Below are 247,852 nucleotides of genomic sequence, written 5' to 3' on the forward strand. Positions count from 1 at the left end.
CACTCCTCACCGCTAAATAATGAAAACAGAAAGAAAAATAGAGGAGGAGTGTGTAGTAAGTTCTGATTTTCCCTATGATTACTATTTCCATGCTTAAAAGCACAGAAAAAGCACCTACCTAGCCTGCCTATTGGGTATTCTAGCACTGACCCGTAGGGCAAAGGTGAAGCCAGAGCCAATGAGAGGCAAGCCAGTGGATTATATTTTTGTCCCCATCACCTACTGAGTTCTAATCCTAAACACACTTGCTAGGAAGTAAGGCTTGTTTCAGGTGATGGGGATAAGCTGGAAGTGCAACAGTTGGGATCATTCCTTTTGTAATTGAAGGGTTAATTAACCAAGGGGGTGGTGATGGAGGTGATGCTTGGAGCTGTTTGCAGGAAGCTTGGAGGACTCTCCAATAAGCAGGAGGGAACCGAGGAAACAATCATGGTCATTCGTATGCCTTATTGGCACAAGCAGCAAAGACACACCCTGGAGGAAAGGGGTCAAGTTCACTGCATGTACGGTGTTAAAGGAAAATATTATGAAAATTATGTATAGATGGTACTTAACTCCTGTAAAATTAGCAAAGATATATCATAACAGTGATAATCTATGTTGGAAATGTAAAGAAAAAGAGGGTACCTTTTATCATATGTGGTGGACCTGCCCCAAGGTGAAAGACTTCTGGGAGAAGATTTATAATGAATTGAAAAAAATATTGAAATATACTTTTACTAAGAAACCAGAGGCCTTTCTTCTTGGAATAATAGGCCTGGAATTGCCCAAGAAAGATGTTGGATTGTTTTTGTATGCCACAACAGCAGCTAGAATTTTGTTAGCTAAGAATTGGAAATCACAAGAAGTCCCAACAGTGGAGGAATGGCAGATGAAGATGATGGACTTTTCAGAGCTAGCCGACCTGACTGGAAGAGTCCGCGACCAGAAGGAGGAGGAGTACCAGGAGGAATGGATAAAATTCAAAGACTATTTAGTTAAATATGCTAAGATAACTTAACTGGAAAAACTTCCAAATATCGGATAGGCTTAGGATTTAATGATGTGATGTTAGAGAATAATATGTTTAAAGTCAAAATGAAAACAAAGTAAGATGTTAAGTGATTAAGTTAATTTTATGAGAAAATTGGTTTTGGAAAACTGTTACAATGATATACACTGAAATTCAGCCAGGGGGTTTTCAGGAAGTCACTTGACAATGTTACTAAGATTGGATCAAGTACAGTTAAGATGTATGTATGTATGTATGTATGTATGTATGTATGTTTAAAAATTTTGGAAAACCAATAAAAAAATTTGAAAAAAGAAAAAGCAGCAAAAACACACCCTAGAAAGAGAACACAGATAGATATAGAGAACCTCCTGACACCTCCATCAACTTCTCAGCTTAGATGAGAACATGCATGGGCAGTGGCTTCCAAACTTTCAGCTTCTGGGGTAACGCTTTTCACATCAGCTTTGCAAAGGGTTCTGGGGCACATTGTCCGCAGGCCAGCAGGGCAATCTTGCTGCCCTCTTTGGAGAGCCTACCTTATAACAGACCCATCATCACGAACAGCACAAGGCCCAGCAAATTCTTTCTTACAGAAAGATTCCTCAGGTTTCTGTAGCTTGAAAGTTAGCAGAGAGTGTAAAATACTGTACCAACTTAGTGTTTTTATTATTAAGAAGCAGACAACACTGCCACCTGGTGTACAACAGGGAAAATACTTCCTGGTGGAACAAAACTTAAGCACCCCTGAATTTCAGACTAAGTGCAATTCAGATGACTACGCATCCGGATTTGCTTGCACAAAGCTTAGGCAGAGGTTAGGTTATATCCATTCTTTATTGAGCATTTTTCCTGATTTGTTTGCAAGGAAGGTGTTATGTACTGAGTTGAATAGGATCCAAACTGCAGCAGTCTGATTGGTCCTAGAACAATAGGATCCAAATTGCAGCAGTCTGATTGGTCCTAGAACAATGCAGCAGTATGATTGGTTGGCAGGAACCACCCAATCATGCTCCAGATATAAGTGAATCCACAACCTGATTGGCTTACAGTAGAATTCCCAAATTAGCCAATCATGTGCAGCCCATTGTGTAAATAATGTATATAAAGCAGATACTTTGAGGGGACTTTCATTCATTCCACCAGTGTGGTGTAGTGGTTAAGAGTGGTAGTCTCGTAAACTGGGGAACTGGGTTCGCATCTCCGCTCCTCCACATGCAGCTGCTGGGTGACCTTGGGCCAGTCACACTTCTTTGAAGTCTCTCAGCCCCACTCACCTCACAGAGTGTTTGTTGTGGGGGAGGAAGGGAAAGGAGAATGTTAGCCACTTTGAGACTCTTTCGGGTAGTGATAAAGCGGGATATCAAATCCAAACTCCTCTTCTTCTTCTTCTCACCACTATGAGCTGAATAAAGAGCATGCTGTTCAACCCAGCATCTGGAGACTGGGAAGCGTACGCCTCCCGTTTCTCCTTCCTCCTAGAAGCCAAAGGGGTCACCGATGAAGAAGACGCTAAGAAGAGGGCGATATTCTTCAGCATCTGCGGAGAGGAGACGTTTGAAATCGCCCGGGCTCTCCTTGCACCTGAAGACGTTGCTACTGTTCCATACAAAAAAATAATGGAACAGCTGAAGGGGCACTTTTCGCCGCAGCCCTCAGTGGTGGCTCGTCAAAATGCCTTCTACGCAAAGCGGCAAGCCCCTGGGGAAACCATAACTGGGTTTGTGACCTCTCTCCGCCAAGCCGCCCGGTTCTGCAACTTCTCAGAGCTGGAGAACATGCTTCGTGACCGCCTCGTCGGTGGCCTGAAGGATGAGAAGCTGCAACAACGCCTCTACGCTAAGAAGGACCTAACGTTCCAGGTCGCTCTGGAGGAGGCCCTGGCAACGTAAGCTGCCAAGAGGTGACGCAAGAGGCACGGCCGAGCCTGCCATCCCAACCGAGGGTCCACCACGAAGACCTCACCAACGACTCAGGATCTGACAGGAAGGAGGTGCACCGAGTACAGCAGCGCACTCAAGCAGCCCACATACCACAGCTGCCTCGACGAGAAGGAGGGAACTGCGCGAGCTGCGAGGAAAGTCACTAGAGGAGGACCTGCCGTTTCCGCAACGCAGAGTGCAGGCAGTGCAGAAAATCGGGACACATCGCCCAGGTGTGTCGAGCTCGGCCCACCCGACGCCAGGCATCAGATGACCAATCCAAGAGCCCCAGGTCCCGGGGCCCAACGCACCAAGACAACTCGACGGAGCTCACGGACTTCCAGGTATACCAGTTGCCCCACCCCAACGTAGAGAAAATTTATGTAGAGGTACAGATAGAGGGGGCCCCATGCCGCATGGAGCTTGACACGGGTTCAACTCTATCCATAATCTCGGCAAGGACCTTAAGGAAACTGTGTCCTACTGGGGGTCCCAAACTCAGGCCGGCCCCATTCACCCTCCGGGACTTCCAGAAACGTAAGGTCCCCACAATGGGGGTGGGGAACTTCAGGGTGCAATACCGAGGGCGGACGCGGCAACTGGACTTGCTTGTGGTCAAGGGCCCCTACATTAGCTTACTGGGATTGGCATGGTTTGGACCACCGGGGTGAACCACACTACCTTACAAGTGGACGTGGACGCCATATGCAAGGAATTTCCAGGGGTTTTCGATGGGAAATTGGGACAGTATACGCCCCCCCATTGCTCTACAGCTTGACCCCGCAGTACAACCGGTCAGGCTCAAGGCCCGCTGGGTCCCGTTCGCCCTGAAACCCCGTATAGACGAGGAATTGGACTGGCTCGTGGAGCAAAGAGTGCTGGAGCTGGTGCCTAATGCCCCCTGGGAAACCACAATCGTCATACACGTCAAGCCTAATAGTTCGGTCCGCATCTGCACAGACTACAAATAAACAAGGCCCTCATGGCCCATGCATACCCAGTGCCAGTGGTCAGCTATGTCCTTGCCACCCTGGCTGGGTCGAAAATTTTTGGCAAGCTGGACTTGGCCCAAGCATATCAACAGCTGCCAGTAGATGAGGCCACAGCAGAGGCACAGATGATTGTGACGCACAGAGGAGCGTTCAGGGCAAAGTGACTGCAATTCGGTGTCAGTGTGGCACCAGGCATATTCCAGAATCTAATGGACTCGCTCCTTAAAGGGATTCCTGGCGTCACCCCCTTCTTCGATGATGTGTTGATTGCCGGGCCCACACCAGAGGAGTTTCAGGACCGCCTCCGCACCGTTCTGCACCGTTTCCAGACGGCGGGTCTCAAGGTGAAGCGGGAAAAATGTCTACTAGGAGTGCCTAGTGGACTTTCTGGGATTTATGGTGGACGCAGAAGGGGTCCACCCGACTGGGGACAAGGTACGGGCCATTTGTGATGCCCCAGCACCCAAGAGCAAGACTGAACTTCAGGCTTTCTTGGGACTATTGAACTTTTACCATTCCTTCCTTTCCCACAAGGCGGCGGTAGCGGAGCCCCTACACAGCCTCCTGGACAAGTGGGCCCTTTGGGTGTGGGGCCAGCGCCAGGAGGCTGCATTCCAGGCAGTCAAGGACTTGCTTGTCTCAAACTCGGTCTTGGCACACTTCGACGAGAGGCTGCCGGTGGTGCTAGCATGCGACGCCTCGCCCTATGGCATTGGCGCTGTCCTGGGACACCAACTCCCGGATGGAAGAGAGGTACCGGTAGCATACTTTTCCCAGACACTCAACGCAACCAAGCGGAACTACTCGCAAATAGACAAGGAGGGGCTGGCAATCGTGAAGGGAGTAAAAAAAATTCCATGATTTCTTGAACGGGCGGCCCTTCACCATGGTGACTGACCACAAGCCGTTGCTTGGCTTGTTTGCCCCCGAAAAGCAGACCCCCCAAGTGCTGTCTCCTCGCGTCCTCAGGTGGTCAGTTTTCCTTGCCAGCTACCAGTATGCACTGATTCACCGTCCGGGGAAGGCGATGGGCCATGCGGACGCCCTCAGCAGGCTACCACTACCAGAAACAGGCCCCGGCCCAGCACCTGCACAAGAGGTTATGAGTCTGGAGCTGCTTCCCGACCGCCCCATTCAGGCACAAGAAGTTGCACACCATTCCAAGAAAGACAGGGTCATCTCCCGGGTCCTGGACTGGGTGTGGAGGGGATGGCCCAGCAGTAGCCCTGGGCCAGAATTCGCTGGCTACACAACCCACAAACATGAACTGTTGGCCCACAAGGGGTGCCTGTTATGGGGAAGCAGGGTCGTTGTTCCCCAGCCCCTCTGCAAAAGGGTCCTCACAGCCCTACACGAGACACACCCAGGGGTAGTAAAAATGAAGGCCCTGGCCAGGAGTTATGTGTGGTGGCCGGGGATCGACGGAGAGATAGAGGCCTGGGTCAAACACTGCCAGGCCTGCCAAGAATCCCGCCCAGATCCCCCAAGGGCCCCAGTCCAGTCCTGGGAGTCTGCCCGAGCACCATGGTCACGCCTGCATGTAGACTTCGCTGGCCCCTTTCAGGGGAAAACATTCTTCATAGTGGTGGACTCACACCAAATGGCTGGAAGTCGCACTGGTACCGTCCACTTCTACATCTACAGCCATCCGGGTACTACGCAGGCTGTTTGCAACCCACGGGCTCCCTGACACTCTCGTCTCAGACAACGGGACTGCATTTACGTCAGGAGAATTCCAAACCTTCACAGCGCAGAACGCCATCCGCCACATCCGTTCGGCGCCATTCCACCCTGCCACCAATGGCCAAGCAGAACGCATGGTGTGGACCACCAAGGACACCCTTCACCGCATGACGCAAGGGGATTGGGAGTACCGCCTTGCCACATTCCTCCTAGCACAGCACAGCACCCCCACTGAACTAGTAATGGGTTGGTGCCTTGCAATCACATTGGACCGCCTTCACCCCGATAGAGCACAGGATGAGGTAGTGGGGGGGGGGAGGCAGGAACCCCCGGACCTTCGAGGCCCAGGACCCAGTGTACGCAAAGAATTTTGGGGCAGGCCCAGCATGGGTACCCGCCACAGTCACCAGGGTCACTGGCCCCATGTCGTACAAGGTGCTAACAGATGGGGGGCAATGCTGGCGCCGCCACTGCGACCAGATACGGCGACGATTCCCGGGAGAAAACCAGGAGGAGGAAAGGTCAGAGGAGTCCCAAGGGAACAGAGGGGCAGAGAGGCCCATAGAGCAGGAGGGGCCAGCAGGAGAGGCAGAATCAGTAAATACAGAGAGGACCCATGAGGCCGAAAGGACACTGGAACCAGAACCACGACTGAGTGAGCCGGTTGCGCCAGACCAAACAGGCCTATCACAGCCAGCATCCTTGGAACACGAGCCAGAACCTGAACCCTGGACCAGGGAACACCACAGGCCGCAACGCACACGTAGGCCGTTGGCGTACCTCGAGGACTATGAATGCGACCTCTGGGGCAGGACTGGAACTTAGAGGGGAGGGGTGTTATGTACTGAGTTGAATAGGATCCAAACTGCAGCAGTCTGATTGGTCCTAGAACAATAGGATCCAAATTGCAGCAGTCTGATGGGTCCTAGAACAATAGGATCCAAATTGCAGCAGTCTGATTGGTTGGCAGGAACCACCCAATCATGCTCCAGATAGAAGTGAATCCACAACCTGATTGGCTTACAGTAGAATTCCCGAATTAGCCAATCATGTGCAGCCCATTGTGTAAATAATGTATATAAAGCAGATACTTTGAGGGGACATTCATTCATTCCGCCTCACCACTATGAGCTGAATAAAGAGCATGAAATCACTTTGCGACTCTGAGTATATTTTAGAAGGTCAGTCGACACTGAGCATACATCCTGATTTGCTTGCAGGCTGTTTACACGCCTTCCTACACTTTCCCACGGTCACATGCAGAGGCGTAAACTGTTACGCAGTTGCGAGCCCTGTTGAGCGCACGAAGACTTCCAGCGCAATCGTGTCTGCTCAGAAATAACCCCGACTGAGTCCATCGGCGCTTATTGGGGCAACAGCGAAAATGCAAAGGTACCAAATGTTAGCCGTGGAGAACAAGGCGATTGCTTAATTACGGAAGCCAGTGATTGTTGCCAAGATGGTAAAAAAATATACAGTATATCTGCACAGAAATCGCGACTGCATAAAAGCAAAAATACAATTTTGCCACTGAGTCCCTCGCGTTCAGTGGCGAACCTGCAAGCTCTCTCGACCGCGGCAGGACTCGAACCTGCAATCTTCTGATCCGAAGTCAGACGCCTTATCCATTAGGCCACGCGGCCGCGCTGGTTACAGGGTCTCCGCTAGACCTATAGGAACTTGAGAAGCAGGGGGCTGGTTCTGAAGCATTCCGGGAGATACCATTTCCTAGCGAGTGTCAAGGGGGGAGAGGGAAGGAAGGAAGTGGGGTTGGGTGGGAAACAAAACCAGCACAGCCTGTTTCTGAGGCAAACTCATTGCTTTCTCTTTCTTCTGCTTGTCCTCGCAATATTTGGGCTGTGTTTAAGACGCGAAAGGATACTTTGCTAGCTTCCATATAATAATCCCCCCCGTGTCGGGCGAGCTCACTCCAGTCGCGCGCCGGCGGAAGGTTCGCCTCGTGAGCTCTTGGGCGGGGCGGAGTTTGGGGTCGTGGGCAAAAATCACCTCATGGTGTTTTGGGTGCTTCGTGTACCCACGAAAGGGGGCGGGCGGTGGGGGTTGCTGGTGGTGGTGGTGCTGTATAGCTACTTCCCCCTTCCCCCACCCCATTTTTTGTGAGGAGGGGTAGTCTTTTTGGGGGGAGGGGGTAAAATAGCCCAATTTGAGGAAGGGGATAATTTGTGGGCGCCCCTTTTGGGTTGTGGTGCTGGTGAGGAGAATAAATATTAGCTCCTTTGGGTGGCGTGGAAAAGAAGCTAAACTGAGGGGGGTAGGTAAAATGTTGAGATAATCTGTAGATACCGGTATATCTTTTTTCGTTTTTGGAAGGGGGGTGAGTTGGGAATCAGAACTATTTTCTTATGCCCTCTGGACATTTGGTGTCCAAAGTGTTGGTGGTGGTGTTTTTACTGTGTTTTTAATAGTCAGGAGCCACCCAGAGTGGCTGGGGCAACCCAGTTAGATGGGTGGCATATACTAAAATTATTGTTATCATCATCATCTCAAGAAGACAAGTATAATCCTAATTGTTTTCATAGAATTGTAGGGTTGGGAGGGGCTGTTCTTAGCAGTCACAGATATTATGGACTGCTTTTCTATTTCACCCTCCAGAGGGCTCTGGACACCTGTATTTATTTACGTGGCACATAGTTAAAACTAGGGAGCTCTCTCCCACAGAAAGTAGTGATGGCCACCAACTTGGCTTTACAACAGGAGACAAATTCCTGGCCGCTCTCCATGGCTAGTGGGCATGATGGCTATGCTCTGCCTCCACAGCTGGAGTTAGCAATGCTTCTGAACACCAGTCACTAGAAACCAGGGGAGAGGAGAGTGCTCTTGTGCTCATCTGTCTGGCCACTTTGAGAACAGGATTCTGGGCTAGATTGGCAGTTGCCCTGATCCAGCAGGCTTGTCTTCCATTCCTATACATATCCTCATTTACCCTCACAAGAACCTTGGGAAGTCAGTCTGACTGAAAGATAGTCATTTGACCAAAGTCATTTTGCAAGCTTTGTGGAGGAGTGAGGTTTTGAATCCTTTGTCTGAATCTGGAACACTTGTCTAGGCACTTCACAACTTAAACACTTTGTGCCCGGCATCTTGGGCAGGAAGATGGCAAAAATTCTACACGAAACCTCAATTCTGTTAATACTTTTTGTCTCCTGATAGATCTTCTGTATCCTCCATGCTGCTCATTTCTAGTGAAGATGAAGCGCTTGGTGTGGAATACAGGTCCATTCAGATTACGGGGAATGCCGAGATGGTCCTCGGGTTCTTCTGCCAGCCACCTGGTTCAGGAGATGGCACAAGATACTGGTTCTGTCCCCAAACAGCAACGCATCAATCCACTTGGCATCCAGATGCTTTCTAAGCATCTTCATGAGCAGATTTTCCGGGGTGCCCAGGTTGAATATTCAGAGGAAGACATCCAGAAGAGTGTGGCACACTTGCAGAAGCATGACTTGTGGGGCAAAGAGACAACTACACTTCCTGATGTGGAATTGCAGCTGCCCCAGTTGTATGGGGCCAACATCGATGAGCACTTCCGTATCTTGGCACAGAAGCAGAGCCTCCCATATCTGGAGGCTGCTAAGGAACTACTTCAGTTTGGTATCCCACCAGTGCCCCTGGAGTGGGCTTGGAAATCTGGGTGGACACGATATGAACCCAGTGGGGAGAAGACAGCTGTTGATTTCCCTGATGAACTGGCCTTGGTCTTTGATGTGGAAGTGTGCATGAATGCAGGCCAATGCCCTACGCTTGCAGTAGCTGTTTCCTCAAATGCCTGGTAAGATGCCGACAGCTCTGGTAAAAGGGTGAAAGTTTTTGTTCCTACAAACTTTGTGTAAAAATAGAACCTATTAGGCAACAACAACATGACCTAGTCGGTGTCCCACTACTTCTATCCCCAGTGTCCCAAAATACTTTTTTCATTTTTCATTGGTTTATTCCTATATACCACTTTTTGGCCAAAGGCCCCTGATCAATCAGCATCGCACATCTTTCTAACAGACCACTTCTTCCTGTTCTTATTCAGTTCCAGGTCTCATACCATAGGGCAAGGCTGGAGAACCTCAGTTCCATGCAGCCCTCCAGGTCTCTTTCTGGCCCTTGAAGGCTATACCACTCCCTGGCCCTGCTTCATATCCCCCCTTTTTTTTAATGATTGAAATGTGTCCTTGCGCTTTGATAATGTTTCTTGCTTTCCTGTAATTAGCTTACGGTACAAAAGTACAATTTGTATTTGTTGCTCTGCCAGTGTTTGCCTTTGGTCCCACCCACCACTGGCATGTTGCCCTCAGAAGTTTGTCCAGAGAGAAATGTGGCCCTTGGGCTGAAACGCCCCTCCCGCTTATACATCATGCTGCTATCTTTTCTTCTGGGGTTCTGTTGTTGAAAGAGTGCCAGAATGAGAATAAATGTTTCCACCTAGAGTTTCCTGGGCTTTTGTAAAAGAGCAAGAACAAGAAACTGTGCTTATGAAGAAGAGACAATTAATGTTGCATTGGCGGGAGGGGGTTGTGTGACCTTCCTTTATATATTTGGAGGAAGCCCTCTTTGTTGACTCACAAAATTCCTAACCAGATTTGTGGGTTGTGCACAGATGCTGTGGGACGGTCAGAGACGTGTTAAATTAGAACACTGGAACTCTCACCTCCTAAACTTCTTCAAAGCAAAGTGAGAATTGAAAAAGAGGCTGTATTTTCCTTGTTTTCTTGAACTTCTAAAGAACTTCATCTTATGAATCCTAGTTTAGCTATCTCTTCAGTACACGTATACAATATGTGGCCTATGTTAAATTAAAATTTTAAAATAAAATAAATAAATGCTGGTGGTGATGATTCAAAGTGTTTTTACCCTGCTCTTCAGTTGGAAAAGCTCACAAAGCAACTTAAAAATTAATAAAATAACACATTATTTGCCCCTATGATTACAAAGACGTGGCATGAAAGCAAAAAAGGGTTTTGGGAGGGAAGAGCCAAACAAGAGGCACCAAATTCTTGATGTTAGGTTCTTAATATGAGCATGTCCTTGTCTTCTCTGGCAGTGTGATAGCTGCTGGGAACCTGATCTATTTGGACACTGCTCTACATGGTTAGTCATCTGTGTGAATGTGCCCATTTGGTTTTGACAAGCTTTACATATAGCTGGGGAACCCTCCCCCAAAGCACAGGTGTTAAAATCAAAGTTGTTTTAAAAGGTAGGTGCTCTTGTAGTGTGATCTTAAGTGTGCTGGCTCCAGAGCATCTCCCACTAAGTTCAACAAGATTCATTCTGTAGTAAATCTTCTTAGGATTGTAACTTTTTTTTCAAAAAATGAAATTGATAAGGGTGTTAAAATGAGTGCAATGCTGCAGTGTTCTTTCTGAAATTACTAATTCTCAGGTCTAGAAAGAAATGAAGGTGGGTTCACGTGTTCTATAGTGCCCTGGAAAGAGTGCTTTAGTTCACACAGCTGGGTGTGTTTGCTCCCCAGGTACTCATGGTGTAGCAAGCGACTGTTAGAGGAACGGTACACATGGTCCAGCCAGTTGACTCTGTCAGATCTCATCCCTCTGGAAACGAGCAGCAGCCTTGCCAAGCAGGATTGGCAAGAGAGGCTGGTGGTGGGTCACAATGTCTCTTTTGACCGTGCGCACATCAAAGAACAGTACCTGATTCAGGTAAGTCATCTTTGTCTTCCAATCTGTTCTGCTTACTTTCTTCTTGTATGCAAGCTGTTATTGGTGGCTGAAGGCTAGATGTGGTAGCATGTATCAATTCAGTTGTTATAGCCATGAGCCATAGCTGTTAGGAAATTGCACAACAAACAAGATACAAATAAATACTTGTAGAAATGAAGCTTAGCAGATCAAATATTAGATCTGTATTGAAGCAAAATTTTTCACACAGCAGTTAGCTAGGTTTTTATTATTATTACAAAGTCCTTGTGAATCTTTGATGCTGCAGTTGCAAACAAAGCAGCTGTCCTTGTTTGTTTGTCTAATGATAGAGCTACGTGTTCTGCTATTGCCTTGTATCTTTAAAACCCAGCCATTGCTTCTCTGCAATCTGCTGTCAGAAGGGGTACTATTTGCAAGGGGAAATCCGTACATGAGGAGGAGGGGTGATTAATGCTTCATTCACTTGCTGCTTTTCTCTCCAGCAAGGTTTCAAGCTCTTCTTTGGATCAGATGTATGAGTCTGGAATCCTAGCTGGAGAAAAAGTAGTTGTGGGAAGGAGCTGCGGGTGGAAAGAGGCAGAAGAGGGAAGGGTTAAGCACCACCCTTCCCTCCTGCTCACCACTCTGATGCTGCTTTGCAGGAGAGATGCTGCAGTCAGAATTTCAAATCCTCAGGGTAGAGATAGAATGTATAGTCTGGGTATGAGCCGTTCGGTTAGAATTTCACCTGATAGCAGGGTAGTTAAATTGTGAACTCTGAGTTTGAATCTTGGCATCACACCCTGCCTGTGATCCCTTCCTGAAGTATCTATTTGGCTTCTGTTGATAAGACATGATGCTGAACTTGACCTTCAGTTGACCTGTTCCTGAACATACATCATAGCAAGTTCTATGTACAGTGGTGCCTCGCAAGACGATAATAATTCGTTCCGCGAGTCTCTTCCTCTTGCAGTTTTTTCGTCTTGCGAAGCACCCCCATTAGTGGCTTAGCGGATTAGCGCTATTAGCAGCTAAGTGGCTAAGCGGCTATTAGCGGCTTAGCGGCTTAGAAAAGGGGGGGGAGCGAAAAAACTCGCAAGACTCGCAAGACGTTTTCGTTTTGCGAAGCAAGTCCATAGGGAAATTCGTCTTGCGAAGCGCCTCGAAAAACGGAAAACTCTTTCGTCTAGCGGGTTTTTCGTCTTGCGAGGCACCACTGTAATACTCTTTTATCCTCCAGGCTGCCTCATTATTGTTGCTTACTGGATTTCCTACCTGCACTTCACCATGAGATCCCAAGGCAGGCTATAACAATATAAAAATATACCTGTAACTTTAAAACTAGTTAAAATAATTCACAATAGGAAGAAGAGGGTTGGCCCTCATAGCATATATATCCTAGATGTTGTAGGCTAGGGTATAAAGAGGTGTCTTTAGCTTATAACAAGAGCTATACCATGTTATTTTTTGGTTTGCCATGTATGGCTCTTTGTGTAAATGAGTGTCGAAATGGCAGTGTTTGTGACATTAAAACAACTATTTCAGGGCTCCCAGATGCGTTTCCTGGACACCATGAGTATGCACATGGCCATCTCCGGGCTAACAGGATTCCAACGCAGCCTGTGGATGGCAGCAAAACATGGCAAGAGAAGAGGGCAGCAGCAGGTGCAGCAGCATATCAAGAAAACACGGAGTAAAACTGATGGCCCTGAGGTGAGTTGGAAAGGCACAGAGGAGTTGCATGCAAATCCCTCTGTTTCTTGACAAAGCCGCCCCAACGGCAGCACTAGATAAGATTGTAATGTACTCCAGCGTATATTGAACTGGAGATGTCCCTGTCCCCCCCCAGACCAGAAGGCAGTTTGGAAGAAGGACTACTGCTTGTGGTGTGCATGCTAGCTCCTCTTTGGTCTCCGGTAAACAGATTTTTAGGATTTTATATTGTTTCGCAAACTAACAAATCCCATTTGTCTAGAGGTGACAGTGAAACAAAGATCAATGTGTATGTACACATTGAGAAGTCAAACTCCTTTCCAACCCATTTTAAGTTTTTTTAAACTATTTTTTTGTTTTGGGTGTCAGAGTCCTTTCTGGCTCTACATTCAGCAACATTGATCAAGTCATACTTATATATAACATGGGAACCACTTGAATAACTGGTTTTTAATACTCTGTCCTATGAGAGGAGTGGAGAAAGAGGTAGATAGATATGTCGTTTTTATACCTGAGGTTACATTAGCTGGGATTGAACACTTTATTTCTCTCTTCCAAAATAACTAATTGCATGTCTTCCTCATAATTGCATGTCTTAATGTGTACAATTTTGTCTCTTACTAAAGTTGCAAAATGCAGTTCCACCACCATGGGGTTTTTAGTAGAAGACTGACAGAGATCACCATAGACAGTTGGGAGAATATTTTTTTTTTTTTTTTTGCAAAAGCATTCTGAATTGGTAGTAGAGGGGAGAAGTGCAGAGCCAGCATGAAGGAGATTGGCAATATCCTAGATGTGAGAAAAGTTTTGTTAAGTAATATGGACTTCTGTTGCCTCTTGCATTGTCATTGTTTCATAGGTGTGATGGGATGATGAGCTGCTTGTGCGTAAAGCTTAGTCCCTCAGAGTTATCTCAACTTAGCAAGGCTCTGTTTTTTAGCGGAGCCCTTAAGCATGGCTCCCTCAGTCGCTGGCAGAATCCGACAGTGGGCGTTTACAGAATCTACTCCAGCATAAAAGCTCCTTGACGGAAACGCGTCGTCTAGATTCTCGGCGCGACAGTTTCCGGCGAGGAGTGGGTGTACCTATGGGAGGACCTGAGACTTCTCCGCTGTTATCGCTGGAAGACTCCCTGAGCCATTCCTTCGTCTCTCTCTCTCCCTGATTTCCCACTCTCCCCCTGCTGCTGCCTTCCGCCACTGCTGAGTCTCTCCTGACTTCTGAGAACCCCTCCACCACCTGTCTTTCCGATGGCAGTTCCCTGACAATAGGCAATCCTCCGAACATTCAAAACTGGAATTATTTGTCTGCAATAATGCAGTTCAAAATTCCATCTCAACTTTCTGCCGCCTCATTCACATGTGTAGACAAGGTCTCCTAGGACTTGCCATTCTTGTAAAGATCCTGGACTGTGTAGATGTTCTGTGTCATTCTGAGGGTTAGAATTAATCATAATTGAAGTCTTATTCCTATAGATTGAGGACCCAATCTGATGGTTTCTTAAATGTTTTTAAATGTTTTCCATCCAAAAGTGGGCATTTTTGGGGTTTGTGGAATAGTTAGTCATTCCTCTGCTGCCTTACTACCTTGCAGGTTGCCTCCTGGGACTGGGTGAACATTAGTAGCATCAACAATCTAGTAGATGTGCATGCCTTATATGTTGGAGGCCAGCCACTGGAGAAAGAAGCCCGGGAACTCTTTGTCAAAGGGAGCATGAATGACATCAGGAATAACTTCCAGGTAGGGAGATAATCTATAGGATGGTACTTTTTAAGGGAAGGAATCAAGGGACCACTTCTCGGTTGTAGAGCATATTCTTTGCATGTAGAATGTTCCATGTTTAAAGTCTGGCGTCTCTAGTGTGAAGGAAAGAGTCTTGGTATACCTGGGAAAGATGTATGATTTCAATCTGGAGCTCTTTTGCCAGTCAGAGGAGAATACTAGGATAGACTGACCGATGGTGTGACTTAGTAGAATGTGGCTTTTGATACAGGTGTACATAATTTATTCTCCCATTCCCTCTATTCTCTCTGTCTCCCTTCCAAGGACCTGATGAGATATTGTGCCCTTGATGTCCAGGCTACTTATGAAGTATTCCAGGAGCAGCTTCCTCTCTTCTTGGAAAGGTGAATATTTGTGGTGGTGGGGGGGGGGGGGTTCTGAAATGTGGAATTCTTTTTTATGGTGTGTCCATTTATTTGATAGCTTGCTCTGGGTTAGCCAATAGTGTTAGGTTGCCTTTATGTGTCAGAAGCATCTTAAGTACAAGATGGTGTTAGATTATCAATAAACCCCTTTACACTTTACTTTGCTAGGGATTCTGGTCTCACCCTTCTTTAGATACAGATAAAACTTGCAAGGTTAAGCGTGGTGGTAAAGTATCAGTACAAATCAACCAGTGTTACAATTTTGCGAGAAGGAAACAAGAAGCAGTATCTCCCCAAGGATCTTAATTCTTCAGAAGTGGTACAAGTGCATATCCAAAATTTCTTAGTGAAAGAAACACAGATAATCGTTAACCAGAATTTACAATGCACGTTGGAAAACTGAGCCAAATAATTCTGTGAGTTACTACACCAAACAATGTACAGTGGTACCTCAGGTTAAGAATTTAATTTATTCTGGAGGTACATTCTTAACCTGAAACTGTTCTTAACCTGAGGTACCACTTTAGCTAATGGGGCCTCCTGCTGCCACCACACCGCCGCCACGCGATTTCCGTTCTCATCCTGAAGCAAAGTTCTTAACCCAAGGTACTATTTCTGGGTTAGCGGAGTCTGTAACCTGAAGTGTCTGTAACCTGAAGTGTCTGTAACCCGAAGTACCACTGTACTAGATTATCATATTAAATAAAACATCTGTTGTGATGGGCAGAGAGAATGTTAGGGGAAAGCTTGTACAATGCAAAAACCTTGGGGGTGGGAGTAGGCACAAAATGTCTTGTCTCTTGTGGAATCTCATTCCACCAGGTGGGAGGAATAACCCTTGTGGGCAATCTGTCCTTGCGGACTGCCCAATGTCAGGAGTAAAGAGTACACTTTTGACTTTGCTATAAAAAAAGAGCGCCCCAATTCCAGAACTTAATTTGCTTTATTAATGAATTAATGACATCCATGCACATATGAGAGAGAGTGAAGGGGTCCATCTGTTACCCAGATCAGTGCTCTCAGCTATTGGACTTTGTTCCTAGCAATGTGGCCTCAGACTTTCATCTACAGTGGTGCCTCGCAAGACGAAATTAATCCGTTCCGTGAGGCTCTTCGTATAGCGGTTTTTTCGTCTTGCGAAGGAAGCCCATTGACAGCTTAGTGGATTAGCGCTATTAGCGGTTTAGCGGCTTTTAGCAGATCAGCTGATAAGCGGCTTATCAGCGGATTAGCTGATAAGCGGCTTAGGGCTTAGGAAAAGGGGGGAAAGGGGAAAAACCCCACAGGAACTTGCAAGACATTTTCGTCTTGCGAAGCAAGCCCATAGGGAAATTCGTTTTGCAAAGTGCCTCCAAAACGGAAAACCCTTTCGTCTAGCGGGTTTTCCGTCTTGCGAGGCGTTCGTCTTGCAGGTCACCACTGTACATGGATCCATCCTTGGTTCTGTCAGTTGGTCATGCATAGTGTGACAGGCTCTTACGATCTGCTTCCATTGTATTGTAAGGTCAACAAATGCCTAGTTTACATAGCTTAGTCCAGTTGCTTCCAACATTCTGGCTCCACTCTGTTATTACCCTCTTTTCTGTTTCTTGGTTAGGTGTCCCCATCCTGTCACATTTGCAGGGATGCTGGAAATGGGAGTCTCCTACCTTCCTGTCAATCAGAACTGGGAGAGGTACCTGGATGAAGCTCAGGTCACTTATGAGGAGCTGCAAAAGGAGATGAAGAAATCCTTGATGAACCTAGCTGACAATGCCTGCCAGCTGCTTCATGAGGAAAGGTGGGGGTATTATCATAATCACTGTTACAGTGCACTGCTGCTTAAGCCAGAGCTTCATAATTGGTGAAGACCTGGCTCTCCATTAAGCAGTGGCAGGAGAGAACACTATGAAGCAGAAACAGAGCTGGAAGGAGGATGCAGCACTCAACCCTCCCTCTGGTTGGGACCCCAATTGCATGCTTGCTACATCTCAGGGAAACTCAGCTGAGGAGGTAGACCAGGACAGAAGATGAAAAGGGGAAATGTGGAAGAGTTAAAGATGCATGCACATCAGCCACATCTCCCCCTCATCTTTGCAGTTGGAGAACTGGGTTCTCAGACCACAGTTTCAGCTGACATTTAGTTCTGGCATTAAAATCTGCAGTATGCTTGGGGGTGGGGGGGGGCAATTCGCCTAAAGGAAGACTGCAAGGTTGAGATAGAATTGAGACTGCGGGTTTTGTGAAATGCAATACTGTTTCATTAAGCAGACTACTACTTAGTAAAATAATTTGTTTGGCACAGTTTCAGCAGTGGGTGCATGTAGATAAACTGAGAAGTTGTTGCTATGACATGGTGGAGAAAAGTACCCTTTCAGCTCTTCTCCCTTGCTGTAAATAAACAGGAGCTTGTAGACCAAGATCTCATGGATGGAAATTGGAAAAAGTATTCTTCAAATTAACCCGTGGTGGTTGGTCTGATGTATCAAAACAGGTACAAATCTGATCCCTGGCTGTGGGATCTAGAGTGGGATCTCCAGGAATTTAAGCAAAAGAAGAAGAAAATTGGGAAGAAGAAGAATGAAGATGGTTATGATGAACTGCCCAAAGCCGTGGAAAAAGCCTCCATGCTGGAGTGGCAGGAAGGTAAGAACATCATCATAATTGACTACTAGCTTGCTAGCACACAGCAAATCACAGATGTCCCCACTGTCTACTGGCAGTTGTAACATTTCTCTCCTATATCTGAATCAGAAAGAGAGAGAAAGAATATACCTTAGATGGAATGAGATCTTTTGTCTATCTGGTTTAGCATTGTCTGTACGGATTAGCAATAGCTCTCCTGGGTTCTTTCCAGCCGCACCTGGTGATGCTAGGGGTTGAACCTGTTACCTCTTGGATCCAAAGCATGTAATCTACCCTTGATCCAGATCCCTTCCACTAAGCTGTCTTTGCAATTGGGTAGGAGCAAGCATCTTTTAAAATCTTATTTACGAGCCTGAAATACGTACCTCAGTGTGTGTGTATTGCAGGCAGAATGTTTTGCATCCAGCTCTCAAGTGATTTCAAAGTACGATAGTATTACCAGAGAATCTTAAAAAGTCCTGAGATCCCAGAGGTGCTGTTTTAAAAAGGGTGTCTGTGGTGTTGCATTTTTATTTATTTCTTAATTACAGTCTTGGAGGATAAATATGGAATACACAGGTGTTTGGAGTGCAATATAGAGGCAGTGGAGGAACATAAGAACTATGGAGTGTTACGGAACTGACACATTTCAGCAAGAAAACATTTCTCTCCTGACCATTAAAGTTACATTTCTACTCTTCCCTGGGTTACTGTGCGTTAAACACTCATGTATTTGAATTCCTCTTGGCCATTAAGAGTTTTAGAAATTTGCTAGCTGTCAAATTCTGCTTTGGATTATAGGCTTTGCAGGCCACCAAATAACTGTGTCCACGTAGATTCTTAAGCTCTTTGACGTAATATGTATGTGGTTAGAAAACAGCCTTGTCAACAACTGTACTCACTGAAAAATAATTCCTTTCTGATTTGTTGTATCATGGAAACAGATCCAGGACCCCCAACTGAAGAGGAAGAACAGCAACTCCCTGAGAGCCGATTGTGCTTGGACCGTCTGAAGGAGACTGTAGCTTTGCAGCCAAAGAGAATTCAGCACCTGCCTGGCCATCCAGGGTGCGTTACTAAAGGGAAGTTGTAGACAGTGACCCTTCTAGGACCTTTTGTTCATCTCTTTGTCAGGAAGAAGAATTCCAGTTTAGTCTTCTAATATGTTAGTTTTCAATGTGCATGGATTTTTTTTATATAGATCATTTGCCCACAAGAGCCTCCACCTGTTATCAAAAGTGTGCAGCTTAGACATAGATTTACCCCCATTCCTTCGAAGTAGACCTACTTTACAGTTGGCATTTAAACAAGGGTAAAATAAATTTTAACATTCCTGTCATGCTGAGTGGATGTTTTTTGTCTAAAAGTTAGAACTGTTTGATTTGCAAGATGATTGGTCAAACAACCACTTCTTTGTCTGAATTATTCCGTTTGCTGTAAACATACAGAATTCCGTTGGCAAGGTCACAGGCCTATGTAGTATAGTGAAGATTACGGGTGGCTAACTTACAACCCACATCCAACCCTCACAAAAGTATTTTATGATCCCCAAGTCTCCCCAAATTCAACCTCTTTTAAAAATGATTAAATTTAATAATGAATTTTGAATAATTATTTTCAATAGTGTAGAATGGCTGGTGGGAAAGTCTCTCAGAAGGCAGCCTTTTGAATGGCAGCTCTGGCCACACCCACTTCTTACACTGGCCACACCCAGTTTCACACGTAACCCCTCCCTCCAAGGGTTGGCCATAAGCCAGTGCAGCCCTCAGCCTGAAAAAAGTTTACTACTGCTGCTAACTAAGCATAGCATTGTAGAATGGAAGCCCCCCTATAATTAATTACCTGCAATGAGACATGCTTCTATGTAGTCAAACTCCCCTAGTAGCTGAGTCAGTGCCATCCAGGTTTTAATGTATTGAGAAGAGAGTCAGCAACCAGAGTCTCCCATTAGCAGCTCGATTGGAAAAGTTCTCTACTTTAAAAAAGGAGCAGGCCACCTGGAAGCATCAGTGACAGAGGAGGTAGCTTTTGTTAAACTGTGTAAAATCAACTCTTGACAGGAGATGTAATTATTATTTAATGGATTTCCATACAGCTCCTTGGTGAAGGCCTTTGAGCAATTTGGTATAAAATTTAATCTGAACAACCAATTATCTAACATTATTGAGGAAAGCTTTGTGTTGACTTTGTGGTCTACTCTCCCCTTGCATAGGTGGTATCGTAAGCTGTGCCAGAGACTGGATGATCCCAGCTGGGTGCCTGGGCCCAGCCTTATCAGCCTTCAGATGAGAGTGACCCCAAAGCTCATGAGGCTCACCTGGGATGGCTTTCCATTGCACTACTCTGAGAAATATGGTTGGGGTTACCTGGTGCCTGGGAGGAATGACAACCTGCCAGAGGGGACTCCAGATGCTGACTTGCCTACTTGCCCCTTCAGGTAAGAAGTGCATTCTGGGGTGAAGAGAGCAACAAAGCTGCCATGGTCTATAATTGTTGCTAGCAATACAGTGGTGCCTCGCAAGACGAAAAGAATCCGTTCCACGATTCTCTTCGTCTAGCGGTTTTTTCGTCTTGCGAAGCAAGCCCATTGACGGCTTAGCGCTATTAGCGCTATTAGCAGTTTAGCGGCTTTTAGCAGCTTATCAGCTTAGCGGATAAGCGGCTTAGCGGCTTAGAAAAAGGGGGGGAAAGGGAAAAAAACCCGCAGGAACTCGCAAGACATTTTCGTCTTGCAAAGCAAGCCCATAGGAAATTCGTTTTGCGAAGCACCTCCAAAACGGAAAACCCTTTCGTCTAGCGGGTTTTTCGTTTTGCGAGGCATTTGTCTTGCGGGGCACCACTGTAATATTATTTGATGGAGTGCAATCGCTGTATGCATTGCATCATACAGTCACACAAAAAAGAGAGGTCCTTACCCTAAGGAGTTTATAGTTTAAAATTGTTGAGTTTGCAGTGGAAGGCAGCAAAGGAAGAGGTAGGACGCAAAGGTAACAAAAGAGGGGAGAATTGTTGATTATGCTTAGTGAATAAAGCACTACTGAGTCTCTGCCACCAGAGCTATACTTGGAACCCAAAAGAGGGGAGAATTGTGAGAGGCAAGTTTTAAAAAAAGGATGAAGGTGAGCAAATGCAGTTGCATGCATGGTTCCCCAGGAGATTCACCTCCTTTCGTAGCCCATTTGTTGTACCCTGCAGGCGTGATGACTTTAATCTGCTTCCGACCTAAGCAGTTGCCTCCAAAGACAAGCAGAGAAAGTGCTCTCAGCAGGAGAGAGCATCATTTATTCACTTTGGTACCTTTCAGGGATCGTCCAGGTGGATTTTTCAGGGTGTGTTCTGCAACATATATTTACGCAGTAGTAGTGGATTTATACTGGATTGTCCACACATCATTCCATTTCATTCATTGTTCTGTGATGCTTTCCGGTTCAAAAAAAGGGGGTGGGAAGAGTTCAGTTTAGAAATCTGTGACTAAAATCAGGGCAAAAGGTTCAGTCTGCCGTCTTGATTCAAAATGACATCCAGTTGTCTCCCAAAATAGATGAAAACATGCTCTTTGATCTTAGGAGCCGTAATGCAAAATTTGTGGTTTTTTTGAGCAGGCCCAAGGTAGATGGTACTTCCTCGGGCTGCCTACAGCTGTGTCCCATTCAGCTGCACTCAGCACACACAGTTCTGGGTATAACAGATTTGTTGAGTTTCCCAGGGGGTCCAAAAGATGGGGGTAGGGCCCCCCACCACTCACAGCTCTTTCTTCACCCCCTCTGCATCCTCCTTTCTTCCTTCTCTTCTTTCAGCCTCACAGTGAATTGCAGTGAGACGTAAGAAATGTTCCCTAGCCCTGGAGAATGACATGTAAGAGCTAGGCCTTGTAAAGCAGGGGTGGGGAACTTCAGACCTGGGGGACCAAACTCCAGGCCTCTGTCTCCTGGACTCTCTCCAGGCTACTCCATCCTTCAGTTGTTTTGCCTGAGTGGAATTTGTTCATGAATGGCAATAATGCCTCTTGCTTGTCTGGATGTAGAAATGTCAGCATAGGAGCATCTCACTTCTGTATGGCTGAACGATAGCCAATTGCAAAAAAGAAAGATATTTTTAGGTCTGATATCTGCAAATGAGTAAAGGTGTGAAGTCCTCAACATCCTTCAGTGAAAAACTACTTTCATTAAAGTGAGCAGGCCCAGTGCACCAATCTCCTTGTTACGTAACATTCTTGTGGCAAAGTTTAGCATTGCTTTGCAAATGGGGTCAAGAAATAAGACAATTTGCTGTATTCAGTGAAAGCAAAACTACTTTCTCCTTAACTGTAGGGTTATTGAGCATCTGTACCATGTACACTGCAAGGAGAAAGGCAAAGAGCAATCTATCTCACTGGACACCACGCTGGAAGAAGAGCTCATGTTAACAGAAAATAGCACTTTCTGGCATAAGGTACAAATTGTGTGTCTCAGAACTGTGATACATGATCATTAGAATTATGTGGCACAGTTTTTGCTAAACTGTACAATTTCAGGTAACTGGTAAAGGCATTGCATAAGTGATTTCTCTCCATATTAAAAAAGAAAACTCGCTGGATACAGAAAACTAGCATGTCAAGGATGAAGCTAAGCTAGGTTTCTACACGCAAAGAGTTTTTGTTTTGTCACTTGGGAAAGACCTTCTTGGTCAGATGAGGATCAGGAAAATGAGTAGATGTGGGAGGGGAGAATGAGCTTAGCTGTTAAAGAGATCTCTTTCCCTCATGCCAGGTTGAAGAGCTCAGCCGTGCGGAGATGGAGATGGATTCAGATCCTGTAACCAAGCAATTTAGCGAGGTAATGGTATACCTCTTCAAGAGAAAAACAGTAATTGAGGGGAAATCGGTACTCATGTATTGCCTAAACCTGTGTGCTTTGAGTAGTGGATCTTGAGACTGCTGGGCGAAAGCCTGAATGAGGGGCTCTTCTGATTGGGGAGGTAGTAGGAAGAGCGTTCCCAAGTGCCCCAAACCCTTTGTCTACTCCAGCAACCCTGATCTTAGGTATAATGGGAGGGGAGGAACCATAGCAAATTGGTGGCATCAAGCATTGCAGAATTTTGAAAGCAGCATCAAGAGTTCCTAGAAAGATTGAGAGGGATCTATTTTCCCAACTTTTTGGTGACTGTTCCTCTTAAATATGACAGAGGTGGTTGAGGCCCTGCTGGCATGAATGGTAAAAACATCATTCAGATAGCTAATCAATAATGCTTCTCTACACGCTTTTTTGCTTTGCCTTTATGAGGTGGGGCATTCCTACATCTTGAGTTGTCTATTTTGTTTTCTTGTACATCCTTGTACATTCAGGTCCAACTAACCCTACATTGGTTTGCCAACAGGATGAGCTGGACCATTCAAAGAGTCATCCTGATTATCACCATGGCAATGGTCCTTACAATGAGGTCAATATCCCTGGGTGCTGGTTTTTTAGGCTACCTCACAAGGTGAGCAGGAATTTCTTGTATATAGAAATAAATTGATAATTTTCTCGAATTCAGTTAATTGAACTTTAAAATCAGAAATGCATTAAAGTATATATGCAATAAAGTGTCTGTGATATATGGAGGATGTTAAACACCACACAAGGAACATCCCCCCACCCCCTTGAGTATACACTAATTTTCCCCCACTTGATTATTTTTCTTTTTTCTAATATCCTTGTGGGGGGGGGGGGGGAGAATGTAGTTATGGTTTTATAGACCTCTCAAGGCTATGCACCTTTGCCACTGAAATGAAGCCTCTTACTAAATTCTATTGGAAATGTAATATTTCTTTCCTGAATAGAACAAAGTATGTGCAAGAGGTGCCACGGCCTGGAAAATGCAGTTTGTGACCTAAAAGTCTTTACAGTGGTACCTCGGGTTACATACACTTCAGGTTACATACGCTTCAGGTTACAGACTCCGCTAACCCAGAAGTAGTGCTTCAGGTTAAGAACTTTGCTTCAGGATGAGAACAGAAATCGTGCTCCGGCGGCACGGCAGCAGCAGGAGGCCCCATTAGCTAAAGTGGTGCTTCAGGTTAAGAACAGTTTCAGGTTAAGTACGGACCTCCGAAACAAATTAAGTACTTAACCCAAGGTACCACTGTATCCTTATTGCCAGATGTTCTGAGTGGTGTTAAGGATTGTTCCTTGGGAAAGGAAATGCTTTCTACCCATGCTCCAAGGCATTGCTTTTTTAACATTTCACAGTGTTAAGGAGGCCATAATCCTGTTGTCGGAGTCGCTGCTGGTCAGAATAGATGCTGCTGGACTGGACCATTAAGGGTTTCTTTAAAGCAACTTCATATGTAGTAGGGAGGAGGGTTTTATGCTGGCTAATCCCGTTTTATAACCGATAGCTTGAGCTAAAGCAAACTTCCATTTCCTGCTGTTAAAAGGATGGGAATGAAAACAACGTTGGAAGCCCATTTGCTAAGGATTTCTTGCCCAAAATGGAGGATGGCACCCTGAAAGCTGGCATAGGGGCCACAGAAGGGACACAAGCTCTTGAAATCAACAAGAAGATCTCCTTTTGGAGAAATGCTCACAAAAGAATCAGGTGAGGGGTGACTTCCTTTGAATTAAATTACCAGTCTGCAGAAGTGCATGACACTTTAATCCCCACTCCCATGCTGTATGGTGATAATTCAAGTTCTGCTTTCAGTACCAAGGTAAATGTGCTTCTTGTACCATGAAGCGTTCAGTTTGTATACTTTACTCCAACCTTTAAATTTTAATCTTTGCAACAAGAGAGGAGCCCCCTCCCCTGAGTCATTTTCAATTTGGTAAGAGCTCAGGGGAGCTAGTTATTTGGGGGGGGGGCTTGGTATAGTTCTTATTACTGGGCTTGTTGAAACTTGGGTAAAGCGCTAGCTTAGCTCAATTCTTCCTTTCATGGCCTGCTAAGGGCTTGAAACTTGGTGTGCTCAGGCAAGGAGACAAGGACCAATGCAAGACATTAGTTCTTTAGCTTCTGCTGTTTGCTTTCTGAAGTTTGTTTTCCTTTTGTCTTGTCAGTTCCCAGATGGTGGTGTGGTTGAAGAAAGGGGAGCTGCCTCGATCTGTGACCAGGTACACATACAGAGATGTTCTCAAGGTCATTTTTTTCCTTTTATTTCTTCCCCACTTTCCAACCAAATTTAGTTACCAAAGTGACTTATAACTAAAATAATGATGATGTTAATAATAATAATAATAATACAATATAATTAGGGATGCATTCACAAGTCTCTTCTGATCTCTGGGAGTAGGTGGTGTGTCTAGGTTCCAAACTTTTCTGTTTTTCTGCTCTATTTTCAAAGATCTTCAGTCTTACAAATCAGACTGCCAAGTTGCATTACTGGCTGCTTTCAGAAGCAGCGTTTTTGTTGATTTCTGTTGTACTACCTCTCAGTTTTCCCTGTTCCTCCTTTTTCCAGCTCCTGCGGAAAAATAGCAGCCCTGTTTTGCTATCTGATTTGTATCACCTCCAGCTTTTGCTGCCTGTTGGTGGAGAATCTTTTGAGCTCTCAGCAGACAGAGTTTCTGCATGTTCAGGCTGCTCTCCCCTGGCAAGTGTAATGTGTAGCCAAGCTGTAAATTATCTGGGCTGTGAAAGTAAAAGGATTCTGTTTTGGGAGAGCAGCTGATATTCAAAGAATCATAGAATGGTAGGATTGGAAGGGACCACAAGGGCAATCTAGTCCAGCCCCCTGCAATGCAGGAACCACAGTTAAAGAATCCCTGACAGATTACTATCCATGAGTGGAAGAAGATTGGAAAAAATTTAAAGTATATCTTCAAAAATATTGTAAAATTAAGGGCTGTTAGAAAGATGTTGGAAAAAGAAAACTAGATGGTTTTGGTTGAAATGACATAAAGGACTAAGTAAAGATGAGTTGCTGAAATTGACGAAAAGAGAGGACGTTAAATTGTAATATATTATGTTAAACTACTTAAATGAAAGTAAGGTTAAGGATTTGCTGAAATAACGATCTGAATTAGAATACAAAATTGGGAGGTGAGAGGAGGTCAAGGAAATAAGTAAAGGAAGAAAGTTGTGTAAAGGTTAATCAGTTCTTTTATTTTTATTTTTATTTTTTGGTGTTATCTCTTTTTGTATTTTGTATCTTGTATTTTGTATTTTGTAATCTTCTTTTCTTCTTTTTTTTATTCTTAAATTTTGAATAAATATTATAAAAAAAACAAAAAAACATTACTATCCATGTCCTTGCTATTGGGTGTGGGGGGGCGGGGCTTTATCCCAGATACTGGAGTAATTGCAGGATACATTTCTACTTCTGGCTCACAAAGGACTTGCCTGCTGAGTCTGGTTTATTTAACCAGATTTGCACGCCACTTATTCCATAAGTCTAGATGGGCTAGTAGCATGACTTGGAATAAGTTCTTCATTCTCTCAAGAATCTCCACCAGGTTATTGGATTCCAAGCAAATGTCAGAGATGTATATTACCTAAGGAGTAACAGCCAGTTAAGAGTGATGAATGTTCATGAACAGCTGCTGAGCAGCTACGCCAGCAAAATCTTTTAGAACCCTTCACCTCTGTAGGATGTGTCGGTTTACCTGCAGTCTTAGCTGTTCCTGTCAAGTAGCTACTTGATCACTAGCAAGGCTGGCTTCCTCATGTTATATGAAATGGGCTCACCCTGATGTTTCTGTAGGCACCCAGACTACGACGAGGAGAATAGCTATGGAGCCATCCTGCCACAGGTGGTAACTGCTGGGACAATAACTCGTCGAGCTGTGGAGCCCACCTGGTTGACAGCCAGTAATGCCAGAGTATGTATGGATTTTCTAATGCTTTTTGTGCTTACTGAGAGAGAGAAACTGAAATACAGTTGCCCAAAGATATGTCCATCCTGCTTTTCTTGTCCATAATGAGAATTCCAGTCTATAAGAAATAGACACCTTTGGCTAATTTACAGGAATAGAGAAGCCATTCTGGCAAACATAATTTATTGGTTCGTTTATTCATTACTACAAAGTCCAATTAGTTTATTAGCTATTTCGATTTTTGGAGCATTGATTTTCAATTACCAGCTGAGGCTATCACTGCTGTAACTAGAAGATTCTGTAATAATAGATCCATGAGCAGGAGAGTGCTATTGCACTCTGGGCCTGCTTAGCCACTGTGTGAACACAGTGATGGACTAGGTGGTTCTTCGGTTTGATCTAGCAGGAATCTTACGTTCTCTGTGTCTTGCAGACTGACCGGGTGGGCAGTGAGTTGAAAGCTATGGTCCAGGCCCCTTCTGGCTACCATCTGGTTGGAGCTGATGTGGATTCCCAGGAACTTTGGATAGCAGCTGTCTTGGGAGAAGCTCATTTTGCTGGCATGCATGGTGAGCATTTCCACTCACAATGACCCTTCCCTGTCTGTTCCTTCAGCAGCTGATAGTCAGGGGTATACTTACTGCCTGAGAATGTGAAAGCTCTCTTCAGCTATCATAGCTAATGCTGTTTTTGAAATACAGTTTTTTATTGTAAATTTTTACAGTACAGAGAGTACGGAAACTGCATATTAGAAATTCCACTTTTCGCCTTCTTCAGACCAACATATCTCTTTAAAATAATTTATAGGGGTCTAGAGACTTCCATATATTTGTGTCCTAAGCTCACTCAGCCAAGGAGGACAAATGGCTGGCAGTTTAATTCTTTATTGACAAAAGCAGACACTTACAAAAGCTCCTAAGGTGCACAGAATACACATGCACACACACTTCTGGCAGCTGCGTAGCTGGCATTTTTTCCAAGCTTGTGCCCAGGCTGAACAGTTGGAGCAACAGTGGGGCATCCCCCAGGGTTTAAGTACCATTGTCCGACAGTGTGCATTATGGTATCTAGGTAACCATAAGGACTACAAACTTGTTTTTAATTGACATCTGAGGTTCTGAGCTCCATTTTGTATCCAGTGCCATATTTTGTTCCTGTACAGAATTACGGAGATACACCTGGCCCCGTTTCACTCCAAGGCCTCTTTTGCCACACCCTCTTAAAGACCACACTAACCCCTTCTTTCCCCACCAAAGGCAGCACAGCTTTTGGCTGGATGACCCTTCAGGGGAAGAAGAGCAATGCCACAGACTTGCACAGCAAGACGGCCTCCACAGTGGGGATCAGCCGAGAACATGCCAAAGTGTTCAACTATGGGCGCATCTATGGGGCAGGGCAGCCCTTTGCAGAGCGCCTCCTCATGCAGTTCAACCATCGCCTGACACAGCAACAGGCCAGTGAAAAGGCTCGCCAGTTGTATGTTGCTACAAAAGGGATTCGGCGGTAAGGCGTGCTTGATTTTAAAAAATTTGATCAATTAAAACAACTCCTTTTATTTGGGCAGTGTATTTTTTAAACAACAAAGAATTGATTAAAAATACTACTGCCTGTAGTTTTTATATCTGGAAAGAACAATTCCATCTCATTTGGGGGAAATGGCTCTTCTCTGGTGGTACCTTAGGGTAAGTCTCATTAGTATTTCCTTTGTCTTTGAGAATGTCAGTGAACATAGAAGAAGAAGAAGAGGAGTTTGGATTTGATATCCCGCTTTATCACTACCCTAAGGAGTCTCAAAGCGGCTAACAATCTCCTTTCCCTTCCTCCCCCACAACAAACACTCTGTGAGGTGAGTGGGGCTGAGAGACTTCAAAGAAGTGTGACTAGCCCAAAGTCACCCAGCAGCTGCATGTGGAGGAGCAGGGAATCGAACCCGGTTAACCAGATTACGAGTCCACTGCTCTTAACCACTACACCATACTGGCTCTTGACCACTACACCATGCTGGCTACTTGACCATAGCGATGGTCAAGTAGACATTGGATACTTGGACTTTCAAACAGCTTTTGGTGCAGTACTGCACCAAACTCCTGAGTAAGCGTAGCAGTCATGGGATAAGAGGACAGGTCCTCTTATGGATCAGTCACTGGTTAAAGAATAGGAAGCAGAGCTTGGGAATGAATGGACAGTTCTCAGAATGAAGAGATGTAGAAAGTGGAGTCCCCCCAAGAATTGGTACTGGGACCTGTGCTTTTGTCCATAACTGATCTGGAATTAGAAGTAAGCAGTGGGGCAGCCAAGTTTGCTAATGACACCAACTTTTTCAGGATGATAAGAGGATATTGTGTGAGGAGAGGGGGGATGTTTCTTTCCCAGATCATGTGACTTAGCTCTAAACAGTTTACCCCCAAGGCTATTTGCTCACTCTAAGTACCTGTTTGGCTCCAACTTGAGCTATTGCCTGAACTGCCATGCTGAAGGTCCTACTTAGTTTGGACTTTGGGGGTGTTTTGTGTTGGCAGTTTTGGGTCCCTCCCAACTCTTGTGGTTTCTTATTCCATTCTCCTCTTACAGCTGCTATCTGTCCGAGGAAGGGGAATGGCTGGTGAAAGAGCTTGGCATCCCCATAGAAAGGGAAGAGGATGGTTCTGTGTCCCTGGAAGATGTGCGGAAGATAAAGAGAGAAGCAGGAAAATGGTAAGGTGTTTTCTACTGGAAGGTTATGCTTGAGCTAAAGCCAGGGCTGTTGGCACTAAAGTAAAATAAAACTTTTTTAAAAATCAAAAAAAAAAAAATCTGTGCCATGGTCATCTAAACTCTATACCACAAAAATCTACATGCTTCTGATTTCAGAAAAGTCTCTGGTGCTTTGCAGGTTTATGTGATACCATAACATAACTGGGTTGTGAACAGCCATGGCCTTTTCTCCTGAAGATGATGAACTTTTAGAGATAACTTTTGACGTTCTCTCTTTCTAAAGGAGAGTAACCCAAAACAGATTATCTGTTCCCATTCATGGTCAAGGCACAGTTTGTGCAAATTAGACAAGCTTGAAGCTTCCATAAGGAGGAGTCCTTCCCCCTGCCCCACCCCTTGCCTGCTCGAGACAAGGCATTTATCTGAGCAACTCTATCACTGGGCTTTAATGTCTTGCTTTTGATTAACTTGAATTTTTCTTTCTCCACTCTAAGCACTTAGTGGTACAGGACCCAGGGGTTTATATTTTGGGTGGTGGCTTTAATTTGTGAGGCCTACAAGTAGAGGCTGCTACAAAACTTCTGCAATGTAGGTGGGAGAAAGAGAGGTGTCTAATGGAGAAGAAATAGGTGGGCTGGAGTTCCAGCTGCGTTTTCCATGCTGCAGAGAAAAATGTCAGGAAGCGGGTAGCTGGTGACAGAGTAAGCACAATCCATGCACCCTGGTACCTGCACCTTGACAGATCCCTAAACAGAAGTCTGTTGCTAAATGGCTTGTTCAGCTCTTATGTTCTTCATATTGCAGGTCTCGAAGGAAAAAGTGGGATGTGGTGAACCGACGAGTGTGGGCCAGTGGGACAGAGTCTGAAATGTTCAATAAACTGGAAAGCATTGCCATGTCAGAATCTCCTCGCACACCTGTGCTGGGGTGCCACATCAGCAGAGCATTGGAGCCAGCTGCTGTCAAGGGCGAGGTGAGAAGGAACCCTCTTGACTCTGACCTCTTGACTCTGAATTCCAGCCCTTGCTTCAATACAGCATGTTTTGGTGGCAGCAGTAATTGCCCAGCTTGCATTGCAAGGGTTTTCACTGGAAAAGTGGTACAGTGGTGCCTTACAAGACGAACGCCTCGCAAGACGGAAAACCCGCTAGACGAAAGGGTTTTCCATTTTGGAGGCGCTTTGCAAAACGAATTTCCCTATGGGCTTGCTTCGCAAGACGAAAATGTCTTGCGAATTCCTGCGGGTTCCCCCCCCCTTTCCCCCCCTTTTCCTAAGCCGCTAAGCCGCTTATCAGCTGATCCGCTGATAAGCCGCTTAACAGCTGATCGCTAAAAGCCGCTAATAGCGCTAATCCGCCAAGCTGTCAATGGGCTTGCTTCGCAAGACGAAAAAACCGCTATACGAAGAGCCTCACGGAACAGATTAATTTCGTCTTGCGAGGCACCACTGTATTAGGAAAATGGGAAAGGGAAGATGGAGGTATCTAGCCAATGACCAGCAGCATGTAGGAACAATATTTCATTTAAAATCTCCAGCTGCCTGTATGAAGCAGAGCGTGCAGCTAAAACACTTGCTGTTGGGTGTTTTTCCATGGTGTGCTTCCTGCCACACACAGCATGCCAATATTCATGTACATGTGATTGTGCATGCTGAAGGCTGGGGGGTGGGGTGCATTCCTTTCCAGGTCTATGATTGTGGAGAAAGGCTGAGAATGATTCTGGCAGCCTTCCCAAAAAGAGCAAGAGCTGTAATGCAGGATTTCACTGCCTGCAGTGAGTAAAAATCACCACTAGACAACCAGGCAGGGGAGATCTACAAGGGTTAGTAATTTATTGCATAACAACAACAACAAAAGCAACACGTATTTGCAGGTTGGATAGTAGAAATTGTACACCTAGTATTGTAAGTCTTAAAAGTTACAGTGGTACCTCTAGTTACGAACTTAATTCGTTCTGGAGGTCCGTTCTTAACCTGAAACTGTTCTTAACCAGAGGCCACATGACCAGCTTTCGCTAATGGGGCCTCTTGCTGCCGCTGCGCCGCTGGCACATGATTTCCGTTCTCATCCTGGGGCAAAGTTCTCAACTTGAGGTAATTTTTCCAGATTAGCGGAGTTTGTAACCTGAAGCGTTTATAACCTAAGGTGTTTGTAACTCGAGGTACCACTGTATTTGCAAGGTGGTTGTGCTTTTCGGTTATCTGCAAGTAGTGTAGCAAGCTATGTTGTGGATCAAGTGTTTGCAACAAGTTGTCTTTTCCATGCCAAGTGCTTTCATTGTATCTCTATGAGCAGTGCAAACACTAAAAAAGGTAAAGGTACCCCTGCCCGTACGGGCCAGTCTTGACAGACTCTGGGGTTGTGCGCCCATCTCACTTAAGAGGCCAGGGGCCAGCGCTGTCCGGAGACACTTCCGGGTCACGTGGCCAGCGTGACGAAGCTGCTCTGGCCAGAGCCAGAGCCGCACACGGAAACGCCGTTTACCTTCCCGCTGGTAAGCGGTCCCTATTTATCTACTTGCACCCGGAGGTGCTTTCAAACTGCTAGGTTGGCAGGCGCTGGGACCGAGCAGCGGGAGCGCACCCCGCCGCAGGGATTCGAACTGCCGACCTTTCGATCGGCAAGCCCTAGGCGCTGAGGCTTAGTGCAAACACTAAGCCACCTTAAAAATGTGTTTGGCAAATTCATACATTGTGTAGTAAAGATCAGGGCTCAGTAGTTTTCAGCGGTTGTGTGCATTGATATGCTGGTCATGCTTTTCAAGATGCAGGCAGCCAACAAGAAAAGCAAGAGGTTTACAATAGAAAACAGTATCTCTCTCTTCCAGTTTATAACCAGCAGAATAAACTGGGTGGTCCAGAGCTCGGCTGTAGATTACCTGCACCTGATGCTTGTGTCAATGAAATGGCTCCTTGAGGAGTTCAACATTGATGGGCGGTTCTGTATCAGCATCCATGACGAAGTGCGATACCTGGTGCAAAGTGAGGATCGCTATCGGGCAGCTCTCGCCCTGCAGATCACAAACCTCCTTACACGGTAAGCACCATTTTTGTCATGGCATTCCACAGGCCAATGTTCAGGATATCTGTTCAGCTGGAAAATAAGGGATTGCCTGACAGATTTCTTATAATACTAGCCTACCTTCCATGGCTGAGAGCTAATGTATGAAGCACTTGGGAAAGCAACTACATAGAGAAGACATAGTATCAAATTTGGGGTTGTGGGGCTCTCCAAATCCTTGCAATAAATACTTTTTCTGGGTTGAGTGAATGAGGTGTCCATCCCATAATGTATTAAGCCCTGTTTCCACCTGGGAGATGTGAGGAACCACATGACCAGCTTTTATAGACTGTCCTCTACTGGTGTATCACTCCTGTCCTTGCCTCATGTTCCTGTGAGTTCTGGCTGGGTGGAAACTGCTGACTGTCCAAGGCATTATGCCTCTGAATATCAGCTGCTGGCAATCACAAGTAGGGAGAGCACTACTGCACTCAGATGAGAATTTTAAAAGCATGTGCGGATTTGGACCTGTAGTTGATGTGATAACTGAAAGCTGACACCTTTCAGAAGAATTTCCTAAATCTGTACTACTTGCATTGCTTGTATTTTCAGGTGCATGTTTTCATATAAACTGGGTATTCAAGATCTGCCTCAGTCAGTGGCCTTCTTTAGTGCTGTGGACATTGATCGGTGCTTAAGGAAAGAGGTGACAATGGATTGTGTCACTCCATCTAACCCAACAGGGATGGAAAGAAGATACAATATTCCCCAGGGTGAGTATTGTGCCACTTTCTTAATTCTAGAGAAGCTAGCACCTCCTTTTCTCACAGAAATATTATCTGAATCCTGTTGTGCTACTACTGAATAATAATTTATGTCTACTCATTGGAATAGCCATATAAACCAGGAGCGCCATATATATTGATCCACTTTGCATATAACACTAAGCCAAACCATGGTTCAGAACCAGTGAGTGAGTTCCTGGAATGAAGATCATAGTTGCTGTGCTACTTCCCAGCGAAGGGTAGCTTGTCTCTCATTCTGGATGAACCAGTTTGTCTAGAGTGAGGCAAACAACAAGACTGGCTTCAGACGCAATACGGGAAGCACAGCAGCAAGACTGGCATGAGCACAACAGCCATGATCTGCGCTTTGGGAACCATGACTGTTCATTTGCACTAAGCCATGGTTTTATGTGCTAACTAGGCCATCCCCAGTGGTTTCAGCCGAAAACTTGTAAATATGTCCTTTTAAAGCCTTCCAGTTCAACAAGGCTCTGCTTGGATCTCCTTTCTCCAGAATTTGTCCTTGGAGTGAGTCCAGGAGCCAGGCTTGCACTTGCATGTTCCCTTCACCATAGGAAGAAAAGTGATCAAATAGATCCCTATCTGCTTCCATAGCACTGGGGTTGCCACTCCTGCTTGTGTTGCTCTGCTACCCCTCTTGTTTACACAAGCACCATCACTGTTGCAAGGCTCATTCCCTTAATGACAAGCAGCCCTCATTCAGCCAGGCCACTCACTCATTTGGATCTCGGGCTTCCTTGTTGTGTGTGCACATGCAAGTAGGCAGTGGTGACACAGGGAACATGGGAAGGCCTTCCTGGGCCACCTGCCTGTTGTTTGTGTTGCTGCCACAATAACTGAGTATGATAACACCTTACATTGTTGTGCATGACGAAAAACAGCCCTATTACCCAGCAGAAAACCTCACTCAATTCACTGACACTTATACTTAGGTAAGTATGCACAGCAGCCTTAGTTTCCCACAGAAAGGAGCGAGTCCATCTTCACAATACCTGTGGGATGTCCCAGTCAATCTTTGTTTCTTTGCCCAATGTAACATTACATTATGCTTTGATACATTTGCATAGGGAAGCCGTTCTGCAACATCTGGCTTTCCCATATTGCTTGTTCTCACTCCATCAGCTCTAGGCTTGTTATCCAGCCACTGACTGGAAATAGTGCAAAGGTACAGTGTAAATAACAGAGTGCTTACAAACACTTCAAGATGAAATCTTGTCTCACAAGTAGTAATTAAGCTCAGCACTTGACATAATCACTTTTTAATTGGCATGAATTAATGAGTGTTTAAACAACTTATAACTAAAGCTTGTTAATTATTGAGCTGTAATGGCAATTTTGTTCCTACTATGACAGCTTGAGAAGAAACCACTGCAGGAGAAGGTTCATGTATTTTATTAAATTAAGCTCTGGCAGGAATCCTTTAAAGCAAATCTTTTAGGGAAAATGCATTTTAGAAAAATGGCAGTCAGTCCTAGATTATTCTCCACCATTCTCTTGTAATATCAGTAGTTTTGGAATAAACAGTGGTGTTGATTACTTGTTCTGTTCCCTTCCCAGCTTGCTAGCTATTTCAAAATCAACACGTAGATCTCAAAGTGGTTTTCAGTATCTGTTATGTGGCTGGGAGGTGTAAACATGACTTATTTAATTTCTTTCAGGTGATGCTCTTGATATATATCAACTTCTCAAAATAACCAAAGGGTCATTGCAGAAACAAAAATAGGGTGCAAGACTTCAACTGATGGGAAACCTACCAGCTCAGTGAATCCTCCCAGAAGCAGCTTAAGCAAGGAGACCTGCCCACTCCCTGTAATTTGCACTTTTTTCACTGAGAAGAGGGAGAAGACTTCGGGGCTATCATTAAAACAGGCTACAGCTTCAAAGGTGAATCACTGACAGAACATCCAGAAGGACAGATTTCACTTTAACTGGGCTGTGCCAGGATGGTTATTCAGTAGCCTGTTGTGGTACAAGCATTCAGAGAATTGCATGTCATTCGTATGGCAAGCAGAAACCTAGTTAAAGCCCATCTTAAAAATGAGACATTCATCTTTCTCCATTAATGCTTCACAGGGCAAGCAGAACCAAGCTACAGTAATCACTTGGGAATGACCAAGGCAGCTCTTATTTTTTACGTCGCCTCTTAGTTTTTGGTTCCTGGCTGGTGTTGGATTGGGTAGAAGCAGTGTTCTAAAAGAGATGAAAACAAGCTATTAGTAAATGCGCCAGAGGACTCCTGAGTTACTGAAACACAATTTTAAAACCTGCTGTTTAAAGCAATTTTTACTCGGAAAAACACCTCTAGAAATTAACTTCTGCTAGAAAAGTGTCATGTTCTTCATTTTTTGTCATCTCATTAGCATTCATGTATCTTCCTCACCCCCACAGAGGCTGCTGAGACTCAGTGGTGAAATTGAGTAGTCAGGATGATGCAGAGGGGTATTGCCATTGTACAGAAATGGGTATTTACCATTAGCATACAACTGACAAAGCTTCATATGAATTTCATAGAAGGCACTTTGGAAGTACAGATTTACATTTATATTGGCAGAAAATAGATTGCATCTTTTTAGAATGTCTACTACTGACCTGGTCGTTGGCTGGCTCATTCTCTCTATCTTCAGCATTCTGTTCCTGTAGAGCGTTCTCCAAAGTAGACACATTGATACGGAAGTCCCGGGAGGTGCTCAGTTTCATATATTGCATCAGGTTGACCTGCAGCAAGCAGCCCAAGGGGTAGTCAAAGTGAAAGCTTGCACCACCTATAGGCATAGCTTATGAAAACTTAAAATAAGTTTATACACAACTTTTCATCACAAGTGATCTCAAAGCCATTTACATACTGAAAATCACAGAACACAAATAGTAAGATATCAATAGTAAAACCACAGTGTCAAGGCTCAAAAAGCTAGTGAAAACATGTACTTTTTTGTGCCAAAAGTGACCCAGACCATACCAAATCAATATAATAAATATTGGATACATAAAGGAGCAGGTGTCCCTTATTCTAAGATCTATACCCCTGATGAACAGCACTTTGAAGCACAGAAGGAATTTGTTTAATTATTCCTAACATTACTTTTATTCTTTTTGTCTGTATTCCTTGCAAACGGTAGACACAGGCCTTTCTGGGTTTCATCTTGGGTTCTAACAGACGTGACTCATTGTACCAAAGTACTTGTTAAAGATTACTCATTTATCAGATACATTTTGTATATGTAATTGGTAGTCTATTCAGCAGGGACAGTCCCTTCATTTGAACTGCTTGGCTTTTTAAGTGTCAATATAAATAATAATTCAATTTCCTGTTAACTTGCATAATTTTCGTGGAATCAGAGTTGGAAAGGACCATGGAGGGGGGCGCATCTAGTCCAACCACCCAATGTTGGCCCAATGTTGCCCCATGACCCTAAGATTAAGAGTCTAATGCTCTACCAGCTGAGCTATCCTAAGAAGTTGCCCAGGTGTGCCCAAAAGTTGCAGCTACATTCTTAGACTAGAATGTTACCTTTGACTTTTTTGAGAGATGGATCAGAAAATTCTCATATTGCTCTATGGCAAAAATCAAATTAGGAATTGGCTTGGATTCCCGCAACACTTTGGCCTACAGATGGAAGGAAAGCATTGAAGTGTATTAAATACAGCGGCAGCACAGTTACAGAATCTCACAGTAAATAGCTATGTAGGCCTTTCAAATATTTTTAATATCATTTCAGGGTGAGTATTATCCACATGATTAGGTAACCAAATCCTGGGGAGATATAGATGCTCTGAATTTGATTAGACCTCTGAGCGACAAAACTGACTTGAAAAACAGCTATTCAAGGCTTGTGCAAGTTTATCTGTCCTCCACAATTCAAATTGCACCTGTGAGTATTCAGTGGTAGTTTATGCTGCCATCCTCTGCTACTGAAGGAGCAGAGACTTAAGGCTTTAAGTACATCCCATTGAAAATTAAATAACTAAGGGTCCAGTGTATTTCTGGGCAGAAATAACCATCCTCACCATGACTGTAGACACCTCAGCTGTTGTCTTCTCCTTTTTCTTCTTTTTCTTTTCTCCTGCCATGCTCAAGGTTTCACTCTGGATATTCTGAAAGGAGAAGTTGCTTGACATGTAAAGATAGGGGATCGAGTCTCTCTTTATAGGGTTAACAAGGTGGTATAAAACCTTGGAGCAATTCATAAAAAGAGAAAGCCCCTTTTACAGGGAGTGTTCATTGCTGAATTTATATTTCGGTTTAATCCAGACCTATCCCCCTCTCCCTTCTTGCTACTCTAGTTCTGATCTTCCCATTGACCTTCCATAGTCCTCACTCTGAAGAAGTCATTTTTGCAATCGTAATCCATCTTTGCAGGAAATACTGAGCCCCTCATCCATACCACAACTTCGTTAAATATGGGCAGGACAATTCTGTAGTCTGCAGCTTTTTGCTGCACAGAACACAGAGTAAGAGTAGGATAGTGCCAAAATTCATATCAGTACCTCCCAGATTTAAAACACGACTTGGTTTAGTCAGAAGAATACACTCCATTCTTTTCTATTATTGTTAGGATTCTCATTTTCCTATCTTGCCACTGATAGCAGCATTCTCTGCATTTATGAGCAGGGCTATTTATGCTGAGAGCATAGGAAATTGTGCCAGGTACAGAATTTAGCTTCCTCAGCATCACAGCTTTCACTTAAACTCAAAACAGCAGTCTCTTTAAATGAACCTCAAGGCAGCAAGCACAGGTATGGTCCCATCTAGGCACTGACCAGACCCAAACCCACTTGGCTTCAGCAAGGTTGATGCCTCCTGTGCCGTCAGCATATGTAAATGCTGTTTTCCCCTAGGTTAATAGATGCACTGTTTGGGATTGGGAGTGTGAAATGGGAAATTCAACTTTTTGGCTTACCTGCACATATGTGATGAAGGCATAACACTGGGGGGTCAAGTGGGAGCCAGAGAGTCTAACCTAGAGAAGATAATGCCACTTATTTAAGGATAATTATGAAAAATGTTGGTCAGAAATTAAGAGAGACTTAGATAGTTGGACAAAATTGAAACTTTCTTTGTTAGGCCGAATTGCTGCTATTAAGATGAATGTATTGCCAAAAATGTTGTTTTTGTTTCAAACACTACAGATTGTGGACAAGACGGAGTGCTTCCGGAAGTGGCAGAGAGATATTTCTAAGTTTGTCTGGCAGGGCAAAAAGCCCAGAATTAAGTTTAAGATATTAACCGACGCGAAAGAGAGAGGGGGCTTTGTCCTGCCGGACTTAAAGTTGTATTATGAGGCCGCAGCTTTCTGCTGGCTAAAAGATTGGCTACTTCTCTAAGACACTGATGTATTGGATTTGGAAGGTTTTAACAATGCTTTTGGTTGGCATGCATACTTATGGTACGATAAGGTTAAAATCAATAAGGCCTTTAAAAACCATATTGTCAGAAAAGCAGTGTTCAATGTCTGGACAAAATATAAAGACTCACTGGAAAACAAAACTCCAAGGTGGCTATCACCTCTGGAAGCTAAGGCCCGAAAAAGACCCAATATGGAGGCCAAATGGCCAAAGTATTGGGAAATTTTAGAAAAAGATGGAGACAATTGGAAATTGCAGAGTTTGGAGAAAATGAAGGATAAAGTGCGAGACTGGTTACACTACACTCAGATTAAAGAAGTTTTCAAAAATGACAAAAAGTTAGGGTTCCAGGTGGAGAAATCGAAATTGGAATCAGAACTGCTAGAACCTAAGACTAAGGTACTTTCAAGAATGTATAACTTGCTGTTAAAATGGAACACACAAGATGAAATGGTTAAATCGGCTATGATAAAGTGGGCACAGGATATTGGGTATAACATTATGTTTGAGGACTGGGAAAGGTTGTGGACCACTGGGTTGAACTTCACTGCATGTAATGCTTTGAAGGAAAATGTAATGAAAATGATATATAGATGGTACATGACCCCAGTTAAACTTGCCAAAATATACCATTTGTCTGATAACAAATGCTGGAAATGTAAAGGGAATGAAGGAACGTTCTTTCACCTCTGGTGGATGTGCCCTAGAGTGAAGGCCTTCTGGGAAATGATATATAATGAGTTGAAAAAGGTATTTAAGTATACTTTCCCCAAGAAACCAGAGGCCTTTCTCCTGGGTATTGTTGGCCAGAGGGTGATAAAGAAGGACAGAACTTTTTTCCTGTATGCAACAACAGCAGCAAGGATACTCATCGCCAAGCACTGGAAAACTCAAGATCTACCCACACTGGAAGAGTGGCAGATGCAACTGATAGACTATATGGAATTGGCTGAGATGACCGGCAGAATCCGAGACCTGGGAGAGGAGAGGGTTGAAGAAGACTGGAAGAAATTTAGGATTTATTTACAAAAATACTGTAATTTGGTTGAATGTTAAGAAGGATGCCAGACCATAAATAATTGAGCACCACTAAATTAGACGTAATCTGGATGATAAGTGAGATTGAGGAAAATATAAACCTTTTGGAGAATTATTAGACTAAATTAAATGAATGAGATTTAAGAATGTAAACAAGATGATAAATTGCTGGGAAAAGTTTACAATGATGTAAGTGGGAGCGGGAGACGTGAGGGAGTCCAAAGAAGCTTTGAAAATATGTTATGATATATGTCATATTGTTTATTATCTTTGCATTTTGTATTTAAAAAATCTCAATAAATATTTATAAAAAAAAAAAAGATAATGCCACTTATTCCAAGAATTTTCTTCCAGAATTAAAGCAGAAACTATTATTCGGCACCTACTAACAGACATTGTACAGGATCATGTAACACCCACCAGCTTTTCTAGCCGTCCTGGAATCGCCCATGTTGTGGTTCGGCACACTTGGAGATACTAAAAAAAAAAAAAAGCAATGCAAGAGGACATAGTATATGAGCCACAGGAACTCCCTGCTACAGAATGCAAATGGTCTGGGCATCCTTGCCTATTAGCATTTGTGTTTTGTAAGATCAGCAGCAGAGATCCTACAGAAATAATACTTTCAGTGCCCCCCAACTGAAATTTGGCAGGTAGCAATTTATTAAGAGTCAGGATGTTCTTAGTAGTGGTGCCCTTCCACAGGGATTTTCTGCCCAAGTAGGCTAACGTAAAGCACCATAAGAATTAGTCAGGCTAAATAGCAGGTTATACATTTTAGAAACAAACTGGCATGATCTATACATTACTGGCTACCTGAGAGTAGCTCACCATCAGTTTTTAGGCATCCAGGCTAAGTTGGGCTTAGGGAAAGATCAGGCCCTCAAACCCAAACCTCATGCCTTGGGTCAAGAGCACTCACATATTTTACAAGGCTTGTAAGAGTGGTGTACATCTTGCTGACACTCCTGAGCAGTGTGTCCACACAGCTTCCCGGAGGCAAGGCTGTTTGTACCAGCTCGTGGTATGCAGTCAACAAAGTCCCAAGCTGAAGAATGATTGCCTTTTCCAGAGGCTGGGTTGGGTTTGTTGCTTGAGAGGCATCTTCTACAAAAGGAAGGAAAAAGCTTCGTAAAAACCACAAAGGTCCTTGATATCTAGAAATAGTCACATAGCCTGTTTGAATGGGTGTGCACTCTCCTTTAAAAATCAGGTATACAGTTTAAACATGTTCCAAGTTCAAGCCCAGTTCTTGGTTGGTCAGATAGCAGCAGCATTAATTAAGTTCACTTCTTACAGCTTTGATTTATGTGTCTTTTCCTTGAGATGCTGGCCTTGATCATCATATCCCGGTCACTACTGGAACAAGCTTTACTTGGTGGTGTCCTTGAATTCAGTTTGGAAATTTCAGTTGGTCTAGAATGTGGCTGTCATCTGTATTGATTAACAAATTTGTTCCTGAGCTTAATTCAAACCATTTCACAGAGTTGACCATGGTTGGGGCAGATGGACTACTTTTTGTCCTATGAAAACTTGTTTCTCTGGGGTCTTTTCCTAAAAACTGTGCCAAAGGGCCTTTTGTCCATGATCCTGTGTTGTTTTTTCTTGAATTGACAATAAGGATGAGAGTGGGAATCGTCAGCTGAGCTGTTCATACTTCTTAACAAGAGACAACCCAATAGGACACCATTTGAGAACTACTGTTCTTTTTTTTACCTGCTGCCTCCAGTCCCAAATGACTCTTCATCTTATTGATCAGCCAGTCCACCTCTTCGAGGACCTTCTCTGCTCGACTCAAAATCAGTAACTAAGAAGAGAAGAAGAGTTTGGATTTGATATCCCGCTTTATCACTACCCGAAGGAGTCTCAAAGCAGCTAACATTCTCCTTTCCCTTCCTCCCCCACAACAAACACTCTGTGAGGTGAGTGGGGCTGAGAGACTTCAGAGAAGTGTGACTGGCCCAAGGTCACCCAGCAGCTGCATGTGGAAGAGCAGAGACGCGAACCCGGTTCACCAGATTACGAGTCCACCGCTCTTAACCACTACACCACACTGGCTCTAAGAGAGAAAGAAATTGCTTTGAATAGCACATTGTGCCTTGCAGGCACAGGAAATTGCCAAGTAGAATTTACTTGTCACATTTATGTATCACTTTTCATTAAATTTGAACCTAGTTTGTGGTTTGTTAGTTTGTTTTACACCAACTCACACAAGCTGTAGGAGCTGCTGTCTTGGCGTTCACAATAGCAAAGTGGGGCTGGTGCTCCATTTCAATATCCTAGGCAGAGAGTGGGGGATTAAAAAGATGAAACAAGCAGTAATTTAGATACCTATCATTTTATTATTATTATTCCACCATTCCTTTTTATCTTCACAACAACCCCACGAGGTAGGATAGGATAATAGTCACTGGTTCAGTGTTACTCAAGTGAGCTTAGTCTCTAAATGGGGATTTGAACCCAAATTTCTCTGGTCTAACACTCTAACCACTACACCAGCCTGATTCTACGTTCTTTCAACAGCTATATCCAGGAAGGGGATTTGGGGATACAGAACAAGCGCACAAGCTCTGCATTGACAAATGCATGCAGACTGATAAGCTCAGTCTAAAAGGCCCAACTGATATGTTACCTGGTCTATGTCCCCAAGCTGAGCATGGATATCCTGGGCAAGCTCACGCAATACACTGCCTGGGCTCTTGATGAGAACATGCAGACTGAAGAGCAGGGCTAGCAAGCCCTTGCAGCAAGGGGCGTCATCTGCGGAGAGCGAAAACACAAGCTTTGGAGACACCATGGCTGGTCTACTGGGTCAGGCCAACAACCAACCCAGCCCAGCATTCCATCTCTTAACAGGCCTTCGGCAAATGTAACACTGCTTAATCTCCTTTTCTCATGTTCACGGCAAATTAAAGTTAGCACGACACCTGCTGACCGCAGTTCCAAAAATGGTAAGGAAGGAAGGGAGAGAGAGAGAAGAGAATGTGAGCCCACAGGATGCAACCTAATCATGGCGAGGAAATCAAGGAGTGTTGCACTTGCACTGGGTCGCATGAAGATGTTTAGTGGCCCGAACATCTGTCAAACAACTTTGTGTACCCTTATCTCCCATTAATTTATTTAAACCTTTCTTTAAACCTGGATGCTACATTTCATTTGATTACCTAAGCTGCAGATGTCATAAGGCCTGAGGCAGGAGAACAAAGTCTTACCTGGTCAGAAGTCTTACCTAGGCTAGTTTCCTTGCAAATCTTGACTGTCCAGGATAACAGCTGCATGAACTGCACAAGAAGAGAGAGGGTGACTTTTCTCAGTACAGAATTATTAGTGTTTATGTTGTTGTAGAGCCACTATGAGAGCTGTTTTCAATGTGGGTTGAAAGGCAGATCAGAAGAGTTAAGAGAGAATAAATAAATGATACGTATTAAAAGCAAGAGTTTAATCAGATAGATTGGACTGAGGGCTGGTCCACATGTAACATAAAGGTAAAGGGACCCCTGACCATTAGGTCCAGTCGTGGCCGACTCTGGGGTTGCAGCGCTCATCTCGCTTTATTGGCCGGGGAGCCGGGTACAGCTTCCGGGTCATGTGGCCAGCATGACTAAGCCGCTTCTGGCGAACCAGAGCGCACGGAAACGCCGTTTACCTTCCCGCTGGAGCGGTACCTATTTATCTACTTGCACTTTGACATGATTTTGAACTGCTAGGTTGGCAGGAGCAGGGAACGAGCAATGGGAGCTCACCCCGTTGCGGGGATTCGAATCGCAGACGTTCTGATCGGCAAGTCCTAGGCTCTGTGGTTTAACCCCAGTGCCACCCGCATCCCTACATGTAACATAGAGACCAGCTTAAACATGAGGAACAGCTGGTGGATCAGGCCAGTGGCATCACACTGCAGTATATACCTGGAGGGAGGAGGGCTCCAAGAGTTTAGAAAGAGTTGCAAGGATGTTGATTAACAGAAGTGCTTCCTTGCTGCTGAAGTCATCGTCAGCATTGCTGAACTGGTTCACTAATGACCTCTGAGAAGGAGGGGGAAAGGAAAATAGATTTCATGAGCAAACAACAATTTTTAGAAAGCAATCAAAGGAGGGGAGGAAGGTGGGGTGAACACTTTTTGAGACTCAAACTTTCTGTTCCTGTCCAAGTATTCTTAGGCAATTCCCTAAGTAGGAGATGCTCCTTTCCTAGATCTGCTTCAATGGCTTTGCAATTGTAAGCAGCGAACTGAGAGCACAGGCCCAGTATCTCTGCCTACATCCTCCTGAACAAGAGTCGATCCATCCCTTCAAGCAGTTCAACCCCAACATCACCTTTCTGCAGTTCACCTGAAACTGTCGAATCTGAAAGGCTGCTTTCTCAGTGACGTTAATGTCCCCGTCTTCCGCATCTTCGTTTGCAATATCTGGCAAAAAGGAAAAAAAAGGAGGAGGGAGAATGGCAACAAGGTAGAAGTTGAGGTCAGGAGAGAGAAATCATCACAACTATACACATGGAGATTATCATTACTTTGAAAAGCAGTGGCCGGCAGTATATTTGCTTATATTTATAAAAATACTTGTATGCTGCAGTTTCTTTAAAAAATATAAGTAGCCTACAACAATTTTATTTACATATACAATAAAAAAACCATGCAAAAACTTAAATTCACAGATCATCAGCTCACTATTCCAGAAGATAGCTTTCTTAATTGTCTGCGTAAGCTTGGCACCATAGAAAAGTTTATAGTGGACACCCAGAGGTTAACAAAGAAGGGGCCTGCAGAATCTTTACAGAAAGAGCTTTCCGCAGGAGTGTTCCGATGACACTTCCAGCCCCTTCACTGACAATTCAGCAGAAAACGAGCCTTAATGCTTACCCAGTGCCTGCAGAAACTGTGGGATCTTTGCTGGATACAGCTGTTGCACGGTGTTAAAGATCCGCAGCAAACCCTCCAAGCACAACAGTGAGATGCTCTTGCCCTTCTCCTTCTTGCCCGATTCTTCAGCTGCGGTTGGGATTGAGGTGTATCTCCACAGCAGGACTCTTTGGGGAAAGGGGTAAAGTAGGGGGTGATTTAAGGCAGGCTTAATGTGTGATGACTAGGAACAGCCAACCCTTGTACCCAAATTACACATCCGCTATTACTGTGCTTAACTCTCTATTCATGCATGCAGAGGAGGGTGGGGGCAGAAGTTCACGTCAGGTCATCTCTTACATGCACCTCTTGCTCAGTACTGTCAAAGTTAGTACAGTCAAAGTCAGGCCTGCACAGTTTGTGGCCAGCAAAACCAAGCACAGGCAGCAAGATACACACTGGGCATACCACCTGCTTGATAATTTCTCAGGTTCCTGCCGTCTCAGGCAGGCAGCAAAAACAGAATGAAAATCAAATCCCTGGTTGGCCACTATATATAGCTGACTAACGGCACCCTGCTGAGTGGGTGTATCTTATGACAAGTCCTTCATTATGGCTAGGACTTCCCCAGTCTTCAGTGGCCCAATGTGATCCTAATAAGAATTGGCCAGGAGTCCACCTAGTCCAGCATCCTGTTCTCACAGCGGCCAGCCTGTGGGAAGCCTGCAAACAAGAGCTGAGTGCAAGAGCATTCTCCCCTCATGTGGTTTCCAGCGACTGATACTCAGAAGCATCACTGCCACTGACGGTGGAGACAGAACATAGCCATCGGGGTTGGCAGTTGTGTACTTAACATGCTGCAGCCTGTGCAGGGAACCTAGCCACTAGTGTATCTGGTGAATTTGGGTAGAGGACCCAGAAAAATGTATGTCCTCCCCTGGACTTCATTCTGCCCCTACTGCTGCTGAGAAAGAGCAGAGCCAGGTGGGTGGACACAGCATAGGCAAAGAATTCCTGCCCCAGAGAGACGGAAAACATCTGTTTGCTGAGTATTAAGCCTAGAAGCCTACCTCCCCAACCCACTCCCCTGGCTTCTGTGGAAGTTAGCAACATCAGCAAGAGGGTAGGGAAGAGGATTTTAAGAATCACTGTCTCTGCATTGCCTCCAACAGTCAAGAGTGCTGAGGACTGGGACTTATGGATACCAGTAACAGCTAAAATGCCTGATGAACTCTTAACTTCCCTTTGCCCCCACTGTCCCTGAGGAAGAGCAGAGTCAGGGGAGGCATGGCAGATGAACATCTGTTCAGGTTTGCTTGCTATCATTGGGAACCACCGGCATACCTAAGACAGGCAGCTTCAAGAAACAGCTCATTTCTCTTGCCTCGGGGATTCTCTCAAGCCAGGATGAAAAATATTCAGGATGCATATTCTTCTTGCCTAGATATACTTTATAATGGCAGTATCTTATTATATTATAGAGCTGAATTTATTATTGGAAACCTCTGTACGATAACTTTGTTTACAATATTGCAAAAACCATACAAAACAGTTTGGCTTAACTAACTACTGCAGAAGTCTGCTGCTCAATGGCCTCAAAGACCAAGAGGCTACTTGCTCAGAATCCCAACACTGGCTTAGTTTCAAACTCCTCTTTGTTTTCTTTCTCCACCTTTTAATATGTAAGAGCTTGAGATATTTAAGAGGTACCCTTTACTAATACCATACCAAAGTCTTCAGGCCATGTGACTCACCGAGTGATTCTACAGAGGTTCTGGAACATCTTATCTCTGTTCTGCCCATCAGGCCCATCTGTTTGTCCCGTCTCCTCCAACTGCTGTACTTTCTGCAAGGCCACACTGACAGCATAGCGCATAAACTCACTGCTGGAGCGCAGAACAGCCAAGCTCTCCTCGTGGTTCTGGGAACAGTCCCTGGGGCATCAGAAGAAAGCAAATTCTCAATGGTTGTCAAGATGGCAAAAAGGAATCATGGATGGAGCCAGAGTCTTAAGCTACCCCTAAAATTGGGTAAAAGCATATTCAGGCATCAAGAGAGAGACAAAATTTCTAGATACCCTAGATGAATGTGCCTTGAAACTCAGGTCCTTACCTGAAGAGACTTGTAAGTAATGTGCACACAAAGCCCATGGAAAGGAAGCTTCGGGCAATTTTATTTGCCGAAGTGGGTTTGTTCTTCCCAGCTTTCTCTTTCAGGATTTCGCACAGTTTGGTATAGCACTTGAACAGGCCCAGAACATCTTCAAACTTGCTCTTGCTGCAACACACATTGCAGAAATAAAAATGCAAAAAACCATGAGACAAATATTTCAAAACAGAACCTAGGTATTTTTATTTCATGTGTCACTCATGAAACCCACAAACATGCAAATATTAGTCATTCACTAGAATGGACAGGTAACTTAGTTGGACCCATTAGCAAAGCTGTTTTAAAAGAAATTGAGGGAGGGTAGGACAAAGTAAAGTCTGAACTAATTTCCATCCTACTGGGATTAAAGGACCACTACTACATGAGGAGAGCTGGGATTAACACCACTGGCAGTCACTTGAACCCAGAACCTTCAGAGACTTAGTCAAGGGCCCAAGTGTTAAGCTCAACAAGACCATCTAAGCTTTCTCACTATTTCTGATATCAGGAATTGTGCTGAACTTGCAAGCTCTATCCCATGCAGTTTGCAGCTGGGAAGTCCTACTGGCTATATGCGTAGACGCTGGTGGAGGGCAGAGGGAGGGAGGATAACTTCATTCCTTACCTGAAATTCCCTATGCTAAAGTTGTACTCAATCAGGATCTCACAGACACCCATCACTAAAATAGCGTAGATATTGTTCTTCAAGCCCACTCCTGTACACTGAGAGAAGTCTGCCGACTTATCCTGAGCATAAAAAGCAAAGAAATTAAAATCTCATCCCCAGGGCTTTGCAGAAAGAAAGAAAGAAAGAAAGAAAGAAAGAAAGAAAGAAAGAAAGAAAGCAGACTTCTCCCTTCCTGTTCCTAACTTACCAGTTCAAAATCTTCTAATTCACTCTTGATCATTCGCCGTGTGATCGACTCCAGCATCTCCTCCAAGTCTTGCTGGAGACCCTTATCATCATCATCATCTTCTTGTTCTTCTTGTTCTTCTTCTTCCTCAGCCTGTCGGCGCAGGCTTAAGGTGCTCTTATACCAGGCCAGACAATGCTGAATACAGCAGAGTAAGTGAGCCTGAAGGAAATTGCAGCATCAATCATTAATGGTCATGCAGGTTGCTCAGATGCCTCCTCCCTCCTCAGGAAAATGTTCTTGCCACAGATACCAGCCTCATATAACCACCATGCTTAAGTCAAATTAATGCACAAAGGGGTTAATACTATAAAGCAGTGGTTTTCAACCAATGTGCTGTGGCACCCTGGGGTGCCTTAAATGATCCAGGGGTGCTGCGGGCAACACTGGCCTCTGTCCCTCTTTCTTTCCCTCACTACTCTGATGTCCTCTTGCATCTCTGCATCCCAAAGGCTTGTACAGCTGTTTAGTGTAGCAGTCCGGGCTATAAGCTCCACATGCGAATGGTGCCTCTGGGAGGCACCTTTCTTTGGGGCGGGGGAGGGGGGCAGCTCAGAGACCAAGGAGAGGGGAGAGGAAGCAGAGGGAACCCTCCACAAGGGAGGGTGTTTGAAAAAGGGCAAGAGGCTGCCAGCTCTGCAGGCAAGGGGTGCCATAACCGGACTTCTGAGCCCACAGGGGTGCTGCAGAAAGAATGTAGTTGGTCAAGGAAGCTGTGGACCCAAAAAGGTTGAAAACTTCTGCTATACAGTAATCTGTTCTGCCAGGACACCATTCACGCCATTTCACTAATGGTGCGGGTGGGCCTTTAACCCTCCCCCAGTCTACTCCCTTGTGCTTCTGATTCAGACCCAGCAGCTGCTAACCACTCTGGAAGCTTTTCTTCCAAAGCAGTGCAGAGTAATGCATTGTTTAAGATAAAAGGACCTGCAATTTATTTATTTATTTATTTATTTAATAAATTTATATATTGCTTGATTGTTAAAAAACAAACAAACCTCAAAGTGGTTTACAAAAAAGATAAAACAATAAAATGGAGGGAAAATTCACAACCGTACTTTAAAAACATACAAAAGTAAAAATACTGAAACGGATTAAAATTACCCTACCTTTCTAAGCATCTGGGTAGGCTTGTCTAAAGGTAAAGGGACCCCTGACCATTAGGTCCAGTCGTGGCTGACTCTGGAGTTGCGGCACTCATCTCGCTTTATTGGCCAAGGGAGCCGACGTACAGTTTCCGGGTCATGTGGCCAGCATGACAAAGCCGCTTCTGGTGAACCAGAGCAGGGCACGGAAACACCGTTTAACTTCCCGCTGGAACAGTACCTATTTATCTACTTGCACTCTGACGTGCTTTCGAACTGCTAGGTTGGCAGGAGCAGGGACCGAGCAACAGGAGCTCACCCCGTTGCAGGGATTCGAACCGCCGACCTTCTGATCGGCAAGTCCTAGGCTCTGTCGTTTAACCCACAGCACCACCTGCGTCCCTTGTCTAGTAGGTGCCAAAAAGAGTACAGTGATAGCACCTGCTTGATCTCAATAGGCAGGAAGTTCCAAAGTTCAGGTGCTGCCACACTAAGTGATCATGTTCTTACAAATATGGAATGGGTATTATGTGGCGTCTGTAGTGGTGCCAGTTCTTAATTTATGAGAAATATGCTGGCACTTTCCTTTGAAAGATGCTAGTTACAAGCTCCAGATATCAGTGGAACTGAAAACAAACTTTTAAGAGCCATTATCCAAGTGACCCAACCCTTCAGCGCTCTCACCAAAGGTTCTTGCAGGAAGATTTGGTCTCTCTGAGCCAGGATGCATCCCTCTAGTTTTAACGGGGGCAGCAGGTCAGGTTCTGGCTCATAATACCGCTTTATCTGCCACAATAAATAAGGAACAACATTTTTACAAGTGAGAATCATTCCCACTTTACTGCTAGGCAGGAAAGGGAACAGGGGAGAAAGGCTAAGCATCTGAATTAAAGTTAGAAAGAAGAAATAAATCTTCCCTAGCTTAGGATTGCTGAACTAGGGTGAAAACAGATACATACTTCCTTACCCACACTTCTCTGCCCAGGAACAGGAATAGTTTTTTTCCACCACCGTGTGTGAGGTCCACTGACATACATAACTGGCTCAAATGTACACCAGCGCAATTTTCAACCCTCTCTTCCCACCTCCCCCTGCTCCCATTTAGACCAGATTTTCCCACCCCTCCTAGATGTCTGACATGTTTTTCTATTTAAAGAGTTAAAAAACCAACCAATCACCAACTCTCTGCTCCTTTGTTTTCAAACTTAAAGCAATGTTCTGGGCAGCGAGAGAGGGAGGTGGAAAGGAAGTGTCTTTATGACTGAGACAAGGGGAAGCCAATTAACCTTCTGCACAGACAGCTTCACCTGGAAACAGGAAAGACAGCTTACTCCCAAGTTTGGGAGTTTGTACATCTGTCCAAAAAGGAGGGGGGAGCATGAATCCACATCTCAAGTGCATTGTTCAAGATATGTGCATTTTCCTTCTCTGTTATGTAACTGATACACGGCTCACTGACCTTCCATCTGTTTTATTCCCCCCTCCACCAGGCGGCTTCTAATACTTGTTTTGAGTTTCAGGAGCTTTGAAGCAGAGTTGGAGAACCCCAGGCCCAGGGGCCAAATGTAGCTCTCCAGGCACCTCTCTACCTGAGCCTCAAGACTCTCCCCAGGCCACAACCTCCACTGACAATGCTTTGCACCCACTTTTAATGATTTCGCCTAGCTGGAACGAGTCCCTGATCTGTGATAATAGATAAAGGTAAAGGGACCCCTGACCATTAGGTCCAGTCGTGGCCGACTCTGGGGTTCCAGCGCTCATCTCGCTTTAGTGGCTGAGGGAGCCTGCGTACAGCTTCTGGGTCATGTGGCCAGCATGACTAAGCCGCTTCTGGCAAACCAGAGCAGTGCACGGAAAAGTCGTTTACCTTCTTGCCGGAGCGGTACCTATTTATCTACTTGCACTTTGACGTGCTTTTGAACTGCTAGGTTAGCAGGAGCAGGGACCGAGCAACGGGAGCTCACCCCGTCACAGGGATTCGAACCGCCAACCTTCTGATCAGCAAGTCCTAGGCTCTGTGGTTTAACCCACAGTGCCACCCGCGTCCCTGATCTGTAATAATACCTCTTGCTTTATGAATGAAGGATGGAAAGCAAACACACACAGTGTCTACCGTAAGAATCACTTCAGTTGCTCTGCTCACTTTTGCCCCAGGTCCCACCCATTTTTTACTTCTTACTCTGCCCGCCACAAGCTTGCAGCCCTGAGAAGGTTGCCAATGAAGGAATGAGGTCCATGGAAAGGTTCTCCATCCCTGGTTAAACCATCAATGACTGTACATTTCCCAATGGAGGCAGCCAGAAACGCAGGTATAAGCAGCAGGTTTAAAAAAATAAGAGAGAGAAGGATAAGATTCTAAGTTGATGCATGTCCTCACTTGTCATCTTATGAGTTACCTCTTGCTGTTTATACTCTGCTACCCCACCAGATAGCAAAAGCAATGAAGTGTCCTATGGCATCTTAAAAACTAACAAAAAATGGTAACAGAAAAACCTTCCGGGTCTAAGGCTGCCATTTTGTCCGAACCAGAATGCTTTGGTTTGTGCTTTCCCTATAAACCTGAATTTGAAACCAGAATCAGAAACTAAGATTGGTAATGGCCCTTGGCTATACACAATAAAGGCCTGACTTAACCGAGAAGCCAAGATCACACAGGGAGGGGAAGACTGGGGAGAAGAGAGCATGTGAGCCTGGGGCTGGAACATGCAATACCAAACTACGGTTTGTCATACTGTCTGAACCAAGCCTGCAATGTTTTGATCTTGCCATATACCTGAGAGAGCAGCATCTCCAGAATGGAATTACTCAGTTGGGAGTTTCTCCGCAGGACATCATAAAAACCCTGAGAGGAGGGAAGAAAAGTTTTTTTAAAAAAAATAGAGCCTTAAAAAACTCTTGCAGGCAATTTTCATCACTGTAGGCAATGGAAGACAACCATGCTGCCTCTGCTGCCTGCCACTATGCTCAGAAGCAAATACTGAGCCTCACAATATAACACACAAAACCAAATGAGGTGCCATCGCACTGCTATGAAGCACAGCAGAGGTGCGGAAGGGTATTATACAGCTAGAGCACTACAACACTCCAGCACACAAAAACTTACCAGAAGACCAGGAACCAGCTTCCCAAAGGCCTGCAGATGCTGACATTAATCCACAACCTCGACACTGCTTGAACCGAAGAAATTATGTGGAACCACGGCCAAAAGGATCCTCCTTACCTCATAGAGCATGAATCTGACATCAGCCTGCTGACTTAAGCATCGCCGCAAGCTGCCCAGGATTTCTAGGCAGAAGGCCTCATTGGCTGCTGCGTTATAGCGGGTATGAACATCCACCTGGACCTAGAAGGCAGTAACAGAGTCATGAGAAATCATCTCTGGTTTATTATGACTGAAGCCGCAATCCTATGCCCCTGGGGCTGCACAGGACCTTTGGGAAGCTGCTGGCTGCTTACCTGACTCGCACCAATTGCCTGGCTGCACTGGGAGGAGGTCAAGCTACCCAGAACCTTAAAATTCTTTAAGAGGAGCAGAAACCCAGCAACTGCTGACTTACGGGCCTCCAGCTGCCTGTGATGGAAACAGAGGCAAGGGAGAACAATTAAGGACACCCATGGATGCTTCTGCTGAGAATTTTGGGGCACCCTGTCCTCCCTACCTTGTTAATGCTGGACAAAGCTTTGAGCTGAATTCCCTTAAAAGTTGAAGTGAAGAAATAAAACGACAAACAAACAAACCTAGAGTGGAAAACCACGAAGGTGTGCAGGGTTGCTTGTTTACGGTATGATCAAGTAGATAAAATGTGCTGTGTGTTGTTTTTTAAAAGACAGCAACCCTGTTTTTTAAAGACAGCTACTTATTTTTACATTTTATTATTGGAACCCATTATAAATAATTATGTCTATCAACCAAGCATGATGAACTTTGGTTCATTTTTCATGTCATGGAGAAACTAATTCCCCGAGGCTTCAGGAAAGGGCTTACCCACACTTGTCCTGTGGCTAGAAAGTCATGGGTCCAAGCAGAAAACCTACTATTTTGTGCTAAATCAGAACAAACAGCAATCTGCAGAAAACCCAGTTGCTGTTTGCTCTGATTCAGCGCTAAAGACTGGGTTTTTCCAGCCGGGGGGGGGGGGTGGGGAGCGGCAGGGCAAATGGAGTTGTGGGTGAGCCCTTGGGTAAAAAAACTAACGCATGCAGAATTTGGAGCGTATGGCACTCCAGGAGACTCCATCTGGCTCTTGGGACTCTCCACAGGTTACATCCTCCTTTCCACCTGTGTTGTTTATGTGATAAAAGCAGTGAGGGGTGGGGATAGGGAAACCAAGGAACTCCATAGATGTCTATTTACTTTGAAAGCATAAAAAATGACTTCCGGGTCGGCGCCATCGCCGAATGGCGGACTCCCTCCGAGCTCCGGAGGGAGTCGGCTGGGTAGGGGTCGGGTCCTGCCATGCCGGTGACGCGGGGACCCTCAAAAACCATGGGCGGAGATGCCCATGGACTTGGTGACTCAGCGGGCACCGTTTGCGCCCCCCCAACCCGCGAAGGAGCCTTTTTAAAGGCTGCGGAGCGGGTGACGGGGGGGGTGTGGTGCTGTGAGTCCAATGCTTCCCCTGCCCAGCGAAGCCGCATGCCATTCGGCGGAGAGCAACGACTTCTTCTTTGAAAATTTCGGATTTGGACTAAAAGGAACAACCCGTGAGTAAATTGATTGGACTTAAAAGGGAAATTTGATCTTTGAATTTGGAGCGAGCGGGGGGAGTGCAAAAAGGAAGTCCGCCCCCCCCATTGTAGATGGCTCAACGCAAGGATTTGACAACTAAGATCGAGAGATGAACTTGTTTACCTGAAAAAAAAATTTAACTTCACGAAGGGAAATTACAATAATTGTGCTGGAGGAGAAGACTGATTTGTGGGAACTAAAATGCAACCCCCCCGGGAACCGGGAACGATCCGCTATGAGAGACTGGTGAAGAGACACAGAAACTTTGACAGCTGTCAAAGTAGCTGTCAAAGCAGGAAAATAAAAGAGAACTTTGTTACGATGGCTTTGCTGGTTAGATTTGTTACAATTTGGACATAAATTATTGGAAATAAAGGCAACAAGTTATTTGACTTTTGGGTCTGATTTTGAAAGAAATTAAGTTACCATATTCCCTCTAGAGGGAGGCTGGGACATTGCAACAGTAGCAGCAAGTGGAAAAATACTATGAATTTGAGCAGGATCTGTTATCTCTTGGGAAAGCTGCAAAAACGAAGCATTATTTTGTCTACAGAGGTTTCTATACTAAAGGAGACAATGGATTTATCTATTGAAGAAAGGAAGGGACTTGACGCAAGTTATGTTCCTGAATAACAAAAGCCTCTGTGGAGAACAAGAAGTTTCTGAATTAGAAGGTTTCTGCAGCAGAACAGGAAAAAGCAACCTGAGGAATAAGAGCTGGACCAAATTTGAAGCCGGAGTATTTGGAACATCCAGACTTTAAAAGGACCAAGAAATAGAATTTAAGTTAGACTCTTAAACATAGAGGTCTGGATGGAAGAACAATGACTTTTTCTGAGAGTTTTTTCGAGATTGGACTTTCTGAAATTAAAAGCTATCAAAAGACGGCAAAGTGGAGTTGAGATATAGACGTGGATACACCAGGCTGGCAGTAGACAATGGATGAACTTTGGGGATTGGAACCGGGGAATGGGGGGGGGGAGATTTGGAATCCAAAGGCTGTAAAATTATATATTATTTCTTTCTTTACTTTTTTCATGTTTGTTGTTTGAAAATAGGGGAATTCGTGGAAGGGAAATGGGGTCGATCTTAGGGAATTATATAAAATATAAGGAGAAATGGTTCATTAAGATAAATAAGATAAATTAATTTGGAATAAATGGGTTATTTAAAATTACAAATAAGGTTTTAAAATTTGGGGTAAGAATCTGTGGAATCAATTTAAGGGAAATGGAATACAAGAGGGGGAGGGGGGGGAAGTCCGGGAAACATGCCACTGAAACCAAGTGTAAATCGTATTTGTTTTTTCTTTCTTTCTTGCTATCTTTCCTTTTTATTCTGGAAATTTTTTAATAAATATTATTAAAAAAAAAAAGAAAGCATAAAAAATGGCAGCTTACCCAGAAAACATTGATTTGCGAAGAACAAGTATCAGGGAGTCCCTCATGGACATGCTAATTTTCAGCAGTGGCTGGGGGGGAAAAAGAACGCATTAAACCAAGTGCTCTGCAGTTTCGCTAAAGGAGCAGCAGCAGCAGGAAGGCCAAGAAGTGAGGGATGAGGAGGACATTTTATCAGCATAATCAAGGAGCCACGTCAGTCATTTACAATCTATGAGCCACAAGAGAACTGCAAGAAATAAATAGGAAGCCCACAAGCAAGACCTGAGTGTAGCGTTTGGTTGACACACAGGCGAAAGAATCACCTACACTTTAGAAGGGGAACCTGTCCCACGTTCTCCACAACAACTTTATGCTACTAGGCAGAAACATCCGTTTTCTAGCAATCATCTGGCCTGCTGAGTTATTTGATCTCTGAAACGTTAGCTGAAGTGCTTTATATCCCATGCCCTTTCCATCTTTTATCGATTTTTAAATATACAGATGAGATTGCAAGGTGCCTCGAGCATTTATTTTAAATGGAAAGAAGGGATAAAAAGATATTTTAATGAATTAATTTAAGAGTAGTAACATATTTCAAAGTATTTTTTTAAATATGCTGCACTCTTCCGTAAGATATTTTGAGGACTTTTTGAGCTGAAAACTGACTAGTATAAAAGAACTTTACCTGCACGGCCTTAAGCAACCCTTGTACTGTGTCAAGAGGCAGGAATGACAAATGATCAAAGGCCTCTGCGACTTTTGAAGAAGACTGCTGAAGGATGAGTGGGGCAGACAGGATAATACCGGACAACAGATCTGAAAGAGAAAACGGTAATGAGGAGAGCTGCAGCCTTCAATAAGAGAAAGAGAAGGCCAAGATGTCAGGAGCCAGTGTCAGAGGCTTAATGCTGTCCTTTTCCATACCCAGCATGCAAGTCTGCGGAAACTCCTCCCCTGACTCCCTCTGTGTACAGAATGACTTGTTCCCGGCTCATCCTCCTCCCCCTCTACGTCAGACCCACTGTCAGACGACAGGCGGCTGATAATCTCTTTAGGCTCTCTATAACTGCTGGTTTCTGTCCTTTCATCTTTTCCCGTTTGCCTCTCCCTGACAGCCAGGGACAGAAAAAGAAGTGCATTTGATTCGTAGGTTCACAGGTCAAGAAAAGACAACTGCACAAATTATGAAGTTACCTTCCAAAAAAAGTAGAACAGTGAAATATAAGAGGTCATACAACTGACTTCTTCAAATATGTTCTCACTAAGGATTGAGGGCCAGACACTAAGTATTTCAGACAAAGACCAAAAAGACTCATGTTCAAAGCCCTAATCAGCCAGGAAGCTCAGTTAGCAAACTAGAGTCAGTCTCCATCTCTCACCCTTACCTACATCGCAGGGTTGTTATGAGGATAAAATGGGTGTGGGAAAATAACTTTGTATGCAACTGGGGCTCTAATTGGGAATAAATTACATTTTGACTATGCTACAAACCACTGGTTTTTAGGTTTGGCAGCAATCTGGTGTGATTTCATTTGCATAAACTCCCTTGGACTTTCGGAACTTCCGGGTTAGCGCCATCGGCGAATGGCAGAGTTCCTCCGATCAGAGGAATGGGCTCCGTGGAAATTGGGTCTTCCCGCCGCGGCGAAGGCGGGGACCCGCTAGAAATCCCAGGTGGAAGAAGCCTGGGAACGTGGGGTTCGGCAGAGCACCAGGAGCGCCTTCCCTACTCGCGGGGAAACCCCTTTTTGGGGTTCCGGAGCGGAGTGGGGTGAGCAGCGCAGTGCATCGAACCGACTGCTACTTTCATGGAGGGAAGCCGCGCAGCCATCGCCGGAGAGCGCTGACTTTTTCCTGATGACAATTGGACTCTAAAACAAGTACCCGTGAGTAAAAACGGAAGACTGGATTAAGAAAACTACAAAATTTATGAATTGGACACGGAGCGGGAAGGTCTAAACAAGAAGTCCGGCTTCCGCTTTGTAAATAGACTGAAGCAAAGATCTTATAAGCTAATCAGCCTGGAAAATTGACTTAAAGATTGAAATTTCCTGCATTTATAAACAACAAAATCCCCCTTGACAGCAGAGGAAAAGGGGGAAAATTTTTTGATCTTCTAAGCCTGCAGGAAGAGAGTAAAGGAACATAAGCCCCCGTCGTCCCAAACCTGGGGGCGGAGTGTCAGGACAGAAAGTTTTGGAGATGCCCATCGATTGAAAGTGGTTTACCTTTGACAGATAGTAAAAAGAAGGGAAATAAATTAACTTTAATGCCGCTTTCTGCAGTTTGCATGTTAAGGAAACAAAGTATTTGAAAACCGAATGTAAATTTTCCTTTGTTGGATACATTTTAAAGATGGGTGTGAACTGAAACTGTGTCCCCTAGAGGGAGCTTGTCAATTTGTTGCTGCAGTTTATAGAGAAACTCTACAATCCTGGGAATTAGACCGTGGGACCAGCTGCCCGACCTTGAACAGCAATGTGTTCGGAAGAAACCTTGTTGTCTGACCTTGGCAGAATGAATGCTAAGCTACAACAGCTGTACGAGAAAATGGACTTAATGAACGAAAAGCTAGACTCTATGTCTGTTATAGCCAGTAAATATGAGCCAATAGAAAATAAGGATAAAGAAGCTTCACAACAACTAATTCAGGAAACTGGCTTGACAGGGCAAGTCCAAGGTCAGATGATGACGGAAGAGGTTGTGATCGCACCTCAAAAGATACAGATGGAGAAACCTAAAGTCCTGCATGACCAAAAGCTGCAGTATTGCAAGATTGAATATGAAGTGTTTATGGAAGTGTTTGGAGTTAAGGAAGCTTTCAGCTCTGGCGGGACTCTGGAACGGGTTGACAGCTATTTCTGGAACAACGACTTTTTGGATTATAAAACTAACCTGGGGGAGTGGGACTCTGGGGAATGGGCTAGTCTGATGAAAGGAAATGGAGACTATTACCGGTTGGAGTTCCCCCGAAGCCCACCTCCCAAGAAGAAAGGGAAGAAATCACGAAAGAAACCAACAAGGGACAGGGAAGGGTGTAAGAATAAACATGAACAAGAAAATCTGCAGAGGGGGCATGGAAGTGACTTAAGAGCCTCGGATATCAGAACACCAGATTGATGGACTGGACGTGAGACTGAAAGGACTGACATAACCCGAAACCAGGCAGAAGGGACGTTGGATAAAAACTTGAGGAGAACTTCTTTTTATTTTTGGAATTAGCTTGATATTATTGAAATAACAGGGAATTTGTTGGAAATGAAATAATTGGCATTAGTAGAAAGGCTTGAGGAAGTTAAGTATAAATATGGTTTAAATTTTGAAATTTTATGGGAAGAAATTTAAGGACTATTAGCAGAAACAGTGTATTAAAAATAAGGTTAAAAAGGAATATGCAAAAAATGGCTTGACAATTAGATGAGAAATAGAATGATATATTATGTTTTAAGATAAAGAACGAAGATAAAACAAGGAGGGGAAAATTTGCTGAATTAACTATTGGAATTGAAATACAAAGGAGGGAGGTGTGAGGAAATCTCAGAAATAAGTAAATGAACTATAGGACAGAGAAAGAGGGAATTGTTTTTAATTTGTTTTTATTTTTCTTGTATTTTCTTTTTTCTGTATTTTATATCTGGTTTTGTTCTTTTTTGGATAATGTAACTTCTTTTTTCTGTTGTTCATTTTTATTTTATTTTTTTTTGGAAACTTCAATAAATATTATTTTTTTTAAAAAAAAAAACTCCCTTGGACTTTCTTTGCATAAACTCCCTTTCTGTAAATGGAAAGACTGGTACAGTTTTTCAAAAACAACAAAACATAATAACAATAAGGTACATGAGAGAGTGTCTAAACCACTGAGCCTCTTGGGCTTGCTGATCGGAAGGTCAGCGGTTCGAATCCCAGCGACTGGGTGAGCTCCCATTGCTCTGACACAGCTCCTGCCAACCTAGCAGTTCAAAAGCACACCAGTGCAAGTAGATAAATAGGTACTGCTGCAGCGGGAAGCTAAACGGCATTTCCGTGTGCTCTGGTTTCCGTCATGGTGTTCTGTTGTGCCAGAAGCAATTTAGTCACGCTGGCCACAGGACCCGGAAAGCTGTCTGTGGACAAACGTCGGCTCCCTCAGCCTGAAAGCGAGCTGAGCGCCACAATCCCATAGTCACCTTTGACTGGACTTAACTGTCCAGAGGTCCTTTACCTTTTTACACAAGAGAGTATGACTGCTATGTGAGACTTCTACTTCTTACAGACAGACAATTATGGCTCTGGAAAACAGATGGAGCACCACTCCCTTCTTAAGTTGAGGGAGGAAAGAAACCAAGAAGCTGTTTTATCGAACTGTACAGACATGAGATTTCCCTTGCAATAATGTGCCCCATTTGCTCATTTCACAGTTACCTAAGAAGTGGCTGATAGGAGAGCCTGCATTTGTGATGACTCTGTTCAGGACCTGCTCCAGTATTTCACTTCTGATTGGTTCATGGACCTGAAAGCAGACAGGACATTAAAATTCAGTCACAGGTCGACTTTTGAGGCTGTAGCCAGACTTGCAGATTTATCAGACCATAAAAAAAAGTTTACTCCAATATTGCTCCTATGACTAACATAGCCCTAACTATGAAGCAAGTGGAAGGAAAGACCCTCACCCGAATTAATGCCCCTCCAGCAAAGGATGATGGATCAGTCACTTTTGGGGCAGACAAAGGCAGCTAGCCAACCTCAAAATGTGTGCATATCACTACTGTGTGCTTAGCTCAGCCTAATCATAAGTTGTGCTCAGAATTGTGACTCGTGCAGGAACGCACAAGGGCTGTGCAATTCCTTCTCTTATATGGTGTAAAAGTAAACATTTTTGGATTTAAGGAAGAAAAGTGTGGCTCCAATTTTAACTGAAAGAAACAACAATGCTTGAAATGTTATCAAAGAACTGGAGAAGATAATATAAATCACAGCTGTTTCCCTATAATGGCATCTCCTTACCTTGAAGGCTTCCAATAGGAGATCAGTTCCCAACTTACAAGCTTGCTGGGCTGGAGTTTTGGAAAGGCCGTGATTCGTTTCCACGACTTTGCCTCCCAAAGTTCTTTTTGGCCCATAGGAGTCCATCAGGATGAATCCAAGATCCACCAGGCCCCGAGTCACATGATCCCAACCAAACACACTGGATGGAGTCATTAAAAGAAGGGAGAGGGAGACAGCAACTTTAAAAGAACATTTACTTTTTATTCATTTGCTTACGGGCTTTGCATATGCATACGGTTCACCACTGTAAGAATAGGTTGCTGAACCAGATGGGCATAAGCAGATTCTTTTATGTACATACTTGGGCATGGGCAGAACTGGGTATTTTTGCAAAGGCAACAATACTTTACAGCATCTTTATCTCCCCACTTACTAAATGTGTGCATTACTATCAAAGAATAATGCCAGGGGTTGAGGAGAGAGAAGAGAAACAGTGAGAAATTTGTCCATCAAGTTCTTCATTGGTAGACTGCAGAAACTCACCTGTTTGCCACAACTTCCAAAACCACGGCAGATATGTCATAGTTTTGAGGAGCCAATTCCTGCAGGAACTTGGAGCCCTGAAGAAACTGCTTGTCCTTGAAGCTCCTCATAACTGAAGATTTCAAAAAGTCAAAGACCTAAAGCACAAAAGTTGAGTGGGCAAGAGAGATTACGCTTGTCCAATTTCCACCACTGAGTGTCCCAGCCAGAACTAAACATTACGTGAGCAAACCTGCCAACTAAAAGCTCCATCAGCCCACCTAAATATTCTCTATCAGGCTCACTGATGTAGTCAAGCGCTAGTAGGGAAAGACATACCTGGTCTTCAAATCGGTGTATTCTGGTCACTGAGAGCAGAATGGTTATGCTGAAGGGACACAAGACCTTGCTAAGATCCCCTTGTTGCTCAGTCTACAAAGCATCAAGCAAATGGAGAAAGTTAGAGGGCTTCATATTTATAATAAGATGATTATATATATACTGTGTGTGTGTGTGTGTGTGTCTGTGATTTATAAAGTAAATGTTTCCTTTTTTATTTAAAACTATAGTTAGAATGGAAGTTAGACCAATAATGGACATGAGTGTTCCTCTTGTCTCAGCGGACTAAGCTTGGCAGCTATGTCACTGAATCTGTTTCATCATGTAATTTATTCTACATCAAGCTGTCTTATAGTGACTCAGACCATTGATTCATGTAGCTCAGTGTTTTCTGCAACAGCTAGCATTGGCTTAGTTATTTGGACACATAGTTCTCAGCTTTGGTTGAATGTTCAGCTCTTCTAAACAAAAGTCAAAAGCCAAGTTTGAACTAGGATGGCAGAAGCCATCACAGCATTCTCCAAGCCCCTCTGGATCCTTGTGCCCCAAATACTTTTCTCTCCAAAACTTCAACAAAAGATGGGGATGGTTAGGCAGCAGAGTTGGTTCAAGCCTGTGTAAAGCCTTTCGCTCTCCTTTTTACAGGAAAAGAGACCATCTTACAGATAGCCTTCCTAACACAGTCCTCTTTGAGAAACTGCTCGGCTATAAATGCAGCGCTTGGGACTGTTTTGCTCCCACAGCTGTGTAAATGCTGCAGAGCTGAATTCTGAATCTCCCTTCTACCCCTTTCTCTTTGTCTTGCAGGGAGAAAGAGCCAAAAAGAGGACACAAGTCCAGCCACTAGGTCCATGTGGTTGGATTAACATAAGCAGGGCTGCCAGATTACGTTGATTTTTGTGTCTCTCTTTCTGCAAAAGAGGGGCTCCATTTGGATGTAACATTCCTGATTTAATAAGTCATAATTTATTAACCTGGGAACAAGCATCAGACCCACAGAGCCACCCCCCCCCATTTCAGCTGCCACTTTCAGCAATGCAATTGTTTAATGTGGTAAGATGACATTACACCACAGCTCCCTATAAATCAGACATAAAGAAGTGTGGCTTAAAACAACCAGGAACACAGTGCCAAAGCCAGCAAGCATTTCACGCAGCTGAAAAAAAATGAAAGCAGGTAAGACATCACAGAATTCTAGGAGTGACTGGCATTCCAAGTCCTAGAAGACTGCTATCAACACAGACCAAACTATATCTAGCATTGGCATAAACAAATTAATGCTACCAATATCTGGCATATCAACGACATCCTCAGCATCAACATTATGCATTTGATATACCTTTAAGTATTTTATTAGCTCTTTTCCCAAATCCTGGTCCAGAGTAATAGCCAGCACGATATGCAGAATGACAGTGCCTTCCACATGGCGAAGTTGGTCCAGGGGCACTGTGGCTTCTTCAAGGTCCATTGATCTGAAAAGAATCAGTCACAGAGAGGCCAAAGATAGAAAGACAGTTGTGGCAGGGATGGAATAAGGACAACCACAGAGAAACTAAAACAACACATTTGCCCCAGAATCGAAGGTGTCCTTACAGGGAAAAGAGAGTAACAAATATCAGAGCAGAAAAATGAGAATATAAGAGGGGACTCACTCTGAATTTCCCTGCTCTTCTTTTTGCTTTTTATCCATCTGATTGAAAAAGTTGATTATCCCTTCCAAAATGTTTTTCTTGCTGCCCTGAAAGATCACAAGACAAAGTAAACAGAAAGTGCACCACAGTATTACGGTAATAAAGTACAGTAACAATAAACATTCATACAAACATTTGGAGAGAGATTATGTCTCAGTAGTGGAGTGCATGTTTGGATGCAGAAGGTATCAGATTAAAACTTTCTGGCATCTCCAGTTAAAAGGACCAGGTACCAGGAAAGATCTCTCCCCAAGACCCTGAAAAACTTCTAACAATCAGACTAGGCAATGCTGGTCTGAATTGGAAGTTGTTAATGTTTAATGTTAGATAATGTTTTTATATATATTGGAAATCGCCTAGCCAGATGAGAAGGGTATAAATAATAATTATTAGTATTATTACTTATTGTTGTTGTTGTTATCATTATCATTCATTATGTGATCTGAGTCATCCACAGAACCTACTGCATGTCAGTTGCAGGGTCCAGGTTTTGAGATTTGCGGAGCCTGGTCAAATTTTCCAAAAAGCTTACCTTTGCAGAAAGCAACAGAAGCTGATAAACTAAAGGAGGGATTTCTTGGAGGTCCAACTGAGAGAACATCCTTAAGACCTTTTCCACCACAAACTGCAGCTCTTCTGCACTCAGTGGGATATCCCTGCAGAGTAAAGATGAAAGCCAGTCCAGATCATCTACCCAATCATCAGTCCAAAACATCAGCAGAGAAGCCTCTGGGTCCACAAACACCACGGTACAAAAACCAGCAAGTATTATTTATGATTTACATTCATAGCCCAACTTTCCTCCAAGGGGCTCAAGGCAGCCCCACCCCTCAAGTTATCTTCACAACAATCCTGTGTGGCAGGTTAGGTTGAGACTGGCCCACAATCATTCATGGTTAAGTGGGGATTTTAATCCAAGTCTCCATGCTCCATGTCTGATACTGTCTGCACTACACTGGCCCCCAAATGGTATATCCCAGAAATTAGCCTTGGATCAAGAACCTTTCCCACTTAGGAAACACTTGGCCAACTAGAACTTCTTCCAAAGTGCAAGCATGGATTATGAATGACATGCCTAGTGAAACTGCTCTCCCCTCACCTCTGTAAGTGCTCCCGAAGTCAGCAATGAAAAAAGAAAATAAAAAAAATTGTAGAGAGGCTACCTGAACATGGAGGAGAGATGTATCACATGTTGAGAACTCCACCTGCCCATATAAAAATCAATCAGAAGGTTTGAAAACAGAAAATAAAGTACTAACAAAAAATACTTCCAGCAGGGATAGTTGTGTTACACACGACAGTTTGTGAAATAAAGGGGTGGTGAGAGAGATGTCTGCCCCAGTGCACCTACAGTTGGATTAATTGCAATAGCTGCCCTTGAAGATGACTCAGAAACTTCAATAGCCAGATTACTGGCTGGGGTCCTAGTTAGAACACATATAATTGCCCCCCTTTTCTAAAAAAGAAAGCAACAACCCTGTACAGGTTGCCAGTTCATTTCCAGATGTGATTCACGGTCCTCATGTCGGTGTTCAAAGCCCTAAAAACGTAGGCCCCAAATATCTGAAAAGACTATCTCCTTCCTTACAGACACTCTTGGGTGTTAAGACTGGCAGAAGGTGCCTTCTTTGTTATTCTGCCACCCTCAGAAGTTCAGTGGTGGCAGCCCAGGAGAGGCAATTCTCTGTGGCAACCCCTAAGCTGTGGAATTTCCTCCTCAAAGAGGTGTGCCTGGCACCTTTATTGTATAGCTTTTCTAAAATGATGCAGGCACACTTTACCGTGGTCTTTGACACCTAAAAATATATATTTAGGACCCACCCTTGTTCTTCTGATTGTAAAATGTTTTAACTGGTTTTGCTATTGCATTTTTATGTTGTTGCAACTCACCATTTTGGTGGAAGTCAAGTAAGAACACCAATAAAAATCAGTACCAGAGTTTAACATTTGACTGGGTAAAACATAGCAAAGAGTTGCTTACAGAAAACTGGTGCATTCTGAACAATTCTAAAGGCAAGCACAGAACTGTACATGACCTGCTGAAGACATGCCTACCTGCTGGAACAAAGTGTATTGACCAGCTGTTTCTTAAACTCTTCCCCACTCAGCTCACCTGGAAAGGGATGAGAAAGCACACAGTACAAGGGCACTTAGGACAAGTTGCTAGTCAAATGAAAATAAGGAAGAAAGAAGGGATAGGGCTTACCTGCCCCATAAACCAGTGTCTCTTTAGCTGTCGCTAGTGCAGTCAGAACTGTAGGGAATAGCTCCAAAGACCTGCCACTGAGCAAGATGCCACCTTTGATAGCTTCAACAAACGAGGTTGCCAGGTCAGCCAATGCAGAACCTGGCAGCTCATGAGCCTGAAAAATCAGGGACAAGATATGGGAAGATGAATATGAAAATATGCACCAAGACTAAAATAACAAAAGTATTTTAAAAATACAATCTCAAGTTGCCAGTGAAAGCTGCATTAGAAATAGTTGTTGCATGAACACACTAGGATGTCTTTCCTCGGGTGAAAGGAAGTTAACGGTATCACTTATTTATTACATGACACATTAGCTAAAAACAACCTGAAGGCCTAGAATGTTGTAACTATACAAACTACCTTTGATCGTAGACTCAAGTAGGTAGCCGTGTTGGTCTGCCATAGTCAAAATAAATTACAACAATTCTTTAAAAAGATAGTTAAAAAGACTCTTCTTAAAAACCTTCCAAAAGAATTTAAAAATTATAATGTAGCACCTTACAGACCAACTGAGTAGTTTTAGGTATAAGCTCTCGTGTGCATGCACACTTCTTCAGATACACTGAAAAAGAAGTCATCAGGCCATTATATATAATGAGAGGGAGGGGAGAGGGAATGGGTGATTGGATACCTTTGATCATGTTAAATATGCACACGTGCAGTGGGGTCCCGATCCTGTACTTCAAGCACAGAAACTGAGCAAATGAAAACTTTCCTGTGATAGACCTAAGTGGTAGGAGAAGCCTCACTTACAAAATTACACTGTGCTGAACTGTTGTCAAAGGCACAGGAGTAACACCAGGAGGAAACCTATGACCTAGAAATTATTTCATCACCAAGGAGATGAACAGAGTAATGGCGTGTGCATATGTGGGTAGAATCCGTGTCTGGGGAACAAGGAGGCTTTGGATTTGGAAAAATCACAGCCTCTCCACAATGTGTCCCATTCATGGCTCCACCACACACAGAGCATTGGTGGCAAGTCAGTGACCACAGCACCGCTTTCTTCCACCACACTGGGGACTCCTCCATCTGCAGAGAAGGAGGCCCACAGTATCAAATAGCCCCTTCCTTACCTGCCCTTCTTAATAGTTAAGGATTGCTCTCTAAAGCTCTAATCACATTTAGTGTCTTGAAAATCAGCCCCACTAGATAACATGCATGTTCCACAACATGCATAGAGTCAGGATTCGCAGATGACCGCAATGTAATTTAAGCGTGGAATCTAGAAGTGGAAGGGAACCATCATCTCTGTTACACTTTGCTGAGCTGGAGAAACCAGTCTTGATCATTCCTACCTCTAACATAAGCAGCCTTATAATTTCAGACGCAACTTCCACATGCAGGTCCCCCGACTCCACCAACTGGACACAATGCTTATAAACACTGAGCCTCCTAACAACACCCGTCTGTTGGAAGCAAGGAGAACCTGGAGTGGAATTCCCAATAAACAATAAAGAAGTTACTTGAGCAAACATTTTAAGACAGCTCTTACAAGAGACAAAAGAGCAGCTGGTGGCCTAGACTTCACCAACACTCTCAATAATTTTTCTGACCATTTACCCACTTTCTTCTGTGCAATTTAAACAGCTAAAGGGTTCTGCATGTCTCCCTGTATTAACAGAAGCTGCAAATTAAAATATCCCCTTTCATAGTCTATATTTCTGCATCTTGTTCACAAGTAAACATCAGTTGTGTCCACATGGAATTACTTAACACTGGCACATTTAAGTGATCAGGAAACCCAACTGCTGGGACAAGTTCAAAAGAACTCTCACTCTCCCCACCTGCAAGCAATACTGTCTAGAACAAGGGTTCCCAAACTGTGGTCTGGGGACCACTTCATTCAGTTGGTCCACCGCATGTCTCTAAAAAAACACACAAATAAAAATCTAGAAGATTCTTTACAGCACAGTCCCATATTTCTCTGTTCAGTAGCAAGTCCCACTGACATCAGCTGAGTTTACTTCCAAGTAAATGAACATAGGATTGCAGTCACACCCAAGTAATTGCTTAAGGCTGCAATCCTAACCCAATTCAACAGGACTTGCTTCTGAGTAGACATGATTAGGATTGCACTGTAAGATATCAATGTCATACATGGAACAGTTGGGTAAAAAAAAGGATTCATAGATCAGTCTATCACAACTCATTGTGTGGTACCTTTGAAGATTCCTCTCAGGAGGGCACCAATCTCCTTTCCCTTCAAAGCCTGCTTTGTGATTAAGCCTTTCAGCTGCAGCAAGAAGGGGGGGAAAGCACAAGATTCATTTATCATCACTTTAAGCTTCTACATCCAATGATAATAGAAACACTGTGTGTAACCAGGTACTAATTTCCATACAATCATCACTAAAGCACATAAATTTACCGTCCTCTTAATACAGCCTTGCAGATACATCCAAAATATTTACTAGCCTACACATACTTACATTAATCATTTGTGGCTGCCTAACCCTAAACTTTTTTCAGTTCTCCATGCCTGGTCACCTGGAAGCAACCTCCATTCATCACAGATGACTAGATGAACGGCCTGTTACTAGATAGCCTGACATGCAGTTAAAATACACCATGTTCATGAAAAGGGAGAACCACAGAGGAACAAATGCTCCCAAAAACATTTTTGTGAATTATATACAGTACTACAGTAACCACTTGAAGGCCATGAAAAACTGGAAGTGGCAATCCACTTGCCTATGATTTCTAAGAGGAGCAAGAAAGGCATTGGATATACTTGTCATTAGCAGTTAGTAAAAGGCAAAAGACTTGGCAACCTTAACACAATGATGAAAAATGGAAGCAAAACAACATTATCTAGCTGTCATAAAACTGTACAGGAGGTAACATTACAGGAGGAGGGAGACGTATAAAAACATACAAAACATACAAACATACTGTATAGTGCAGAATGCAAAAGTTGCAGCACCTTGGCATACGGCAGATGCATAGCTGCCCACTGACAGAGTCACCACAATTTTTACCATTTTCCCGAATGCATGGGAATTCCCACCCCCCTTATGAGTTAGTAGAAGGAAACAGAAATACAACAGGAATAAATACAAATATCTAGCAACTTGCAACTCGTGCAATTAGCACACTATGAATAAAGGTCCATTAATGTACTATATATGGATGCCTCACAATTTGGACACAAAAATACTGATCATGGAAGCCATGATGGTGAAACAAATACACTGAAGAGAATGAGCAATGTCCAAATGTAGGGATAGTAGTGGTTCTCTATGTGTTTTGGGTTGATGGAAGTTGCGAGTTCAGCTACATACACAGGACCACAGGTTCTCTTTTCCTCTTTACAATCAGTCCCAAACAAGGGCACTATCAGTGGATCCCCCCCCCCCGAAATACTGTGGGAATCACAACAGCTCACCTCATTTTCTTTCAGGCTTTGCAGGCATGCCTGAAGTTGCTCAGCTTTTTCATCTGCCGCCAAGGTCAGGATTTTCTGGTCCATTGTTAATAGAGCTGGCAAAACAACAAAAAAACTTGTGATCTGTAAAATTAGAAAAAAGAGTTTTAACCTACAGAAACAAAGTAAACTCAGATTGTCACTAAGGCCTCGAAAGGTAAATTGATGCAAACAGCAGCCTCAAACTGTAAAGCTTTTTGTGGACTGCACCACTCTGAACTACAAGCGGGGATGTGTTTGAATCCAATATAAAAAACGCATTATATATGTTGGGGTGGGGTGGAATTGAAGTTTGGATGATTCCTTAATGACATGCTGGGGTTGACTTTGTATTTTTGTATGACTGCAGCGAGTGGGAAAGTATTCAAACGTACAGCCACTTGCCACAACTTTGCTGCAACCGCTGGGTTTCTTTTCACATCTTCTACCAAGCTTCCCTAGGGACGCAGGTGGCGCTGTGGGTTAAAGCCTCAGCGCCTAGGACTTGCCGATCAAAAGGTCGGCGGTTCGAATCCCTGCGGCGGGGTGCGCTCCCGCTGCTCGGTCCCAGCGCCTGCCAACCTAGCAGTTCGAAAGCATCTCCGGGTGCAAGTAGATAAATAGGGACCGCTTACCAGCGGGAAGGTAAACGGCGTTTCCGTGTGCGGCTCTGGCTCTGTCTCTGGCCAGAGCAGCGATGTCACGCTGGCCACGTGACCCGGAAGTGTCTCCGGACAGCGCTGGCCCCTGGCCTCTTAAGTGAGATGGGCGCACAACCCCAGAGTCTGTCAAGACTGGCCCGTACGGGCAGGGGTACCTTTGCCTTTACCTTTTTACCAAGCTTCCCTATCTGGGGTGACACAGGTGTATCCATGATGGTGCAACCAACCAGGAAGACTCTTGTTTCAACACACACCACACACACATAAAGCTCAAAAGGCCAATCTCAACCCTCAGCCAAACCTACCTCACAGGCTTGTTACGCTGACAAAACTGGAAATATAGGGAGTGGGAATCATTTATGCCACTTTGAGCTCCCTGTAGGGGAAAAAAATGGTACAGAAACCGTTATAAACAAAAGAGGCACTCTCCACATGCTCAGAGACACCGTTTCACCTTCCCCTTTTTTTCTAACCTGGCTGAAAGGAAGCCTCCCCCCCAAAATAAATACTTGTCATTTTTTTGGCTAATGACCAACAATCACCGCTCAGCCTCGTGACCCACCTTCGGCTACGACCCCGGCCACGTGACCCTCTCACGTCCGCGCCCCCTCCCGCTGCCGACCCTCGTCCCTGTTTTGCCTCAGGCGCGGCTTCCCGGCCTCCCCTTCTTTCAAAACTTCCCCGAGCGCCGAATTTCCCGCCTGGAACATTCGTCGGCGTTGCCCCGGCAACGGAGTCCCGCCCCTCTCTGAACAGCTTCCGTTTCCCTAGGCAACCCATGCGCCGCCTCCGCTTCGCCGTTGTTCTCCTCCTCCCCCCCCCCCGCCGCCGCGGCAAGCCAAGTCCCCGGATGGTGCTGTGGCGCAGCGCGTGGGGTGGGCGGCGCGGTAATGGGAAGGTCGCGCGTTCGAGGCTTGCTGCCTGCCGATTTGTGAAAAGGCGGGGATAGGGACAGAAACCAGATTAAAGGGACGCTCACTAAATAGACTCTCCTATGAAAAACGGTTGCAGTGCTTGGGGCTTCTTGCTTTTAGCAAGTTGTTGGTACTTTTTATACAATTATGCATGGATAGAGAAAAGTGTTTCTCCCTCTGAACACAAGAAATCATCTGGTGAAGCTGAATGCTGAAAGAAAATCAGGACAGATAAAAGAAATTACAATGGTACCTTGGTTCTCAAACTTAATACGTTCTGGAAGTCTGTTTCAAAACTAAAGCATTCCAAAACCAAGGTGCACTTTCCCATGGAATGGAATGCAACATAGATTAATCCATTCCAGACTTTTAAAAACCACCCCTAAAACAGCAATTTAATGTGAATTTTACTCTCTAACGAGACCACTGATCCATAAAATGAAAGCAGTAAAAAATGTACTGCAGTCACACAATCAGTCAGTCAGTAACTGAACTGGGTTCCACACAGTCACAAAAACAAAAAAGCCGCAAAAACAGAAACGCAAAATAAATAGCAAAAACAGACAGACCTCAGCGTAACACTCAAAACGGAAGTGTGGCACTCAAAATGGAAGTGTGGCATTCAAAACGGAGCATGTTTGGCTTATGAAAAAAAATTGCAAACCGGAACACTTACTTCTGGGTTTGCAGTGTTTGGGTTCCAATTTGTTTGCGTACCAAGGCATTTGAGAACCAAGGTACCACTATACTTCTTAGCACTGCACGTAATTAAACTATGGAACTCACTTCCACTGGAGGCAGGCAGGGATGGTCACTGACGTGAATGGCTTTATAAGGGGACTGGACTAGATTGGGCTATGGGTGTCATCCAGTAGGTTCTGCTGATGGCAGTGAAGTATACAGTGGTACCTCGGGTTACATACGCTTCAGGTTACAGACTCCACTAACCCAGAAATAGTGCTCCAGGTTAAGAACTTTGCTTCAGGATAAGAACAGAAATCATGCTCCGGCGGCAGCAGGAGGCCCCATTAGCTAAAGTGGTGCTTCAGGTTAAGAACAGTTTCAGGTTAAGTACGGACCTCCGGAACGAATAAAGTTCTTAACCTGAGGTACCACTGTACAGTGTTGTATTAAGCCGCACAGAATAGGCCCACTTAAATTAATGGATCCAAATGGCTGTTTATCTTAGTGGATCTACTCTGAGTATACGTTAATTAAAAGCAACCCATAGTCCTTCTGTCATATTCTCTCTTCCACCATCCCAAATGATGGTCACATCAGCAAGACCTGGGAATCTGCTTCTGTCCTGACCTGACCTCATCCAACCTCTCTCTGCAAAACAATCTGATTTTTTTAAAAAACATTTCATTTACATAACATTTGTTCCAATTGCTGTTGTCCCTTGTGGCCTTAACCCTTGAGTGACTTTTCTTCACTGCTAAGAGATCGGACAGAAAGCCCATTCAAGATCTGCCAGGAAGGATGATAATAATAATAATATCACCATCGTGAAACCAAATCAGAGTGAGGGTAACACTTCTTGCAGGTTGGCCTTTTCCTGGATTTCTTTCTTGCCTCACGCGTGGCTTGGATCATTTTGTACAAAACCCCTAAGTACCCAGCAACAAGGGGAAGCCTTTGTTCCATGAGGCGATTTCAACCTATGTTTAAAAGGAAGCAGAGATTAACCTAAGTGGCCTTTCTTGTTGCAAACACACCGGCTTATTTCTGAAGCTTTCCACAAAAGCCTGAACTGTTCACAGATGGGAGCTAACACAAGAGAACAGAAGCCATCAGTGGTGCAATTAGGTAATTTTAGACTAAGGAGCAATTTTTCACTTTTTGCTACTGTACCCATCTAGGTTATATTGGGAGGGGGTGCCCAAATGTGGATTATATACTGTACTTGCCACAGCACTGGAAGCCAGTAGCCAGTTTGCTTCATTTTCCTACAGTCAATCTATTGTATCTTCACGTGCTAAAAGAGTTTGCACCAATTTATTTTAGAAAAAACAAAACACCCTTCCAAGTTGGTTGCGTGAAGCAGCAGCCCTGAAGACTGGTTCAGACATGCAGTTGCTTAACAGTTGCTTTGCGAGCACTGTGTGCTAATATAATTCATACAAGTTTCAAATCTCTAGATGCTAAATCATGATGATTTTTTGGGAGGGGGATTTGAGTGGCTTTTGGCTGAACCCCATCCATGCCTTGTTCACACAGCTCTATCAATAAATAGTCTGTACCTCTTCTCTCCCCCCTTTCTCCCTGCCTCACATTGGGAACTAATTTCCAACCACAGTTCTGGTGATATTGGAATTCAAATCCTTAAATCTCAACACATGGGGGGGGGGGGAGAGATTCGTAGGCTATGAAGGACTTGCTCACAAATTTATTGACATCTGCGCGAATTTTTACAGCTAGGAAGTGGAAGGGGCAAGGTGAATATAAAATGGAAGAATGGTATAAAGAGGTGCGGGATATAGCTGTTAATGTTAAATTAACATGTGCTATTAAGGTAAGATGGGGAATATGCAGGAGAAATGGTTTTGAGGAGATATGGGAGGTATTCTGCCCGGACACTGAAGTCCATCGCCGAGGGCCTTCTGGCAGTTCCCTCATTGCGAGAAGCAAAGCTACAGTGAACCAGGCAGAGGGCCTTCTCGGTAGTGGCGCCCGCCCTGTGGAACGCCCTCCCATCAGATGTCAAAGAGATAAACAACTACCTGACATTCAGAAGACATCTTAAGGCAGCCCTGTTCAGGGAAGTTTTTAATGTGTGACATTTTAGTGTATTTTTGGTCTCTGTGTAAGCCGCCCAGAGTGGCTGGGGAAACCCAGCCAGATGGGCGGGGTACAAATAATAAATTATTATTATTATTATTATTATTATTATTATTGTTATTATTATTAATTGTAGAATTTGTACTGTTAAAACAGAAAGGGGTTAAACCATCACAAGAGGTGTTGAAATTTTGGGAGGTTGGATAATTACAATGGAATGGTCTCAGGGGTGGGGTGTACATATTTATTTTTATTTATTTATTTTTATTACTTCATTCAAATATGTAACTATATATAAAAAAATAAAAATAAAAGCCTCAACACAGTTACAAAACATGCCCTGCATAAGCTCCGCATAGCGTTGCACCATCCGTTTTGGCACTGTGCCCCCTGGGAAGCCCCCTTTGGTGTGAAGGTCTCTAGACTGAAAGAGGAAGGCAAAAGTGACTGTTGATAATCACTGCTGTCTTTACTACCAGTGAAGATATACACTTTGTCCTGTTCTCTTCGGTCAGAATTCAGCAGAATCTTCTGTTCTGGTTACATAGAAAGAGACTGTGTACCAGTGGTGCTGCCAGAATAGGGTAGAAGTCCAGGGATCCATTCAACAAAATAAGCAGGAGCCCCCCACCCAAACACAGCAGAGCTGGCTTACCACATTTTGAAGAAATCATGCACAGTACCATTTATTTATAATATTTCTGTTTATTATGCCCCCTTCTCCTTGAGGTTCCACAGCAATCTAAAATTGCAACATGAAATGCCCTTTAAAACAAATGAATCCAAAGAATAACAACAGCAAAGTGCACATATAACAAAATGAAAGGAAACACAGAATCAAGTTACATTTGCATTTTTTTGCGGCCGTTGTTGTTAAACTATTTTTTTTAAAAAAGCAAATAAAAAAATAACATCAAGCCAGGCTGCCGCCTATAGTGCAACCTCACAAGACCCTGTATGAGTAGGCTTGCCATATGTTAGGAAAATTCCTGACATGTCCTGGTTTTTGGGTGTAAAAATGGCATCGGGGAGGAATTTTACAGAATCAGCAAAATATGAGGGGAACCTGGACGTATGCAATGGAAAAAGCATCAGAAACAGCTCAAAAAGCTTAAAAATCACTATTTCTGGGGTTGTCAGGAATTCTACTTTTTGGAATATGGCAACCCTACGTATGAGGGTTTGCCTTAAGCAGATCCTGCCTGCCTGCACTGGAGGAGGAAGGGGGTGTGTGGTCCATCCCGGGTGTCATCTTGGGGGGGGTGACATTGCTGCCCCCCTGAGACGCTCACCCCACCCCCGCGGGTGGCTAGCCTCAACCCCGGGTGCACAGCATGTGCTGGAGCAGCTAGCTCCGCCTCTACCTGCCTGATGCCATTTTCCATCAGTTTTGACAAGAATATGTAAACATTTAATTTAATACCTTTATTGTCAATGTACAACCTGTGTACAATGAAATTAACTGAGCCTCCCCCCCCCACATACACTCAACCTCATTGCACTCTGTGTGCTTGTCGCACAACACACCAACCCCAAAAGTCAGTTGCAGTATATTATTTTCCGTTCATTTTTTTAAAATAATATTTATTACTTTTAAAAGTTACAAAAGAGGAGAAGAAAAAGAAAAAAAAAGACAAGAAAAAAAAGAAAAAAAGAAAAGGAAAAAAATACAGTACAATATATAAACCATACACAACACAACCTAAACCCATTAAACTAAACATTAATAGAACAAAACAAAAACAATTTAAAAAATGTCCCTCCTTTCCATAATCTATCCTTCCTTCCCTTGATTCCTCGACCTCCTCTCACCTCCCTTTTTGTATCCCACTTCTACTAATTGTTTCAGCAAATCCTTTCCATCTTTCTCTATTTTCTGTCATAATATAAATAACATATTCCTTAACCTTATTCCCCATTAAAGCTAAAATACTTAAATATACTTAACTTCTTATAACATTTCTGCTAAATCCATAAAATATCATTCCACCATTTTTCTAACAATCATTACTTTTACAATATTTCTAAATATACACTTTAAATTTTCCAGTCATCTTCCACCATCTCCTCTCCCAGGTTTCGGACTCTGCCAGTCCTTTCCGTCAATTCCATATAGTCCATCAACCTGGAGATCTTATGTCCGAGGCTCTTAACTCTTTTCCAAGTCCCTTCTGCGGATCTTCTTCATATTCTTTAATGCTAAGGAGCAAATCTCGGGAAGACTCCAACCTAACCGTACTTTTATTCCTTCTGGACAGTTCAGCCAAATTTCCATAGTATTATTTTCTGTTCAGCAGACTAACAGCCCACAGATCGAAACTGTTTTTTAGCTGATTATACTTCTATATCTCCTGCCCGAGAGTAGAAGATTAAATAGGTGCTGGCTGAAGTGTGAATCGTCCCTGAGAATTTTTCTCACTCTCCTAAGGTAAGGGAGGTAAATGGCGTTTCCGTGCACTGCTCTGGTTCACCAGAAGTGACTTAGTCATGCTGGCCACATGAACCGGAAGCTGTACGCCAGCTTCCTTGGCCAATAAAACGAGATGAGCGCCGCAACCCCAGAGTCAGCCATGGCTGGATCTAATGGTCAGGGGTCCCTTTACCTTTACCTTAAATAAGACCTCATCTGCACTGTACATTTAAAGCAGCGTCATACCACTTTAAAAAGACTCATCTACCCATGTACTATCTGAAACCAAAGGGGCACATTGGTTGCCAGATGTGATTCCCCCCCCCCAGCTGTCCTACTCCACTATACAGCTCCCAGGCTGCTCTGGGGGAAGCCATGACTATTTAAAGTGGCATGAAGCTACTGTAAACATATTGTGTGGATGGGGCCTATATTTGTCCATCTAGGCTGGTGGACATCCCGGCGGACATTGGCTCTCCAAAGCAGAATCCTTTCCCACTTTTGCTTAACTAGAGAGGCCAGGGTTTGAACCTGCGACCTTCTGCATGCAAAACATGTGCTCTGCTCCTGAGCTACAGCCCTTCCCTGCTGAAGTTATGGACCCTCTTCCCTCCCTCCCTCCCTCTGCAATGTCCCCCAAAGCCCTTCCTTCCATCCTGCATGTTACACTAATGAGTGTGGCCCAGTTATACAATAAGAAGCTTTTATACTTGGCTAATCGGCCCCAGAATGCTGCCAGCCTCCCCGCCATGAACTTCTGTGAGCCAAGACCACTTGCTCTCTCTCTCCCCCGCCCCCTCCTCACCGGCCTTTTGTAATTTTTTAATGGGGTCCCTCGCCTGGTTTGCGCTGACCTAATTAGAGAGCTCTTGCGAGCAATGCCTTGTGATGGTCTAATCCCAGCCCGGTGACTCTACAAAGCTTTTGCCTGGGTTTCCTCTTGTTGCACTTCAGCCTTTTCTCGATTCTTTGCTGCCTGTTGCATGTTCAATTTATTCACTACGGTGATTCTGCTTGGATTGCACACTGACCTTCTTGGAACTGTTTCACCTCCCTGGTGAGTATTTCGAGATTCTTTTTTTCAGCTTAGATTCTGCCACTGCAATTGCTTCAAATCACAGCAAACGCAGCCCAGCCGTTAAAAACAACTGGATGTATTTCAGCAAGGACTAGATGTCAGGGATGCTCTGCTTGGAACCCTATATTGCAGATTCGGCATTGCATGGGATTGGACTAGACAACCGCTATGTACCCATTCAAACTCTGTGAGCTGTGTCCAGGGTTGCTAAGCTAGCAGATGGACGAGTTTCAGTGTTGCACAACGGAGGAATCAATACGATACGATATGATATCTTTATTGTCATTGTTCCATACAGAACAATGAAACTGAAAAACTACATAAAACATTCAAAACCCCCTAAAAACTCTGAAACCCCATTTTAAAATACAATATACTATAGAGACTCCTTATGCTGCGTTTAGAACCAGAATTGCATTTGCGTAGAAACTGTTTCTCAGGCGGCTAGTCCTGGCCTTTATAAACCTATACCTTCTACCAGAAGGCAGAAGCTGAAAGAGATAATTTCCGGAGTGCGCACTATCCTGTCCTGTGCTATGTCTTCAGTGCAACAGTTGCACTAGCAGAAACTCGTGGTGCAAGGGATCGCACGATCTTGTGCAACAAGTTACCAGCAGCCTGTTCATGCAGTCTCTTGTGTAGCAAACCTGTGAGTCTATGAACACAGGAACTTAAAAGCTGCATTATACCAGGGCAGATCCTTTGTTCATCTGGCCCTCCGCTGCCAAGTCTGACAGGCATCTGCTCTCCAGGGCAGAAATTGGTCTCTCCCATCCCTTGCTAACTGGAGATGTCAGGGAGTGGACCCAAGACCTTCTGCATATTGTGCTGGCACTGAAATAAGACAAAAAAGCCAGTTCCAATGCATGTTTACTGCCACCAAGCTGAATAGGACTTCCTGTATGTCCCATCATCCCTGACTACTGGTCCTGCTAGCTAGTCTTGTACTCATGTACTCATCATGGCCAAGGATAAACAAAGGCAATCAGGACATTAGCTGACGTGGTGACAGGACATGGATGTTGGCCCCACCCTTATCAGTAGATAAAGACTCAAACAAACAGGAGGAGTGGTAAAAGCCATATAATTGGGGAGTTCCACAACCAACAAAGGCTAGCAGCTGGAAGCCTTTAGCAACCTAAGAGAGAAAGTAAACTTTGGGGACTGTATAAGACATAATTAAAGGAGGCGGCCCAGCAATGTTATCTGAAAATTAAGTTCCTGGTAATGAGAAGAGGCTGGGACTTCCTGCGGACAGCCTCACTAGGTCTCCTCTAGAACCCTCAAGGTGGACTTGGGATTCTGAAGGATCCTCAGCTGCAGAAAGTTGCCAGATCTCTCTGAACCAGAGAGTGAACTGCAACAGGTGTCACTGTGTTGCCTCCTGTTGATGTTAGCCTGACAATCCTCATTCTCTCTTTTCAGTGGTTGCGTGGATTAGGAAAACGACAACATGACTTCAGTGGTGAGTACAGATCCTGCTTGTTCCATTCCATTTGTTCCCTTTTTCTGATTGTAACTGGGCTTAGAATAAGGAGATCTTGATTCACCTCTGCTCTCAGCAGGGCTAGCATCAGTCTTCTACACCCTCAGGCTGCTACCAATGCTGAGACCAACACTGACAACAATGTCACTTTGGCTTTGCCACATGGGACAAATAGTGGCTGCATCCAGGAAGCTGCCTACCATGTGAAAATGTTGTTGAATATTTATATGCTGCAGTTTTCGGGGGAAAGCCCTTCCAAAGCATCTTAGCCCAACCAAAGCAATGGAAAGATATTCCATGGATAGGGTAAATCTGGACTGGCATTTTTAAGCCGATGCCATTGCGTGGGCACACTGCAAAAACCTTACATTTGTGAGCAGCGTTGAGCCCACAATAAACACCTGCTTCTGTCTTGCTTCAGCCAGGATAAAAGGAAAAGGTAGATGAACAGTAACAGGCAACTGAGGAGCTCTGCCTCTAAGATGTATAAGGTCAGGAGCAGGTATCAGGAATAAATCACACGAAGTAAGTGATTCAGAAGAAATAAGACCTGCCCAGGAATGCCAGGCCTAATGGGGACAGCAACTCTTCTCAGTGGGTTTTGCCCCTATGAGACAGTTGCCTAAATCTCCACCTTCCTCGGGTCTTTCCCAAGCAATCTGAGACTCTGCCAATGTGCCTGTCTCTGCTCCTCCCTCTTCACACCTCTTCTATTCCTGGGAGACAAGGGGGCAGGGGAGCTTGTCACAGCAGGAAGGGAAGACACCCATCCTGACTCATCTCTGCCTCTTGGCCTCCCTCCCCTCTGCATCCACCTCTGCTTCTAATTCTGTACTTCTATCTGCCACAGATTTTCCCTGCTCACTAAACCCCGTTACCTTTTCTACTTCTGACACCTCCTCCTCCCAGTCTTCTCCCTCTTCTTCCTCTGACCACTCATCGTCACCCTGCCACCAGTCCCCGGATTGAGCCCAAAACCTTCTAGATGCAAAGTACGCACTTTGCCACTGATCTACAGCCAGTAGTGTAGTGCCAAATTCAGTCACGCAGGGTCATGATAGTTAAAGCCATCTCCCTGACAGTCACACCCCTTCAAATATTATGCAACCTTCTAAGTTTATATTGTAATATTGTACAATAATGATAATTAAGGATGCATTGCAATGATCAATGCAAATCTCCACGAGTTGCCTTTCAGATAGACAATTTTCTGTGCGTGTACATGGGCAAAAATGATTTGGAATGCTTCAATATCTTCTTTCTGAGTGTCTTAAACTGTGTTTTCCATGAAGTTCGGTGGAAGTTCGACATAACAGAACTTGGGCACCAAACTCTGGAAAGAGAAAACACTATGTTTTCAGTGTTCCTAAATGCTCTGCTTTGGCTGTACAGTGGTGAAAAAACTCCCCTTTCATGCTGATTGGGTGCCACCTTTAGAAGACATCTGAAGGCAGCCCTGTATAGGGAAGTTTTTAATGTTTAATGCTTTGATAGTTTTTGTATATGCTGGAAGCTACCCAGAATGGCTGGGGAAACCCAGTCAGATGGGCAGGGTACAAATATTTTATTTATTTATTTATTTATTTATTTATTTATTTATTTATTTATTGAGATACCTGTAAGGACCCTGCTGCAAAAATATTCACAGGTCTTCTCCTTTTAGAGTCAATATTTTTTACATAGGGTGCCAAGTATTATTCAAGTTTTGTCAGTTCTTGCATGAGCAGTTGACATGATGGGGATGTTTTAAGTCAGGAGTTCATTTCCCCCTTGTGCTTTCACCCCCAGACTGGCACATTCAGGATCGTTTCCGAGGAGGAGCAAGCCTTGCGTTCCAAACTTGAGAGGCTGACCACCAAGGACCATGGCCGCGTCTTTGGGAAGTGTGAGAAAATCCCTGACTATACCTTGCAAAAGGTGAGCATCGCTGGGCGGGGTGGAGAGGGAAGACCAAAGAACAGGGACTGAGAGCTGTTGATGATTCCAGAGGGTGGCCTGTTCATGGAGCTCAACGTGGCTAATTAACCTTTCAAAAACTAACTACTCACGTAGCTCTCTGTGTGAGAGAGAACAAGAGGTTTTAGTGCTGTCAAGATGAGCGGTGGTCCATCGTGAGACTGTTGCCTTACCCTCCTGAGAAAACAGAAACTGAATTTTTATGCCTTGTCTCCCTTTCAACAGGGTTAGCTAAGAATCCTTCAAGGCCTGTATCAGGGACCCTTCTTTGAAGTTTGCCCTTGTTTTGCATGGGTGTTCCACTGAAATTTAACCAGTACGCCTCTGTTAATGTCATGTAGCATTCAGTGGAGACCAGAGGGTCCTAGCAGGGGGGAAGACAAAGGGGAATACACAGAGACACACATGCGTCCTGGGTCCACCAGGGTTTCTGCTAGGCCCTGAGCCAGAGAGATGAACCACAGCCCAGGTCCATCACTGGCAGTCCTAACAGTTGTTACAGCGGTTACCTTGTTCTCCCTTGAAAAGCACAAAGAGCTTAAAGGAGAAGGTTGGAAAAATGGCGCTCCAGATTTGATGCTGCCATTGATGTAGAAGCAGAGACAACCCTACAGGGAGGCCCGGTGTGGTGGCTGCTTTATGCAAGAATCATCAAAGGGCTGCAATGTGCCCATTGTTTTATTTCCTACATACAATTGTATCAAAAGCAGAAGTCGCTAATTAAGAGCATAAGTCCTGTTAGGTCAGACCAAAGCCATGTCTATCTCAGGGTTTCCTACTGCAGTGCCGAAAATCCCACTCTTGCTTTTTACCATTCTCCATCAATTAATGAGAAAATAAATTGTGTTATGAAAATAATCAAAGGGGAGAGGAAGTGCTCAGGGGTGGGGTGCATGGTTTTTTTGGTCACACTCACCTTACTTTTGAGGTTGCCAAGGGATTATTTGTGAATGCCAGGGATGTGGGTGGCGCTGTGGTCTAAACAACTGAACCTCTTGGGCTTGCCGATCGGAAGGTATTTTTGGAAGATATTTTTCCAAGCTTGCATTGCTGATTGGAAGGTATTTTTGGAAGATATTTTTCTAAGCTCACATTGATCGTTGGACAATAAATATAATGCACAGGGCCTGAAATGGTTGGAATCTGTATACCAACATAATTTATATAGCCTTCACGGGAGTCCTGTAGGCATATGTAAGGGTCAATATACTTATTTGGTGGAAGTGCTATCAATCACATTATAGTCTCCTTCACTGGGGACACGGGTGGCACTGTTTTCTAAACCACTGAGCATCTTGGGCTTGCCGATCGGAAGTTCGAATCCCCATGAAGGAGTGAGCTCCTGTTGCTCGGTCCCAGCTTCTGCCATCCTAGCAGTTCGAAAGCACACCACTGCAATTAGATAAATAGGTACCACTGCGGTGGGAAGGTAAATGGCGTTTCCATGCACTCTGGCACTTGTCACAGTGTTCCATGTGCCAGAAGTGGTTTAGTCATGCTGGCCACATGCTCCGGAAAAGCTGTCTGCAGACAAATGGCGGCTCCCTCAACCTGAAAGCAGAGATGAGCACCTCACTCCATAGTTGCCTTTGACTGGACTTAACTATCCAGGGGTCTTTACCTTTACCTTTACCTTGTGAATGCCCTTTCTTCCATACCAGTGGCAACTGTGGGTATATAATGGGTCATTTTTAATTAATGGATTTTTTTTGCAAAGGAGGAAATCTGGATTAAATGTAAAAAGAAAAGTATGGAATGCCCATAGAAGTTTTGAGATATGTAGTATCTTGGAGGCCTTTTAGTTTAACCTGCTACTCAGTATAGGATCTGTGAACCAGCCCACTTAATATCCAGAAAATTATATGATTTTGTTCATACCAGCTATGTGAAATGACAGCACTTGGATTCTACAGTGAAAACTAATTAAAGTGAGCTGGGCTGGACATTCCTTGCCTATTTTACTGCTTGGTATGCCAAAATACATTGGGACAGTTGTCTGCAAAAGTGTTTTCTTTGGTGGCTCCTCAGTGAGTTGCCTAGCAATAGCAGACAAAAGCCATTTAGTTCACTGCCACCAATTTTCTTCCTGAATAGTACAACCACAAGTGGAATGCTAGGTGTGTTGTTCTATATATACACTGGTTGCAGAGGGCAATGGTGTTAGTCAACAGGCTGTCACTCCATAGAAATGTTAAGAACATAGGCCAGAATCTTTTGCTATGTTCTGGGCTTGTATGGCAGATGTTCTGGTGTTGCTTAGAAGACAAGTTGATCTAGAATAGGGCTCAGCGATGGAAGGAAGTTTGAAGTCCCCAGCATTAGGGCAAGAAAAATTGCTGGCTGAGCCCTGAGGGCCATGCCAGATACAGTATCATGAGACCAATAGCCACAGCTAGCAAACATGTTTCTGTTTAGGAGAACACTTCCTTGAATATGAGCACACAAGTGCTATTTTGCGTGGGAGAGAAAGAAAAGCAGGTATTGTCCCGTTCCAGTGACATCATCTACCTTTGAGACACTGTCCAGCTTCTCTTCTCCTCCACAGGCCAAGGACGAACTGAACGAGACCCTGGAGAAGCGCGAGCTGGCTGTGAAAGAGCTGCGGGAACTGGTGCAGGAGAAAGCCAAAGCAGGAGAGGACATCTGCAAGGTGGTGGCTGAGAAAGTGAAAGGAAAAGATGATGCTTTCTTCTTGCGTTTCATCCGAGCCCGTAAATTTGACATCAGCAGGGCTTATGATCTGATTAAAGGTGGGGATTCTGGGCACGCAAACAGAACCAGTCAAATCTTGTTGGTATGCTGTAGTCACCCTTCCTTAGGGTAGCATAGGGAGTGGGCAGGTGATGTTGGCTTATTTATCTAGCCTATTAAAAAGAAAAAAGGAGGAGTGTGGGGGCAACAGCTTTAATTGCCAGCAAAACCCAAAGTTAGGTTGTAGGAAGAGGGTTTGGGTGCTTCCGCTGTGTATTGTTACCTTATATTGTGTGGTTTTTTCCCCTTTCTCTCTCTGAGAGGGATTTTACTGGCATTGACCCTGGACTCTGGTAAACTGGAGAGATTATGCTGGAGAAGAAGAAAAATATTTGCTTGGCTCTATTTCAGAGGTCCCTTTGTTTATGCAACAGGGCAGTAATTAACAAAACTAGCGACGGAGATGAGGAACAAGGGAAGGATTTTTGCCCGTTTTTATTTAACCGCCCCAAGCTACGTTTCCCCATTTCACACCTGATGGCTCTTAACAGGAAAAAACTGAAACAAGTTACTACCCCTGCTATTCCTGCCCCCTGCAGAATGGAAATCTGGGTTGATCATCCCCTTGTTGGTAAACAAGCATGAGAAAAATAAAGAGGCAGAATGATTTCGTTTTTACTGAGAAGGAACGTAGATGGGTGGGTGGGGGGTGAAAAAATAAATAAACCCAGTTAGGTTCCCGAGTCCTGAAGCAACAAGTTTTAAGTACTCTGGTAAAGATAAAGGTAAAGGGACCCCTGATCATTAGGTCCAGTCGTGACCGACTCTGGGGTTGTGGCGCTCATCTCGCTTTATTGGCTGAGGGAGCCGGCGTACAGCTTCCAGGATCGTGTGGCAGCATGACTTCTGGCAAACCAGAGCAGTGCACGGAAATGCCGTTTACCTTCCCGCCGGAGCAGTACCTATTTATCTACTTGCACTTTGAGGTGCTTTCGAACTGCTAGGTTGGCAGGAGCAGGGACCGAGCAACGGGAGCTCACCCCGTCGCAGGGATTCGAACTGCCGACCTTCTGATTGGCAAGCCCTAGGCTCTGTGGTTTAGACCACAGCGCCACCCGCGTCCCAAGTACTGTCCCAAGTACAATTCCAGAGTTTGCACTTCATGATATTATTGGGGGGAGGGGAACAGTGGGAGTGGGCTTATCGGAAGCTGCCTTGTACTGAGTGATATGTTTGGTCCATCTAGCTCAGTACTGTCTGCACCAGGAATGGGGAACCTGTCCTCCCCAACATCTCTCAGTGTTGGATTACAGATCCCTTCATCACTGATCATTGGCCATGTTGGGCTGATGGGAGATGGAGTCCAACAATATCAGGAACGCACTGGTTACTGATGGGTTTTATTAGGTAGGTGAGGGGATGTATTAACTATCTTTTATCCCTCTGCAGGCCCATGTGTGTGGGTTGACAAAGTGAAAATGGGGCTGCAATACTTTTTTCAAAATCCAGGGCTTTTGCAGATACTCTCACAAGAGAAAGCACTCTCAGCAGAGTTTATAACTCCCATCTGAGGAAGTTTAATCGGAAGCACAGGAATTAGTCGTTAGGCTGATGTCCCACTTTTGTTTCCCTGTTTATCAAAGAAACAGGCTCCAGACTGAAAAGCAAGTTTAAAATGTATAGTTTACTCACAGTCAAGCATTCATCCTTAGCAGCAACAGAAGTAAAAACTAATGCAAGTAAAATACTTGTATTTACAGCCAAAACAACTTCAGGCATGTGCCTTATACAGGAACAAGTGGAGAGACGGTGGCTCCCATGGCTAGTTGAAGAGAGATGGGGAGGGGAAAGAAACAGGAAATACTTATTTGCTCCTTCCCTCCCAGGAGAGGAGTGTTAATGACATCACACAGAGCATTCTCTACCAATTATGTTTCTATGGTCTGAGTCTGCCTATCAGCAACACAGCTCTATGGTCTTAACTCCTTCATGTGCTAACTAGCAAAAATATGCATTGTTAGATTTGACTGCAAAACTTCCATAGTTTCCCTCACCCTAGTCTACCCTGACTGGCAGCAGCTCTCCAGGGTTCTTTCTCAGACCTACCAGGAGATGTAGAGCATTGAACCTATAACCTTCTGCAGGCAAAGCAGACAAATTACCACCAAGCGACTGACCTTCCTCTGAGATCTTTGCCTGGTTTCATTACTTACCTCAATATGTGATGATACATCACTGCTATGTTAGCTGACCCTCCTCCTTCTGCCAAGTGGGGTCCTGAGCTTCTGCCCTGAAGCTTGGAAGAGATTTAAGAGCCTCGGACATAAGACTACCAGGTTGGTGGACTAAATGGAATGGACAGTAAGGACTGACATAACCCGAGACCAGGAAAAAGGGACATTGGATGAAAATTGGAAAGTCTATAAAGAAAAATTTTTAATTTGGGGAATTAGTGTAAAATTAATGAATATTAGGGAAAATGTTGGAATGAAACTGTCTGGCTTTAGTAGAAATGATATAAGGAGTTATGTATAAATAAGCATTGTTTTAAGTTTCAAGGTGTTTTACGGCAAGATAAGGTTAAACAAAGTAATGCAAATTTTTAGCAGTAATGTTATAGAATAAGGTAAAATTGGATTATGAATAGGTGAGAATGTAAAGTTACAATATATTAAGATAAATTATTAAGATAAAAGCAAAAATGGAAAGGATTTGCTGAAACTGCTAATTGAACTAGAATACAAAAAAAGGAGGTGTGAGGAGGTCAGGGAAACAAGTAAATGAAAGACAAGACATGGAAAGATTGAAATGTTTTTAATTGTTTTTATTTTTCTGTATTTTGTATTTTTCTTATTTTCTTTTTCTTTTTTGTAACATTTTTGAAACTTTAATAAATATTATTAAAAAAAGAGAAGAAGTTCTGCCCTGATAGCCCCACCATTTAAGCACACTGCCTCATTGCAAGGATGGGGAACATTTGCAAGGACGGGAAACCAGTGGGCCTCCAGATGTTGCTAGACTGCCCCTTCCATCATCCCTGACCATTGGCTATGCTAGCTGGGGATGATTTTTTATTATGTATTATTATGTTTTTATATGAGCTGGAAGCCACCCAGAGTGGCTGGCGAAACCCAGCCAGCTGGGTGGAGTATAAATAATAAAACATCATCATCATCAGGAGGGCCACAGCTTCACCCATTCCTAATCTAGCTCAATGCTTCAGTCTCTCTTCCCACACTCATCATGGAGCCAGCGTGGTGTAGTGGTTAAGAGCAGTAGTCTCGCAATCTGGGGAACCGGGTTCGCGTCTCCGCTCCTCCACATGCAGTTGCTGGGTGACCTTGGGCTAGTCACACTTCTCTGAAGTCTCTCAGCCCCACTCACCTCACAGAGTGTTTGTTGTGGGGGAGAAAGGGAAAGGAGAATGTTAGCCGCTTTGAGACTCCTTAAAGGGAGTGAAAGGCGGGATATCAAATCCAAACTCCTCTTCTTCTTCTTCCATCTTTCTTCCCCCTCACACCAGGTTATGTCAACTTCCGCCAGCAGTATCCAGAGCTCTTTGAAAACCTGACTCCCGAGGCTGTGCGCAGCACCATTGAGGCTGGCTACCCAGGCATCTTGGCCAACAGGGACAAGTATGGACGGGTGGTGCTGCTGTTCAACATTGAGAACTGGGATTACGAGGAGATCACCTTTGATGAGGTGAGCATCTCTGAGCAGAGGTCCTACACTGCAAGCACTTGTGCTCCCCCCCCCACACTATTAAACTACCAATGCTTACCACTGGGATGGGTAACTTGTGGCCTCCGTATGTTACTGAGCTACAATAGCGAGTGGGGGACCTTTTCCACTGCAAGGGGCACATTCCCTTCTGGCCAACCTTCCAAGGGCCAGTGATGGGGTGGAGGCGGGCCAGTGGTGGGTTAGTGATGGGTGTGGCCTTTGCAGAGTTCCATGGGCCAGATAGAGAAACCCAGAGGGCCACAACTGGCCCCAGGTCTGAGGTTCTCCACCCCTGGACTGCATCTCCCACCATCCCTGACCACTAGCCATGCTGGTTGGAGCTGATGTGAGTTGGGAGTTCAATGGCACCTGGAGGGTCAAGTGCACAAGTTTGTACAAGCATGCACAGCAACCAAATAAGACACCAGAATGTCTCAGATTCTTTTCTTGTATATTTGACTCACCTCCTGGTTTGGGATGCTTGGTAGTGAACAATGGCCTGAAGATAGAACCTTTTTTCAATATGCAACGGTGGCCGCCAGAACCCTCATAGCACAGTACTGGAAAACACCAAAAATCCCAACACTAAAGGAGTGGCAACTTAAATTATCCGATTATTTGGAGCTGGCTAAATTGACACAGAAAATAAGAAATCAAAGAAGTGCAAAATTTAACAATGAATGGGATAAATTTAGGATATATATGGAAATAGAGACAAGGGGAAAATTAAAATGTTGATCAGAAACACATATGTACTTATAGAAATCACAGTAGGCATGAGATAACGCTTACTACGTAAAAAGTTTTATTAAGGAATAGATAATAATTTCCGAAATCGAGATAAAGGGAAGTCGATCAATGTCATCAAAGTTGTATGTATTTCATGTTTTGTTTGTTTGTTTTTTTCTCTTTTTCTGTTTTTTCTTTTTCATTTTGTCTTTTGTATGTTTGTGAAATATATTTATGTCAAAATTTAATAAAAAATTTAAAAAAAAAAAGGTAGTGAACAATGGCCTGATGTGATAGGTGCTTCATATCATCTGTGCAGGGCTATTTTCTTTTCGTGTTAGAATCCGACTCCTGGAGCAATGGAAGGTGGTGGTGGTGGAAGCCCTCTCACAACTATTTCAGCCCTCTAGCAAGGGCAGTCTGTCTTGCCTCTGGTGACTGACTAGACAAGGAGGGAGCACCTCTCGCTAGTGCAAGGATGCTCTTATCCCCAAGGGAAAACAACCCTCGATACAAAAACATTCCCCGTTCCTGCTGCAAGCTACTGCTTCTCATCAAGGTGCTTCAGGTTCTTTAGGGACAGGCATGGGGAACCTTTGGTCCTCTAGATGTTGCTGAATTCTCAACAGCACCACCAAGCATGGCCAATGGCTGGGGACGATGCGAGTGCTAAATTCAGCAACATCTGGAGGGCTAAAGGTTTCTCACACCTGGCTGCTGCTTGCAGGGGTTGCAAACTCCTAGTGTGATGCTTTTGCATCAGTTGTTGACTGTTTTTAAGGTTGGATATCCCAACCACTCAGTCATATGGGCTAGAAACATACTTAGCTTTTTAAATGAAAGCTGAGAATCTCAGATAGCTGAACTCTGCCCAAAGCTGGAGGGTCAAAGTTTCTCCACATCTGCTCTGCATTCTGCAAGATGGAGCACCATTTGGGCTTTGGGGGGTGGGTATTGTTTTTGTTTGTTACTATGTTGTGTGTGTGTGTGTGTGTGTGTGTGTTTCTATTGTAAACTGCCCTGTGATCCTCGGATGAAAGGAGGCATAGAAATTTAATTAACAAAATAAATACTGGCTTCAGTAGCATTGTACAGAAAGGTTGCCTGTTTCCCAAGGCATGGGAGGAAGGAAATCCATCAACTTGGGCAGAGTTCTGGACATAAGCTCCTGTCTCCATGTGTTTTGATCCAGATTCTTCGCGCCTACTGTGTGATCCTAGAGAAACTGCTAGAGAACGAGGAGACGCAAATCAATGGCTTCTGCATCATTGAGAACTTTAACGGGTTCACCATGCAACAGGCCTCTGGTATTAAACCATCCGAACTGAAGAAAATGGTGGACATGCTGCAGGTGAGTCTGCCTTATTGCCCTCCCTAGAAATCAGTGAAGACAACCAGGACCCCATAGATTACCGGTTATGCAAGAGGCATTCCTAGAACCAGGGGGCAAGCAGCATACCACATGACCATTGTGTGGCATCAATGATGTCAGTCAACCTTGGACAGTTCCTTTGTAGAAACATAGGAAGCTGCCTTCTACTGATTTGGACTCTTGTCCAATCTACAGCCTTGCTCCTGTACAGTATATCCCCCCATGCAAAACTCATTCAGGTGGCAGCAATTTCCTTCTCGCCAGCTTGCCACTGGAGCCAAAGTCCTTTCGCCTACGAAGTACCATATTTTTCGCTCTATAGGACGCACCTAACCATAGGACGCACCTAGTTTTAGAGGGGGAGAACAAGAAAAAAAATTCTCTCCCTCTCTGCGCAGCGCCCCTTCAGCGAAGCGGTAGGAGAAATGGAGTCCTACATTGGTGTTACTCAAAGAGAGGAATCAGGGCGTCAGGCAGTTTTGGGAATGGATGGAGAGGGCCAAGGGGAGGCAGATGCCCCTCCTTACCGCTGGATGAACTGTCCTCCCCGCATTTTCAGCTTTCATTTAACAAAAAGGAAAAGAACATGGACTGACTTTGTAGCTAAACCTCTGGAACGGATCCCGTTTGCAACCAGAGGTACCACTGTATTATTATTATTTTGCGGCTGGCTGCCTTAACTATGTGCTCTTTTTGGAAATCCCTAGGATTCTTTTCCAGCTCGTTTCAAGGCTGTCCACTTCATCCACCAGCCGTGGTACTTCACCACAACCTACAACGTGGTGAAACCGTTCCTGAAAAACAAACTGCTGGAAAGGGTGAGTTATGCCGCAGAAGGGTAAGGAGCAATGAGAAGACGAATACAGCATTGTCAGTCAAGGAATGCAAGCATGCAAGGCCAGAAATGAGATGTTACTGGGATTGGGCATCTCCTGCCAGGAATTGCAGGCGTGGAGACCTTTTGGCCCTGCAGATGCTGCTGATCTATTATTGATAAAACAACAACTTCTGTATCTCACATGTTTCTCCACGAGCAAAAGGTAGTGTACATGGCTCTTCCCCTCCTCATTTAATCCCCCCAGCCACCCTGTTATGTAAGTTAGGCCAAGAGGCAGTGACTGATCCAAGGTCACCCCCACCCAGGGAGCATCATGGCCCAGTGGGGATTTGAACCCTGGTCTCCCACATTCTAGCCTGACACGCTAACTGCTACACCACACTGCCTGCAACTCCTATCAGCCCCAGCAAGCACGGTCAATGGTCAGGGATGATGGGAGCTGTAGTACAGCAACATCTGGAGGGCCAAAGGTTTCCCCACAGCTAGCTGCTGCTTGTAAGGGTAGCAAACTCCTGATGTTACAATTTTGCATCACTTGTTGATATTATATCCAGCCACTCAGTCATATGGGCTAGAAACACGTTTCGCTTTTGAAATGATAGCTGAGAATCAATTTTTTACATACATACCTACATACATACATACATAATTTATTTGGTTTTTCAGATTTAAAATTTTAGTCATGTATTGAACATAGAAAATAAAAACAAAATTCCGATGAATGTCTTGGACTTCCCTCCTCCCCTTTGTGGGTCCTATTATTAATCATTTCTTCCTGCATCTTTTATGATGATCCAAATCTTTTACCTCTCCATTGTGTCTAAAATTCACCATTAAGCTACAAGTGATATTCCAATCCTGCTAACGATTTTAGCTGTTTACAATGGTCCTTAAGATAAGTTATAAATTTCCCCCATTCCTTATTAAAATTTTGGTTTTCCTGATTTCTGATTTTTCCAGTCATTTTTGCCATTTCAGCATAGTCCATCAACTTCATCTGCCATTCTTCTCTGGTAGAAGACTTTATCTTATTTCCATCTCTGGGCCAATAACATCTGCGCAGCTGTGGTCACTTACATAGTCTTTTCTTCTCCTTTGGGATTTCAGCACCTATAATTCCTAAAAGGAAAGCTTCAGGTTGTTGTTTTTTAAGCCAAGGTTATTTTAAACACATATTTCAAATCATTATATAATCATAAGTAAAGTAAAGGGACCCCTGAGCATTAGGTCCAGTCGTAGCCGACTCTGGGGTTGCAGAGCTCATCTTGCTTTATTGGCCGAGGGAGCCGGCGTACAGCTTCCGGGTCATGTGGCCAGCATGACTAAGCTGCTTCTGGCAAACCAGAGCAGCGCACGGAAACGCCATTTACTTTCCCGCCGGAGTGGGACCTACCGTATTTTTTGCTCTATAAGACGCACCAGACCACAAGACGCACCTAGTTTTTGGAGGAGGAAAACAAGAAAAAAAATATTCTGAATCTCAGAAGCCAGAACAGCAAGAGGGATCGCTGCGCAGTGAAGGCAGCAATCCCTCTTGCTGTTCTGGCTTCTGGGATAGCTGTGCAGCCTGCATTCGCTCCATAAGACACACACACATTTCCCCTTACTTTTTAGGAGGGAAAAAGTGAGTCTTATAGAGCAAAAAATACGGTATTTATCTACTTGCACTTTGAGGTGCATTCAAACTGCTAGGTTGGCAGGAGCAGGGACCGAGCAATGGAAGTTCACCACATCACAGGGATTCAAACCGCCAGCCTTCTGATCGGCAAGTCCTAGGCTCTGTGGTTTAACCCACAGCGCCACCTGCGTCCCCTGTTATATATCATATAATAGCTCAAATAGCTGAACTCTGCCCCCCGTTACACAGCATCTCTCAGCTCAACCTTTCTGCCTTCCTTTTCGCACTCAGGTGTTTGTGCATGGCGACGAACTCGACACCTTCTACCGAGAGATCGATGCCGATATCCTGCCAGCAGATTTTGGGGGCAATCTGCCCAAATACGACGGCAAAGTCACCGCGGAGCTGCTTTTTGGGACCCGACCTGATGCTGAAGACACAGCTCTTTAAATAGCAACATCTTGGCATAGAAGATAGGGCGCAGAGGTGTCCCCCAGCTATCCTGTTAAACGTAGCTTTGGTTGAAAGATCTGTCGTGGCCATAATATCTGGGTGTACATTGCTTTGCCACTCTCTCTCATTCTTTGTCACCAGATGGCAGTAGAGCAATGAAAAGTCCCCTGCCATTTCTCTCAAGAATAATCCTTTTTCCTTTTATTACCTCACCCCCACCCAGGAAAAACAAGAAAGTGGAATGAAAGAGAGGGGGAAGGAAGAAGAGAGATGGTCTGTGGTGGGGACATTCTAGATGAGGCAGTACAAGCTTTGTTGACCAAGCACCCAGGTAGTCAAGTAGTTGAGATGTGCCTTCATAGATTTACTGGCTTGCCCTAATATGGTGGGGAGAAAGTGTGCACCCATATATAGCTATGTATTTTAGAGCCCAGGTGTCGCTGGATTTGGGGGCAAGTGGCTAAGGAAAGAGGAAACAGACAAAGCTGTCACAAAGGCAGTGCAAATGGCACAGCCACAGTCCATTACTGCAGCAGCACACAAGCCAAGGACTGTTTTCAATACAGAATAATAATAATAAAATAACAACAGCAAGGGTGTTTTTCTTCATTTGTGAGTCACAAAAAGCAACATTCGCAAGTTTCTCTGTGCTTTGGAGAAACCAAAATTCTCTGAGAAGCCCAGGTGTGTAGCCCATGAGAATTACTTACGGTTGAATTTTTTGCAGAATATTTTCAGTAAATTTGTACTATTTTACATGCTTTGTGTTCCCAGCAACCATGCCATGACCTATAGATGGCATTAAGGCCCCATACTCCAACCACTAGAAATCCTAATGTGCAATTCCTCCGGCTTCAAAGATTTCAGAAGGCATTGATCAAAATGTTCAAGTGTATGCTCCTAAAAAAGGTGCTGTTCTTGTTTCAAGGAATTAAAAGCTTAAATTCTTAGGAAGCTGGATTCTGTGGGTGATCCCACATTCCGAGAGTTTTCTGCACTTCCTCGAATCACAGCACACACACACACAGAGATCCCTCTCTATCACTCCTGGGCAAAAGGTGAAAGAGGGGAAATGGCAGCTACTGGGAGAGGAGACATGCCTTCAACATATGTCTTCAACATTTTGAAAGCAACTGTAGCAAAAGACCCAGAAATAGCTCATTGGAAATTGTATCAATGAATGTGCTTTGAGGTTTGTGGATACAATGAAGTGGCTTCACCATCAGAAAACGCTCCAGGCCAGTGTGGTGTAGTGGTTAAGAGTGATAGACTCGTAATCTGGTGAACTGGGTTCGCGTCCCCGCTCCTCCACATGCAGCTCCTGGGTGACCTTGGGCTAGTCACACTTCTTTGACGTCTCTCAGCCCCACTCACCTCACAGAGTGTTTGTTGTGGGGGAGGAAGGGAAAGGAGATTGTTAGCCGCTTTGAGACTCCTTAGGGTAGTGATAAAGCAGGATATCAAATCCGAACTATTCTTCTTCTTCCTAGAAAAGACATCCACAAAGTTATTCCCCCCCCCCCCCGCAATCACGAGTTTGATTTACTTTAGATATGGAGGTCCAGAGGCTTGAGGGCCAAAATACAACCTTTCAGACATCTGTATCTGGCTCTTAAGACTCTCACCAGTCACAGCCCTCAACAGCCCTGCTTTGCATCTTCCCTGAGGGTTTTTGCCTGGCTGGAACATATCCTTGAACTCTGAAAATGCTTCTTGCTTGCCTGGATGAGGCCAAAGGGGAATGTGTTTAGAAACTAATCTATGGTATAAAGGAAATTCATTCATTGCTTTGCCCATTTTTACCTCTGGCCCTGACCACCAATGGCATGTGGGCCCCAGAAGGTGGCACAGAAGAAAATGTAATCCTCAGGTTGAAAAAAAGTTTCCCCATCTTGTTTTACTTCTTCATTTCCATAGTCTTTGTTGGTCCTCCATGCTGGTTTCCAAGGCCCCAGACAGAGGCGCTGTCTTGCACCCAAGTCTGGGGGGGGGGGGGTTGGCGCACATCGTACGCATGTCACAGGCGCCCAGCAACAAATCTGTGGCAAGGTTTACTGTTGCCTCAGCCAGATTTTTCATTTTTACTGCACACAGACTCGCTGTATTCTCCGAATACTAAATTTCAGATGAGGGTAGTGATATGATCAGCTGACCAATTTCATTCATACAACCCATGTTTCAGACATACTCCCCTTTTCGCTCATTAAGGCAAGAGGCACCAGCAGTGCTGGAAAGCAGACATGCTTACCCAAAGAGAAGTAGGTTCTCTTCCTTGTTCTATGAAATTAGATCTACAGCAATCCCCACCTCTCTCCTCTTCCTCTTCCTAGAGATAAATACCAGGACTGTTTGATTTGTAAAGCAAACCAGCAGGGGTCCCTCTGAAACAGAAGAAGCTCGGAAGAAGCCTACAAGAGGTGCATTCATTAGACCACTGGCTCCCACTCAAGCCAAACAGGATATCTACTCTGATGCTGCAAAGACAGGGGTCTTTCAGAGTGGAGAGTGGGGTGGAAGCTGGTTGAGCTACCGATCACAATCTCGCCCTACCCAGAGGCGTTAATATGACTTAGGTGGAGCAAGGGATGTGGATGGAATCAAGTGTCCCTCTGCCACTCTTTCTGATGAATTCACCCATGTTAAGTCAGGTTAAGGTTTCCCACAGAAATAAAAGAAGCACCCATCACTCCACCACCCTTAAAACTAGTATATGGAATAAGCATCTCCCCCTGGATCACAAAAATCAGCAAGTTATAGAAAGGAGTTCCAGCTGCACCACCACCTTTGACTTGATGTTTTTCCAAATGCGGGGAACTTAGAGTAAGCAATGCAGACCTGCAGTAAGCTGTGACAGATTTTGTGGGTCATATACAGCTTGGTTCCTAGAATTTCTGGGGGCTTAAGTAGGTTGCAGTACAAAAAGCCAGTTTGTTGTGTGTTGTTGACTAGAAGCCGTCAGCCCCAAATCTGGATGGTTATTTCAGATCAATTTGTGAACTGCAGTATTTTGCATCTCTGCAATGCTGGTACTTCCTCGCCCCGGGTCTCTTTTTCTAGGCCTCTTTTCTCTTAAATAACTAGGTTAATATTAAATCTGGATATAAGCATGTTAGCAGTACAGTTGACTCAGTTCAAAGATTAACTGTAGGGGTAGCAATGCTTCCACTAGATACATTGCGAGTTAAGAGGCTTTTCCATGTAAATGAAGAATCAATGTGATTATTTCTCAAAATATGTTTACTTAACTATCTGCTGTGCCATGCACAGACATTTTCATTTTTGTTAGATGGAAACAAACTGTTCTAGTCTGCCCAGTGACTCCCAGATTTTTCTGTTTTGCTCTGCCTTGGCCAGCTCAATCCTCACAAAAACCAAGTGGCAAATGAAAGGAAAATGCTAATCACTGACACATAGCAGTCATTTTTGTTTGCTGCTGGTTCTGCAAGGGTTGGGCTAGCCAAGGCATAGAAAAACAGAAATGAGCAAGTGTGGAAAGAAGACTTGTCCAGTGCACAGGTTCCTAAATTCTCACACCCAACCTCACAGATGTTATGGAAGCTGCTTCTAGAAAGAGCTTGTATGGGATTTTCATTGCTATCTATTTAAGGAAAGCATGCACAATGTACAGTGGTACCTTGGTTTACAAACTTAATCCGTTCAGCAAGTCCGTTCTTAAACCAAAGCGTTCTTAACTCAAGGTGATCTTTCCCATAGCAGCGGGGGACTCATTTTACAAATGAAACACACTTAACAGGAAGCAGAACATGGTCTGCTTCCAAGGCAAAGTTCACAAACCAAAACACCAACTTCCTGGTTTGCAGCATTCTTAATCCATGTTGTTCATAAACTAAGCTGTTCTTAAACCAAGGTACCACTGTATACTGTGTGACAAAGAGCTTCAAGGACTGGTTATAGGAATGAAACTGTAACTAATACTCTACTTTGCTGTAAACTAAACTTGGTTTAGTAGTCAGATTTCCTTGCAGATCAGTTTCCCCGCCCCCTTGCTGGTTTAAAATTATGATTTAAAATCAATCCACCCTGAATAGTTGTCATAATATCACTTCCAATTTGTACCTCCTATGCTAGTTGAAACCAATGACAGACAAAACAACGTGTTCCGAACTCAAATAAGTTCTTTATTTTTTTAAGCAAAGAAATTCCATTGAATCAAATATAACAAAATTACTCTGTTCCGCATGACTCTGTTTATCACACACAGAACAAAAAAAATTAAGAAAAAAAGATCAAGGACACACTTTTAATAACTTGAAACGTTAGCAGATTTAGAAAAATTGCATTGCTAGTTGCAAATTTTCATCTCAGCAGCAACTGGTTCCTAAGAGACAAGAAAGGAACCAGCAACCATGAGAGTCACTTACACACATGAAACCTGTTCAGGGCAGCATTTTTGTTTCCAAAGGAATTAGGAATGTGAAAGTGATGTTTTCCAAAATGTCTGTCTGGAAGCAAAAATTACCAAAAAGGAAAAAAGAAAAAACTGAGGTTGAAGAGACATTTTCTTAAAAAAAACAAAAAAACCCTAAAAAACCAAACACTCAACTCACTCCAATAAGGCAGCTGCAGTGACAGAAATCAAAGAGCGCACAGGTACAGGTCTAGCTTCCTGAGGTGTTCGGATATTCCTCTGTGTGTTCAGGAGAAAAATGGGGTGTTTATCTTTTAAAGTTGTGCTTTCTTAAATAAGGTGAAAGGCTGTCAGAACGAATCTATGAATTAACTATCAAATGCAATCAAAATAGCTGTGATGAAATAATTGAACGGACAGACTCACAGATTCTAACACACTACACTGATGAATCTCAATGGCAGATTAAGTTCTTGAGGTTCCCAGTACGAAACAGCCACACAAATTAAGCCGTGATGTCTGCATAGGCTTTTATCAGCCATTGATCTGGAACTGAACCTACTTCAATTCTGGAAAAGGCTGTTTGATACAAGCAGAGATTCTGCTGCATATAGCAAAATAATAACTCCTGCGAGTTGCAAAAAAAATTATGCTGAAAAACAGTGAATCCCCATCTCAGGAATTTTGAAACAATGGGTTACTCTACAAGGATTTGAACCAGCAAAAGTGCTGGAAGGTTGGTGGTCCCAGAAACTGAGGAAATGTCTTGCACGAAGGAAATAGGGATGGTTGCTCTGGTTGCAAAATGGAAAAAAGCGGGGGGGGGGGGATACCAATTCTCAGTTCCAGCTTTATAAATGCTGCCCTTTCATGGTTGTGCCCTTTAATGTAACCAGCAAAAAGAACAGAACACCAGATGCTTCAATGAGATACAGTACAGTTCTTGATTTTTTTTTTTAAAAAAAAAGGGGGGGGAGATCCCACTGCCCCCGCATTCCACCCGGCTGATTTCATCTCATTTTGTCAAGCAACCAAACCAGAGGTGCTTCAAGGCAAAGGAGATTTTAAAAAGAAAACAATTCCAGATAAGGAACATGTGGAGACAGCGAAACAAGATGTTAGAATAGTACGAAGGCCACAAAACTCCAGCAGCGTTGCATGGCACCCACCACCCCTTTTCAATGGAGACCTTGCTCAGTACACAACCAGCAGGCTACTTTTCACCCTCATTTATATCACTGGCAATAAGTGTGCCTGCTGTGCGACTAAGAGGTCTGCATAACATGTAGCTAAGGAGGATTGCTTAGGCAACTGATATATGGGAGGGGGCCGGTGGTGTGTTTCAGATACTTTACAACCATCTTGTTGGCTATTATTACTCTTGTCAAGACTACTCAGTGATACACACCTGGACCTCTCCTTGTAGAGATGCTTTCCTATGATAAGAGTCCCCAGACAGGGAGTTGGAAGTTCTATTCTGGCAGAAAACTCAAAGGCCAATGACAATACAATTGGAAGAAAACTGCTAACCTCAGTCTGTGTAACTGAATGTAGGGCATGCCCTTTTAGAAAAGAATATACCAAACACTTTCAGCATGAGTCTGGGACAAAAAAAGAGAGAGTTGTAAACATGACCTGCTACCTAGTAATATAAGCCTTCACAAAAAGACCGAAGCCAAGCTTAAAAAGGTGCCCAACCATGAATATCTGGAATACAAACATTTCACCCACAACCAGGCCACTTTAGTGCAGGCATCAACAAAACAGTGAAGATATGAATGTTGAAATAGATGCACAGCTTACAGAAAGCTGCAGATGTTACCAGTGAAGAGCTGCTTTATGCTTTCATCTGATGAAATCTGCTTTGAAAATAATTGAACATGGCAGTTCTTACCACGTGGCAAACCAATTGATGGCAACAGATCACCTCAAACAAAAAGGTCTGAAGTGGCGTGCTGCTTTTTTTTTTTTTAAGTAACAAGATCTGGTGAGCTCCTATGCACAGTTACAAACAGTAAATCGTAACACAGAAAGCATCACCAAGGTCAAATTTACTGGCAAAAACAACGGGATGGAAGAAATGTTAGTGTCCTGGATGCTTCCTTGTTTTTGTTTGTTTGTTTCCATGTAGTATCTTTCGGGGGGGGGGGCTGAAGTCTAGCCTACTGATAAGCAGGGAGATGCATTACAGCAGAATCACAGATTTACTGGAAAATACTAACTGAAAGTCAGAATCACATATATTTTTAAAATGGAATTTGTAAAGCCACTTCCTCCTGTTGGATCAAGCTAACTCATTCTTTCCCCTACTGGGTTTTTTTTCTGGGGGGTGGGGAGCATTAAGTGTATCCCCAAGTGTGTCTATCAAGCAGACTGAGAACCTCAATTTTATGGTCTCACTGGCAGTGTTATGGGGCAAAATAGGTTTCCAAATTTCTATATGGCCATGTTAGTGAGAACTAATGACTCTGTAACAGCTCCACATTTTGGTGTGTGTGTGTGTGTGTGTGTGTGTGTGTGTGTGTGTGTAGGGAAAAGGGATCCCTTCCAACATTTCACAAGAGCGCTAATGATTTTCAAGGGTTTGATAGTTTTAGACAAGAGTGGTTCATGCTCTCCTCCATTTAAAAGAATTTTAACCACTGAAGTGATCTTCTTTGAAAAGGCTGTATTACATAGGTGCATTGCCATGTGATCCCTGAGTACTGAAGCTTAAGAATGCCTAAATATGAACACTGGAGTGCCATCAAAAGCAGGCATCAACTCATCTTCTTGTTCAGGTGCAAAACTAGTTCCATAGCTGAAGGGCCCTTTACAAATAATTGCATCCTCACATCCAGCTTCAAGCAGAAGGTAATAAAAAGCCTTTCCTTTGTGAAAAATGCAGTTTCCCTTTTTAAATGCATCAAAAATGTCTTACTTGGGTAGAAGTCAATGGTAGTGTTAAATTCCGCTATTTAGCACCCATTTGCTAAGAAGTGGGGCAGATGAGATTTATATGATCTAAAGAGAAACCAGAAGTGATGGCTCTCAGTGGCAGGTCTAGAGGAACTTCTATGCTTATGTGCTGCTAGGCAAACTCTTTTTGGCAAAACAGCTGCACACTAAAGAGGAAAAAACTAATATTGTGGAGACTGATGTGAAACAGACACTCTTATAGCTAACTTTCTAAATTTTAAGTGGGGGTAAAGAAGCTACATTCACTTCCAATATATATTTGCAGTAACTAAAAATGATTTCAACATCTACTTCCACTCAAACAGAAAGGAGACTCTAGATAGTGACCTGCACTGCTTATGTACCTATAATTTCATCCGCACACTAGGGTTTACGTAGGATTTTGGCAGTTTATGGATATAGAAGAAAATTCCAAAGAATAACATACTGAAAAAGAATGGAGAGCCAACTCTTTGAGGAAAAGGAAAGAGCCATAAGCACTGGCCAAATCATGCCTTGCTAGGCTTGGTCACTCCCTCAGATTTGAGGGGGTAGAACATGAGTTCTACACAGCTTGCCAGACATGTCAAGGTTGCTGAACTAAGGCTGAAGGAGTTTTTATTCCTGATGTGAGAAATGCACCTCTGCTACAGTAGCTAATTATTGCTCAATAAATAAAACTAGAAGAGAATAGAATAACCCCCGAAAACTCAATATACACCTTTCTGAATTTCAAAGCTGCTCCAGGATATGTTCTATGAAGCATCCAAGTTCAGAAAGGATTCCTATCCATGTTAAAAAAAAAATCACACTATAATTAAAGTGCCTTGAAAAACAAAACCAAAAAGGTTTAAACAATAAAGTGCTAACTGTTATGAAAAATGGGGTGCGTGAGAACTCCTGCAAAAAGAGGTGAAAGGGACCACAAGGAGGCAACAGTGAGCTGACAATTCTGAAGGGAAGCAGTGTCTTACTACAATGTTCCACTGTCTTAATAGAAAAGTAATCTAAATATCAGATTTTTAAAAAATCTTATTAATACATATATGGCTGAATATTTTTCTTCCAGGGTGGAAACTCTGTAGCTCAGTGAAGAAATATATCTCTCTATTGTGTGGTAGTAAAAAAACTTTTTTACTGTAACTCAGCCTAATGCATCATTCACCAATTTTCTGTTGGTGTCTTTGCTCTAAAAGACAAGTCAGAACACTGGACTCATCAGATTGTCCTATATAACCTAGTAACTGTAGATGCATTAGATACAGAACTTTTTTTTTTTTTTCCTTTTAAGCATTTCAGTATTGTAGACACCAAATCCCCATCTCCTCTAAGGCAAGGCATACTGACTGAAAATAGCCAGTTCAACGCTTTAGAAGTCTGGGGATTTAATTTATTTATCTATTATGTTCTTCCCTAGCAGACATGAAATGTGGGCAAGACAAAAAAAAAAAAAAAGCATAGATGGATATTATATTCTCTCTTTCACACACACAAAAAGTTCCTAAGAGTATACATATAGATTTGCTAAGAAGTACTCTAGAAAACAAAACACAAAAAAGGGCCACCTACAAACTGATAGCAAGTGGCTTCCATTCGGAGACCGTATTAAAAGGCCTGGGTTAAGAGCACACAAATGTCTTGTGTCAAAATAAAAATTCCTTATACTAGAAAAGGCAAGTATCACAAGGCTACTTGTTTAGTCTCGAGTAGTAAAACAACAGGGAATCCACTGGACTGATCAACCCAGAAGCCATCTTTGAGCCAAGTCTCAACAAAAAGCAAAATGTGACTGTACACACCCAGCCATCACTCCAGAATTCTGAAGCAACTGTAGTGCTGATTACACATCAAACACTTTCAAAGCAATCTAAACCTTCGAAGTGCATTAATCAGAAAGGGCAAGCCCCCCCACCCCCCTTCTCAAAGGGATGCAATTCCGGAAACTCAAAATTCTTTCAACTTTCCCCTTGTTTTGTGGACAGCCTTTCCGATGACTTGCAGAGCGAACTACGACTGATTTCCTCTACAGATAGATATAGATGTCTCCCCCCAGGTGGGGAGGGAAAAAATGCAACCACAAACAGACTGTAACTCCTAACGCACATCACTGACTGCTAGACAAGTTTTGCAAAAACCAGAAGTGGGTTTTTTTGTTTCAGTTTCTATCAGTGAAAGTGTGAACAGATGGTCAAGAGCATAAAAACTTCTTGCTGATTTCAAAAATGTTCTTTTGTTGCACTTGTTTCAGAACCTTGAAGCAAGCTATAGATGGCAACCCACCAATACAGTGCATCAGTTCTTCCAATACACAACTGTACTGCAAATGATCAAATATACTCCCAACTTGCTCAGTGCCAGTCATTAGCCTCTCTGGCCGTAGCTCTACTTTGGCATGAAACACTATGGTCAATGCCCAAGTTCAAGGTGTTCAGAAGTTAGGTCTGGAAAAGCAGAAGAGATTAAGAGTTCCAGAAGATGGGGATTAAAGGTGAAACAACCTGAAGTCTTTGGAACTGTTTATTCTTGGCCAGATGATTGTTCCGTATCGGAGCATTGTGATTTATTCTTCTCCCACTGACAGATGGCATTGGCATATTGGACCACAAGCTTATCCATCCAGGTGAGGGGTTCAGGAAAGAGTACTGCACCCTCAAAAAAACCCAGGTGACCTCCATGCAATGGCAAAACAAACATGACATTCTCCCGCTTTTCTGCAAGTGTGAAAAAACAAAGTTTAGAACTCAACACGTTTTGCATCTTACCAAAGTACAGTACTCTGTCTAGTAAAACCTCAGGTTTAAGGTATAAAAGGTAAAGGGACCCCTGACCATTAGGTCCAGTCACAGACGACTCTGGGGTTGCGGCGCTCATCTCGCTTTACTGGCCGAGGGAGCTGGCGTACAGCTTCCGGGTCATGTGGCCAGTATGACCAAGCCGCTTCTGGCGAAACAGAGCAGCGCACGGAAACGCCGTTTACCTTCCTGCCGGAGCGGTACCTATTTATCTACTTGCACTCTGATGTGCTTTCAAACTGCTAGGTTGGCAGGAGCAGGAACCGAGCAACGGGAGCTCACCCTGTTGTGGGGATTCGAACCGCCAACCTTCTGATTGGCAAGCCCTAGGCTCTGTGGTTTAACCCACAGCGCCACCCGCGTCACTTATACTCTTATTATTTTGACTGGAAAATGTATATACAACCACCTGTGTTCCAGGTAGGCATGATACTCCAGTTATAAGGCAGTTGCATTAGTCAAGATGCAAGCTACATGAAATCAAGTCTGTGCTGGATATTTCCCACTGATCCTTCTAGAAAGTAAGATACCCCATTACCCTCTTCTACTGCTCCTTTAGTGTCAAATTTTAGGTTGCAAACTCCTTGGGCAAGGGGGCTATCCTTTTGGACTCTGTAAAGAATATGCACATTATGGTTCTATATGAGACACATGCATAGGTTACAAGTTTGTCTGGAAAAACAAACATGCCTTCTGCCCTCCAAGGCTATCTTTAGGTTATCACAACGCTACACTGCCTTGCAGAAATCTATTTACTGAAGCTTTCAGCTCACCTGAGAGGGCTTTTGGTATTGATAAGAGACTATCGTGCACCAGAGGGTCATCAGCAGCATTAACCAGCAAGAGGGGAACAAAGATCTGCAGATTAAAAATAAAGAATTCTGTGTTGGAACACAATCTTGTTTGTAGTCTAGTTATAAAGTCACAATTGAGTACAACAAGTGCTGTACGTGCCCTGAACCTGCAGAAATACCACTGTTCAGATAATACACATTTAAAATTGATGGAGGGGCTCCTTAGCACCAGTGTAAGTGATTTCTGTCACAGAAAGCTTTTATTACTACAAGCACCAATCAATGGCATATATTCTGCAGTGCTGCGTTTGAGGCAAAACCAATTCACTGTTTTGCTATAGGTGGAAAAGATTTTGAACTAGTATAAAACTCAAGAGTGTAGAATTGGCTACGGTGACTTAAACTTAACATTTCCAGTGACAGACATCTGCTGCTTTCTAAATTTAGGGAAAACGGAAACAGAATTGGGGGGGAGCACTAACGACAGCATATGTAGCCTATTCTATAGAAGTTAATCAGAAATTGCCTTACAGAAAAACAATAGATAAATAGATTCTATAAGAAATGTTGGTCTCCGAGTACCTGACCATAAGACAGAGGAGCATTAGTCTCTTCAAAAGATAATAAACTGGTTGTAAAAATTTCACAGATATGCATATTTCCACTTGCTGACCATACCACAAATAAGCATGCTTTCCAAGGCAAGGAAAATTATTGCTAATTTATGATGACCCCACATAAAGAACTACTATTCAGCAACATGTGCTATAAACTTGGCTAGAAGCACATGGGGACGTTCTCCATCTCACCACAAATCTCACATACTGACATATATGGTGCATGTCAAAAACTAGAGTAACAATATCATATCAACTTACTTTCTGCAAGTAATGCAGGCAGCTCTCCTGTTCATAGTATTCCTTTAAGGTGCTGTAGCCATGGAACTTCCTGAGACACAGTAAAAAGAAAGCTTAAGCATTTAGAGATTTTCTTGTTATTGAATCGCACATATTTTCTTCTAATTCTTATACACAGGATTACAATAGTTCTCCAAATAAGACACTTGAAATGATTACTTCTGTACAAGTTAAAGCCAACATTCTGCTTCGGCTTTCAAAAGAACTACCTAGTGAAACATCCAGAGAATATGGAACTATTTATATGTTCCTCTTGTTCTTAGCTTTAATATATACCGTATTTTTCGCTCTATAAGACGCACCAGACCACAAGATGCACCTAGTTTTTGGAGGAGGAAAACAAGAAAAAAAATATTCTGAATCTCAAAAGCCAGAACAGCAAGAGGGATCGCTGCACAGTGAAAGCAACAATCCCTCTTCCTGCTCTGGCTTCTGGGATAGCTGCGCAGCCTGCATTCGCTCCATAAGACGCACACACATTTCCCTTTACTTTTTAGGAGGGAAAAAGTGAGTCTTATAGAGCAAAAAATACGGTAAATTCCATTCCCCAAGACTGTCTATCCTGCAGAAAAAAGGCATCAAAAGAAGAATGTGGCTACTTAGTAAACAATTAGCTAGGGTACAAAATACCAGGCAAGGAAGCAGTAAGACAAATATGTGGAAAGGAATGTACACACACGTAGCCATATCAAATACACTGGAAACATCCTTTCCGATTTAACTGCAGAACCCCTAAGTTAAGGAAGTTAAACCTAATTATATTACTAGCCCCTCTTTAGATGCAACATCAGGCTCCCAAGTTCTTCTAAGAACAGAAGTCAACCCCCTACCCAACTAGTAGAACGTAATGCTGATGTTCATATTACTCTCAGTCATCTTAAATATTATTTGTACTGGTCATGAGCCATAAACAGGCCATCCTACGAATTATTTGTGTACAATACATTCCAGCACTCCTTGGATGAAATAACAGAAGCAAGCAAAAAGAAGCAAGGAAACACACATAGGAAGTATAGCAACTCCTGGTCCGCCTATTTGGGAATGCAAGTTTTACTGAGGAACAAGTGTGCAGCCAAAAAAAGGAGGGTGTCCTCTGAGGACAGGGTTGATTTCTTGCCATATCACTATATGGTGTAGGAGAAACTAAGGCTAACCAACGAAGGTTTTATCTAGTTTCTACGGGAAAACCTACCCTTGAAACTCCATGACAGAAGATCAGCTATGTAACACAATTATGTAGAAAGTGGTAAGCACTGATCATAAGGAATCACAACTTTTTGCTTATGCCAATGGCTACTGGCAAATCAGTATATGAATAATTTGATGCAACTACAAATCTAAAATGCACATTTCATTCAGACCAGCTTCATTTTCCATCTATACCATAACTGAAAGTGATTCAGCACTGGTGCTAGCATTTGGGGCCATTGGTACTTCTAACAAAATGACACTCCTGGCTCTATTCTGATGAACTTTTACCAGCATCCCTCAGGTGTTTCTGTAGCACCACCAAGTAACTCAAATTATTGGAGTTTGCCAAAGGAATTAGATGACAAGGATCACTGTTTTCTAACCATTCAGAAAAGATTTCTAGCACTGGCTTAAGATATGCTTCACAAAAACACTGTAGAACTGATTAGTCAACCCTGCACCCTAATTTTACTCACTCAACAGCGTTGCTATTTACAGCATGGTAAATTCATTTTTTAAAGTGTAACAAACAAGAGGCAAGACAAACCTGTAAACAATAAGATCTAGAAAGAATTTGGAGTTATATGCACAATGATGATAACAGCAGCCTCCATTTCAGGAAGGTCTAAATGACAGGGGAGAGTTACCAAATGTGCTTCTTGATGTCCATACCTCATGATACTGTCATCAATCTGCATAAGGGATGTTGCTGTGTGAAGTCTGCTCAAGTCTGACTCTAATAAACTCTGAGGCTTTTTAGGGCTCTCAGCAAACAAGGTGTGTCTGAAACAGAGAGAATGAAGTGAGTGACTATGAAACACAGACATACTGTAACTATTAGAGAACGTACCCTATTGGGTTTACTGCTGATCTGAAGGTTACTTCATAAATTGCTTTACAGTGGTGCCTCGCAAGACGAACGCCTCGCAAGACGGAAAACCTGCTAGACGAAAGGGTTTTCCGTTTTGGAGGCGCTTCGCAAAACGAATTTCCCTATGGGCTTGCTTCGCAAGACAAAAATGTCTTGCGAGTTCCTGCGGGTTTTTTCCCCTTCCCCCCCCCTTTTCCTAAGCCGATAAGCCACTTATCAGCTGATCCGCTGATAAGCCGCTTAACAGCTGATCGCTAAAAGCCGCTAAACCGCTAATAGCGCTAATCCGCTAAGCTGTCAATGGGCTTGCTTCGCAAGACGAAAAAACCGCTATACATAGAGCCTCACGAACGGATTAATTTCGTCTTGCGAGGCACCACTGTATATTGACACAGATCTTAAGATCCATGTTACTGTCATCTCCAATACCATTCTGAATCTGTCCCATGTGAAAAACATACAAAAGGCAGTTTTGTTCAGCCCTGAAGACTTGATACTGGCTCAGATTTTGACATTGGTGCAGAAACTGGTGCAGATACAAACAGTATACCTGAAGGAGCGTCCCCCAGCGTTCAGCCCAGACAGTGAGGTCCAGCTCTGAGGGCCTTCTGGCAGTTCCCTAGCTGTGAGAAGTGAGGTTACAGGGAACCAGACAGAGGGCCTTCTCGGTAGTGGCACCCGCCTGTGGAACACTCTCCCATCAGATGTCAAGAAAATAAACAACTATCTGGCTTTTAGAAGACATCTGAAGGCAGCCCTGTTTAGGGAAGTTTTTAATGTTTGAGGTTTTATCGTGTTTTTAATACTCTGTTGGGAGCTGCCCAGAGTGGCTGGGGAAACCCAGCCAGATGGGTGGGGTATTAATAATAATAATAATAATAATAATAATAATAATAATTGGAGTAAAATTGAGCCAAGGTCAGAAATGCTTAAGAATCAGTGTACTGCAGTAGTCAGGAAGTTGGCCATAGAGCAGTAGATCCCAGTTCAAAGCCCTGCTCAGCCATGAAGCTTGCTGGTGTTGACTTAACATGGGCCAGACATCTCAGTCTCATTTTTCTCACAGTGTTGCTGAAAAATAAAATGGCAGAGTGTGTGTGTGTGTGTGTGTGTGCGCGCACACACACACAACCACATATGCCACCTTGGTCTCCTTGAAAGAAGGAATCTCTGCCTATCCCAGTGCTGGAATTTATTTCCACCTTTGTGCTGCTGCAAAAAGCAGTGGGGTCTTCAGGGGCTGAAAAATCTGTTTGGGGGCTGAATGAGGCGCCTGGGCCAGAGGTTAGCACTCCCTGCACTAGGTCCTGTGGGCAATTACATTACTAAGCAATAGCCCTGTCAGCATTGGTGAGAACAATGCAAGAGGGTGTGTGCTGTAGACTATGGATCAGATGCATGATCATGTTCTCCAAAAAGCAGAGGTGGAACAGAAAATGTGCAAAAGGAAATAAGGCTTGCTGGAAGTGTAAAATCAAAGAAGGCAATTTCTACCATATGTGGTGGACTTGCGAAGAAATGAAGAAGTTCTGGGAACTTATTTATAATGAATTTAAAAAAAAATTCAGATACACCTTTCCTAAAAAACCGGAAGCCTTCCTCTTAGGAATAATTGGGGATGAAAGAAGACCAGACACTATTCCAATATGCGACAGTAGCTGCTAGAATATTAATAGCACAAAATTGGAAAAACCCAAATATCCCAACTGTTAGAGATTGGCAAACAAAATTATTTGAATATGTAGAACTAGCAAAAATGACGCAGAAAATTAGAAACCAAAAAGATACAGTTTATTAGTGATTGGAACAAATTTATAGTATACATTGAAGGAAATTATAGAAACTTAAAAACCACAGCAGGTTTGATATAAATCTTACGATGTGTAAACCATTAACATTGAAGCTGCAGAAAAAAGAAAGAAATCTTATTAAGAAGCCCGAAATCAGGAGGGAAGGAGGTCAATAGGTACGTAGAGGAAAGATTTAAAGAAGGAGATGAAGAATTGCAGTGAAAATTTATGTTACTTTTATGTTGCTTATGGATGTTTTTTGATATTATTGATTTGTTTACTTTTGGTTATTTAAATGAAAATTAATAAAAAGAATTAAAAAAAAAAAGAAAATGTGCAAAAGGAAGTTTGGTTTGAGGGTTGGCCTTAGAGCACAAAAGATCCATTATGGAGAAAAAAGTGTTTTTGTAGATTAACAAGCCGTCCTTCAAACCTGCTAAAGGTTGCTCATGCTTACAACTAAGAGCTCTTTTAACAGGAAGATTAATATATTTAGTTAAGTTGTCATAATATTTAGTTATCTGGGATGAATTAAAGGGGTTCTGTATCCTATACATAATTAGAGTCTCTTAAAGCTGTTTTTCCATACTGGCTTAAACAGGAAGCAATACAGCAACTACAGTTACAAGCTTTGACTACTGCTAACCTTGAACTGTTCAAACAACCAGTTATTGTAATTTCACACCCTTTCCCCAAGCACAGCCAAAGTGTCACAGACTTTCTTAAGTAAGATGTTTCTGAAAGTAAGGTTACTAATGCACATGGTTCTTCAGTAGCTACTGATCCAGAGGAGAATTAATTTTGTTGGTACCCTGATCAACTTGGCAACACATAAGAACAATTTATGGTACTGCACATTATCAGCTGACACAGAGGCCCATTTAGAATATAAAGAGCATCATTTTGTACCTGTGAGACAATATGATTTTCTTCAAGTTGTCTGCCATGAGGAAGTTGTAAAATCTCCGACACTGATCCCATTGCATGAAGGTTTCCTGTGCCCTAAAGATATGACATGGGGCAAATTAATTAAAAGCTGGAAAAGCAAGCTTCCAGGGTCATAGCAACAAAAAGTACTCTGCAAATAGATGGCAGCATTTCCACGTAACTAATTTGATTCACTTCAAGGAGCCACCTATAAGCTATCACACCTTCAAAAGGAATCAGCTTTTTCCTTTTTCAAACGCACAGTAATGCATAAGAGAAATGTGTCATTAAAGGATTCAGCCAGCAGGGGGAACAAAAGCATTAGAAACTGGAGTACAAAACAGCCAACAGCTTGCAAAACAGAACTTTCCAGGAAGAGATGGGTTGTTCTATGTTGTCTCAACAGGTAATTTCAAACATGCGTTACAAAAATTGACAGAGCATGGACAGATGAACTCAAAACTGTATTTGAAACTGCTTTTTTTAAAAAACAAGGTCAACTAAGTAAGGAAAACACAGACAGAGCAACTAGTACTTTATAAGAATGAGAGATTTTTGCACAATACCCACCCTCCCTTTTAAAATAGCAGTCCCTGAATGTGTACACATGCCAAAGGTGGCACAGTCTTGTGAAGCAATTTGTAAAAGTCTAAAATCTATCTTGCAGTTACATGCAGTATCCTCACATTTTTCTCAGGTTCAAACAAAGTTTGACAAATATTTTAGAGATGGGGAGGAGAGAAGACACGGTGTATTAAGCTTATGTTGTTCCAATTTCTAATCCTCTTGCTTAAAAAAATTAATTCTGCCACAAGATTTCTGCAGCTGCACAGTCTTAAATATAAAGGGAGCCTTTGTTGTCCAGTTTGGAACCAGAGCTGAATTGCTATGTGTTCTATTAATATGGAGGTTGCAATTTCCTTAGCCTGCTTGACACTTTCTCCAACCAGAAGGGCCTCCTGTGTAGTATTTACGTTCAGATACAACATCCTTTAGTTAAAGTGCAGTTGCAGCTATAGTACTGCAACTAATGGATTTCAATGGCATTTATTTCCTAATAAGCAGAACTTTGCATACTAAATGTCATTCTAGGGAAGGCTTCCAACTCTAAATCCATTTGTGCAAGTGGGTGACGAAATTAATTATTGGTTGTTGTTTTTTTAGAACAGCACCCTCCCCTTGGGTTTTGACCTTAAAATACACCAGAGCTCATCAAGGTTCGGTCAAACGATTTTTAACCTTTCTTTCAGAGTAGACTGCCCTCAGCGCACAGGACTATAAAAAGCATGGTTGCTACATACTCTGCCTGAATTAACATTACTGTAAATGTACAAATATCTAATCAGATCTGAAAGAACACCAAGAAATTCCCTTCCTAAACCTCTACTCATCATTTGGAGACTGGCAAGAATATAAGACTCTATCTTTCAATATTCCAGTGTAATCTGGCTTTATAATACTTTCGATACCATTGACCATGGAGTCCTTCTGAAGCAACTGTCCGAACTAGGGGTTGGGTGGCACCACTTTGCGGTGGCTCCAGTCCTACTTGGATGGCCATTCCCAGAGGGTATTGCTTGGGGAATGCTTTTCAGCCCCATGGAACCTTCACATCTACATAAAACCGCTGGGTGGGGTTATCCAGAGGTTTGGAGTACATTGTCAGCAGTATGCCGATGACACTCTGCTTTATTTCTGCTTTACATATGCAGGTGAGGCAGTGGAAGTGCTGGACCAGTATTTTGCCTTGGTAATGCACTGGAACGGAAACTCAATCCAGATAAGACTGAGGCACTGTTAGTGGGTGGTTCCCTAGACCAGATGGGTGGAGATCGCCTGTTCTCGATGGGGTTACACTTCCTCTGAAGGAGCAGGTTCATTACTTGGGGGTACTCCTGTATCCTTTGCTGTTGCTCAAGGCTCAGGTGGCCTCAGTGGCTCAGAGTGCCGTCCATCAGCTTCAGCTGGTGGCCCAGCTATGCCCATATCTGGAAAGGGATAGCCTAACTACTGTTGTCTATGCTGTGGTAACCTTAAAGTTGGATTACTGCAATGTGTTATACGTAGGGCTGCCTCTGAAGACAGTTCAGAAACTTCAGCTATGGCAGAATTCAGCTGCCAGGTTGCTCACCAGAGCAAGATGGATTGAGCATACTACACCAATCCTGGTCTGACTGCACTGGCTACCAATTGTTTCCGGGCCCAATTCAAAGTGCTGGTTTTGACCTGTAAAGCCTTGAATGGCTCAGGACCACAATACCTCAAGGACCATCTCTTCCCATATGAACCTACCCGGACCTTGAGATCATCTCCTGAGGCCCTTCTTTGTGTGCCTCCTCCGTGAGAGGTCCAGAGGGTGGCATTTGAGAATGAGCCTTCTCTGCAGTGGCTCCCCATCTGTGGAATGCTCTCCCCAGAGAAGTTCAACTGGCGCCTTCATTATATAACTTTAGGTGCCAGGCAAAAACTTTACTTTTTAACCAGGGCTTTGGCTGATTTGAGTGACATCCTATGCCCTTTTAAAATGTGGGGGTTTGGGGGGGAGGGGGTTATTGGGTTGTTCGTTTTCATTTTATTTATTTTGTGGTTTTATGTTTTGATTTTGTTCTGTGAACCGCCCTGAGACCTCCGGGTATAGGGCAGAATAATATAATATAATATAATATAATATAATATAATATAATATAATATAATAATAGTGTTGTGCTTCTAAGTAGCACAGACAAAGCAAGCATCTTTAAGGTCCTTTTCTAAATGTCACTTTTGATCTCTTGGGATATATGTGCACTCATGGACACTACTATACATCCTGTTTGGAGCCTCAGTTCAACACTGGAAATACACAGAGCCAAAGTAGTTTTGGGAGACTGTGACTCTGAACAAAAGAACAGCAGGAGGAAAGGGTGTGCCTAATATTCTTCCCACTGGCACTTTTCCTAATTATAATCACCTCTGCCCAGCTAATACATCCCCATTTTACACCAGAGTTCTAGATTTGTGTTTATGCAAAGGGAGGTGGAAAAGGTCTGGATTTTTGCAGAAAAAATGCTAGCAAGGTTAAGAACACTCTAGTCTCCTCCTATTCCTCTGATAAAAATGGCAGCCTCCCAACGCTACTTTTCACTTATACATACCCCCCCCCCCCCCGAATCTGTTATAGTAGTTTGCAGGGAGCATTAGTTCGACCCAGCTCTCAACCCAAAATACACAGCACAACTGTAAGCAGAAATGATTCTAGCTGAAATGACATGGCATAACTAAATATCAGAAAATTTGGCCATGACAAGGCTTCAAAAGAGACTGCTAATACGGAGTAAAAGAGTACAGATCAATAGGTTAGGTATATGTGGAAATGGTTTGCACCCTTTACTCTCAAGCTAAATGCCTACAGCAACTGAATATGACAACAACAATTTTAATGATGAAATTTGCTGTAAGTTCCCAGTTCCCTTTTTTGTGCAAAAAGTTCAAAACACAGTTTAGCAACAAAACTTCACACAACTAAAGTTGTGTGAACTAAAGAAAGCTTTTGGTATCTGTATCATATTTCCATGACCAGCAGATTGTTTCCTTAGACATCTACCATAAGTTTCTCCTGCTCTACAAGACCAAGCTTACCTCAGTGCACTGTACCCTTGACATACGCTGACACAGCACAATACACCCTCTTGGTTAGTCTGGTTCTCCCCCAGATATTTGCACACTATGTTTCCACCAAGGCTGAAGCCCACAACAACCAGCTTGGACTGAGGATAAGTTTTCCTGATGTAGTTCACCATGGCTCCAAATTCCCATGTGCAACCTGTAGAACAGCAAAAAGAAAAATTAAACATGACATATCACAGATGCATCTAAAGTCCCAATCTTCCCCTAGAGCTCACATATGCACTTCAAGAGACAACATTTCTAACAACATTGTTCATTATTGAAGCACAATGGGCATTTTTGCACATATACAGTGATATTCCAGAAGATCATACAGAGGGAGAATACACCAACATTAATAGTGAAACCCACACCTGCTCTTCTAAAGAACCTTTTCTGGCCTTTTTTACTGCCATATGAACAGAGCCTCTAACTGTCGGCTACAGCAGCAGACTCCCCCCCCCTCTTTCCCCCCCCCCCCCAAGGATCAAAGCAAGTTTTTCAAAATATTTCATTCTCTGTTCAGCAGTCATCAGGTACCAGCCAAAAGCTGTAACTAAAAATACTACACACACTGTTATTTCTTCCAACTGTGAACTGAGAGAGAAATCTATAAAGTATCCCCCTCCCTGCAAAAAAAAAACCCCACAAATTGCTGCACAGTCCAGATTTCCAGCAGCTATTCAGCGATCAAGTGCATTTGTAATCCTTCATGTGCAGTGATTTGTACAAACTTTTGGGAACTGAAGACTGTATTCATACACACAGCACTCCTGTGCAAACATGACCTGACTATTATTTTCTACTGTCAATGGCCACTCCTTTAAAAACATTTACAGGAACCTAGGAAGCTGCCTTATACCGATTCAAGATCAATGGGGTCCATCTAGCTCTGTAGGGTCTACAATGATTTACAGTGGCTCTCCATGGTTTAAGATGGAGTCTCTCCTAACCCTTCTTGGAGATTATAAGGACGCAATCCCAGACATTCTGCATGCAAAGTAGATGCTCTACCTCTAAGCTACAGCCCTAAGAGGCATTATAACCCTTCAGGAATTTTTAGAGTTAGGGACAGCACCAAGAAGCCTTAATACCAATACCACTCTGATCCCCAGGGCTTGCTTGCAGTGACTGAAACAGGACTATGTTGTGTTCCAGCTAAGCAACGTAACATGGGTTTCTGAGATACTCTGTCAGCCCTTAGGTGGGCACAAACAGTTACTGCCAAGCTTCTCACCTCCATATTCTGGAGGGTCACAGAATATGGGGAGATGGGGATCCTGGCAAAACATTTCAGACATTGGTTGGACAGTGAGCTTCATATTGGACCCTTGGCTACAGATGCAGTTTCTCTTTGGCTCCCAACCCCTTCTCTCATCATCTCTCTTGGGGCTGCAGCAGCTCTATCGCCATCTTACTTTCTTTTACCTTCCCACCACTGTGAAGCAGCATGCTTCCTGAACTTAGAACATAGCAGCCTCATTTTTGTTTTCCCTGCCTGCCTTCTTCTCTGGGAGAGGAAAGGGTGCTTAGCTTTGCACTAAAGTAGGGCTGCCACATGTCCAGGAATCAGATTTTTAAATCGGACTGCAATTTGGGAATATGGCAACCCTATACTAAGGTTTTGGATGCACTTCATCTCTTTCCTTTCAGAGGATGTCTTCCGAAAAAGAACAAGAGAATAGGGTGGCTAGATTCGGACCAGATGCAGCTCCGTGGCTGGGCATGCTCAGCCTGTAATATACTGAGTTGATTTCCCAGCCCCTGAGAGGATACATGTGTCACAGCTTGATATTTAATACTTTGGGGAGGAGAGACATTGCACAGCACTTTTTTGGTAGGGAGGATGCATCTTCATTCTTGAAAATGTTTTTCAAGCCTTGTTTATGAACACCATGCCTAAGCCTCAAAGAGCATAACTCCCATAGGAAGGAGGGGCGGTGCAGAGCTTTACAACAACATTTTGGGTTGCTCAACAACACTCCAGAATTATCTCCTGAGGGTGGAATAGACTATGGTTATTAAAGAGCAGCCATGCAGTAGACCGTACCCTGGAGGCTTGAAATTCTAATCACAAGCACTGAGATACAAGATGTGACAAGAGCCAACAGGCCTACATCAGCTAAAGAGATCCCCACTCTCCTTTAATAGATATCAGCTTTATGCTCACCTGCTCTCTAAAGCTATCTTGAAAAGTTACACATCAATTACTTTTCTGGCAAAGAGAATCTGAGTAAATAGATTCTAGGTGGATGAATGTACTGGACATCCTAGGTGGATGAATGTACTGGACACACAGACGCTGGGAAGCTGGTAATGCTATAGTGGTTGCATCTTCAATTGCTATCTCATGGTCATCCCACTGTGAAGCATTATATATGGCAAAACATTGGCAAGGTGATCATGGTATTATCTCACCAAGTCATCTTGTCCCTACTACTTTCCCTTCCCAATGTTTCCCAATATAGTGTACTGTAAAGAGAGGGGTTTTAGGAATCAACCTTTGGAAACAAAATTAATGCAGACTTAGCACAAGTAATAGCTGCTACTTTGAATACTGTTTTTTTTTTTTAATTGAGCAAGTAAGTCATCCTGCTTGGGAATTAGCAAAAAAGGAGGAGGTTTTATCACAGACAACACTTTCAAGCTTCAGAAGGCACCATCTAGTGTGCTTTGAAATTAAAGGACTTTGTCCAGTTGCAAAGTAACTCTGAAAGGTTAAGATGAAAGAGCCAATATTTACCATAAGTGAACATGCGTGGTGAAGTCAACTCAATAGTTGGCAGAGCTCCAAGGTGGTTTAGCACAGCACATCGATAGCCATTCTTCTGGGAATAGTCAACAAAGGTGCGGATGTACTGCTTCTCACTGTGATTGGCTATTCCTGGGCAAATTACCATTGTGATATCTTCTGCACAATGAAAAAAGGTCGGGAGAGGCAAGTTTTAAAGCAAAAGCAAAAGAATACATGCTAGTTATACCAGTTTCATATTCCACAAAGACAAAACACATTTATTTCACAACAAAGCTATTTTTGCTCCTGATGCATACAGTTTGTTCAATCGGTAGTGATGTTTTATATGCTATGTTTATATCATCAAGGGAAATACACAACATGCCCTGCACAATTTCAGAGTTTGTTCATCTAAGTTCTTTCATCTGACTGAGAGGAGTTTATTTTAACACTTTACTACAGATGTCACTCCAAACGATGTCACTGAGAGAGAGGATTTCTATCAGTTTCCGTACATTATTTTGAAACTCTTCATGAAGAACCTTGAGGTAATGTATCTGATTAAAACTGAAGGTCTTTGAGCCTAACTAGAAAGAACTTTTAAAGAGAAGGAATGGTTTGCTTTTGGCACATCTGTTGACTAAATAAAGGGTCCAGATTTGTACATCTATCTGAAAAATATCCATTTGGTCAGCAATGCCTCCTTCTTTTGAAGATCAAATCAAAGTTGCCGAGAAAGCAATTGCTGAGAACAGCTCTACAGCTCCTTGCATTGCTATCTACATTGGGAAACAATGCTTGGTAGTAAGAATCAACCCTCCAGCATCTGGTACAAATCCACATTTGAGAGTGAAATTCTTGGAATATTTAGCAGCAGCTTCCTATGCACTAGAGCAACATTTCAAAACAAGCAGAATCAACGGCCCCTTATACCTCACCTTCAGAAAGACATGTCATTACTCACTAAATTTTGATATATTGTTTTTAAACACACACGCACGGACACACACACGTTCCAGATGTGATTAAGCCCATATACACAAGAGAAAAGTCCTACAGGCCAAACAGCCTGTTTAGAGACCTTAATCCTAAGCATTATGTTATTTATGGGTCAGAGGAATAGCATTTCATGCCCATTAACTCAACGGGAAATCTAGGCCATAAACCTTGTATCTTATCACTTGGTTGTAAAAACTGTTTTTTTGGTACATGATTCATAACAGCACTAGCTGCAGAAGCTTACAACCACCTAAACATGTCCTGGAGTTGTGAAAGCAGTGGCTCCCTAGCCTGCCAATGGTAGCCAAAAACAGTAGTGCATTTCCCCAACATTTACTCAAACTTCTAATAAAAAACCCACAACTGTTGGTTATCTCACCTCTAATGCAGTTTTCAGCCAGTGGTTCAAAGAGGTCAAAAGTTGCTGTTGCACCATCTGACATTGTGAGGTACTTGCGAAGTCCATAAGGATGCGGTGATCTTACTCTCCCCATCTTTCCATAGAGGGCAGTCTGAATGTGCCCACTCTTTCCCCAGATCAGAGGTGGAATGTACCTACAAAGAAAACAAATGCATTTATTTGCTTTAGGACAGCAGATCTGCTATTGAAACAAGGGCACTTTCTTCCTAGAGTAGTATTTAGTGAAGTGTAGGGGTAAAAATAAGGAGCAGCTGCTTGGTAAGTGCATTGGCCAACAGATATAGAACTGGAGCCCCCAACCTATTGATCTGGTATCAGGTATGATTTAGTGATCTCTGAAAAACACTAGCTACAGAATGCTTACAAAAGCATTTCCTTTCAAAGGAGAAGAGAACATCTGTACTATGCTTATCAGGAAGGTGGTACGGCCTGGTGCCAAAGCAGATGGCCTTTTATCTCGGATTTATGCTTGCTGGTGTACTGAAGAAGAAACTTGTGGGGGGGAGGGAGATAAAGATATAAAGATGATAACTTTATCTGCTTTAGGAACACCAATCTAAATGGGAAGGAATCAGTAGGTGAGCAATACAAAGCTGCCAGACAGGAGGGACCTTTTCAATGCATATCAGGAAACCTAGTTCATTACTCAAAAGAAGTATGTCCTTGGTACCAATACAGAGGTCATGAGCATATCAAAGTGGTGGAAAGCAAGCTTTCGACTGTACACAGAACAATCATGCCTGACACTGGTGAGCTCATCAGAACCTGAGCTCCCAACATAAAAGTATAATGAATGTCTAAATTATGTGCTTATACTATCATTGGATTTTACCTGCCACCTGTCAGAGAGTCTTTAGGTGACTCACATCAGAATAAAACTTAATAAAATTTAAAACATAGCAGCTATCACTAATTTGGATCAAAATACAAAACACAGAAAAGCAACAGTATTAGAATGTCACTACACATTGCTCTGGGACGCAGGTGGCGCTGTGGGTTAAAACACAGAGCCTAGGACTTGCCGATCAGAACGTCGGCAATCCGAATCCCCGCAACGGGGTGAGCTCCCATTGCTCGGTCTCTGCTCCTGCCAACCTAGAAGTTCGAAAGCACATCAAAGTGCAAGTAGATAAATAGGTAGCGCTCTGGCGGGAAGGTAAACGGCGTTTCTGTGCACTACTCTGGTTCGCCAGAAGTGGCTTAGTCATGCTGGCCACATGACCCGGAAGCTGTACGCTGGCTCCCTCGGCCAATAAAGCGAGATGAGCGCTGCAGCCTCCGAGTTGGCCACGACTGGACCTAATGGTCAGGGGTCCCTTCACCTTCACCTTTACACATTGTTCTACAGCAACTGTCTGTCTGTCAGCAACTGATTCTCAATAATTCCCAGTAATACACAAGCAATGTACCAAAACAGCACATTCTATCAAATGCCTGGCAAAAACATGAACTTGGTGCTGAAAAGTTACTAACATAAGCACCAGACAGTCATCATAGGGGACAACATTCTTAACCAGGAGCTCATAAGAGAAACAGCCCTCTTCCCTTCTTATGTGGAGAGGTGCTCCAATATTTATTGTGTCCTCCAAGGCCTGGGAACCCATTATGAAAAGAGATCAGGTCAACACATGTGCATGCACCTGCTCCAATAAATAAATAAATCAGTAACCTGACCAGTCAAACAACAGGCAAATATTGAAGCACAGATTTACTAGAAGAGAGGGGAATATGAAAAGAGATACTGCGGCTCTAGAAAACGTCAGAGCCCAATCCCTTCTACATGACCCCAGAGCAAATGAAATGATCTCAGAGATAGCCCTAAGTCTGGGGCATTTGCAACATGTGCATGCTTGATTTATGCTTTCTCTTGAATCTTACTTCTGATTAGACATGACTGTACTTATAGCACATTGCCAATGGGAAAAGTTGGCCACATGGCTTAATTTGGAAGAGGGCAGGTAGGCATACTGAAATTATTGCAGAGATGCAGCTAGGTCACACTGTACCACATACACACGCTAGTATTGTTGCAAATGCAGGAGCATTAATCAATAACTGATTCCCAATAATGTAAACATTCTTAAGAGGACAGCCAGTCAGTATTGCTTAGGAACATGTTGTCAACCACCTTGAGATCTATTGATGAAGGGGGGAATACAAATTTAATAAATAAATACAGGAAAAGCAGGGTTGCAGTGCAGAGGTGCCTGCCCCCTTTTAAAATTAGACAAACGGCTTTACTGAGTCTTGTAGGTAAAGCAAAATGGCCCTCAATGTATTGCTATCAGAGGACAGCATGATACAACGAAAAAGGGGGCTATCAGTCACACAGACTTTGTGATTTTTTGGAATCTTTGACAGTAATCAAATAACAGATAGTCAATTGACTAGCACTGCAATCCTATCCAATTTGTTCAAACACATTCATACATCTTTCATATCCTGTGCAATGTTTGGTGTTGCTAATAGAATTATTCATGAAAGGTCATCAGCATGATCTAATTAGACATTAAACACCAGCAGTGGAAATACAGATAGTTGGTGGTTTTTTAGCAGGCTGGAAAAAAGAAATTTCCATTATGCAGTTAGCTGTCCTAAACTGGTGTTCTAAATGCTCTTAACAGCCTTGTGGTTAATAATTCCAAAATATATAGACCAGTATCATGGCAGCTCCTACAACAGTAGTGCAAATGACGTAAGTCATGTTGATTATATGCAAGTAGAACATATGTACACAGACATTTAGCTTCAGTTTCTACACAAAGCTCCTCTTCTTGCTCTAGTAAACAGCACTGCATTCATGCAATTGTGCTGCTTATAGTCATGCTACTCTGAAAAGAATGCCAGAGATGCTCCTAGTTTCCTGTGGACAACAGTAAGAGCATTTCACAGGATCTTCAGATTAATGAGCTGCACTAGCATTTAAATTACTTGTTCCCATTATAGGCATATGACAAGACTTCGAAGTTTGGAAACTTTACTAAGAGAGTGTTGTTAAGATGCTGCTTAAGAATATGCCTGAATCTTTAAAAAAAATGTTAAGGTAGAATTATAATTAGTCAAATTTGAGCAACCCAAAGTTTTATCCAAATTTAGTCATAATCAAAGTTGACCCAATGACACTAATGGACATGACTAAATTAAAAGATCTGCTATGAGTAAACTTTAGTAGGGGCACAGCCCTCATTTCCCAAATTAAGAAGATTGCCATCAGCTACAAGATCTTGTTGATACTGTGCTACTTATACTCTACCTTGCTGAAGCTAATTAGGTCTGGGTCAGGTCAGCAATCACCTTGGAACCATATAGATGCTGCCTTGGGTTCCGCAATGGAAGAAAGGCAGGATTTAGAATGAAAAATAAATAAATAAGCAAACAAATGATGGCGCCTAGAATTGTGCTTTTGTCCTGGGCTTCTAGTGCTACAGCTCTCACATTAAAGTTATTACTGATCCAGAATTATTGCCAAGCTGAAAGTTTAAGAGGGAAAAAACATATAAATTAACTATGCTGCACACTGTAGAAACATAGGTTACAGAAGGACACCCTAGGCTGATGGCAACTTTTAGGGAAAAAATCTTAACTCTAATTGTCACTGGTTCTAAGTGTTTTGATTAAACCACTGATATCAGTAGGACCACTCTAAAAATGACTTAGTTGTCTTACCACCACTGACTTGCCCCACAAAGTAGTTCTTGCAAAAATTTCACAGCAGGAACTACCTTTTCCTGTTTTTCTCACCAACCACAAACACAATGCATTTATATGGCTCAAGAGTTTCACCAAACTCTACACTTCCTTTATGAAGCAAAGCATTTAGCAGCCTAATACACAGCTTCTTCTCCTTCATGTCTGTTCTCCTAATAAAGGTGTATTTGCAGTGCAGTTACTCACAGTTCAAACATGCATTATATGCTGGTGAGAAACACAGAAACGGTGCATAGCTGCACACAATTACATTTGATAACAGATAACACTGTCACTGGGGAGTGGTTTATCAGTGAGCAGTTTCTATTGTACTGCTGACAGACTTTGGATCAATCCTCTTTTGCCATCATTCCATGGTATTAATATCTAAGGGCCTTTCAAGAGGCACCCAGCGTGCAATTTAATTCACATCCAACTACAAGGAGTCTCATATAAAATAGCTCATGTTCTGCAAGTGGCCCAGGAGCGTTGGGAATAATGATGAGTCTGTGCAATGTTTCCCAAGGCCAATGCAGAGTGTCTCATAACCAAGTGCCCATAACCAAAGCACTAGTGATGCAAATGTATGGAATATTCTTTTTGAGTGTTAGTATTCTGCTTTCCAAATCACATTACTCTAGCAGCCAACTAGCCTCTCAAGCCTCTCAAGATCAAGTACATGGAAATATTACAAGTTTAATAAAATCTTGCTTTTCAGTATTGCACCATCTCAGCACAGGAAACCAACTGTCTAGCCTGCAACATATATTCCATATCACCCTGAGAGCTGATCCAAAAGCAAGCAAGCAAAAGCAGTTTTTACTTGCTTGTTAAAATTGTGCTTTGCCTTTCCACCCAATTGCACACTTTACCTTAATATAGAATGTAAAAAGCTCAGCGTGGCCCACTAGCCATTAAAATATTTTATCCAGGTTGAACACAGAAGTATTGTGCTATGTACTATGGCAAGAGGATTAAAACGTTTTATCATGTGCTGCTTGCAGTCCTGCTGACCCTGCCACCCCATGACAAGTGTTCACTACTGCTGAATGATTTTGGGGGAAAGAGAACAAAAACTCAAAAATTACTACAAATGCTGGTCAGGTGGAAAGTGAAGTTAAACCTCATCAACTGTGCCGTGTTTGTCATTATTTTACGCTCCTCTCAGGAGTCCAGTTCCTACACAACCTAACTTGATTAAAACAGAAATTACAGTTTGACCTGTGTGTGTTTTTACTCACTTGTTCCAACAGTCCTTTAAAATCAGGAGATCAAGCTAGAAGAGGCATGCAAAATCCCTTAAGCCTCAGTAAGGTCCTTGGAATAGCCCAAGGAACACAGTAATTAAGATTCCATGCATTTTGTACAGGGTTTAACAGCAGTTTTTTACTTGGTTAACTGGAACCCAATCCTGCACGTTTCTCAAGAAGAAAGTTCCTCTGTGTTCAATGCTTACACCCAAGTAGATTTAAAAAACCCAAAAAAACCTAACATGCTCACTAAACTATTAAAGAGCCTTCAAATGCAGACATTATCAAGTCTCAGTGATAAAAATAATTGTTTATTTTTTTTTATTTTTTTAATAATATTTATTAAAAATTTTCCAGAATAAAAAGGAAAGATAGCAAGCAAGAAAGAAAAAACAAATATGATTTACGCTTGGTTTCAGTGGCATCTTTCCCGGACTCCCCCCCTCCCCCTCTTGTATTCCATTTCCCTTAAATTGATTCCACAGATTCTTACCCCAAATTTTAAAACCTTATTTGTAATTTTAAATAACCCATTTATTCCAAATTAATTTATCTTATTTATCTTAATGAACCATTTCTCCTTATATTTTATATAATTCCCTAAGATCGACCCCATTTCCCTTCCACGAATTCCCCTATTTTCAAACAACAAACATGAAAAAAGTAAAGAAAGAAATAATATATAATTTTACAGCCTTTGGATTCCAAATCTCCCCCCCCCCCATTCCCCGGTTCCAATCCCCAAAGTTCATCCATTGTCTACTGCCAGCCTGGTGTATCCACGTCTATATCTCAACTCCACTTTGCCGTCTTTTGATAGCTTTTAATTTCAGAAAGTCCAATCTCGAAAAAACTCTCAGAAAAAGTCATTGTTCTTCCATCCAGACCTCTATGTTTAAGAGTCTAACTTAAATTCTATTTCTTGGTCCTTTTAAAGTCTGGATGTTCCAAATACTCCGGCTTCAAATTTGGTCCAGCTCTTATTCCTCAGGTTGCTTTTTCCTGTTCTGCTGCAGAAACCTTCTAATTCAGAAACTTCTTGTTCTCCACAGAGGCTTTTGTTATTCAGGAACATAACTTGCGTCAAGTCCCTTCCTTTCTTCAATAGATAAATCCATTGTCTCCTTTAGTATAGAAACCTCTGTAGACAAAATAATGCTTCGTTTTTGCAGCTTTCCCAAGAGATAACAGATCCTACTCAAATTCATAATATTTTTCCACTTGCTGCTACTGTTGCAATGTCCCAGCCTCCCTCTAGAGGGAATATGGTAACTTAATTTCTTTCAAAATCAGACCCAAAAGTCAAATAACTTGTTGCCTTTATTTCCAATAATTTATGTCCAAATTGTAACAAATCTAACCAGCAAAGCCATCGTAACAAAGTTCTCTTTTATTTTCCTGCTTTGACAGCTACTTTGACAGCTGTCAAAGTTTCTGTGTCTCTTCACCAGTCTCTCATAGCGGATCGTTCCCGGTTCCCGGGGGGGGGGGTTGCATTTTAGTTCCCACAAATCAGTCTTCTCCTCCAGCACAATTATTGTAATTTCCCTTCGTGAAGTTAAATTTTTTTTTTCAGGTAAACAAGTTCATCTCTCGATCTTAGTTGTCAAATCCTTGCGTTGAGCCATCTACAACGGGGGGGGGGGCGGACTTCCTTTTTGCACTCCCCCCGCTCGCTCCAAATTCAAAGATCAAATTTCCCTTTTAAGTCCAATCAATTTACTCACGGGTTGTTCCTTTTAGTCCAAATCCGAAATTTTCAAAGAAGAAGTCATTGCTCTCCGCCGAATGGCATGCGGCTTCGCTGGGCAGGGGAAGCATTGGACTCACAGCACCACACACCCCCCCGTCACCCGCTCCGCAGCCTTTAAAAAGGCTCCTTCGCGGGTCGGGGGGGCGCAAACGGTGCCCGCCGAGTCACCAAGTCCATGGGCATCTCCGCCCATGGTTTTTGAGGGTCCCCGCGTCGCCGGCACGGCAGGACCCGACCCCTACCCAGCCGACTCCCTCCGGAGCTCGGAGGGAGTCCGCCATTCGGCGATGGCGCCGACCCGGAAGCCCGATAAAAATAATTGTTTAAATTAAAAAATTAAGATTTTAAAATTTTCAATAGGATTTTAAAAATTCAAATCAGACCGTTTAACAATCTGAATCCAGTATGCTAGCCCTACAGTTTGTGTCTGACTAAAATAAATGTCTCTCCCACATATATACAATGCGTCCTCTAAATTAGTGTAAATTAAGAACCAATTTGTTCATTCCTCAGATATGAATATTTGCATTCCACCTGATGTAAATAAAACAAACTGCTCAAATCTGTCCGGTAATTATCAAATCTTACTTAGTTTAATTTTGTTTAATTAACATTAAACAAAATTTATTAACATTTTATTTTCTACCTTATTTTTGAGCTGCTTGCCAGCCCCAAACAACCAGTTTGTGGACCAGCTCTGGTCTAGACATTAAAACAAAATTATACTTCTGCTTTACATCAGAACCAAGTCAGAATGAGAGAAAGGGAGGGGCTTTTCTACACAAGTGTATGACAAATATTTGGCTATACAGTACAGCAAATTCAGATGGGTGAAGGTGGTTTTCCTTCAACCCACTCAGATTATAATGGCAAAAAAACCAAAAAAACAAAAACAGTTTAGATCAGGTAGCAATGCAGTATTTGAAAAGGCCTCATTTCTGGAAAGCTCTCCTTCCTATGGAGAGGCACCTGACACTTTTTTTTTCTGAAATCTGTTTTTACTGCTCTGCTGTTTTAATACATATTCATTTTCCAATCCAACATTTAGTTTATATTCACATTTAAACAAGACAGACTTGCAATAGTTTACCTGTATAAAAATCTTTCAGATTTTTGTATCATAATGGTAGGAAACTTTCTATAAAGCTATTGCTTCCCACACATATCAAACATAATTTTACATTAATGATTTAACCAACACTTTATTTAGCTACATAATTATATATGTATAATTACCGTACTTTTCGCTCTATAACACGCACCCGACCATAACACGCACATAGTTTTTAGAGGAGGAAAACAAGAAAAAAAATATTCTAAACAAAACAGTGGCTGTATGATTTTTGTGGTTCATGCTGTGGCCACAGACATGTGATCTGACGGTGAGTTTGGGGTAGCCCAATGCAAAAATCCTGAGGATCCATGTGGACCCATGCTTTGTAACTACGTTTTTGCACCACTGCGGCCCCAGGCAACAGTGGGTGCGTGATATTTTTGGTGCAAGCTGTAGCCATGGACATGCTATGTGATCTGATGGTGAATTTGGAGTGACCCAGTGCAAAAATCCTGAGGATCCATGTGGATCCGTGCTTTGTAACCCCGTTTTAAGTGGGGAGGGAAGGAAAAGCACTCAAGGGACAAGGAGCACGCGTGGGGTGTGTGGAGAAGGATGCTGCTAATAATGCAGAAGAGGGGTATAAGAGGAGAAAGCTCCTCTCCTCTCTCGCTTTGCTCCTTTAAAGCAAGCAGGCTTTCTTTCCCTCTCTCCTCCCCACTCAGCGGCTCTTCTCCCGCTTTGCTGTTTCAAACTGAGCCACGGAGGAGGGAAGGAAGGGGAACCATGGATCCTCTGCTCACGACTGCAGCAGATCCCCCCGCCATCCATAGGCATTCGTTCCATAACACGCACAGACATTTCCCCTTACTTTCTAGGAGGAAAAAAGTGAGTGTTATGGTGCAAAAAATACGGTATATTCAGCTCTTATAATCCACAGGAAGCCATGAAGTATGAAATTCTATACTACTGGATTCAATAATGTTTCTCTGAGAGGTTCTTCCTTTGTATTTGCTGCCTTCTTTTAATGAAACTCAACCAGTAAGGAGATGTAACAGTGGACATATCTCCATAATGGAAAAGGGGGTTGCTGTACATTTGCATCAAAGCAGAGTTGTGGCAGATAAAGATGCAGAAATTCCTGTTATTACAGTGGTACCTCTGGTTACGAACTTCATTTGTTCCAGAGGTCTGTTCTTAAGCTGAAACCATTCTTATCCTGAGGTGCACTTTCGCTAATGGGGCCTCCTGCTGTGCACAATTTCATTTTTAAAAAATATATATTCACTTTAACACACCAAAAATAAAAGACAAATATCCATCAAAACAAAGCAAAAAGAAAATTAATACACTGAATAGTAATCTCAAAACCTTAAAATAAAAATAGTCTTTTCCTATAGGCCAGACTTTCCATCTATTCCTGAAAGATTCTTACTTTGCCTAGCGTGGAGGAGTCACAGTAGATTAAAATGTGGATTGTTCATTCACCTTTGTGCAGTATCTGCAGGTACAGATAGGTAGCTTAATGCATTACTGCCATGAAATCTCCTGCCTCCCCCAACGAAAGTAAATTTGACTAATTATTTTGGTAGTTTTTGAGGTTTCACAGTAAGTAATATTGTTTTAATACTATTTCTCCAAACCAAAGATCTCACTGCAAATGGGTATTAATCCAACTCAACAAAATTAGTTTATTGCTACAAAACAACTTCAACTAAGGACATAGCAATGACCTGGTCATTTCAGCAAATAACACTTCCTGATGCTAGACTGATAGCTCCAAAAAGCACAGGAGCACTATCATTCCCCATACTAGATCTGAAGACTGAATAGGGGAAAGTCATTACCTTAATTGCCCTGCTTATGATCACCAGAGACATGTGGTTGTCCGTAAAAAATGGAAAACTGGACTAGATGGGCCTTGGCGTTTGATCAAGCAAAATAGGTTCTTACCACATGTTATATGGCAACAAACCCAGGCTTGTTACCAAGTGTGAACTCAACAACAGGATGCAGTCAGCCTCGCTCTCTTAAATCCAACACCTCTATACGATACACAAGTTTCCAAAGATAGAAATGTTTCATTCACATAATAAGCCTTTATGTTCTTAATATTTGCACAAAAATGTTCCATTCTATTCCCAATAAAAGATCTCTTCCCATTTGTAAATAATTCCCTTCGTATGTATGAATTTTTGCATTTGGACACCTAAACATTCATATATTCACTGGATACTCACTCTTTGGTTAGAAGAGAGCATGACTTGAGTAGAAAGCGGGACAAAGGAGTGTCTTGGTATATGAGATCTGGAGGGGCAGTTGGGCTCTTCAGATTCAAGCAGCGGACAATAATGTAAAGAACAGCAGCTACAGCAGCCAATTTTACCCCATCGAATACTGCCGGCAGCTCAGGGGTTTCCATTAAGGAATTCATCTTGAAATCTATGAAAGAAAAATAAAGCTCAGAAATCTATTTTCAGCAACTGAGACATGCTTACAAAGCGGTGCCATGGAACAGTGTTGTTAGAAATGCTTTCATGTATAAAAAACATTCATAAAAAGCCCAGATCAGGGCAGGCTCACACAGAACAGATTATCCAGTTTAGCTTAAGAGCTATGTGTACATACACAATAAATCTCTAGACTCTACACCAGAACATTTTGACAAAGCAGAGATTTCTGTTCTTGGTTGACAATCCTTATCTTTATTTTTATCTCTATATTACCAATTAAAGATTAGACACTCCAAAGAACAACTGCATGACAGAATTATCAGTCAGCTGCTTTGACAGTGTCTAGGATTCTGTAGACAGTGTTTAGAATTAGGATATTTATTCCAACCCCCCCCCCCAAATGCTGTCTAAATGTTGTTTGATGACTCTGCCAGTATTGATAAAGCTTCTATCCAAGCAAATGATACAAAGGAACAATTCTGGTGCCTATTCTAAAAACAAAATCAGCTAACTGAAACAAGATACAAGAATCGCAAGAGAAGTTACACAAAGATGCTGAATCATGGAGGAGTAGAAGCAAATGCATCCATGCAGGAGATGACTTGTGCAACTGTCAATGGCAAGGAGTGTCTATTGTCAGCACCAGCTGGTTTGCCAGCTACAGCCATTCCTTGACAAACTTGCCACATAAACATGGTTGGATAACCTTGAATTTCTTTTCTTTTCTTTTTTTTAATAATTTTTATTCATTTTTCAGATAGATAACAAAAACAATACAAAACAGTATAATTTCAATCTCATCATTTCGTACCCTTCTTTCTTTTGACTTCCCCATACCTCCCCATCCCTGCATCCTTGTTTAATAGTTCTTTAGCAACCCTTAGGTCCATTATCTTAATTCCCTTTCATAAAGATTCCTTTAGTTTTTTTGATTATTGCTGCAATTCTTTACCTCTTACCCCCTGACATCTTAACATTCCTCAATTTTACAATTATTTTTAAGATATATTTTGAATTTCTTCCAGTCCTCTTCCACTGTCTCCTTCCCCTGGTCACGGATTCTGCCCGTCATCTCGGCCAGTCCCATAAAGTCGATCACCTTTATTTGCCATTCTTCCAGAGTAGGTAGTTCTTGCGTCTTCCAATACTTTGCCAGTAGAATTCTTGCTGCTGTAGTGGCATATATAAAAAAATTCCTGTCCTTCCTTAACACCACTTGGCCAACCATGCCCAAGAGGAAAGCCTCTGGTTTCTTAGGAAAAGTCCACTTAAGGACCTTCTTAATTTCATTATAGATCATTTCCCAGAAAGCTTTAAACTTTGGGCAGGTCCACCAAAGGTGGTAGAAAGTGCCTTCAGTCTCATTACATTTCCAACACTTATTATTAGGCAAGTGGTAAATTTTTGCAAGCTTGACTGGGGTCATGTACCACCGATAGATCATTTTCATAATATTTTCTTTTAAAGCATTACATGCAGTAAATTTGATACCGGTGGTCCATAACTGTTCCCAGTCAGCAAACATAATATCATGACCAATATCTTGTGCCCATTTAATCATTGCTGATTTCACCGTTTCATCCTGTGTATTCCATTTCAACAGCAAGTTATACATTTTTGATAAGTTCTTAGTATTGGTTTCCAACAGTTCTGTTTCTAGTTTTGACTTCTCTTTCTGAAATCCTATTTTTCTGTCCTGTTTAAATGTCTCATTTATCTGATGGTAATGCAACCAATCTCGAACCTTAGGCTTTAGTATCTCATAACTCTGAAGTTTCACCCTTTCACCATCATATTCTAGAATCTCATGATATTTTGGCCATTTAGAGTCCATATTAAGCTTTTTTACTTCCCTAGCTTCCATTGGTGACACCCACCTAGGGGTTTTACTTTCCAGCAGATCTTTATATCTAATCCAAACATTATACAATGCTTTCCTCACAATATGGTTTTTAAAACTTTTGTATACCTTTACCTTGTCATACCATAAGTATGCATGCCAACCAAAGCTATTGTCATACCCTTCCAGGTCCAAAATGTCAGTGTTCTCAAGAAGTAGCTAGTGTTTCAACCAGCAGAAAGCTGCCGATTCATAATAAAGTCTTAAGTCCGGCAGGGCAAACCCCCCTCTATCCTTTGCATCAGTTAAGATCTTAAATTTAATTCTGGGCTTTTTGCCCTGCCAGACAAATTTTGATATGTCTTTCTGCCACTTCTTGAAACAATCCATCTTGTCCAAAATCTGCAACGTCTGGAATAAAAACAGCATTCTAGGCAATACATTCATCTTAATAGTAGCAATTCGGCCTAACAAGGAAAGTTTCAACCTTGACCATATTTCTAGATCCTTCTTTACCTCTGCCCAACTTTTTTCATAATTATCCTTAAATAAATTCACATTCTTGGATGTTAAGTTTAACCCCAGGTATTTTACCCTTTTTGTTATTTCCAGGCCTGTTTCATTCTGAAAACTCTCTCTTTCTTCCATTGTTAAGTTTTTTTCCAACACTTTCGTTTTTTGTTTGTTCAATTTAAAACCTGCTACTCGACCAAATATTTCAATCAGTTCTAATACTCTTTTAGTACTAGTGTCTGGCTGTTGCAAGGTCAATACTAGGTCATCTGCAAATGCTCTTAACTTGTAATGTCTAACTCCGACCTGAACTCCTTTAACCAACTGGTCCTTTCTAATCATGTTTAACAAAACCTCCAGGACTGATATAAAAAGCAAAGGGGATATTGGGCACCCCTGCCGTGTACCTTTTTCTATGGGTATTTCTTCTGTAACCACATTGTTTACAATTAACTTGGCCTTTTGTTGGGAATATATTGCACCTATACCGTTTTCAAAACCTTGGCCTACCCCCATCCCTTGGAGATTCTTTTTCATAAAAGTCCAGCAGATATTGTCAAAGGCTTTCTCCGCGTCCACAAAAATCAGAACTGCTTTCCTGTTAATGTCAACATCTAGCAACTCTAAAATGTCTATAATGTTCCTCACATTGTCTGACATATATCTCCCTGGGAGAAAGCCTGTTTGGTCCTTATGAATCTCCTCTATCAACACTCTTTTCAATCTTTTTGCCAAAATGTCTGCAAAAATTTTGTAATCCACATTGAGTAAAGATATAGGGCGGTAGTTTCTAACCTGGTTCTTTTCAGTTTCTGTCTTCGGTATAAGTGAGATGAAAGCCTCTTTCCACGATTCAGGTGCCTTTTTCCCCTTCAGAATTTCATTGCAAACTTCCTTCAATGGTTGTAGCAACCATTCTTTCAGCATTTTGTAGTATTTAGCCGTAAGGCCGTCTGGTCCTGGTGATTTTCCCAATTTCATATTTTGGATGGCGCCCTCTATTTCTTGTTCTGTTATTTCCTCATTTAAGATCCTTTTACTTTGCTCTGGAATTTTTGGTAAGCCGTATTTTCTGATGAATTCTTCTATTTCTTGTTCATTAATTGGCCCTTGCGCATACAATTTCTTGAAAAAACTTTGAAAACAATTGTTTATCTCATTAGGTTTGTGGATAATTTTTCCATCCATTTCTAGACTTGTTACAGTGTTCATTTTCTGCCTTTTTTTCAATTGCCATGACAGAAGTTTCCCGCATTTGTCCGCTGATTCGAAAGTTCTTTGTCTCATTTGCTTTATCTTCCATTCTATTTGTTGGTTCATGAGCTCCATGTACTGCATCTGATAAAACTTTATTTCTCTCAAAATCTCATGGGACTTTGGTTTGGACCTCAATTTCTTCTCTCCTTCTTTTATTTTTTCTAGGATCTTTTCCTTCCTCTCATTTTGTTGCTTCCTCTTTATAGAGTTCTGTTGGATTAAGAAACCTCTCATCACGGCTTTGCTTGCATCCCAAATTATTCTCTTTTCCACATCTGTTTTCCTATTAATCTCAAAGTAATCTTTTAATGTTTTAAGGGCCTTCTTGTGGATCTCTTCATCCTTAAATAGGGTGTCATTCATTCTCCATCTAAAGGATCCAGTTGTTGTTAGTTTCATCTCCATCTTCACCGCATTATGGTCGGAGCAAGTTTTTGGACATATTTCTACTTTTTTTGTTCTTGACGCCAGACTGCTAGAAATCCAAATTTGGTCTATTCTTGTCCATGTCATTTTTGCCTCAGAGAAGAAAGTTCCCTCTCTCTCTAGAGGATTCCTTGTTCTCCAAATATCAATCAAGTCCATAGTTTCAGTCATTTCAAAAAAGATCTTTGGTAGTCTCCCTTCTTTTGAGATCACTTGTCTCTGTGCTTTGTCCATGTTTGTTGAGACAACTCCATTCATATCTCCCATCATTACGATTTTATAGTCTATAAAATCAACTAGTGTCTCATGCAACTTCTTAAAGAATTCGGCCTTCCCCTCGTTTGGGGCATATACTCCAACAATCAAAATCTTTTCTCCTTGAATTTGTATTTCAATTGCCAGGTATCTTCCTTGTTCATCTTTAAATATCAATTTTGGGGCCAATTTTTCCTTTGCATAGATCACCACTCATCTTTTCTTCACTTTGTCTGATGAGATAAATTCTTGACCAAGTCTCTTATTTATCAATAATTTCCTGTGTATCCTGGCAATATGGGTTTCTTGCAAACATATTATATCTAATTGTTCTCTCTTCAAAATGTGAAAAATTTGTCGTCTTTTCCGAGGGAGGTTCAAGCCATTGCAGTTCCAACTAAGAAGTTGCAGAGACATTTTGTGTTTAAGTAGCTGTTCCTCCAACTGCTCCAAGCTTCTGTTCTTCCTCCGATGGTGGTGGTAAAAGTCCAAATGATAAGTTTGCTATATCAGGTGGTTCTTTCTCCTCTGCAGTTCCTTTCTGTAAATCCTCCAGGTATCTCTCCAGAAATTGTTCTTTGTCCTGAATTGTTTTTATTTTAATCTTTCTTCCTTTAAAGTTAAAGGACAGTCCTTGTGGGAACTCCCATCTGAATGGTATGGTATTTTTCTTCAACAGGTCTGCTAGGCTTTTATAGTAGGTCCTCACCTCTAAAATATATTTGGGAATGTCCTTAAAAATCTGTATTTGACAGTTTTGGATCACCAGTGCTTTTTGATAATGCAAGTTCAATATTTTATCTCTTTCTTCTTTTGATCTCAGTGTAATTAGACAATCCCTTGGTTTCTTGTCTTGCCTCCTTCCCAGCCGAAAGGCTGTTGTTATCTCAAATTCATCATCTTCCGCCCATTCCTCTTGCCAAAAAGCTATAAAGTTCTCTGTAAGGAATTCCACAAGGTTGTCCCCTTCCCCTTCAGGAACCAGTCTAAGTTTTAAATTCTTCTCTTTCCTCTGAAGTTCCAATAAAGAGAGGGCTGCATCATGCTCATTCACTTTTTTAATAATAGGCCCAACCTTTTCCCTTGTCTCCTCAGCCGTATTTTTTTGCACTTTCTGCAATCTTTCGTGTTTCAGAGCTCTCCTGGATTAATCTATTTATAGAATCTGTATTAGACTTTACACTGGCTGTATTAACATCTAGTCTTGTTGTCAACTCTGTTAATTTTTTGGAGTTCTCTGTCGATAGCTTTGTCAGTGCTTCCAGAGATTGATTTATTTTAAGAAGTGCCTGTGTCATAGGATCCATAGAAGCTGCTGTTTTTTCCTGTGCAGCTGGTGCAGTTCCTGATATGGAGCCCCTTTTCTTCTGGGATTGTTTTGCTTTAAGCCTTGTTACTATCTCTTCTGTAGGGCCACTCATATCCTCAAGGTCGTTTTCACAGAGTTAGTTTCCAAGTGGAAAATCCCACTGTTACTTTTCCAAATGCATTCAATTGTATCCAAATGGCAAGGAGAAAAGACAAAGAAGCAAGAAAGTATAACAGTAGCCAGTAATTTCCCAAGTCCAAACCAAAAAGTCTCTGTCTTCTATGTAACCAAAATGCAACCAAAATGTAACCAAAATGCAACAGTGTAAGTCTAAGGTCCAGTAACTTTGTTTTGCAAGCCCCCACTTTAAAAAGTTTGACAGTTCATGTCCCGGTGTCTTGTTTGGGCAGCCCGTCCTGGGGGGGGGGGGGTTTGACAGTGGAAGGTCTTATTTTCCCAATCGTTTTCCGGCAGATTAACAATGTCCCAATCCCTTCCCCCCTTCTCCTGCCTTTCGGGGGGGAAATTTAGTCCGATGTCAGTTTGACAGCTTAAAAAAAAAAAAAGAAAGGTTCCCTTCAAATGCAGCTTGATTTTTCGTTGCTTTGTTTCTCCTGCAGCTCCGGGGAGGCAGACTTCCTTAATTTATGCCTTTCCCGTTTTCAGCCAAATTTCTTATTTTAGAGTCCCGTCAATTTCCAGTCTTACTCACGGGTGTTGTAGTCAATTTCCAGTTACAGGAAGGAATCGGCGCTCTCCGTTCATGGCGACGCGGCTTCACTCCGCTAGCTGGGTGACGACTCTCAGCACCGCGCTTACCCCGATGCCGCTCAGAAGCCTTTAAAAAGGCTCCTTCACAGTGCCGGGGGGCGCAAAAGGTGCCCACTGAATCTCCTTTGTTCACAGGCTCCGCGCCTGTGATTTTAGGGGTCCCCCGCTCGCCGTAGCGGGTAAGACCCGAACTAGCGAAGCAGTCCTGCCTCGGAGCTCGAGGCTCGGACCGCCATTAAACGCTGGCGCCGACCGGAAGTCGGATAACCTTGAATTTCTATCCTATTCTACCTACCTTAAGAGCCCAAAGAAGAGCACAGATAAGCAAAGAATACAAACATTACAACCTTAAAAACGCAATACAGAATATCAGTAAAGCAATTAAAAAAACACAAACACAACACAAAATAATATCAATAATACAATTTAAGACACAGAACTCACAAGTACAACAGAAAAGGAATTCATTGGCCCCATTCTCCTTTCCTGGATAAACAAGTGGGGTCCCTCAGGAACAGTGTAATAATTATGATGTAAGGGACAATCACAGCCCTACCACGAAGGAGTTCTGCTTTGAGGCTGCAGCCACAGAGATGTACCTATCCTATATCGCCAGCAAAAAGGCCATGTCCACTGATGGGACCACAAGTGGGGGCTACCCTCTAGATCTAAGGCTTATGTAAGTGCTGAGGTTATGTGGCCAATTACATGGCTTGCTGGACTAGTAAAAACTGCATTGTAATTTTTATCCAACAATCTGATGACATGTTATGGTAATGGTTAACGTCACTGCAATAGCCCACTCTGTTTTATGTTGCTTTTTATGTTGTATCCCACCCTGGGATCATTATGATGAATGGTGGGCTTGTAAAATGAATATAATATTAGTGAAAAACACAACCATCTGTTATTACTAAGCTCAATTTGTTACTGCAGTTTCTCTCGTTGAAGCTTTTAAGAGTTTCCACAGAACTAACAAGCTACAAAAGTCCATGTGAACATGGCAATGAGTAAGGCTGCTTGTCCTTGAGCTCTGTGGTCTGTTTTAATTTGTTATTTTGAATAGTTTTAAAGTCAGTTGGCTCAGCCACTAATGTTAATTGCATTATACAGGCAAGGAGCATGTCTGCTTTTACTTTTACGTGGGCTTAAAAGCAATATATTTTAATTGGAGGACAGGCACTGGGAGAGTAGCATTTAGCATTCAACTGGTAAGGAATGCTTTTTAAAAGCTCACTGCGACGAAGGACTCTGCAGATTCAGATTCAGATTAGATTTATTGCGGCCATTGGCCCATAACGAAAACAATACATCCAAATTTATCCATAGACAATACAATTTAAACAGTTCCAAGTTAAAACACCCATATAAAACCAATTTTACTTCAGTTAAGTAAACACTATACACAATAAGCTCCCTCTATGTAAACCGCAATTCAAATCCATCAGATTTTTGGGGGTATGCATCTTGGTTCTGGCACTTATTAATGGTTCTTAAGTTTAGCTAAGCTGTCAGAGTCATACAGTGCACCATTTCTCCTCTTTTGAAATAAAACATTAATCAGGTATCTAGCGACTGCAAGGGATCTACTTGTATCTTCGTCGTTTAATAGGTATATTATTTGGGCTTCCTGAGGTCCATCTGCAATTCTCGATAAATATGGGGCCAGAAACTTGGACCGTGCAGCCGAATGTGATGGACAACAGAAGATTATATGATATAACGATTCTATAGATCCACTTTCACAGTCGCAGAGGAGTGAGATCTGTCCGTTGGAGCGTCTGTTACCCAACACATCTGATGGGAAGGACTCTGCAGTTTTAACAGTTTTAATACAGTTACCACAAAAACACAGACCCGTAGTGCTTTAGATAAATTGTCTGGAACTCCTTTGTCAGGTTTAGTCCACAAATCTATGCTTGACTATTGTGAATCAAGGGAGGCAGAAGTAATTGCAAAGCAAGATGAAATTAATTTGTCTTATATGGACTACCTGGTTCTTCATATGGCAAGAGTGCAAGAAATGGGGCTGGAGATGCCTTATCTCAAGTAAGAGGTTTTGCTACACCTCTATTGAAAGCTTAACTAACTGGTTAGCTGATCTGGACTTGTTAGGAGCCGATACATATGCTCCCGGGCAACGTAAGCTTCTTCCATATAATAAAACCTCAACAACAATTTTGGCACGATAGACTCGGCCACAACTGAGACCAGCAGAAAAAGCATTGCTAGATTACATACCAAAATAGCAGCACTCTGTTTAGCAATAATTTGCAGGATGTTGAGAGTAGTCCTTGACAACTCTCAAATAATGCATTCAATCACATAAAACCCACCTTGTGCTGTGTGCCACTTATTCTTAAATGCAGGAAACTCGGGAATCATCTAAGCAAATATGTTGTTCAAATCAAGGTTAACCTATAAAATAAGAGACAAACTGAATGTTATTTTACTGGCAATAATAACACAGCAAAAGTCACAACAGGCTCAGAGCACAACCCATCTAGAACACAAGAGGATAGCTGTCATAGGTCCACTTCATGCAAGCCAGCTACCCAGGGGCCATCTGAAGTTGAAGAGAGCTAATCATGTGCAGTAGCCCACCATATGAATCTGTGAATATGATTTGCTTCCATGTTTTGGCAAAACCATATTGCAAAGACAACAGCATGGCAGAAGATATAATCTATACATAGATGTATATATACATATAATCTATGTAACAGTATGTTACATCTATGTAACAGTATGTTACATCTATGTAACAGATTTATATATACATATAATCTATGTAACAGTAGTAGATTCCCATTTTATACAACAAAAAGCCAATAAAAGCTGGCATAATCAGCAATACTGGTGCCACGAGATATAGTCCTGTATAATATTTATGCTACATAGGAGAACAAGGTTGTACATCTGCCTGAGTCAAAATTAAGCTGACAATAAAAACTTTTGTACCTATAAACTATACAAAGTTGTTCAACCTGAATTCCTCTAACATTAGCAAAACTTGTATTGTTCAATATCAGCTGCCCCAACACATATCTGACAGCAGCAACGTTTTACCTGAAGAAAACTCAAAGAAAGTCTACATTGAAGTTAAGTCAATGCTAATGCAAAACTGTGCAAAATATCTGCTGGATGAAAGATGGTTGAAGTGATGGCTGTTACAATGGATAAAACCTTTGGTGTGCGTAATCACAGGAACTGAGGCAATACTGTAGAACAGGCTTCCTCAAACTCGGCCCTCCAGATGTTTTTGGCCTACAACTCCCATGATCCCTAGCTAGCAGGACCAGTGATCAGGGGTGATGGGAATCGTAGTCTCAAAACATCTGGAGGGCCGAGTCTGAGGAAGCCTGCTGTAGAAGAGTATAAAAGCAGAAACATATAGATATTATAATGCTTTGTAGAATATCCCTATGAAGGAAAGATTGGAGGGTGGGACTGATGAGATAAGATCAAATGCAACACCCTGTGCTAGCAATTAAATACTCTAGAAGAAACTAAACCAGCCTAAAGCAAAGGAAGTTAGTAATAACTCAAACTCCAATCAAGCTCTTGACATTTAAAGGGAATGTTTGCAGAAGTAGAGCATACACCCTTGCCGCACCCAGGGAAAAGGGAGGAAGGAATATGGCTGTAGTGTCATTCACCTCTTTAATAAGCTAAATAATTCAAAATTCAAAACTGGAATATGTTCTATATCCTTCAAAGGTATAAATGGCAGAGCCTGTTATCAAATGTACGGAGAGTACTTCCAATGGGCACTGATACAGTACTAAAAATAAATTGGAGTCTACTTACCTGACAAAGCAGAGAAGTCCACAAGTATCAAATGCATGCCTTTCATTTCCTATGTTTACTGCCCAAACAACTAAACTGGCAAAGAAGGCCAAGTGCTAATAAGGACATTAAGTTCAGAATGGGTGCTGCCCCTCCAAGACGAGTTAACAGTGGTGAATTCACAAGTGTGGGAAGGACAAGCTATCAACAGCCACTAGCCATGATGGCTATGTGCTACCTTCAATATTAGAGGTTGCTGGTGAGCACAAGTAGGGAGAGTGCTAACTGTGGGTTTTCCATAGCCATCTGGTTGGCCACTATGGGAACAGAATGCTGAACTAGATGAGCTTTTGGTCTGCTCCACCAAGGCTTTTATGCTCTTAGGAGAGCAGACTCCAAGACACGAGAGCTGGGTGAACATTGAGTCTTTAACAAGGAAGCATTCTAGTAATTAAACAGCAGGAATCCAGGAGCTGTAGCTTCAAGTCTGACAGCTCGGTAGAAATTGGGAAGCAAAGGGCAGTGTGTGTTAAACCAGCCCTCCCAAACCTGGTGTCCTCTAATTTGAAACTGATGTGAGCTGTTCTAAACATCAGGAGGGCACCAATTTGGAATAGGCTAATGTCCATGAGCATTAATTATCACCAGTTTAGTTATCTCTAATGTAGCTTAAGTTACCTTTGACAGATTCCTCTTTAGTCTGCTCCTAGGATGTTTAAAAGGAGAGGTGGCTGGGCATAGTGACATCTCATTCACTCTGGGGGTTTCTGTATTCCCCCATTGTGATGCTTTCCAATAGCAATGCATTTTACATTGAGGAGGGTAAGTGAGAAAGGGCTCTTGTGAGTCCTCAAAGGGGAGAACCTTTGTGAAAGGTTTCAGGTGCCAAAGCACCCAAGATCTTTGAAAAAGATTAGTGCCTTTGAGACTTCACAAGAGCTCTTTCTCTATTATTCTCCATATGACCAATTCATTACCTAATGTCATAGCCAACGCTACTAGGAAGCACCACAATGGGAAAGTCAGAATCCCCCAGTGAGCTGTTGCTACATCCAGACTCTTCTTTAAACATTCTAGGAACAGACAAAGAGAGGAAGCAGTTACCAGTAACAAAGCTGTCAGAAGCATGGGAGGGGGAATTTTAGGGCCAGTCTATAATACAGTATACCCAAATCACAACTGTGCTCATCTAGAGAAAAGGTGGAAGGGGACAGGAGAAAGGAAGGAAGAGGAGTGGAAATCAAATAATCTAAAAAAGACCTTTAGCACTCTCTTCTATTTGTTAATCTAGTTCCTCCAAGAAGACAGCAGTACTTACAACCAGCTCAACATTTTCTCCTTACCCAATGCCCTTTTTAAAAGCTAACAAAAGGAAGGGAAAGACTGTTCAAAGAATTGGAATTTGAGCTCACAGCTGTTCTTTCATCATTTATAAGAGCTACTTCTTACAATTCAGGGTGGAACACTCTTAACTCATATGCCATCCCCACTCGTCTCCGCCAAAGGTACCAGGGTTCAGAAACGCAGTTGCTCGGGGCATAGTCCATGTGTGTTTGCATAAACTGTCAGGTATCAGAAAAGTAAATAATTTTCTCCATCAGGAAAATAGGATATGAAGGAGGTTTTATTCAACATTTTTTCATTATCAAGAGGAAAGAGATTATTAATATATGGACTTTGTATTTTCAAGGATTGTGCAAGTGACCCAGTTTGAGGGACAGAGTTTCAGATTTGAAACATCTGAGGTCACTGCTCACTAATATTGCACAAGATCACTATCTAAGTTCAGATCTCCATCTGCATAAATTGGAATTAGCATAGTCTCTACCTGGATTTTTGATAAAGAAGCAATGTGCAAAGTATTTTATCCTCAAGGTGCTACAAAGGTATATCATACAAAGGTATGATAAAGGTCTACTACTTTGGACTGGATGGATGAAGCATTTAATGTACAGTCAAAAGCAAAAATAGAGATCACCAGTTACTGATGTTAATGAAAGCATTTATATGCCAAAGCACTACAGAAATTCTACAACCTAATATCTAAGGTTTGGAAATCTGCAGCCTCTATTTCAAAAAGATGTACATTTCACTTTGAAAGTTACTGAAGATCTGAAAGACATGCAAAGACTAATCCACTACAAGTCTGAATTCCACATACATTTCTATCTTTAACTAGTGCTTACATTCTTCAGTTCATGATTCTACACCTCAGAGAATACAATGAGGGTCAAATTAAATGCAGTTTGTGGAAGATCTGTTATTAAGATCTCTCACTTCTCATTCTTTTAAACTCCATATAAGCAATCAGAGGCTTCAGTCAGCATTGGCTCTCAATTTTGGGCCTCTTAGGTAATATGTCCTCAGGAAGCCCATCTGCTTGCAGCGTTCACCACTGCCTATTTGCTTGTGCTATGAATGACCCTATCTAGTAAGTAAAGCATCCTGTTTTTCTGCGTGGCCAAGCAGCTGCATTTGAGACACCCACAAAGCATAACACGATAGCAATAGCATTATATTCCCCAGCAACTAGGGACATGCTATCTCTAATCCTGGATGTGTGCCATAATCACTGATAGCCTTATCCTCCATAAATTTGTCTAATACCCTTTTAAAGCCACCTAAGTTGATGGCCATCACCACATCTTGCAAAAGCCAACTCCATAGTTTAATTATACGGAAGTATGAAGCGGGTGGCACTGTGCTCTAAACCACAGAGCCTAGGGCTTGCCAATCAGAAGGTTGGCAGTTTGAATCCCTGTGACAGGGTGACCTCCCGTTCCTCGGTCCCAGCTCCTGCCCACTTAGCAATTTGAAAGCATGTCAAAGTGCAAGTAGATAAATAGGTACTGCTCCAGCGGGAAGGTAAACAGTGTTTCCGTGCGCTGCTCTGGTTCGCCAGAAGCGGCTTAGTCATGCTGGCCACATGACCTTGAAGGTGTCTGTGGACAAATGCCGGCTCCTTCGGCCTATAGAGCGAGATGAGCGGGCAACCCCCGAGTCATCCGTGACTGGACCTAATGGTCAAGGGTACCTCTACCTATGAAGTACTTCCTATTGACTGTTCTGAATGTCAAATCATTCAGCTTTATTAAAATAATCTCTATCCACTTTCTTCACAAATTTTATAAACCATTATCATGTGCTTCTCACCTGCCTTCCCTCTCCAACTAAAAACCCCAAACACTATGACCTACACATTTTTCCAGTGCTGCACATGGAACTAGTATTAGAAGAGATCTTCTGCTTGCCAGAAGATGGACTTATCTACTTCTTCGTTTTCAATTGCAGTCGCTGGAAACATTTGCTGAGCTAAACAAGCTGCTATACAATTTAACTTCCCCATTGCAGTTCTGAATACTGGTTTGATGATGAGCAATATTTCATTCTATATACATTTTCAGGCCTACAGAATGTTCTCAAAAGAAAGTGAACTTTGGAATATAATCATTCATTGCTGAACTGTTACATAATTCTGACACGTACGTGATCTGCATTTTTTTAGTACTAAATGACAGGAAGTTCCAAATGTCCTACTGTATAATTAAACTGTAAATATTATTAGTCACAAGGCCAAACAGGTCACCAACAGTGATGCTAAATAGTTCTCATTTATTTTTTACATGCCAGTTATCAGCATGAGTTTATTTGCAACTAATTTTAAGCCACACAAATATTTTTTTAAAAAAAGAAAAGACAAAAATACCCTGCTTCTCCTATGTAAGAGCTCTGGTAATCTCTACTGCACAACCCAAAGTTTCCACTCCTAGATCTTCAAAATTATTTCTTCTATGAAATGTCATAGTAATTTAAGATTACACAGTATTCAGGATGAGAAGAAAACTTTGAAAGAATGCTATAAACCAAGCTGAAAGATAAACATTAATTCATAGCCAGCCAGCACCTTCAAAGTATAATAATAAGCAATTTCACATTTAGCGCCTTTCCCAACAAAGGGAAATCCCTCTCTATTTCAATAATGGAATCTAACTACCAAACAAAGCCTTCATGAATCTATAATTCCACAATAAAAACTTATCTTCCAAAATAGCTCAAAACTTCCTACACGATAACTAGAATGCTTAGATGATTATTTATTTGTCTCAGCTGCCTTAAGATATGAAAGTATCTGCCCAGGAGAGTGAAGGACTTTATAAAAGCAGACTGATCCAAACTCTGTTATAATGATAATGTTATAATGGCATGACATGACACAGTTTAGAAAGAAAAGAGTAGAACATGAATTTTAAAACAAATAGAGTACTGTAATAGTATAAAATATTAAAATCAGTTAAAGCAATTTGCAATCAGAAGAATTGGGTGGGTCCCTATAAGGGAGGGACAAAGTGATATTGTGGGCAAAATATTGGCTGTGAAGAAGACATGGATCCAGTAATATGTCAGATACGTTTTTTATTATATTATATGAGCAGTTTTGAGTGTCAGAACTCTTAAGAGATAAACACCCATGCCGTTTACTTAAACAGAAGCAACACTGTTGGACTCTGTGCAAGATAACTCTCGGAAGAGAGTTTCTTTTAAGTCCAAGAAAGGTTGACTGCTTGCAGTTGCTGTCTGTAACCTGAATAGTGAAAAAGCAGGAATTGTCTAAACGTAACTTCTGATTTATGCAGTATGATCCTTTGACAATGTTATGGGTGTATTGAATGATATACTAATACTAAGAGACCAATTAAAAGGCAAGGAGAATCAATAGGTCTACTCTGAGTAAATCTTAGTTGGACCATCACCTAAATCTTTTAGGTGATGGTCCAACTAGTAGTACATTTATCAAAGTAGTAGTACATTTATGAAAGTACTACTACAGATACACAGAACATATTTCAGAACAACTCATACAAACCATAGATCTTTCTTGACAGTTTTAAATTGACTCAGATACACAGAAAAAATATGCAAGTACATATTTTGGTATTTAGTAGATTTATATCCCATTTTTCAACCAAAGTCCCAAAACAGCTAACATCATTTATAAAATGTAACAGATAAATCAAGCAAATAGCAAGATGGCAAGGCCCACAGTGAATATAAGCACAAAAGTGCATTATCAAGAGTCACAAGACACATATTCAGCAGGAGACATTTGGTCTTTATTGCCGAAGAAGTCTCAGAAGGATCAGAGAAACCAAATTTGTTGCCACTCAAAGCCAGCATCCGCTCTGGCCTTTGTCACTGCATCTCTGCATCTCACTTTTCTGTATGAGACAACTTAGGATTGCCTATGCAGAACATGTATATACCACTGGGTGACAAGCCCTGCCAGCTATTTGTTTTAACTGCTACATATTACAGAATATGTACAGTTGTATTTAATACCCTTAAGGGTCACAATACAAGATTTACAGTACTTTTCATTTCTTCATGCAAAGCTAACAAGGTCGTCATTGACAAAACAGCAATTGGGTGAAATCTAAAGCAGCATAACTGTATAACACAAAAGAGCAAAAGTAAAAGGGAGAGGGAAATGCCCCCTTTTAGTCTTCTTGTGCATGGATTATTTTAGAATAAGTCTTATTCTATCAGTGTAATCTCATCTATTCTATGGCTTATAACAACATCAATTAATCAAAATAATCCCAGGTGATTGGAGCAACTAACTTTATAAACTGTCTTTAAATTAAGTAACCAATCTATAAAGCCTAGCTATAAGACAAGTGTGGAATAGATAAGATTCAGGAATAGGAAGACAAATGTCTACACATTACCTCACATTCCACCTGCAAGACAGTGCCCTTCCCTGCTTCTTGCTTCAGAATTTCATTGACATTTGTCATTATTCCCTCCGGCAACATATACTTGTAGAGAAGGGATAACAACTAATGTCAATGAAATTCTGAAGCATGCCTGGTGGGGCACCATTTTGCTGGCTGGATACGGGCACTGCACAGAAGATAATAATCACCAGTCAATATATAATAGGAAGTCTGTCTTGGGTACAATTCAGAAACAGCAGGAAGTAGAGAAACACCCTAGGAGGAACAGCGGGCTAGTTCAGTGAAATCTCCCAAAGCAGAAGCAACACATGGCTCAAAGGATAGAGGTGACTAGCACTTGGATAACCATAGTTTGGACCAGAAAGTAATAAACAAGATGACAGGAAGGGAAGCATATTTGAAAGAAAAATTAGGAAGAATATTTTTTACTCTGTGGGGAAAAGATGCTGAACCTAGGCAGTAAATGTTGCTGCCCTTGCACACACAAAAATATTGGGGAATAGGAGAAAAGGAGAGAGATGTGAAAACTCACCTCAACCCCCTACCCCAGTCCATAATGTAAGAAGAGGATAAACCGAGTCTAGTAATACTTCATGTTATATTAAACCCATGCAGTAATGGGGAAACAACAACAATGGGCATGTTAGATGGGGCGTAGCCCATGAAACCAAACCCATAAAACAGACAAGAGCCTTTGTAAGAGGTGAAAGAGGAAACAGTTGGTAAAGGACAGAACCTCAGCCATCACTGTTACAGACCATTTAGGATGAAAAAAGCAGAATGTTACAATTCTCGAGTTGTAGACCCTAGCATTTCTCAAGAGAATTTCCATTATGACAAAGAATAACCACATAAAATGCTGGTTTTTTTACAACTTTTACAACTTAATCTTGGAGTAATCGTTGTACCTCTTTACTACCTTTTCTGGGGCACAGGCAACCCCTGTTATTGAACAGGGGAGGACCCTTGCCTCCAGGCTTTGCTCACTAAATAGACCTTTATTCTGATGGGGGGGGGCTGTTTTTAAAACACAGCCCCGATACTGAAAACTCTCCCTCTTTCCCCAGTTTTGAAGTGACAGACCTGCTGATTTTAACGTGCAGAGAGAGGAAAGCTATAGGGAAGCCATTGGAGCCAGTATTTTTCGTTTAGGCTACTTTCTACACTCCATTATTAAGTAATACTCAAAGGGATGGAACAGTAACAAAATAATTGTGTGTGGCGGGGGGGGGGGGTTGTTGGAGAGGAGAGAACCTAAGAACCACCCTGCTGGATCAGGCTCTGGGCCCATCTAGCCTAGCATCTTATCCTCATAGCGACCAACCAAACGCTTGTGGAAAACCTATGAGAGAAAGAGAGCGGTTGAGAGGGAGAAGCCCACATAAGATGCTACGGCTCTCTCTGTGTGTGTGTGTTTGTGTGTGTGTATATGAAACATCTAATTAAAAATGTCTTTAAAATTAAATTAAACTAACAGTTTGAGGAGGGAGGTGGAGGAGAAGAAACAGAAGCTGGAAAGGAGAATAGGAGAAATCAACAGCAGGAATTTAGGTGGTTGTTATGGGGGGGGGGGAGAGAGAAGGGGCCTGCCTTTCCCTGCAGAGGGTGATGATGATGGATGGGCAGCCCGGGCATGGCTGGGAAAGGAAGGAGGCCTCTGGGCCAAGGTCACAAAGCCAACCCCGCCCCCCCCCGTTGTCGCCGCTTTGGGTGGCAAAATGGGGGGGGGGGGTGCGAGGCGGGGGAATCGACAGAAGCCCACCAGCCGCGCTTCCTCCCCACCCATCACCTGCTTCTCTCCGCCACGTTAGGCAGGTGCGAAGGTGCCTCGGCCTCCCGCTTCTCCCCCCCCCGGTCCAAGTGGAAGAAGGGCGAGGGGACTAATAGTCCCACCATATCCTCCCCCTCCCATTTTTTTTGGGGGGGGAGGGGGTTGTCTCTTGGTCGCCGCCCAATTTGGGAAATTGCCTCAGCCCCCCCCCCCACATAACATACATCCCTTTCCCCTTCTTCGTGCCCCCCCCCTTCCGCCAGCGCACCTCACGCCGCAGCCTCACCTGCGTAGGCCCGGTCCGGGCTCTCCCGCTCTCTCCTGTCTTGACTGCGACTCCCATCGAGATACGCCGCCACACACCCGCGCCTGGTTCGGGCTCCCAGCTTACCCCTCCCCGCTCCCTCTCCTCAGCCGCCGCCTTTGTCACTCCATTGGCGCCCGCGCCTGCCACTCTCCACCTTCAGCCGGCGCCGGATTGGCTGTCGGAAGCCGGCCTTTCGTCCGAGTGGGAACTGGGAAAGAGAAGGGGGTGGGAAGAGGAGGGCCTGGAGGTTGTCAGGGCGGCGGCGCCGGCGGCAGCGGCGGCGGTAGCAGCAACGACGCCGACGCCGCCCTGCCCTCCCCGCAGCAGTCCGGCGAAGAGGAGGAAGAGGAGGAGGATGCCCATTGGTTCCTTATGACGCAGTTGGGCGGAGACACGAGGCGCCATTGGGCCAGGAGGGGTGTCAGTCAGGGCTGGGTGGAGAAGTGACGCGTGCCTGAGCGTTGCGTCGCGCTGAGGGGAAAGAGGGAATGAGCGGGAAAGGGGCGGGATGGGTGTTGGTTTTTTTGTTTTTTTAATTTTTACCTCAGGTGGAAGATTCTGCCTCAGTTCTTTTCCCTCAGGCTGTATCATTCATTCATAATATTTCTTCATCGCCCTCCCTTTCCAAGAGAGTAACATACTGTACATACAAAAAATAAAAAAGAGCCACAAACTTCAAAAGCTCGAAATATTGTATAGAACAGAAAGGAGCCATAGCTCAACTATGAGAGCAGGTGAAGAAGAAGAAGAAGAGTTTGGATTTGATATCCCGCTTTATCACTACCCAAAGGAGTCTCAAAGCGGCTAACATTCTCCTTTCCCTTCCTCCCCACAACAAACACTCTGTGAGGTGAGTGGGGCTGAGAGACTTCAGGGAAGTGTGACTTAGCCCAAGGTCACCCAGCAGCTGCATGTGGAGGAGCGGAGATTCGAACCCGGTTCCCCAGATTACGAGACTACCGCTCTTAACCACTACAGGTGCTTTGCATGCGAAAGGGTTCAGTTTTCAGGTGGGGCTGATGCCGATCTGTGTAGACAGTACTGAGCAACATAGGCCAAGGCATCTTTCTGTGTAATGTTGAAAACAACAGGGAAATCTTAAAAATGGGCAAATAGGAAGGCCTTCGCCTGGCTTGGAAAAGCTTGTAATGTTAGGCAAGCCATGTTTCCCTCTCAGAATGTATAGCGGCCTGTGCACGACTTGTTTTCTCCCCACTGGGAAAGTGCCAGCTTTCCCCAGGATAAATGGATCACAGCACTTTATAGTAACATCAAACAAAATTCAGTTAGTGAAAATAACATAAAGGTAAAGGTAAAGGTACCCCTGCCCGTACGGGCCAGTCTTGCCAGACTCTGGGGTTGTGCGCCCATCTCACTTAAGAGGCCAGGGGCCAGCGCTGTCCGGAGACACTTCCGGGTCACGTGGCCAGCGTGACATCGCTGCTCTGGCGAGCCAGAGCCGCACACGGAAACGCCGTTTACCTTCCCGCTGGTAAGCTGTCCCTATTTATCTACTTGCACCCGGAGGTGCTTTCGAACTGCTAGGTTGGCAGGCGCTGGGACTGAGCAGCGGGAGCGCACCCTGCCGCAGGGATTCGAACCGCCGACCTTTCGATCGGCAAGCCCTAGGCGCTGAGGCTTTAACCCACAGCGCCACCTGCGTCCCTTGAAAATAACATACGAAATGCATAATATCAGCTATGTTGCTTTGCAAAGATTGGTATATTACGCAAAATTGCATACAAAATGTGCATACTGTATTAAGAGGCATTTGCACTAAAATGCTGATTAATTTTTTTATGATTGCTTTTCAAAGAATCACAAACTGATGGGGAAATGCGTGGAACTAATTCAAGATCGGAGAAAATGGCAAACTGAGAGGAACTGAACGTGGCATATTTGCTCATCCCTAAATAGCACTCTGCAAAACTCTAGCCATTTATTGACCTTTTCTCAAGTGGTTGCTTACACTGTCTGGAGAGAGGGTGGAGTTCCACAGATCCTTTTGTGATGCCCTATGATTCATCCTGCGGGTCTCTTTAAGTGCAGTCTTAGCCTCTGCACGTGGCAGCTCATGTGTTTATGCACAGGTCCCTTGTCCAATGCCATTCATTCTCCTCCTCTGTGTGCAAAGCCAGCCTGTAGGCTGCGCAGAGAGGCTGGTCCAAACAGAGTGAGCAACAGCCCCTTTCATTATTCATCCAAGTGTGCAGGCCCGTGCTGCAGGCAGAAGATATGAAAGGAGGAAGGCAGCTGCTGTGCACAGACTGCCAATGAGATCGGAAAGCTGCCTTTGCAGTTCCTCTTTCAGTACAAACATTTGGCTGCGGGCTACCACAAAGAGCTGGCCCTGCCTATCTCTCCCCCCCCCCACACACACACCTCGTGTGTCCCAAGTGACATACTCCATGTGACAAGCCATGCCAAAAAATACAAGTGGGCATTAAAACGAAAAGTATTTTGGGAGAGAAAAGGGCATGTCATGATTGTGTCCTTGTCCCTGTCCTGTGACTGCCTTGTCCTGTAATACATCTGCACTTACAATTCACTCACTAGGCATGACTTATTCTCATTGCAGCCATAGTGAACATAGTTAAAAAGGATGACCAGGAATGATTTTTTTTCTTTTACAAACCCCTCCAAAGGGAGAAAAAGAAAAGCAGGCGTGCAGCTGGTGAGAGAGATATTGGTCTGACTCATGCTTCTACGCTTTAACCTCTAGATCTTCCTTTCCATCAGCTATTCTTGGATGAAGAAAGAGCTGGTGCCTTTTAAAGAATGCTACAGTCGCATGCATTAGGAATTTCTATCCTAAATATTTGGGCAGCGACTGAAAATTCTTCATACTCAGCTTACCAGAAATTAGCAATTACACACATGCAATCCTTTTTGAGCACTAAAAAAAAGTCATGAATAACAACATGGGGGAGGGGGAATGTTCTCCACAACAAATAGAAATTAGCTGCAGATCTGAGTGTTTCCTATTATTGCTATCATTAATAAAGAAGGAAGGAACTGGGGAAGAGGAGAGAAAAAGACAGCAAATACTTTTATAAAAATCCCAACTGCAGCCATTGAGGCTTTATTTATTCCCCACTAAAATGAGGTCTCTTAGATGCTTTAAAGCTGGTTGATGGTGAGCTTGCACTAATAAAATACCGGTAATTGTTCATCACATTTGCATCCAGACTTCATTCCAGTGAGCTCTGTGCTAAGCATACTGTGTTCTTTTATTTGATCCTCACAGCAACCCTGTGAGGTACAGGCAGCTGAGAAACTATGATTAGCCAAAGGTCAATGAGCTTCCTCCTGAAGGGCAAAGTACACATTGTGCACAAATTTTATTTTTAGAAAAGGGGCAAGTTAAAGTGGAAAGGTGGCGAAAGAGAAGGCACTCTATTTTCAAGTGTTTAAAGCGTAACTCAGTTTCAGTGATCCACATATTTTCCTTGTAAAAATACCAAATGTTACGTTTTTAAAAAATGTTTTATTATAAGTGATACCTTCAATGGAACATTGCATGCTGGAGCGCTCCTGCCAGCTAGTCAATGGCTACTGCATTCCATTTCCCCTTCTAGTTGGACTGTTTCACTCCAACATTCAGTCAGCATTGCATGGACCCTTAGCAAATCTAGTCCTCTGAGCTATTTTGGGGTTTCCCTCCCCATTAGGTGCTCACTGTTTTTTTTTTTGGGGGGGGGTTGTATGTGCACATCTGCAAAGCTAGGGCTTCCCATGAACCTGCTAATATTTCCCTCTTGTGTGTGGATGGTGACATTTTGGCACAAAAGCACTGACACTCACATTTGGACCCTGAATATAGAAAGAATGGTTTGCTTAACATTTGCCTGGCCTTCAAATTATCATGTGCATGCAATTGCTATACTAGACCTTCATAGCGACTGCCAAAGGTGGCACTTGCTGATTCAACGTGACAGCTCCTTTGTGTGTCTTGGATTCTCATGTGCTTACAGAATAATTGAGTCATATGTTCTCATCGCTGCCTCTTGATAGCAGTGGCTGCAGTCCTCCCACTTATTTCAGAATGGTCCTACTGACTTTAGTGGAAGTGCTCCAAAATGGCTTGAGGACCAAGTGTAAACATTTATTCAGTTTGGGAGATTAGTCCAAACTGCAGCTGGTAGCTGTAATAACAGCCACCAGCAAAAGCAAAAATAGACCAAAAATAATACTTATTCTAGCCTGCATATTGCACGGCTGGGGTAGAAGATATGGGGACCCTGTGCCAAACCAGACATAGGAGTTTCTAACTCTCCTCTATAAATGACTCTCTTTTCTATTAGAATTCATACCCAGAGACAGCCCCTGCAGAGGATCCATGTGACTATTAAGTACATTATTTGGGCATACAAACTATTGTGGAAGCAACATCTTTGGACCTGAGCTCAGGAAATCCTCTTCTGTCAGTTTGCAGCAGAAAACGACTATAGGTGGCACTGATTGACTGGCACTGGTGCTGTAATGCACTGTCACAGAAGGTGTAAAAGGAGACAGCAATTGTTGCTTTATGTGGGGCTGCCGTTGAAGATGACTTGGAAACTTCAACAGGTCCAAAATGCGGCAGTCAGATTACTGGCTGGGGTTAGGGCTGCCATACGTCCAGACATTACCGGGATTTCAAAAGGTGGAATTGACGTCCGGGGGTAATTTCTGAAAGGCAGCAGTCCTGAATCTTAGACAAGTCAACTGAAAATATGGCAACCCTAGCTAGGGTTCCATTTAGAACTCATACATTTTAATTGCATTCGTTGCTAGTTTGTTCTTGAGCCCAATTCTGAGTACTGACATTAGTGTATAAAGCTCTAATCAACTTGTGATCCAAATGTTTTAAAACCTGCCTTCTTGCCTACAGACTGTCTTGGGTGTTAAGATCAGCAGAGGGGACCCTATTGGTAGTTTCACCATCCTCAGGAGAGGGCATTCTGTGTTGCAGCCCTTAAGTTGTATAATTCCTTCCCCACAGAGGCGTGTCTGGCACCACTTTGTGCAGAGAATCCTCACAACTTTCAGCACCCTTAACCCTGATACTTTAAACTAGAAATGCGAAGGATTGAATCTAAACCACATGTTCTACCACCCTGAGCTACAATCTTTCCCCATAGTCAATGTCTGAGGCAGCCCTGTTGTCCCAAGTTTAAAATGGTGACTTGGTCCTAAATTATATAAGTCTCAAAAGTACTATTCTACAGTAATTCTGACTATATTAGTATCCTGGGTGTTTGACATAGTTCTGTAAAAATATCCTTCCTTCACTACTGTGTTGGGCGTTTTTTGTGTGCATTTGCTGAAAGCACAATTTATAAAAACAAGTTTGTAAGAATGTAGTCACATTTTCCAAAGGCTAGTACGTCTATCAAGGTGACTAAGTTCCAAAGATTCTGAGTCACCATGGAGGAATGGAACAAAGCCATCAGGAAGAAATGGCTAAATTTAAAACATGTAGCCTGATCCCATGGTAATTTGGAACATGTAAGCCTGCTTAATGAAGTAATTGAGCATAGATATGCCTGACTCTGCCTAGAGTACTGTCATGGACTGGTTGGACACAAAGGAATGGTGGGAGGAACCAGCTGGGGAACCATCAAGGAAAGAAGGTTCAGAGCCCAGGGAGTGGTGGTGGGACAATGATGAGTGGTCCGAGGGAGAACACTGAGAAGATGAGGTGTTGAAAGCTGAAGAGGTAACAGGCTTTATTGAGCTGGGAAAGCCTGTGACAGAGAGAAGTCCAGAATCAAAAGCGAATCTGAAGTAGGCGAGTGGGAGGAGGGACGTCAAGAGGCAGAGATGAGTTAGGCTGGTGAAGAGTCATGGGTGCATTCCACTCCTGCTGCAATAAGCTCTCTTCCCCACTGGCCTCCCAGAACGAAGAGAGGCATGAAAAGAGTGAAGGAGAGGTTGGTTTCACGCAGGCGCAGTCTCTGATTGGAAAAACCTTGGAGAGAAGAGGACTTAGATGGGGCAAGACCTATCAGGGGGCAAGACCTATCAGGGAAGAGCTGCTGTGTTCAGTTGTCCTTACACTCCTCCAAGTCTGTGCAGGTTATGTTCATGCTAATAAAGAGTTAACTCCAACTTGCACAGTGTGATTTACTGTCGGCTCACTCCTGACACAGGTACCTTTGCCAATCTAGTGCCCTCATGATGTTTTGGACTACACCTCTCATCCGTCCCAGCAAGCACAGAGGGAGTTATAGTCCCAAACCTCTGGAGATGGGTATCAGTTTGGCAAACATAAGAAGAGTCTGCTGGATCTGGTCCATGGCCCTTCTAGTCCAGCATCCTGTTCTCATAGTGGCGAATCAGATGCCTTTGGAAGCTGGACCCAAGCACAAGAGCCCTCTTTCCTCCAGCAACTGGTATTCAGAAGCATTGCCTCCAACTGTGGAGGCAGAGCGTTGCCATCATGGGCAGTAGTCTTCAATAGCCTTTTCCTCCATACATTTCTCTAATCCCCTTTTACAGCCATCCAAGGTGGCACTCCCTGCTCTATGTACACAAGCTAACTGAACTCATGGCTGAATCTTACTTCAACAGTGGTGACTAGACAGCATACCCTCCAACACTCCTCAGATGAAAATAGGGACATTCTAGTCTACATCCATATCACTGCCAGAGCAGCATGAGGGGTTCCCCCCCCCATCCAGTGAGCAAGCTCCCGTTTCATTTAAAAAGAAAATCCCTCAATTTGTGTTTGCTTTACTGTTTTAATTTGGCGCTTAATTAAACCCAACAGAGAGGGAGGAAATAGAGCAACAACCTTTACATTTTGCTCCGGGCATTCTTTCACTTTTCTCGAAAGAAAATAGGCCCCTTTCCTAAATATATATTTAGATTATGATGACTGTACTGCATGCTCTTTTCCCTTAGGCAAAGCTTTTTCTCTCTCTACCATGTTCATGCCCTTTACAAACTCAATTCTCCACTGGTGCCACAAGTTGTACAGTGGAGACATGGCCAGCCCCTTTATTTGTTCAGCTACAGGGACTGGACATACAACCTCCAAACCAAAACACCAACCACTGCAGTGGTGCTACAGAAGCTTGAATGATACAGGGGGTTCTGTAAAAGCGGGGAGGGACATTTTCAGGTTCTTAATACGAGAAAGCGGAAATGCCTTGCTATATTATGCTGAACCACAGCTCAGGCCCAAACCACACATGACAGCAACAAATTCCTGGGTGGGATTCAACAAATGGGATTCAACATCAGCAGATGGGCTTCCTCTTGGGCAAAGGAGCTTTTCCTTCTATCCTTTCTCAGCACCCCGGAAAACTGGATCTGCTGAGCCAGGAGAAACCCCAGATCGGTGCACAGGGCAGAGAGGGATGTGGTCATTCCATGTAGCAAGCTGAAATGCTTGCCCTCATGGAACAATGTTGAATTCCTCCCCCTATCTTTGGGCGCTCGTTGGCACCATCATTCAGCCCAGGCACTGAGGTCCAGCTCCGAGGGCCTTCTGGTGGTTCCCTCACTGCGAGAAGTGAGGTTACAGGGAACCAGGAAGAGGGCCTTCTCGGTAGTGGCACCCACCCTGTAGAACGCCCTCTCATCAGATGTCAAGGAAATAAAGAACTACTGGACTTTTAGAAAACATCTGAAGGCAGCCCTGTTTAGGGAAGCTTTAATGTTTGATTTGCTTATCATGTTTTTAATATTCTGTTGGGAGCCGCCCAGAGTAGCTGGGGAAATCCAGCCAGATGGGCGGGGTATGTATATATGTATATATATATATATACATACATACATACAGTGGACACTCGGGTTGCGAACATGATCTGTGTGGGATGCACTTTTGCAACCCGCAGCGGCACGGGTTGCGATTCGGCGCTTCTGCGCATGTGCAAAGCGCAATATAGCGCTTCTGCGAATGCGTGACCGCCGAAACCCGGAAGTAACCCGTTCCTGTACTTCTGGGTTTCAGCGGTCCATAACCTGAAACAACGCAACCTGAAGCGTCTGTAACCTAAGGTATGACTGTAAATAATATATTATTACTACTACAGTGGTACCTCGGGTTAAGAACTTAATTCGTTCTGGAGGTCTGTTCTTAACCTGAAACTGTTCTTAACCTGAAGCACCACTTTAGCTAATGGGGCCTCCTGCTGCTGCCGCGCCGCCGCTGCACGATTTCTGTTCTCATCCTGAAGCAAAGTTCTTAACCTGAGGTACTATTTCTGGGTTAGCGGATCTGTAACCTGAAGCATATGTAACCCGAAGCGTATGTAACCCGAGGCACCACTGTATTATTATTACAAAGTGGTGGGGGAAGTGGGTTAAAATGTAAAGTGCCACAAGGAGTAAGAACAAATGGAGTCATGAACCACTCCCCTACATCAACACACCAACAAGGGCACCCACCTCACCCACACAAAGATCCCCCCATGACACCCAGGTTTGTGTGGCGAAGGCAAAGGAGGAGCCACATGGGGAGGAGGACCTGACTGCTGCCACCAGACCCTCTGCTTCCTCCCTCCCTTGCCCACCTACCTGCTGCCTTGGTCCCTCTCAGGGCAGCCGAGGCGACAGGTGCTCTGCTCAGATGTGGCTGCTCCCTCATCCGCTATCAGGAGCAGGTGCCAGGAGTGGGCCAGCGATAAATCACACAGCATCAGTGAAGTTAACTCTTTATTCAACGAAACAAGGTCAACTCATGATGCTAGGCCTAGTGGGTACAGCAACACATCCCGGTAGTTGTGAGGACTGATGGTCCACACCTTCCCACATTTGTTTCCTCCTGGTTTGCTTGCTTTGCAGTCGTATTTGCAATACAAAGAAATATTGTTTGCTTTCAGCCCAACCCTGAGAGGAACACCCAGAACCACTGTTAATTTAACATGTGTTCTGCAAACATGCATTTACAAAGAGCTCAGTCACTGAGAAATGAGGGGTGTGGGGAAAAAATCCATGTGAATCAAGATAAATTTTAAAACCCTCTTCATGTACCATAGCGGCTAGGATTTTGATAGCAAAGAATTGGAAAAGCAACAGTATCCCCACCAAAACAGACTAGCAAGTGGAAATGATAGAGTATTTACAACTCGCAAAAATGATTGGGAGAATAAGAGGAAATTCAAATCAGAAAGTTAGAAAAGACTGGATAATATTTGAAGAATACCTTAAAAATTATTGTGATAATGCAAATCTCCCAACACACCTAGATTGAATTTTGAAAGATGGAGAAAGCATATAACAAATTTTTCTTGACAAATAATGGGAAAGCTAAATCATAACGAAATGCATATAGATTAACAAAATGTAAAAAGTACAATGAAGAGAATTGGAAGTTAAAAAGGGTGTTTTGTTTGATGAGAAATTGTACGTTAGTGTCTATGGTGTGTCTATGTTGTATGTATTGTATGTACTGTCTAAGTTATATGTAAATTGTTGTATAATAAAGGTTATTTTAAAATTAAAGAGAGAGAGAGAGAAATGAGGGGTGTGATTGACTTGATATCCACAAATCAAATAAACAAAACAACCTTCTTTAGAGCTGTTGTGTGGCCTAATCAATAAGGCAGCTTTGAAGCAGAAGGCTGAGGGCAGGATGGCTTTGAAAGAAGATTAGACAAATTTGTGGTGGATAAGACTTTCAGGGGCTACGAACTCTGACAGGCACGTTCTTTCCCTGCTGTCAGGTGCAGTATGGATCTGGATACCTGGGTTTTTTTATGCTTTAGTTTTAATTCAGAAGCAAACTTCTTCCAGCTCTCAGGAAACACCAACATAAATTTACTATAAGTTCCTCAAGCTCTAGGATCGTGTTTTTAATGTACATAGCCTTGAGATGATTGTGTAGATAGAAAGTGATTAGATTAATAATAGTAATAATAATAATAATTACGCTGCAAAACCAACCACATCCTGTATTCCTTTGAGTAGCGATTCCATGCAAGCTAAGTGTGTGGTTTCTGCATGCATTTGTGGGTGTAACAGCATAATGACACACTGCGAGTTCTATTAAAAAAATGCAGATGCTTGCTTTTAAAGATGGGTAATGTGTGTGAGCATGATTAATGGTTTGGGTAGTAGGCATGCATGGAGGAGGTGGTGTAAATGCTTCAAAGTAAGGAAAGGTAGATTTAGCAAACAGGAGGTGGCTCTAGAGTCTGAATGCTCTGTGGATATCTCCTAGTCTTAAGCATTGTGCCAAATAAGAATGTGTCTATAGCAATACGGGGTTAACATAGCAGTTTCGTTCTGCCCTTTCCTGGAACTAAACTGAGCGCAGATCCCAAATTAATTCTCTTTTGCTTTCTCAATTTGTGTGTGCCATTTTTTCTCTTAACACAAAGAATATTGGGCAAAGGAGTGTCATTATCTGGCAGGAGTTAGGCTCTATATACCGTATTTTTTTGCTCCATAAGACGCACCTGACCATAAGATGCACCTAGTTTTTAGAGGGGGAATGCAAGAAAAAAAATATTCTTTAAAGGGAGCGCTGATCAAAGCCTGTATGCATCCCAGGCTCTGCTCAGCGCTCCCTTTCATGAGCCGTGTGGAGTGTGTGTGCGGCGCTTGGGGGCTTCTCCTTGAGGGAGAAGGGCAGCCCATCATTGACGGGTTGCCTTTCTACCTCCTCAGGGAAAAGCCTCCAAGTGCCGCACACACGCTCCGCGTGGCTCTTTAAAGGGAGTGAGGCTCTTGGGGGCTTTTCCGGGAGGTGGGGATCCCTCTTGCTGTTCTGGCTTCTGGGATAGCTGCGCAGCTTCTTCAGGGCAGCAGGATGAAGGCCTCTCGCTGCCCTGAAGAGGCTGTGCGTGGCTAAGCCAGAAGCTAGAACAGCGAGAGGGAGTGCTGCGCAGCGATCCCTCGCACTGTTCTGGCTTCTGGGATAGCTGCGCAGCCTGCATTCGCTCCATAAGATGCACACACATTTCCTCTTACTTTTTAGGAGGGAAAAAGCGTGTCTTATAGAGCGAAAAATACGGTATTTAAGGACCGTGCGAAGACAGCTGCAGCACTGGCTCCAGACAACACCCACAACATTCATTTCCTTAAAAAAGTAAAATCAAATTCTTTTGTCTGATCCAGCAGGGCTCTTAGATTCTAAAGAGCCCCTGTTCAACCTGTTGCCGGGGTGGTAGGTAGGTGGGTATTCCCAGATCACAGTGAAAGTATGATGTTAAAGGGAGGGTGTTATGTACTGAAGTTCTCACCCTGGGCCAGGAGGGGGATACTGTAGATAGTTTTCACTCAGGTCCACATATGCAAATAAGGGATTGAAAGTGACGTTCAGTGATTGGATAGTTACAGAAAATGGTTACTGTTGTGTTCTAGTGGAGCTCTATATAAGCAGGCTGGCTGAACCCTTCAGTTCAGTTCTGTTCTGTGAATAAACAAGAGCTGTTTGAAGAATTGCTGTGTCGTTTGATATGTTCACCCACAAATTAAGATTCTCAGGAGCTCAAATGAAATCAGTGATGAATTGTAATTCTTGCTTACTTAAGTACGTGCACAAAAACTTATGCTTTATAAATGAGGCTGTACATCATTTTCTTTTCTAGCTCAGGCCACTGCTTACAGTGTGTTTGTGAAATAGAATAAGCCAAATGAGGATGACACTTCATGCGTCTGCAAACTCTAATCCATGAAAGCTTGCACCATAATTAGTAGTTCCACCAACCTCAGAAGCTCAGGGTGGCAGCAGCCCAGGAGAGGGCATTATCTGTGGCACCCCCTAAGTTGTGGAATTCCCTCCCTACAGAGTCACCTTCACTATACAGTTTTTAGCAAATGCTGAAGACTCGCCTCTTTGCCCTGTCTGTTTGACACCCAAGGTGTGTGATTTCAGGACCTGCCCTATTTCTGCAGCTGTAATTTGTTTATAAACTCTTTTTAATACTGTGTTTTAAATTATAACACTGCCTATGGTGAAGGGTGGGCAACAAACATAATAATGATATAATAATGAGGATGATCATTGCTAGTATTTAAAAGTATCACAAGTCTCTCTTTTGGCAAATTAGTGCCTTTCTTGAAATTAGTCCACCATTAGCACTCCTTGTTGGTGTCAGATATCCTAGAACCGCCACTGGGTAACATTTGGCAAATATTTGGAGAGGTAACTGGAAGTCAGGCACGTATACCAAGTCCTACAACCTACACTCAAATACCTGCGAGCATCTATAATTAAAATGGGTAAGCCCAGTTAATAATATACAAAATACCATGTACAAGTGCTAGGGGGCACTGTGGCACAGAAAATGCTGATGACTCAGTGATTTCCCTTCTATGCAAGACTTTGCTTGTCTTGCTTTTTTTATTTGTAGTGAGATATCATTACGCTATTTGCATTCTTTGTACTTTGCCACTAGGTCTGGACAGATTCTAGAACAGCCTGCACATTTGAAGCCCAATACGCTACTGAAAATTTGTACAATCCTGCACTTCTACTGGCTCTCTCGATACCAAACTGGCGGCCGGGAGAAATAATTGAAATTAAAATTTCCATCATTATCACCATCGCCATCAAGTCATTATTACAGTGGTACCTTGGTAGTTGAATGGCTTGGCTCCTGAACAAATCAGCTCCCAAACGCCGCAAACCTGGAAGTGAGTGTTCTGGTTTGCGAACGTTTTTCGGAAGGTGAACGTCTGATGCGGCTTCCACAGCTTCTGATTGAGTGTAGGAAGCTCCTGCAGCCAATCGGAAGCCACACCTTGGTTTTCCAACAGTTTCGGGAGTCAAACGGACTCCTGGAACGGATTAAGTTCGAGAACCAAGGTACCACTGTACTTCAAATGACAAAAAATAAAAATAAATATATTATCTTGTGGCAATTTTCTTGTTCATCCCAATAAGCAATTGTGATTATTATTATTATTTTAAAAAACCTTTGGAAACTACTGCCTTAAAAACTAACAAAGTTGGTGAGAGAACAGAGATCCATAATTCATACTCCTGTCACTTTCATTTTAAGGGAGCGGTGATGGGTATATTTTCTTTTAACAGGGCAAAAAAACCCCGCCAGTTTTGTGTGGCAATTTTCAAAACTGCTTTGGAGAAATGGGTTATACTCCCTCTCCCGCAGCTCCAAAGTCCCAATCCATATCCCTCCTCTTGCATTTCACAACTGCTTTTTATCAAAATTTGGATGAGGTTGGAGATCCAATCATTGATCCCTTTTCTAGTCTAGACTTGAGATACCAGCCCAGCAGTGGGAGATATGATACTTCCTGTTCTATTGTTAGGCAACCAGCATAGAATCATAGAATTGCAGGAAAGGATCCTGAAGATATGTTCACTGCCAGTGAATCTCCACTCAGCCAAGAAGCTCACCAGGTGACCTACCTCAGCCCAACCTACCTCACAGGGTTGTTGTGAGCATAAAATGGAGAGGAGGAGACCTACGTACACCACCTTGAGCTCCTTGAGGAAAGGCGAGATATAAATGCAGTGCTTTTTTCGGGGGGGGGGGCGCATACCCCAATATATTTTGTGAATCTTTGTACTTTTGTCCATTTACTATATTTATTTTCCCTGATGTGAACTATAAAATGGTGATTTTATTGAGTCAAAATGAGAGTACCCCTAAACATTTTTTTTAAGAAAAAGGCACTGTGTAAATGTAATAAATAAATAAAACAAATACATATTTCTAACTTAAAGGTAAAGTGACCTCTGACTGTTAGGTCCAGTCGCGAATGACTCTGGGGTTCTGGCACTCATCTCGCTTTATTGGCCGAGGGAGCCGGTGTACAGCATGTGGCCAGCATGACTAAGCCGCTTCTGGCGAACCAGAGCTGCGCATGGAAACGCCGTTTACCTTCCCACTGGAGCGGTACCTATTTATCTACTTGCACTACTTCCTCGGGCTAGGAACTTAATTTGTTCTGGAGGTCTGTTCTTAACCTGAAACTGTTCTTAACCTGAGGTACCACTTTAGCTAATGGGGCCTCCTGCTGCCGCCGCGCCGCCCGAGCACGATTTCTGTTCTCATCCTGAAGCAAAGTTCTTAACCTGAGGTACTATTTCTGGGTTAGCGGAGTCTGTAACCTGAAGTGTCTATAACCTGAAGCATCTGTAACCTGAAGCGTATGTAACCTGAGGTACCACTGTACCTATTTATCTACTTGCACTTTGAGGTGCTTTCGAACTGCTAGGTTGGCAGGAGCAGGGACCGAGCAATGGGAGCTCACCCCATCGCAGGGATTCGTGGATTGTGCTGTGCAACCTTTGGAACCACTGTTGCTCCATATATTTCAATAATAATAATAATAATAATAATAATAATAATAATAATTTATACCCCACCCATCTGGCTGGGTTTTCCCAGCCACTCTGGGCAGCTCCCAACAGAATATTAAAAACACGATGAAACATCAAACATTAAAAATTTCCCTAAAGATGAGTGGCAGACTGAGGTTGACATTCGGGACACGGCTTCTTGTTTCATGCATCGGATGTGTATCAGCCGCTCACAAGTTTAAAGAAGAAGGATGTACTTGAGGGCCTGGGAAGGAGCAACCAGGAATGAAAGCAGGAAGCAGGAAAACGAGAAGTAAAAGAAACAAAACGCAAGCAGTAGCAGAGGGGGAAAGAAAAGCAAACAGAAGAAAAAGAAGAGGAGAGGAAGACAAGCAACGATACAGGAAATATGAGAGATGAAAGAAGAGAAAAGAGCATAGAAAAACAGGGTGAGCATTACACCCGTGTTTCTTCCAAATATTTCGAACAGCGGCGCCTTTTCTAAATGCTCTGCCTTTCAGGATTCTTGTCTCGATTTGCACCATCTGGGAAAATACTAAGGACTGATCCCAGCCGACTTGCCTTTGCTGTTGAATTGTAATTGATAGCTCGGTTGGTTAGAGCGTGATACTATTAATGCCAAGGTTGCAAGTTCGATCCCTGTAAGGGACAGCTGCATATTCCTCAGTGGTGTGCAGTCAGTGGACTAAGCTAGCCCCCTAAATGTTCCCGGTAAATTAAAGTGTTAATGCCTGGCACCTCCTCCCCAAAGCCCAGGAAGCTTCTGTCTGGCTTAGCGAGGGCGAAATGTCAGGATGTCATCCCATCCAATCACCCTCACATGCTGCCACCTCTGGCCCTGTTCCCCTACGAAAAATCTTACCACACGCCACTGATACTGCCACACTGCAGGGGGCTGGACTAAATTATCCTAAGGGTCCCGCTATGATTCTATGAATTCTAGCGCTCTCAATTGTTCCTTTTGCAGCTGTGGCTTTATCTGCCCCACACCAGAGATCTATCCCAGTGACCTGTTTGCAGATGAAGCCTCAGTCTGGAAGCACCCAAAGAAGTAGGGCGTGGGAGGCAGACGCTTTGCGCATTGCCTGGTCCTTCGTCCTTTCACAACACCTTGCGCTGCAGAAATAACCTGACAATACTTTTCACAGCACGGAGATGCAATGTCTGCGAATTAAAGGCACAGAAAGAGGACCCGGGGCAGGTGAGGGTGGGGAGTCGCCAACCCTGCTAGGCCGTCTTTACCCTTCTTCGGCTGTGCACACATTGCAACTTTACTTTGGCTCCAGTGTGCTCCCGCCTCTGATGTTTGAAGCCGTGTATACATACGGTGTATAGGGACACGGGTGGCACTGTGGGTTAAACCACAGAGCCTAGGACTTGCCAATCAGAAGGTCGGCGGTTGCTTGGTCCCGTTGCTCGGTCCCTGCTCCTGCCAACCTAGCAGTTTGAAAGCACGTCAAAGTGCAAGTAGATAAATAGGTACCGCTCCGGCGGGAAAGTAAATGGCGTTTCCGTGCGCTGCTCTGGTTTGCCAGAAGCGGCTTTGTCATGCTGGCCACATGACCTGGAAGCTGTATGCCGGCTCCCTCGGCCAATAAAGTGAGATGAGCGCCGCAACCCCAGAGTCTGTCACGACTGGAACTAATGGTCAGGGGTCCCTTTACCTTTACGGTGTAGCCACAGTCCATATGTATCCTGCAGCTTTTAAAGAAATGTTGCTGTTTTCTGCATTTACCCTTAAACCAGCTTCCATCTGATTTGAAAAGGTAAGCTGTGGTTAAGATGTGGCATGTGCTTTTGAGACATCTCTTGCTCATGCGCAGACTGGGCCGGATTTAGGTTTGATGAGGCCCTAAGCTACTGAAGGTAATAGGGCCCTTTATATGTCCAGCTGTTCTTTGCCGACAACAAATTGTCGCTGCTTTTTGTGTTGAAAATATGCTATAAATGGGACGCGGGTGGCGCTGTGGGTTAAACCACAGAGCCTAGGACTTGCCGATCAGAAGGTTGGCGGTTCAAATCCCAACAACGGGGTGAGCTCCCGTTGCTCGGTCCCTGCTCCTGCCATCCTAGCAGTTCGAAAGCACATCAAAGTGCAAGTAGATAAATAGGTACCGCTCCGGCGGGAAGGTAAACGACATTTCCGTGCGCTGCTCTGGTTCGCCAGAAGCGGCTTAGTCATGCTGGCCACATGACCCGGAAGCTGTACGCCAGCTCCCTCGGCCGATAAAGCGAGATGAGCGCCGCAACCCCAGGGTCAGTCACGGCTGGACCTAATGGTCAGGGGTCCCTTTACCTTTACGTATATGCTATAATTGGTAATTTATGGACCCATTACGTACATCATGGGAGCCTACACAACACAAAACATTGTTGCTGTATGTAGGTTTTTGTTTTTGTTTTATCTTATATTTTGGAAATCCATTTTTTTCCCTTCGATTTTTTTTGGGGGGGGCCTCCAAGAGAGTGGGGCCCTAAGCCAGGGGTCAGCAAGGTTTACCTTGCCTGGGCCAGTTCACTCCAGCGGAGATCCAGCTAGATTGTGTGGCCATGTAAGTGCATGTGATTTCTGGCGTCTGCGTCTGCGTAGATACGGTTTTTGGCATCAGCGTCTGTGCAGACGCGATTTACAGCACCGCGGAAGCGAGTCCCTGTGCTGCACCGGTTTAGCGCAGCGCGCGGGGACTCGCCGAGTGGGTGGCTTGGTTTGGGGATGGCTTGTGGCCCAGTTAAATGACCCCCGTGGGCTGCTTGTGACCCATGGGCCTTAGGTTGCCTATCCCTGCCCTAAGCTATAGCTTCTTTAGCTTATACATAAATCCGGCACTGTGCACAAATGGCAATTTCATTGACTAGGAAGGACTTCAGTGCAGGGAAACTGGCAATGTGCATTAGACGAAGACATCACTGTCTTCTCTCTGGGCAACGTAAAAAGTAAAATAAAAAAGGACTTGAAATGCAGCTGGGAAGACAACTGCACTGCATTTTATGCTGCTAATGTGCACATAGCCATATTTCCACAATGGCCCACATTCTCATAGGGAATCTTAATTCCCAGAATTGCTGTTGGTTGTTCTATGATTCACGCTAATCTTTTCCCATATGACTATATAGGTACTTGGTGTTTGGCTGAGAAGAAATCATCACTGATTTGGAGATGCTACCTTTGTTAGTTGTCATAGTATCACACCCGGAACTTCAGATAAGTCAATCTTTGTGCTTAATTATCTAGAACAAATAGTGAGAAAAAAGGAAGCCCTGCTTTGAGATACAGTGCTGGAGACATTTTTATTTTTTTTAGAACAAGTTTCAAAACTTCTGATATTTGAGACAAGCTCTTTATATGCGAATTTTATTTAGTTATTTATTTTTGTTGCTGCTGCTGCTACTTCTACTACAATTGGGACTTGTAAAATGTTGCACTGTGAGGGAGCGCTTGTGTTCAGGGTTCCAGTCGGCTGTCTTCCTGCAGGATACTCCATTTCATTTCCTGGTTCCTACCTGGTTCCCACCTGGGAGCCGGTGTGGTGTAGTGGTTAAGAGCGGTAGACTTGTAATCTGGTGAACTGGGTTCGCTTCCCTTCTCCTCCACATGCAGCTGCTGGGTGACCTTGGGCTAGTCACACTTCTCTGAAGTCTCTCGGCCCCACTCACCTCACAGAGTGTTTGTTGTGGGGGAGGAAGGGAAAGGAGAATGTTAGCCGCTTTGAGACTCCTTCGAGTAGTGATAAAGCGGGATATCAAATCCAAACTCTTATTATTATTATTTTCCCCAAAGGTCAGTCAGCATTTCATGACCTTGGAGCATGATGCCAGCAATACTAGATGGGTGCTTGGAGGGGGAAATCCTTGCATCCATGAAGAGCAACAATAAAAACCTGTCCTGAAACACCATCCTTGAAAGGAGAAGTAATGTGCATGCCCCAACAGAGAGTGAATGCACTGTGGGGCGGGGGGGGGGGGGGAGGCTGTGCAATAAGCAGCCCTAGCAACTCAGGTAAGTAAGTCAAGCCTGCACACTCAGGGTACATACACACTAGAGAGAAACGAAAGCACATGTAGTTTTTGTAACTGCTGCCTTTGCATTTCAGATTTAACCATCGTCATTTGGAAGTAAGATGGAAATAAAAAGGTTTAGGCTGACAGCTTTGGTTTGGTGCTTGTGGATATGCCTTTGTGGGGGCCCAGCTGTGTAGGCTGTCATTACAAGCCCCTGTGTTTCAAAATTTGCCACTAAACCACTACTAGGGGGCAATTATGATAAGAAGTGGCCAGGATTACTGGGTTGAAAGGTGGGGGGCAAACTGAGCCATACAGGAGTGTAATGGAGTTATAAACATCCCTTCTCAACTTGAAGTGTAGAAAGAAAGGAGATTTATGTTAATTGCTTACATGGCACCCTATAGTTTTCCTACCTATGGAAAACATCCTGTACATTTCCTTACACACTGAGACGCACACACACCATCTTCTGAAATGTGCCATAAGCTTTGTCTCTCCCAATTTCTCATTTTCCCCATCTTTAATTCAGTTCTCCACATTCCCTCCTCAGTTTGCAATTCTTTATTTTTAAAAATTCATTTGCGTTTTAGCACAAATGTCTTCCAATACCCACATTTTAATATGCAATTTTGCCTTTTCCGCACATTTTGGCAATGCATCTTGTATATTATTTTCACTAATACATGCATTCATATATAGACACTGAATCCTGGCATTTTTGTACACATTACATGGTTGGAGAACTGCACTGCAAAATTTAGGGAAGTGTGTATTTCGGAGGATGACTGCCTTGTGGTTTGCATGTTGCTTCAATAAGTGTGGAGCTGGTAGATTCTCCCTTAAATGAAATCTGAACAGAATTCCTCCCCTCTTCTTCCATGCAAGCTTTGTGTAAGCAAATCAGAATGAGTACACAATAAATAGGTTATCTGCAGCAGGATCCCCTCTCTTGGCTTTCCGCAGGCACTGCTCAAACAGCTGCAGCAGCAAGGAAGGCTCACAGTCCCTGCATCATGTAGACCACAAACCAATGCAGGTGCATGAACCGTTTAGACAGGTAAATAAAAAAACCACGAGCATTTTAGTGTAAAATTCTCCTCATGGGCACATTTTCATGTCATTTTCTCTGATATACACATTTTTGCAAAGCAGTGTTGCTCAATTGTCATGCTTTGTTTGTGTTCTATTTCCACGAATATGTGCATTTCTGTGCACATGCTACCGTCATGGACTGGCTGGATGCAGAGGAGTGGTTTGAGGCAGCAGACGGGGGAGGTAAAGATAAAGATAAAGGACCCCTTGATGGTTAAGTCCAGTCAAAGGCGACTATGGGGTTGTGGCGCTCATCTCGCTTTCAGGCTGAGGGAGCCGGCATTTCTCCACAGACAGCTTTCCGGGTCATGTGGCCAGCATGAGTAAACCGCTTCTGGAGCAACAAACAATGTGACGGAAGCCAGAGCACACGGAAATGCCATTTACCTTCCCGCCACAGTGGTACCTATTTATCTAATTGTGCTGGTGTGCTTTCGAACTGCTAGGTTGGCAGGAGCTAGGTCAGAGCAACAGGAGCTCACTCTGTTGCAGGGATTCGAACCACCGACCTTCTGATGGGCAAGCCCAGGAGGCTCAGTGGTTTAGACCACAACGCCACCAGCCAGGGAATCCCCAAGTGAACCCCTAGGGGAAGAAGGCTCAGATCCAGGGGATTGGTGGTGGGATGGCAATGAGTGGTCAGAGGGAGAAAAGGGGGCAGATTGGGAGGAAGCTGAAGAGGTGGCCAGGTTTAGTGAGCAGGAAGAGGCTGTGGCAGAGAGTACTCCAGAATCAGAGGCGGCAGCAGAGGTGGGTCAAGAGGCAGCGTGGAGGCAGGCTGCTGAAGAAGCCAGCCTCCTGATGTGACCAGTTCCCCTCCCCCCTGGTCTCCCAGAACACACAGATAAATGAAAAGGGCAGACTGAGCAATAAGATGCAAAGCGACAGAGCCTTAGGCGGCTGGTGAAGGAACCAGGGAAAGAGCCTTTGAGAGGGGTGGGAAGGCAGAGACCTTCAATCCTCTCAGCTGCCTCATTGGGGCAAGACCTACCAGGAAGGGTTGCTGTGATCACAAAGCCTATGCTGTTTTGGTTTATTTGAATAAATAGTTAACTTTACTGACACTGGGTGTTTTATTGCTGACCTGTTCCTGGCAGCTTCCCCTAGAATATTAAATTTTGGCTGCAAAAGTCGGGGGGGATATGTGAATTTTTAAGCAAAGCTGTGTTTCAGCTTATACACTGTTTTGAAAATTAGGTAAATTAGGTAGGCTTGCCTGTAAACACAAACTGAATAAATTTCTCCCCCACCCCTAACCTCAGCATAACAAGCATCAGAGCCTCAGGGGCTTGAGCCCCACTGGGAGACGTCTGCTGGTGACAGTCCACACATGGCTTTTATTTGGGACACATGGCTGGCTCGAGAGGGCTTGATTATTTGAGGGGATTTTCCTTTCCATTCAAGGAAAGGAGTAGTCATAAAGAAGGAAGAATGAGCCACTGGCAAAGCCTTTCCTGAATATGGGACGCCTGCAAGCCAGAATCAATTGTGGTTTCAGTGCCCTGCAAAATATGTGATTTTATGAAGCTGCAGATGGGAATCTACGGGGAAAAAAGGATTTAGCTTGAAACCAGCTGGGGAATGGCTATTTCAGAGTTTCCACTTGGTCCCTATTGCCTTCTGGGCACAATTTGAGTTGCTGGCTTTGTCATATCCCACTCAATTGCAGGAGGGTTGGGCCGCATACGATTCCAGCTCCCTGTTTGGTTGTGACCTCGAAGAGCCACACCGGATGAGAGATGCTGGTAAACTATGATCAGATCTCTTGTGGGTATTTTTGAAACTTGAAACAGTTGTGGTGCATGAGTTTGGAAGGGCAAGGCGGATAGGACTGGGGGAGTGGTGCTGGGGAAGGAGATGCTTAGCCCCTTTCTTCTCCTATCTACGGCTACCAACTCAAGTTGCTTTATGCTCCATGGTGGGACAAGAGGATGGGGACATACAAGTATCTATATGATTCACACACCTGCATGGGTTGGTGGTCTTCTGCATGCTGCTGCTCCTATTTGAAGAGTGCCTGTGGAAATCCAAGGGAGGGGTCCTGCAGATGACCTATTTATTGAGTATTCATCCTAATTTGCTTAGACAAAGCTTACACAAAGGGCAGGTGGGGGGAGAAATTCATTTCAGAGCTCATTCACAGTGCCGTCTTAAGTATATGCAGCGCCGGGGTGCAAAGATCCACCCGGTGCCCCTAGGTTGCCCAGAGTTGCCAACCTTTTTTTAGGGGGGGACCCCAAAGTTGTTGGCTTTTTTAAAGAAAATAGTTGTTTACCTTTAGAACCTTCAGACAGGTTGTTGGACACAGGGACTCACAGCACCAACCAAAAGGGGTGCCAGCGCCCCAGGCACAGGGGCGTACCGGGGTGGGGGGCTGGGGGTTCCATGCTGGGAGGGAGAAAATGTTGGGCAGCATGCACAGTCGCCACGCTGTCCACCCGCTGCCTACCCCCCCCCCCCGCATGGCGGTTAACTGTTTCGGCTGCGCATGCAACATCCGGAGTGCCGTGTAACATTGTGGGCACTGTGCGATGCATCCTGTTGCGTGCGCCAAGCTGCGGGTTCCTTTGCTGGCTTTTCCGCTGTCGGTGTACGCTCCCAGTGCCATCCAACGTGGGGTGGCAGTGCAGAACGATGGGGAACGCAAGCGGCATTGGAGGCAACACCTCCGGACACGATCCGTGTGCTCCTATTCGGCGCGTTTTGTTGCTGCCTTCTGTGCTGTCGGCACGCGGCGGATCCCACCACCACGTTACGCGGTGCTCTGGGTGCGGCGCCAAAACAGTTAGCTGCCATGCAGCTGGGGCAAGAGCCAACAGCTAAGCGGAGCTGAGCCTGTTGGAGCACCACAGGCTCTTCTGCTGCTGCGGCTCGGCGTGAGTTCGGGGGTGAGTGTTGGAATCCGGGGAAGAGCCGCCTGCAGCAGAAGAGCCGGAGGCACTCCAATGGGCTCTGCTCTGCTCGACTGTTATCGGCTCTTCCCCGGACTCCAAGGCTCGGCCCCGGACTCTTGGCCTGGTGTCCCTGAGAGCCCGGCGCCCTGGTGCCGTGCACCCCTAGTGCCAACAGTTAAGACAGCCCTGCTCCTGTATAGGATACAGCCAGTGCCAGATTTATGTATAGGCTAAGTAGGCTGTATCCTAGGGCTTCTAAATCTAGGGGGCCTTGCCAGCCTGCCCGCTCCCCAGCAGGTAACCTCCCCACTCCCAAAATTGCAAACCCAGTACTTCATGTGACGGCAGGGCAACTTGGGCCTCTAAATCTAGGGGTCCTCGCCAGCCTGCCATCTCCCAAAATTCGAAACCCAGGACTTCATGCAAGAACTGGGAAACTCAGGCCCAGCAACTATGAGACTCGGGGCTAGCCAGTGGGGGCCCAGTTAGAAGAAGTTTTTGTTTTTTTGTAGGGCCCCAGATATGCATCTGCTGCTGCAAGAGTACTCATAGCGAGGAATTGAAAAGGGAATAAAATACCGACAATAAATGAGTAGCAAAATAAGTTTATTGAATACACGGAAACAGCAAAATTGACAGCAGTTATTAGAGGACAATCAAAGCAAAATTTGATAAAGAACTGGGAATGTGTGAAGGAATATACAATGAAACATTGTTCCGGTACAGAAATCATGATATGCACATGACAAAGTTTGTAAGGGGATAAGGAAAAAAAATTTAAAAAACACAACACAACACAACAACAAAGATAAGAGTGTGAAATAAGGTCAAGCATTGATGAAAGGAAGTAATATTTTAGTTTAAAATTTGTTATAAGTATAAGTTAAGGTGGTGGGTGGGAAAGGGGGGTCTTTGGTCTGGTCTGTGGAATTTCTTGATATTTCAGTATTTTTCTTCCCTCCCTCTTTCTTCTTCTTTTCTGTATTGTTTGTATTTGGAAAATTAATAAAAAAAATTATTTTTTTAAAAAAGAATAACAGGAATTCAAATCAGATTATTGAGCCGTATCGTTTCCTCTGCATTAAATCTGCTCAGAATGTCAAATGAAAGCTTATGACCCAAGCGTTTTTGCCTTTCTTCTCGGAAATATTTCCCCAGTACAGCTGTGTTTGGGCGACTACTTTCTCTAAAGCGCACAGAATATGCCATGTGTTGCGGAGGAAGGAATGTGAGTGGAACTATTGGGGAGCTTCCCATCTCCATATGGCTTTTCAAATGTTTGCTCGCATTTTCTTCTCCAGTTCTGAGGTTAAGTCTGGAGAGAAGGAGAAAGAGGTGCTCTTCCCAGATTCCCCTACCCCCTTTTTTAAATGAAAAGGCTGTGACCGCTGTTTTATGGCATTGTAAAGAAGTCCAGTGCTGGAGTCAAGTTGGGTATCTTCTTAGTTTTGGTCAAGTCACATCAGTGATGGAACAGTAGCTGGGAGTCAGTGGAACCTGGTAGGGTGGAAGACAGGGAGGCCAAACAGTAGATGGCACTAGAGTCAATCACAGGCAGAACCAAAAGGAAGACAGGAAGCTGCCTCATCTGCACCATCAATTTAAAGCAGGCTTCCTCAGCCTCGGCCCTCCAGATGTTTTTGGCCTACAACTCCCATGATCCCTAGCTAGCAGGATCAGTGGTCAGGGATGATGGGAATTGTGGTCTCAAAACAACTGGAGGGCCAAGGTTAAGGAAGCCTGCTTTAAATTGATGGTGCAGATGGTACAATTCACCGTGGTACAATTCCCATAATCCCCTGTGACAAGTGATTGTTAAACCACTCTGAGAAATGTAACTTTGTGAGGAGAATGTGGGTTCTCCTAACAATTCTCAGCACCCTTAACAAAGTACACTCACCAACATTGTTGGGGGGAAGCCGTGACTGTTTAAAGTGGTATGATACTGCAACACATGGAGATCTGCATTGATCATTGCAGTGCATCCCTAATTATTGTTGTTGAGTCGTTTAGTCGTGTCCGACTCTTCGTGACCCCATGGACCAGAGCACGCCAGGCACTCCTGTCTTCCACTGCCTCCTGCAGTTTGGTCAAACTCATGCTGGTAGCTTCGCGAACACTGTGCAACCATCTCTTCCTCTGTCGTCCCCTTCTCCTTGTGCCCTCAATCTTTCCCAACATCAGGGTCTTTTCCAGGGAGTCTTCTCTTCTCATGAGGTGGCCAAAGTATTGGAGCCTCCCTAATTATTATTGTTGCATAATTATAAGATTATTGTACAGTGGTACCTCAGGTTACATACGCTTCAGGTTACATACTCTGCTAACCCAGAAATAGTACCTTGGGTTAAGAACTTTGCTTCAGGATGAGAACAGAAATTGTGCTCCGGCGGCACGGCAGCACGGGAAGCCCCATTAGCTAAAGTGGTGCTTCAGGTTAAGAACAGTTTTAGGTTAAGAACGGACCTCTGGAACGAATTAAGTACTTAACCCGCGATACCACTGTATAATCTTAGGAGGACTCGTGGCTGTGAGGGGCATGGTGTGACTATCTTGAAGCAGGAGTGTCAGCTTGGCCCCACGACTGTAGGTGCCCAGGGCCATGGGTGCCATTCATGGGGAATTTTGTGGGTGCTCGGGCACACAAGGCCTCCAGGGAGTTGGCACTTATGTCTGGAACAGACCCTGGACTTCTGAATTTGCCACTACGCTACTGGCTCCACATCCCATATGATGCCATTGTTAAACTTTTATCCTCCTGGCACTTGTTGCTTGGTGGTACCTGGTTATTTTTAGTACTGGCTAGGATGTGTACTGGTGACTCGAAAGAGATACCAGGCTTTGAGTGCGGGCTTTGATTGTCCCAGCCGGAAGATTAGTAGCAGGCCTAGGACTTAATCTTTTTTGAGACTGTTGGGAAATTGCAGCTTCTCCTCCCCCACCATGTCACAAGCACACACAAGGCTTAATTTGAAGGCCTTGGCAAATCTCCTTGGAGCTCAGATAAATGAGTTATAAAATGTAGACCTCGTTGTACTGCGGTGTGACCTAGTCTGCTTAAGCATTGTAGGTCAGATTGGCGGCAACCAAGCGGGGATGGTGGGGGAAAGATTGCTAGGGAGAGAGATAATGGGGCCACGTGGGCTTTAGAGAATCTGAATGCAGGAGAGGTCAAGCGGCAAGATGATTTAAATGGTAACCAAATGAAGAAAGGCGATGTTGCTCAGTTGAGGCATTATTTATTCATTCAGATCACTTGAATGAGAAAAGCCTGGAAGAAGCACAGCACAAAGGAAATTCTAGAGTGACTTGCCATCCTTATATTTACCACCTGAAAACTTAAATTTGGGGGGCCTTGATGAGCTGTGTATGCACTATATATTTAAAGCACATTTGAAGCACATCTTTTGCCACAAAGAATGTTGGACGCTGTAGTTCGTTAAGGCTTGCTGGGAAGAACTGCCGTGCCAAAAATCATTTAAGGGGTAGAATGTGCTTTTTAAGATATAGTGTGTAGCCTCAAGAACTGGCTAGTTAGTGTATTTCTAACCAGCTTTTCATCATAACTGATCTCAGGTGTCAGGGAACTGCCATCAGCTCAGAGGCGAGAGGTGGAAGGGCAGTTGTGTTACAGGGAGCCTCCGAAGATCTTGCCAAGTAGTTCTTCCTCTGGCAAGGAGGGAAGCCACACCTCCAGTGGGGAGGGGGTGCAAGGATCAGAAGATGCTAGGGAGAGCCTCAACACCGAGCCTGAGCCCGACCCCTTTGCCAGCGCCCGTTCTGCGCAGTAGTCTTCGGCGCAGAGAGGGGAGGAGAAAGTTGGGGGTCACACGGCTGTTATGCTGGGGAAGGTATAAGGACCGCCCACTCCCAGATTCTGCTAGCGACTGAGCAGACATGGACTTGTAACACTCTGCACTGTAAATAGTTTGTACAGATAATAAAACCTGGAAAAGACAGGTTGGCGTCTTGCCTGTTTGCTCCCGAGCAACCACATCAGCATCTGACATCAGGGTTGGTTACAACAATTAAAGCTCAAATCAAGTTTAAACGATCACCATCAAGAAAACCACCACAGCAGGCAAAAGAGATGAAGGATGTAAAGAATGATCCTGCAAGCACAGAGCAGGCTAAACCCTCAAGCCAATAAACTAACCTGCAACTGCTATCCTACAAATGTCTTACACGCCCTCCAACATCTTGCTGATCAAAATTGTGACACTCCTTTTTTGGTCCCAAGTTCTCACAGGAGCTACTTGGCTCATGTAAGAGTGCAAGACCAAAAGACACTTGTTTTTTTGGTCTTGCAAGAGTGCAAGACCAAAAAACAAGCATTTTTTGATCCAGAGTGCCAGACTAAAATAATGGACATTCCGGGATCCATCCTGGCTTCTGTAATTCCAGGATGTCCTTTTCAAATCGGGACAGTCAAGAGCTGTGAACAAATAGGTTTGCACTTGGGGCTGAAATGAAAGAAGAGTAGGTACCAACCATATCTTTAGGGCAAGGATAGGGACCATTTTTCATCCAGTGGGCTACACTTACTTCTGGCCAACTTTTTGGGGGCCGCTTACTATTGGTGGGTGGGGCCAATTGCAAAAGGGAATGGAACCAAGAGTGAAAATTTTAACTGTCCAGAATAAGATAGTTTCTACACACTTTCTTGCACCCGTCTTTATCCTCCATCCAGGCAAACAGAAGACATTATAAGATTTGAAGGATGAAGGACACATCCCAGTCAGGACAAAAAGGTATATGAAGCAGGTATATGAGGTGCATAGCTTGGGAGAGTGTAGTGGGCTGGGAAGGTTCGAGTGCCATGGGGGAAGAGCTCCAGTAGAGATGCTTAAGGAGTATTTGGGCCTCAGATCCTCTACCACAACCATAGCTGTCAACCGTCCCTTATTTGGCAGGAAAGTCCCTTATCCCAGCGCTGTGTCCCTTATTGATGATGTCCCTTAAATTTCCCGGGGTTCAAAGGAAGCAGCTCCTCTCCCTCCCTGCCTGCCGGCCAGGGAGGAGGGAGGCTCCAACCCTGTTGCTTGGCTGCGTTGCTCACCCAATAAGGAGTCTAAGAACGACTGGGGGGTGGAGCTTGCATGCCTTGTGCCGATCAAATCGGCCGCATTGCCTGGGGACTCGCCTTTGCTCAGCGCTTCCCAGCGGAGAGGTGACGGTGGTTTTCCTTGCTGCATCCCCTTTGCCGGGTTGCTGCGCTGTGGGAACCACCACTTGAGGCTTCGTTTGGCTGCTGGCTGGGCTTTCTGCCTTTGGCTCAGAGGGGCTCAGAAGTTGAACATACCTGTGCTTGGAAAATCCCTTATTTTGGCTGCTGATCCCTTATTTTCGAGGCTGCTGGTCCCTTGTTTTCAAATCTGTAAGTTGACAGCTATGATCACAACTGCAGCTCCAGGGCTGCACAGGACCTCTGTTCCCGCATCGCTATACGGCAAGCCTTATTTTTGTAGCCTTAACTGCTGCTCAGATTGGAACCTGGAATCAAAACAAAAACAGGACTAGCCGGTCAAATGCCATGAGAACTGGCTAGGCACCTGATGCTGCAGCCTCACAAACCAACTGCAAATTATCTGGGTTTCCTTAAGGGCCCACAGAAGTGCCAGATGTTCCAAGCAAATGCAACAAAAGGGAGCAAATCGAACACTTTGGTTAGAGCACCTGGGCTCCAAAGTCTCTTAACAGCCCTAGATCAAAACTGTCTGAAAGTACTTCAAAAAGGGAGCATGGAGTTATTGTTCATTGCTTAATCCACCAGGACAAAAATAGATTTCTCCTATGTAGATGTTTTGGCTGGCCTGTGAAAAAATGGTTAGGAGTCAAGTAGAAGCAAAAATTTCCACTGGTTCTATATCTATCTATATTTGCCAACAAGCCATATTTCTCTCCCAGTTCCCACCACACACAAAAACAATTTCCTTTTTTCTCCTCCTGGTCACTTGAACAGATCTTGCCTCCATTATTATCCCTGGGAACAGCGGGATTCCTCTGTTTGCTCCACTACAGTCCCATTTTCTTGGAAATTGTTGAACACTGTCCTTATTTGGCATCTGCCTGTCATTAAATACAAAACAAAACTCCATTTGCTCCATGCTTAAAAGTGATTTGTTTATCTCAGTCTAGCATCTGTGCCCCCAAGAGAGAGAAGAGAGGGAAAGGACACTTTTCCAATAATAGATGGTCTGTTTTATTAGAGCTCACCCTGCAATAACTGTTGGAGTGTAAACACCACTCTACAGGGCAGCTGACAAACATTCACCCACATTCTCTGGCTTCCTTTTCTGCACAATCGCTGCTTTATGCTATGCGCCGGGCTAGGGAATCGGCAACTAGCGATGCGGGCCTCAGGGGTCAAATCCATACCCTGCTGCAATACTCCTTAGCCTTTTCCGTTGTCTACCCAGAAGCAAGAGAAGAGAGGAGACAGACTGCAGACTATGACAACAGGGCTTGTCTGCTTTCCAGGTAGCTCTGTGAGGGGCATAAAGGTCTCCTACAGAACTCTCTGCACCCTTAACAAACTACAAGTCCCATAATTCTTTGGGAGAAGCCACGACTATTTAAAGTGGTACGATACTGCTGTAAAGATAGAGTGCAGATGGATCCTTTTGTAAAACCCTTTCCTTTAATTTGCAATGGATAGATCTAGTTCTAGATTTTTAGGCAGCAGGTTATTATTAGGCCCTGTTTGGCATTTCACCTTTAACATCACCCCTTCCCATTTTTAATTTTTTAAAAAATATTTTAAAAATATTTTTTGCCTTACATGTGCTGAATGGGCATACCTGTCAACTGCCCCGATAAAATTGGGACATCCCGGTTTTGGACTCTGTGAGTATCCAAAAACACCCAATCATAGAGCTCCAGAACTCGTGTTCTGAGGCTCCATGATCTCGCATGGGTCATGTGACTTATGGGGGGGCAGGGCCATGTCCCAGATTCTAAGATTAAAATGTTGGAGGGTATGAATGGAGCCTTGGACCTTTGTCCTTTTGTGCTGATGGCAACATTGGCCTGGTAACATTCAGGAAGGAGAGGGTTGAATTTTACACCACGTCTTTGGCTTAGGGTTTCAGGGTTTGCGGTTTTATCAAAATGGCACAAAATGGCTTTGTCTTCTTGCCAGTGGTTATTGCAACAATCTGTATTTATGGTCCCTTCCCTGCTCGACAAAGATGCTGAACTGTCAACAACTGCAGCTCCTTCCAGTCCAGGCATCCCCAACCTTTGGCCCTCCAGATGTTTTGGACTACAATTCCCATCATCCCTAATCACTGGTCCTGTTAGCTAGGGATCATGGGAGTTGTAGGCCAAAACATCTGGGGGGCCATAGGTTGGGGATGCCTGTTCTAGGCTGTTCTCCAACACAACAAAGGAAACTGTACACAAACCCCTGACCAAAGACGGCTGGCGTGTGCCCTAAAAACCTAGCTCCCAGGTGGAATCAGCCCAGTTTGACCCACAAAGCTGTTTCCCCTCAACAACACCACCCCGACCATATTGATTTGTATGCTGTTGGTGGATTTATGTCATTGTCTTGTTGGGCTGTGTATGTGATAAAGGGGAGCCATACTGGGGTGAAGGTGTCTTCTTCTATTTGTCCCCGTGTCAGTTTCAGTTTATTGGTTAATTTTTCAGCAAAGAACCTGCACAAGCAACACTGACACCAAACCCTACATATAGTGAGTCAAATAGAAACATCGCCACCTGACCCCACCCCCACCCATCTTCCCCCCTCCACCTTTTCCCCCCTTTTCTTCCTAGTGTCCTAACAAATGAAAATGATTTATAAAAATGTTACATGGAAAAAAATACGAGAGAGAGACATTGCACACACTTTTGTGAATCAAGAAAATCTTTAATAATAATAATAAAAACAATAGCACCCCGACATAACGAGAGGACTCTTCAAGGCCAAATGACGATTTCTTATAATTCCTCTGTGCTTGGCACTCCAAAGCACTGTGGGGAATTTCAAATACTGTAGCAGACAGCGTCCCAGGCCCAGCCACTGTTACCAGATAAGTCCATGGACTAGGGATAGCTGAATCAAAGGAGTCATGAGAATCAGCATCAGTGGGGTCCGGGTGAGGTGCTAGGGCTTAGGCATTTGTCCAAGGGTAATTCTGGCTGCTGATGCCAGCCCTGCATAGATCCTCCCACATCACGCCCCGTTTCCTGTTAGACAACTTTTACATTCAGTGCCAAGAATACCTCTGCCCACAACTCTGAAAAGGGTTCTTTTCTCGGTTCTTTTCTCAGCCAGCACCCACAAGCTAGATGTTAATTCCCCAACCAGGTAGCCAGTTACCCTCTGCCACACAGCTTGCTGCAGTAGGGCATACCCCCCCCTCCCCACTGTCTCAGTACATCCTGTTTTTCCCTCATGAGAGCACGGTGGCCATTTTGGGTGCTGCAATTTTGCGCCGCAATCTTGCCCCTCCCCCATTTTCCGGGGCAGTGATTTTGCGTGGTGCATTTTTTGGACACCATGCCCCACCAAAGTGCTTTTTTCAGGGTCATTATCTCGGTCACATGACCTGCACAGTGTCACAGGAACCCCCCCCATCATTCAGTTTGTACAAACCCAACACACACACACACAACATACGTGACGCCTCTGTTATAAATTCATAGAAAATCAACCATGCATTGGATCTGCACCGTTCCACTTTTATTTTACTCCATGAAGGAAGGACTACAAAATGGGGAAGGTTTGATACAGGGCAGCCATAATCTCTCAAGCGTACCAAGCCTGCCCAGTTGGCATGCCAACCTTGATGGTCCTAGACAGAAGACCATCACACTCACAAAGGACCTGCATATGGGAGTGGATTCAGCATGGACTGGAACAAAGGACAATGATCACCTCTTCCCTCTGGGGACAGGAAACTGCAAACTCCCCTTTGTCCTCCGGAAAGTATTCATGGGGAGGGGGAAAGGAGGAACCAGCCAGCTGGCAGAATACTCAGGTTACCTCCACAACTCCTCCCTCAACCTCTCCTTTTTGTGATGTATCAATGATGTAGTTGTGATGTAGTTTTAGGGGTGTAGTTTGGGGGATTAGTAGCTAATAAAAGTTGGGGTCTTCTTTTGTTCTGAGCTTCCATCTTGTTTCACCTGGTGGCAGGTGGGAGTCCTGTCACGACAGTCTTCAGTAAAGACCAAGCCTACTGGCTGCTGTTTTGCTCTGGTATTCCTGGCTGGTGTCCTTGTTTTTTTGTCCAAGGGAACCCTCAGATTTCTCCATTAACAGTTTTAACAACAGGAAAATTGTGTCCTGGTTTGGGGCAGTGTCATGTTGGAGGGTATGCTGGGGTGGGGGGGGGAAGAATCACTGTACTTCCCCTTTCTTCCCAAGCTGTAATGTTCTCCTTTTCTTCTGTGTTCTTTGCAGGGGAGAGAAATAAGAAAAGGACTTTGTGCTGTACAAAGGTCTCTCTCCTCCATCACCTGCCGAAGTTGGCATTGATAGACATAGGCCTATCCAAGTGGCACAGCATCGTCTCCGGCTTCTTACTTCCCCTTTCAATTGGCAGGAGAAGCTTATTTAATCTCTTATACTGTTGGGTCAGGGAGACCCAACTCCTCCCACTGAAGTCCTGGCATTCCTCACGCATGACTCAGCTTCAGTAGCACTGGGAGTGAAGAGTGTGAAGATAATGCGCAAGGGAATCGGACCCCGTCAATGAATAAAAGCAGGGATATCCAGGGTGGGTTGTACTACCTTATCTGTACACACAGACAGAGTCAGAGGCCACATTCACACCATACTATGGTGCTACTTTTAACTGTCATGGCTTCCCCCACAGTATTCTGGGAACTGTGCCTTGTTAAGGGTGCTGGGAGTTACAAAAGGGAAATGTCCGGGGAAACAGTTTGTAACGCTGCTTCCCAGGTGCTTCGAAGGGGTGGTGCGAAGCACCTGGGCATTCGCAGTACAAGCCAAGCCATGGCTCTGTGGCTCACCTAAATGGAGGGAATTCTGTTCCCGGGCAGCTGGCAGAGCCCCTCTTGGCCACACGCCCCTGGCAATGTCGACTGAACTTCTGATCCTAAGCCCAGCCCAGCTTCAGGTCCCCCACCAAGTGCCCCCCTTCTAGCACCCACCGTTCTCAACCAACTCTCACCTGCCTCCCCACCTCCATATTCACACTCCCTTTCCAAGGCTCCTCCAACCTTCCGTCTCCACCAGAATTCCACTCTCTCTCTTCCCCCCTCCCTCTCTGCTTGACATTCTCTTAGGAATTCTAATAGCATCACCTTAACTGCCATATTGCAAAAACAGAGAAAGAGGTTACAGATGGGAAATGTCTGGGAATCCCAAAGTCGAAACTCAGAGACCCTGGTTTATTATGTCTCCCAGGAGGACTCAGGATCCACCCTGGACGTCAACCCTTCCCTGTTCCCTCCCTGTGTCAAATTATAGATTGTAAGCCCCTCGGGGGAGGAACTTCTTTATCGAGGGTCATACACAGTGGTGGTGCAAACTTTTAATACAAAAATAGGTTGACATTTTAATGGAATGACCCCATGACTTACAGGTGTGGCGTGTGCCTTAGAGTTAAGAGCAGGCATAGGCAAACTCGGCCCTCCAGATGTTTTGGGACTACAACTCCCATCATCCCTAGCTAACAGGACCAGTGGTCAGGGATGATGGGAGTTGTAGTCCCAAAACATCTGGAGGGCCGAGTTTGCCTATGCCTGGTTAAGAGGCATCAAAAGGCCATATGGTTCAACCTTGTAAGCAACCAGTTCTTCACAACATCTGGGGACCACAGCTGAGGACCTGCCAAGCTGTCAACAGCTGGGGACAAGTCAAGTCAAGCCAAGATGGATGAGGCTAATAATAATAATAATAATAATAATAATAATATTTCTATGCCACTCCTCTCCTCTGGGCATTGGAGCTCCTCTTACCTTCACAGTTCTTTCTCATCATGATTTGTCTCAGTAAGTCCCTCAGCATCATCTAACAGGCATCTCTCCTGCAGGGCAATATAGGGCTTGCTTGCAAAGCAGCACTTTGTGACATCAGCTGGCAAACAGGAGCCAGGCTGCTGCGTTGTCAGGCAGCTGAATTAAGAAAAATAAAACCAGGGGGGTCAAAGTGTGCTGGGATTAGACCACCGTGGGTTAGGCCAGAAGATGCTGTTGGGGTATGTGGTTGTGCCTCCCCTTCTCCTGCATCTTGCTCCCCTGCCCGTTCCTTTAGCTGCTTGATGGAATCATAGCATGGTAGATTTGGAAGGGATCCCAAGGGTCATCTAGTCCAACCCCTGGCAATGCAAGGATCCTGCCCACAGCCAGCCCTGGCTGGGCTCCAAACTCCAACCATCTTCTTACCAGCCAGATGCACTGACCTCTTGCAATTCTGTGTGGGGTGGGGAAAGGGGCGAGAGAAACCTTTTGCTCTCCGTCTCTCAGGACATTGATATGAGAGCCACACCATCCAACCCTGTCAATATCGCAAGGGTGCATTCACAGGGAAGAGGGAGGAAGCTGGTTTTCTCCTGCTCCAGAGGCCCTCAGGACCTGAAGCCATGGCTTCAAGCTACAAAAAGGAGATTCCAACTAAAGCTCAGGAAGAATTTTCTGGCAGCAAGAGCTACTTGACAATGGGAAGGACTCCCTTGGAAGGTGGTAGTCTCTTGTTTCTGGGAGGTTTTTGATAGTAAAATTCATGTTAGATAGTAAAATTCATGTTCAATTGCTGTTTCAGGCGTTGTTTTAAAAAGTCTGGAATGGATAGGGGACTTCCGGGTTAGTGCCTCCAGCAATGGCGGAGCTCCTCCGATCGGGAGGAACTGGCTCCGTGAAAAACAGGGTCTGACTGCCACGGCGACAGCGGAGACCCTTAGAAATCACAGACGGAGGAAGTCTGTTAACCTGGGATTCGGCTGGCACCTTCAGCGCCCCCCTACTCCCGGGGAGATCCGGTATCGGGAATCCGGAGCGACGTGGGGTGAGAGGCGCAGTGCTTTGAATTGACCGCTTATTTCACGGAGCGAAGCCACATTGCTGCTGTCGGAGAGCGCTGACTTTTTTCCTGTGGACAATTGGATTTTAAACAACAATCCGTGAGTAGAACGGGAAATTTAGCTTTCAAATAATTTAATTTGGCACCGAACGGGGAAGGTCTAAATAGGAATTCCACCTTCCCTTTCTGTAAATAAAGGTAAAGGTAAAGGTACCCCTGCCCGTACGGGCCAGTCTTGACAGACTCTGGGGTTGTGCGCCCATCTCACTTAAGAGGCCAGGGGCCAGCGCTGTCCGGAGACACTTCCGGGTCACGTGGCCAGCGTGACATCGCTGCTCTGGCCAGAGCCAGAGCCAGAGCCAGAGCCGCACACGGAAACGCCGTTTACCTTCCCGCTAGTAAGCGGTTCCTATTTATCTACTTGCACCTGAGGGTGCTTTCGAACTGCTAGGTTGGCAGGCGCTGGGACCGAGCAGCGGGAGCGCACCCCGCCGCAGGGATTCAAACCGCCGACCTTTCGATCGGCAAGTCCTAGGCGCTGAGGCTTTAACCCACAGCGCCACCTGCGTCCCACTTTCTGTAAATAGACTGAAGCAAAGTAGTTGTTAACTAAGGTTTTGGAAAGTCTTACGTAAAGGATTAAAACTCCACTGATTGAAACTATTAATTTTGGCTCTTTTTCTGTTGTGTCTGCTTCTGCACTTAAAAAGAAGAAAAAGTAACTGGAAACTGTTACTAATTTACTTTTGGAATTGTGCTGGAAAGGATTGATACAAATTTGAGACTGTCTTCCTCTAGAGGGAGTTTTGGGACATTGTTACAAGAGTGCAGCTGGGAAATTGGCCTTAAGATAAAGACTGTGAGAAACTAGCTCTGACCTTGAACATCTTAAGAATGTCGGCAAAGGAAGAAGTAGAGTCTGTTCTGAATAGGACATTCTATCTGTTGGGAAAGCTGCATAAACAGATAGATGCCATAGCTATGAATATTGATATCTTGGGAATAAAAGTGGGCATCACCATAGAAGTCGACAAGAACCCGGCACAAGAATCTTTCCTAACTGAACAAATTGATGAATTAGAGAAGGAGAAAGTTGCTGTTGTTGAATATAAAGCAAAACAAGGGGAAGCCTTAACCCTAAAGAGGCAAATGGAGGATTACAACTTGAGGCCTTATATGAATGTAATTAGGAGAAGCCAGCTTTTGGCGATGGGTGCCTGGCCTGATCTGGAAAAGGAAAGGTGCAGAGATCCCTTCATGCAGGGATCAAATGACTTTTAGAATATGAATTTGAGCCAGGAGGAGATAGGAGCTTCGGGGGCCTTTGGACTTGGAAGAATTGTGAAACAAGGTTTGGAATACTTTATAGGCCCTAGCTCCAATTATGGAAATCTGGCAGATCTGTCAAGAAGGAATATAAGCATCGTTGGGTTGGAGCTCCCCTGAGATCTGTTTTTTAGCACCAAAGACTATCAAGAAGATCGGCAGAAGGGAAGTCAAGAAGAGTTAAGAGCCTCGGATATAAGATCTCCAGGTTGATGGATGCTGGGAGGTTGATGGAACTGACGGCAGGGGCCGGGACCGGGGAGGGGAGACGGTGGAAGGAAATTGGGAATTTAAAGTGTATACATGGAGATTTAAAAAAAAAAAAAATTAATGAGAAATGGAAAAATCGTGGAATGAAATTTTTATGACCCTAGGGGAAATGTCTTAAGAGATTAAGTTCAAATATATTAGTTTTAATGAGAAATAAGATTAAATAAAGTAAAAATGGATGATTAATTGGTGAAAGAAGAGAATGTTAAATTACAGTATATTAAGATAAATTATAAAGATGAAGGATTTGCTGAAATATCTAACTGAACCAGAATACAAAGAGGGGAGGTGTGAGGAGGTCAAGGAAATAAGCTAAAGAAAGAAAGTTATTGTCAGGGGCTCAGGAGCAGAGGCACAGGGGAGAGAGGAAATGGAGAGCGAAGGGGAAGAATCTGAGGGCAGCGTAGGGGAGTATGAGAGTGGCCCAAGAGATTCCATGAGCTTCTCCAGCGAATCAGAAGATTCCCAGAGGGGGGCGCCGACGGCCAGGGCAAGGGGGGTCCCAGGGGGGACACACCAGAAGCAAGGGACCAGCGGGGACTCCCAAAGCAGCAGCGAGAGATCAGGACCAGCTCCTCCACCAGAGCGTAGTGGGGGGGAAGAGTCCCATGTATCAGGACCAGCTTCTCCTCCAGCAGGGAGAGAAGATGAATCAGGGCTGGCCACGCCTCCATCGCAGAGTGAGGGAACGGAGGGGAGGTCAGGTCCAGCTAGTCTCTCCGAAGGGGGAAGCAGTGACAGGAGCAGTGTAACGGTCAGGAGGAAGGTTGCCGGCTGGGCGCGCGCGTCAAGTTCGAATGTACAGGCGCGCGGCACAGCAGATAACCCGGATTGGGAACCAGGTCCTAAAGCCCGCCGGAGGGAGGGGGAAGACTCAGGGGACTCAGCGTCAGAAGAGTCTAGAAAGGGCAAGACCCCAGCGGACAGGCGGACCCAGAGGAGGAAAGAGCAAAGGAAGAGGTGGAGCAAGGCTAGAGTCTTAAACTGGTGTCTGGGGGGAGGAGATTCAGACGGAGCTTCAGCGGTCTAGGCTTTAAGACGTAGGGCTGCACGCCGCGGCTTTGAAATCGAAACTGCATTTCAATAAAGACTTTTGTACATAACAACGGACTGGCGTTGGTCCTTTGTGAGCTGGGACCTCGGGCAGCTCTGACAGTTATGTAAAGGTTTGATCTGTTTTTTTTTTTTTATTCTATGCATCCTTTTTTCTTTTTTGTCTGTTTTCCATTTTTTATCTTTTTTCTTTGATGTGACTTGTTTTTATGTTTTGTTTTCTTTTTTGGTTTAATTGGGTGTTTTTCTGTTGTTATTTTTTTTTATTACTTATGTAACCTTTAAAATTTTAATAAAAATCTTAAAAAAGAAGAAGTCTGGAACGGATTAATCCCTTTTGCATTACTTTCTATGGGAAAGCGTGCCTTGGTTTTGGAACGCTTTGGTTTTGGAACACACTTCCGGAACGGATTACGTTTGAGAACCAAGGTACCACTGTATGTTGGAAGCTGCCCAGGGTGGCTGGGGCAACCCAGTAAGATGTGTGGGGTATCAATAGTAAATTTATCATTATGGAATGGGACGTCCCTATTTTCATTGGAGAAATGTTGGAGGGTATGTCAATAGTTATTAGCCATAAAGGCTATGTTCTAACTCTGCTGTTGGAGGCAGCATGCCTCTGAATACCAATTGCTGGGAATCCTAAGTAGGGACAAAGCAGTTGTACTCAGGCCCTGTTGTGGGGTTTCCCATGGGCATCTTTTTGGTCGCTGTAATAACAGAATACTGAGCCTGCAAGCTCTTCTTCTGTTACAATATACTCTGAATTATTTTGCACTTAATTCTATGGGCAGTGAGGGTTGGTAGGTTATGCATGCTGGGTTCATTGTTAGTCCAAAGAAAGGTCTGTGAGGGGAATATGGATCTGCTAACAACTCTCAGCACCTTTAGCAAACTATCTGGGGTGATTTAGGGCACTGTTGGTGCTGTGGGTTAAACCATAGAGCATAGGACTTGCCGATCAGAAGGTCGGCGGTTCGAATCCCCGTGACGGGGTGAGCTTCCGTTGCTCGGTCCCTGCTCCTGCCAACCTAGCAGTTCGAAAGTACGTCAAAGTGCAAGTAGATAAATAGGTACCGCTCCGGCGGGAAGGTAAACGGCGTTTCCGTGTGCTGCTCTGGTTCGCCAGAAGCTGCTTAGTTATGCTGGCCACATGACCCGGAAGCTGTATGCCGGCTCCCCCGGCCAATAAAGCGAGATACGCGCTGCAACCCCAGAGTCGGTCACGATTGGACCTAATGGTCAGGGGTCCCTTTACCTTTACCTTTTTCACAAACTTGGATCATCAGCTGCTTTTGGACTACAATTCCCATCATCCCTGGCCACTGGTCTCTAGCTAGCTAGGGATGATGGGAGCTGTAGTCCAAAAAACAGCTGGAGACCCAAGGTTGGGGGAACATTGCTTTCAGGAAAGGCATGACTGTTGAAAGCGGTGTGATACTGCTTTGAGGGTATAGCCCAGATGGGGCCTGATATATTATATTTAGAAGTAATAAGCGCAGAAATGCCATGTTATATTTATATACCACTCAAAGGTTTTGCAAGCAATGAACACCTTATTCATATAAAGAAAGATGCAACAAAAGCATGATAAATATAACAGACCAATCATCGAAACAATGTGAGATAGCAATATCAAGGAAATGAAAAAACACATGAGCTGATAGTGGCCTACTTACACAATGAATCCGCCAAGATCTAATAGTTATCAACTAATCGAGGACTGTATCACTTAACCCAGTCTGCAATGTCATGTGTGCTGTTGTGAATTCTGGTTAGTCCTTGGTTTTATCTATAGCCTGCATTTTGGTGGGTGCGCTTTGATAGTGAGGCGCTCATGAATAAGTGTTGCGTTAGCAGCAGATGCCATCGTAGAAGTCATAAGCCGAAAGGGATATTGGGAAAGGAACCATTGTCTTTATCTCTATTTATCATGGCAAACACTAGTCATTCTTTGGGCCTTCCGTCTCTTGCTCGGAAAAGCTGGCTGACAGGGTGGTAGATATCAGACACCAGCAAATCCTGGATAACATGAGAAGGTAACCGGAAATGAAACAGACAGGTTTGTTAGTCTGTTTTTGGTATGGTATGCAGCAGGCTAATGAATTGTGTAAAGATCTTAGGCAGGGGTTGCCTTTATTTCACCTGGGCCAAAGACCCAGTTTGGCACTCCCCACCACATGCACATTTGTGTACATGCACACGCAGTCTAGGAGCCTCTGGAGGTTTCACTGGGGCAAAAACCCCAGCTAGCCCCCTGTAGCTACAGCACTGTTTCATGTACAGTGGTACCTCGGGTTAAGTACTTAATTCGTTCTGGGGGTCCGTTCTTAACCTGAAACTGTTCTTAACCTGAAGCACCACTTTAGCTAATGGGGCCTCCCGCTGCTGCCGCGCCGCCAGAGCATAATTTCTGTTCTCATCCTGAAGCAAATTCTTAACCCGAGGTATTATTTCTGGGTAAGCAGAGTCTGTAACCTGAAGCGTATGTAACCCGAGGTACCACTGTATTAGATTTTTTTAGTTTTTCGCCTCTGAGAGTGGGTCCCTCATTGCGAGAAGTGAGGTTACAGGGAACCAGACAGAGGGCCTTCTCGGTAGTGGTGCCCACCCTGTGGAACACCCACCCTTCAGATGTCAAGGAAATAAGCAGCTATCCTATCTTTAAAAGACATCTGAAGGCATCCCTGTTCAGGGAAGTTTTTAATATTTAAAGCTGTACTGTTTTTAACATTTGATTGTGAGCTGCCCAGAGTGGCTGGGGAAACTCAGCCAGATGGGCGGGGTGTAAATAATAAATTATTATTATTATTATTGTTATTATTATTATTAACCTGACTGTATAAGCTAAAACACATGAACATGTTGCAAGCTGTGAGAGTAAAATGTGCCAATTTTAATTATTATTTTTTAAGGTTGCCCGAAACACTGCTTTAAGAGATGTGGGTCATGGGTTTGGAAATACCCTTGGGAAAATAAAAAAGCAGAGTAAAAGTCATTGAGCCATACATGATCAAAGGGCAAAAAAAGGCATGCCAAGAGCTGTGTGCGCTGTAAACCACCAGTAGCCAGGGACTTTTCCCAGATGTTGGCAAGCTCTTCTAATTTAATTTCCTCAAATATTTGATTGCGACGCGTTTGTCTCCTGACAAAGCTGAAAAAAGAAGCCAAGTCTCCAGTCCAGGGATGGACAACTTATTTTTTCTCCTGATGAGAGTCGCATTTCCTTGGGGGCAATATTTTTGGGGCAGGACACCAAAGATGAAAGGAGGACAGGGTAGAACTCAATGTGGATGGGGACAGGACCAAAGATAGTTGTGTGTGGCCAGGCCACCCCCTTTTCTCTCACCTTGCCACTCCTTTCTCTCTCTGGTCGCTTCCAGACCACTGGTTCATTGAGCATTCATCCCAATTTGTTTGCACAAAGCTTGTGGGGAGGTTATATACATCCTCGGCTGTTTATCGAGCATCCATTACAAATTATTTGCAGGGAGGGTATGCGACGTTGTGTATAGTTGTTACCCTCAACTGCCCTGTTCAACAAACAGTGAGTGATTGTGATCAAAAACTAGTGCGCAATTTTTTTTTATCACCCTATGACAAGGCTAAAATATAGCCTGCGTACCAACATTTTGAAACAGGCTGTGTGCATAATCAAAAAATGGCATTCAAAAGTCGAATGTATAATAATAATAATAATAATAATAATAATAATAATAATAATTTATTATTTATACTCCGCCCATCTGGCTGGGCTTCCGCAGCCACTCTGGGTGGCTTCCAAAAAAAAATATTAAAATACTGTGCTACATCAAACATTAAAAAGCCTCCCTAAACAGGGCCACCTTCAGACGTCTTCTAAAAGTCTGGTGGTAGCTGTTCTCTTTGACATCTGGTGGGAGGGCATTCCACAGGGAGGGCGCCACTATAGAAGGGAAACTCCCAAGGTATGCTTTTCAGCTCGAGTCTCTTTAACCAGCCTTGTGAATGTTGGGAGATCAGGTGCTTGGGATGAAAATAAGAACCTAAAATGAGCCTAAAATGCTTGACTAGACCAAAGCCACTTCTAATCCAGTATCCTGGTATCCTGTTCTCACAGTGGCCAGCCAGCCAGATGCCTGTAGAAAACCTGAAGATGGATGTGAACACAAAAGCACACACTCCTCACTTTTATTCAGGGGCAGGCTTCCTTTGAATGTGGAGGCGGTACACTATCATGGCTGATATTGATTCCAGCCTGATCTTCCAACTACAGTGGTACCTCGGGTTACATACGCTTCAGGTTACATACTGTCAGGGACTCAGCGGGAGCGCAGGGAGGAGAGGAGATGGAGAGCGAGGGGGAGCAATCCGAGGGCAGCGTAGGAGAGGATGACAGCAGCCCAATAGATTCCGTGAGCCTCTCCAGCGAATCGGAAGATTCACAGAAGGGGGCGCCGATGGGCAGGGCAAGGGGGGACCCAAGGGGGACACCCCAGAAACAAGGGGCCAGCGGGGACTCCCAGAGCAGCAGTTGGAAATCAGGACCAGCTTCCCCACCAGAGCGTAGTGGGGGGGAGGAGTCCCAGGTATCAGAGCCCACATATTCACCACCAGCGAGAGAAGAGGAGGCAGGGGTGGCCACGCCTCCATCGGAGAGCGAGGGAACGGTCAAGAGGAAAGTTGCAGGCTGGGCGCGCGCGCCAAGTTCAAATGTACAGGCGAGCGGCACAGAAGGTAGCCCGGATAGGGAACCAGGTCCTAAAGTCCGCCGGAAGGAGGGGGAAGAATCATCAGGGTCAGCGTCAGAGGAGTCCAGGAAGGATGAAACCCTAGCGGGCAGGAGGGCCCAGAGGAGAAAGGAACTTAGGAAGAGGTGGAGCAAGGCGAGAGTCTTAAACTGGTGTGGAAGGGGAGGAGACTCAGACGGGACTTCACCGGTCTAAGGTCGAGACGTAGAGCTGCGCGCTGCGGCTTTAAAATGGAAACTGAACCTCAATAAAGACTTTTGTACATAACTACAGCCTAGCATTGGTCCTCTGTGAGCTGGGACCTGGAGGCAGCTCTGACACATACGCTTCAGGTTACAGACTCCGCTAACCCAGAAATAGTACCTAGGGTTAAGAACTTTGCTACAGGATGAGAACAGATATCATGCTCCGGCGGCGCGGCAGCAGCAGGAGGCCCCATTAGCTAAAGTGGTGCTTCAGGTTAAGAACAGTTTCAGGTTAAGAACGGACCTCTGGAACGAATTAAGTACTTAACCCGAGGTACCACTGTATGTGTCTAATCCCCTTTTAAAGCCATTCAAGTCGGGGCCCATCACTGCATATTATGGGAGCAAATTCAACAGAATTCTTTTTTTAAATCATTATTATTAAGGGTTTTCTTGTTTTACAGTGTAAATGTAATGCCTCGTGTTTCCCCCCCCCCCCAATGTAACATTTTTACAAATCCATTTCATTTGTTGAGGCATTAGGGGGAGAAGAAAAAAGAAAAGAAAAAAAAGAAAGGGGGGTGGAGGGAGCGGAGATGGATGGGGGTGGGGTCGGGTAGCAGTGTTTCTATTATGCTTAATGTATGTAGTTTGGTGTCAGCATGCTTGTGTTGTTCACTTGTGTTCCTTTGGTGGTGAGAGAGGTTGGGGTTGGCCTAGGATGTGATTGTTTGTTTGTGATTGGCTGTGGTGATCTTTCTTTTCGTGAGTGAGGTGGGTGGGTGTTTTGGATCAGGAATTCAACAGAATTCTTTCCTTTTGTCTTTCCCGAATCTTCCGCCATTTAGCTTGATCCAATGACCCTGGAGGCCCCTTTTTATTTATTTACTTGTTTTTTTTAAAAAATAATTTTATTGTTTATTTAACATAATTGTTACAAAATATAAGCAAAATATTACAAATACATACGTATATATTTCAAATAAGCACGTATATATGAAAAAGAAACAGAAGAGAAGAAGAAAAGAAAAAAGAAGAGAAAATAAAGAGAAAAAAAGTAGAAGAAAAGTTGGAAGAATTTCTTCCAAGTTTATTCTACAAATATCTCAATATGAAAATAATAATAAAATTTCATTGATTGACTTCCATTGCTTACACTGCACTTCCTATATACATTTTCCATTTTATTTATTTGTTATTGAATTTCTAACTTCCCATTTCCTCCTGTTATAGGAAAATTTTGGGGTTCACTTGGATTACCAAACAAAGACACCAGCTAGAAATAGAGGAGCAAAACAGCAGCCAGTAGGCCTGTTCTTTATTCAAACGCCTCTTGCAACAGGACTTCCACTAACCACATGGTAGAAGCAGGAAGAAGCCCAGAACAAAGGATGGATCTTACTTTTATCAGTTTTACAAAGATACCCACACCATCACAAATACATCACAGCTTGGGAGGGTCTGGTGACAGAAACCTGAGCATCAGGTTTGTCCCCATCCTTCCCTTGACCTCCACCTCACACCCATCAAGTAAGACAAAAGAAGTTCCTGGTTTCCAAGGCCAAGTTAATCACACCTCTTTGTCCTGACCAAGAACCTAATCCATTCCTGGATGGTTTGCCATTGTCCGTGGGATGACTGCCTGTCTGACACCCATTTGCCAGGATGCCAGTGATTATTTCTTGTGCAAGAGGTTGCTGTGCACGTGATCCCAGGTTTCAGGGATTATGGCTGCCCACATCCCAGCCTCCCCCCTTCACAAGCCATTCCTTTCCTGAACAGAACAAAGTTGGAATGGTGCAAATCCATACTGGAGCGATTTTATATGACTTTCTAAAGTTTTCCCAGTGAGCCAGTATGTAGATACATTTATCAGTGAATTGTTACATTTGGTTTTTTAAAAAAACAAATTAATGTATTTAATATAATTATTACAAAATATAAGCAAAATATTGCAAATACATACATATATACATACATATTTCAGATAAGCACACACACAAATATATAAAGAACAAACGAGAAAAAAATAGGAAGAGGAAAAAGAAAAAAGGAGGAAAAAATAGAGAAAAGAAGAAAAGTTGGAATAATTTCTTCCAAATTTATTCTGCAAATATCTCGATATGAAAATATTAATAAAATTTCATTGATTGACTTCCATCGCTTACACTGCACTTTCTATATACATTTTAAGCAAGATTGTATCTGTTGTTCCAGATTGTTACATTTGGTAATGTGCAGCAGAGGTGCTTTGATAGGAAAAACTGTGACGAAGTGTTTTGTGGGGACATTTGCTGAAGTGATTGTGTTGATTTTGGTAGTCGGGGTGCGTGTGCATGGTACCTGCTGGAGGGGCAACCTCCCCACCTTTACATAAATTCCTGCAACAGTCCAAAAAGCCGGCTTGGGTGTTCCTCTCCCCTTCCTCATTTAATCCCCACAACAACCTTGTCAGTTAGGTGAGCAACTAGCTTTAGGTCACACAGTGAACTTCATGGCCAAGTGGAGATTTGAACCCTCGTCTCCTAGGTCCTAGTCTGACACTCTAAACACTACAGCACAGTGGTATTATAACGTATTATAATTAATGCTAGTATTATAAGGTGCCATGGCAAACCTGAGTAGGGTTGTCACCTGTTATGTATAAATACAGTATTGTCCCATATTTCAATGTAAAATGCTGCATCCTGTATTGATGCACCTTTGTCCTGTATTTCAAGTCTTCTCTCTCTCTCTCTCTCTCTCTCTGCCAAGTTAGGGATCCTCTCCAAATTCATGTGTTTGAAAGAGTGTATTTAAGTTCTGGGTAACCAAGCACAGACAGATCTACAAATTCATGTGTGCCAGAGGGACCATCCTGTTAGGCTGCAATAGATCATAATGTCTTTATATTGCAGTTGGAAAGACAATAAGGTCCCTACCAGAGCGGAATGGCAGACCAAGTTGTTGGACTATGCAAAGATGGCAAAAATGACCAGGAAAATCAGAAACCAGGAGGTTCAAAACTCCAACAAAGAATGGGGAAAAATTATACTATACTTGAGAGACTACTGTAAGCATTTGAACTCTTTAGCAGGTTTTAAATAACTCATGTAATGTTACATAGACTTTGGACACAATGGAGAACCGAAAAATTAGAGTGACTTATAATATGCAGCTGAAAAGGTTAGCTGAAGGTTAACTAAAGCACCCATGGAGGGGAGGAGGGAAGTCTCAAGATTCGGAAGAATCTTGTGTAATTTTTATTATTTGTGATTTGGAATGTGAACAAATTTGTAAAATCAAATAAAAACTATTTAAATAAAAAGCAATAGATCATAATGGTTTGCTTTGAAATCATTGCGCATTAGATGGAAAATAAATAAATTGAGGCCCCCCCACCCTACCCTGTCCTGTATTATACCAGAACAAAGGTGGCAACCCTATTTCAAGCACGACTGCGCTTAGCCAAATGTTGTCGTCTAGGCGCCCAGCAGCCCATCCCGGTCCGCTCACCCATCCCTCCAAATGGGCCAAATGGCTTTCCTTTGCGCTGCTGTTGCTCCTGCTCCTTCCGACGCCGCTCGCCATTGGCTCGACAGCCGGAGCACGTGGCGGCGGGGCGTAATTGGCAGGCTGAGCCTTAAGGGAAAGAGGGGGCGGGCTCGCTCTCTGCCTTGGGCTGCACTGAGTCATTCGCCTGTGCGGAGCAGGAACACAAACAGGCGGCAGAACTTGCTGAGCTTGAGCGGAGCAGGACGAGACGGGACGAGAGGCGCGCTCAGCCCAGCCCAGCCCTGCAGGGGAAGACGCACCATGAAGGGACCCAGCTCCTCGCAGCTCCTGCTGGGGCCTCTCCTCGCCTTCTGTCTGCTGGTTGCTGTCAGCGGTGAGTAGGCAGCGCTGATTTTCCCTTCCCTTCTCTCGCTTCCCTGCCTGGTTTTTGGCTACTGGAGGTGGTGGGTGGGGAGCCCTTCTTAAATTGCGCGCGGGGCGCCTCGAAGGCGAAGCTGCCCTGGCTTTAAATCCGTTTGCAGCCCAGCGCCTCTCGATTTGTTCCTTCGCTGCCGACCAAATCCTTCCACGAAACTCGCATTAAAGCGCCGTGAGATCGCGAAATGCCCATTTGAAAAGATCAGCCGAACGCACAAGCAGGGTATGTTTACGCGTTGGGTTGGAATGCCGTTTGCTTAGGGTTAGGGAAAAGCTCGAGAGGCTCTGTGCGCAATGATGGATTCGCCAGGGGCGGCGGGCAGCGCTAAGTCCTGGCTTTATTTTTATAGTTCTTCTCGTCCCTGCCTGTGTTTTGGGGGATTTAGCCTTAGCAAGCTCTAAGAGGAAGACCTGGTTATGAAGTTTAGAGAAGCAGGCCCTGTGTTCAAATTGTGGAGGGAAACGGTGGGGGAAGGGAAAGGGAGCTAGTGAAATCCACAAGCCTCTGACTCGCCCAGTTTTACCCTATCTGTATCGTTCCTCAGTAACATTTTACAAACAATAGTGGTGTCAACGCAAAGAGTAAGGCTGTGCTCTCTTTCCCCACCCTCTGAACCTTGACTTGATGTGGGGATCATCAGACTAACATTTTGCAATGTGGGAAAATAGGCACCATATTTTCCCACGGGAATTGGTCTGTGGAAATCAAAGTGAAAGGAGAGCCTAAGGGGGCCTGCTCTAGGCTTTCAGGGTTGTTCTGGGGATAAGTAACCTCTTTTCTTAAAACTTGGTGCTAGAGAGGTATTTTTGTTCTTCTATACCGACCTATTTCCAGGACTTAGGTACGTGTGCATGTTTTTGGTTTAAGGGACTTCCTCATAAATCTCCCAAGGGTCCTTTTGGGTGCTTGTGGGCAAGATGTCGGTAGGCTTTTGTGGGGATGTGGAAGACACTGGATCAGTGCAGTGACTCATTTCCAAAAGGAGCTTAGGGACTTAGGAAGCTGCTTCCATAACCAGTCAGATCATTGCTCTGTCTAGCTCAGTTTTGTCAACACTGGCTGGCAATGGTTCTCTGGACTTTGAGGCAGAAGTCTCTCCCAGCCCTACCTCTGAGCAGTGGCCCCTCACAAGGGTTAATCTTACTTGGAAGCTGCTTTCTGGACGTTTTACCTAGATGTGCACCTCCAGACTATAGCTTTAAAGGCACCATGGTTTGGCTTAATGTTGTATCCAGATTTTGGCCCCATGGTTTGTCTTGCTCCAGACAAACCATGCACTTTAACCAAGGTGTGTTCCTGGCTTACTGCTTTATCTAGGGTAGACAAACCATAAGTCTGGGTTTTAACAATATGCCAAACCATGGCTTCGTCCCTTGTAGGGCAGCGGCATTGGGGAGGAGTATTGTCACAGTGATCTTTTATTTATTTATTGGTTATTCATTAAATTTGTATACTGCACTATACCCGCAGGTCTCAGGTTGCAACATAAAATCACAATATGAAAACACAAAATGCACAATAAAAACAAAAGTCCCTTCAGTCAGGGAACCTGCTTGCTTGCACTAAGCCTTGCTTTGGTTTAGCTTTATGTGTAAGTTTGGGCTAAAGGGATGGTCTGAAATTAAAAACTACTACTTCTTGCAAAATAATTCAACTCCTTTTCTGCTCACCATGGAGGTATTCTCAGTTGCCTTGAGTATGAAATGTCACCTCTTTCTGAAGTGTGCCCTGGATGACTTTAGGCCAGTCGCTTTCTCAGAGCCTAACCTACCTCGCAAGACTGTTGTGAAGATGCAGTGTATTGAACTCCCTGAAGAAGCAGTGGAATATAAACAAATAAGTACATAGGGACCCAGGAAGCTGTCTCAGGTGGAGTCAAATCATTGACCCATCTAGCTCAGTATTGTCTGCTCTGGCTGGCAGCTTCTCCAGGGTTTCAGCCATACATAGAGTTGCTGGGGATTGAACCAGCAACCTTCTGCTTGCAAAGCAGATGCACTACCACTGAACTGCGCCTCTTCCCTAGTAAGCTCATTGAAAAGGAATTCCAAACAATTGCTTTCAGGATTGGGATGTAAGCATCATATTTTTCTTACGCCCTATCCATGGTAAATAGGCCTTGAACAGCCAATATAATATAGTACAGCGATGGGGCGAGGGGAGATCTGGGCCCCATCTGCACTATGCATTTTAAAGCATTAAACAGTTGTGATTTCCCCCAAAGAATCCTGGGAACTGTAGTTTGTTATTTTCATTCTCAGAGCTACAAGTCCCAGAGTTCCCTGAGAAGAGGGATTGGTTGTTAAAGCACTCTGGAAATGGTAGTTCTGCTAACTGAATAGGAGATCTTCTAATGACTCGGCACCCTCAACAAACTACACTTCCCAGGGTTCTTTGGGGGAAGCTATGACCAATTAAAGTGGTATGATGCAGCTTAAATGTGTAGTGCAGACAAGGCTGTGGATATGATAGTGGCTGGTGATCACCTCCTCCACAAGGAGTCAGATTCCTAATTGCTTATAGTACTTGTAGCAACCAATTAACACTGCTGAAAGGAAACTTGGGATTTTTTGTTTGCAAGGACTGTGAGCTTCATTCAGTTTTAGTACTTGGAGCAAACACTTGGGCTCATATTCTCGAAGCCTGAGTTTTGCTCACTCCTTTTCTAGTGAATAGGCTGTTGGACTTGGGTCAGGGAGACTTGGGGTTGAATCCCACTTGGCCCTGAACCTCATTAACTGACTGTTGGCCAACAGCTCCCTCTTAGCCTAGTCTACCTAACAGGGTTACTGTGAGGACAAAATGTGCGTGTATGGGAAGGAATCATGTACAGTATGCCGATCTTGAAAGGAGAGCAGGATAAAAAAACAAGTTAGCAATAGAATGAGGAAGTTGAGGGCATATGTTCCTTGTAACATCTCTTCCCACACTTGGCAATGCTCCTTTGTGTGGTCAGAATCGGGGATTTTTTCTTCCGACGGTTTTACCTGGTTCCTAAGGCAACTGCTGGAAGAGAGAGCACAGCATATTTATATTTCTGATTGATGGTGACAGTGGGGAGGAGACTGTTTAAATGCTTACTGCAGGGCTGTGATGGGTACGGGCCTGAACCCAACAGTGAGCTAAGCATTATCTGCCTCCTCTCTTGTTAGCACTTTAGGGCAGAGTCAGCACTTCTAAGTCTTTGTTGGAGGAGGAAAAAAACAACCTGAAACTGAGGACGATGGAGGTGCAGAGCTGTATGTAGCTGAAAGGGATTAGAATGGATTCTGCATGAATGAAAATCCCAGTGGATTCTGCTTTTGGTGCAATCTGTCCTCTTGTCCACTTTCCTTTTAAAAATTCTAACTTAAGTTCCGCATCTGACAACCTCTGGGCCATCCAGCCCGCTTCCTTGGTGATAAAGGTCCCCCACTCACTCGTCACACTTGCCAACCCCAAAATATAGGGGTGAATAGGGGAGCAGCCTCTGATATTTGGCAGATGGTACGCGGGTGGCGCTGTGGGTTAAACCACAGAGCCTAGGACTTGCCGATCAGAAGGTCGGCAGTTCGAATTCCCGCGATGGGGTGAGCTCCCGTTGCTTGGTCCCTGCTCCTGCCAAACTAGCAGTTCAAAAGCATGTCAAAGTGCAAGTAGATAAATAGGTACTGCTCCAGCGGGAAGGTAAACGGCGTTTCCGTGAGCTGCTCTGGTTCGCCAGAAGCGGCTTAGTCTTGCTGGCCACATGACCCAGAAGCTGTACGCTGGCTCCCTCGGCCAATAAAGCGAGATGAGCACCGCAACCCCAGAGTCGGTCACGACTAGACCTAATGGTCAGGGGTCCCTTTACCCTTTACTTTACTATCAGGCCCACAGGGTATTTAAAGTATATTGCTTCCCCAAAGAATCCTTGGAACTGTAGCCTGTCAAGGCTGTTGGGAATTGTAGTTCTGCAAGAGATAAACTGCAATTCCCAGGGTTCTTTGAAGGAAGATGTGGGCGTAAAATGTTCTTTAAATGTATGGTGTGAATGTGACCTAAGCCACCTTCAATCAGTGATGCTCCTGCGAAAATAATTCTCATTCCTTCTGCCCAGTGGTTTAGAGTCAAGAGTAGAGAAAATGCTACTCTTCCCAATGAATCAAAACTCTCTAGGAATGATTTGGGCTTTTGTTTGGGGGTCATGAAACATTAGGGAGAGGTGGGCGACAGGAATTGGGGCTACTCCAGTTCCAGGCAAGATACTACATTCAAATACTATGCTTTTTGAGCACATGAAATGAATTTTCTGTGCATTCATGAGGACTAGCGGCTTGGTACCCCCTCCTAAATGAATCCTGTTTTTTTCCAGGCACTTCTGACTCTGGGAAACGAGACACGTTGTTCTCTAGGTTGGGGGCATGATTGTGTTGCTCATCCAATTTTCTTGTCTCGTGACAGTGAGTGAAGTGATAATTGGGAATTGGTTCTGACCCAACAGTCCCAACGCAGACACATAGTATTCTTTTAATCATGAAGCAATCCTTCCCTCTGCAAGCAGACAATAGTTTTTTATCCCAGCCAGAAGATACGTTTCCCCCTTTCCATTGTTTGCTGGTTTGTTTATCAGGGCCAAATGGAATGAGCTGGTTCTTAAACAGTAGCTAATCAAAGGACACAAACATTCTTAGCCTGCAGTCAGAATGAGGGAAAGGAAAAGAATATAAAGGAGCACCAATGGGTGTGGGAGCAAACTTTTTATTCTGCAGGGACACCCTAAAGAGGACCCTCGTTGTTGTTTAGTCCTTTAGTCGTGTCCGACTCTTCGTGACCCAATGGACCAGAGCACGCCAGGCACTCCTGTCTTCCACTGCCTCCCACAGTTTGGTCAAACTCATGTTGGTAGCTTCGAGAACACTGTCCAACCATCTTGTCCTCTGTCGTCCCCTTCTCCTTGTGCCCTCCATCTTTCCCAACATCGGGGTCTTTTCCAGGGAGTCTTCTCTTCTCATGAGGTGGCCAAAGTATTGGAGCCTCAGCTTCAGGATCTGTCCTTCCAGTGAGCACTCAGGGCTGATTTCCTTCAGAATGGATAGGTTTGATCTTCTTGCAGTCCATGGGACTTTCAAGAGTCTCCTCCAGCATCATAATTCAAAAGGAACAGATGGCATGTAGGATATGACACTGCCTTGTACCATATCAGGCTTCTTGTTCATCTAGGCTAGTACAATCTACTCTGTTTTATATTATGATTGTTGCTATTTAAATTTACTAGTCCCTTTTTAAATGGATTTAATTATTATTACAAAAAGCATAAAACAAAACAAAATTTAAATCAACTGTATTTTTAGAAGGCAGGATTAAAACATCCCACTCACCCAAGGCCTAGCAGAATAGGCCTGGCACCTAAAATATGTAATGATGGCGCTAGGCGAGCATCCTTGGGGAGAGCATTCTATGAGTGAGGAACCACCACTAAAAAGGCCCTGTTTTCGTCCAGATCTCCCATTGAGGGGACACATGAGATTTTAAGCCATTTTTATCTACACCACTGCCCAGAGACCTCTTGCTCTGGGGCTGCTTAGACATGACAATAATAAATAAAAGAAATAACGCATAATCAGATTGGCAGCAGCTCTGAAGGATTTCTGGTGTGACTCTCTCTTATGACAATTGCCTGCTACCTGTCCTTTCTAATTGGAATTGTTTGGGATTGAACCTGAGACTTGTAGAGATATCAAAAGCCAGCTTACACCAAGTCAGGTCACTGGCCTGTCTAGCTTCAGATGTTAATGATTAAAAGGGTTTATATACCACTTTCATTTCCAGAAGAACTGCTTAGGCAGTCCACAAACAAATAAAGGCAGACATCAAAATTACAAGTATAAAAGCAGCTGTAAAAATACAGCTTCCTTGAATGAAAATGTTATTTGATTATTAAGGTATTTATATCCCACCTTTTGACTTGGAGTTCCATTGTCACAGAAATTGTAGCAGGAGTTCACAGACAGGAGAGCCGCCCTTTAAAACTCACTTTTTCCTTTGCACGCTGTCGACTTTCTTCTCTGCTCTAGCCTCTTCCTTGAAATAGTAAGCGGCTTGCAGAGCTGTGCAGAGACCTACTTAATGCCTGTCCTATTAGGAACATACCAGAGAAATTAATTAGTTTTGCTGTAAATTGAGGATGAATGCCGCACTGCCCCCCCAACCTGGAGAAGCTCAATTCATAACCTTTTCATGAGAGATAATGTTTTATGAATGGAAAACCATGCTTTGTGAATGAAGCTCATGTCAAATTATACATTATTAAACCAAAAGGTGGACAGAACAGCAGTGTTCAGACTGTATTTTACTTGAGCAGCCACCTCTGAAGATGTAGCCAGGAATCTCAGAAACCCCTCAAGATGTAGCTGAGCATCTCAGAAACCCCTCAATGGGCTGGGAATGTGTCAAGTGCTCTGTAACTGGGTTGGAGGAAGTTGCTCATCAGTAGAAGATGGGAACTGTCAAATGAGGTTTTTTTGCTTATCAGAGAATTTGGGCAAGAGCAAGAAGAACAGATCTGGGAGGGAGAAGGAGACTGGGTAGTTAAAGTGTCTGGACAGGGAAATTAAATGTGTATGACTATGGATGGCGGTTCAAGACAGGCAATTCAGAAAGTACCATGATGGACAAGTTTGGAAGCTATGTAATCACACATGCTCCAATTTTGCTGAACATCTCATGGATAATCTTCCTGGCACTTTCTGAGGTTTCAAAAGTTGCTCCCCACGTTGTTTTCCTTGACGCTTGCATTTATTTTTTTCTGGATTGCTTTATGTGATGTTTTAATGTGTTGTGAACTGCTTTGAGATTTTTTCTTTAAAATATAAAGTGCTATTTGAAATGAAATGAAAAACTTAATCCCAGTGGAATGGTGCCTAGACATTCCATTGGGGTGACCCAACAGTGATTAGCTTATATACCTATCTGGGTTTGTAACACTGGTCCTCCAGGTGTTTTGGATGAAAGCTCCCATCATCTCTGACCATGACAAGGCTGGCTAGGGCTGATGGGCACTGGAGTCCAAAGCAGATTGGGGAAGGCAGATCTGGTTGTTGTTGAACTCTAGCTCCCACCAATCCCAGATGCAGGATTGCTTGAAGCCTTGGGGCGTGAATTTACCCTCCCTTAAAGGCAGCCCCAGAGCAGGCATTAACAGCTCTCCTGCTGTGGCCCTGGCATCTGTCCCAGAATTCCAGGTTCTGAAACCACCTCTGCTTGGCTTCTGAAACTTCTGGGACGTTGCCCATCCTCAATACAGCCAAATATTATTTTCCCAGTCTTTTAAGGGTTAGAAACTTGGTGGTGGTGGGTTGTTTTTAAATGAAAACTTGGGATTGTATTCAACTAACTTTTTTTGAAATGAATGTCCATTAAGTTTGATGAGTCAATTCCATGGGTAGACAAACTAAGGCCCGGGGGCCAGATCCGGCCCAATCGCCTTCTAAATCCGGCCCGCGGACAGTCCGGGAATCCGCATGTTTTTACATGAGCAGAATGTGTGCTTTTATTTAAAATGCATCTTTGGGTTATTTGTGGGGCATAGGAATTCATTCATGCCCCCCCTTCAAAATATAGTCCGGCCCACCACATGGTTTGAGGGACAGTGGACTGGCCCCCTGCTGAAAAAGTTTGCTGACCCCTGCAACTCTGAGTAAAAGTTAATTCAGTACATCTCAGAGGTTCACTGAGCAGGAAAAAAGGGTTCTCTGGAACCTGGAACCTGATTTTTTTCCCCTTACCCTTTTGCAAAACTGGCATTCACACATCCCTGCTGATTGCCAATGCATTTCTGTTCAGCCACCTCCTTCCACTGAAGACGCTCAGTGTTGTTGTTTTGTAGTAACTTGGCCACTCCACTCCACGGGAACCCAGCTCTCAGTTGCATTAATTGTCCAAAAGGCAGGGCAGAGAAACACAGAGGGCAGCTAAGTACTCCTGTCTGTTTGGGAGCAAGTCAGATCGGAAGCGACATCTCAGATTCCTATGGCCATCCCTTCCTCCCTGGCTGTAGCTCGTGGCAGTGCATTGATGGAAGATGAGGTCATCTGGCACCAGCCAGGGTGACAGCACAGGCAGTGCCTGAGCTCTGTTGCCTTTTTTATTTTCCCTTCCCAGGCTGGGCTGTGAGAACTGCCCATGCACCTCTGAATACAGTTTGGAGCCTGGTTTCTTCTTGGCCCGTTGGAGGAGCGGAGTGTTAGGAAGTGAGATTAACCCCAGGGACTTCTGCTATAAAAAGACTTACGAGCAATAATGCTGGGAGGAGTAGCTTAAGCTAATGAAATCTGTCTGCCATGGACGTTAAAGCCCTACTCCAGCAAACAAGGAGCCTGGAGGCTATTTTTGGAGGATCTGCCTTGGGTTCTCTACAGATTTAGAAGAGGCAAAACGAAAGGAATTCTTCAAAGAGAAAGTACTTCTTCTCTCCGTGCGTAGTTAAACTGGGATTCACTTCTGCAAGATGATGTTGTAAACAAAAATTGCCCTTTTCCCTTATGGGGTATCCAAGAGCCCATGCAGAGTACTTACATAGGTTCCCTATTTGTAGGAGAGAATAGCAGAGGCCAGCCAGAGAATATTAAGAAGCAAAGCAGCTAGTAAGCTTGATCTTCATTGATCTGTTGCAACAGGGTGCTCCCCTCACCCGCAGGAGAGAGGAGGAACCCAGAAAAATGGCGCGCAAGGCCTTATAAAGACTTTTGAAATTGCCACCCTGTAGATCAAGACCACCCCCAGAAACATCATACATACATCACAGAAGGGGTGTAACCTAAGACCACCCCTCAGATACATCATACCTACATCACAGAAAAGGCGGTCTAAACAGAAAATTGAATGTTGTTTTTCTCCTGTCCTTGTTTATCTCCTGTCTGGCAGGTTACTTGATTGGATTGCCTGGGTAGCCTGGCCAGTCTTTTGTAATGATAAATACTTAGTTCCTGGGCCATGTCACAGGCTCACACCCTATTCATATCTTAAATGTGCCCTTAAGACAGGATTTGTGAGGAAAGAGACAATGGGAGGTTTCCCACTTTGACCATGCAGAGAAAACATTTGCTCAGTTTAGGAATCAAAATGGTCGGTCTTCCTGTGCTGATGTATGTACGTGCTTGATTGGTACGCTTATGAACATTATCATATATCTAAGACCATAAAATTCCTATCACAATGATGACTAGAGCTAGGCAATATATCGTTACATTGCCCAAAACCGGTTTGAAGTCCATATTGTGATACCGGTTTCATAATTTTTGACCTGGCAATATGTTGCGAATCATCATGTGCGTGTGTGTGCTGTGCAAAAATCACGATGCATGAAAAACTGTGAAGCCAGCCAGTACTTCTACATAGCTTCCCCTAGGCATCTGCTTGGCCTCTCACAGAACAGGATGCTGGAATAGATGACCTGATTCAGCAGGCTATTCTAATGTACTTAAGTATGCACAAGGACTTCTCCACAGAGTGCATAGTTAACTATGGAATTTTCTGCTACAGCAGGTGTGGGAAACCTTTGACCTAGTTATTGTTATTGTTGCTGTTATTTTATTGAATTTATATACTGCCCCATACCCGGAAGTCTCAGGGCGGTTCAGGGAAAAGATAAACATAAAAACCACAACTTGGATAATCAGAATAAAAAGAACAACCCAATAACGTGCCCCCCAAAAGAGCCACATTTTAAAAGGGCATAGGATGTCGGAATCAGAGCAATCAAAGGCCTGGTTAAAAAGGAACGTTTTTGCTTGGCGCCTAAAGGTGTATAATGAAGCTGCCAGGTGAACTTCCTTGGGGAGAGCATTCCACAGATGGGGAGCCACTGCAGAGAAGGCGCGTTTTCATGTTGCCACCCTCCGAACCTCTCGAGGGGGGGGGGGGTCACATGAAGGAGGACCTCAGAAGATGATCTCAGGGACACTGGGTAGGGTCAAATGGGAAGAGGTGGTCCTTGAGGTATTGAGGTCCTGAGCCATTTAAGGCTTTATAGGTCAAAACCAGCACTTTGAATTGGGCCCGGAAACTAATTGGTAGCCCGTGCAGTCGGACCAGAGTTCTACTTGTTGCTGAACTCCTATCAGCCTCAGCAAGCATTGCCAGTTGCCAAAGATGATGGGAGTCAGAGGCGCCATCTTCTCAAGACGATTGAGGGGGCCCAACGTGATGTTGCGATGAGCCAAACTCCCTCTGAACATTGAGAGGGCCCCCCCCTAAAAAAATGGCCCCCACAGAACTGCTTCAGCCCCTAGGTGTTGGCGTGTCTGATGGGAGTTTTAGTTCAGCTGCGTCTGGATGCCCAAAGGTTCCCGACGCCTGTGAGGATGCTCCCCCCTTTAAATAACCCCTAGAAAAACAGGCAGGATAAAAATGGTTTCTGGGGATTGTTATTGTTCTATTTCATAGCACATGCTGTACCATTGAGCTGTGGCCCCTCCCCAAATACAGTGGTACCTCGGGTTAAGCACTTAATTCATTCTGGAGGCCCGTTCTTAACCTGAAACTGTTCTTAACCTGAAGCACCACTTTAGCTAATGGGGCCTCCTGCTGCCGCTGCGCCGCCGGAGCACGATTTCTGTTCTCATCCTGAAGCAAAGTTCTTACCCTGAAGCACTATTTCTGGGTTAGTGGAGTCTGTAACCTGAAGCGTATGTAACCTGAAGCATATGTAACCCAAGGTACCACTGTATGTTTTCTGTGACCCCTCCCCCACTCCTGGACACAATTGGAAATGGGAACCTCAGACAAATCAGGATCCTGACCCCCGTTGGTATTTATGACTCAGAAGTGGTGGGGAAGAGGGACCTTCACTACAAAGCTGCTGCCTTGCACTGATTCACTCCCTTGGTTTTCCAGGTGACTTCTGTGAAGAGAACAAGTGTCAGAACGGAGGAACCTGCCTGACTGGCATCACCGAATTTCCTTTCTTCTGTATCTGTGCAGAAGGCTTTACTGGGATTGATTGCAACGAAACCGAGAAAGGTAAATGTGGTGTTCGGAGCACGGGGTTTATCGTTAGAACTTAAACAAGCAGAGGATATCAGAAGGTATCTGAAGAAGTGTGCATGCACACGAAAGCTCATACCAAGAACTAACTTAGTTGGTCTTTAAGGTGCTACTGGAAGGATTTTTTTTATTTTGTTTTGACTATGGCAGACCAACACGGCTACCTATCTGTAAGCAGAGGATGGTTTGTGATGATTATTAATAGAAATTTATAGGCTACCATTAAGCCGTCAAAACGATGTGCATAATGAAAGTGGAATAGAACACAAGCTCTAAAAAGAGTAAAACCAACTTGGGATGAATGCTCAATAATGGAGTCGCTTGGAGGAGCCCAGAGAGGAAAATGCAGGTTAGGTAAAAAAGGTTAAAAGCACCTCTGGATGGCTAAGTCCAGTCAAAGGCGACTCTGGGGTTGTGGCGCTCATCTCGCTTTCAGGCCGAGGGAGCCGGCGTTTGTCCGCAGACAGCTTTCCGGGTCATGTGGCCAGCAGGACTAAACTGTAGAATAGATAGGGCTTTGGGTAAGGGACTGATCTGATTCCTGGCACAAGTTCTGCAGTGGTCTCAAAATCTCTCCACCTTGGGACCCCAAATGCTTACTGCAACAATGGCAGAGTTAAAATAAGTGCAAGCACATCAGTCCTGCTAATTATGCCATTGTTATTCCATTGCACTTCAGAATATATTTTGCAATGCTAATGACATGCACATCTCATTTGTTGGGAAAGGATATTCACATCCCGATTGCCATTTGCAAACCATCAGCTGCTCTGACATACAGTGGTGCCTCGCAAGACGAAATTAATTTGTTCCGCAAGTTTTTTCTTCTTGCGAGTTTTTCGTCTTGCGAAGCACGGTTTCCCATAGGAATGCATTGAAAATCAATCAATGCGTTCCTATGGAGACCATCCAGGGACAGAGGGGAAGGCGCGCGCCTTCCCCTCTGCCCCCTCTTTTGAAGCAAGGGGCGGCGGGGAGAAGATTGCTTCTCCCCGTTGCCGCCCCTTGGTTCAAAAGGGGTCCGGGGACCTCTGTCCCCGGAGATTGCGGGGCTGGCAACGGGGAGAAGCTTCCCCGCTATCCCCGGAGCTTGTGGGGCAAGCTTCGTTTGGCGAAGCAAGCCCATAGGGAGATGCGTCTTGCGAAGCGGCTAAGAAAACGAAAAACTCCTTCGTCTAGCGAGTTTTTCGTCTTCCGAGGCGTTCGTCTTGCGGGGCACCACTGTACATGATTTCTTTAGAACTTAAGGAGTGTCTTGCTGGATCAAGCTAGTGGCTCATCTAGTCCAGCACCCTGTTCTCACAGCAGCCAACCAGATTGCTAATGAAATTGCATGTGTGTTGGGGGCGCTGATAACTCTGCAGGTGGTGGTTTGTCGACCTCCTCTTGCATAGTTAAGTCTAGCAGGGGCTGTGAGATGTTCTTGTTTGCATCTGATTTCTCCTTCTGCACCTCTTGTTTTCAGGTGCCTGCCACCCAAACCCCTGCCAGAATGGGGGCGAGTGCCAGGTGGTTCCCAACAGGGGTGACGTCTTCACCGAATACCTTTGCAAGTGCCCTTCGGGGTATGAAGGCAAACACTGCGAAAATAGTGAGTGTGAGATGTGTCTTTGGGAAAGTTGCAGCTGCAAACGGAAGAGCAGCTCGCGCTGGCTTGGAGCAAATGGCCCATCAGTCTGGTACCCTGTTTCCAGCAGTTGTAGCTATGTGTCTCTAGGAACTCCCCCAAGCAGGGCAACAACCACCTCTTGCAATTACATCCATGTTTATAGTAGGCCAGATTTTACATTTATATCTCCCTTTCCCTCTTTATTTCTGCATTCCAAAATCTTATTAATTTCAATTACATTCCGGTCAAAATAATAATCCCTTATACAACAGCTGCAGTATTAATAACTTTTATTTGTGTTGACCAATAAATGATTTATAGATGTACAAGTCAGGCACTCAAACTATATCCTTGTTCTTCCTGTGTTTGGCAATTCTGTCCCTTCTCTTTCCCCATTTCACCCTCACAACAACCCTGAGAGGCAACAAAGGGTGAGATGTTGTGACTGTGACTCAAGCTCACCCAGTTAGCTTCCTGGCAGAGTGGGGATTTGAACCGTGGTCCTGCAAGTCCTAGCCTGACATTCTAACCAGTGCACTATACTCGCTGTTCATACTCCGTACTCTTCTCTGCGAGTCTGTTGTTGATGGCAGATACAGCTTCAGCCGGTAACTGTTACAGCTGTTCAGCAAAGAAAAATCACAATTTATCTGTTTTTTGGCAACTAAAAGTAGCATCGAAGATAGAAAAAGTACAGTGGTACCCTGACTTATCTTCTGTTTGGCCACAGATGACCTTCAGACATTTGCAGTCTTAAGACATGGCTGACAAATGCAACAAAGCTTTCTTTTATGGTTTTCTTTTCATTTATAAAGTTTATATCCTGCCCTTCCTCCCCAAGGAGGGCAGGGAGGCAAATAGATATACAAGAGAAAAACACATCAAGCCAATTCTAAAACAGACCAAAACATTCTAGCAGCAATTACAATTTGGAACATACTTCCATCCAGCAATCTTGAGGTTGCCAGGAACAATATTCTTCAGCCATCAAATGCCTGGGCATTTAGTCAAACGGGGGTCCTGATTTGGCTGCATTGGGGGCGAGCAACTCAATTCTTCTTTCCTTTTGGCTGTAGACATGAACGAATGCTCTTCGCAGCCCTGTAAGAATGGAGGAACCTGCTTGGATCTCAGTGGGGACTATGCCTGCAAGTGCATGCCCCCCTACCTGGGGAAATCCTGCCAACTCCGTAAGTTCCTGATCCGTGATGGGTGTGAAGGGTGGTAGTGATGAAATGACCAAGTCCATTTAGAGCCCAGCTGGTGAATCATTGGTCCTACAAATGTTGGACTAGAACTTGCAACATCCATGAACATTGGCCGTGCTGGTTGGGCTGTTGAGAGTTGGGATCCATCAAGATTTGGGGGTGGGGTATCTCCCATTTGTGATGCAGCCCAATCGTCTGCTTCTGAAAACTAGCGGCTGGAAGACCCTGGGGAAGCTGGCAAACAGGTTGATGAACTGAAGTTTATTTGCTTACACTGATATCTGTTATCTTCCCATCCTCGAGTTTATTCTGCAAGGTAGGTTACGCTGAGAGACTCCAAATGGCTCAGAGGGCTTCATGGCTGGGAGGGGATTTGAGCCTGGTCCTAGTCTGTTTTTTTTTGGGGGGGGGTGTCTCTTTTTTAAAAAAAACCCATTACGCCAGCATCTTGTATTCAGAAATATACTGAAGATTGTGTATACGCAAAATATGCGAACACCCCATAAAATTCTGCCCATGGATAACCCAGTTTCTGCATTGAGTGTTATCACCTGTATACATGCAGAAATCTTGCAAAATTCTATAAGCCAATAGTGAGCTAAGGTGCCCTCTGCATTGTGAAGCAGTCATGGCTTCCAACCAAGCTCTAATCTCTTGCAGTGCAAATAAAAAGAAATAAATATAAATTATATATATGTGTGTGTGTGTGTGTGTGTACATACGTACACACACACACACACACACATATGCAAACAAACAAATAAAGGGCCAACCTGTGCAATGCTGACACAAAACCCCACACTAACACTATGCAGGAACCAAAATGCAGCTATCCTTCGCAATGTGCACTTCTCCTAGTTTGGCGATGCCGTTTTCCAACCAAAGCGTATGTGCAAGAATGTGTACCTTGGGGGGAAATGTGTACACCAAAATGCGTCTGTATTAGAGAAAATAATGCACGCAAATTCTACATGTAGGGGGAAACGGCTTGCAAAATGCATATAAAGGCAAAAGTGCATTCAGAAATGTATGTTGGGAGAAATGCATTTTTGGGGGGAGAGGGGAAGATTGCAAGACTGGGGGAAAAGACCAAATGACATTTACAGATTCAACCATCCCTACAAGAAAGCCTCTTGAGTGTTCACCACCATTCCTTACTCTCTCTTTTAAACTTGGGTTCTCGCTCAAGCTGTGCCTGCCCAGTTCTCGTGAACTTCCCTCACATTTACATGTCAGAGATAATTAACATGTCATTGTCTTCTCTGCTTAACTTAATTTCAGCATGAAGTGATTGAGAATCTCAGTCCCCCAAAAGCTCCTCTAGGACTTATTTTCATGTTGCTCTGCTTCTTGGTGACACTTTTATTGCATAAACAAATTAGACACTTGAAGGGAGATAAGAACTAGAAAAACACATTATTCTGAATAACCCCACAAAGATATTTCCCCTCCCATCTCCTTGAGGGCTTCTTTGCTAGAAATAGGGAGCAGGAGCCATTGGCTTGAGAACAGCATTCCTTTGGGGTTGAACAGAGCTTGCACCCACCTCCAGTCAGAGATCAGGGATCTTGCAAGCCCCCAGGTTCTCCGGCAGCCGAAGATGGCATATGTATGTGTGCGAGATTAAATTAGATACATTTATTTGTATATAGTTATCCAACCATCCCAAGAACAAAAGTTTGAGCCATATGAAAAGTAACACAAGGCAACATCAGTAATAAGAAACATCATAAACAAACTTAAAATGCCATGTTTCCCTGGCAGATTGCAGCATGCCTCTTAAAAAGGGAGGGGATGTTCTTCTTGTTTAACCAATGTTAAAATAAAATAACACGGGATGGAATAAATTGAGTGCATGCAGATCTGAATAAAGTTCTATAAAAGCACAGAACAGTCTCTGCTTGAGACTTTGAAGTACCACTGTGCTTCATATAGACTGATAAATACAGTGGTACCTCGGGTTACATACGCTTCAGGTTACAGCCTCCGCTAACCCAGAAATAGTGCTTCAGGTTTAGAACTTTGCTTCAGGATGAGAACAGAAATCGTGCTCCGGTGGCACGGCAGCAGCAGGAGGCCCCATTAGCTAAAGTGGTGCTTCAGGTTAAGAACAGTTTCAGGTTAAGTACGGACCTCCGGAACGTATTAAGTACTTAACCTGAGGTACCACTGTACTTCACAGCCAAAAAATCTGATGATCTCCTACTCTTTTCATGTGCCAGTTCTCTGTGTGCTGCTGCTATTATTATTATTATTATTATTATTATTATTATTATTATTATTAATTTGCAGGATGCCAACTCGTGTGTGTGTGTGTGTGTGTGTGTTGTTTTGCAGAGTGCAAGAGGCAGGTCCCTGCCCCAAGGAGTTTACAGTTGAAAAGCTGACACAGGGGAAGAAGCTGGGGAGGGAAGTGGAGGCAGGTTCACAGGGAAGCAATATGCGATAGTTTCAGTTTCTTCTTTCCCTCTCATTCCCTGCCCTCCTCCCTGTGGTCTTGGTGCCCCCCCTCCAGGATGTTCAAATGTGCTTGGCATGGAATCAGGAGCCATTTCGAACACACAGCTCGCTGCCTCTTCAGTGCACTACGGGTTCCTTGGCCTGCAGCGCTGGGGTCCAGAGCTCGCCCGCCTCAACAACAAGGGGATTGTGAATGCCTGGACCTCCAGCAACTATGACAGGAGCCCTTGGATTCAGGTAATGGTGCGCTTGGAAGCAGTGAGTCCAATGTGGGCTTTGAAATGTGGGATGCCAAAATCTTAAGCAAGGAGCATTCGTCCATACTGGGAGGGCCAGGTGGAAACAGGCCTTTGATAGACTGAGTCGATTATGTAACAATGGTGAATGTGCTGTTACTGTTGTGGCAGCTTGTTTGAATTATAGAAACATTAATGCAACTTCCTTTTTGTGGTGTAATGTATTTTAATGCAAGTTGCTTGATACCTTCTTAGGTTACAAGTGACCAAGAAGTCTAACAAGCATAGCTTGGATTGTGTTGCTTTCATTGTTTTTAAGGCTGATGTTTTAAGGCTCCTTTGGGAGGGAGGGATATAAATGGGAATTAAATAAATAGAGATGGTTGGGGGTGAAAAGAGAAATGGGTGCTTCAATGTCCTGTGCTTGTCTCTGTGACTCCCAGCGTGCTGTTGGGCATATAAGCCACACACAAAACATCTGATTAGTGTTGAGTCACACACACAAACACATACAGAGATGTTTATCCAGTTTCTGCCTCCTTTTCCTCACCCTAGGTCAATCTCATGAGGAAGATGAGGATCTCTGGCCTTGCCACACAAGGGGCACGCCGCGTAGGCCGCCTGGAATATGTCCGGGCCTACAAAGTAGCCTACAGCCTCGACGGACGCGAGTTCGTGTACATTAAGGATGAGGAGCAAGATCATGACAAGGTGAGCAAAGGGGGCAGGTGCTGCAGCTGTGTCTGAGGGGTGGAGAAACAAAACAAAAAAAAAGTGGATGGTAAGATGGTAACGGTAAAGGACCCTTGGATGGTTAAGTCCAGTCAAAGGTGACTATGGGGTTGCGGCACTCATCTAGCTTTCAGGCCAAGGGAGCCAGATTTCTGAGTCTTGTGGCCAGCTTGACTAAACCACTTCTGGCACAACGGCACACCGTGATGGAAACCAGAGCGCACGAAAAATGCCGTTTATCCTCCTGCTGCAGCGGTACCTATTTATCTACTTGCACTGGTGTGCTTTCAAACTGCTAGGTTGGCAGAAGCTGGGACAGAGCAATGGGAGCTCACTCTGTTGCAGGGATTCAAACCGCCGACTTTCCAGTCCGCAAGCCCAAGAGGCTCAGTGGTTTAGACCACAGCACCACCTGTACCCCTGAATGATGCTGAAGTGCTTTAAAATACATTACTTTGTTTTTCTTAACAGCAGCCTCCCAAGGGTGGCCACTAAAACAGTGCCTTTGTTGTTGGGCTTGGCAGCATCCCACAGCCGCTTTTTGTAGTTGCTTCATATGCTGATGTCTGCCCCACGACCCACAAAACTGGGATTTTGATTGGCGCAGAGTGGCAGTTGCTTGAATTTCCAACAGAGCTCCTGATGTACAAAGGACACATCAGTTTCCCCTTCTCCCTTTGCCCCCCTGTATGTGGCCTCCAGAAGGTTGTCCATGAGGGGATCTGGCCCTCAGTCTAACCCCCTCCAAACTCTTGCCCTAGAGAATGATTAAATTTAGCACATGTATTTTACTTACTTTTAGTAAACTAAGAACAGTGGAGTGACTCCCATGCTAGCCATACTCCAAGTAGACCCATTGAAATGAATGGACCTAGGTTAGTAATGCCCTTTTGGTTTCAAAAAAGTGCTCTCACCACGACTAGCATCAGATGCGTTAGTATCTATGTTAGGCAAAATTGCACACAAAAAATGGCCTGGGTTCATAAGCTGGACTGTAGGAGGGCCTCCCGAGATGGGCAGTGTATTGTACAAATGCCTTGCTTAGAAAAAAATGGGCTTCCTCTCTGCCACCGGCCCTCTTTTCCATTGAAGCGCACCACCTTTTGCTACAAAAAAGGAACAGTTTTGAGCACAGCATACATTTTTAGTTGCAATCGTAGAAGAATCCACTGTGATTGAAACATATCTGAGTTTGTCAAATGGTGTTGCAAGGAATCTTATGAGCGGCAGGAGATTTTCCACGAGGACTTCCAAGTTGCCTTTTGCAAACTAAGGTGGAGAACTGAATTTAAGATTTGAGAAAAAAGCACACACTGAGACAAACTGAAATTGGCAGGTGTGCCTTGAGGGCTCTGCTGCCGTGCCCTCCCTGTTTCCTTTAGATTGCTGCAATTCCAGCTTCTCCCAACCATGCAAGAAGGAACATTTTACTAATGATGCTTAATTCACTGTGCTGAGCCTGTGGGTCCTTACTTGTCCCTATGCAGGTGTTGAGACTATGCTGAATATTTGGAAGTCCAGGAGTTCTTTGAGTTTTTCTGCAAGCACCGACAAAGCCCCCCTAAGCGCAGTAATCAGAAGCACATTGCATAGTAGCCATTCCTCAGACCCACCCTTCCCCACCCCACCTTAAACGTTTTCTCTTGTCCCAGTGGAAGCCTGATAGAGGTACATAAGAGTTGAGTTAGCTTCTGCATGAAAGGGGGGGGGGGAGTTGGTGTGTGTGGGGTCCCAGCACACAAACAGCCCCCACCTTACCCCAATTAAATAGCTGGTTTAAGATGTTCTGTTTATACTTACAGCAAGTTTGTTTCGTGAGCTAGCAGAACTGTTTGAGTTGGTATCCCGCAAGACAACAGAGGTTTAGGACCAGAGTTTTCCTTCTCCTATATATTGGCTCCCTCTGTTATTCCTGCAAGCTCCAAACTCCTCTATAGTAGAAGTAGAAAGAACATAGGGAGCTGCCTTAAACTGAGTCGGACCATTGACACATCTAAAGGTAAAGGTAAAGGACTCCTGAATGGTTAAGTCCAGGCAAAGGCTGGACTTGGGGTTGCAGCGCTCATCTTGCTTTCAGGCCGAAGGAGCCTGTGTTTGTCCACAGACAGCTTTCCGGGTCATGTGGCCAGCAGGACTAAACTGCTTCCGGTGCAATGGAACACTGTGACGGAAACTAGAATGCATGGAAATGCTGTTTATCTTCCCGACGCAGCGGTACCTATTTATCTAATTGTGCTGGCGTGCTTTCGAACTGCTAGGTTGGCAGGAGCTGGGACAGAGCAACGGGAGCTCACCCCGTTGCGGGGATTTGAACCGCTGACCTTATGATCAGCAAGCACAAGAGGCTCAGTGGTTTAGACCACAGTGTCACCTGCATCCCTTGATACATCTAGCTCTGTATTGTCTGCACCGACTGGCAACACCATCTGGGTGTAAGGCCAATGCCACTGAGCTACAGATTTTCTGTTGTTATTTCAACTTTCCTCCACTGAGTTCAGGATTTGAGCTCACGATCTCTGTCAACAAGTGCCAGCATTCTAACCATTCTGCCATGCTGCCTTTTCGAAATAGCTGCCTAAGAAGATGTCCCCTTTAGAGAGCAGATGTAACTCTAGACGAGGGTTATCATCCTGGTCCCTACCATCCACTAGTGGGCATTTCAGGATTCTAGGTGGGCGGTAGGGGTTTCTATGGCACAAGCTGAATCCTCCTTCCATCGAGCACTGGTGGGTGGTAAGGAAATTTTACCATCAAGAAAGATGGCGGGCGGTAGCTATAAAAAGGTTGACTATCCCTGCTCTAGACCATCAACTCTGTTCCTAAGGTCTCATCCTTTCACCGTTGCCCTCTCTCCTCTGGCAGGTGTACACCGGCAACTCAGACTATGAAGACACGGTGACCAACCTCTTCAATCCTCCGGTTACGGCCCAGTACCTCCGCATCTACCCTGTGATCTGCCGTAGAGCCTGCACTCTGCGCTTTGAGCTGGTTGGCTGTGAAATGAATGGTAAATGCTTCCCATTGGTCTAAGGCCACTGGCACCGTACGTTTAAAGCACTGCGATGGCTTCCCCCAAAGGATTCTGGGAACCAGGAGTGGTTTAACAGCCAGTCCCTCTTCTCAGGGAATTATGGGAATCGTTTCTCTGTGAGGGGAATAGGGGTCTCCAAATAAATCAGCACCCACAACAAACCACAGCTCCCAAAATTCTTTGAGGGAAGCTATGACTGTTTTGAGTAGTCACATAGTACTTTAAACGCATGGTGCGAATGTGGCCTAAATGTCTTTGGTGGTGGTGGACTTTCTTGCATGGATAATCAGAGGGCAGCAGCACCCTGGAGAATTTGACTTCACCATCCTTGCCTGCATGTTGGAATTCTTTTTCCTTAATCTGGTTTGGGTAAGCCAAAATGTCGATGTAGGTCTAGGGATGGGGGTATAGGTCAATGTTGGTTTCTCTCAGTTTCTCATTTTTCCAGTTCTAAGTTCAGTTCTCCACATTTGCACATCACTTTGTGAACTTTGTTTTTTTAAAAATAAAAGGTCCTCATGAAAATTCATTGGCTTTTCATTGTGAATATGTACATTTTTGCACAGCCATCTCTTCTAGTACAATGCATTTTGGTATGTTATTTTCACTAATATATTTTCACCCTTTACCCTGACATATATATGTTTTGCTACGTTACTTGCCTGTGGAGAACTGCATTTCAAAATCTGGAAAAATGCAAACTTTCCAAGGATAGCTGTATGTTTGGTTTGCATGTTGCTTTGGAAAAGGCAAACCAGGTATGCTCACATTAAAATGTGAACCGAATTGAATTTCACCCCCATCCCCTAAGCAGGTCACCCAAATTGCCCTGGGGGAATTCAGCAGGGTTGAAGCGGTTGCTTTTGCTGACCTCTAATTTCCAAAATCTGTTGGCACTTAACTGTGAAAACTGGGACTCTCAGATTGGCCACTTGGGTACTGTGGATAATTGCCAGCGCTGTCTGCTCTGTAAAGAAACGTTTAACATTTCTGTGCAGAGGCAGCCCAGATTTTGCACTAAAAAAAGGCCAAATTTACTACCTGTTTTTGCATGACTTCTTGCTGTTTGTATCATATTTTTAATCTGGCTTTGTTTGGGCAATGGAGAGGGGAACTGAGAATCTTTCTCCAAGCCTGCTGGGAAGCTAAGAAAAGGCTAGATTTGATACACAGTCCTCACTTCTGAACTTTAAATATGCATCTGCCTGGCAGGGGTTTGATGCATTACTCTGCCTCCTCTTCTTTATGGGACAAGCTCTCTGGGATAGCTCAGTTGGTAGAGCATGAGACTCTTAATCTCAGGGTTGTGGGTTTGAGTCCCGCGTTGAGCAAAAATATTCCTGCACTGCAGGGGGTTGGACCAGATGATTCTTGTGGTCCCTTTCAACCACAAGGATCTCCACCATTGGGCTTTGCTCAAAATAGTCATTTCCAGTTTGATCTTGGAAGCGGCCCCTTGGTGAGGACTGGCCTGGTAGGACTAGGCTTTCTTTGGCTTCCCTAACAGTGATGGAGTCCTGGTTGTTGGGTCCTGTTGTCCAGGTCAGGGGGCCTCCCTATTGCAGTGGTGCTGTCAGGGCAGGACTGGGGTCCCCACAATAGAATGAGCAGGTGGGCTCCCCAATCCAGGAGGGTTGGCTTATCTAGGGCTGCCATACGTATGGGAATTGGACTGTCAAAATGGCGTCTGGGTGGATTTTTACCAAGTCGGCAAAATGTCCTGGAAAACCCGGATGTATGAGATTACGCTAGTAGGACTGCAAGAAGTTCTGTAAGGAGGACTATTTGTAATAGGAGGACTATTACAGAACTATTTGAAGTTCTGTAAGGAGGACTATGAGGAGAATTGTTAGTTAATGATAATTAAGAGTAATAGAGAAATTAAGAAATGCAGAATAAGTGAGAAAGAATGGAAAATCATCAGAGGTGTTGACGGAAGTCTAAAATATTGTATAAGATAAGAATTTATGTTAAATGAATGTTGGAAATGATATGTTAAAAAACCCCAATAAAAATGTATATATAGAAGAAAACCCGGATGTATGGCAACTGGAGCGATTTTTAAAGAAAAATCCCTTTAAAAATCCCCAAAAAGCTCCAAAACTCTTTTTTTTTGGGACATGTTCCCAGAGAAAGGTCATCAACTTCACCCGCCCTCCAACAACTTTGTTTGGATTTTTACTTTGGGGAATATAGCTTAACGCGTTTCCAGAATAGATGAAGTTACGCATATTAGCATTTTCAAGTGGCAGGCGGAAGCCCAAAGTCTAAAATGGCTCGGCTTGCACCACTGCCCACATCCAGACTTTGGGGCTCTTTCTGTTTCTTCCTCCTCCTCTGCATCCATAATTACAATCGTACCTTGGTTACTGAATGCCTTGGTACTCGTATGTTTCGGTTCCTGAACGATCGAAAACTAGGAGTGTGTGTTCTGGTTTTCGAACGATTTTCAGAAGCTGAACGTCCAGCATGGCTTCCGATTGGCTGCAGGATGATCTTGCAGCCAATCAGAAGCCGTGCCTTGGTTTTTGAATGGTTCCAGGAGTCAAATGGGCTCCCGGAAGGCATTCTGTTCGAAAACCAAGGTACGACTATATAGTGACACCCTCTGGTGGTGCTCAGAATTATAGGCCAACTGACTGTTTTTCCTGCTTCTTACTGTCACAGCTCTGTTGTAGCATTGTAAATTTGCTTGGTGCTTTGCTGAGCAGTGTCACGAAACCTAGACTGGCCCCTGCCCTGAGGACATTACAGCTGAAATGTTGGTGGAGGGTGACAGAACTCAGTATTGCTCACTGACTGGCAATACCTCTCCTGGGTCTTTCCGAGTCCTTCCTGGACATGCCAGAGATTGAACACGGAACCTTTTGCATACAATGCAGATGTTCTTAACAATGAGCCACAGCTCTTCCCATCCTTCACATTTACCCATGACTTAAAAAATTATCATTTAATCACAAAATGCCAATTAAATATCTTTGCTCTGAGTATGCATCTCAAATATTTTATCCTACAACAGCATTTGGGTGTGTGTTGTGACTTGAGAAGCGTATCACAGAATTCAGAGAAGTGGGAAATCTGAAGGATAATTATTGAGGAATATCCACTGGTGAAATTGGAATGGAATTACACCATTATTGGGTAAAAACCAGGGTGGCTAACCTTTGATGCTCTAGATATTCCTGGACTGCAGCTCCTATCATTCCCTGACCATTGGGGCAACAGGAGGTGTCATCCAGCAACACTTGAAAGATTACATGTTAGATGCCCAGCTCTTGCCACCCTCAAAGTGACATGTAAATATTTGTGGACATCATTGGGATTCCATCTTTTGGGTTGGCTTACCCCTGTCCCCCATGCCTTTGTATTTCCATCTGTGCTTTGGTTTCTTGTTTTTAAAACAGTTTCCAGAAAGCTGCAAGACTTGCTTTTAGTGAGATCCCTAATGGTGGACAAGTTGGTTTGAAGCATCAATCAGCTCTTCACCACTGCTGATGTTCAGAGCACAGGGATGCAGGTTGCAGAATTCTGCCTTAGAACCTTCCCCAGAATCTTCTCAACACATAGGAGTTTCTGTGGCAGGCATGTTTCTACGTGGGGGATCTAGGCCTATGGGTCAGCATGGAAAGTTTTGAAAGCTGCTGCTTGGGGAAAATGTGTTTGTGTGTTTCTGTCTGTCTGATGGTGCTTAATTTTGTTTTCTTTTGAGCATCTGTTGCTTCCGGTCTCTTCCCTTTCACTGTGTCTGTGTAAACCGTTGTGTTACAGTGTATTTCAACATGGCAGGTTGCTCGGAGCCGCTGGGCATGAAATCCCACTTCATCAGTGACCAGCAGATCACAGCCTCCAGCGTTTACAAGACATGGGGCATCGACGCATTCACTTGGCACCCGCACTATGCCCGCCTTGACAGGACAGGCAAGACCAACGCCTGGGCTGCCCTCCGCAACAAACAGCACGAGTGGCTTCAGGTAAGGCCTTGCCGCTCCTATGCAGGAAGGAGGGGCGAAAGGGCAGTGCAAGCATGAAGACTGGGCACTTGAATGTGTGGCATAAGAGGAGCCTGCCAGTGGCCCATCTAGCTCATCACTCTGCCCTCACAGTGGCCCACCGGATTCCTGAAACAAACTTGGAAGCTAGGAATGAGCACAACAGCATCCTGCTCACCTGTGATTCCCAGCACCTTATATTCAGTGCCTGGCAGATGACCATCATGGCTAGTAACCATTGATAGACTTGTCCTCCGTGAATTTGTCCAATTCTCTTTTAAAGTCATCTATTTGGATGGCGACCATTGCTTCCTGCAGCAGTGAGTTGCAGTTTAACTATGCCACATGAAGAAGTACTGTCTGAAGAATTACACACACAGACACACACACACACACACACACACACACACACACACACACCCTTTTATTGCGGTCCATAGACCCAAAATACACAGTACAGCAATGGTTATATATCAACCGTTATTGAGGTGTAATAATGGCCTTTCAAGTCTACAAAGGTGCTTTAGCCCGTACATACTGGTTTCTAATTCTTGCTGCCTCTGGGAATTTTTTTGCTACGGCTAGTGTAATGGTATCAGTCTTATCCTTGAGGAGAACCTCAACGTAAAAGGAGTCGGCCGTTGTAGAGTGTTCTGTTAATATTGGTTTGATTAGATGCTTTCTAATCTGTTTATACAAACGAGTGTAGAAAAATGTGTTTCATACATTCAACGTCCTGGGAACATGGGCACAGCCTATCTTGGTATGGGAGGCCAGCTAATTGAAGAATTCCTTTCTTTTACTTGTTCTGAATCTCCCACTGGTGCTTGCAGTAGGCAAAGGGCCCAGATCCAAGTGGTTTTACCTTTGCCCCCCGGCTCCCCCCCAAAGACCCACAGTTTAGTGATAAATTTTGCTGTTTTGTTTTCTAATTTTCATGTTTGTATTCTGCATTTTATTTTGTGACCTGCCCTGAGATCTTACGATGAAGGGCGGCATATAAATCTAATCAACAAATAAATGAAAATAAAATGGCAAATGGCAGAAAACCCGACTGCTGTTTGCTCTGAATCAACCTTTTCCTGGGGAAAATCAGCAGAGTAAATGCATAAGCCAAGAGTCTCCAAAGTAGTTCCTTTTTATCAGCCCTGAATCTCCCACTGAATCTGCTACGAGGGGAGAAAAACATCTCTCTATCCATTCTTTCCATGCCAGCCATAATTTCATAAACATAGCATGTCACCTCCTCCTCCACCTTTTCCTCTCAGTGAAACGGTCCCAAATGCTGCAACCTTGCCTCCATGCCCTTGATCGTTTGGTTTCCCCCTTTTCTGAACTTTCCCAAACTTTTCAGTATCCCTTTTTGAGGTGAGGCAGCCAGAACTGAACACAAAATTCCAAATGCGGTTGGCACCATTTAAGGTGACCTTTTATAAGGGGGCATAGGGGGCTAGAAATCTGTGCCCTAAACTTCTCCCAGCAGCTGTTCACATCCTTATCGTGTGGTAGAGATTCACAAGGGCAGAGGACCCTTCCAGACTGCTGTTATTCTGCAGGGGTCTGCATGTGTTCAATGCCATACCGACAAATTTAGGTTCTGCACTGAAAGTCGATGTGGGACTTTTGCACAACAAACCTGTTTATTATCTCCCCATTCACCACCAAAATCGATTTTTTGTATGTGATGTGGATGGGAAAATGTGCAGTAATTAACGTTTGCTTGACGTTAGCATCATCAACCCCCCCTGCAAACAAATTGAAGGAATCCTCAATAAACAGTGGATATTGCACAACCTCCCTACAAACTTTGCTGCATTTAAATTGGGTTGGAGGCTCCATAAACAGTTTTCCTGGAAGTGACCTTAATCCATAAAAAAGCAAGTGAGTTAATGGTAATCCAACCTCTTTCTTTTTCACTTCAAAAAAATAAAATTGCTGCGAGCCAGGATTATTCGTTTCCAGGAGTAACCTATCTCAAAACGGGAAACAATTTAGACTCAAGTGCTTCTATACACACCCTGCTCCAAAGGTTATCTTCTCTTGCTTCCACCCTCCTCGTCCCATTTAGTCAGAGGCCAATGTGTAGCTGCCTGTATCTTGTCTGTAGCTGATCCTTGCTACTAGTGATGTTGATTATTTTCACATCCCTAGCAGCACATATCCCAGTGCTCTCAATGAAAATTAGGGGCGGAAGTTCCCGTTTCTCTGGCAAGAAACTCTCCCTAAACAGACATCTAAAAACTAACACGGGGATAATCCACACTTACCTTTTGCCCTGCACTTTCTAGAGACCGATCTGAGTGCTTTACCCCAGCGCTTTCCCCAGGAAAATCTGCTCTCTTAACACTGACTCAGAACAAACAGCAATTTTGGTTTTCCGTGGATAGCAGTTTGCTCCGATCAGCAGCGAAGACCAGGTTTTTGCAGGGAAGGCAGAGTCAAAGGGGGGGGGGGAGCGCTTGGATATATGGTGCTTTAAAATGCGTAACTGCCAGGAATGTGGTGTGGGAATGTTATATAACCCTTTGTGGGAAAGTTGTGGATAGTAGGAGATGATATATTGATTAAATGTTATTCTTCCTTACTCATGCTAGTGAGTTAGTGGCAGAGTACATTCCTTTGTATATTGCAGGAAGCTAGTTGCAGATTCGTTTGAATATCTTTAGTTAAGTAATCCAATCTGGCATGCCCAGATTACAGTATATTCCTGGTAAGACCCCTTTGATCCCCCCCAAAAAGAATAAAGACACAAGAGTCTTCCTTATAAGTAATGAAAAGTTTACTCACATTCAGTTCACAGTATGATCCTGAAGGCAGGCTTTACCTTGTAGTTACAGAAGCGAGTTTGAGTTCATCCCATATGGGAATGATCCCATGTGTTGCTGGCTGAGAACCAGCAGACAGCAAAATACATCAGTATCAGAAGAGAGCAGCAAAAGAGGAGGATGGCTGAGTGACTGGCCCTTTTACAGGCCCTCAAAGGGTTACGCCCATCTATCTAGTCACACAGAGGATGCTCCAGACCAGGTGGGACAGGAAGCCCTCCTGCCTGGAGTAACACCCCCCTGTGTGTCCACTCTGGGCAAACAGGAAGTGTTTTATTTTACTGCTACAGTGATGTCACATCCCACACGTGGCACAAAAGGAAGTCTGGATGAGCCCTCAGTTGTATGCAAACTTGCCCCCAGGTTTGGATGCTTTTCCTGCAAATCTTCTGAGTCTTAATAGAACTTGTGTGTTGGGGTTAAAAGGTTTCCAGGGAAGGTGGCCTCACCTGAGTCCGGGCCCCTCTTTTCTTCTTCATCTTCACAAATTAAACGCCATCCTTGTTTCCCTACAGATTGATCTTGGGGCCGAGAAGAAGGTGACAGGGATCATTACACAAGGAGCTCGTGACTTTGGGCACATTCAGTATGTTGCTGCCTACAAAGTGGCCTATAGTGATGATGGGAAGTCCTGGACTCTTTACAAGGATAGCAGGACAAACGCCACCAAGGTAGGCTTGGGGAATTTTGCTTCCTCTGTAATTGAGAAACCACTCCCATCCTCAGTGAGGAATAGGAGGGAAATTCAATTCAGTTTGCATTTAAGGCCAAATCTTATCAAATCTGCGCTCTCCAGAACAAGATGAGAACCTAAAAAACAGCCACCCTTCAAAATCTGCACTTATCCGAAATTTGCGACGCACTTCCCCAACATTTTTCAGGGCTTAAAATGAATACTTTAGTGAAAATAAACATAGAATGCAGCATTATATCAGGAGAAATTGCTTGCAACAAAGGGTACATTAGCCAAGTGTGTGTGTATTAAAAGAGAAATTCACACTAAAATGCTGAAGGATCAAGAAAGGGTAACCCTTGCTTACAGCCCTGCGAGGTCGGCCGGCCTCCTTCCTTCCCACTCTTGTGTTTTCTAACCGTACTTCTTTCTCCTCACCGGCACAGATATTCCAAGGCAACTACGACAACAACTCGCACAAGAAGAATGTGTTTGACGTTCCCTTCTACACCCGCTTTGTGCGCATCCTCCCCGAATCCTGGCACAACCGCATCACCTTGCGAGTGGAGCTTCTGGGCTGTGATGAGTAGCCCTCTCACCCCTGACCATGGAGGCAGTGAAGCAGAGAGCCAGACTGACTTCCCCACCCACTTTGTCTCCTGCCCCCTGCATCCCCCGGACCTGTGGCGCTTTCTGTTCCCAAATCTACTACTCCTAGTTCCAATTTATAAAAAATCCTATGCCCTGTGTCAGGCACAGGGAACACCATTTTTTGTAGAGCCAGCAGCTATCAGGGTCTGGGGGCCTTGTTACCTCCTTGACCCTCTGCTTGTCTTCTATCTCCTGCTCACTTTTTGCTTTCGAAGAATGATTGACAAGCTGGCTCCTTCAGGGATTGGCTTACTTTGTTTGCATCACCACGGCCCCCTCTTGTGGGTCCCTTGCACTGCACTTTAAGAGCCACTGTTGAGCGTCTGGGCTCTTGCTTTCCTAAGCCCTACCCCATGCATGGTTGATTCCCTCCTGGCGACATCGTCGCGCACACAAACCAGTTCAAACAGTCCTTGTCCTCTCCAGAGAGCCCTGGAAACTGTGGTTCAAGGTGTGGGGTGACTGTAACGGAAAATGCTTAACAGCCTCCTGGAGCCACATTTCCCAGGATTCTTTGGAGGAAACAATGGCTGGTCTAAGACACAAGTTTAATAGCCTAGGTACGATGTAGGTCACAGGCAGTGTTGTATATATACTCCCTTGGATTATCATTATTTTTCAAAACATGATAAGAGCTTCAGACCAAAAAAACCCAGGGTTTCAAAGTTCTACGTTTTTGCAAGATAAGTTGAAGTTTAGCGTAATTTATTCTGCTTTCACAAGTCAGAGAAGCCCATAATGCCCCTACTTCCTGGAAACAGAGGCCTCCGCCCCTCTCGGCTCCTCACATGTAACCACGTGATTGCCCACACTTTTCCAAGTTTGTTTTCAAAGCCATGAGGGACTAGCAGCTTGCTTTCCCTCCTCCATCAATGGAAGTCACTGCATGAAATCCACATAGCCCTGCTCCCAGTTTACCTGTTCCCTTGATAAACTTTTCTCAGGATGCTAAAAGATTGGAGACTAGGTGAACTCACAGATTTGTAAAGTATTCCTTAAACTTTGCTGGGGCTGTTTTGGCAGTAGTTTAACCTTCCCCCAACCCTCCACTTTTTGCATACTGAAAAAGACACGGCACTGTTGGTGTTGCTGTTGTTTGTTAAACCCACTAGGCCCCTCTCCTTGCGACTAATGCAACAGCTTCCCCTAATTGCTTCTCTCTTTTGGAGACCACGCTTGGCAGAGGCCCTGTGAAGAAGCGAGGCTCTGAGAAGCTGTGTCAAGGAAGGAAGGACAGCGTTTTAAAATGAAAACAAATGTGGAATGTCCCTTTTGGAAGGGGTCTGTGTGGTGGCGGTTGGGGGAACACATGGCTTTCGGTAAGACAAACCTAATAAGAGGGGCTTCAAGTAGAACCACCGTCTGGGATCTGGAAGCAATTAACCCAGAGCACAGTTTTTTTTTAAGCCATAGGAAATTCTGAGGGTATCCACTATGGCTTCTCAGCAAGACACAGTCCCTAAGTAAAGACTCTCAGTATTAAAACAAACTTTAAGAACACTTGCTTTTTGATGTCTCTTTCAAGGCATGGAATCCCAGGCAGAACCAATGGATGGGGGAGAGGGAGGTGGAGTTTGGGGTGAGAGATAATACTGTAAGTTCCTGGCCTACTGTACAGATGAAAGAGATGGACAATGAAAGTTGTCTTCAGGTGGCCAATGCTATTAAGTCAGCAGTGGAGAACCTTGGCCCTGGGAACCCGAATAGGCCCCTCCAAGCCTTTCTGTCTGGCCCGTGAGACACCCCCACATCAAGCCCCTCACCGGCCCTGTTCTCCCTCCTTACGTATATTTGCCTGGCTGGAAAATGTCCTTGCACTTGGATGATGCTTCTTTCCTAGTGGGAGGAGGGAGAGGAGTGTGTGTATGTGTGTAGAAAGTAGCCCAGGTGCTCTAATACACAGCCTAAGGGCCACACGGAGTCCTCAAGGCCAATGGACAGGGAGGTCTTCCAGCTTCATGCTTCTGGTGCTATATTAGTGCAAGCATAACGACATCCAGTGCTTGGAAAGAGTTGACAGCCAATCAGAAAGGAGCCCAAATCTGAAGATGCCCTGCTGCAAGATAAGGCAGATCCCAATGAGCTGAACTAACTCTTCACATGAAGCAGATGTACTGGGTAGCCATTCCTTTGCCGTGTTTAAGGGTTTGGGAATGAGGCCACCAGTTAGTATGCATTCTTTGCTCAGCTGACTTTGCTCAAGCACAAATCCCCATTGCTTATGATGATTGGTTGAGGAATATATTCACATTGTAAACCAGGGTTCCAAAGCTGGTTGCAGAACCAAGGTCAATAGGTACTCTGGTGAAGACTTGTCCTAATATAAATGTTAACCCTGGTTAAGGCTGGTGTCAGGGAGGCAGGACTAGGGTGTGCATAACACTATGGCTTGTCTCTGATCTCTTAAACATGGTTAAGAGGCAGATCGCATTACATCTGTGCCGGCCTATAAGAGGGAGTCCTATCCATTGTGTTGCACCATGGCAGACCAGCTATAGATCTTCTCGGTCAGTCATTGCTCCATGTGCTGTTGCCTGCTCACTCTGCAGTGTTCTGTGCTTTGAGCAAACCTGTTCAGAGCATGCCTGGCTGAGGCTAGCCATGCGCCCTGCCTGCAGAGGATGGTCTTCTGTTGGAAGGTCAATCAAAGGACAGTCTTCAATTGGAAAGATGGCCTCTATTTAAGGGGCTGCCCATTTTGAGTTTTAAAGACATCAGGGAGACCATCAGGTGCCTTGAAGTTGCCTACACCCAGACAGCAGGTGAAGACTCCCAGCAGCCAGCTCACCTGGTCACCCCCCCAAAAAAAACCATGGAGTCATATATTGCCTTCAAGTTACAATTTTTCTAAATTTGCACTGATATATATATAAATGCGCATTTTATGCAAAACTCTGGTCTATTGTGCTCTTGTTGCTTGACAAATCACAACCACCCGAGTCTGGCCTGTGCAATACAGGTGGTGCTGTGTACTCAAAAAATGCCCCACATCAGCACAAAACAATTACATCTCTGGCCCACACAGGCCTAGTCTGGGTTTGACTCAGGCAATTCCACTGTCTCCACTGAGGAGGAAACATAACCTATTGAGTGGGATGGGAGAGCTCAATGCATCTGGCAAGGCTGTTTATATTATCCCTCCTACTTTCCTCTCCTTTTGACACTTCCATCCCTCCCCCCTCCCACGTGTGTGTGTGTGTGTGTGTGTGTGTGTGTGTGTGTGTGTGGATCACATTTGCACCATACATCTAAAGCATTATGATACCACTTCAGTCCCCTCTTCCTGGGAACTAGAGTTTTCTTTTAAAGGTTGCTGAGGTTTGTTAGGAGACCACCTGTTTCCTTCAGAGAGCCACAGTCCCCAGAGTTCCCTTGGGGGGAAAAACAGGATTTATGCAGCTCTGTGAACGGCATAGAGGTACCAATGATCAGTTGTATTGTACCTTTGCATGTAGGGTTTCAAGTGAAAATGGGTCACCTGGAGCCATTGTGGTGTCAGGTGATGGACCGGCGAGCAGCCCCACCCAGCTGTCAAGTTTGACTCATGGAAGGTGGGGGAGGTAAAGATCTGGCTTGCTGGATAAATGCAGGCCCCACCCCTACCCTACTGGCTACACTTGTTTCCTGATCCACAAATGCTTCCCGGGTGCATCATGCCAGCCTTCCAATGCCGTACTTGGAGGTCTTAGATTACAGCTGCAACTTGTTCCAGGTCGCATGGCGGATGGGATGGTGACGTCTGGTGCTGCTGGGAACCAGGCTCTTAAGTCAAAGCGTGAGCTAAAGAGAGACATTCCTTTGGGGAGGGTTGGCTAAGCAAGCTCCAAAAAAGAAAAGCTGCTGATGTGTTAGAGATGCCCAGAAGGCTTTGATTATCTATGTGCAATGGAGAAAAGGCATGAGCTGGCGATGGGGAGGACTGCATCATCATAAGAAGAAGATGAGGGATTAATGCAGGATCCTGTCCCAAACAGTAGCCAACCAAACACCTCTTGGGAAGCCCATAATAAGCAGAGCACTGAGGCAATAAATATTTCCCTGTCTGTATCAACTGGTATTCAGCAGGATATCACTCTCAATATCAGTTTAATGCCTCTGATACCTGAGGCAATGCATAACCACCATCAGTGGTGGCTGGTGCCTGTTGGGACTGGGACAGTGTAAGGGAGGGAGGCCAACAGTAGGTGGCGCCAGAGACAATGGCAGGGGAAGAAAACTCATTCTGCTTTACTGAGTTCCGCAATGGCAAAACCGAGACTAAGGAGGAAGAAGCAGATAGCAAAAGCCACCTCCCAGGACTGGTGGCCTTGGTGGACCTTTTTACCGTCATGGACCAGCCTCCGCTGTTTATTGTGACCAGTAGCCATGGATAGACTATTCACCCATGCATTTACCTAATCTCCCTTTATCTGTGATTTATTTTCTCACATTTATATCCTACCTTTCTTCCATGGTAGCATACAATTCCCAGGTGCAGACCACACTTAGGTCGGTTTAGTTTCAGCAACATGGTGGTCTCATGTGCCTTCACACCACACCCTGGTCATTAAAGCCATCGATTTTATGCCTTTGGCCATTGTTACATCTTGTGGCATTTCCTTTTGGGTTGTCTGAAGCCCTATTTTCCTTTGGGTGGTCATGCTATTTTAAACCAACTACATGACATGTTCACACCATACATTTAAAGTAGTACTGTACCACTTTAAACAGTCATGTGGCTTCTCCCAAAGGATTCTGGGATCTATAGTTTGTTAAGGACACTGAGGGGTGCTATTGACATTGTAAACCCTATTCCCCCAACAGAGCTAAAATTTCCAGAGTTCCCCTGAATTGTTAAACCACTCCCACAACACAGCTGATCCTAGAAGCCTTGCTGTCAAGCCTCACATATGATGATGGATGTGGGGCAAGGGGGCATGGTTTGGGGAAAACAGCCCTATGAGACAAATTGGGACTCTGGTTGAAGTCCACCATACCTGTTGCAAGAAATCATGATGATGATGATGGTGTTCAACCTAGGAAGCTAATGGAAATCTGCTGGCATGTTTACTGCCATGAAATTCCACCTATTCTCAACCTGTATGTTTGCATGATACACAGGCTTCCCCAACCCAGCCCTAAAGAGTAGGATAGGATTGGTGCGTGGAAATTGCAAAAAAGCAGGTTTTGGCTATGGTGGAGTCCATTACCCTAGAAGGTGATAGACTCTACTCCACTGGTGGAGGCAGTAATGTTGTCACAACAACAATGGTCTCGTGCGGATGCCTGATTATCATCTTCCAAAACAACTGCTCTATTCCCAACTTGAGAATGGAAAGCGTAATGCCTGTGGACAACAAAAGAGGTTTAAAAATACTCTCAAGGCAAATATATAAAAAATGTATGAACGCTGACAACTGGAAAACACTGGCCTGTGAGTGCTCCAATTGGAGAATAGTCTCTACCAAAGATGTCATGGACTTTCAAAAAGCACAAACTCAAAATGAAAGGGAGAAATGAGCTAAGAGGAAGGCACGTTTGGCAAATCCTTACTGGGATCAACTCCCACCCGGAAACCTATGTTCCCATTGTGGAAGGATGTGCAGATCCAGAATTGGCCTCTGCAGTCACTTGCGAACACACTGTTAAGACATGGAAGACAATCTTACTTGCCCACGAGTGATTGCCAAAGAAGAAAGAAGTTACCGAATAACAAATGCTGGAAGCCACAGGAGAGAAGAATGCTCTTGTGCCTGGGTTCTGCTTGAGCATTGACCCACAAGCATCTAGTTGGGCACTGTGAGAAGTGGATGCTGGATTTGATGGGCCATTGGTCTGATGCAACAGGTTCTTATGTTCTTAGTGGAGGCATTTAATCAGAGGCAGCAGGGATGCTGTGGCTGCCAGACTCCTGCATTGGACAATGACCCCCAGGGTCCTTCCCAACCCCACAATAGCTAAGAGCACCAAGGTACAATGCAAAGCTCAGCCTGTGATTTCTCGCACAATGCAGCTGATGATGAATGGTGGGAACGGCTGACAACTTATTGTAGGAATCTTCTGGTTTTTTTCCCCAACTGTAAGAACAAACAACTCTCTTGGCCTATCAGCCAGTGGAGTGCCAGGTTATTGCAGAGTGAATGGCTTCCCTGCTTGGGAAGGTCTGTAGCTCTGTGGCAGAGCACATACTTTCCAGGGGGGCCCAGGTTCAATCCCCACCACCTCCAGGTAAGGCTGGGAAAAGATTCCTAGCTGAAATCTTGGACAGCTTCCTAAGTTCCTAAACACAGAGTGTTCTCTATTGAGGAAGCAGCAAAGAGCTTTCAACAGTATGCAATAGAATACAGTGGTACCTCGGGTTAAGTACTTAATTTGTTCCGGAGGTCCGTTCTTAACATGAAACTGTTCTTAAACTGAAGCACCACTTTAGCTAATGGGGCCTCCTGGTGCCACTGCGCCGCCGGAGCACAATTCTGTTCTCATCCTGAAGCAAAGTTCTTAACCAAGGTACTATTTCTGGGTTAGCAGAGTCTGTAACCTGAAGCGTTTGTAACCTGAAGCGTATGTAACCCAAGGTACCACTGTACTGGAAGTCGGCAGAGGACACAATGTGATCCTGCAGATGAGAACAAAGGTGTTACAAGGTACCTCCTGGTTTGTTTGTTTGTTTGTTTGTTTGTTTGTTAAGTGACATCATGCTTATTTCTTGCGGGGGTTATACAGTGGTATCTTGGTACTCAAATGGCTTGGCTCCTGAACAAATCAGCTCCCGAATGCCACAAACCCAGAAGTGAGTCTTTCAGTTTGCGAACATTTTTCGGAAGCTGAATGTCCGACACTGCTTCCGCGGCTTCCGCTTGAGTGCAGGACGCTCCTGCAGCCAATCAGAAGCCACACCTTGGTTTTCGAACGGTTTTGTTTTTTGTTTTACATTTTTTAAATAATAAATTTTATTAGTATTTTCCACACAACAACAACATGAAAAATATCAAAAAATAACAAAACACAAAAACCAGCATACAAAAAACCCAAATCCATATCTTACAAGTTAATAATATAAAGACTAAAAAGAAAAACAAACATTGACTTCCACCAGTCCCACAGTACCTCCTTTACCTCTCATTGTATCATCCTGTTTTCCTTATCATCTCTATCCTAGCATTTAGATATAAATCTCTCTTTCTTATCCTTTCACTTCACAAGGTTATTCCAGACTCAGCCGGATTTCTGTCCTCGAACCTTGGCTTTTAAGGTATTCATTTAAGCACTCCCTTTTTCACTTCACTTTTTGGTTTTTGTCTTATTATATCTGTCAATTTGGCTAATTCTAAATATTCTGAAAGCTTACATTTTCCAACGGTTTCAGGAGTCAAACGGACTCCCGGGACAGATTAAGTTTGAGAACCAAGGTACCACTGTACTCAGTTTAGAGGCTGTGTGAATGGTTTTATTCACACCTCTTGCACACAACCATGAAATCTCACCTTTGTGTTTGGTAGCATGACTATAGAGACTGTGGTCACAGTGAACTCTGCCCTTGGAGACTCCTGGCTATGCTGCTGCTGCTGCTTCTCCATCTTCTCCTTGTGCTTACTGCCTGCCCACTTCTTGCCCATACAAACAAGTGACCAGAACAAGGAGCTACAGCAGAATCCATCACTTACCTTGGGCACTCCTGGGTAGCTGTGCAGACTGGGCCCAGAGCAAGCGGCAAGCAATGTGGGAGCAGGAAGCACCTGGTTAGACTAAGAACAGGTGTGGGGAACTGTTGGACCTCCAGATGCTGCTAATGGCCAGCAGCACCCTGAAAGTCAAAGGTTTCCCACACTTGACATAGAAAGTTACGTTATACTGAGCCAGACCATTGGTCCATCTAGCTCAGTGTTGTCTATGCTGACTGACAGCATCTCTCCCAACTCTCCCTCTGGTCTACCTGGAGATGCCGGGGTTAAACCTGGGACCTTCTGCCCCTTTGCATGTGTTCATCTAGCCCATCATCATCATTGACTCTTACTAGTGGTGGCTCCCCAGGGTCCCAGGTAGAAGTCTTTCCCCCTACCTGTTGCCTGAGGTCCTTTCAATGGGAGATGTTGGAGATCAAAACTAGGACCTTCTATGTGCAGAACATGTGAAGAACTTAAGAAGAGCCTTCTGGATCAGGTCAGCAGCCTGCCTAGTCCAGCATCCTGCTCTCACAGTTGCCACCGAGATGCCTATGGGAAACCCGCAAGCAGACCTGCGCACAAGAGCACCCACCCCTCCTGCGATTTCCACCAACTGGCATTCAGAAGCACTGTTGCCTACTCCAACCACGGAGGAGGAGCATCTCCATCAAGTGCTCTGCCAGGGTGTCCTCCCATACCCTACATTGGCTCCCAGTACATTTCTGAGCACAATTCAAAGTGTTGCTGCTGACCTTTAAAGCCCTAAACGGCCTTGGTCCAGTATACCTGAAGGAGCATCTCCACCCCCATCATTCTGCCCGGACACTGATATTCAGTGCCGAAGGCCTTCTGGCGGTTCCCTCCCCGCGAGAAGCCAAGTTACAGGGGACCAGGCAGGGAACTCCTGGCCTTCTTGGTAGTGGCGCCTGCCCTGTGGAATGCCCTCCCACCAGATGTTAAAAGAGAACAACAACTACCAGACTTTTAGAAGACATCTGAAGGCAGCCCTGTTTAGGGAAGCTTTTAATGTTTGATGCATTACTGTATTTTAATATTTTGTTGGAAGCCGCCCAGAGTGGCTGGGGAAGCCCAGCCAGATGGGCGGGGTATATATAAATAAGTTGTTGTTGTTGTTGTTGTTGTTGTTGTTGTTGTTGTTACCCTTCAAATGGTGGTTCCGATCCATGAGAAGGGCAAGATTGAAGTTCTGTGAGAAAGAACATCCCTCTTGGCTGCCCAAAGAGCTATTTAGACGCCTCTCCACTTTGCAGGGAAACTGTCCGCAGGATGATGCCTCTATAGGCAGATTGTATCACCCAGGTTGGGAGAATCTGAGCCTATTTCCAGAGCGGTTGAACAAATGCCCCCTGTTCTCAGGGTTTGTGAGCCATTTCAAAGAGAGAAAAGGGGCTCGTTTGAAGAATATTGGGAGTTGGTTCCTCTCTCTCTCTCTGTGCTTTTTGTGACCAAGCGGCTCATAAGCTTTTGTGCCTTAGCCAACCCCCACGGATGCTCTCATTTGGCAACCGCTCCCAGCTCATCTGGGCCTGAGCTGCTTCTCTCTCCCCTATGCATGGGAAAGTGTGAGCCCCAAAAGAAGGGCTCAAACTGCAGCTGTTTAACAATCAAAGGTTTTTAGGTGCCAGTCCCAGAGGGAGGATGGATCAGCTCTTAATTGCCTCCCAGCTTCTAGTAAATTCCTCAGCCCCTGGCTGCTATCCGAGACAGGCACGGATATAATAAAAGTCTGTGCCAAGACAGGCCAACAGCCTTGCCAAATCGGCTAAAACCTTGCCCTGTGATCCCACTCCACAATTATAAATAGGACTGTCAGCTCATTAATTTTATTTTTTATTTTAAAAAGAAAGCTGAATAGCGATCTGGCTTTTGACTGATCAATGAGTGGATTAAAAATTTCATACACTTACTTAATGCAACTCTTGGAGAAAGTTGCTTTTCCCCTGAGGATCCTGAATGATCCATTGAAGTGTGAGATTATTGCAAGTCATAAAACTAAATTATGTTACTGTTAGGACTGGATGAACCAGTCCATTTTCTCTCAGGCTCACATTTTTCCAGTGTTGAGTTCCGTTTGCCACATTTCCGCATTGCATTTTAAATATTAATATTAATATTATTACAAGATATATTTATACAAAATATACCCAGTATCCATAAATGTAGCAATTTTTTAAATGTCATAATGAGAAGTGATTTCAGTGCAAACTTTTTCTCACATGTCTATAAACGATTTCCTCTGATATATACATTTTTGCAAGCAAATTTTTGCAAGTTGCTGGCATTTTTTGCAAGCAAATTTGCTTTCATAATGCATTTTTATCTGCTATTTTCATGAATGTATGCACAGTTTCCCCTAATATGCACCCTTTCACACACGTTATTTGGTTGGAGAACTGCATAACAAAATTTGGAGACATGCCCATTTAAAATAATGGCTATGTGTTTCAATTTGTATATTGCTTCACATGAAATTCTGGACCAAAACACATTCCTCAACCACCTATGCACGTTTGCTCAGGAGTAAGTCCCTTTGCTTCCAGTAGAGTTTACTGGCAGGTAAGCATGCACAGAACCACAGCCTTAATCAGTTATGTGAACCAGACAACACCACATGATAGAGTAGTGTTTTAGAATCTGAGCAGTGAAGTTACAAATTCAAACCTTAGCCATGGATTTACCACGTAATCTTAAGATCCATCTGCAGCATGGAATAGATTTGCCAAACTGCTGTTCTCTATGGTAGATTATAGCCTACTTTACAGGGTTGTCATCAGGAGTATAGATATTTCGCCCTTGTGGTGCATTTTAAGCAATTCGGCAAAGTACTGTGTAAATCTCCTTTTTCTGTTTGTGCCTTTAACTGGAGGTTTGTTTAAACAATAGTAGAAGTTAATGGTACAATGATGTTCCCCATTCCAGCAATTTCAAACACATTGGCTTCATCCTGCGAGTCTCCAGAGATGCACATAACTCGCTCACGATACCTTGACACTTTGATGTTCTCCAGGCCCTGTGGTTATAAAGGAATGGATTATAGCAAGATTTTCCTGGCACCTCTGCCTTTTGCCACAAGCATCCTTCCGACATTTTTTTCTGGGGAGCAGTTGCTGATAACAGCTCCAGGATGTAGAGGCAGGAAATCGATGGGAGCCCCCCTCACGCTGTAGGTCACGCCGCAGAGACAAACATTGTCTTTAACTCCTGGCTATCAGCATGCTTGTTCTGCTGGGTGTCTGGAAGACAGCTGCTCAGGAAACATCAGGAGATGGGCATTCCTTGTCTCCTGCGACCAGGAAATTCCTGGCTGCAACATAGCACCAAAGGGTGGGTTTTTGGGGGTGGGGTGGGGTGGGGAGAAGCTAATCAGTGCTTCAGTTTTCTTTAGAACAGGCATAGGCAAACTCCGGCCCTCTAGATGTTTGGGACTGCATTTCCCATCATCCCTGACCACTGGTCCTGTTAGCTAGGGATGATGGGAAGTGTAGTCCCAAACATCTGGAGGGCCGGAGTTTGCCTATGCCTGCTTTAGAGCATCACTACAAGACCATTTCCCCAAAGCAATCAAGGTCATGAAAATATTTATTCCACCAGTCATCTGTAGAGATCAAGGCAGCAGACATGTTCTCCTTTCAGTCCTCCTAACAGCCATGTGTGGTGTGAAATGTGGGAGATATTAAGTGGCCCAAGGATAGCCACTAAGTTTTGTGGCTAACTAGAGATTTGAAGCTACACTGGCGGTTTCCTGGCCATTTCACTAATTGCATGGATAGCTTGGTGGAAACCAGTCAACGCTGGATCCCTGATAGGATAGGCTGAGAGACTCTGTCCAGTTTTACCTCAGGATAAGCACTTCAGGGATTTTAATTTGTATGTTGTCTTTCAGTCGATCTCACCTGTTTGTCTTTGACCTTGTTCTTAAATCAGTTTGGGTCCTTTGTGTGTATGTGAGGGACGCGGGTGGCGCTGTGGGTTAAACCACAGAGCCTAGGACTTGCCGATCAGAAGGTCGGTGGTTTGAATCCCCGTGATGGGGTGAGCTCCCATTGCTCGGTCCCTGCTCCTGCCAACTTAGCAGTTCGAAAGCATGTCAAAGTGCAGGTAGATAAATAGGTACCGCTCCGGCGGGAAGGTAAATGGCGTTTCTGTGTGCTGCTCTGGTTCTCCAGAAGCAGCTTAGTCATGCTGGCCACATGACCCAGAAGCTGTACACCGGCTCCCTCGGCCAATAAAGTGAGATGAGCACCGCAACCCCAGAGTTGGTCACGACTGGACATAATGGTCAGGGGTCCCTTTACCTTTACCTTTAAAGTGGCACTAACAGATGCAATGAATAAATAAATATTGAGCACTACTGTGGTGTAGTTGTTAGGGTTATTAGACTAAGACCTGATAGACCAGGGTTCAAATTCACACTCAGACATGAAGCTCACTGGCTGACCTTGGGCCAGTCGCTACCTAACAGTCCCAAAGATTAAATAACGAAATAAACAAAACAAATTCATTTATCCTCCGAATTCTCCTTGGAAGAATATGGCGTGTAAATGCCAACAGCAGCTAGAGATGGGGTGTTGAGGTATCAAATAGGGGTGCTCACAAAAGTGACCACTCCTGTTTTGACTCCTCACATGAGTGGATTCAAGGTGAGCAGAGCCCTGGTTTAACCTTGCTGGCCCCAGTCCTAGACTGCCTGCCCACCCCAGGACTTACAAACCTTACCTGAGGGAGCTGGCCGTAGCAGATACCCAGATAATTTATTCCCACAAGGAACTAGGATGACACATCCCAGTGAACAGCATCCTTTTTCTGACAGGAATGCTGGGATGTGTAACTCATTCCTACACAGGGAAAGCGTCCATCCACCTCCCTTTTCTTTCTTTCTTTCTTTCTTTCTTTCTTTCTTTCTTTCTTTCTTGAATTTATTTTTATTTGGTTTTACAGTGGTACCTCAGGTTAAGAACTTAATTTGTTCTGGAGGTCCGTTCTTAACCTGAAACCGTTCTTAACCTGAAGCACCACTTTAGCTAATGGGGCCTCCCACTGCTGCTGCGCCGCCAGAGCACGATTTCTGTTCTCATCCTGAAGCAAAGTTCTTTTATAGCAAAGGTACTATTTCTGGGTTAGCAGAGTCTGTAACCTGAAGCGTCTGTAACCTGAGGTACCACTGTACAAATATGAGTTTATAACAGTATCTACCAAATGCCTATCCGTATAAAGAGATTTCTCTGAATCTCATGACCATCTCTTACATGTGTCCTAATGTGGACATTTTCAGCTACATATTATTTCCTAATCTATATTTTGTATTCATCCATATTATCCATAATACCTGTTACATTACAAGTGATATTAAAATCCTGCTAATGTTTTCATCTGCTTACAGTGGTCTCCTAAGTAAATTATAATTTTTCCCCATTCTTTTTAAAAAAGTTTTTCTCCTCTTGGTTCCTGAGTTTCCCAGTCAGCTTTCCCATTTTGGCTTAGTCCATCAGCTTAGTTTGCCATTCCTCTCTGGTAGGGGCTCTTTCTTCTTTCCATCTCTGGGCTAGTAGCATCCGTGCGACTACTGTCACATACATAAAAAGTCTTTTCTGCTCCTTTGGAATGCCAGTACCTAAAATTCCTAATAGAAAAGGTTCTTAAAAAAAAAAAAAAACCACAACCCACAAAAGTTATTTTCAACATTTTTTGCAGTCCACCCACCTCACTTTTCTCTCTCCTCAGGTAAATTTGTGGGTGCTATGGCGGCAGTGGATGATTTTAAGCACCTGCAAGCATTTTGCAAAGTGCATCGCTTACCCTCCTCACTCAGTATCTAGAGAGAATCCCTGAATGCGAGGAATTAAGGGCTTCCACATCTAAGGGTGCCGGTCTTTCCAAACATAGGAAGCTGCCTATGTGAGACCCTTGGCCCATTTGATCCAGCAGGGTCTACAGCAACTCTCCAGGGTTTCAGCTGGAGTCTTTATCAGCAGCCCTACCTACTACTACACCTTGCAGCACGCAAGACCAATGCTTTATCAGATGTGAACCCTCATATCTCTTCATGTAGAAACCTTGGGCTGGCTTTAAAGGCTTGGTCAGTCTGACCCAGTTCCAGCTGGCAAGTGGACACAGGTCCTGATTGTCTCGGAAATTGTAGCAGGAACAGGAACCAGTGACTAAAGAAACAGAACCTTTCCGTGAAGGACAGCACAATTCAATAGGGCCTGTTGCCTTACATTGTTTACAAGTCTCCCAGTTAAGGAAAGACTTCTTGAACTATAAGTTGTTGACTGGGATGGATTCCTTTAAGTTGGCTTATCAGCCAGCACTGAATAGGGGAAAAAAAAATGTTTTCTTCTAAAGGGTGCCTCCAGACAGTCACTGTTTTGTGGGAGAGATTCCAGTGCATACTGGAAAATTTATGTTCATTGCTCCCGGTGGAGTATAGGGTCAGGTTCAAGATGCTGGTCTTGACCTTTAAAGCCCTTTGTGGCTTAGGGCCCTCGTATCTACGGGAGCTCCCCTCCTGGTATGCCCCGCAGAGGACCTTAAGGTCCATGAATAACCATAGTTTAGAGGTCCCGGGCCCTAAGGAAGTCAGACTATCCTTCACCAGGGCCAGGGCCTTTTCAGTGATGGCTCCAACCTGGTGAAATGCTCTGTCCCATGAGACTAGGGCCCTTCAGAATTTAACCTCCTTCGATTGGGCCTGTAAGACAGAGCTATTCTACCTGGCCTTTAATTTGAATTTAGCCTGATCTTTTATTTCCCTTCTCTTCCCTCCCACTCCCTTTTTATGAAGATTACCCGCTCTGAGACCCCACAGCTAATTCTCCCCGGGCCTCCTCGCTGGCCCAAGTAGGACCAATTCGGCTAGCTAGCCCTGGGGATTATCTAATTGCTTATTTCCCCTAAATTGATTTTTGATTTTTATTGTTATTCATGTTTTTATACTGTATTTTATGTTGCTTTTACAATTACGGTAAGTGTTTTAAATTTGTTGTTAGCTGCCCTGAGCCCGGTTTTTGAACCGAGAAGGGCGTTGTATAAATCAAAATTTATTATTATTATTAATTAATGTGGATTCAAGTGCTCTGTCACCATAGTTTAACAAGTCTTCTTAAACACACACATACACACACACTCCATAGACTTTCTGCAGTTGGGAAAGTGATGGAGAAACGGATTGAAAAATGTGGGATAAGTGACTGATTAATGGGCCGATGTAGAAACACCCCGCAAGCAATAACTCACGGACATACATTGAAGTGAAGTGTTGGAAAATCCAGAACAGGTAACAGAAAGTACCGTATTTTTCGCTCTATAAGATACACCAGACCACAAGACGCACCTAGTTTTTGGAGGAGGAAAACAAGGAAAAAAAATATTCTGAATCTCAGAAGCCAGAACAGCAAGAGGGATCGCTGTGCAGTGAAAGCAGCGATCCCTCTTGCTTTCTGGCTTCTGGGATAGCTGCACAGCCTGCATTCACTCCATAAGACGCACACACATATCCCCTAACTTTTTAGGAGGGAAAAAGTGAGTCTTATAGAGCAAAAAATACGTTACATCTCCATGCAGCGCACAGTTAAGTTATGGAACTTGCTCCCAGAGGAGGCAGCGATTGCCACCAACTGGGATGGGGTGGCTTCAAAAGAGGATTAGGCAAATCCATGGAGGACAAGGCGATCCATAGCTACTCACCATGATGGCTTTGCTGTGCCTCTTTGGTGGAAGGCAGTAATGTTTCTGAAAACCAGTTGTTGGGACCTACAAGAGAGAAGAGTGTCTTGGGTTCAGGTCCTGCTTCTCACAGGCATCTTGTCACCGTAGGAACAGGGTGCTGAACCAAATGGGTTCTTGGCCTGATCCAGCAGACTCTTCTCATGTTAATCAAAACAGAATGAACCCAGTGTGAATGCTTATTGTTGTATAACCTCGCCACAAACAAATCAGAACGAATCTGCTATATATTTTGGAATGCGCTTTGCCCATTCGTTCTCTCTAGGTTAGGGATGCCTCTGGAGATATCACCGCTGTTATTATTGAACTTACTGCAACATTTCAATTCTATATTATTGTTTTAATTGTGTGTGAGGAGGAATTTAAAGGTGGGATGTGAAACTATGAAGGAACGAACGTGAATGATGGTGCTCTGTTCCAAAACGCATGTTTTCTTTTTGAAAGGGTCTGTTCTAACCAGAAAGGTTAACAGTTCACAGGAGGGTCAATAGTTCAGAGTGGGAGTAATGAGGAAAATGAAGCCTAAAGTCAAAAGGGGAAAATGTAGAAAGCTGCCTTAATGCGGAGTCTGGCCATTGGTCTATCTAGATGAATATTGCCTACACGGACTGGCAGTGGTTCTCCAGGATCTGGACAAGGCTCTTTAATAGAGGTACCTGAAGGTGCCAAGATTAGAACCTGGAACCCTTTTCAAAACTGTAAAGAAGTAGACTCACTAGCAGGGTTTGAGTAAACATTTACAATTAGCAACACAGAAATGAAGATGAAAAAATGGGGAAATAATAAAGTGCGAGACGAAATATGAAAATAAGTAGGGTATAAAAATGTGAAGAATGTAATAACATTTAAGTTAAAGACTGCATATTAAGGTAAAGTAAAACATACAGTAAACATTCAAAGAACCAGAAAAGGAAGTCAGGGGGGAGGGGGTTGGGGATTAATATGTTGTTCTGTTTTTGAGATAATGTTGATTGTGATGATGAGAAAATCTGTAAAACTCAATAAAAATGATTCAAAAACAAACAAAGAACCTGGGATCCTTCATACAGAAATATGATTATTTCATACAGAAATATTTCATACAGAAATATGAGCCACAGCACTTCTTCAAAGGAGAAGGAACCTAAGTGATGGAACCTAATTGATTAGAGGAAGTGGTACTGTATCCAGAATTCTGCTCCCCTTCTGAGGTTGGGAGGGAGGAGTTGAAGTAATGCAGACTACCCCCCCCCCAAGTGTTCCTATTTTCCAGGGACAGTTCCAGATTTACAGAAGATGTCCTGGTTTCGGATTTGATGTCCCACTTTTCCTTAGGACATCCCTTTTTTCATTGGAGAAATGTTGGAGGGCCTCAGCCTAGTATACCTGAAGGAGCATCTCCACCCCCATCGTTCAGCCCGGACACTGAGGTCCAGCTCCGAGGGCCTCCTGCGGTTCCCTCCTTGCGAGAAGTGAAGCTACAGGGAACCAGGCAGAGGGCCTTCTCAGTAGTGGTGCCCGCCCTGTGGAACGCCTTCCCATCAAAGAAATAAGCAACTATCTGACTTTTAGAAGATCTCTGAAGGCAGCCCTGTTTAGGGAAGTTTTGAACATTTGATGAATCATTGTATTTTAATACAGTGGACGCTCAGCTTGCAAACATGATCCGTGCGGGATGCACGTTCGCAACCCACAGCATCTGCAACCCGCAGCGGTGCGTCTGCGCACGTGCAGGTTGCAATTCGGTGCTTCTGTGCATGTGCAAAGCACGATTTAGCGCTTCTGCGCATGCATGACTGCCTAAACCAGGAAGTAACCCTTTCCGGTACTTCTGGGTTTCGGCGGTCCGTAACAAAAAAACACACAAGCTGAAGCGTCTGTAACCCGAGGTATGACTGTATTCTGCTGGAAGCCACCTAGAGTGGAAACCCAGCCAGATGGGTGGGGTATAAATAAATAAATAAATAAATAAATAAATAAATAAATAAATAAATGATAAGGGAAAGTGAGAGAGAGAAAAGATAGTGTAAGAGAGCACTAAAACACTGTGGATGGAGAACCGGAATCCAGTATAAAAAAGAGAGCATGTTCGGTGAGCCGTAGAAGCCAGATGGCTGCAAATGCAAGAAGAAGCTGAACCCTGAAAGGTCTTGAAATTGGTAAGGGGAATTGATCAGGTTGGCCTAAACAAGGCTCAGTGTCAGGGCTGGCACAGCCATTAGGTGGGGTGAGGCTGCTTGGTTGTTGTTGTTGTTATTTATTACCCTCTAATAAAGGTAAAGGACCCCTGACAGTTAAGTCCAGTCGTGAACGACTCTGGGGTTGTGGCGCTCATCTCACTTTACTGGCAGAGGGAGCCGATGTTTGTCCACAGACAGTTTTTCTGGGTCATGTGGCCACCATGACTGAGCCACTTCTGGCGAAACCAGAGCAGCACACGGAAACACCGTTTACCTTCCTGCTGGAGGGGTACCTATTTATCTACTTGCACTTGCTTTCGAACTGCTAGGTTGGCAGGAACTGGGACAGAAGAACGGGAACTCACCCCGTCGTGAGGATTCGAACCGCCGACCTTCTGATCAGCAAGCCCTAGGCTCAGTGGTTTAGACCACAGCGCCACCTATATTACCCTCTAATACATTATGTCAAAATGGAGTATGTTTGGATTTTAAATGTGTCTGAGGCCGTCACCATCCTACGCCTAATCACCCAACCACTCTGCCCAGTATAGAGAGATGGTTGGGCCAGCCATTGTCACGTGACCCCTGGAAGGCTGATAGAGGTTCTCCATCCCTGCTCTCCAACCAATCCGAGTCCTCCTTTGTCTGCGACACCCAATCAGCTCAGCCAATCCCTGGCAAGAGAGATTTGTGATGCTTGGCAGCAAACAGGCATTGTGATTATGCATCCTCCCTCAGCGGTATTTCCAGGAAAAGGAGAGAAGGCTGCAAACACCTCAGCACATTCCTTGGGCCTCTTGGGAGCCATCGCTGCCCCATCGCCACACGCATTACACCAGACAGCTTTTTCCTTTGACCTGGAACAATGGAGCAGGTGACTCAGTGTCTCCGAGGCTCTGGAAACACCGTACCCGTGACAGAAGATGCTGCCAGGGCGAGCGGCACTTCCGAAAAACAGCAAGGGGGTTGCAAGGGCAGTGGCATAGGGGGAGAGGGAGGCCCTGGTCCACAACACTTCAAAAACAAAATACGTTTTGTTGAGGTGCGGCTTGGGAAGGTGGGAAAGCAGCTGAGAAAAACAGCAGAGTCGTGCTTTGCTGAGTATTAACTGAGAGCTTCCCCTAGAAGCAGCCATTCGTTCCTAACCACACTACAGAAGTGCATTGGTTCCCGCAATGAGACACCCATAACTCTGTGGGGCTGAAGCAGATATGACTCAAGGCAACCCATATGCCCTAATCCTGTTCCAGGAAACAAGGCTTAAACAAAGTACTATGCATCAGAAGTACAGTGGTACCTTGGGTTACATACGCTTCAGGTTACAGACTCCGCTAACCCAGAAATAGTGCTTCAGGTTAAGAACTTTGCTTCAGGATGAGAACAGAAATCAGGTTCCGGCGCCGCGGCAGCAGCGGGAGGCCCCATTAGCTAAAGTGGTGCTTCAGGTGAAGAACAGTTTCAGGTTAAGAACAGACCTCCGGAACAAATTAAGTACTTAACCTGAGGTACCACTGTATTATGATTTTTTGGTTTAAAGGCTTTTGCCCATGAAACATTTTAGCCTGAATTAAAGTTAATAAGATCCATAGCTGTCAACTATTCCCTTTTTTTGCAAGGAATCCTATTCGGAATAAGGGAATTTCCCTTAAAAAAAGGAAAATATTGACAGCTATGATAAGATGTTAACATGAGACTGCAATCTTATACACACCCTTACCTTGGAGTAAGTTCCATTGAATTCAATGGAGCTAGTTTTTTGAGTCAACATGTATAGAATCACATTGGGCTCATTCAAAATTTCCTTTGTGCCTCATTTCTAGGCAAAGGTTTGGGATTTCTGTGTCCAAGTGGTTTTATTTTCTTCCGCCCCTTCCCCCAGGAAAACCCACATTTTATAGCTGAATCAGAGTAAACAGGACTCAGGTTTTCTTTGCCATGGACCTGGAAATCCCAAACCTGTGCCCAAAAAAGCGTGGCACAAAAGGAAGTTTGGATGATTAGGCTGCAATACTATTGTCACTAATCTGGTTGTAAACCCCACTGAGCACAGCGAAAGTTACCTCTGAAACTGAATTTGCTATTTGAATCTGACTACTTAAAATGTATTGATTGTATCTTTAAGTTCTGCTTTGATTTGCAGTGTTAAAACAGAGCCAAAGAAAGGAGGGGGAGTGGAACCTTTAATGGAATAATAAGAATTGTGACTATTGCTCAGTCAGCATATGGCATTGTTTAGACTCATATACAGTGCTGATTGTGACACATTCTCCTATCCACATGTGTGTGTGTAAAATTAGAATCACTGCAATACTCAGTGTAAAGATGGGGTAGAAATTCAGTTTCTACAGAAAAACAGAAATCCAAAAGATGTATTGTTCAGCAATAAATAACGACGATTATGATATTAAAACACACTGGGCTGTATCCAATGTTAGTCCTACTCAGAGTAAACCCATTTGGGTTAATGGACATGGCAGATCTTTTAATTTCTACTCTGGGCCTACTCTGAGTAGGACTAACATTGGCTACAAGCCTATATTTTCCTGTGATATATTTGTATAATTATATCGACACCTTATAACACTTTGAGAGTTCCCTTTGATCGAGGAAGCAAGGGATTTATTCTACAATATTCAGGAAAGGTTTTTGAGTTTAATATCGAATGTTGAGCTGCGGAATGTTACACATCAGCTGGAAAAGAAAAATGGAAAACTGAAGCGGGAGGGGAAGGATGAACGGGCTTGCCTGAGCCCCCTAACAATTTATTGGAGTATGCTGGAGGATGGCCTCGCAAGCTGGCAACCTCAACCCTAATATAGAAGCACTCCTCTTAGGGAGCAAGAATATACTGCAACATTTAGTTGCAGTTTGCACTTGTAAAGTCTCTTCCAGACTACCAGTTTATTGAGTATTCATCCTGATTTTGCTTGCATGTGGAAGTCAGGCTATGTCTAATTTTCATTGAACATTTGTTCTGATTTAGAATAATAGACTCATAGAATTGTAGAGTTGGAATGGACCTGGAGGGTCATCTAGTCGAGCCCCCTGCAATGATGAAATCTTTCGCCCAAGGTCGACCCAGAGATTAAGAGTCCCATGCTCTACCAACTGAGCCATCCCACCTTGGCAGTTTTCTTTATGGGGGAGTCATAGGACGAGCATCCATCCAGATTTGCCTCCTTGCAATCATTCCTTCATCCCACACTTTTCAGTCCATCTTCCCATTACTTTCCTAACTGCAATAAGTCTCCCCCCTTTTACAAAAAAAATTAAAAAAAATAAAAAGTGTTTCTTATACTAGGGCAGCAGAGTGCTTTCATTCATTTCAATTGCACAAATCCACATTTCCAGTATCTGCCCTAATCCCTCTTGCAAAATACTGGAGGTGACCTAAAAAACTCCACCTTTTGGCTCTGACACGAGCATTTAAGGGTGGTTCAGAATAAAAATTACAAATCACACATATAAAAAAAAGCCTCCCACAAGATAATTAAAAACAGACTTGTCCCTTCAATTGAACCACTTGTCTGTACCTAATATTATATATTTCTTTCCTTTATCTGTGAGACATTTGGGCTGTTTTATACAAGAGTTCTGCCCTTATTCTTAAATAGAGGACGGAGGCCTGGACTCCATCTCCTTCCTTGCAACATATATTACCCTAAACACACCACCCTCCCCACAAATTCTCACCAGAATGCTTTCTAGCAAAGAAACAACATTCCAGGAAGGAGCTGTTATAGCAACCTGGTGGTGCCCGGGCACCCATGAGATCTTAATCACCGCAAGCTCGTTAACAAACCAATTAGCTGATTTATTTTAGGGGGTGTAAAACAACAACAAGCACTTTACATATTGTTGGAAGGAATAAGGAACAATGATGAACATGCCCTCCCCAGGAGACCAGTACTCCCGACTAGGAATGATTTCATGCTTGGTGAATGTAGCAATGGGTGTCCCATCAAGGCCTCTCCCTTCTTGCGGTCTCCAGACATCCACCAGCTTGCCAAAGACATCTGCAGCTGAATCCGTCATGGACACACATTTAAAGTACATTTTCCTCCCACCCACAAGAGTCCTGGGAACTGCAGTTTTTAAGGATGCTGGGAATTATAGCCGTGTGAGGGGTAAACTACGCTTCCCAGAATTCTGTGGGAATGTTCAGGGAGGCAGGAGAGGATATATTGTTTATTAATATCCTTCCTAACTTGTGGTAACAAGTTCTGTAACTTAGCAGAGTTTTACATTCCCCTTTTTAACGCACATCAGGTAGCTGGTTGCAGGCTTGTTTAAGCCTCTCAGTATTAGATTTTTGGTAAGTTCCCTTATTTCCCCCTTAAAAGAATATACACGCCACAATCTTGTGTAAAGTATATAAAAGAAGTTTACTCACATCATCAGTTTATAGTTGGATCCCTGAAGGCAGACTTCGTTACAAAGTATATACATGTGAGTCTATCCCATATGGAGATAGTCCCTTTGTCCCTTTGTCCTATGTTGGCAGAAAGCCAACAGAGCATCTCTAACTGAAAAGCTCTTCAATGATGCAGAAGCTGAAAGAGAGGAAGATGGCTGCATGCCTTGTCCTTTTTGTTACCTGGACAGGTAAGGTCACACCCACCTCTAGACACATGCCAAAGGAAGGATGCTCCAGCCCAGGAGGAGACAGGTTTTGACTAACTGGACCTAACATCCCCTTGCATGTCCACTCTAGGAAAACAAGGAATGTTGTACTTGACTGCTACTTGTGTTTCACATTCTACATTTTTCAGGTGGAAATGTGCTATAAATATATGACGTGTACACAGCAAGTGTAAGAACGCTGGCCCATCTAGTTCAGTGCTGCCTACTTTGACTGGCAGCAGCTCTCCCGGATTTCAGACAGGCTTGTCTACTGCCTAGGGTTGCCATACGTCCGGAATTTCACGGACACAACCAGCAATTGGCCATCGGAAACAGTGTCTGGGTGGAAATTGGTGAAACGTCCAGGAAAATCTGGATGTATGGCAACCCATGTCGGCAGTGTTGTTTTTGGTGATTTCCCTCAAAATCAGCTCAAAAGGGGGGGGGGGATAGAACGAAAGCTCAACAACTCCCCCACCCCAAAGAAAAAAGCTCAACAACTTTTCTGTCCAGATTTTCACCTTTTTGAAATATGTCAACCCTACTACTGCCCCTACCTGGGGGTTGAACCTGAGACCCTCTGCAAAAAAAGCAAATAATAATAATAATAATACCCCACCCATCTGGCTGGGTTTCCCCAACAGATGCTCCGCCCCTTCCCCAAACACACACCTTTTATCAGTCAGCATGTCCAATATCTATGGTGTTTCACACAACAGCATCCCACTTAGATGTAATGGGGGGGGGGGAATGTGATTCCTTTTTGCGGAGGGCTGATGTGTCCGTGGCTATCCTAGTCCCACTACTCACCTACTGACCTTAATTTCAAGAAGCTGCAAATCTACTTCGCGGGCTAGCACTGAGCATAAGCTGCTCCATTTGGGTTCTGGTCTAGTTGTTGCCCTTTCCCCAACCCCAAACACACTCCTTTCTTCTGGCGCCTAGTTAAAAAGCTCCTTAATCCAATACTAACAGAACCGTGTAATAGATACAATCGCCAGTCTCCTTCTCCTTTCTGCTATCCAGCTTTTCCCAGATCAGGTTTTAATGCCTATTAAGTGTTTAAACATCTATGGTCCTAAACTCTTGCCAAGCAATTTCTTTTTATTAAGCCACGTGGGAGCTGGAAAAGAGATGATGCGTCCATGGTTTCGCATGTGCGATATAGTCTAAAGATCTCCACGCACCCAGAAAGATTAGGAACAGAGGACAGGGCTTTATATCAAGTCAGACCATTGGTGCATCTATCTCAGTTTTGCCTACACTGACTGGAAAAAGTTCTCCAGAGTTTTAGACAGGCCTCTCCCACTCTTACCTGGAATTGATGGGGATAGAACCTGGGACCTTCTGTTCTGCCACTGAATTACGGCCCTTCCCCTGATTATGCAGGACCTGAGATGCCTAGGACCTCAATCCAGGAATGGGGAAGCTGTTGGAATCCAACACCCATCAGCCCCAGCCCACCATGGTCAGTACTCAGGGATGATGGGCATTGGAGTCCAGCAACATTCTCCATCCTTGCCTTAACCTTTTCCAACTCAGGAATAAAACTTGCACCCCAAATCCAGACATTTGGGACTACAAATCCCAGCATCCCTGTCCATTTGCCACAGCGGATGGGGGTTGCAGTCCACAACATCTGGAGGGCACCCATGTTGGCTAGGCTGAAGTATTCAGGCCCAGTAAGTTCTGGAAGTTTCAGAGAGGTGAGTGTGGACAGAAAAACGCTCACAGATATTGATCTTTACAGGAGAAGGAGAGTCATAAGAACTTTCTGGGGTCCTGTCCTTAAAGAGAAGGTGGTAGATGCTCCACACATTTTAAAAAAATAATAATCTGTCACTGCTTCAAACAGCATTTTGGCTCCCCTTAGCTGCCTTGACAGGATGTCCCAATGGGAACAATATTATATCATGATATAGCACTGTGCCCAGGGGTGTTCTTGAGAAAGCAAAGATGGCTGCCCTCACCACCATTGGCCAGCTGGAGCGGGGTAGGAAATCATTCTTCTTTTGGGACCAGGTTCAGAACTGGCATTCTTGGGCCATTGCCAGGGGCCCAGATGCATGGCAGGACCAACAACTATATGGGGGGCTTTCTGAATAATTAAAACAGCTCACAGCTGTCTAGCACAACTGGCTGTGCTGCAACTGTTTCTCACTTCCCACACCCAGCAGGTAATCCTGCAGGGTGGGGGGTATAGCAATGCAGGATGATGACTATGTCAGCACCTCCCCTCAAACCCAGAGCTGGACCCAGCTGTTTGGGCTTGATGCTTTAAAGATGCTTTGGAAAGCTCAACTGGTCCAAAACCCAGCAGCCAGATTGCTAGCTGGAGTTCCATTCAGAGCTCAAATAACCCTTGTTTTAAAACAGCTGCACTAGTTATTAGTTTGTTTTTGGACTCAATTCAAGGTTGTTTAAAGTCCTAAACAACTTAGGCCTCAAATTTCCAAAAGACCACCTCCATCACGACCAACCCTCTCAGGTGTTAAGATTGGCAGAGGGGGACCTCATGGTAGTTCTGCCACCCTCAGAAACTTATTTTTTATTTTATTTTTTGCAAATTTCTGCAGTGAGGGGGTCTTAAAAATAAGTTTTTGTGAGGAATTCAAATCTGCTATGATTTTTATGATTGGACAACATTTAGCTTGGCTAATCTATGTTTTATGAAGAAAACGTTTGGTTTTCTTGGAAAACCAAATAATTCAAATTTTACCTCCTGAAAATGCCAGGCAATGCCACAAAAAAACTAGTTTCTCTGCATAAACCATATCTATGCATACAATATTACATTGTAACCATAAAACTACATTAGAAAGTAATACATCAGTTAATAAGAAGTTTCATCGAGTCTTGAGAGCCAGTGTGGTGTAGTGGTTAAGAGCGGTGGACTCGTAATCTGGCGAACCGGGTTCTCTTCCCCACTCCTCCACATGCAGCTGCTGGGTGACTTTGGGTCAGTCACACTTCTCTGAAGTCTCTCAGCCTCACTCACCTCACAGAGTGTTTGTTGTGGGGGAGGAAGGGAAAGGAGATTGTTAGACGCTTTGAGACTCCTTGAGGGGAGTGAAAGTCCAAACTTATCAAGTCCAAACACTTCTTCTTGCTTTGAATTGATCTTGGACATCAGTTGACTTGCTTCTTGGCCTCTGCTGCAGCCTTCACGTTTCTCATGTATATTCACATGACAGTTGAAAAATTCAACATGCCCTAATGTGGAATGGTGGCCTGGGAGAAGGTTTTCTCTGTGGCAGCCCATAAGTTGTGGAATCCTGCCAGAAACACACACTTAGAGATGCATCTGGTGCCTTCATTGTATAACATTCATCATATGGTGAAGCAACATCTCTTTACCCTGACCTTTGACACTCAAGACCCTTCCTGCTGAAATAGGAGGGCCCCCAACAGTATTGGCATTCCGCCGGCTCCTGAATTCCCACAAAGATTGAATAGTTTCTGCTGTTTGCTAAAGAAGAAGCACCTGTTTACCTTGGTGTTTGACAGTTAAGGTATTTTGTGCTGATTGGGGCCCACCTCTTTTGCTGAATCTCTGCTCTTCTCTTTTCATTGGAACGAATTTACTTGTTTTTATCATTGTAACTGTTTTAATTTGTGTCTAATTGTATGATTATATTTGGGTAAACCTATGGTGAAGAGTGGGCAAGAAATCTTACGAATAAAGAAATTATGGATGTTGAAGAAATTTGATTCAGTTTGTATTTAAAGGTGACCCTACCCAATTCACATTTTCCAAAGCAATATGTGAACCGAAACACAGCCGTCCTTAGAAATTCACACTTCTGCGAATTTTGCAATTCTCCAGCTAAGTAATGTGAATAAAAATGAATATACTGGGGTAAAGTGTGCATTAAAATGCATATAAGTGCAAATAGCATACAAAAGGATATTTCATTTAAGGGAAATTGCTTTGCAAAAATACATCTCATAGGCAAAAATATACAAAAATGTGTAAATAAGGAGAATTTCGCAATAAAATGCCAATTAATTTTCCTGTACCAAGACCAAAGCTGCTGCTTGTAGATATTGTTATCACTCAGGGAAACAGGCAACACAAGTTATGCACCCAGGTGGCAAAAATAGATGTTGGGCCAAGTTAGAAGTGCCCAGCAGTCTGTGGCTCCAGCTCATTGCACCTTCTGAGTGTGACCTTTGATGCAAAGCAATGCGATGCCCATCCTTTTTAGACAAGGTCTCCTTGTTCGTAACCAGGAGACAGACTGTCTTGACAGATAAAGCCTCTTGTAGATATCAGACAGTGAGAGAGAAAACAGCTTCAGCTCAGTGCCTATCAGAGAGGCTTGTGCCTCTGAGATCAAAGCAGGAATAGTTCATTGAGAAGGAGCAGCGTTCAGGAAAGGACGGACTGTAGGCCATTTGCTTTCAGGATGAGCAATTGGGGCTGATCTGCCTGTTAAGGATAGAGGAGAATTTTGATGGAAAGGAGGATGGAAATTGCAGATGTTTGCTTATTTGTCCTATGTGTAGAACAGAAATCAAACCAACAAATATAACCAGTATTTGCTCTTGTTTTCAGTTGGCAAGCGATACATAATCATTGAGTTTCTTCTTACCCCAATTTGCATCACATTGAAATGAACGTTGTGGAATAATGTAATGATAACGTAAAGCATTGCAAAATGTGCATATTATGATAAATAATATAGCAACCCAAAGGGCAAATTAAGTAAGTTCACTCTTATATGTGAATGGAACCAAATTTCTTCCCCATCCCTAGATGTTCATCGCACCCAGTTGTGGTAGACAAGTCCTTGGTAGTGTGCATCTTGGGAAGGAGGGACTGTGCCTAGGCCATGCAAATACTTCATTATATCTCACTGTGTGTTTGTGTGTCTGTGTATATATATAAAGGTTGTTTACTTTGAAGTCTGAACATCTCCTGCTTCCACAGCACGGCTGGATCCAAGCCCCATTTCCTGATCCTAGAATAACAACAGCAGCACAGAGAAACAGCCCAGAGGGCCCAGAGGCCAGCAGGGTCGCGATGCACACAACTTTCCAGTTCCTTTTCTCATTCAGACTCTGCTCTGTAGCCCAGAAATAAGGGCCACGTGAGGAATTTGTGCATTCAGGTCAGGATAAAAGAGAATCTCTTCTCCTGCTTGATATACCTATGCTCCAATAGTCCTTATTGGTCCTTATTTTATGAGTTGGTTTCATGCTTTACCTTTTTCTCTTATTGTGCTCTGTGATTGTTGTTTATTATTGTATGCTGTCCTTGGAGGGGATAGATTTTTAAATAACAAACAAACAACAACAATAATAATATTGTGTTCAGATAGTAAAGATAAAGGGACCCCTGACTGTTAGGTCCATTCGCAGATGACTCTGGAGTTGTGGCGCTCATCTTGCTCTATAGGCTGAGGGAGCCAGCGTTTGTCTGTAGACAGCTTCTGGGTCATGTGATCAGCATGACTAAGCCGCTTCTGGTGAACCAGAGCAGTGCACGGAAATGCTGTTTACCTTCCCACCAGTTTACCTATTTATCTACTTGCACTTTGACATGCTTTCGAACTGCTAGGTGGGCAAGAGCTGGGTTCAGATAGACTCCATTAATTCATCATCACTGTCACCATCAATAGTGACCAGTGTGCTGCAATGGAGCTTCTCTCCTGACACTGGTGACCCTGCAGTTTACCTGATGGGGTGGGACAGGCTGGCAGCAAGCTTGGGTCTGTGTGGGTGCCCAGGCAGGAGTGCTGGATTGACTCCAGTTCAGCTCTCACCTTGCCACTGCTTGGTCCTGCCCCAGCCCCTTTACAGGTAAGCGGCCATGATGCCCATATCAGTGGCTCTGAACCTCTTTTCTATCATATTGGCTCCTACTGGTTGTCATAGCAGTGACAACAGATGAAGATGGCAAAGAGCCCGCTAGCACAAGAGCTCTTGTAATAGTGGATAGCTGAGTTTAAAAGTTGTGCAAGAGAGGAATCCAGCACAGCAGTTGCGTGAGTGGAAATGCATTGCGCAGCAGACTGTGCAACGTATCGTACAGCAAAGTTACCAGCCACCTGCTTGTGCATTCTTTTGCACAACAGTGATCTGCTGGCACAAAGCATTTCACTATTGGGATGAGTGTGTCACTACTAAGCGCCTTTCACTTAGTGCTTCAATGGATACAATTCAGGGTGGGAGACTTCTGTGGCCTCCCAGATGTTGCTGGACATTTCCCCTCATCCCTGACTGTTGACCATGCTAGTTGGGACTGATGGGAGATAGAGGACCACAAATCCCCCCACCCCTGTTCTAACTAAAAGTAAAAATGTGAAATGCAGAGAAACTCCAGCATCTGTTAACAGCTGTCAGAAGCTGTGTAGCAGCTGAATGAAAAACTCCAGTGCCTCTTGCTACATGAGACTGGTCATGGTTGCTGTCAAACTGGGTCCATATTTATTGATTATTTAATTTATTAATTACATGTCCTTCATCCTGAGGTCCCAGGGAAGGTTACAACATTAAAAAAACTGTCTTAATTATTGAATCTACAGTTTTTCAAAATAAAGTACACCTATGCTTTTTGTTTGCTTGCATAATGATGATGATACTTTAATATTTAATTTAATTTATATACTGCCTTTTATCTGAAGATCCTAGGGTGGTTCACAACAGAAAAAATACAAAATGAGAATACAAAATACATAATAAAACCAAACCAAACCAATACCCCCCCCCATTTTTATATACTGTGCTTTAAAAAAACAGTTAAATTGTGTTTTCTAATGTGCAGCTTTGTACTGTATTTACTTCCTCTTGGAACAGATTGTATATCATGTAATACCGGTATGTTTAGCTTTTTCTGCATGCATTTATAACAATTATAAGGCTATGCAGGGATGGTATTTGGAATCTGTCATGACCCCTAGTCTTAATTCCCTTGGGATGTCACTGATTCCCAATACTTTAGGCCCGCCAAAACTACAGAATGTTAGGCATGAAATCCCTGTGATTAGACCTCTTGACTTTATTTGTAAAAGCAACCATGGGGTGCCCAAAATGAGATCAGAGCAATGGCAATGGGGGAAGGGTGTGTTTAACAATTTTCCTGTTCAACATTCAAGGGAGATGGGGCAAAAAAATTCAAAGTTGCTGCCTTAATATCCTTGCAGCTTCTATTAAGTTAAAAACAAGAGCATAGATTTCCCACATAACATTTGGCCCTTATTCATGTGCTTCTCCCTTCAACTCAATGGTGAAGCTTAAGGATACAGTGGTACCTCAGGCTAAGTACTTAATTTGTTCCGGAGGTCCGTTCTTAACTTGAAACTGTTCTTAATCTGAAGCACCACTTTAGCTAATGGGGCCTCCCGCTGCCGCCGCACCACCAGAGCACGATTTCTGTTCTCATCCTGAAGCAAAGTTCTTAACCTGAAGCACTATTTCTGGGTTAGTGGAGTCTGTAACCTGAAGCGTATGTAACCTGAAGCGTATGTAACCTGAGGTACTACTGTATTAGCAATTTTTTTAAGACACCCCAACAGTGAATAGTTGTTATCAGCTCCTTACACACCAGCATTAATGCTGTAATCCTTTCCACACTTACTTGAGAGTGTAAGCCTGATGTGTAACTTCCATAAAAATAAAGGGGACTTACCGGTAGAAATGCAGAGGATTGCACAGTTTAGTAGCTATTGTATAGCACAGTTTAGTAGCTATTGTATAGCTTTGATGTGTGCAGTGTTTCATTATAATTTTGGGTGAAATCCTCAAATTAAAACATGCACACCTGGGTGCATGCGTGTGCATATGCACAAACACACACACACAACGGAAGAGAAGAGAGAGGCCATATTTATGGCCAACAGACCCTTTTGCTTTGGAAGAATAAGTGGGAGAAAAATTGTGTGCCTATATTACCCATTGGCTCCCAGTACATTGGCTCCCAGTATGTTTCTGAGCACAATTCAAAATGTTGGTGCTGACCTTTAACGGCGCTGAGGGCCTTCTGGCGGTTCCCTCACTGCGAAAAGTGAAGTTACAGGGAACCAGGCATAGGGCCCTCTCGGTAGTGGCGCCAGCCCTGTGAAACGTCCTCCCATTAGATGTCAAGGAAATAAACAACTCTCTGACTTTTAGAAGACATCTGAAGGCAGCCCTGTTTAGGGAAGCTTTTAATGTTTTATGGTGTTTTTAATATTCTGTTGGAAGCTGCCCAGAGTGGCTGGGGAGGCCCAACCAGATAGGTGGGGTATAAGTAATAAATTAATTATTATTATTATTATTATTATTATTAGGTTAGTAACATAGACCTTTAAACACCTTACGTATCTGTAAAGCTCCCTTGCCTGCTGCTCCATCTCTCTCTCTTTTCCTCTGTGATTTTCTTCTCATCCCCAAGGAAGATTTTTGATTGTAGGCTTATAGTGGCAGAGACCTTTCACAGATCATTTAATAATAATAATAATAATAATGGATAGCTCTGCCCTTCTTGGTAAGCAAGGATGGAGAGGGTGTGCCTCTCTAGATGTCTCTGGGACCCCCAACTCCCACCATTCGCTTCTTACTATTGGCCATTCATCCCTTACTATCTAGCTGGGGCTGATGGGAGCTGGAGGGAAGCAGCACCCAAAGGACCACCATTTCCCATGCCTGTTTCCAAGCTCGTATTGGTGTTCACTCCAGAAAACCTCGACAACAATATGAAAAACGAAA

The 247,852-nt window shown here is 44.0% G+C and overlaps 5 protein-coding genes and 1 long non-coding RNA gene across 10 annotated transcripts; 4 read left to right on the plus strand and 2 right to left on the minus strand.

Annotated features, from left to right (window-relative positions):
- The first annotated feature begins 7,574 nt into the window (after positions 1–7,574).
- On the plus strand, positions 7,575–35,008 carry POLG (DNA polymerase gamma, catalytic subunit). Its single transcript, XM_079954197.1, has 23 exons — positions 7,575–7,860; positions 8,760–9,378; positions 11,068–11,254; positions 12,779–12,946; positions 14,540–14,686; positions 14,993–15,072; positions 16,691–16,873; positions 17,567–17,718; positions 18,642–18,765; positions 19,910–20,134; positions 22,008–22,128; positions 22,446–22,511; positions 23,053–23,157; positions 24,095–24,255; positions 24,714–24,767; positions 26,357–26,474; positions 26,902–27,037; positions 27,725–27,971; positions 29,040–29,162; positions 29,967–30,135; positions 31,989–32,197; positions 32,774–32,934; positions 34,626–35,008. Exons 2-23 carry the CDS (start codon positions 8,798–8,800, stop codon positions 34,688–34,690), a joined length of 3,582 nt encoding a protein of 1,193 aa, XP_079810323.1. The 5' UTR covers positions 7,575–7,860; positions 8,760–8,797; the 3' UTR covers positions 34,691–35,008.
- Positions 33,982–68,878, minus strand: FANCI (FA complementation group I). Of its 2 annotated transcripts, XM_079954194.1 has the most exons (39): positions 68,842–68,875; positions 68,585–68,655; positions 67,600–67,694; positions 66,375–66,447; positions 65,510–65,640; positions 64,167–64,323; positions 64,016–64,073; positions 63,124–63,165; positions 62,493–62,616; positions 61,922–62,007; positions 61,609–61,741; positions 60,270–60,362; positions 59,952–60,088; positions 59,427–59,607; positions 58,845–58,932; positions 55,129–55,259; positions 54,462–54,532; positions 51,789–51,903; positions 51,553–51,675; positions 51,106–51,174; positions 49,017–49,118; positions 47,209–47,409; positions 46,959–47,080; positions 46,298–46,462; positions 45,940–46,119; positions 44,207–44,373; positions 43,677–43,753; positions 43,254–43,370; positions 42,578–42,629; positions 41,981–42,108; positions 41,559–41,627; positions 41,065–41,155; positions 40,271–40,455; positions 39,769–39,825; positions 37,866–37,925; positions 36,973–37,059; positions 36,476–36,571; positions 35,557–35,682; positions 33,982–35,157 (listed from the first exon to the last, which is right to left on the minus strand). In XM_079954194.1, exons 3-39 carry the CDS (start codon positions 67,681–67,683, stop codon positions 35,092–35,094), a joined length of 4,044 nt encoding a protein of 1,347 aa, XP_079810320.1. In that variant the 5' UTR covers positions 67,684–67,694; positions 68,585–68,655; positions 68,842–68,875; the 3' UTR covers positions 33,982–35,091. The 2 variants fall into 2 exon arrangements, with proteins under 2 accessions (XP_079810320.1, XP_079810319.1); XM_079954193.1 differs by having other exon boundaries at positions 33,982–35,682; positions 68,842–68,878.
- A 6,265-nt stretch (positions 68,879–75,143) lies between these two features.
- RLBP1 (retinaldehyde binding protein 1) lies at positions 75,144–90,437 on the plus strand. The gene is made up of 8 exons (XM_079954383.1): positions 75,144–75,441; positions 76,888–76,927; positions 78,737–78,865; positions 81,450–81,654; positions 85,119–85,297; positions 87,240–87,398; positions 88,127–88,237; positions 90,167–90,437. Exons 2-8 carry the CDS (start codon positions 76,916–76,918, stop codon positions 90,323–90,325), a joined length of 954 nt encoding a protein of 317 aa, XP_079810509.1. The 5' UTR covers positions 75,144–75,441; positions 76,888–76,915; the 3' UTR covers positions 90,326–90,437.
- A 4,015-nt stretch (positions 90,438–94,452) lies between these two features.
- Positions 94,453–99,141, plus strand: LOC307203532. The gene is made up of 2 exons (XR_013833252.1): positions 94,453–97,204; positions 97,236–99,141. It is a non-coding gene; the product is annotated as an uncharacterized lncRNA (long non-coding RNA).
- A 996-nt stretch (positions 99,142–100,137) lies between these two features.
- Positions 100,138–143,218, minus strand: ABHD2 (abhydrolase domain containing 2, acylglycerol lipase). 3 transcript variants are annotated; one of them, XM_079954335.1, is made up of 11 exons: positions 142,865–143,217; positions 133,620–133,701; positions 124,700–124,901; positions 114,674–114,849; positions 113,305–113,472; positions 110,535–110,718; positions 106,899–106,991; positions 104,001–104,111; positions 102,099–102,168; positions 101,200–101,284; positions 100,138–100,345 (listed from the first exon to the last, which is right to left on the minus strand). In XM_079954335.1, exons 2-11 carry the CDS (start codon positions 133,666–133,668, stop codon positions 100,152–100,154), a joined length of 1,332 nt encoding a protein of 443 aa, XP_079810461.1. In that variant the 5' UTR covers positions 133,669–133,701; positions 142,865–143,217; the 3' UTR covers positions 100,138–100,151. The 3 variants fall into 3 exon arrangements, with proteins under 3 accessions (XP_079810461.1, XP_079810462.1, XP_079810463.1); XM_079954336.1 differs by lacking the exon at positions 142,865–143,217 and adding an exon at positions 135,751–135,813; XM_079954337.1 differs by lacking the exon at positions 133,620–133,701 and having other exon boundaries at positions 142,865–143,218.
- A 45,096-nt stretch (positions 143,219–188,314) lies between these two features.
- Positions 188,315–218,488, plus strand: MFGE8 (milk fat globule EGF and factor V/VIII domain containing). 2 transcript variants are annotated; one of them, XM_079954324.1, is made up of 10 exons: positions 188,315–188,527; positions 199,427–199,552; positions 201,042–201,167; positions 202,262–202,375; positions 204,909–205,090; positions 205,645–205,800; positions 208,684–208,828; positions 212,621–212,823; positions 216,182–216,337; positions 216,786–218,488. In XM_079954324.1, the coding sequence occupies exons 1-10, from the start codon at positions 188,455–188,457 to the stop codon at positions 216,927–216,929; spliced, it is 1,425 nt and encodes a 474-aa protein (XP_079810450.1). In that variant the 5' UTR covers positions 188,315–188,454; the 3' UTR covers positions 216,930–218,488. The 2 variants fall into 2 exon arrangements, with proteins under 2 accessions (XP_079810450.1, XP_079810451.1); XM_079954325.1 differs by having other exon boundaries at positions 188,316–188,527; positions 212,639–212,823.
- The last annotated feature ends 29,364 nt before the right edge of the window (positions 218,489–247,852 follow it).

The sequence above is a fragment of the Podarcis cretensis genome (genome assembly GCF_951804945.1).
Source record: "Podarcis cretensis genome assembly, chromosome: 14".
Taxonomy (NCBI): Eukaryota; Metazoa; Chordata; class Lepidosauria; order Squamata; family Lacertidae; genus Podarcis; species Podarcis cretensis.

What these genes read in the sequence shown, in the direction of transcription:
- FANCI (XM_079954193.1), bottom strand. Translation starts at nt 67,683, where the DNA reads ATGGACCAGAAAATCCTGACCTTGGCGGCAGATGAAAAAGCTGAGCAA. An exon ending in CAGCAGCTCCTACAGCTTGT is followed by an intron (nt 41,156 to 41,558) that starts GTGAGTTGGTGT and finishes TTCTCTTCTTAG; the next exon opens with TTACTGATTTTGAGTCGAGC. An exon ending in TTTGGGACTGGAGGCAGCAG is followed by an intron (nt 40,456 to 41,064) that starts GTAAAAAAAAGA and finishes TTCCTTTTGTAG; the next exon opens with AAGATGCCTCTCAAGCAACA.
- MFGE8 (XM_079954324.1), top strand. Translation starts at nt 188,455, where the DNA reads ATGAAGGGACCCAGCTCCTCGCAGCTCCTGCTGGGGCCTCTCCTCGCC. An exon ending in GGTTGGCTGTGAAATGAATG is followed by an intron (nt 208,829 to 212,620) that starts GTAAATGCTTCC and finishes GTTGTGTTACAG; the next exon opens with TGTATTTCAACATGGCAGGT. An exon ending in GCAGGACAAACGCCACCAAG is followed by an intron (nt 216,338 to 216,785) that starts GTAGGCTTGGGG and finishes TCACCGGCACAG; the next exon opens with ATATTCCAAGGCAACTACGA.
- ABHD2 (XM_079954335.1), bottom strand. Translation starts at nt 133,668, where the DNA reads ATGATTCCCGAGTTTCCTGCATTTAAGAATAAGTGGCACACAGCACAA. An exon ending in TGCTCTCTTCTAACCAAAGA is followed by an intron (nt 114,850 to 124,699) that starts GTGAGTATCCAG and finishes TTTTCTTTGTAG; the next exon opens with GTACATTCCACCTCTGATCT. An exon ending in AAAATCATATTGTCTCACAG is followed by an intron (nt 104,112 to 106,898) that starts GTACAAAATGAT and finishes TCTCTGTTTCAG; the next exon opens with ACACACCTTGTTTGCTGAGA.
- RLBP1 (XM_079954383.1), top strand. An exon ending in GGCTTATGATCTGATTAAAG is followed by an intron (nt 81,655 to 85,118) that starts GTGGGGATTCTG and finishes CCCTCACACCAG; the next exon opens with GTTATGTCAACTTCCGCCAG. An exon ending in AAATGGTGGACATGCTGCAG is followed by an intron (nt 87,399 to 88,126) that starts GTGAGTCTGCCT and finishes GGAAATCCCTAG; the next exon opens with GATTCTTTTCCAGCTCGTTT.
- POLG (XM_079954197.1), top strand. Translation starts at nt 8,798, where the DNA reads ATGAAGCGCTTGGTGTGGAATACAGGTCCATTCAGATTACGGGGAATG. An exon ending in TTGCCTACTTGCCCCTTCAG is followed by an intron (nt 20,135 to 22,007) that starts GTAAGAAGTGCA and finishes CCTTAACTGTAG; the next exon opens with GGTTATTGAGCATCTGTACC. An exon ending in AAGAGAGAAGCAGGAAAATG is followed by an intron (nt 29,163 to 29,966) that starts GTAAGGTGTTTT and finishes TTCATATTGCAG; the next exon opens with GTCTCGAAGGAAAAAGTGGG.